Here is a 287,565-nt window from a genome sequence, read left to right as displayed (position 1 = left end):
TTCTGAAAGAATAATTGCTGTCAAGATGAAAGTATTAGGAGGGTGGGAAAGAAAACTCGCTCATATCTGCTTATATATATAAATATTTTTAAGATATCTTTTATTGTTGTATTTCTTTGAATTGGGGAAAAAATGCTCTCTCTTGGCACAGTTTTCTCTGAGGACTGTGAATTGTTTACAGGCAAAGTTAGAGAGTAACTGCAGCAGTGAATGAAACATGACTATTTTCTGCCACACTTTAGAGTGGACAAAAAGAACTGCTTTTATGTTTGTGTCTAGCTGGGCGATACAGAATGTGAAGATCCCTAATTTTAAATTCTGCTTTTTGAGATGCTTTGGCAGTATGCGTAGCTTTGCTCTGATACTCTAGTATCAGACACCACTTGTCAGCTGCTTTATTTCTGTGTTCTTCTATCTAGTGTTTCACCTTCTTGGAAGGAACACAACGGGCTTAATGAGATAAGATTATCTTTTACAAGGCATTGGAAATGGCAAAGTAATAAGATGTACTCATACTACCTTTAACCTAATGTACAAAGGATTTTAAACCTTAATTCTATGATAGGTTTTGTTTTGTTCTCATTATATTTAACTCAAAACTCAGTTTCAAGCCAACAGTTGTCCAGAAAAAGACAGGGAAATGGAACAAACAGAACATAATTTGTTTACAGTTCAGATGTTTTCAGTTAAAAATACAACTGAATGCATATGAACTTGTATTAATACACAGTTGTCAAATAACTACACTTTACTGCTTGCTCTGCCTGAGCAATTATACTTAGTACTTTGGATTTGCCAGGGGAACAGGGATATAGTCTCAGCCAAGGATGCAGATTTAAGCATTTGACTTCCTTGCTAATAAGGGCTTTTGTATGGTATCCAAGATTACCTCTGTTTTACTGGGAACTGAGGAATATCATCTGTGGCTGCTATTTTGAGTTTACCTGCACATCTTTCTGAAAAAAACAATGACAATGTGCTTTTTGACACTTCAAAAATATCTATTGCTAATGGCTGTACATACATGTCACTTGGAATTTTTCTTTACTGTAGCTGTGTCTAAGTATTTGTATTCTGGAAGTGTGGGGGGGACGCTTTGCATGGAACAGTACCAGTCCTACCCGCTTCAGACAATAGTAGAAAGATACATTTGTCAATGAACAATTTCCATACAGTTTTGCTTGCATATGTTTTCAAAATTGTAAATGAAGATCACAAGATAGTATAAAACCTAAAAACTTCCCTTTCAGTGTGAATTTCCTCTTACCCATATTTGCACTGACTTCACCTTTTGAAGAGAAGAGCTAAATTCTCTGTACCATAAATGTCTGAAATTCTACTCAAGCCTATAAACCATCTTATAGAAGGGCACCTGGCCCTCTTAAAGCAAGGATGCCTTAAATAGTCTCTATGGCTAATATAGACTATTTTTTTGGAACTAATTTCACAGTAAAAGTTTCCCATGTTTTTGAAAAACAGATATTTTTCAACCTTCAGGCTTGAAAACTGAAGTGGTTTTTTTTGATCTATGGATATTCTAAAATTATCTCCTTCTGAGTGTAAAAAGTAGTAGTGCTTCAGTTCCCTGCTGAAACTATTCACCAAGCTTCCCAAAGAGTTCTTAAAGTCTCAAACAGCTTAAGTCATATCCACGGTATGAAACAGCACTTATCATACCAAGTTTTAAGGTAGATAATACCTGGGCTATGTTATGTGTCCAAATAGGATTCTGGTTCCAGAGTTAGTTTATGCACAGCAAGTTTTGCCATCTCTGCAGTAGCAACAAAGCTATGTCTTGCATTACAAAGGCATATTGTGGTGTTGTAATATAAAGGAATATGTACGACTAACCATATCCAAAATTTGTCTGGTAAAGAACAAGCGTTGTTATTACTTCTACACGTGGAAATGGGGTATTAATGAGACTGATCCACCTGAGAGAGCAGTGTTGGAACTGGAGGTATAAAAACACACAAAGAGTTTGTTCAGGTGGTGAAAAACAAGTTACAGAAGCAGCATTCAACTGTGTCCCCTTGGGCCATCTCTGTGGCCCCCTGCAAGAGTCAAGCTATAACGCAAATGCTGGGGTAGAAAAAGGGTAGAAGTAGTAGCTGTTCAAATTTAATTAGGCTTTCAAAATTTGGCTAGAATGCTCAAGCAACTGATCTAAAGAGCAATCGAAAATTCTTTTTTAGTGATGTAACTGCGTATGAAAGCAAAGTAGGTAGCTCATTCCACTACAATCTAAATGAAATGCAGTATCACCATTTATTTATCTATTTTGGCTAACTTTTTGTGCCTGTTCTACTTTTAATAGGCTGACAGCCTATGTTTCAACAAATGTGTTTTAGGAGCAAGAATGTATTCTATTTTACAGTTCCACTTAGGCAAAAGACAGATCCTCATCAGTCACCTTACACTTTTTTTTTTTTTTTCCCCCCCCAAGTATATGTAGGAAACAGAAGGTTTCTGTCAATTGTGGGTGGAATTTCTAGTCTCTGTGTGTTAATCAAAGAAAGAAAAGACAATAGTGTAAACAGTCTCATTGTCTGGGAACAAAGGCATCTTTCCAGATTTTGCTTTAGGAAACAAACAGGTTGCTTTGCTCATGCCTCACAACTCAGAGCATGTGGGCAAGAGAGCTTGTTTGAAATGTGATGCTGAGCATTGTCTGCTTTATGGTAGAAACATCACAGCTCTTCCAGAAAAGAGGCAGTAAATCTACTGTTGAAATCTGGAGGTAAGAGGAGCAGAGGTACTGTATTCAGAGATGCTTGTCTTCAAGAAAAGGTAAAAATGTTCCGGTTTTGCACCCTCTGCTATGAGTGGATAGGGCTTCACCTTCAGGACTTGTCTTGATTTCTAGCAAGGGAAAACAAGGAAGGTGCCTTAGAACTCGTACAAAAAATGTGTTTCTAGTGCATCTGTTTTTTAGTAGCGATTATTCAGACTTTTACAGATCTGAGTATGGAAATACTTTAAACCAGGTAAGTTTACTGTGATTCCAACCCTTAACCTGTGCATTTAGAAATTTGCTAATCTACGCTGTATTCATGTCTGCTGAAAAATCTATTTATGTCTGTTTCTGGAAAGGGAGGGTTCTTCCTCTGTGAGCTAAGAAAAGGTGAATACACATGGCTCTGTCTGTCTAGAGAAATCCCCCAGCTCTGACTGACAGCTGGTGCACGTATTACACAGATGATTAGAACTATTCAGTTCTCGGTAAACCGCCTACTGACTACTTATCTGCCTTTTGCTTGCCAAATGTTAATTACACAAATGTCTGTCTCTGTCAAGTGTATATGTTGGGATTGTGGAGCATTTGACTTGATGCTAGATGTGTACTTTATCAGTCATCTGGCCTGCTGTCAGCAGTCCTCATTTCCACCTAACACATCAAACTGGGGATGAGAAAAGCCTCCCTAAAGATTATGTGCTTGACAGTTTGCATGGGATGTACTCAAACAATGATGCTCACATTTGACACCAAGTTTTTAAAAAAAAAATCTTGGCAATAAACTGATAACACTTACGTGTAAAAACAACAGTCTAATATTGCTCTATGGTCTTTATAATTAATAGTTGTTTTGATTCTTCACCTTTAAAGGCTAAACTACAAGGGGATTTCAGACATTAATTATGAGTTGTTTGTAGCTTGTGTAATGGCATTCACCTTTTTTGGTGTTATTTCAGGCTGAAATGAAGAGCATTCAGAATTACTCCCCTCTATCTGGCAACCCGCTGTCAACTGCAGGTTGTGTGCATTGTTCCAAGTATTCTTATTGCTTGTCTGACTCAGACTGAGTAACATAATCACAAACCTTATGCTTAATGTATATAAATAGTGTTTCCAGTTAAAAACAGACCACCAAGCCAGTAGAAAAAGAAAAGATTCAAGGTTTTGACCTGTTGTTCAGGGATCAGTCTGGAGAAATTCTTATTCCATTGGGGTCATTGAATCCACACAAGTGTAATGTACTCAGACACTTAGCTTGGATATTTATAATGTATCAGAAAGTTCTCCACAGCAGGTTATAACCATCATCCTTTAAAGTGAGTATGTAAGCTGATAGGTCAATAGTAAGATGAGTAGTAGTCTGAACCAGAGTTTGTTTACAAAGTGAATTACTGCACGTTAATGCTATGAATTTAGTCTGCTAGCTGTTTTACAGTAGCTCTATGTGTCCTCTTAAGACAGTCTTAGACGGTTCTTTAATGAAAAATGGTGCACAGTGGAATGCAATGCCATTCACTGAACAATATATACATAGCGAGCTACAGCATGGTACTGAAGAGTGACCGACTGACTCCAAAGACAGCAAATAGTTACTGGGGTTCAATGCTGTTCCTTAGTTAAAAAAAAAAAAACTGTTGGTGGGATCTTTTGTACAGTGCTGTGTTGATATGAGTGCTTCACTTTGGTTCTGGTCACAGCTTGCTGAAGGAGATCTGCACCACCTTTCATTTTAAGGGGAAGGCATGCCCTCAGCTCGGAGCATCTTTGGGCATGTGGACTGATTTTCTTTTTGAAGTGTTTGCACACAGGAGGTAGTGCAAAATAGATAATAAATAGCATTTCCTTACCCTGGCTTAATTGTCATGCAGTAGACAAGCCTGTTAGTCACTCCTTAGCAAAGACAGCCTGCCCTAAAAGAGTTTAGTGTAAGAGGTTTCTTCCACTGTAATTTTCTAACTTTCAGGTTTTACAAAATTAATGAAAATTAGAGAAATCTGGTGTATGACAATGCAGCTCCTCTCTGATAATGGCTGCATCTCTCTTAAGCTTCAATACTTAACAGTATTTTAGTATGTTTTCTGACAAGTGTCAGAATTAAAAATCACTGCTGAATTTCTAAGGTAAAGGAAGGGAACTTTCTCCTACTCAAAGCAGCTCATTGTTTTACTATATAGTCTTCTCTTGCCCATATTCTTGTTGACAGTGTAAGTTATGACTCTCTATTAATTTTAGGTCAGCCTGTTTGTTGTTTTCCCAAATAAAGCAGTTCTGGTAGATATAGTACAACAAGATACATACGCTTCCATGGGCTGTTCCCTGTAGTCAGACCTGACTGTGGAGACCTGAAAAAGGCAAAGAAGAAATCTGCTAAAGCATAGGGACATACATACACAGATATATGCATATACATTGTATATCAGCTTTTAGAAATAAAATTCACTGCTCTTGCTTACCTTATCCAAAAAGCATAGTAACTTTTTGATCTTCTTGTTGTCTTTTGTTCTTTTCATTTTAGTGTTAACAGGAAAAGCTTTTCATGGGAGGTTACAGTCTCTCAGCATGTGAAATGGTCAAATGCTGAAAGGAGGGAGAGATTATGTACAGAGTGAGAGGAACAATTTACTAGTTGGATTAAAATCCATGAATAAATTCATTAGCATGCCTTAGGGAGGAAAGTCTAGAGGACTGAATTTTTGCTTAATGACTAGTGGATGTTAACATTAGTGAACAGCTAAAATGAATAGGTATATGAAGATCGGTATTCAGCTGTAGCAATTGCTGCCCAGGCTTTGAATCTAATCTGGTCAGATTTTCAATCCGTTCAAAGCAATTGTGAAACGAATTGCATTCAGTAGTCTTAAAAAGTATACCTTGAGTATACCCTGCTAAAATAGGACAAGTTGGAATCATCCTACTTTTAGCCTTAAGCAGCCTTAATGCACTGGTATTTAGGACCATGTTTACTTACAGAAGAAATAAGGTACTATCCACAGACTTCTTGTGAAATTCACTTTTAAAATTATTTCAAATATTGGTAAAGTGCCCATAACACTGATTTTTTTTCCTTGAACTTTTATTACATAGATTGGTTGTTAAATCATAGTGATCAGAAAGGGAACATGAGCAAGAAACTTCAATGAAAAAAAGCATTAAACCGAGAGCCGGGGATCTGTTCCAGTTTTTCTGATAAGCCATGGATTTGTTTTTGCTGTACTTCTTTACTTTCCCACTGTTTGTCTGTCCTGAATAATGTATAGGGACTGCTCTCTTTGTTCTATGTCTGTATGGTGCCAAGTACAAGGCCTAGAGACTTTCTGCACTGCAGGCATTAAAGAATAGTAAACCAGACCAGTAACTAGCATTACAGCTACTAAGTCTGAAGGCAAGTTGAAAGCAAATCTTCAGTCCCATAGAACTGAAGTAGTGCTGAAATGAGACCTCATAAAACTAATAATTTCTGCCACAATTTAAAGAAGTATTTGTTGGAAATCATCAAGTTAGGCAACCAACAGCTTTCAATCATAAATGAACTACTTTATAGGCTGATGTGGGTCTTTGCCAGCTGAATTCATGGCCTCTAGTCCTGAAGATTTTCAAGCCTCCCTGGGTAATCTGTTACTTTTTTTAACCACCCCTGTTATAAAGAATATTTTTCTTATGCATTTCACTTGTTGCGACTTGTGACTACTGCTCTTTGTGCTTTTGTGGTGTCCCCTGCTGCTGTTTTCTCTGTAAGCCCCACCTTCAGGTAACAGAAGACAACACTTAAATTCCCTTTTGACCTTCTCTTCTCCAGGCTAAACAAACCCCATTCCCTCACCCACCTCTCACACGCTACATGTTCAAGTGCCCTACCATCCTTGTGGGTCTCCACTGTACTCTCTCCAGTGGAGAGGGCTGGGAGATTCAAAACTGGACACAGTATTCCAGATGTGGCCCCTCACATGGCCTCTTCTGTCTTTTAAAGGTGTCCTTCCAGACTGTCTACTTGTTTCTGTCTCCTGGTATTGTGTTTTTCTAGGTAAAAGCTGATTTGATAGTCCGGGCTAGTATTTAATCAGCTGCAAATGACACTGTTGTCATGAAAATTGTAATCTTTGTTTGAAATATCTTACCAGTGATATTAAGATTTATAAGGACCGGAAAATTAAATTACCTTCCAGATTCTGTATGCACTGTGGTAAACTAGGTCTAATCTGGCAAGCATTTCTTAAGCTACAGAACATTTAGTACCAATGCAGATTTCCTTGAGATTTGGCTCTGACTACAATAGTAAATATCAGAAATATAATTCACTAGAATGTTGATAGCAATGACTAAATCAGGTGGTTCTGCCAAAATTTTACTATTCTATTATCCAGTTGTACTGAACTGATGTGAAGTAAAATAACAGCTCTGCCTACGCAGTAGTTTCTAGTCCTGTTTATGGCTGGTAGAGTTGTATTAGAGGTAAATTATATCTTTGAAGATGTCCTTATCCAAACATTTTTTTGATCTGCACTATGAATAAATAGTGAACTGCCAGAGGGTGAATTTGGCATCTGCCTTTAGTACCACATTCTCTTATTAAAATAAATACATATATATATATATATCCTCTCCAAGTCATTAAATGAGGAAATACATTGAAGTCATCCCATAGTTACATTTCAATTCTAGTTAATTCAATTAAAAATTATTCTTTTTCGGTTACATTAAGTATCAAACCATCAGACATCTTAGAACAACTTGAAGTGACAAGTCCGTAATACCCAAGCAACAATTTGGAAAACTTCATATGATAGCACAGTCTCCATTTTCTAGGTCAGCTGTTTCTCTAGTGAGTACAAATATCCAGTAGAATAAATGTATTTCCCTATCTTTAAGAAAAGCCACAAGTACTCTGACAGCACCAGAGCTGTGTGCAAAAGTAGTCATGTAGGCTAAAGATCATGAAAGTTTCTCCAAGCCTCTGTGCCAAAAATAGCAAAAGTTTGGTATCTGAAATCAAAGGGTTGCTATAAAAAGATGCCTCTAAGCCTGTGGAGTATCCATGTCATTCATCAGGAAGGTTTATTTTTGGCATAAGCGTTGACACTGCCACTTACAGTCAAGGCAGATAGAAAGTTACTGAACCGTGAGCTCCAGGAGCAATGTTGCACAAAGAGCACTGTGACTCTCACGTGAAGAAAGCCAGGGAACATTATTGTCTGAGAGCTTTGTATCTTAGAGAAGAAATGATAATTATATAACACAGAACTATATCATTCTTGGTGAAGTTTTCTAAGATCTGCATTTCTCAGAACAGCTCAAAGGCCCTACATGTGGTGACCCTTTCTGTAGGCCAGAAGGGCAAGATGCTGCATTGTTTATCAGTCAGCAGTGGTTGTTTAAGTGTCAGAAGACATGTTCATTACCCAAGAGCAGAGTTTGAAGGCTCTCTGCTATCACAGCCTTTTTTGACCCCCATACTTGAACTCTGGTACAGTTGGGGATTTTTGATAGTTGAAGTAGAAAGCTGTGTTTCCAAAAAAAGTTAGTATCTGTCCACTCTTGTGGTCCTCAGTACCATTGTATTTGAGGGCTTTGCAATCTTACCCTCAAGAACCCCTGCAAATATTTTCAGGCAGCAAACCAAGGTATAGACAAGCCAATTGCTTGTTCAAGGTCACAGAAGAAATCTCTGATGGAGCAGGATGTGAAAGCAAGTTTCCTAAGTGTGGCTGTCCTCTGCAGGACTGCCAACTTCTGACAAAGGGTATCCTTTGATAGAAGACTTTATTCTGACAGATAGGCTGAGTCAATTTATTTTGCTGGACTTCTGGAGAGCAGTTGTGTCCAAATGCTGTCTTCTGGCCAGAACGTGCTGCAAATGGCAAGATGCCATACCAGTGTGCTGGGGAAGAAAACATAACACTGAGAGAGCGGAGTGCAGGCTGGCAGCTCAGCCAGCTGTTCTTTCCGAGCACTGCTGCCTGCTGTAAAGTGCATGCTGCCTGACGGTATGTGCCTGGGCAGAAAAGGACTCTTGGTGACCCCTAGTCTCTAATTTGCACAGGTGTAGTGCAAGGTAGGATCTAGGCCTTAGTCCTTTTCCTATTCATTGAAACTAATGAATTATCCAGCTTCAAATTCCAATTTCTTGCTGAGGCTGAGAAAGTTGGGTAGGCCTCAATGCATAGCAAATAGGCAAAAAACAGCTGATGATGTCACAGCAAATATTTTGTATTGCATATTATCTGCAATATTTGTATATGTTCTGCTTTCAGGATACATAGTTGAATATAATATTTGCTAAGTTTCATAACTTAGTTTTATACACATTCTTGGATTCTCAGAGGGATCTGAGTCCCCTCATTCATTTATTGAGGCTATCTTCAGCTTTTGCAGATGGTAATAACTAACTCTGCTCCTGCTCTTCTTTTTTTCCTCTTAATAAGTTTTTTTAAAAAACTATTCCCTAAAATAAGGCTTTCCCTGCTCACCATTCCTTTCTGATCCTCATGAGCACAGCAGATCACATCTTTTTCCATTAGATACACTGTGATGTGTTATTTAATACATCTTTTCAGGATATATAGTTTGGTCTGGCTTGGCAGCAGAATTTAAAGAGCCTCCTGTGAGAGTGCCTGGGAGTTCTGCAAAGATCTTCAATGGTTGGTTGTGTTTAATTTCCACCTGTTTCTGGAAACATTCCTACCACACACAGACACTTTCTACAGGATAGAGACTAAGGAAAATGTCAGAAAAATGACAAGAAATTAAGTGTGGGGGGGACTTCCCTCTTTCCCACAGATGATTAGAAGTAGAGACATAGCGCTCTAACCAAGTCCGTCCTTTCTGCAGGATTCTGTTTCCATTTAGAGCCATACTTCTATTGCTTCTGTTTCTCTGGGTTACGTAAAATCCTTTTTAAACATTGAAAATATTTGCATTCCATCCTTGCATATATTACTCTGTGTTTGCCTCCAGCCTTGATGTTATTGTCTTTAAAATTATTTTAAAAGCTCAGTTTCCTTCCTTATGAAATTATTAAATAGACTAAAATAAATCTTAGTGGTGTGAATACAGCCTGCTTCCAGTGTAAATGTGAAGCAACTCTACCAAAGTTACTGAATTAAATTAATTCAAAATCAATTTACTCAAAGCACAATTAGACTTTGAATACTGCTGGCAACAAATTTTCTGTCACAGGTTCGTAATACAAATCTCTTTCTGCACAAACACTGAAAAATGTAAATAGGTCTAAAACCAATACCATTAATTTGCCCCTGAATTCTTGTAAAAATGAAACCCCTGCCAAGTTTCCAGGGAATGTGTTTGATAAGGACTGGGCATCCTTGTGACCTTACTAAATACTCTCCTAGTGTGGGAATATATCTTACACACTGTGCCCAGTAAGAATAGTAACATTGCTAACTTTGTAACAGATAGCTAAAAACAGACTACTTCACACCTTGTGTAAATTATTCCAGTATCTAGTGGATGATGTGCGAAAACTAACATGTGAGACCGGAGGTTTGATTTAGGGTATAAGAAAGATCTCAAATGATGACTCTTGGGTAATTAGAACTGTCTAATCCGTCTCCTTTCTGACTCTAAAGTTACACTTGAAGGTTTACGTTGTGACTCAGCCCATTAATGATGAATAATCGGATAGACAACTGAGGAGCTCACATCACTATCTTTCCATAGTTTGTTGATGGAAAAATAGCACTTTGGAGATTAAAATTCGAGTGACGCGAAAAGTATAGGTGATATCACTAAACAAAAATACCACAAAAATGCCTTTCCACATTACAGTGGGGTCTAGAAATAACCCCCCTTTCTTCTCTTCTCTCTTCCCATTTATTTTATATTTTTAATGGACTGAAACACTGCAGAATCTGATACGTAGGTACAGAGGCCTGAATGCCGTGTTAACAACGGCAACAGCGTTATTAGTTTGTTAAGAAAATTTGTTAACCCTCAGTTTCTAAATCAAGCACAAAAGGTGGTTTTGAGGGTAAGCTATTTAATTCTAGTTGTAGAAACTCTGCTTTGTAACACGTTAAACACGCTTCATAAAATTTTACAGTTGAGCCCAGGTATATTGCTAATTTAACCTATTATTGAAGATAACTTTGCAGACTTTATAGGCGTATTTTATTGTTAGACTGCAAAGTTCACTTCACAACAGGGCTTGGCAATTGTATAGTAAACAAAAAATATGTTGAAAGAGTACAGTTTGTTCTTGGATTGATTAGCTAGCCAGCAAACCAGTTAACAGAGTTTAGAGTGAATATGCTGTCTAAAATAGACTGGGACATCCAATCAATAAATCCATTTTTTAAAATTAGTCAAGATTGTGAAGTCTGACAGAATGCATTGGCATGAAAATGGTCACTGTTGTTTATATTTTTGAATAGTCTTGACCCAAAGCTGTGTCTGTGATGTTTCAGTGAAAACCAGTGATGGCTCAGTGATAATAAACTTTGTAATAGAATTATGAATCTTCTTTGTTTTTGACTAAACTCAGCCAAATTTTCAAAATGGCTGTTATTGAGTCTGACTTTCAGAAATTCCTGCTTCACACTTCAGGAGTGATAGGCAATTAGCAAATTCAGAATTAGCTTTGCCAATTGTCCTGTTTCAAAGCATAAGAGTACTTTAAGTTTACATGACATACGAGATGGGGGAAAAGAAATAAGTGCAGGTGTTTACAGTGTATTTGTACTGAAAACAGGTATGTTTGGTGATACATGTATTTTACTTTTATATCTGTATGGCTCTCCTGCTATGTTGCTTTTCTTGAGGATTTAGAAGTTCTTAAATGTCACTGAAATATTTTAGTTCCAGCTTTATTATTTGGTATTCTCAACATGAAAATTTAAGAAATTTGTAATGTTTACATCACAAACTTTCACGGAAAGTTCCTATCCCATGGCTGAATGGATAGCAGGATACTGTATTTTGTTACAACTTTGAGAGGAAATTGACATTAAAGTGTTAGAACACTAATATTCTTGTCCTAAATCATTCACATTCTAAAACATTCCCTCATATTTTCTAAAATACATATGCTCTCAAACATCAGAAAAATCTCACTTTTCAATCAAGTGAACTATTTACCTTGGCTTTTCAGGCCTTTTTTATGCAATTCCTGTTTTGCTTTCTTAAAGGATACAACTTATCAAAATTATTTGGTAAACAAAATAAAATTAACTGTAACTACTCTTCATTACTATAAAGTATCTTGCCAAATTTATCCCAGCTTTTCTGTAGATAAAACTGCAAGATGCTCATTCTGCTAACAGATTTTTAAAATATTGCTTAATATACTCGATGCTATGCAGATATAATTTTCAACTAAAGTCTGCAGTGTTCTGGGAATCCTTGCATAATCTGGAATGCACTATAAATAGAACATGCACTCAATGGAAGGAAAGCGTGACTTACTTTGTAACTATATGCTTGCCACAGATCCAGCTTCCATCCAAAGTCAAATTGCTCTTGTCAGGGCTGCCAAGTTGTCAGTTAGGCGGAGAAAGCTCTTGCAATGTGCAAGGTGACTTTTCAGATTAAAGGGAGCGGGGGAGGAAGGAGGCTTCCCTTCTGCTGAGTAACTGGTTTCAGTCCTTTTACTAGGCTGTCTATATTTTCAGTTTGAGATACTCTCCCACAGTGAGATCAGACTGACTGTTCAAGAGAGTCTGCGAGACACTGTCCTGAGTTATGGTCTCTATTGGGTCCCTGTTGGTACCATCAGGTCTACCACTGAAAACAGCTGAACCTTTGCAACACATAGAGTAATGAGGACATAAGTGAGCAATTGCACCTCCACCCTATTTCTGTGTGCCACTGATTTGACAGGAGAGGTGGTTAGGTCTTCCACAGGAAGGAGCCATGTGGAGACCACTACAGCCCTCTTAGCCACCAGTTCCTAAAAGAAGGTGCAGCTCCCAGCAAGGAGGACTCCATTGCTCTCCAGGCTTCTTATCCTAGTCTTGCCAGACCTGGTGGCAGGAACAGGGAGAGGAGGCAACAGCAATGCAAGAATCAGTGTCTGAGTCCAGATTTCTGTCTGGTTGATTGCTTGCTTGCTTACTTTTTATTTTTTTACATGTTTGAAGGGTGTTTTGGAAGAAGAAGGTGGCTCTTTTTCACTTTCCTAGATCTGTGATCTCATCATGTTTTGTGTATTCCTTTTGTGTGTTCTTTTGAATGGTTCTGAATCCACACGAATAACTTGGTTTTGCTGTCACTGTGGAAAGCTCTGAAATACAAATCTATTTTGTGTCTTTCTACTTGCTCTGTCTGTGAAAGTCAATTCCTTCTTCTCATTCTCTTCTGTGAATGCTCCTCAGTCAGATCATCAAACAATTGCAAAATCTTCACTCCCAATAAGCTGAAATGAAAAAATCAATCTTTCTTATCTAATTTCTCCAAGACTCCAATGTATCAAAAGACCTAATCTTAAACACTGCTGAAGTATAAATCAAATTGGAGGATGATAGAGAGATGGACAAACAGAAACTCATTCCCATATACTGGCTTTCTGAATGTGTCACTGAAGGGACTGAATTTTGAACTAAGAAAAGAGCAGAAGGTCATTTTTGGTTCCTGTTATCCTCACTGAATGAGGTAAAATGTTACTTTATAGCCAAACCATTACTATGAAGCAGCCCTCTTGATGACTTAAGAAGTTATGGTGAGATCACCAAAGCAGAGGGAATCCTTATGAGCCTGGAATTTATGTCACAGCTCCAGTGCACCCCTTTTCTTTCCTGCCAGGAATGTTTGTGTGGCTGCACCACTTGTCTTAACTATTTCTATTTTTAATAGGCCTCTTGAGTTTACTGGCAGTTGGTATTACTGAACACAGACCTTATCCTACTGCACCCTAGGCTTGGGTGCATTTGGGCACATGTCCAGCTTGCGAGAGAAAATAGGACTTTTTCTGCAAAACTGCTCAGATGCGAGCTAGACCACAATGGCATTTTGGAATGATGTTACAAGATACGTGTAAATGCCAAAAGTACATTTGCAAACAGTTTCCAGGCATATGGTTGCAACTGGGAGGAATTTTAGTATTTTTCACAGCTCTGTGTTGTTTTGATCACATGCAAAGAGAATCAGCCACTAATTTCAAATGAGTCCTGTAAAAATACCACCACTAGAAAGGAGAGCGTGTATGTAAAGCACAATTCTAAGCTACTATGAAAGAGTCATTAGAGTAAAGAGGTGTAAAAGTTGGCCTCAAGTGAGTATGATTTAAAATTTTTAAAAATAAATCAAAGAAATACTTCACTACTTTGAAGGTTTGGAAGTCCTAGGAAACATTTGTAGAGCCATTGTTAGCACTGGCCAAATGTACTGAGCCCTTCAGTCTGAACTGTCAGCCCTATTCTTTAGATCTAGTCTGCTCAAACTAGAAAATCCTAGTGATGTTGCATTATCCCAATTTGTGTGGTTATAAAGTTAACATAAAATATACCCTCAAACAAACTATGTTATTGGCACCTCTTATTATTCTTTTCTTACTAATTCTTGTAATTTTCTGCCATTTGCATTAAAAAAAAAATCAGATGGGGGCTCTAGTCTCAGAGACTTCTTTTTGCCTTTAGGAAGTGACTAGGAAGATTGCTCTGTTTCTTACTCATTGGTATAGCGCTTTGAATTTGATCCAAGTAACAAGGAAGAAAAATGTGAGGTGTATTAAAACAGAATATGGGGATCCAGCTGAACTTAGAAAAGAAAAATACCTTAAATTGTTGAAGGGCTTTTTAACATTTTCAGTTCCCTTGGCTTTTCTGAAACCTCATGTATGGGCATAGCTCTTCACACAGCTGGACTTTCCTGGTGTATCTTCTTTGATGAGCTCATGCTCTTTCAGAAGTCTCACAGCCCCTTTCAGAGGCAGGAAAATATTCCCCACAGTACAAAAAGGGCAGGCTGAGGTACTGAGAAAGGAAATTCACTGGTTGTGTGCAGTATACCTCAGCTGCTTAGACTTCCATTCGACCTACAAGATATATCTGAAACAAGATTGGAAAGGCTTGTGAGATCCCCTGGCATACTGCATATTGCATTGAATCATATAAGGAAAAACAATTTTCTGTAAGGCTGAAGAGGAAGAAATGTGACATTAAGGTACAATTTGGGTCTTTCAGGAGATTAGTAATTATATGCCATAAAACTGTTAAACTCTAAGAAGAGATAATAACAAAGTCTGTTTGAATTTATGAAAGTGAGTTACTAGGTAGGACACAAGTGCTAATTGTAAGAAGCATTTTTGAGGAGTCCAGTAAAAATAACAGACAACAGGCACTTACTTGTTTGAGACTTGCTAGTGTCAGGCACTATTCAGTTTTTATATCTAACCACACATTTTCTGGAGACTCTTAATCTGTTTTCCACCAATATCCAGGAAAGGTAAAAAAGTAAAGAGAGAACATGAGCTGGATCCAGAAAATCTTCACCAGGCCTTCCCACGGCACACTCTGAAATTTTCCCTTCCATCTGTCTTTTGTCAGTGCCTCTGGAAAATCTATAGACAGCAGAAACATCTTACACTCTGGAGATCACTGTCTCTGGAATTTGTTAGACAAGATGGTAAAAATGCTCTCTTTGAGGACAGTGACTTCAGTCACTGGATATTCTCAGCCAAGGAAAGAAATGAGGCTATTGATCCTCTTGCAGATTTGCCTTTTGAGAGAAGGAGAAATCACTTGAAGTCCTACAAGAACTCCACTGAACTCAGAGAAGTTATAATCACAGCAAGTTTAATTAATTGAGAATATAGTCTCCATAATCAAATACCCAATCAATCAATCAAATGGTGATAACTACTTCCTTTGCCTGCTTCCTGTGCTCTCTGCTCACACCCCTGCTTTTTCCTGCTCTTCACAGAAACCCTGTGGTTACTTATTTTCTGTGTATTTACTTAGAGCTCCATGCTAAAGCAGATTCTTACTTTCTGATTATACAGAAGATTTATGCCCACAGGTTGTTGGTATAAATATTGCTAACTTCTGAAATGCAGTCCCAGATTTATTCTGGGAAAGGACTTTCTCTCTCCTAAAAGCACATTTCTTTAACACTGACAGTCATTTTCTTTATAGTTTAGCTCTTGAGAGATTTTTAAATCTTTAAATGAGATTTATACTATCATATTATTAGCCATAACATAGTCCTATCTCCCTGAAGATGTTTGATACCCATGGTATAATTTTAGCCAAATTTGACAAAAAAACATGGAAGTCTAGTTCATAATTAAGTTTCAATAAAACTGAAGGGTGTTCAGAAGAGGAAAATCTGCACTAGTGCCATCACTGAGGGAAGGAGAGGTACAACCTGAATGTCACACACTCTGTTTAGCAGAGGCCAGCTAGGCAATCCACAGGCAAGTGCTGTCTGAGGATGTTTTAGAACACACGGGGAGAGAAACTGTGTTAATACAATGGTGCAGGTGAGCATTTGTAGAGATGAAGAATAAAAATTTATAGAAAGCAGGCCTGTCATTATTCCTACTGCTTACAGAAGAACGTGTCTTCCAGCAGCAGAGTCTTTAGAAGTTTGGCGACCTGCAAAGATGCTGGAATTCTTCCAAAGTATTATGCTTTGACTCTTAGCAATAAACAAATTTGGTCAACCATAAAATGAAAAGCTGCTTTTGAAAATTTGACCCAGAAGTTTATCCTCAGTATTTAGGTTTTACTTCAGCAAGGCACATACATATATCCTGAAGTATATACTAGCAGTAAACAATTGTTTAAGTGCCTTGCTGAATTATATCCAAATGCCATAAAAAGGTGAATGTAATATTCTTCACTACAGAATAATTAATCTCCTGAATTACTATAATCTTGATTCAAGCAGCTTTACAGTAACATTCTTTTAAGATCTTGGTAGAAAACCTGACGTCCTTATAAACTCATATAAAGTTGTATCCTTGACAGAAGCCAATATCTTGGCTTGACTTACAGTATTGGAAGTGTGATTCCCAAAATAGCATATGGCTGACAACAGGCCGATATCTAACTAGAACATATTCTTTTCCATTTTATCATGTATATGATTTTTCAAAGAAGGTCAGTTGGTTGCTGTAACCACAAGAGAGATTTTGTGCATGAAGAAAAATTCATTAGTGCTAAAAGAGGCCAGGGTTAACCAGGGTTATTGAAACTTAGTCTCTCTTTTTAATGTTAATTATACCCTTCTTTGGAAGTTTTCATCGTATTTATTGTACATTGAGTCTTTTTGTATTTTGCTCAGCGTCTATAGCAATGGTGACAGCACAGATTGTCTGTGTTCTTTATCAGTTCTGGCTGTGCTCAGATTGTAGTTCACTCAGGTTATCTTTGTAATGGGGCCCAAACCAGAGTGAATTTTTAATTTCACTTGAAGAATCATGATTGCTAGGAAGCTATTGTTTTCTTCAGAATTATTGCTTAGCTAGTATTTAGAAAGAAAGGCTAGATCCTTGATTAGTAGCACAGCATTTCCTCCAGTTGCCTGTGCTTAGACCCATGATCCAATCATAAACAAGCATTTTATTTGATTTTTCAGAAAAAGAATTTGGGGGTTAACAGAAATCTCTAATCCACAGAGAAGTCAAAGACAAAATCATATGCATTTTAACAGTCTCGATTTGTACATTGTTTTTTCTCATCAGCTCTTATTTGATTTTTATATAATAAGTTCTACTGTTATAATTTTGGAGGGGAAGAGTGTATGGAAAGCGGCTAGTTACATTAAACTATCAGTGATATTTGTAATGTGCCCGTGTACTGTCATGTAGCAGAACGCTATGAAGCTATGAAGTAGGTAAGGCAAAGTGTGAGTAGTAGGGTAGCAATAACTTGCTTTTGCATGCATATGACTTCTGGGCAAGGTGAGAGTCATGGGACAGCTTGATACATACAGAAAAAGGTTTTGTGATTGAGCTAATCAATTACCTGTAATTTCAAGATTGTGTATTGCTTGGAAATGCTTGTATTTCAGTATTATACAGAGAACAAAACTCACCAAAATTTTGGTTACTCTAATTGAGTAGCTTTAAAACACTTAAGTGAAATGCATTTTCAATAAATTCTCCTGAAATTAACAACATGCATTTCAATGAAGTAAAGTGGGACTCACTTCCTCAACTTTTCCTTATTTCTTCATCTTCCTGAAAAATATATCTTCTGTGGGCCAATATATTTGTGGAATACTTAGGGAGGGAATCTCTGTTCACGGCTCTGTATGCACAGTCACTAAGTGTAGCCTCAGACACCTCATTGCTTTCAATCTAATTGAAATTTTGCCCAGAGTATTTAGTGGGAAAATCTAGATTAATAGGCTATTTATGAGGCTATCAGATATGACAGAGATAAACATACTATAAACACATAAATAGACCATCTTATAATGAATAGATTTCTGTTTTTCTAAGACGTTCCTTTGAAAAATGTAGCAATAGAAAGAGTTTACTTTTTTAAATCAGTGTTTCTTGATGTATAGAATAATTTTATATTGGAAATGAGAGAATTATTAAGTTGTTATATGGTCCATTTATACATAGACACATCACTGTGTTTATTGCAAATTCCTAACTGATAGGAAGGAGGAAAAGAAAAAAATTCAGGTTAAATTCAAGAAGGTATCTAACACATAGAGGTTTTGTTGTGGGGCATTGTATTAATATAAAGCTTTTCAACTTTTTTTTTTTCCTGATGTTATTTAGAAGTGAAATTTTCAAAGAATGTTTTGTGCAGCTGCAATACTGCTTTCATCTGTTCTGCGTGATGATATAAGGAGATATTGCCAGCTTTGACTTCAGGGAAAAACTTTGCTACTTGAGGCTTGATCCATTTATGAGCCCAGGTCAGAGATATCACCAGGAGACTTCCCAGCCTGGTACGGCCCTCAGACCCGTTACTGCTCTTCCACGTGGGTGGTGATGAAGTTGCAGTGCACAGCCCAAGGGTGATTAAAAGAGACTTCAGGGCCTTGGGACGGTTAGTGAGGGAATCTGGGGCACAGGTCATCTTTTCCTCCCTTCTTCCAGTTGTGGGAGGTGACATTGGTAGGAACAGGCAGATCCAATCTCTTAATACATGGCTCCGTGGCTGGTGCCACCGTCACAGCTTTGGGTTTTTTGACAATGGGACAGCCTACATGGCACCAGGCTTGCTGGTGTCAAATGGGAGCCACCTTTCTCAAAGGGGAAAGAGGGTCTTTGCTCAGGAGCTTGTGGGACTCATTGACAGGGCTGTAAACTAGATGTGAAGGGGGAGGGGGAACATACCAGGCTTGCCTGTGACAAGCTGTGGGATGGTACACAATGGTTAGAGGGATGGGGTGCTACTATGAGCCCTCAACCTGTTGCCCAGAGGCATGATGGGATGCTGCAGCACAGTTGAAGTCTTGTGGAGATGAGCTGGGGGCTCCTGAGATAGAGCTCACAAGGAAACCTTTGTGAAACACCCGAAGGGAAACAAAGGATGTTCCACTAAGAAGGCAACACGGCCAACAACCCAGATGAAATGCCTCTACACAAATGCACACAGCATGGACAACAAACAGGAGGAGTTGGAAGCTGCTGTGCTACTAGGAAGCTACGACCTGATTGCCATAACCGAAACTTGGTGGGACGAATCCCACGACTGGAATGTGGCTATCGATGGCTACAGGCTGTTCAGAAGGGACAGGCAAGGAAGGAGGGGTGGAGGCGTTGCCCTCTATGTAAAGAAATCAATACAGCATGAAGAGCTGTCCCTGAAGAATAGCCACGAGCAGGTCAAAAGTTTATGAGTAAGAATCAGAGACAGAGGCAACAAAAGGAACCTTGTGGTTGATGTCTACTACAGGCCACCTCATCAAGGAGAGCCTGCTGATGAAGCCTTCTTCCTCCAGCTCCGGGAGGCTTTGCACTTGCAGACTCTTGTCCTGCTGGGGGACTTCAACCACCCCGACATTTGCTGGAAAAGCAACACGGTGAGCTGTAGGCAATCCAGGAGATTCCTGGAATGCATAGACGACAACTTCCTAAGCCAGGTAATAGACATCCCTACCCGAGGGGATGTAATACTGGACCTGATGGTCACCAATGCAAGTGAGCTCATCGGTGATGTCAAGACTGGAGACAGCCTGGGCTGCAGTGATCACGTGTTGGTGGAGTTCACACTCCTGAGGGATATGGGAAAAGTGAGGAGTACAGTCAGGACCCTAAATTTTAGAAAAGCAAAATTCTGGCTCTTCAAGGAGTTAGTCAGAAGGACCCCCTGGGAGATGGTCCTCAGGGACACGGGAACGGAACAGAGCTGGCAGATCTTTAAGGACACCTTCCATAGAGCACAAGAGCAATCAGTCCCCAAGTGTAAAAATCAGGAAAGGAAGGGAAGAGACCAGCATGGCTGAGTCGAGACCTGCTGGTCAAACTAAAGAGTAAGACAGAACTGCACAGGCAGTGGAAGCAGGGACAGGTGTCCTGGGAAGAGTACAGGGAAGCTGCCCAGTTGTGTAGAGAGGGGGTCAGGAAGGCCAAGGCGCGGTTGGAACTGTATTTGGCAAGGGATGTAAAGAATAACAAGGGCTTCTACAGGTATGTCAACCAGAAAAGGAAGGTTAAAGAAAGCGTACCCCCCGGATGAACAAGAATGGTGAGCTTGTATCAACGGACGAGGAGAAGGCTGGGGTACTCAACAACTTCTTTGCCTTGGTCTTCACCGGCAACCTCTCTCCTCACCCCTCCCAAGTCGATGGACCAAAAGATGTGGAGCAGGGGGGTAAATCCCCTCCCACTGTAAGGGAAGATCAGGTCTGAGACCACCTGAAGAACATCAATGTACACAAGTCTATGGGACCAGAGATCCCCGAGTCCTGAGGGAATTGGCTGATGTGGTTGCCAAGCCACTCTCCATGATATTTGAAAAGTCATGGCAGTCAGGTGAAGTCCCTGCTGACTAGAAAAAGGGGAATGTTGTGCCCATTTTTAAAAAGGGAAGAAAGGAGGACCCTGGGAACTATCGACCTGTCAGCCTTACCTCTGTGCCTGGGAAGATCATGGAGCAGATCCTCCTAGAAGCTATGCTCAAGCACATGGAGGACAGGGAGGTGATTCGAGACAGCCAGCACGGCTTCACCAAGGGCAAGTCCTGCCTGACCAACCTAGTGGCTTTCTATGAAGGAGTGACTGCATCAGTGGACAAGGGAAAAGCAATGGATGTCATCTACTTGGATTTCTGTAAAGCGTTCGACACAGTCCCCCACAACATCCTTCTCTCTAAATTGGGGATATATGGATTTGATGGGTAGACTGTTCAGTGGATAAGGAATTGGCAGGATGGTCACATCCAGAGGGTCGTGGTCAATGGCTCGATATCCACATGGAGACCGGTGACAAGTGGAGTCCCTCAGGGGTCCGTACTGGGACTGGTGCTGTTTAATATCTTCATCAATAACACAGACAGTGAGATCGAGTGCAACCTCAGCAAGTTTGCAGACGACACCAAGCTGAGTGGTGCAGTTGACATGCCAGAAGGATGAGATGTCATCCAGAGGGACCTGGACAAGCTGGAGAGGTGGGCCTGTGTGAACCTCATGAGGTTCAACAAGGCCAAGTGCAAGGTCCTGCACCTGGGACAGGGCAAACCCCTGATATCAATACAGGCTGGGGGATGAAGAGATTGAGAGCAGCCCTGTGGAGAAGGACTTGGGGGTACTGGTGGATGAAAAGCTGGACATGAGCCAACAATGTGTGCTTGCAGCCCAGAAAGCCAACCGAATCCTGGGCTGCATGAAAAGCAGCGCGGCCAGCAGGTCGAGGGAGGTGATTCTGCCCCTCTGCTCTGCTCTGGTTAAGACCTCACCTGGAGTACTGCATCCAGCTCTGGAGCCCTCAGCACAAGAAGGACATGGACCTGCTGGAGCAGGTCCAGAGGAGGGCCACCAAAATGATCGGAGGGCTGGAGCACCTCTCCTATGAGGCCAGGCTGAGAGAGTTGGGGTTGTTCAGCCTAGAGAAGAGAAGGCTGCGAGGAGACCTTATTGCGGCCTTTCAGTACTTAAAGGGGACCTATAGGAAGGATGGGGAGAATCTTTTTAACAAGGCCTGTTGTGACAGGACAAGGAATAATGGATTTAAACTAAAGAAGAATAGATTTAGACTAGACATAAGAAAGAAATTTTTTACAGTGAGGGTGGTGAGGCACTGGCACAGGTTGCCCAGAGCGGTGGTGGAGGCCCCATCCCTGGCAACATTCCAGGTCAGGTTGGATGGGGCTCTGAGCAACCTGATCTGGTTAAAGCTGTCCCTGCTCCCTGCAGGGGGGTTGGGCTAGATGACCTCTAAAGGTCCCTTCCAACCCAAAGCATTCTGTGATTCTATGATTCTATGATTAGTTCAAGGAGAATCTGTTTCAAGTAAACTCACTCACAACATAAACAAACTTTTTGCAGTGTTTTCTTTCTCACCTAAATAACAAGGGTTTATTGCTTTAAAACGTTTATACAACTTGCTCTTTGTGTCAGTTTAAACTGCACAACATACTTATGTCCAAGTATCTTTACACACCGCTCTACTGAGTTTATATCCACTTTGTTGCATTATGAAAGGTAATTTCTGTTTTGTAAAATCAATACATTGGATAATTCTTATCCGTCATCCTGAAATTAGATAAATAAGGATTGTTACTGAAAGATAATACATTTTAAAGGAAGCCATTAGGAAGAGAATTTGTCTTTGACAGAACATTTAGTGTTAAGGAATGGTAGATGGGTGAAACTTAGTAGTTTATAACAGCACTGAAATCAGATGCAAAAATTGTCTGGAGAGAGGTTGGAAATGGCTTTCAATGTTTCTTGTGAAAGCACAGAGATAATGCTTATTGACCATGGCAGATCTATGCTATTCTTTCCAGGGTGGCCCAACAACACCATCAAGACCAAATTCACTGACCATGCCGACAATCAGCCCACGAGCAGAACTGTGAGGCACCCTCTGAATCACACAGTGACATTACTTATTCAAGTATGCCCAGCAGCTTAACAAGGCTGGTAGGCTGCCTGGCGTGCCTGGGCTGGCTGCCTGCAGCCTGCCTGCCAGCCCGGCCCTTCAGCAGTGTGTGGCAATGGGCACTGCAGGCAGCTGTTGCTCAGGAACGCGCCAGAATCAGCACTGCCCTGGAGACGGCTGTTTTGAAGTTGCATAGACAGAACGTATAACAGCAAGCAGTTATGGATATGCACAGGAGTATCTCAATTAAAAAAAAAAAAAAAAAAGATGTGGATACAAATAGGCTTATCATTACTCTGAAATGGAGACTTATTAGCAGCTTGAGACTTATGCATTCTAGAAAGTCACAGAAAATTGTTCTAGAAAGCCTCAGCTGATCATCAGCCACACAGCAAGAAAACTATACTGTACGTTTCCTCAACAGTGTCCTTAAAGACTTTCAGCGCTGGAGACTAAAGCCTTCCCAGGTCAACTGTTCTGGAGTTTCATTGTTATCATTGGAAAGATTTTCTAATATCTAACCTGAACACTTTTTTTTTTTTTTTTTTTTTTCCTGCTGCTATCTAAGCTTTTGTTTCTTTTCCTGTCCATCCTGGGCAGGATTTCACTGCTTTCCCAAAATTCAATACTTTAAGCAATACAATCCAATTTTGTTCATTCTTGCATAGAATGAACAATTGCATAGAAATTAAAAGATCTCTCATGTAACTCTCCTCTGACTTTTCTTAACATCAGCAAGAGCTTTCCTGAAGAATGGCCCCCAAAACTGGAGCCCAAAATGCATTCCAGCCAAAGTTGCACCGTTGCAAAATAGAGTAAAATGTTACTTCACATGTCTTCTAGACTACACTTTCATTTAAACCTTCCATTTTCCTATCTTCCATTTTTTGTGACTGCATTAACAGTGTTGACTCATGTCCAGCTTGTAAGTCACTGAGACTCCCAGGTTCAGCATTAGTGTTGCCTTATTTATTCCCAGTCTTTTATTTTTGCAGTTGTCTATTTCTGTTTGGAACAGTGTAGCACTTATTCCTATTGACCTGCATTTCTTTTCAGACTGCTTTCCAAATTTACACTATGCACTTGCACTCTCTCCCAGCTTGCTAGCATTTGCAAATTTAATAAGCAGTCTCTATTCCGTCTTCAGAGTCACTCCTGGGAACAGTGAGCAGTATTTGTCTGGGACAGACTGCTGCAGAATCCAGCATGATAAGCCCTTCAGTTTTCACTAGGAATCATTGAAGATTGCAATCTCAATATAGTTTCCAGTCTTGCACCCATCCTACAGCAGCTTCACCCTGAGCACACTTCCTTCTGTGTATGTTACATGAGACAATGTCCAAAGCTTTCCTGGAGCTGAGACATTTGCCTCCTACTGCTGCTTCTCCATTCACAGGGCCAGTTACCTTTGACAGAAGGAAATTAGATTGTCTTGACAGAATTTGTTCTCAATAAATCTATGATGACTGTGAATCTTTGGGTTTTCCCATGAGTGTTATAACATGTTTGAAAATACTTCAGTATTTTTCCAGGAATTTTAATTAAGAGGTGTGATTCATAATTCCCCAGCTGCTAACTTCTTCACTTTTTCTTAGAATAGGAACTAAGTTTATGTTTCTTTTTTCACTTGGTACCCTTGTGTATCAGTTTTTAAAGAGAACTATTATGAGTTGCAGAACTGCTTCAGTTCCTTCTTTAAATATCCTAGGATGACAAAGTTCATCAGACCCAGCTGATATGAAAACCCCCTAATCCATATTTTTCCTCTTCTAGGTTAAGTTCTTATCCCTCCCTCACTGGTACTTATGTTAGGCCCATGCTATTGCAACCGATCTGTTTTAAAAGGGTGATGAAAAAAGCTGGTAAACACTTCAGTCTTTTCCAGAGCTGCCATTTGTTGATCTGTTCCAAGGAAAGTGCTGAGACTTTCCTTAGATTTTTCTTACAAGCAGTGTGTGGGTATACTGCCACACACTGATATAAAGAACAGCTCCTGTTCCAGGAGATTCTGCTCTGGAAAACATTTTTAATGCTCAGTTTGGCTACTATTGTTCAGTTTTCTTACAGTGCAGATATACAAAGCATTGTCTTTTGTCCTACAGAGTCTGAAGCAATAACATTTTGAAAATCTCTTTGGCCCGTCCTAACAAAAATCTTTGTCTTGAACTGAGAACAGCATTCAATAGGTACAATATATAATTTTTAAAAAGTGGCTTTACTTTAAGCTACATTAATTAAGCTACGCTTAATTGTATGGTCTTCAGGTTACAAAACAAACAATTTTTTCAGATAAAATAAGCAAGCAGAAATTAGGAGATTATCTTTACAGGGATCATGAATTTAATCACAGGATTGCTCACAAGAACACAGATGCTCAAGTAAGAGTCACGTGGAGGATGGAAACATACTCATCAGTAGGCTAATGGCATCTTTAATTGCTGTCCTTACAAACAAAATTGAATCGGTGAAGAGGATTACAATTTAGTTCAGTTTATAGCATGAACAAATCCTGATCATGTTTTAGCTATTTTACACAAGATAAGCTCCTAGGAGAATATATCCTATATTCTATATCCTATATATCCTATATTCTCCTATATCCTAGGAAATATATCCTATATTCTCCTATATATTGCAGAATATAAACTGCAATTATATTCTATCTGGGACAGGGAATGACTCCTTTGGATCTATGTCCCTTGACTTTTACATATATGTAGCATTATGGGTTTAGTACAAGTGATCAAAGAAATGTTAGCTTTGCTTGGACAACCCCCCTTCTATTTGACATCCGCCAGCCAGTAACAGTAGAAATGGTGGGGTTACCACACAACCTGAGACACTGCTTATTTCTACCGAGACTTAACCAGCTCATTATGAAGTCTTATGCAAATGTGAGCAAGTTATCAAATGATACTACTTTATCAGATATTCCACAAGAACTTCAACCTGTGTGGAATTATGACTGGCCTTCAAGGCCAGATTCAGTAACAGATCTATTCCTAAAGTTTAGGTGTTTGATCTCAGGAGTAGAATTCATAATCCAGTACTACAGGAGAATGTGGAAGAGCAAGCAGAAGAGTCCCATGCTGAGCAGAAAGCTGTGTGCTATTTTCTATGGAAGTAGTGGAGACAAGCTGGATCTTACACTCCACGTTGCAAGCAATTTTATTCTCTGCAGTCAGGGAGGATCTTCTGTCCATTCAGATTCCACAGCTCTGATTCCTCCTCCGAATGATACCACTTCTGCCCATTCACTCACAGAACAGAGCAGGGCTTCCTTTTTTATCTTGAGAGGTTCCTTGAGGAAACGTGTTGGTGGTATCTCCTTTTCTGGTAAAGGCAGTTGCTCAGGAAGGAGGTACGGAAATGTGTGCTCATCTTTTTTGCTTAAAATATGTCAGAGTGAAAGAGCTCAAGACTGATTTCCATATTCCCTATGCTACAGAGTTCTTCTATCTTTATGCCCCTATCAGAAAAGCAGGGAAAATTATAACTAAAAATGTCAGGCATCTCCAGATGGTTAAAAAAAAATTCAAAATCACTGTTTTGGTGCTGGGTTCCAAATTAAGCCCAGGTTTTATTCTAGGTACCAAAGGCCTGGATCCTCAGAGATTTATCTTCCTAAAACCCATTTGACTTCTGTGGGAGTTTAATGAGAGTTAAGTGCCAAGATATTATCACAACTCTGGGCAAGTGAAGTCTTTGATTTTCTCTGGCCCTCAGTTTCAAACAAAAGACACTTGGCATTTTGCAAGATCACTCCTGGAGTGCCAAGGTAGGAAAAAAAAAATATGTGTTTTGCCTTCCCTATTTGATTGCCTATTACAATTTTTCTTCAATTATATGAGTTACATGTTCTTCAATTATATGAGAACACCCTGCATCTGAAACTTGACTGTTTCAATGTACCCTGGATTAGCCTAGGTTACTTGTTCCCTTCTGAGTTGTTTATGTGCTGTTCCCTTGTCTTTGCTGTTGGGCAAATGCTAAAAATAAGAATTTGCTTATCTAATTCGTATGGATCTTCACAGTGTATGTGATTTCACTGTCTCCTTTCCCCTCGAGCAGTGGACAGATTTGCCAGACCTTATGACTATGGACTATGCATTCATTGCTGTCATAAGTCAGAGGATTTTTCCTTTCAATACTGACATGTCAGATTAAGACACCCCAAATATTTCCATAGGGAATAATTAGAGATTACAGTTTCTGTTTGTTCTGATTGGGCTCTGGACCTACTAACTCTGATCTGATTATATTTATTTCCAGTCCTGGAAATCCAATTAACACCTTGTAAAATTGTTTACTGTAAGCGTGCCTAAAAATGTGTTGATACCTATGAACTGATGTTTTGTTTTTCTTTAGATTAGATGGGTGAATCGTATTTGGTGTCAGATTAATAACCTGTACGACAGAAGAAGAATCAGGGTAAGCTTCCCTGTGTTGTCAACCTCTATGCTAAAACCTTTGTTAGAGATGCCATGTCAAAGAACGATCAGGTTATTCTGCCTTCCAGCCTGTCCTGTCACTGCCCATTCTACCAAAACAGCTCAATATAAGTTCCTGTTTGTTAACAGCAACATTGTTTTTGGAAAAAGGAACTGCAGTACAGAGGTCACCAAATGGGCTTTTTTTAGTATGGTTTGGATTTAATCAGAATAGGCACATATTTCAATTATCTCTATCATGAATCAGTAGAAAGTTCTAAAACATAACCTCTGGATGGCAGTTTGAGACATAGTTGTTTAAAGCTATGCAGATACAGTTCTTTATGTACCCTTGCACATATCCAAAATATGCAGCCAGTTTAATTCCTGTTTTAAAAGGTCTAATACAAAATATTTTTCACAGCAGGAAGTATAATAGTCAATGCTGGTGTTTACAGTACTGAGCATAGGTCTTAGGACCTTAGCTGTGTATCTTCTCCTATTAACTCAGATCAATAAAAAAAGTTATATACCCTTAGAAGCTTACAGATGGTAGGAGGATTAAAAATGCACTTTCTCTTCTTTCTGTATGCATCATTCTTTTTTTGAGTTCAACTGAGGAAATAATATCGAAAAACAACAGAACGGTAAGTTATATTGTGACAGTTTGAAACTTTGTATCCTGGATCCAGCTGTAGAACTGTTTTATCACTGAGCTGCTCAGCATATGTGGAGTCAGCTAACTAACACACCAAAGCAGAGCAAAGAAAGCAATCAGGTGATAGTGCTGGCTTGCAAGGGCCACAGGCCTGTGATGGTCAGGGATGACTGGAAGCTTTGTCAGGGCCAAAGAAGAGAAAGGAATTCCTTGTGAACAAAATAAAATCAGCATGGGAACTAGTCAAAAACAAAAGATATGGGCTACACAAGAGAAATAAACAAACTGTGACATGGAGAAGGTAATTGGGGCTGATGGAAGAAGAGGGAGGATCCTGGAGGACCCTAATCTAAGCCCAAAGAGCATGCAAAAATCACTGATAGTGCAGGTATTGTGGGCTTTTTTAGAACGGTATTGTTGAGTGACTGAGCAAGCATATGTGTGGACCTATTTACTTCCTTGATTATGTTCTCTCATGGTTAGAATTTTGCCTCTGGAGGAGCAGAACTGATGCTGCGTTTGAATAACAAGCTTTTGCTCAGCAAATGCACTAGAGGTGTCATGAACACCTCCACACACAAATACCTGGATCCTACCTGGGCCAAAAGCGATTTAAGAGCATAGGAGCTTAACATACAGGGACCCAGTTTAGCACCCAGTTTAGTAACCAGCTGGCAAAACTTCTAGTTTGAGAGGACATCTTTAGCCAGATTCTGACCGCAGCTGCACCGAGATGAATACAAATTAATTTCCAAGACTCTGACTGAATTTGTCCAGTAAATTCATTGTCCCTGAAATTAGAATTTGGTCCTTCCTGTGCAATCTCAGTTTCATTCTAGGTTAGGCCAGATTTCTTGAGGGAATAATGGAACACGTAAGACATCTGGCAAATCTCCTCTCTGACAGTGATAGAGCGGTAAAATAGGTCAGTGTAGTTTAGGGTCGCTTTTGAATCCATGAGATAGGAGACACAGGAGTCTTTTCTAATACAGGAGGCTGAATTCTAGGGACAGTGAGATCAGTTATTACAGGGAAGATGTAGAGAGATATGAGAGCTCTAAAAAAAGAAACTCAAAAGATTTTAAGGCTGCAAAACCAGACAAGATTAAATGAATTAAATACTTCTAAGTAATTCAATACAGTGTTGGCTGCTATTTACAAGTGCTTGAAAGGCAGTACAATTCCAGTGAAATAGTATAGTACAGTATATAGTGCATATGTTAGCATAGTATACAGTGCACTGACCACTAGCTTACCCACTTCTTCTGGGCACATTAGTATCCTAAAAAGTACAAATAACCAAAGAAAAGTTAAAAAGGGAAAGAATAAAAGGAAGTAATTTTTTAAGATTAAAACTAAGAATCATGTCCTTACAGTAACATTTGGAGTTGTTTGAGGCAGATATAGCTTGTAGTATTTAAAACAAGGTAGATAAAACACTATTCTAAACAACATGAGTTTTCCTCTTTAGATAGAGAATTAAATTCTAGTTCCAGCAAAATTAGTGGCAACTTTTGAGGCCATCTGAAATTTTCCATAGCTTGCAAGAATAATTTCTGAAGGTACATATGTCTAAAGGAAGTGTATAGCTTATTCACATGGCAGACCCAGAGATTTTAAAAAATCTGTTTAATGAAAAAGTACAAGAAAAATAATGAGTAGCTGGAATTAGGTCAAGGCCTACAACAGAATATTTAATTTGGCTTCAATGAAGGGGCCTGGATTTATCATTTGTTGTTAATCTAGGCACTCTGCTTGTCCTCATTTATCTTTCCTTCAGAGCTACTGAAGAAGAGCTTCAGAAATACATTTCAGCACATTTTGGAAACAGTCTATGCTCACAGCTAGTAATGAAGAAATAATGTAATTAATTGCTGTTATGTAATGGCACTTGGCAAATTAATGTGGGCTGCTACAGAGTAAATAAAGCTAGTGCTATTTCTGGAATACTGCTTAGAAACATCTTGACCAAAGACCTGGAGCATCCAAACATTTGACTGATGTTTTTTTTACACAGAAATCATTGACATCAGTGGCTGTTGGTTAAAGGTGTTGTAAGGAGGACTCTAGAGATTAAGAGCTCCTGTATCGGTGCTGAGTAAGGACAGCGCAGCCTGTGTACTGTACCCAGCTGCCTCTGTCACAGTCCTGCAGCTCCTTAGTTCCTGTCATCTCTGCTAAGCTGGCAAGAGCATTCTGTTAATTCCACCAGCTCCTGGGGATGAAGTGATGTGGTCTGAAATGAGGCCACCCAGTGTGCTGCATAGGGAAGCATAAAGTACAAAATGCTACTTTCCACTGAGACGCATTCCCAGCCAGAGCCACGAAGGTCTTGTGTGTGGATATTAGGAATCATCTTTTGAAATTAATAACCTAGGATTTTTTAGTGTGTACTCCTTTCCTCCACAGTATGGGAAGTTTAACCAGCTGCAGTCCATAAGTCTACACAATCTGTAAGGGCCTCGCAAGGACTGCTGAATAACTGCAAGCAGACACACACTAGAGCATTTCCTGTGTGAGGCCTTACACCCACAAAGGCACAATGTGTTGACAGAAAAACCATAATATCTGTGCTTGGTAAAGGAGGCTGCTCAGGGAGTGCTCACTTTGAGAGGAGCTGTGGGTGGGATGAAATCACAAAGGCTGCTAGGCTACCCCGTGACTCAGAGGGGGAACTCCCACCTATGTGGGGGGAATTCAGAGCCAACAGGTAGAAAAGCTGAGGCGCAAATTGTGGGTGGCTTAACGGACTTCTGTCACAGCCTTTGGAGATCTGATCCTGTACTAGCAGAGCCTGATGACATTAACCAGCCCTTGCATGATGTCATCCCCATCTTTGTCCTAAAATCTAAACCAAAATTAGTCTTTTGTATTGTAAATGGATCAACAAAACAATCTCTCTCTATCCTATTGACTAAGAGATGTGGGTAACCTCTTTGCCTTGGTTTGGGAAATTTTAGAGTAGATTAAATCATTTGTTGCCATTACTGCACACTTGCATAGCAAACTAAATAGATGAAGGTATTTTGAGGGGATGGCTTTTTTTTTTAATTAAGGTTCCTATAACATTTCCAATACACTATCTTTAAATTCTTCATCTGTCCATTCACATTGATTTTTAAATTCTTTCTTCCTTTCTTGTTTGAATAACAAATCCCAAATAAAAAATTTAAACTGCTGTTTATAAAATGCAATGGGTGAGTTGGGGCTTTTGCTGATTACAATTTAAAGTTTACTCAGTTTTGAACCTTCACATTTCACCAGTAATTGTTTCTTTCCTGTTAATCCTATTGTGAACAGAAAACGAGCTGCACTGGTAAGAAAAGCAATCAGGTAAATCAGATTTTACACTGGGGATCCACTAACCTGTAATTTGATGTCTGATTATTTGCTTTTGATGGCTTACATTTTTATTGCTGGTATTTCCTTCCCTTCAGGACTCTTAGATTGAAGCTGCTCACCAGAAATCCCGTGGAATAACTTATAAAGCCTTAATACCTGAATATTAACTGGCATTGCAGCTCAGCCACTGTGGTGTTGGAAGTCCTTCCAGGCTCAACACCACTGAAGGGATGGCCACACGCAATTGCTCTGGGCAGACAGATGGCCACTGCTGCCTGGCCATGGGCTGCTTTCCTCGTCTCTGTGCCCTGAAGGAAGAGGGGCTGAAGGATGCACTGGGCCACAGACAACAGCCAAGTGGCATCGGCGGGGAGGAAGATGGCTGTCTCCTCTCCCTGCCCTACACCCCGCCTGTGGCCATGCAGCGCTCATTGAGGCAGGCCAGCACCAAGGCCTGCCACCACCCCCAGTGAGGCGAGGCGGCCATTTTCCCCATCAGTGCCTCACTATAGGGCGGCTGATGTCACAGCCTGTGACCACCCCCTCCTGGCCAGAGCAGGCAGCCATCTTCCCCTCAGCACCCTGCTCTGGGATGGCTAGAGCCTGTGACCACTGCCAGAGAGACAGCTGTCAGTGCCCTGAGGCCCTAATGGCTCCTACTGACCTGCCTCACCGGGGGACCCCACCGACACCCTGCCCACAGGCCCTGGGACTCCATTTAAGCTCCAGTGTGGGCTATGAGCTCCCCCTGAGCTGGGAGGTGCTAGTGGTGGTCTCCAGCTCAGCCATGGCCATGCCTGCCACGGGCCTGTTCATCTGTACTCTCACCTGTGGGCTAACTTTCTGCTATGGCCTCAGACATGTCTTCTCACTGTGGATTTGCCTCATGAGGAGGCTGCTTTTCCTGCCGGCGCCTAGCTCTGAGGCAGCTGTGGCCACCGAAGGTGAGGTGGCCATCTTGGTGCTGCAGGGCCGCTCTGGGGCAGCTGCCTGTGCAGGCTGAGGAGAGCCCTGTCTGACATGGATGCGCCCAGCCTGAGGCGGCTGGCAGCTCTCCTGACGGCACAGGACCTCTCAGGAGCACCAGGTATGCCAAGGCAGCAGGTTGATGCATAACTTTGATACCCAAATGTTAAAATCCCATTTTGCCAAAGGCTGGTTTCTGCCATTCTCTCTCGTTTTCCCTCTCAAGAAGGTTATTTGTGTGTAGCGATGTTGCTGTGACATACAAATGCTGCCTTCATGAAAAGGTTTCAGCAAATGGAGGGAATCAAAGGGCAAGATTTGAGCTAGCTTCACCCTTGGTAGTCATCTTGCTTCTGTTTTTCTGCGGTTCTGGTGCCCTTTCTGTGAGGGACAAGGAGCCCTGGCCAGCAGGGAAGGGAATCTCACAGTTACCTTTTCAATGCCTTCCCAATTTAGCTTTCTTTTTTAAATGTGTGCTCTATGTGAACTTGGCCAAAGGACAGGACAAAGAAAATTAATAAGAGCAGTTTTTCCTACTCGGGGGTTGCTAACAGTATAATCTGTGAGGTTGCTCTTTTTATTACAAAAAGAGTCTGCTCAAGCTAGTTGATCGCCCAGTTTTACAGACACACCTCAGTTGCTAGCTTCAAACAGAGATGCAGGCTTTTCCTTTATCTTTGAAACTGAGGATTTTTTTGAAATTTTAATACATAAGTGAATTCAGCTTTCAGTTCGTGTAGCAGTGGTGCTAAGACTTGTATGTAAACATTTGAAAACATAAAATGTAGAGACTTTGAATTTTTTTTCTTTTTTTTTTTGGCATTCAACTGTCATGCAAATTATATGCAAAGATATCAATTATCTATCTTACAGATTGCTTGCATAGGTTGTTCTTGTGGCCATAAGACTTTGCTTCAATAACCATAGTAATTCTGCCCCTCCTCTGGTGCTTTGCACAATATTTACATGATTATTGTTCCTCCAAGACATTTGGAGTATTTCCCATAGCAGTGTCTGCTTCTCAGGGCTTCAGATGAATTCCAAACTAAAAAGCTCAGTGACTTGAACAAAGGAAAGGACAGTTTTACCAGTTAGGTTTATGGTTGCTAAGTGTTGTGAAATTAATACTTTCCATGAGGGTGTGTTGGGTTTTTTTGATTGTTTGGTTTGTTTTTTTTTTTTTCCCCCAAAACGGTGACACTTCTATTGAGGATGTGCTATTTTTGAGAATGTATGGGGAGGAGTCAGTTTTTATTTCTATGCTATTTCCATTTGTATTGTACCAGCTAGGACCCCAGCTATGATCCAGGATTCCCACTGTTCCAGGCACAGAATGAAAATATGTTCCCAGCCTCAAAGTGCAAGGTATGTTATTGACTTTGCTGTTTCACTTTACTGGATTCCTTTTTATTACTATTTTTGTATATTCTTACTCTTTCTGCTTCTGCTTTGGTTACTAAATATGGGCTTTTTACTAATCTTTTTATGCAAGAATTCCTGAGATCTAATCCTATGTGTGATATTCAGTCAGTGCAGGCAGAGCTACTGACTCACTCATCATACTTAACCTAGGGAAATGTTTCATCTTTTAAAACCTGTTAATTGTCACCGCCTTACGTGGACAGCAGTGAAGGACTCCTTTGGAATAAACTGTGACCATCTAGAACACTTAAGCATTTATTTTTAACATTATTTTAAGATGGATTTGTTCCCTGATCTTGTTCACCACACATTTGGCACATCAGCTATGCTGGCACAGTGGAAGGAGCAATGTGGGTGCAGCTGAGAATAGGAACTGTTTAGGTTGGCAGTATTTGCAAGAAAATAGCACGAGGAACACAATTAGTGTATGTGGGCCCTATCTGGATGCTTGAAACAGTTGGCTCTGCCTAGTAAGGCAAGTAGGTGATGGGAAGCAGTCAAAAGGTGGGATGTCTGACTGTCAGGCCTCAGGAAAAAGAGAAAGTTCAAGTCTAGATGGAAAAGATCCTTTCCCTGAAGCAGACTGACAAATACTGTTGCTAATCTTGTTCCCTGCTTGTCTGTGAATGCTTGCTCTGCATGAGAAAAGGGAGATGTTTGGAAGACCTGTTCTTTCAGTGACAATGCAATTTATTGAAATCTAAGATGACTGTGAAACTACAGCTTTAGGATGCACATCATGAATGTAATTTTTTCATTGAAATCAATAACTGAATGTTGTCTTCAGACAAACTAGGTATGTGCAAAACGTTCTCCTTCCCAAGCACAAGGTATGCAGACAAGATGGTAATAAAGGCACCTTGTACTTGAAAGACAATACTAGACTGAGTAAAAAGTAATGCAGATCATCTAAAAAGATCTTTGAGAGAAAGAAGTAGTGCCACTTTTGCTGAAAGACATTAATGTACCTTGGTTGTCTAAGGATTTGCTTCCTGTGGTTGATGGACTTCTGAAGTGAATTCTAGAAGGCTGAAACTTGACATGAATCCATATTACATGGTAGGGAAATGACACAGGAAGAGCTGAATGTGCACTTTGGAAAAGCTGCAGCTGGAGTGTGTACTTATTAGACATCAGAAAATCTACATGGGAGATGAATCTAGGCTAGGGATTATTTAGTGCTGAAAAGAGTGAGTTCTGACTGAAATGTCTCCTGTGTTTGTAGTTGCTCATAAATCTCCCCTCAGTAGGGTTCTTTGATATCTAAAAAACAATGGCAGTCATCTTCTGTCCTTTCTCTACTTTTCTGCTATCTATTTTCATGAAGCCTGCAAGGCATGTGCTGAATTGCAGTGGGGAAGGCTAAAAAGGCATCAGTTTAAAAACACAAAGCCTCCTCATCTCACCATATCATCTCCAGCTCTCCCACATCTCCCATAACCTTCACTGCAATTCCCCAGATAATTTCCACGTTTCCTTGGGTTCTCTGCTACCCTTCACTAGTTTCTCATTGCAGTACACTCAGCTGTCCCATGTTTTCCACTTGTCTATCTTTGGCCAGCTGGCTGAGTTACACACAGTATGTATTGTAGCTGATATGAAGCTGTATACATGGTGACTGAACAGTCTGTTGTCCAGGGGTTGCATGGTTTTTTTCTTCTTTTGGACACAGGCCTCATAATTTGCAGGGTTGTTGCAGAAATGTAATACTATCAATAAGTTAAATTTATGTCAAATTGTCTGCTGGATTAAAAATTTGTTTTGAGACTGACAGATGGACAAATGATTATACATAAATATGTAAGTGCATAAATGCATCAGTTCTTTAAGAAACCAGTCTATATGTGACTTCAAAGAAGCCGTTTCATTTTACCGAAGAGCAAGATCTGATGTTATGTGGTGGTTCTACAGGGTAAGTTATACCTTCAATCCTTATGCTGTTTCTTAAGCCTCAACACTTAATACCCCAAGTCATTTGTACAAAGGTAACCTCAGACCCAGGTCCTTAATCATTCTCACTGTGGCTTCCACTGTTTGAAGCCCTTCTGGCAGTGTTACGGCTCATATGAGCAATCGGGTAGCTGCAGCATAACAGCCACCACACTCCAGCTAAGCAGTGGCAGTGGTCTTGGTGCATGCCGTTTTCCTGCAGCAAGTGGGAGGCAATGCAAATTACCTTAAGTTTTTGTTAAATGGGTGGAAAAGGAGTCCCATGTACTTTTGGTATAGAATCATAGAATCGTTTAGGTTGGAAAAGACCCTTAAGATCATAGAGTCCAACATTTGTTAAGTCTTGCAAATTCCTTGGTGTTGGAGAATATTCTTCAGCGATCTCTCTATGTGCAGCCCTATTGTTATACTCTTCCCAGGTTATTGGACTCAATGAACCTGTGATTTAACCTAATATGGCTGTTCTTTTCCTGTCCTGCAGTTTGGGGGTGGGGAGCAAGATGGGATATTCCAACTGTACAAACTAAACAATTCAGAGAGAAAATTCATTCTCATGAAATGCCTGGAATCTGTAGCCTTCAAGGAAATAATGATATTTAAATAAAAATGTTAGAGTGAGTGTGTATATATAGGTAGAATAGATGCATGGATTGGATAGCAGTCTAATTGCTGTATTTACTCTATTAGCAGTCTGTATGGCTACACATCTCTTCAGCATGATTGTACATTTCAGTGACGGAAATATGTAATTAGTGATATTTCTAGAGGTGGAAGGAACTGTATAGCAATCTTGAAAATGAGGAGAAAGTTTCCAAGGGAACATTTTGCCTCTTGAAACTGGTACTTCAGAAGGAGATTTCTATTGTTTTCCCTAACTAATTACAAGAATAAAAATATTTAAATGTGTAGCACTTCCATTTAAAATTGTTATCTTTTACTTGCATATGACACTATATATCAAAGCCTGAATGTTATCTCTGTTGTATACAAACAAGAAGAAAATTGCCCAGGACTAAACCTCTGTTTTATAATTATTACACTAAGCTCTCCTGCTAAGTACTAGTATTAGAAGTAGTAGAAATATTTTTTAGTTTCATATCCGAATGCCTCAATTGAGATTGTAAGCCTTGCTGGTTTCCCAACTGCACAAACAAAAAGAGGAATCTTTGATCTAAACAGGTGACAATCTGAAAGATTGGGTACACTTGAATAACCTGGCTTTTGATTTAACCTCAGAGGTGATATGTTTGTCAGAGGAGTTGAGAATGCACTTTCCTATCACAGATTTCTACTTGAGTGTAGTTACTAGGCTAACTAGCCATATCTTTGTGAAATGGGAACTTGAATATGTGTATATTTTCATAGGTACATGCAAAATGGAAATGTGTATCCATGTGTACACCTAGGAATATATTATAACTCCACAAATCAGATACTAATGGATCATTACTGGTTTACTGAGTGGATTAGACTAACAGAACTCTGTCAATATAGATGCATTTGTACATCAATTGGAAAGATCAAGATAGTGCTTACAAACCTTTGTTTCAGTTCCAGAGCAAACATTTGCCTTATTTAAGGTGTTGCACCATTCTGGGGATGGAAAAAAGTTTAAAAATATACTTCATGTTTACATTCCTTGTACACCAGTGGCTCTATTCTCTTTTTCGTTTCGTTTATTTAATCATTCATTGCTCATTTTTAAGCTGCTTTTGGACTGGAAACTTGTCTCATTTGGCCCCTTTTTTTAGCTGGTGTTATTTCTGGGTCTGAGTAAGTATTGCACATTTCCACCATGAAAGCAAAAATTGTGTATGGGAGATTGAGAGGACTTGTCAAAATCATCAGCATGTCACTATAAACATCTGACATTTGAACTGTCAGGCTTCAGATTTTAACAAATGCAATTTCAGCTCCCCTAACTGCTTGCTGCTTGAATGTTAAGGTAATTCTGTCAGAACATGCTTTCTGGAGTGCTAAAAATAGGCTGTTCATCTTAATGACTTCAGTAGAATGCTAATGTCTTGGAGACACATTGGTAAAGCAGTTTAGGCAACTCTTGTTACATTTGAATAAACAACACCTGGCTGCCCAAAGCAAATGTCATAGGACTAATCAGTGTGCTTTCCTTATCTAGAGCCACGAAAATATCTATCATAAGATAATATCTCTGTTTCATCAGATTCATCAGTCGAGGACCTGTAGTACAGTCCTTTATATTTTGTATAGAAAGGATCTAGTTTCGGAAATGATAAAGACCTACCTGCTTCTTACTTACCACTGTAACATCGCCTGTTTGTTTAATCCAAGCTGTGCAATTTAATATTAAAGGCTAAATTTTTTTACTGTGAGTTTCACAACTAAATACACTAATAGCCTTGCAATGATGCTCCTTGCAAAGGAAAGAAGTCCTTGCAAGACTGCAAGAAACAGTGGACCTGAATAGCTCCTGAGGATACTTTTGAAATTACATTAAATTCTCTTAGATGCTATCTAAACAAAATAGTATTCTCCAAAGGGCTCCATCCAAAGTATTTGCCAAGTATCGATAAGAGACTTGGTTCATTTGTAGGTATTACTGTTGTAAGGAAATGAATACTCATAAGAAAAAGGGAATCCCTGAATATCTGTTAGGGGAAGTTTTATCCAACTGCATCAAAACTGTTGATTAAGCACACTAGTGATAATTTTGTTGGGAAATACGTAATTTTCCTGGAACAAACTTAAAAATAAAATTTAAGGAAGCTAATCAGATGGACTAATTGCCTGACATCTAGCATATTCAGAATCCTGTGCCATGAAAATATGCTAATACTTTCTGCATTCTCCTGAACACTTTACTTGTACTTGGCAGAAATATATGCCAGAAAAAAGTTAAAACTGTCTTTAAGCCATTAAAAAAAGACATAAATGATAGGCTGTCCTTCAAAGGGTAAGAATCCCTGGATAAGGAGGGGCAGTGTCCCTCTTGCTCTGAATGCTCTGCATTTAAATTAAACTTGGTCCTTTTCTCAGTAAGCAAAATGTAAATTTAATGTTTTCTCTTCAAGCTTGCGTCTGCTTTGCAGAACCTTTTTACTCAAGGCCTTAGTTCCTTCTGTCCCAAAAAAAGCTTGTTAGATGAACTTAAAGGAGTTCCTACCTATTAACTCATTTTAGCTCCTCCTCTATTGCATTATTTGTCTGGAAAGCCCTTGGGACAGAGCAGTCCTGTGAGCTTCCACAGGTTTATAAAATTGTCTCCCACAATATTTCTACCTGATTTCAGTAATCTGTTTTTTCTAGATGGGATTTTTCAGTTCCAAAAATGACTGAAAAATGTCCTTTCCACTTTACATGGGTGTTTTGTTTTCAGTTTCATTTCTACGCAGGGTTCAGCACCAAGCCTAAACAGAACATGCTGTACTGCATGCCCCTGGGTGCACTTCCACTGTCTCCCTGCCCTATCATCTTCTGTATTTCAGCTGTATTTCCAGTTAAGAGTTACTAAAACTAGGTCCAAACGTACATGTGGTGGTTTTAATTATTTTACAAGTTCAAAACTATGAAATTGCCTCAATTATAAGAAAGCTTCCCTCCCCTCATTACAAAACAAGAGCAATTCCCTCCTACAAAATTCCCTTTGGAACTTTGTACAAATGTACAAAACCACTCCTCTAAACCACTCAGCGTGGGTATTTATTTTCTATGAATTATAAATCAGAAGTTTAAATTGGCAAAAGCAGCCTCCACTGACTGGCTGCATTTCAATTTTCAAAGAGGATTGTTCAAATAGCAACCTGGTAAAAGGGGGCTGAAGTTTCATTCCACTAGTCTTAAGTGCCACTGTAAGCATAGACTGCATTTAGTTAAAGTAATTTCCATCAGGCCGTAAAACTAACTTCTGCTGATCAAATGTATAGATTGCAGTTTTACAGAAAGCTGTTGATCATGTTCAACTTTAGGATTAGCTAATGAGAAGATGCTTACTGCTACCAGGGGGGAAAAAAAAAAAGGTGTTTGAATTCCTGCTGCTTGACTCAGGATGAGTTCTCATCGTTCACTTCCGTCTTATATTGTGAATATGTAGTTGCTGGCTTCTGGCACAGAAACAGCTTCACTCTAAATACAGTCATGCAAAATATTTCCCACCTTGGACTAGTAAGATAGCATGTTCTTATTTGATTAAGAAAGTTATAAGTACCAGGTGACAAAAGCAGTGTATTTTCAGTGGATACAAGAGGAGGTGATTGACAGGTACAGAATATAAATAAACAAAACAGTTCACAGTTCTTCAGAGTGGAAGGGAACAGGAAGACCGGCATGTAAACCTGTTTGCCTCTTCCCTTCACAATAGGAAGTATATGAGAATGTCTAGTCCTCTATTCAAGGAAGAGTGACAATTCTTGCTGGTTTATGAAACTCTCCCCTTTGAAAAGCCTGGTTCCTGTACATGTAGCTGAAAACCTGACGTGCCATAAACTGAAGCTTGTTTAAAGGTACTTGATAGAGCTGTTCTAGAAATAGGTACATGTACCTTTCCCACAAAACCACAAGTTTTCCTTGGATCCAGAGATCCCTAGGATCTCTGGCATCTGTCATGCGAATAACAGTAATGTCACGTTTTGCTGAAAGTACTTACATGACTTTAGAGGAGAATTCCTCCTTTCTGATAACTTAAGTGTATAGGATACAGTTAAACAGTTGCAAAGGGATCTATTTAGTTTGTCCTGAGAAGTTAACATCCATCAGCTGATGTGCACCATGACTACCCCAAACTACCCTACTGCAAAGTAGAATGGCTAGTTTAACCTTGCTAGCTTTTCTTTGCAGTTAGGATAGACAAAGTATTTACATTGTACAGATGATGGGCAGAATCTTTCCAGATGAAGCATGAACAAACCTGTAGAAGTCTGGCACAAACACAGGCATTTCAATTACAGAAGAGATTCCCTGGCGGGTCATTTAAACATGGGGCCATATACTAATCCAAAGTAAATTCACAATTTCATGCTTATTGGTGGTTTACTTGTTGATGTTTTATAGCTGTAGAGAACAATATAGAACAACAGTACTTTCTTCTTACTGAATTTCATTATTGGAGAATGGGGATACAAAATGAGCACTAATGCTACTGCTTTAAATTATTATGACGCTTATTCATTGTCTGACATGCCATGGGTACAGTTTAGGAGTAACCAGGGAAATACTTTAGCGAACAGTTTAGCTTACAGATCACTTAGCTTGTCAGATAAAACCAAAGGGTCATTTAATTGCAATATTGAATAAACTTTATTGGATTTATACAGTTTATAGAACAGTAAAACTCATAACCTCTAATCACCAGTTACTGTTGAATTGCTTTGTGTCCCATAAATTCACAGTGGGTACAAAGTTGCTAAAAAGTTTCCCAGACAAATCTGTAGCTCTTTAAATGTATTAAAGCAAATGTCCTCATTTCCGACTTGTACTGGACTATGGAGCATAAAGAGCAGAAGAGTACTTTTTAAGCTTTTGATCTTGTCATTTGATAACTAGGAACAAGAAGGTAGGGGCTAAGGAGGAGAAATTCCTGTTTGAGGAAACAGGGATGAAAACTTTTTTTTAGCAGTAATGGTTGTTTAAAAATGCAGTCAGTCATACAATGGAGAAATACAGTGAATTATCCATAGACAATGTGGTCAGGATGTTCTATTGTACTACCACACACAGTAATGCTACTTTTCTCATCAGGGGCACAAGGCTATTTTCTAATAATAGGCACTTTATGTGGGAAAAGGGGGAACAAATTCTACCTAATTAGGCGCCATGGAGACCAGACTAACTTCCACTTTGTGCTGCTTCTCTCTGGCCTGAGTATGCTTTCATCCAGGTTGAGAGGAGTCTTACCTTTGACTTAAATGGGAGCAGAGTGAAACATTCTTTTTTTTTTTTTTTTGTACTTTCTGGGATCTGACCTCTGAAGAGAAAAGAAGAGTGGCATTTCTTGTACTGAAAATGGTGTAAACTCCAACACAGAGACTTTGGCTTTTTCTGGCTCTTACCCTGTTACTTTTAAAAGCAACTCAAACTTTCAGACTGGGATGGCAAGTAATTACAGTTCTAATCATTGTTTTCTTGGCTTAAGGAAATTTTCTGATGATATCTATCTATGAGTTTGGCTTTTAAATTTTGTGTGTCCCAATAACACACTTAGGTATTGAAGTGAATATAGCACAGTTTTGCTGGTCCATCCATTCACAAGCATTTTTGTAAAATAAACGATCTCATTTTGCCAAAGCATACTCTGGACTGTAGCAGCATTGTCAGATGAGCTTTTTTATTTACTCCCAAGAAGACCTAACGAGCAAAGATAATTAGCACAAGGAAACCTGCTGGAGGAATAAAATGGAAAGAAAAATATTTGAAGATACTTACAAATTTTAACCAGTAAAAGTGCTTACTGTTTTTCATCTAATTTTTTTTTTTTTTTAATTAAGGAAGTAAAGGTGGAAATAAACAGAACTTCATGTAGAGATTACCAGCAATGAAATGTTATTAGCTGTAAAACAAGGGATGCAGGTTTTCTGATGGAAAAATAGATTCAGATTTCTGGTTTTATGGACAATTACATACCTATAGTTCCAATGGTGCCAAAATTACAGCAGAAATCACTGTAGGCTTGCCTTCTGTCCTCTCAGCTGCTTCTTTGCATTGTCTGTCCTTAGTACACAAGCAAATAGCCCCTGAGACCAAGAAGAGACCAAAGCACCACTTCCTCCAAAGGGGAGGGGAGCCTGTCACGGACAAATACACTAAATAGGTGATGTGGGCACATCCCCCTCATTTGGGGGGACATACAGTCTTTTCAGTGCTCTAACAGACCTTTATTAGCAAGTTTAGAGTTTGTTTTATTTTTAGCTTAATCTTCATGGATTATTTTTGCCCATGTTTCTTCACCCAACCTTGTTCCTAGCCAAATATGTGGATGGACATACAGAATGTCAGCTGTGAAAACCCCTAACCATTTCACTACTCTCACCTACTGCTCTGGGGAGAAAGGAAAAAAATATTCCATGTATTTTTAGCTATGACTAGCGATGTGACAGTGAGAGATACAGCAAAGAAATAGCTGCTAATAGCTGGTAAAGTTGTTTTAAAATAGTAAGGAACTTCTTTAGCAATAACAACTTTCCATCCCCACTTAGCACAGTCAGCTGTATAAACTAACATTTTTGAAGCAAGAGCTTGGATTAAGCTCAAGTGTATATTTAGCAGCCAAGTTTCAGTTCTGAGAATGAAGGTTTAACCCTAATATGGGATACTACTAGGCACTGTTAGAACTAGGTGAATGACTTGAAACAATTAAACTGTGAATTTTGGTTCATATATTGTCTGCATTTATAAAAACTTACTGTCAATCAAAAAAGCTTGGCAAAGGTTTTGTAGGAGGAAAACAGTGTAGCTCTGTTACACTCCTCAAAACCTACAGGGAAATGATTAATATATCTGTTAACTTCAACTCTAAGCATACAATAGTCTTTCAGAACTCACTCAGAGACCCAAGTTATGCCAGAAGTTGAACACTTACTGTAAATTTTACAAATGCATTGGTCAGTGTATCTATGTGAGCCTGATCCGAAATACTATTAACAAAGAATCCCTTTGACTATCTAGCACAGTGGATCCTGATCCTTGAAATTTAAGGATTGAGAACTTAGATTCAAAAAGGGACTAGATCTGTATATGGGCAAGACGACTGTCTAAAGTTATACTGGTTGACACTAAGACAATTTTGATTGGTATGTTCAGTCTCATGGTTCAAGGGTTGAAGAAGTATCTACCAGAAATAATGGCATCTAACATGAAGCTGTGATTATCGCTCAGGGTTGCTGTTGTAGGGTCCTTATGCCGCTGTGTGTGGACCCCATGAACAGCAGTACTAGTCAGTTCCTAAGTTGGTACTGGATGAAGTACAGCTCTGATTTGGTGAAATGTGAATATTCATATCCATAGCTTTACTGCTTATGGAATTGAGATCAATATCTTGCCTGCAGTCTTGTGAGGCTGTATTTTGACAACAGTCTTTCTGCAGCAAAGCTCATTTGAGGAGATTTTGTGCTGTATTTCACTGTCCCTTTACGCTAGCACAACGTTCAATGATTAGGTTTGTACTGTGACCCCACAAGCAGTTGTGTAGGCATAATACTGGGGGAAGCAAGACAGGGGAACTCTTTAAACTAGTGTCACTGCCAGAACACATGAACTATACCTTCAGGGTGTACTGGAAGCAGGAGCAGGAGGTTAATGCAACCCAAAATCACTTCAGATGCAGCTATGGCTGAACCAAGCACACTGTAAAATAGTTGCTTGAAGGTAGAAGAGTCTTTTATTTTATATTCCTCTATTTCAGCATTGTTTCAGCAGACTTTTAGCATTGTAAGTGTGCTAGAATTGTGCCTCTGAATTGTTTATCTTTAAATCATCACCTATGTTAACACACCAATTATTGGTACATTTTATTACTTTTAATGCTGTCTTTTAAAAACAAGAGCTGTAGGATAGTGATCTGATTTTATGTGACTGAGACACAGTAAAATAGCATAGCATAAATATTAAATGTTTCCATTTATCTTTTCAGAGTGTTCACACTTAGGATATTCCACTTAACAACCTTAAAATAGCAACTCTAAACGATTCCCTTTCAAACAAAGGAGAAATACATGCAAAAGAATCACTGTAGCAATTTTTATAGCAAACATCAAAACATTAGAGGGAGCATTGAACCCAACCATATACTGAATCATGGGCTCTTAAAAATAAGTGCCTACGGACCTTATAAGATATAATTAGGCTTTTGAAACATCTTAGGGACTCAGCCAAAACACACTGCAGTGCATTAGCTATTAAAAAACCCAACTCATTAATCTGGCAAATGATGTATTAGACCATCATGCAACTTCATCTGTTTCCAGTTCATGTAGAATCTGGGAACAGGGTCAGGACCATAATACAGAAGAAATCTCATGAAATAATGAAATTTCATGAGAAATATTGTCCCTAAAGCTAATGTGTCCTTACTGTAGATCAGGCCCTGAGTAATTACTGTGCTTTCTGTCAGTGTTTTGCATTCACTTTAGTGTCCTTATCCATTGATATCCACAAGCAATACTGCCAGATCACTCCATAGCTGTGCCAGACAAGGCCCAGTATATAATTTACTTTCTCATGTTCAGGTTTGTCAACAAATGGTTGACATGTGATGCAATGGCCCACTTAATAATAAGAGACATACCCCTGAAGGCACATCTCACAGGCATGTAACTGTTGTAGCTGGGAGTTGCAAACCAAAGAAGGAAGCTTAAATTGTTCTTCAAGTTCAATCTATGTGTGCTGCCCTGGGTTGAATAATTACTGCTTGGTAACGCTTATTTGCTTCCTGTCATACTTGGTGTTTAGCATTACTGGGCTGTTTTTTCAAGGAGGCGTTGAAAGCTCAGGCACTTTAGAGAAACCACTATTCATATTGTATACAATTCAGTCTGGTGCAAGTATGGGAGTAGAAATTGAAGAGAAGCTTTGTTTTTGGCATACTACATACTCACTGAGTAAAGGTACCAGACTGTGCCCAGTCTGAAATGGGAGCTTAATATGACCTAAAATATACCAGTTCTGTTTTACTGCAGCTAAAAACAGTGGCCACAACCCCTTATCTGAAGAGGAAAACCATTCCTCATTCCAACAGGAATTTTACATCTCATGAGTATGTAAATGACATCAGTCACACAAGTATCACAGTAAAGCTTTCTTTTGATTTGAGCCCTTTGTGATGTTGAAGGCCATCAGGGAGAGCAGACTCCATGGCTGGCACATTTCTGTGAACTGTTTCAGATGTGGAGAAACCAAGCACTAATAAACAATAATCTGGAAAAAAAGGAAAGGAGAATGTGGAAATAATGTAGGAAATAACATTTTAGATGGACAATACTCAACCTGCCCTGAACAGTTGTTGTGGCTAGGTATTATCCTATTCTAGAGCTCCAAAGTAAAATGAACTTATGTGGCAGCCTTTCTTAATTTTACATTTTAATCTTACCTTTCACAGAAGCAGATCTGAGGTCTTAATCAAGGAAACTCTGCACAGATGCCACTTGGCTAATATAAGAGCAAAGCAGGTCACTATCCTCTTCTCTGGGTGGAAATAATTCTCTTCAGCTGTGCTGCAGCAGCAACAGTCCTTGGCCTTTCCACACTGGTGAGTAAGGGCCTGGAGAAACTTGTGAGCAATATTTATAAATGGATCTTGTAGGTCACTGACAACAGCAGGAAAAAAACATGTTGGCAATCTGTTCTTAATTCTATTTTAAGATGCCATGACTTCTCCAATAGCAGGTACAAAAACTTAGCCCTTCAAGGCCAGAGGCAAAGATCAGTATACAGTATAAATTGAAGGCTGTTTTTCTCAGAATCATATGATACAAATGCTGAAAACTGGTGTGGTGTAGGTCCAGATTATGACCCATTTCATGCTCCTCCTATGATTCCTTTTTCATATTTTGGTGTTATTTGCTCAGGATTGCTACTGTTGCTACCTTCACTTACTAGCCCACAAGGCTGCAAGGCAGCAGGTGTCTTTTCATGAACGTGGATTATGTTATTTCCTGCCTTGTTCAGCCTCATATGTCCTCTGCATTAACCCTTAAATAAATTTCACCAAGTATGTCAAACAAGATTTACTATTTATGTAGACTTGTTAACAGTTTATATTTCTTCTTAATTTTGTGCTTTTATCTCTTATTCATGTGGTGAGGGTCTAGGCAGCAACAGAAAGCAGGCTTCTCCTTCTCTGCTTATTTAGTAACTCACTTTTCTTCTACAGTCCTTCTCTGAAAGTGAATACCACTACTGGAAACTCTTGCCATTATGCAAGCAATTTCTTCCAAGTATACTTGAGCTGCTTTTCTACCCAGTTATCACCAGATGTACTTGAGTCTATAGTATGGGAAGAAGTTTTAGGAAACTGCTTGTTAACAGAGTGATTGAGTAGATAAATGCCATAAACAGTTTTCATTGTTAAAATGTGGTTTTCAATTAAAATACAGTGTTTGAACAGATAATTAGAATAGTGTACTATTGGGACATTGAGTGCACTTAATCTAGATTGGAGGTGCAAGGGAAAATAGACAGACTTGGACAAGCTTTGTTCTCTTCAGTTATTTCCAGCATTAAAGGTAGCAAGAGAGAAACAGGGACAAGAAAATAATTTACTGTCTATATCCTGCTGAAGTTGCAGGTAACTTACCAAATGCAGAGGCAAACTGCTCAGCAGCAAAACAGAAACTTAAAGAGTTTTTGTTCTTGGCACAAGGCAAAAGATACCTTTCATGTACATGTTGTCAGATGAGCAAAACTGCTTTTCCTAAAAATCTATTTCGGCACAGAGAACAGTTTAGAGTAAGGTAGCAAAAATAGCATCAGTGAGAATGCATGGAGCAACCTGAACATAAGGCTGCTGGGAAGTCAGTGCTATAATATGCAATTCTCTGAAAAATGCAGTAGGGTTTTGTTTGCTAAATACATAAGCATATACCTAAATATTCCTCAGCTTTTTGGGAAATAAGCAGGAAAACAGTTTATTTTAATCTGGTTTTGGAACATGGACATTGGGAAGCTTAGGATGAGTAGGCAAGTCAGACAATTAGTGAAATGCTCACTATGAATACCCCTCTTATTTCATAGATGCGTTGATTATAAAGCCAAAAGGCACCATTCTGATCATCAATCTGATGGTGCCCTAAATCCTTATCATGAGCAGATGCAGATTAATCAGGGAGGATAAGGGAATATAGTTTGCAAATTAGCAAAGTCTCCTGTGAGTATCCTGGTATGTCTCTGGACATGCATTATATATGGTATAGACAAATATTTAACTTACCCACTTTTCTCTAAAAGGTGTACAAAGAACAAAGCTGCACAATGTATTGTTTTCGTGGAGGTGTTCCAAGAACTTCTACCTGTAAATGCAGTTATGATGAGATCCTTATATAATCACTCGCTAGGGAAAGGAACAACATGATTTTTTTTCCCCACTCTTGCTATGCACTGTCGACAACAGAGTCCTAGGAACTCTGCTGGTCTAGTTAGTCCACACTGACTGACTCCATCAGTGCATTTCCTAGAGACTCTTCCTGAATCCTCTTCCCAAATCCTCTTCCCTTCCTCAGGATGGGTGAATGGACCAGCTGTACTATTTGCAATTAAATATGATCTGGAAAACTTCTCTGGCTTTTTCTTTCTCTTTTTATAATCTTATCTCTTCACAGTATTTTCTATTTCCCAAAGATGTTGTCTAGTTGAAGTAACAGGAAAACGGTGTTGCCTAAAATTTCATTAATTATGTTGATCTTCAAGAAACAAAATACCTCTGTGTGTTCTCAGTGAGCTTCCAAAATACTGGAAGGCAAATTTTACTCATAAGCGCTTGTCTTTGAAGTTGTCCTTAAAAATTAAGATCTAAAGTCTGTGGGGTGCTCTACAGTGACAATAACAAAAATTACCTTAAAATATAAGCATATTAGTGAGACTTAAGCATTACTGTTGTAGTAGAGACAACTGGAAAGCAAATGCTTTCTTATTGTCTACTATGTGTATGTGTTAGGTCTGAGATGGAGTTCTCATCTCTTTCAGGACAATGGGGACAATGTATGCTTTGGGTTCCAGCCAGATGTTTCCTGTGGTTAGATCTGCATGTGCACCTGTAAGAGAATGCATAGAAAGGACCAATATCTACAGAAAAAGTGAATGTTTGTGCAAGAACTTGGAATGCTCAGACAACTTCAAAACACACCCTGTTTTTTCTAGCTTTACTAGAAAATAATGTGCTTTTGAGTGGTTGGCCACCTATAACATACGCAACATCTGTTGTGTAATTGAAGATGTCAAAATGAAAAGTACTGTTTCTGAGCAAGTTCTTGTATCTGTAAGATGCTGTGTATTCTAAGGCAGTAAGTCCCAAATGCACTTTCACTGTGTTTTACTTGCATAGTTACCTAAGGGGGGGGGGGGGGGGGGGGGCGGAATCTTCTTCTGCCCCATTTTGGTCTGCAACCAATTATAAGAAAGCAGGAAACTTCCTCATATGCAGTGCTGATTCAGCCTGAAGCCAAGTCAAAAGCTCTCATTGGCATTACTAAGGGCAAGAACCAGGTCAATAACTCCCATTAAAATCAGTCAAGCAGCCAGATTTGATCCCCAAACCATCTGTAACAAAGAAAATATTAAAGCTGATTGTAATGTCTTTTCCCTCAAATACAGACAGCACACACATTTTCAAGAATCCCTAGTCATACCGAGTTCTAACAGAACGGGAAGCTATTGCAAAGTAAAATAAAGAAATACAGAGAAGTCAGATTTTGAAATTGTTGGAATGTTTTAGTGAACTGTAATGCAGAAAGAGTTTGCTAGCTGTCAAGCTCTCCAGAAAGCAGATGGATTTTAGCAGTAGCTCAGTAATGAACAGGTACTCTGCTCTTTAAAAGTCACACACCAGCTTTGGAGGCTGAATTCTTTGGAAAACTTTGCTTGCCAAACAGCCATGTGAATCCCTGAATTCTAAGTGATTCTATCAGTATGTGTAATTCATGTTAGTATTTCTCAAATTACACATGTAAATTACATGGCTAGGAAACCTCTTTCAAAGCTAATGGACAAAAAATTGATGCAAAACAAGACATGGATTATTCTTACTTGACGACGTGAAGAAACAATGGAATGAGTATTGTACAGCTTACCTTTGAATCTGACTGATTAATCTTTCAAGCAAACAGTTGTGGATTAGTAAAAGTAACAAGCCAATATCTGTTAGGCCCATGTGCGTAATCCTGCTCCCAGCACCCAAAATTGTGAGTGCACTCTTGGAGACAGGCTGGGAATGCAGCCCCTCTGACACCAGTGAACCTGAAGCTAAGATACTAAAGTCTAATAGTAGAAGCTATTGAGTTTCTCATATGAGATGCTAAGCTCCTTCCAGTCCTGATTTTGAAACTGTTCAGGACTGGGCTTTTGGAGTGCCTGATACTATTTATATTTAGGAATGAATCATCCCATTTGCTTCTCACTGTAATTGTCTATAAAGAAATGTGATCACAGTCATCTCGTTGACCTTACACTCTTTAATACATTCAGTGATTTACCATTCAGCAGTTGTCGCTGGCTCAAGGCGATTTGAGTGCCAACCTTTATCCACTGCAGCCAGCTCACTACAGCCTTGTGTCACACAGATGAATGTTTAAATTACAGCACTTGCTTTCACATATGGTTCTTTCATTCACAATGGCAAGAGTAGATTCCCCATCTGCTGTCACAGCTAGGTATGATTCAGACAGAGGCTGAAAAAGAAACATTCCTGTCCAACTTACTTGGAGGGGTTTTTTAGGTAAATTGGTTGGTGACGTCAACAAAGTGTGAATCACTGCAGAGAAGTAGCTTCTAGAGCGATAAATGGCTGGTGCCTCTGCGCTGCTGTGCTTGAGTTAACAGCTCTGGTCATTAGAAATAGCCTGCTATTTTTTACAATTAGATTGCTTCCCAGTGTCTGCTGATTTCAAAGTAGTTTTTGAGGAAGAAAAGCCACAATGAAGTTTTGATGGTTTTGACGCTCAGTGTAAACTGGATTATCTGGTTGCCAGCCACCTTGACACATACAAAACTGAGAAAATTTTTAAGTCTAGCTGTTTCAACAAGGCTGCCATGTATGCATTTTGGAAGCAGTGTGTGTTGCTATTAAGGCCTTAAGCCCAGTAAGAGCCGTTTAGCTTTTCTTTAGGTGTGTTCATATTGGTTTTAATGATATTATGTTGTGACAATAAGGGATGCTTTCTTAATTTGGTTATGAAACAGCTAACTTTATTTTTAAAACAAAGGACAAGACTGTAGGAAATGACTTGTTTTGTGTGAAAGAAAAGGATTTTTGTCTCACTGCTGTAATAGATTACAGTAAATTTTCTCTGCTGTAATCAGCAATAGAATTTTGCAGGGATAAACCACCACATCACAGGTTTCTAATAGTCCTTGCAGTATCCACTCCGTGCCACAGAATCCTCTCCACAGGTCCAAGTGTGCAGGTAATCTGCCTTTCCAGTAATAAATGAGCCATAAAGGAAGAGTTTTATTGAAAGAGTATTTCATATTAGGCAAAAGGGAACTATCAATTTTGACAATTCAGTCTAAGGACAGGAATTTGAGGCCAGAAATCTCTATCTTTGTGTTGCCTTCAAAACTAACAGAATCATAGGAGTTTCACAGGTGCACCCTCTTTTAATATAAACAGTTTCTGTGGACAAGTGTGGAGCCAGAAATTACCTAACACACAGCAAGTATGTTTTCTGCCAATTGCTTATCTTACGTACTCATGTACCAATATGCAACTTATATCTGTGTGTGGCACCTCAGAATTTGGTGTGCTGTCTGCTCTGCTGGTCCTAAAGAGAGATGGATGGGAAGATGCTGTTTTCTGTTGCAAACCCCAAATCCATTCTTACCTTGATCCTGAGCAATGACCTGCATTGTGTATCTGCCCTGTCCAGGCCCTCCATGACTCAAACTGTCCATAGTGCTCATCAATGGCAAACCACTTCAGCAACTCACACCTCAGGGAGTGTGGCTGCAAAGTGAAATGTAGTGGTGAATTATACTGAAGTTCATTTAATATTTTCAGAAGTGAAAAATAAAAGGACCTGGCAGTCAGCTTTGCATCTGTACTGTCATTTACAGGTTCATGATGGGCAAAGCCAACTTTAATTCCCCTTTAAGAGAATGAACAGGTGAATGAAAGACCAAGTCAAATTAGGCTACTTTCAAGTCATCGGTTGTCATCAAACACTAACGGTCACTGTATATGCTCTTATTCCACAATAGTTGCAAAGTGATTCAAGGCTGCTTACTCCTCAGTGAAATGTAACTATTTTATTGACAGGAATGAAGGGATATGACCCAGCTAGGGCTGACATGCCAAAGAGAGGTAGTGAAAAAGACATAAAGCGATGTGCTTGTTAGTGCTTCCTGATGTTTTCCACTTGTAAGATATGGTTTTCAGCTGCTAATAATTTTGCCTTAATTTTAAGAAAAATTCCATTTTCATTGTCTACCTGAAAGCAGTTAATTTCTTGGTTTTGTTTTAATCTTCAATGTTCAGGTATAAATCTATGCAATGACAATGTTTGGGCTTTGTGTAAGAAATTCCAGTTACCTCTTGCTTGAGCTACTTTCATGCTTCTGTACTTTGGAGCATGATGACTGAAATGGAGCAGGAGCTTGGGAACAGGGAACATTGGGTAGTATACTACCAGGGCAGAATAACATCCTTGGCGATTGGTTTTTAGTTTGATTTTTAAAAATGTCATAGCTTATGAAATACTTTTGCACTCTGTGTATTGTGATGTTGAAAGCTGGATGGTTGTGTGTAATACATGCTTTAAAACAATCTTATAATTTGATTGTTTGCAGATGAAATAACTTACAATTCTTGGAATTTTTTGCACTGGGGAATGACTGTAAAGGGCTACAACAGCTCCATCATAGCAGATAGCTGTGCTGTGTTGGAGTGGTGCCCAGCTCTTTCTTTTACCTGGAACTTAGTTGTCCAGGATATCTCAGATGGTAGAGAAGAGTAAATCAGTGCCTTAGGCAGGAGGAAGTTGCATTAGGAAGCTTGAGAAGGAAGGAGCTGTACTAACCAGTCTAGGAAAAGAAACATTGATGCTAACAAATTTTGAGTCTGAGATAGGCTAGAGACATGGTAAAACTTACATGAAAAGATGTACTGTGAGCATTGGCAGAAAATTAAAATCTGGGGTTTGGAGTTTGGGGGATTTTTTTAAAGTTCCTTTGTATGGTATTTCTTTGTATTCAGTCCTACTAATCAGTGGTTTATCTACTTTGAAAAGAATCTATGCTCTTCTGTTAATATTGTTTGGGTGCACATTACCAAGGCAAATAAAAAATAATTTGAATTGTAGACTGTGCTTTCAAAGAAATTATGCATTAGCTCATCAATACTTGTATGCTTGCTGGCAGGGTGCCAAAGCATCTATAACTTATTTACTGTCTCAGTTTTAATCAGAATTCTAGACTCCTGTATTTACAACATGGGCAACATTTTCACTCTTACCCTGTCTGTTCCTTAAACAATTGTGATGTCCATTTTAGTTCTGAATAAAAAAATTAAATACCAGTCTGCTTTGCTATCAAAAAACTTGTAGGTTTTAAGGTTGACCACAAATGACTTAAGCATTTGCAAAGCATCCACATCTTTTTCATACTCTTTCCTCAAATGGTAGCATTCAGGCGCTATTATATACAGTTCATTCTCTTGTGTTAATTTGACAACCTCTCCAGCATCATTAAGGAAACAAAGTCCACGTCCTTTTGAACAAAATTATCTCTCTATAAGGAATGTTCAAAATTAGCATTCTTTATAAATTTTGACTATTTATTTGACAGTGAAGCATGTATATATGTGTATAATTAAGAAAGAGTAAATAATACATCAATGATACCAGCTACAATTTATGAATAAAATTCTCATATTACAGTTCTTGCTAGGACAACCTTTATGAAGAATGTTTTGGATTTGGCTGTAATTTTTTTTTTTTTTATTTCTTTACTTCTTGATACAATGCTGAAACTTTCCAAGAGTTTATGAAATAGATACATAGTTTTGTCTAGAAATATTAATGAACAGGAAACATAAAGCTGACAAATTTCAGCCAGCACCCACTTCAGTTATAAGATGTGGTTGCCAATAAACTTGCACAAAACCTGACAACAGCTGTTTTATTTTATTTTCTAAGGGAACAATTTGAGGTTTTACATCCAAAACTCTTAGGGTTTTTTGCTTTAGGCCTTATCTAGCATTTACAAATATTTTTCTTTTATTACATTTTATGTTCTTTCATTACATTTCTCAGAAATAGAGCTTATAACTAAGATCTAGTGAGATTCCTGCTGTCTTGGCCAAATCCAAATCCTGCCCTAAATCCATCTGGACACCAGCCCACTTCTTGGTGCCTTCTTTTCTTTTGCCTCTTGATGTTTGCTGTTCTTGGTATTGATAAATCTTTCCATAGCCCATACTGTTACGCATATAACAGGAATCACTATTCTTTCTTCTACTTCAGCTGCCACATGTACTAGACTATTTTGTAAGGATCTCCTGTTACATTATTAGCAGCGCTGTTTAAGACATCCATTGCAGGCCAGTGAGCACAGCAGGCACAGCTCAGATTTACATGCAAGATTTCACTGCGGGTGCAAATCTCCTTTTCCCCCTGTTTGGCCAGGGCACAGTTCCCAGTGCATTCTGCGAAGTGTGTGCATTGCTTTCTCCTGCTAAGAACCTAATCCATTCTGTAAATAGTAAATGGAGCCTGTGGAGGTTTTGGCATTTGGCCTCTACAATAATGAAGATATGACAAAATCGTTAAAAGGAAGATGCATTTTCACCACAATATCTCCAAGAAGTCAAACGACTGACATTGAATGATGTTTCACTCATTCCAGAGAAAAAGAACCTGAGACTTACCAGATGAGTTTAATAGATAGAGCTATCCTCAATTCCCAAAGGGGAAAACTGAAGCAGGATACAATTACAGAGAAGAACCAAGGTTATAGTCCTATTTTTTGCTTGGGCCCTTTTTCTTCAGTTCTGGGTGTAGTTTACACTTTTAATAATTCAATGTTTTTAGTATTTTTTTCAGCTATTATATCACAATTAAGGATTAAAACCTTCAAATTGAATTAAACACCTTCATTCCCTCCTGTATCTTCCCCACATAAATATTCTTCTGAAGGATGAGAAAAAATAGTAAAGCAATTGGATGAGTATCTCCCACCTAAGCAACACTTTAGCTACACATGAAGGATCCAGATCAGAAATAGTAAAGACAATTTCTCTGAATACTACAATAATTTGATGGACATTTGGATTTCCAGCTGTCCTGGATGTGGCGATTTACTTCCAGACATGCCTGGTTTGCATCAAGACAGTACACACACCACAGCAAATTATAGAGACAGAGTAGAATTATTAGTAACTTTGATGGCTTACCAAACACTAAGTCAGCATTTATCTCAAAGATTTAAAATGAGATTATAATAATGTAATCATCATCACTCTTTAAGGGCTACTCTATAAACACAGATCAAATAAACACATTGATGTTCTGAAGCAGTACCCTGTGCTGCACTTAGTATCTGTGGTCTCTCTTGAGTGATTATATTTGTGATTACCTGTAATCATCTCTGGTTTTGTGTCTCTCTGGAAAATAGATTTATGAAAAAGTAGAAAACAATTACTTGTTTACTTCCCTAGTTAGTTTAGCTGTAGTTTTAATAGCAGTTACATGAGCACTTGTGTTTTCTGTGTGCCTCTCTCTTTTAAACTAATCTCTGCAATCTTGCAAGATACCAGTGGTGGGTACAGAGACTTCAGAAGAACAGGCAGCGTGGTGCTGGGGATCCCTGTTACAGACAGTTTGAGGACTTGGTCATCAAGTTTTCCTTGTTTGCCTGCTTGCAACTCTCCACCTCTCATCCAGAGACACGGAAACTCATTTTTGTAGCTTTCGGTGGCAGGATGAGCTGAATGTATTTCCCCTATGGAACTTTTTTCCAGAAATGTGACTGATATGTTGGTCAGAGGGAGGAAATTCACTGTCTCTTTCTTACTAAGTTAAGAATTTACCCTTCAAATTCTACACTTCAGAAATCTGAGCCGAGCTCATTGAAATCAGCACTCTGGAGAGTAAGACAAAATTAGTTTAGTTTGGGAGAGGGCTATGGATTTCTTCCTCAGACTTTGGGATCTAACTATATAAATTCCATTCAGGAATTTGCCTAATTCAAAACCAGCATTTTCTGGATCACTGTTACATTATTTATAAGTGTGGTGGTGTTTTAAAAAACAGCTCAGTTTTTTCCCTGTGTTTCCAAGTTTTCAGACTTTGGCCACACATCTCCCAGTGACAGGATGCTAAGCCCCTTCAGATTCAATGTGTCTAGACTTGCAATGCATGAGAATACAAACTGCTAGTGTGTTCTCTCCACCATTGTTTGCTCTAGATGCTTTTGTATGGGGTGGAGTGGAACTGAGGGGTGCTACTTACGTCCCCCCAGACACGTTTATTGTGTGAAAGGGAGAGAGCCCCCAAGGGAAGACAGCAGCCAGGAGTGGCATCTGTACTCAAGCTGAACAGATGGATTAAAGCCCAGAGAGCCCCACAAAGTACAGGTAACCCCCATTTCTAAGGACTTTGAAGAGTATGGGCTCCTGAGGAAGCTGAACCACGAGATAAAGACAGGTTTGCATTTTTCCCCCGCAAGGTTTTCAGAGTTCAACATTTGTCCCTCAAATACAATCTTGCCATTGTCCTCTTGTTTCACTTCAGAGTATTTTCTGGAGTCTCTGCTGGGATGCAGTAGGTTGTATTATGTGTTAAGGACAAAACGTCTTTTTAGATGGCAATACCAAACTCCTTGCTTTTGTAATCTGAAGACTGGATAAAACATTATTTGAACTTTTCACATTTAAATAAATAATTTTAAAGCCCGATTCTGAATTAACAACTTCCACTTCTGGTTTGGACAGAGCTTGTACTAAAATTGATGTTTGCTGATAATGGCCAGCCTTGTCCAAGTCTGTACGTATTAGCTTATTGACTGAGAACTTGCTCGGTACCTAATTTTGAATGCTCTGTTTTACCTTATGCCACTTTTGTCAGAAGCTAAATTTTCCTTGTAAGTGACATGCAGTGACTAAAAACCTGCTGTTCTAGCTGAACTCACTGAAAGGATATTATTGCTTATATGGCTGTCTGCTTAAGAGTATTAGCACTTTCATTGATGACACTAAAAAGCCCAGGTTTTACCCTTTCGTTGACGTCAGTAGAAAGGTAAGGCTGGTTTACACAGAAGTAAACCAATAAGGATGTACTGCATTATACAATTACTGAAAGATAATCTCTTTTTTCATTGCCTTTATTTCTTAGTGACTCATATGGTCCCAGGACAAAATCTACACTGTGTCTTAATGACTTCTATTATTGCTTCTTAAGTCTGAAGAGAAATGGATACCTATAGCTCATTTCATAGCCCTTACCAAGCAGGATTCTCACTAGAGTGGAGAAGAGGTTGGCGTAAGAAGTGTAAGACCAGGCCTTGACAGCCCCATCTTCTACTAATGGAGGTGACTGTAGAAATAATTCATGTTACTTTTACAAGTTCAATTACTTAATTGTTTACTTATTCTGTAGTGTCATTTGCCACTTCAATTACAGCCAAATTGCTTGTTTAAAGTTGAGGAAAAACTAAACACTAATTTCCAGGAGCTTAAGGCTGTATTTTAGGAGGAATAATTTCATTCTAATTTTAAAAAAATATTTGTATCTCCTTCTTTCTTCTCTAGCTTTATATCGCATTGTGCTGAGCTTTTCCAGACAGGAAAAGAGGCAAATGGCTGTTTTTCATAGAAAAGTGGAGTCAGCTGGAAACTAGATTAGAACAAACTGAGGGTTTTTTCTTTCACTTTAATACTGTTTCAGCTCTATGGAAAGGATAATTGTTGCCTGTGATTCCAGCAGACACTTATCGCTAAGTAGGCATGTTGTAAGGCCTGTTAGTAAATGCAGAGTTCCAACCTGAAGCTTCATCCAGTTCTTATCTCTAAATTACAAGAATCTATTCAATGACAGTATCTGATTTACCTTGCTAAAGCAGAATTACTGGTACAGTAAGTTGTATGGAATAGGGTGCTTTTGTCCCATTCTGTCTTTGCAGAGTATTAGTATAATAATGTCCTGTCTGAGGAGTGGATTCCTAGGTGCTACTATGTAATTAGTGATAATTAGTGAAACTGGTACTTGCACTGTGACAGTAAGAGGAGGGAAATAATTCAGTAAATAATTAATTGCAGAAGAATTGATAGGGAAAGTTTGAGTAGCATTCATCTAACTGCTTTTTTGGCAATAGTCAAAAGCCCATTTGCTTTGAGTTTTTGTAGATCCTCATCTTAGGTAGAAAACTATAGGAAAAGGAATATGAAGTGATAAACATTTTTTTAGAGTTAGTTTCTCTGATATTCCTCATGAGATACTAGACATGGCAAATATCTTTTTTAAAACAAAGGACAGGTAAAAAAATCTGTAGGACTTTGATTTCATACCTACAAATTTGTGGTCTTTATTGTAAGGTAATTATATGTGAGCTAAGTAGGAGGTAGAAAATATTACAGGTTAGTTCTACAGAGAGGTAAACTTAATACAGTACAGCCTGGGTGAGGGCATAGTGGTAACCCTGATTAATATACTTTGCAGTAAGACCAAAGTGCCTTTTCTCCATTGTTTTTGCTTGGTTTGTTTTCTTTTTTTACCTCAGACAGGCTTGTGTACTTTGCCCTACAGTCAGGGAAAGAGAACATTTATAGCAGTGAAAGCAAGGCTCAGAATAGTCATTAAGGTATTTTCACAAACCCTGGTTACCTTAAATGTTCAGAAGAAAAGACCTTCCGATTTATGGGTCAGACTGGACTGCTTCCAAATAAGCCTTATTAGATCTTATATTACAAAAAGGCAAGAGTGCTATACAAGATTAGTCCATAGACTGGTAAATATCTGGGAATATAACTTAGTTTTTCAGATTCCATCATATTTAGGCAATTCAGTACTAATAACACTTATCTTGTCATATGGTGCCACAGCAAGAGCAAACTATGGACAGAACTAACAGAATAAAAATGTCATTTAAAAAAAAAACAACAAAAACAAACCAAAAAACATGCAGATCTTCCTATTAGTTTTCTATGCATCTGCTGTTAGAAATAGTATTTCTAGCTCTACAGTTTGTATTAGAGCTACCAGTATCCTAGTACTTATTAGCCAAGTTAGTCTAATGTCTGAGATGAAAACACAAATAGTGAAATTCTGTTTTCAGGTCCAAGAGAAATGCAGAATTACTCTACAAAATTATAATTATTCTGGATTGGTATTTTAGGCAACTTTCTATTATTGTTTTTTAGGCAACTTGCTATCTAGCCCAGAGGTTTAAATGTAGAAGTTAGCTTAAACTGGTAAATATTTTCTGCCAGACATGTTGACCTGTGAATTATCCTAGCTAAAAATACTGACTTTGCTTGGCTAGTGTAACTTTGAACCTTTTATGTATCACAACACATGTTTTTTAAGGGACTCTGCCCAAACATGTAAACAGCTACTGGCTGAATTAAAGTTGTGATTTTAGTGTGTCATAGCCTCTTAATTTGAGCCAATTTTAACCCAACGGTTCAGAAGCTTCAAATTATTTCTTCCCCAGCTAAAATCTTGTGGTACCTTTGCAGACCAGATGCTCGCAGTGCCGGTCTGTGGGGCATTTAGACTTTTGAAGGTTCCATCTTCAGAAAAATGAATGAAATTGAATATCATTGCTTTATCTGTTGTGGTCATAGTTGTTATCAGTATACCTACTTCTGTATCTCCATGAAAAATGAGTTGTCTGTTTCACACTGAAAAAGATTATAAAAATAGTAGCTTTTACTGTGCTTCTGGTTTATATCTTGAAATATGTTACTTAGCTATAGTAGCAGGAAAGAGATTGGTACAATCTATGATAATTGCTATAGTGTTTATCTACATTGCCTGATAGACTTTTTTCTCCCACTTTTTAATTTAGAATTCATTAATTTAGTAGTATATTATTTTGGCAGCATTGTTGTAACATCTAGAGCTCAAGCAAAGTCTAGCTGTGCTGTGAGCTTTATCAATGTGTACAGTTATTAACCATGTCTTAGTAATCCTAGAATCACAATTTAGGGTAAACTGACCATGTGAATTAAGGAGGGGGGAAAAAGAAGCAGAGTAGGGAGAAGAAGAGGTGAGAAAAGTATTTTTGCATAGAAAAACTAATGTTCTATATCTGAGATTAATAAATATACCATGCAATACATACATTTCTCCCTTCCAGCACTATTTATGAAAGTGTAATTAGATTTCAAAACAATGAACTAATCTTTGTGACAGAATATCAGACTACAATTAGCCTGATTCTTCTCCTAGTGAAATTAATGAAAATTTTATCACTGACTTTAGTGGGAACAAAGTTAGGTCTACCCTTAACCTTTGTCATAGCTGTCTACATATGGAAGTGATTAAGCTGGTGAGTAACTGAACATTATTCAATACTCCAGAGTGTAAATGTCAGCACTCCTTCGACAGCTAGCTATTAGAGTAAAGTTTCCAAGTCTGGTGTGTTAATCTGTCCCCTTTGAGATCAAACATTGCACCTTCTATAATAAGAATGACAACATCTTAACAGGCCAGATAGTTATCAAGGATGCTTGGAATCACTTATGTGTTTTGTGCTGTTTATCTCAGCCTTAAGCCCTCACATGCTATTCTAAAAACAACAGAGAAATACTGAGACTGCAAGAAAAAGCTGTCAATCTTATTGAAGTTGGTCTCAGTTCATCAGAGCATTTTGCTAACCTAAGCAAGCATATCTTCAAAAAACAGTGTTGCACCAGGGAAAGGAGACCTTGTCAAACCTGGAAGAGTAGGTCAAAACTCTGACCTACTGTAAAAGCTTTGAGGCACTTGGTATTGTGAAGAGTTCTTACAGGTGTGTAGACATCCAAGTTAGTATGCCCAATGCTCATGCTGTTACTGCAAATGTTCTGAAAACTGGTACTTTGATTGTAGCTTTAGTTTTATCTCCTGGAGACAGAGTAAAACTGTGACTTGATTGAAATGTAGAGGTTTTAAAAACAAAAGGCAACTCTTCTCCTTTTCTCCCCTACACAATTTGTGTGTGAATATGTTTGTGTGTATGCATGCGGTATTTAGAATTATTTCATGATCTGGGAGCCTTCATGCTGATTTTTTTTAACATCTTGAGATGATTAGCTGTTCTGTAACTCAATGACTAGATGAACAACCTATACAAATAGATTCTTGACTGTTCATCAAATATAGGGCCATGCAAGAGTAGGTAAATCTTCATGCATACCTACATAAATGGTTCACACAGACACACACACACCCAAAGTAGCAAACATACGTACTGCTAGTCAAAAAAAGATATGTACTCCAATACATGCTTAAAGGTGCAAAAGTAGACATATGTGTTCAGTCACACACATGCAAATCATGCCTCTGTACAATCACATACAGATAAGACAACTACCCATGCATTGGCCAAAAGAGGTATGTACCAATAACTGATTAAAATATTGGCTTGTTAATTATTGCTGATAAATACATTATTAATTTGTGTACCTATGTTTTTTGCCAGTTTATTGGAGTGTTCAACTATGTGTCTGGGCTTCCTTCATGTATAGAACAGACAGGAGAAAAGAGTATGGATGCAATGATAATCACTGGTTGATGCTTCTGAGAAAGTCTTTGCAACTAGAGAATGCTTCCCAGCCACTAATATACTACTATAGGAACCAATGTGCTGTTGTCAGGGGCAGGAATTTAGTAACAATAGAGTACACCTTTGTGAGAAGGTGGGAGAGTTGTTTACATGCACCATATTAATGAAAACATTACAAGAGCTTCTGAGATCTGGCAAGGAAACACAAGTTGAACTTTCAAGGCTTCTTGACCCAAAAAAATACTTGATGCAGAAGCAGACATTCTTTAATAGGACACTGTCCTGACTGTCTGCCATGGGGTCTGTGATGTTGTAGGTTTGATGAGAGATAGTGTCTTCTTAGGATTTAAGATCTGTTCTAAATCTGATTACAAGAGAAGTCAGGATAGCAAAGTTTGAGTGATCTGTCCAGTAAGTGATGTTCTATAGCAGTCTTAATTGTAAAATTATCCGTATTTTGAGTGTATGTGGATACTCTGTGTAAAATGGACCTATATGCCAGACTGGTCACTTCAGACAGTGAGTGCCATTGGTATTTATAAAGTTCCTATAGAAATACCCATGTAATTGGAGCTGCAATAGTGCTGTGTCACTGGGGGAATCACTGCATCATCCTCATGAATCATGGTGATGGCCAGTGTAATGAACATGAAGTTACTCTTTCCTATGGACTACAGAAAACCTCCTATACTCAAAGATACTCAAAAAGGCTGCTGCTTGAGCAAGGAGGCTGGTAATGCTTCATAGCACTGTGTTCAAATTGTAATCCTGCAAGGTTATCAGTCCAATTTCTTTGCTTATCATTCACATTTCTTTGCCAATATGAAATGAAAAGCCATTTGATACCTGAGGCTCCTGGCTCAGTATCTCATAAGCAATTTTAGAATCATCAGTCTTTGCGTCATTAATATTCTCTGCTTTTATTGTGATGATCTCACTGCCTACAAACAGTAAAAATACTGAGTTGAGAGTGAATTAAAAAAACCTCCATAAAAACAGCAGTTAAAAAGGTTGTTTTAATGATGTATATGCTTTGAGGACTACTCAGGAAAAAAAAACTTGTTTAGAATTAAATTCAATTTTTTAAATTTCAGTTCTTTGAGACAATTTTAATGTAATATGCATTATATAAAGAATGTGATGATGAGTTTATCTTTGCAGAAATGCAGATAAAAGAAGATGTTAAAGCAGAGGGACATGAGAAATAAATAGTGAACGTTCAGGTATTATAGATTCACTTCCGATTAGATTAATGAGGGCTTTCATACATTTTAGTATTTCTTTTTTCCCCACTGCTGATCCCTAAGCTTTTCCTCAAAGGTTTTTTCTTTCTTCATGAATGATCATGCCTCTTCTAGATCAAAATCTATGAATCTTTCAAGTGCTCTTGCAAGTCCTGTGCAAAAAAAGGAATTAATTTGTTTCTCTCATTTAGCAGCTACTAAGGTAAGATTCTCACTGAAGTAAAGATTGTGCAGCTGAGTCCTAAGTAAATTATTATTCTCTCTCAGAGCTCTGGTGGACTCATCATAATTTTACAGCCTGTGTTACTGCATAAGAACCATTCTCACTTTTTGTTGTGTTCTCCTTGAGTGCTATCTGATAAAACTCCTGGGTGAATACTGGCAAGTTGTCATTCTCATCCATCACTGTTATCACCAGCATAAGTGGATCACTGTACAGCAGCCTGTAACTGTTCCCAGCAAGAACCTGAATATCATGCTGATACAGTTCAAATTGATGAAAAAAAAAAAAAATATGATTGAAGTGTTCATTTTTAATCTTAGTAGAATTTGGCAAGAATATTTCCATTTGTATAAAAACTGTTATGATCTGCAGTATAGATGTAACATTCAACTCACTTTTAATACTAAAAAAAATTTGGAAAAATTATAAGGATATGTAGGACTGAAAGGGGCTAAGATTGTTAAAGTTCTGTGTTGAGCTGCAAAGGCTGCTTGTAACTTGTGTTATATAAAACTTTTCAATAAGATTTTTTAGAGATTGCACAAAACCTAGTGTTATGTTAGCAGAACTAACGGAAACAAGAAGAGGAGAGGAGAATACAATAGTGGACAGCTGGTGTGTGTAAAAAAAAAAAAAAAAAAACCCAGCTCCTACTTTTCCCCCTCTGCCAACTATGTCTTCAGCTTGAGTGAGGCATAAAAATGAACTCTTAGGCTATTCCATGCAGCATGTGGACTCTTCTGGTAGATATTCTAAACTTTTGATCTGCTAGCCTATCTAGTTTGGAAGTGATGCATCGCCAAAACAAGCTAAGTAGTCTGATCCAGAAGCTGAGAATTTCTGCTATGAGCTGGACCACAAAGACAGAGCTAAAATTACTTTCTATTTATAAATTTCTCTGACAAATATTGATCACATTTCAAATGATGGTATTTCAAATTAGTTTTTCTATAGAGATCTTCAAACAGCACTTCATTACATGCACTATTCTCAGCTTTATATATTCCAGAGAAGAATCTAAAGCCTAAAGGTAAGATGTATTATCACTGACAGAAAATAGACTTCAGAATCCCAGATGGCAGCTTGCAGGCTTTCCTAATACATGGAAGTCCCAGGGCTCTTTCTATAAATATCTAGAACCATATGTTCCTACATCACTGAAACATCAGTAAACTCAGTTCTGTTATATCCCTTTGGAAAAGTGGGACAGTACCATCATAGTAAGAATATCCAAAAAATACAGGGGACTTCAACCACCCTGATATCTGCTGGAGACACAACACAGCTAGGCACACAGAGTCCAGGAGGTTCCTGCAGAGCATTAATGATAACTTTTTGACACAGGTGGTGGAGGACCCAGCAAGGAGCGGTGTGCTGTTGGACCTTGTACTAACAAACAAAGAAGGACTGGTTGGGGATGTGAAGGTTAGGGGCAGCCTTGGCTGCAGTGACCATGAGATGGTGGAGTTCAGGATCCTGCATGGAGGAAGGAGGGCAATAATTAGGATTACAACCCTGGACTTTGAGACCTAACTTTAGCTTCTTCAAGGACCTACTTGGAGGAATCCCATGGGCTATGGCTCCAGAAGGTAGGGGGGTCCAAGAGAGCTGGTTAATATTCAAGCATCGCTTCCTCTAAGCTCAAGATTGATGCATCCCTGTGAGTAAGAAATCAAGTAAAGGGGGCAGGAGGCCTGCATGGATGAGCAAGGAGCTTCTGGCAAAACTCAAATGGAAGAAGGAAGTTTATGGAATGTGGCAAAAGGGACAGGCCACTTGGGAGGAATATGGGAATGTTGTCAGAGTATGCATGGATGCGGTGAGTAAGGCTAAGGTCCACTTAGAATTAAATCTGGCAAGGGATGTCAAGGACAACAAGAAGGGCTTCTGCAAGTACATCAGTAGCAAAAGGAAGACTAGGGAAAACATGGGCCCACTGCTGAATGAAGCGGGTGCCCTGGTGATAGAGATACAGAAAAGACAGAGTTACTGAATGCCACCTTTGCTTCGTTCTTTACTGCTAAGGCCGTCCCTCAGGAATCCCAGACCCTGGAGGCAGGAGAGAAAGTCTGGAGAAAGGAAGACTTTCCTTGGTTGAGGAGGATCAGGTTAGAGATCATTTAGGCAAACTGGACACCCACAAATCTATGGGCCCTGATGGGATGCACCCACGAGTGCCGAGGGAGCTGGCAGATGTTATTGCTAAGCCACTCTCCATCATCTTTGAAAGGTCATGGAGAACAGGAGAGGTGCCTGAGGACTGGAGGAAAGCGAATGTCACTCCAGTCTTCAAAAAGGACAAAAAGGAGGACCCAGGAAACTACAGGCCAGTCAGCCTTACCTCCATCCCTGGAAAGGTGATGGAACAGCTCATTCTGGATGTCATCTCTAAGCATGTGGAGGAAAAGAAGGTTATCAGGAGTAGTCAACATGGATTCATCAAGGGGAAATCATGCTTGACCAATCTGATAGCCTTCTATGATGGCATGACTGGCTGGGTAGATGAAGGGAGAGCAATGGATGTTGTCTACCTTGACTTCAGCAAGGCTTTTGACACTGTCTCCCATAACATCCTCATAGGTAAGCTCAGGAACTGTGGGTTAGATGAGTGGACAGTGAGACGGAATGAGAACTGGCTGAATGGCAGAGCTCAGAGGTTTGTGATCAGCCTCTCAGAGTCTAGTCGGAGGCCTGTAGCTAGTTGTGTTCCCCAGGGGTCAGCAGTGGGTCCAGTCTTGTTCAACTTATTCATCAGTGGGCTGGATGAAGGGACAGAGTGTACCCTCAGCAAGTTTGCTAATGATACAAAACTGGGAGGAGTGGCTAATAGACCAGAAAGCTGTGCTGCCATTCAGCGATAGCTGGACAGGCCAGAGGGTTGGGTGGAGAGGAACGTAATGAAGTTCAAAATAGGCAAGTGTAGGGTCCTGCACCTAGGGAGGAATAGCCCCATGCACCAGTGCAGGCTAGGGGCTGATCTGCTGGAAAGCAGCTCTGCATAGAAGGACCTGGGAGTCCTGGTGGACAACAAGTTAACCATGAGCCAGCAATGTGCCCTTGCAGCCAAGGCGGCCAATGGTATCCTGGGGTTCATTAGGAAGAGTGTGGCCAGCAGGCTGAGGGAGGTTACCCTCCCCCTCTACTCTGCCCTGGTGAGGCCCCATCTGGAGTACTGTGTCCAGTTTCGGGCTCCTCAATCCAAGAAAGACAAGGAATTACTGGAGAGAGTCCAGCGGAGGGCTACGAAGATGTTCAGGGGACCGGAGCGTCTCTCATGAGGAAGGGCTGAGAGACCTGGGTCTGTTTAGGGTGGAGGAGAGGAGACTGAGAGGGGATCTTACAAGTATCTTAAGGGCAGCTGTCAGGAGGATGGGGCCAGGCTTTTTTCAGTGGTGCCCAGCAACAGGATAAGGGGTAATGGGCACAAAATGAAACCCAGCAAGTTCTATCTGAATATGAAGAAAAACTTCTTTACTTTGAGGGTGACAGAGCACTGGAACAGCCTGCCCAGAGAGGCTGCAGAGTCTCCTTCTCTGGAGATAATCAAAACCTGCCTGGACACAATCCTGTGCAACCTGCTCTAGGTGAACCTGCTTTAGCAGGGGGGTCCCTTCCAACCCCAACCATTCTGTGATTCTGTGTGGCAAGGCACCATGCAGGGACATAAATCCTAGTGGTGTGAGACAAGGAGTTACTAGCAGGCAAAAGATTGTTTCCCTGGCCTTATCTTTAAGAACCCTATTGTTTCACATATGTGAAGTTTCCTGAATCCATATTAACAAAAAACTCTGTGTACTTGAACCTTCTGAGCACTAGTTGAAGAAGTCATACTACAACTTCAGACTGGTTGTTCCATATATTTATACTTACCTCTGCCTGACTTTCTCTGTCAAGCTCTAGTGTTGCATAAATGTTTCCGGATGGATCAATTGAAAAAAAAAAAAAAAAAAAGCCCTGAGGGGAGCTCCCCTTCAAATAGTAATGGACCTCTCTACTTTGCCACTGAACCTGCAATCATGGGTAAAATATTAATGTAAATGGAAATATTCCAAGTTTCAAAAAAAATATGAGTAACATTGGAATGGCTCAGTCTCAAGGACAAAGGGTCCTTCAAAAACACCATTACATTTTTGTTGGCAGCTACAGAAGATTGCTATTAAGAATAAGCAGGCATAGAAATTAAACTGCCCTGTAGAAATCATCTACTTGGAGCATTGTCTGGGCACTTTGGGTGGGCATCAGGAAGTTCTTGTGCTATCATTCCATCTCCTTACCTGTCCTGAGTATGAACCAAGAAGTTTGTCTCTGGTGTTAGCAGCCCAGAATTTGTTCTTATCAAAAGAACTTAATCATTTTTATCAATTATTCCTTCTAGAGAGGCATCAGGGCTCAGGATGAAACTGCAGACAACATTGCTCCTGCATCAAGCTGCAGTATAGTGTCTGCTCTTAAAGCAGCTGTGATTGAAGACTGTGCCAAGGTGTTTTGCTTTAATAGGCTTCTTAAACAATTTATATTATGAAAAAAATGTTGCGATATGGTCTACTGGCTGTAGAAGGCATCTGGGAATCAAGAAATGCTGGGCTTCGATCTTCACTTCTGCCAGAGTCATTCTACTTATCAGTAGGCGGGCTATTTATGACTCTGAAGTGAACCAGTTTCTATTGACTTTAACTGGATTTATGAATGAACAGCCATCACTAATCTGTCTCAGTTATTGTAAAATATAATAATTTATGCCTGCCTCCTGCAATATTGCAGGACTTGTGTACATGATTTTCTCAACCTGCTTTGAGATACTTTGAATATATAATTATGTTGTTATTCAGACTTCTGATGAGATAGTGCAAGCCTCCACAGTTCCACAAACAGCAGCATTTTGTATCAAATAAATTAAAAAGGGTAATAATGAAATTCTTTTAGAACTTTGGGACACATTTCCTTGTTGTTACATGGTGTAATCTTTTCATAATCACAAGCCAAAGCAAAATCAAATCACTGAAAGCTTTGCCTGACATCCTTTGGCAGACTGAAAGTTAACTTGTTTTCAAATGAAATTGAATTAGCTGAGCTAAAAATATTTCTGTAGTACTGCACTGGTGAAAAGCAATAAACATCTTTATGCCAGATAGTCTAAGGAAGAATGGACAGCAAACTCTGAGAAAATTATAATCAATTTTTTTTTGCTGTTACCATGGAAATACAGCTACAAACACTTGTGTTTAGACTGTACAGTCCTCACGGAATACAGCTTGCCAGGTATTTTTATGAGACATAAACCCTTTCAACTCCATGGATGCAGAACAGTTCCTAACAAGGAGAAAGGAGAAAGTGACTGTTATAAATGGGATGTGTGTGGTGCCTCATCAGTCCTCAAAATAACAAGGCAAAGCCATTATAGAGGCCTCATTCTAATTTAAACATCCATTTGTTTATGCTAGCATTAATGTGTTCCTTAGGTGATTTTGTTTAGATTTTGTACCTCTCAACCCATATGACTGTATTCCCAAAGTATGTGGATATAGCCATGTGACCCAATTCCCTCACTGCTTTACTTGCTTTGCTATGAGGAAAGATAGTGCGGTCTCTAATCCAAGTTTAAAATAAGTTTGTTATTTTAAGCGACCTTCTCCTACTCCTTTTGCATCTTTGCATGCCTGAGGGATTCCCTGTGGAGTTCCAATAAATAGGACAACAGCAGGCTTTACTCTGTGCATTAGACAGCCCTGCATTTGTGTGACTGCACAAACAATGCAAGCTGAACAGGCAGGTAGGGTTGGAGTAAGAAGCTGGGAAAATGCAGCACCGATTTTAGGTATTTCCAAGAATGCAGGGGTAAGAATGTAGAAGTGTGGAGTTTAGCCTTTCAGGGAGAAAAGCAAGACTGTCAGTCCAAAGCACAGGCATGTAAATTATTTTAAACACCTTCATGTAAATGCAACACAATTTCATCAGTTGTCACTTGAAGAACGTACACCTGAAATCCATGTCTTGACCTCCTAATTAAAATTAGCCTGTTGCCATACACATTTCCCTTTTGCTTTTCAATGTGCAACACAGCAAATCAGCTTTTCATAATGAACCTGTGCACACAGCAGCATTTCTGCAAATGCATAAGAGAAGGCTGAATTTAATGGGATATTCATAAGCCTAAATTAATCACAGGTTTGTAGTATCAAAGCCAATGTTCCTAATCCAAAGGAATTACCCAGAGTAGATTTAAGATTGCAGGAGAATCTCCTCTCATCTGAGTTGAATGATTTTGAAAATCAGGATCTCCTGACTTACCTTGGAAATGATCTGAGGATAATTTGCATTCAGGAGTTCTGGAAAGCAAAATGGCACTGGGAAGTACCTGGGTGTTTTCCACAGTTGCAATTGCCACTGTTGCTAAGGCACAATATCCTGGAGACTGATTCCCCAAATCTTTGATTTGCACAATTAGATGATAATTGCTGACCTGGGATGTGTCTAGCACAGAGCTGTCTACGAATAAGAGAACTTATCAAAGACATTTATAATTATTTTGCAAAAGCATGACAGCTGGTCTAGGAACATGAAGTTAAGCTCCCTTTCTTGTTAATTGCTGCTTAATAATTAGAGTGGCTACTTTGCTATGGGGGTATTTCTGTGTTCTTGGTTTTGTGTATTTTTCTATATTTATTTACTGATGGTTCAATTCAGTTTTGTTACTGCCAGTAAGGTGGTGGATGTGACACCTTTGCTGAGCCTTTTAGAAGGGAAGAATTTGGGGTGCTTCTGGGACAGTTCTGTACCATATTTTCCCATTATACTTGTGTGTCTTTCAGAGGCACGTAATGATTGTACTGATCACTTACTGCTGCTACTCCTGGGTTACTGGATGCTAAATCTTCACTTTAAGGTGACTGCAGCATCTGCTGCTGGAAAGGAAATGAAGCATTGCCAGGAAAAGGTATTCAAGCAGCCCTGAATGAAAGGTGCCAGGAGAGAGAAGTGCAGCTTCTGGGCTCTGAGGAGAGAGCTGCTCTGTTGAGGGACAAACGAAGAAGTATGTAGGCAAATGAGAGACAGCCACCTAGATATCATACTGACCTTGTTCTAGGCAATACTGTGACCTGTGTTCACTACCACTTACCTGAGGTGATGTTTGTTTTCATGACAGTATGACTGCACAGCATACAGCATGGGAAACTCCTTTGTTATTGCAGGCAGTTGGGGGGAAGAGCTTTCAGAAGTTGGATTTAGGAAAGTCCCCCTTCCCATTTCCAATGGAGGGGCCCATTCAGACAAGCTAACATAGCTACACCAGCTCCTAAATCCTTAGGCACCAGGCATCCTGATCTGCCTGGTGTGCTAATGTGATCAGCATTACCGTCTAAAACTGGACAGAGATGATGTCAAGCTGACTCATGATGACCAGTGTTTCCTCGGTGAGGACAGACTCAGACCCCTGAGAACCCCAGCAATTTGTCACTGAATTGCAGGCTGCCTCCAACCTTTTGCTCTGCCTGGCTTCTCTGTGAGCAGAAGGTAGCCCTTCCCAAACCATTCTGTATGGACCTTTCCTCTAGTTCCAGAACTAGATCCAGCAAGGATTACCTTCCTGCTTCCTCTGTATAAGTAATCTCATTGACTGGAGTTAGGAACGTCAGGAGTGTATTGTATTAAAGGAGCCTAGCAGGGGGATGTAGATTTATCTTTGAATGTTCTTCCCTCCTACATTTCTGTTGAGCTGGTGATGCAGCTTTCTGTAATGATTCTGTAGTGACTACTACCTGAAAGCCATAGAAATTTCACTGAACTCTTGAATGAGGGAAGATGTGTGTGTTATCACGAGGGAGGCAGAGGATGTTTTTGCTTTTGTATCAGAGGGTGAGATTCATATCAGGTTGCTGTGTCAGTACAAAAGTAATAGCAGCCAGGAGAGAGAAAGTAGGAAAGTCTGGTATTTTTCAATCTGTTTACCCAAAACAGAGTTATATGGATGATGTGTTTCACTGTTAAACTGTTCCTGGAACAAAGGAAATCAACTGAATGACAGTGTATTTTAGACATTAGAGAGGCAATATTAGACTAGAACACTGGAAAAAATCTGATTTCATTGGAACCTTTATTTTTGGAGTCTGTTGCTTAATTTTACACACATTTTCAGTGATAGTTTAGTTAAAACAGCCTTCATATAATCTAAGAAACTAGCTGTACGGATCGGTCATTGTTCCTGACTATATTCTGACCTTAACCTTTATCTAAAACATAAACAAGGACCTTCTTAAGTGATGGCTGCCAGCTGTTTTTCCAGGGGAAAAAACTCTTTTCCTAGTTCCATGAAAACACTTAAAATTATTGTCTCAGCCTTGGGCTTGTTTTTAAGTGCCCTTCCCATTATGGTGGTCAGCCTTACATACCAATTGGAAATGTAAAAATAAGTGAAAAATACATGGAGGAGCAGTTTACAGACTTGAATTTTTAATTTCATAATTAAATAATAGGTGTTTTACATGCTATTGCATAAAGAATATGGAGAGGTGATCAGGAATGCACCTTTGTGTGCCACTGTAACACAATGCAGTGATGTACATTTAAACAGAGCATTGTAACCTGTGTTAGCTTCTTAAAGGATGAGATTGCTCAGCCTTCCCAATTCATTCCATTATTGCTGTTGAGTTGTCGTGTTCTACTGTTATATTTCCAGGAGATTTTTCTCTTATAAAATGTCATTTGCAAAATGTCTAAGGCAGGAGAATCTACTAGAGAGTCAGCCCATTAAAGCCCAAGACAAGACATTCATTCTTCGGTCGGTACAGCATGTGATTAAAAACTTCTCAGGCTGGATATGCTGTTTTGGGGGAGTGGACATTTAGCCTTTGCAGTTCTCTTTTGACATTTAACATTATTAAATTTTTTGTAGTTTTTTAAAGGAAAGTAATTTTTCCCTGAGTCTTTTTGCTCCCTTTCCCTTCCTCTTTTCTTTCCTACTGATGCAAAATAATACTCAAAGTTTGTTGACACACTTCCAAGTTCTGGGTTTTAAAAAATCTTTATAGATTTGTTTAATCCCCTACCCATATGTATTGACTTATTTTAGCTGCACTTTCCAAAGTTTTCTATGGCTGTTACATTAGTATGGGTTTAGTCTTTCAAGAATCTTTCATACAGTACACAATGACTGCAGCCGCACAAAATGAAGTTCAAAAAGACCTTTCACTGCACTAGAAAAAAACCCTAATCCAACCTGTCATTACTGGTGATGCATCGTGTGGGTGTACACAAAGCATCAGGCAGTGTTTTTCAAGGATAACAATTTGCACATTCTCAGCTGTACTTTATAATCTGCAGGTTCAGAAAAAAATCTGCTATAAAATAAAACTTTGCATACTGGATTTTATTCACAAAAGAAGTGAGAATAGGAGTCATCAGGGGCAGCATCATCTGGTGGTAGCTGCATTGGGATACAATCTGGTAGAAAGCTTTCTGCCTGGAGTCACAGAAAATCTCAGCCTTGCTGAGATCATTATAAAGTGCTACTCAGAGTGAGTAATACCAAGGTATTACATTTCTACTACTTAGGTAACTTAAAATCAGAACTGAAAACCTGATGGAAAATTTTACGTCAGATATTACTGAAGGGCCTTTTTTTCATATAAAGCGAAGGAGTTCCATGATATGACAGGCACTACGCTGTTTGCTCTTGTTTCTCTACTATGTATTAATTTGGTTATTGAGAGTTTTATCACTGGAGTGGTGTAGGGAGTTGAAGACTTTTTCCTTTTTGTGGTAACAGCACCTAAACAGCTCTCCAAACCTAGAGCTTATTCCTAGCTCTAAAAGAGACAGTACATCCTTAAGCCTCTAAAAACATTCCTTTGTTTAGTGTACACGCTTGTCTGTGTTCTACATGGTCTCAAAATAGATAACTGACTTTTGTTTCCTAAGGCTTAAGGTCTATAATTGTTCAAACACTTCAACAATACAAAACAAGGGAGAACTACCCAGCTGTATCTTACCTTCTACAGATAAAGAAATAGCCCAGGTCCTTGAATCTATCCGGAACATAGGCTCTGAAAGTTGCCTTGAAGTCTGTCTGGAGTCTGAAGATTCCTCCAGCTCTGCAGCTGGAGATGGTTTTTACAGACTGTATGTATCTTGCGTTAGGTCTCTGTCATGGAAATGTGTGGAGAAGGCACAGACAGCTCCTTGCTGGTTTTGTTCTTAAACTGTCAGAAAGAAAGCTTATCCTAAGAATTTGGGGTCGAAGAACTTACTAGGGTTTATGTTATGTTTGTGTGATGTGTGGAAGGAAGTCAACAGTAAGAACGTATGCTGAATGAGAGTCTTCAGGTACCTGTGTGTCTCTGTGTGGCAGCTAAATCTCCTGGTGACAAGCTTGCCAAAGTTACAAAACTGAAATAAAATACAATGTTTTGTACAAATGATGGAAATGCAGGGCCCAGATATTGCTGCAGCTTGTCTTCTGTAGTCATCTGTACCACTCCAAATGGGGTGGAGTACTTCCTCCTGGATTGATAGTGTTTCCTTTTGCTTTGCATTGAGATCAGTTATGGCCCAGAAAACGCAGCGATAGATCAAACACGAGTCGAGTCCTAGGCCTCTCACTAGGGGTTTACTCAGGGGTGGCAATATTTCTAGAACATTGTTCTTTTAATACCTAGTGTGAGTGAAACCCAATTCTCTTGTGTCTCTAGCAAGAGTGTGAAGTAGACAACAAATGGATATATTGCTTAGAAGGAGCTGTGGCCTCATTGGTCTAACTGGGTGAGTTGCCCTGTTGTGAACAATGTCCATTCTTTTATTTCTATATTTTAATACAGTGTTGCTTAATTTTTCAAAATGAAACATACTTTCAAGTAAATCATCCAGTTTTTACATTTATATGTGCACTAAACAGCTGCTAAAAAGCTTTCATATTCCCCACCAGAGGTAGCTGTCTTTATGGTGAAAACATAGCCAAACTCTACCTTTGTTTATATGCAAATGTTAGCGGGATTTTCTAGACATAGTGGAGAATTTCCGTGAGTTTGTGGCTTATGCAATCAGGTAGCATTTGCTAAATATAAATTGAATGGTGTTGTCAGGATCATATGGTTTGACGTGCATGGTGAATCCCAAAGGACCTCTCATTGCCTGGTCAGAAATGTGCGTCTCTTCTTATGAGGGATAGTAGAGGTCCAATGATGTTTTGCAGGAGTGTTCTGAGGAGTAAGCATTAATAAAGCATCTAACTCAATACAATGTATTCTCATTAACATGAAAGTGGAGACAGGCCATGTAAGGGTTAATATTTGGAATAGTGTTAATATTAGGAAGTAGTGTTAGGAAAGTGCTGCTACATTAAATTGTCAGTAATGTAGCACTATGGATTGTAGCACTACATTTCTCCCCCTATTTTTTCTTTGTTCTAAAGAGGTTTTGTTACAGATTGGAGCAAATGACAAGTACCCATTAAAACTCATTTAGCCTTCACACTAAGAATCCTTCTGCTGCTGCGGTGTGAAGTAACTTTTGCCTCTCTTACAAACACATGGAAATGCACAGCAAACCTCTTATAACGTCTACAATACAATGACTGTTGCTGTTAAAAGACACCTTTTGAGACATGACGCAAAACAGCATGACCAATGCAAGCCAAATTAATATATTGAGGAACCCATCATCCTGAAGACAACTAAGTATTTTAGACAGAAAAAACTTCTTCTGATTAATCAAGGATCTTATTCTTTGGCATACACCTCATTTTCATCAGTATAATAAGCCAGAGTTCAGTGGAGTTACTCCTGATTTATAACAATGGGGAATATAGTACCAAAAAGGTCACATTCTCTGCTGATTTTTGCCTCGCGTCATGACTGCCTGACATCAGTGCTGGCTTTAAAATACTTCCTGTTTCATGTACGAGCTTTTTATACCATTTGCACTTGCTGTGTAGGGGAGAGGAAAATTAATTGCAGTCTAAATTAAATCCTATTGGGATGCATTTGTATTTGACTAAGAGGACTTCTAAAATATGTTAACTTACATGCTTTAAAAGTATATTGTGAAAAAAGAACATTTTAATGTAAGTTTGCAGGTAAAGGTGATCTATAGATTGAGTGTGCTTTTACAGGATCACCTCAAGAAAATAATGTAGTATCTTGTCTGTCACTCTAGTCTTTGATGAAGTCCATAATGTGTTACTTAAGGTGGTCTAAAACCAATTCTTTTCCTTTGTGGTCCACACACATTCTTCTGCATTGTAAACCCTGTTGACAAGTAAAATATGGTGCGCCTGATTTTGCTCCTTTCTGATATTAGTAGACCACAAGCAGATACAGAGCTAATTTAATAGACCCTTTCACTGGGAAGCTGGGCAAATCCCTTCAGTTTAACTTTCCAGAATGTTTCCAAAAGATGAGTGAAATGCCCTTTGCTTACTGTTTGAAGCATTAGAGCTCATGTGCTGAAACAGTGATCCCGAAGTGCCTCATCAGATACCACAAGTCCCAGTTATGAGGTATTTTAGAGCAATGGACAAGCTCAAGAAGTGGGCCTATATGAACCAAGTGCAAGCTCCTGCCTCTAGGTCAGGGCAACCCCCGATATCAGTACAAGCTGGGGGGATGAAGGGATCGAAAGCAGCCCTGCGGAGAAGGACTTGGGGGTACTGGTGGATGAAAAGCTGGACATGAGCCAGCAATGTGCGCTGGCAGCCCAGAAAGCCAACCGTATGCTGGGCTGCATGAAAAGCAGCGCGGCCAGCAGGGCGAGGGAGGTGATTCTGCCCCTCTGCTCTGCTCTGGTGAGACCTCACCTGGAGCACTGCGTCCAGCTCTGGGGCCCTCAGCACAAGAAGGACATGGACCTGCTGGAGCGGGTCCAGAGGAGGGCCACCAAAATGATCGGAGGGCTGGAGCACCTCTCCTACGAGGCCAGGCTGAGAGAGTTGGGGTTGTTCAGCCTGGAGAAGAGAAGGCTGCGGGGAGACCTTACTGCGGCCTTCCAGTACTTGAAGGGGGCTTTAGAAGAAAGATGGGGACAGACTTTTTAGTAGGGCCTGTAGTGATAGGGCAAGGAGTAATGGTTTTAAACTAAAGGAGGGTAGATTTAGACTAGATATAAGGAAGACACTTTTTACAATGAGGGTGGTTAAACAGTGGAACAGGTTGCCCAGAGAGGTGGCAGATGGCCCCATCCCTGGAAACTTTTAAGGTCAGGTTGGACGGTTGCTCTGAGCAACCTGATCTAGTTGTAAGACATTCCTGCTCATTGCAGGGGGGTTGGACTAGATGACCTTTAAAGGTTCCTTCCAACTCAAACCATTCTATGATTCTATGAATTACTTCTTTTGCAAAACTGAGAATTATCAAGAATTTGGCCCTTATTTACCGTTTCATGACATCTTAATGTTCACCTGAAGATAGGTAATTTTCTTTCTATTTCTGACTTATGTCCTGAAGATTTACACTTATTTCCCCCATTTTTCTGACAAGCAGAATCATTTTAACATAAAGAGTTAAGTACACTAGCAGCTTACACCAACAGCCTAACAAGGTTAAACTATCTCACCCTATAATGAAGGTCCTGAAATCACCCCTACTTCCAAATTAAAATACCGTCTCCTTCTGACTTTACATTTGGCTAAGCAATAACATTTGCTGTTCAAAAATATGTTGGGAAGTTTATCTATAGAACTAATGATAGAACAGCCCATGTTTCTAAAATAGTTGTCTTTTAGCCTGCTTATCTCTTCCCTGACATTTCTTACTGAGCATCAGTGAGCAGGCAGCTTTGTACTGACATCTGAAAGCAAGTCTACAGCAGCAGTGTGCAAAAGGCTATGGAACAAGCAGTCACATGGTTTCTATATTTTCTCTCTTTGTTTACTGTGTTCATAATGCCAAATGGAAAATTAAAAGAATGCCCTAATCCCAGAGTAAGGCATGATATTTCTCCTTCCCACATGGATGGTTATGATTATCTTGGGGGAGGGAAGGCATTTTGTACTTGTTCTTTTGATACTCAGTTCTAGTATTCCCTCTCGGAGAGCAAATAATTTCTGAACGTTTTAGTATAAACACTATATAATTTATATAAAATGGATTGTTTTAATGCAATGTTTGACTAAATTTAGAAAGATCAGCACATGTAATCTGTAAAACCTTTGGCTTTGAATGTAGGAGAAGACAAAGGAACGTGCCTTTTTAGAAAGGAGCTGGGAAGGTTGATGTTACCTTGCTACGCTTGCTAAGAACTGCAGAGAAGACATCTTCAGCCAACACTGGCATATTGCCTTTTTTAATCTTTTACTGCTGTGGTTATGATCATGGAATTCAATTCTGGATACTCACCTTCAGCTTTTCCAAATGCCAATTTTAAAACATGTTTTATAATACAGGTGATGTTTCTAGAGCTGTAGGAAAACCTCTATTAGTTGCTACTAATGAAGGGCACATGATGTTCAGATTTAAAATCTTTTAAAAATTTAAAATATTTGAAATACAGGGGAAAGAAATAAATTGAGGTGTGGAGATAAGCTTTCTCTGTCTCTTCTATCTGGATTTCTGTCTCTCATATCCTCCACAGAAAAAGGTAATGGGGGGACAAAAGACAGGCTCCTATGGAGATCTCCAGGACCTACCACTGCTGCTAGTAATTTCTCAGGGACAGAAGTATGGAGTTACAGCTTTCTTTGCCTACAGGTAGCAAGGGGGTGATGATTTTTTTGCATCCTTTTAGTTATCTTGGCATAGCCACAGTGCAATTTGCTTACGTGTTGTCCAGAAAGAAACAATATGAAGAGATCCAGTGCTTGGATATTGCTTTATTAGTGCTGCCACTGGAGCAGTATTGGGCTTTTTGGATGTTTGAGCCTATCACTTCATCTCAGCTTGTCACCAGTATACATTAATGTAACCAGATCCATGCACGTTTTCTGTCTTCAGAGAAACATCTCCTAATTTGGAGGTTGCAGCGCATAATTCTGATTATAGCCAAATACTTCAGCTATAGATTTTTTTATTGGCCTCACCTCATATTGAAACTCCCTGGGGATGAAAGCAACTTTATTGCTAAGTGTGGCCTGAATTAGTGTCAGGGAATACAGGTCACTCAGGTTAAGTACCCACAGAAGTGTAGTCTACTCGTGGAATAGGCTATAAGATGTGATTCTGTCATGAAAAACGTTCAGGAAATAAAAGAGGCATCTATGAAGTTGTCACCATGAGATAGGTAAACCACCATGGTTTTCTTTCAAAGTTTGTAGCTCTTATAAGCCAGCATGTGGGGGCATTTACTGTATTTGGGAGGACAGAAGGTGTAAAATAAGGTATGAGAGTAATACATGTTCTCTAATTTGCAAATTGTTATTTAATAGGGTGACATTAGCTGATAATGTGGGCTTAGTTTTCAATTAATAATTATTTTCTCTTTGTTTCTTTAATTAGTATTTTTTGCTAATTATTTTCTATTTGGACATTCGCATATCAACAGCTGGTCAAGTAGTCCCTATAAGATCAAAGCTACTTAGTTTTTCCATTCAGTGATCTCCAAGCACAGTGCTTAAGATCTGACATAACAAGGAGCACATTGCAAGCACAAAAGAAAAGGGGTGTCTAAATACCCATTTTTGATAGACTTGGGCAAAGTGTGCATTGGTTGTAATAAGAACTGCTGGTTTTTTGGGGTTTTTTTTTAGCAATATGACTTTAAGGACTTAGTCTGTATTCAATAGCTAGAATATTTACAGAAATAGATGCATCTGGAAGTAATTTAAGGAGAAGGTAAATTGGCATCAAAATGCAATTTAATTTGTTACTTAAAGAGGTTCCAGTAATGTTTTCTGAGTAGCTTTTCAAACAATATTAAAAATATGTCTATAAATACTTTTTCACATTCATTTAGTATCTATTTCAGTGCACGAAACTCAACCCTGCACACACAGGTGGGCAGCTGTGCACTCCAAACACACTTTTAGCACATGCAAAATATTTTTAAATCCCCTTTGAAAATATGTGTTGTAATTTTACTCTATGAAAAGTAGTACAGTTGTACTTGGACCGTGTTATCTGCTTGTGAATTCAGAAAGTGCCAGGTGAAGAAAACAATACTAAGATTGAAAATAAAGTTCCAGCACCGGTTACACAAGCCTGGAAACTGTTTTCAAAGATATTGACGTTATCAGTATTGACTTTAAGGGTCCTAGCTGGTGGTGTGAAGCACAGCGGCAATAAAATGGCAGTGTTCTGTTCAAAGTCAATTTAAGTACAGACTAATGAGTCACTGAAGCACCTATTAAATGGCAGATGGTGCTTATGACTGGGAAAGAAAATGGCCATTTGTTATCCTAGCAGAGGGCAGTTACTGAAGCCAAACCGGTTGTTAGGAATCAAAAGGCAAACTCAGTATCAACGACATTTGTTTTGTTTTGGTTGCAGGCTCCTTGATAAGATTGAGCAGGAGCATAATATTTATGTTAAAAGGACTTTGACTGTGTTTTCTGGAATAATTATGATGTCTTCCCCAAAATCTCTCTGTGCCTTATGAGATCCCAAGATACAGAGAAGTACACAGTATAAATTGTTTTCAATATGTATTTTAACTGAGTGGCTCCAGTCAACAGTGTTTATATTGACAAATTTAGGATATCATGTTTGGTTTTCATAATTTATTGTGCAAAGATTATATAGTATAGTAATTGTAGAACTAAAGGTAGGCTAGGTATGTCTAATTCTTCATTTAAAAGAAGATGCTGACTAAAAGCTGGAGAATTATGACTTTAAGTAATAAAGAATACATTTGGAGACCTTCAGAGCCTTCTGGGAAGTATTCTTTGGGTCTCTGATAGCTCTCCTCTCCTCTGTGAACTAACGTCCTTATTATCCTACTTTTTTGATGCACAACGATCAGGAACTCTTAAGACATGTAGGCAGCAGGAACACTTTCATGCTTTATGGATGCATATTGCACTGTAAGGGACCCCAGCTTAGGCAGTAGAATAGAGTATGAACTGTGACTCCTTAGAGTTACCGCAGGCACATTTTCAAGTCCAAAGTTTCCAGAGGTTCCTTCAAATTATTCTATAAAATGTTGTGGGTTTAGGGTTTTGGGTTTTTTTAAAGGCTTATGTGTTTCTGTTGACATTATTCTTGGAGGAAAACCACTTTCCAAATACTTCTTTTAAGCATTGAGATAATTCTTTCAAGTAAACAAAGACCAGACAAAGCTTTTCTAGTCCATTTTTCACACTGAGCTCCTAGTCTTGGTCTGCTTCAAAAATGCTGTCAGTATAAAAGTTTATCTGGATGTAAGGCAAAAAGGAGACTGCTGAAGACAGTTATATTACAATCAATATATTTTTACGTGATACTAGTGGCTTTTTCTTGTATTTCCTGGATACCAGCAATAGCGGCCTGGAAGGGCAAAAGGAATTAAAAAGTACATAGCAAGCTAAGATTGAAAGTGATTTTTTTTGTATGCTGCAAAGGTTTCTTCTAAGCAGCACCAGACTATGGTAGTGCAGGTGAGCCAGGTTAGTCTGTTTGGCTCATACCTGTTTTACAATGGTGTCATTTCAATGACTTTGGTGGGGCTACTAAACAGCAAAAATTAGGGGAGAATAATACCTGTGAAGTCCTGAGTGGGTTTTTATGGTAGTATAAGGAATACACTGGGAATGAGCCACCGTGCTTTTCAGGTACCTCTAAGTATTCTTTTCTGCTAATGAGATATATTGTTGATAACAACATAAAAACCTGAAAGATAAATTAACTTCTTAATTCAGACAAAACCAAATACAAATAATTTTTTTTTTTTTCTGGCAATACCAGGATAACATCTTCCCATCACAACAATGGAACCAATACCAGCCTCATTCAGTGGCATGACTCCCTGAAAGTTAGTCCTGTTATTCTGCAGTTGATCAATACGCATTAGAGCAGACTTCAGTCTTCCTTTCTCCTCTTTCTAATACGAATAATTACTTCTTTATTTGTACAGTGTCCCTAAGTACAATCCTCTAAGTTCTCTACTTCAGTGAAATACATAGCAAAAATGTTTGCATAAGTTAACAACTTAAACATATCATTCTGTGTTTAATCTTCCCTTTATGTGTGATATCAATGGCTGGAAACCTGGCTATATACTTCAAGGAAATGTGTAGACTGTTTCTAGCAGCAGACAGGATAAGCTCTAAGTGATGTGAAGGATTTAACCTTGAATAGTGCTGAACATTGACAACTTCCACTGAATCCTCTGGAAGTCAGAACATCTTTGTGTCAGGTTTCTAATCACTATTATCTGAACTCATCTCCCTAATCTGGAATTGCTTTTAATGTTAAGGAATGAGTTCTGAACCAATCTCTAATTGTGCATATGGGTTATGGTCTGAGCTGCTCAGCTGACCTCAGTACTTGGTACAGGAACCATGTACAGTGAAGATGTCTTGTTCTTTAATAAACTCAAGCTAGAGAGTTATTCTAGTTTAAAGATGGTCAGAATAAAACTTGAACAATAGATACCCCTGCGCTTTTGAAAAATATTGCTTCAGGATAAGTTTATGGTTCATGCTTGTCTGAATAACCACCATCAACCTTGAATCGTGTCTAAATAAAATCTCGGGGTAATTAAACAGACAGGCATATTACACAGGTGGCTGCTCAGGTGACAGGATTACTGCATTTATAAAGGTCATATGGAAGAAATGAATCTTATCCCCATCCCTCCAGAAAACATTTGTTTGTAACATCACTGACCATCAGATGACATGGTGAAGCAGAAAACACTTTAACTGATAGACTGATAGGTGTCACATTTCCGTGATTTGATCATTGATGTTTTCCACAGATTATACTTTAGGCAAAAAGCATAGGGGAAAACTCTGAATGATGTCACAAATATGTCTTAGCCTATTTAATAATATAATGTGATCAGCCCTCGATATGCCTAACATTACTTTTTGGTTCTGGTATAGTAGTGTACCAGTATAAAATAGATTTCTCGAAGATATGATCCCTATATGTGCTTTATATTAAGAGGACCCACAGAGAAGATAGGACACCATATAAAGTATAATTAAAAGTTACCTCCTTTTATTTACTCAATAGCTAGGGTTAACAATTCTGTGCATAGTAACCAGCGAGAGAAAAACATAGGCCATTACTGCTCCTCCTAATGCAGAGAAATATGGGTTTAACCAGATCTTGAATGAGACTCTACATTGAACTTTTTTGTATGATGCCAGTCCAATGAAAAATTAGTCTGTTCAAAACAGTACAGATTATTCACTGTCCAGAAGGAAAAATTTTATGTATGTATATATGTAGGTATATTTGCTGTATTGTGAATCACCATGGAGAGGGAAAAAGAACATCAGTAATTATGGGCTGCTCCTATAACTCTTCATGAGAGTGAAAAGACCTCACGAGTCTTGTCAGTCTTTCTGTAGTATCCAGAAGGTCTGAAGAGCAAAGAAATGGAGACTCTGTTTCTTTGGTACTGATGTCACTACCTAGACGTCAGTATTACAAGAAATGGCAGTGACATTTTTTGTAATAAATATTCCTCTATTGGAAAGTGTGGTATCTGAATGAAACAAACTCACTCTTACAAAATGGGGAGAATGTGTTTGCTTCAATATTCTGTCAGTGTACAGCTGTATGTGCAAGAGATTTATCTGAACCTTTATGTCTTCATCATTAACCTCTACAGTGTTATCACCTTGTGTTCACACTTTTCTACTTTACCGGGTCATTGTCTTTGTCAGCCTACACACTTTTATATCTAATTATGGAACAAATGCAATAATAAGCTGACTGTGGATAGATGTATGCTCGGCTCTTCCAGAATGATAGTCAGATTTCTGGAGCAGGTTCATAGTGTGCTTTAGGAACAAAATCGAATCAAACTTTTTATGATCCAGAAAGAGTATCTATGGTACAAAGGACTCTTTTGGTCCACTGCTATCTTTGGTCATATCACAATGTTATGATCCAAATAGCCCACTATTATATACATTACTGCGAATCTGTGTCTGTCCACCTGAAATTTCTGAATATTTGGATTGAGCTGGCCCTTGCTGAGACTGTAGCTTGTTCAGAGAAGCTGGAATTAAAGTTTGCCCCTGCTGTTTACCCAGTTATACCCAGTGTCATTGATGTGGATCAGTCAGCATTGCATGGCAGTATTGAGAAGCTGCAGCTTTGCCATATGCTAATATGGCCAGAAATGGGGTGCGAAGAGAGCTAGGTAACCTGCACAAATAGGATTTTCTACAGAGGTTGCCTCAAGATGCTGTACAATACACCCAGGCCTCCTTTGCACTGCACCTTATTTATCTACATGCATCAGACACCTCATTCGAGTCCTCTGGACTCCAAACTGTTTAAGACTCACTTTGCATAAAGATTTAAAAAGGAAGTAAAGAATGGGGCCCTCTGTATTTCATTCTGATCTCACAGCAGTGTAAGTTCAATTAAATAGAATAACTCTTGATTTAGACCATGATTCACCCACTTTCTTAAGTAGACATCCAGTTTTAAGCACATGAATAAGGCAACTACTCAGAGGAAGATGATGGCTCATACTCAAAGTCAAGCATGCCTTTAAAAACTTAGTTTAACTGGATGTTTCAACATTGTGAACTGAGATCATACCCAAGTAATTATGTTAACTTAAATATTTCTATGCCCAGTAACAGAATATTTTTTTATTATTATTGGAAGGGACATTCCATATTTAGAATGGAGAGTAGCTGAGATCATAAATTTGTACTTAAAACTAAAAGCTTATTTCCTTATTTTAATGCTAATGGTATAAATATTTGGAAATTTAATGCTGTTTTAGTCTCTGTCAGTGACCAGAGACCATATCTATTACAACATTCTACTATTTCTCTTAACAGGGGCTTTTATTGTTTAACTTTATACTGCATATGGAGTCCTACAATATATAGTCTATGGAGTCCTAACATATGTACCACAGAAAAGTTATTAATAGAAGCAATCTGCTTCTATTTTCAGGCACAGAAAAGGAAATGATCAGTAGCTGGACAGTAAACATTATTTTAGACATCCTGAAATGCAATGAAAGAAATAACATATCTTAGCTAGAAAACTTTCTTACCCAACTTTAATGTTCTGATTTGCTTAGAAATAACTAAAAAAAAAATTCTTCAAAATACATTAACAGAGTAAGATACCATTAATAGGTGAAAATGTTATTAAAATACATATAATTACCCATATGAAATAATAAATTAACTAGGAATATACAACACCTGAACAAGAAATAGGGGAGGATTCATTCTTATTCCCCTAGTACCAGTAAAGACTTCTTTCAGCCTTATTGGAAGTTATGTAGCAGAAGAATTTAAAGAAAGCCTGATCATTCCTGATACTCCTGAAGAAAAAAGCAGATATTATTTTCAAATCTTCTGTATATAATAGGATTTAAAAGGGACAACTTTTGCAGGTGACCTATTTTGTAGGTTAGAAGTATACCTATAGATTGCATTACAGAATACCACTTGGAGTATATAAAACTACCCATAACATCACATAATACTACCATATACTGTTTTTTTCTCAGCTGGTAATAAGTATCCTATTGTGCTAGGCTAATTTATTTCAGGAAAATATTACCTCGTACAACCTGACACTTCTCAAGTGGTAAGTATGCTCTCATAAATTTACTCTTGGACCCTTAAATCAAAAGAGTAAAGGAAAAAAGACACTCCTTTCTAAAAGGCCTAACTCTAACCTACCATGGTTTCTGATTTTTTTTTTTATTTACAGTTTCAAATAAAATGTTGTTTCTTTTTAACACTCAGAGTTTTAACTAAAAAAAGCCACATTCATGTTTTAAAGCAGTCAAGCCTTCAGTAGTCTTAAACAGAGATATCTGAAAGGGGTAGACATTTATAAGGAATCTCAGCTAACACATATTCATTAAATAGGAGAATGAGCTTGCTAATGTTATTGGTATATTGGAGCATATGCAATGAGTAGTCATTGTAACATTTCAGCCATAGACTAGACAGACTGATGATAGTTCTGTAGGCACAAGCTAGATAACTGAAGTCTGATATTTAAATATCCCTGTGAAAGGTAAAACGATTTCAAGGTGAAATAGAAGTTAATTTATACTAGAAAATTGGAAGTAGCAATTTTATCAAAACAGAACATTAAAGAAGAAAAATTATTGTAAATACTATTTTTTGAACTTGTAAAGATCATTATTAGAGCTGTACGGAATACATATATATATATAATACGGAAATGCTTCTGTTTACTGAAAGGTGAATGGTGAAAGAACAATGTGTGGAAAAATAATTTTTAAAGCTAGCTATGCCTGCTGTCTGGCTCAGTGTCAGAAAATTGACTTAATTGCATCCCTGGTATAAACTAAATTAAAACAATTGACTAAATTTAATTGACCATTCCCATGTTATAAAGCAACAAAACCCAACAGTGGATGAACGTTTTTTATTTTTCCTGTTTTCATGTAAGTACTGGACACTATTTTAATCTACCAGTATTATTCTTATGTCTTTCAAATAAATTATTCTGAAGAAAAAATACTGGTTTACACAGAAAGAAGAGTAATACTGCAATGGATGTCCTGGTATCACAGTTAGTCATTAGAGCAGTAGCTCTGCAAATACATATGCACATGTTACTTTGAATTTTATTCAAGTAGCATCAAGCACATGTCTAAATGTCAGCATATCAGGGAAGGAGCAATATTAAAGTTGTCTTTATTAAAGCAGTCTATCAGTTTTAGTTCTAACTGATTCATTCTTTACTACACATCAGCTTGTACAGAAGGGCTCTAATCATTGAAAGCTGTGATAGAAGAGCTTTGATAAATTCTGCTGTGGATCTTTAAAATGTTGTTCTTGAATATGGATGGCACCTCTCAGGTGAGGAGTATCCAGACCTTATCTTAGCCCTACCTTCCCTGGTGGCTTGAGCTAGGTCAGCCAGGTGGCTGGGATGCAGGACACGCACTTGCTGGCAGAGAGGTGGTGTGGAGAGTGAGCTGGGGAAGGTCAGCTCTCCAAATCCCCCAGCATATGTTTAATTTGTTAAATTAAAGTTGTTCCTTTGAACTTAACGCTTTTCTGCAGCATGAAATGTGACAGGAGCATATGCCTTTGTAGGACTCTGACCTCTGCTCTATTTTTAATCAAATAAAATGAAAGACTTTTCCCTGGTTTTGTTGTTGTTAATTGCCTCCCAGACATAGAAACATAGTTTTGCATTTAGTCATTCAAATATTTGAGATGTTGGAAACAAAAATAATCAGGAAAACTTTACTGGGTTCATTTTCTTAATTTCTCTGTCTGAATGCATCCATCTGTCAAAACATTCTTCTGCAAAACACGTAACATGAGGTACAGGTTTTGAATTCTTTCTGTGCATGGTTTGCTAATTTGTACAAAATCCACTTAAAAATAGAACTAATTTTCCTTTTTGTGCTTTTTCAAGTTACTACATTGTTAATGACAGAGTAAATACAGTTCTTGGCTACAGTCAGGTCTAAGGGACAACTTCGTGGCTTCATCAGGGTTAGTATTTAACCTGTTGTATTTGCCAGCAAGGCTGGGCAGGAAATCATTTTCCTACCACATGATTCTTGGAGGCATTCCATTTTTTTCTTATTCCCAACCTCAGGACAAACCCCCAAAGTACTCTCTGTTTCCATTAGGGAAGTGGCGGGGGAGTGAAAAGGAATCTCATCAAGCAATGATTCTGGAAGCTAGAGCAACTGGATCAATATCTATCCATGTTGCAAGATACACTTATTCAACTAAATTGGAATGGGTCTGCATTATGAAAGACAAATGAAAAAACATAACATTCACCTTTAAACTCAGTGCTCCAACGATCCAAGTAGCGGGCATTTTAGGATGGCTTGCTTTTGGGGCTTAAAAATTCCTGAGAGATACTTGTGTCTCTTCTCCTGTATTGCAAAGGTATAGGAATGGTACCTGATGTTTCAGCACAAAAAGAAAAAAACATATGTGGACATAGAGAAGACAAATAAGCTCCAGATAAGGTGGGATTACATTACACCATAAATCTATCTATTCAGCTTTTTAAGAATTCAACAACTAAGATGGCAAACAAAGTTTAAAAAAAAAAAAAAGAAAATGAGAAAAAGCTAATTACTGTAGGCCAAGATTGACATAGGGAAAGAGTGTGCTGTGCTGCAAATTTATAGAATTTTTTCTTTTTTAAAATAAATCAATCATACTTCTAATGAGAATATAAAAAATGTCACACAGTTAAACTTAGGTCTAAAACAAGTTGTTGTTTCTCCAGGTAAGAGCCAGTAGATGGATATGAAATTAATGGTTCATTTCATAAAGTATTTTATTGAAAAGGAAATAAAGAAAGAATGGCTTTAAAAAAACCCCACAACCTAAATCAGTTCTCTTCCAAAATCAGTACAATTATATTTTTATTTGTTCTGCTGTAACTCAGAAGAAGATAAGGCTCAGAAGCAAGTTCATACTGGTTCTCTAACTTGCAAATGGCTGCTTTCCACAGATGGCAGAGATCCATGATACTGCCAGTCCTAAATTTTATCACAAATTCAAAAGCCAGGATTCGAAATTATATGAAATTTAAGAAATATCTTTTATTTGAGCCTTTAGGTTCCATCTAGTTCACATTTTCAACTTTTCCCTGTACCTCCATAGCTAGATCCTTAATTTCTAATAGAAGTGAGATTCCAGCATAATCATTCCTCTCCAAAAGGTAGAATGGGTAGAACATTAGGCAAAATTTCAGCTATCCCTTTGATAAATTTGCAGAATTTAGAATTAAAATTATGTGTTAGAATTATATCACTTTCTTTGGAAAACTAATTCTTAGCTCCAGTCTGCTCTGTTGAAAGTTCTCTGTCTGTGACATTAAGTTTATTATTTTAATGATTTCTTAACCGATGAACTGTAAATGCTGGGAACATTCCAAAACAGGGTTGAATTTATTAGTGATTAATGTAATCACTCTTTCTTGTTCTAGTAGTGGACACTTCATCTGTCTTACTCTTATGGCTCCCAAAATTAAGTAAAATAAATAATCAGTGGAGGATTTGTTTGGCTTTGGTTTTGATTAGTTTGGAGAACTGTCCTGTGCTTGTTCATGTTTTTGCCACAGTGTGATTGTGCCTCACAGAAATTGCCCTGCAATTATTTTGTTTTCAAACCATAGTCCTGATCCTGCAAACATACCATACATTTTGATGAGATGGCATAGACACTCACAATGCCAAATTCTATTTTTTTTTCCCCCATAGTATAGCAAGAATACAATTCAAATCTAACAGCCTTTTAAATATTCATTCAACTTCACACATTCAGTGTACCCTGGTGAAATTAAGCATGTGTTACTGTTTCCAAGAACAGGGCCTAAATCTGCTGACTTTCCAGAAAAGAGCAGGATTTGCCCTGTAATCTTAATAACATTATTTGCATAAATAGTACTCAGTTGAATATGGAATTATAAAGCTGGGTGTACATTTAGCAATGAATGTGCTGTGCCTTCTCTGCTGTACAGATAGGGGTGGAAGTAAGGAGTATTAGGAATTTCAGCTGGGTTTATCTTTATATAAAATTCAGCTGTTTATCCTTGTGGAAATTACAAAGGATAAGCAAAACACAGATATTAAAATGCAGTTAGTGTTCTTCATCCATTATTCACCAAATGACCTTAATAAGCCATTTTCAATGTCTTGTAAAATATTTTAGAGATTTGAATGATTTTGGCATCTTTTCTCATAGAAACACAGTTAAATTCAAGGAATAGTACAGAAAACTGCCTAAACTATATCACTTTGCTTAACCAACCTTGGCAAGGATTTATTCCCTGAAATGGATGGGATTTTGCTGGATTATGTTAGTACCAGGTGGAGTTTTAATTAAACCTCTATCCTGCTGTTGGGAAAGCAAGCTTTACAATCAGTGAATTAAAAGTAGCCCTTTCTTGGGGGGGGCATGGGGGAAGGAAGGGTGGGGGTGATGCTTTGAGATGCAGGAAGTTTCCCACCAAGCACGGCATGGAAGAACAAACTCCTGCTTGGGCAGCTTAGAGACTTTTAACTCAGTCTCCCTCAGGCACAGCTCCTTGCTGAAGTCAGCAATTCCCATGCTGCAGTTTCTTCCTGAAGCAGCTCAGAGACAAGAAGTTAGTACAAATGTTGTTTTTCTTCCTCCTCTGCCCTCCGTTTCTCTGCTTCAGGCCAAGACCCCCTGCATTTGGCTGTAGAGTTTGGGAAGGGAACAGTTGGCAGCAGGGGGTGATCAAAAAGTGCACAGTGCATCTGGACCTACAGGTCTTCTCTGGCCTGTTTATCCACTCTATCCCCCATCTGTAATTTCAGCAGTGAAGTCAGAGGTGGTTTGCTTCATAAACACTCCAGCTCTTCCCTTAAATGGAAATATCAGATTGCATATAGATTTCATTTCAATGCTTTCCTTTTTGCTCAGTCTTTTGTATGACTTCTGCAGGTGTCAATGTAGAGCCAGTCTTCCTATGATACCTGAAGTAAAAATCCTAGAAAACTCAATGTAAATTAAATGTGATTTTATAGACATAATTTTATCTTTGATACTTCCCACCAAATATACCCCATCTATCATAAAACTGAAAGTTCAGAGTGCCTGAATGCCTCAAAAACTCTTAAAAACAAGCCTACAAAATACTGACATTTATTAATGAGGAGAATATTAAAAATCTTTGTTCAGCCAAGAAAGACCTGAAGTTACCACCCGGAATACTAATTTGCCTTTATAATATTCACAACATCCAAACTCCTGTCAAAATTTGTCTGTGGTTTGTTATTTGGGGCTTGACATCTGCTCTACATCATATTCCTCAAATGAATACTGTATTAGCAGATATTTAAGCGTAGTCATTCAAAAAAGAAACGTGAAAGCAGAAAAGCAGGCAAAACAGTCATGACTGCAGGGCTCACTTCAAAGGCTGGAGACCCCCTCATTCAGGGTGGTGGGAGGGACAGGTGAGAGCAGTGTGAGTTTAAAGGGGTCACAGTCCAAGCCAGCAGAAAAGAAAGTCAACCAACTCCCAATTTCTCTGGTTAAAATGAAAATGCTCCTTAATCCATCTTACTCCTGAAGGGCAGAATGTTACCTCGGGTGTGAAATAATAAAGACATGTTAGTTAATTATTTATCTTGTAATTAAAAATGAACCAATTACTAACCAAGTCAGAATCTGTAGAATTTAACTAAGAATTTAATTTACAACTCATTTTTTGAAGGCTGAGTATAAAATTGTTCATTAAAACCTCTCAACACTTTTTTGGTTTTGAATGCGTTTTTGGAATGTAATGTGCTGTGTTCTAGGACCCTTGAAATCAATCTAAAAAGAGTTGGACATTCTGCTAATGAAATCTCTGGGAAGGTAGAAGGTACATTGGTGCACATTTGCATCCTCAGTCTTTGTTCTTGAGGACTTGGCCATTCAGAGTTTTGCTCTGATACTTGAATAGCTCAGCTTTTGAACAAATGTTGTGCAGACATGCATGGATACTTTAGCTCTCTAGTATCTTGAAAAAACGGTGAATAAGAGACAGATCTGCAGGAGGCATTATTTGCTTACTTAGTGCTGTCTACTGCTTTATTTTTGTGCTTATTTCACTTCCATGCTATAACTTAGATTTTCAGTATTATCTTTTTATAGAATCAGAATCGTTTAGGTTGGAAAAGGCCTTTAAGATCACTACCAAGTCCACCACTAAACCAGTTAAGGGTAGGGTAATAATTAATTTCATATTTCCTGGCTTGGTGGCTGGATTATTTTTTAATGAAAGTAAAAACTAGAATAGAATCATTAAGGTTGGAAAGGATCGCTAAGATCATCAGGCCAGCCATCAGCCCAATACCACCATGCCCACTAAACCAAAATGCCACGTCTACACATTTTTTTAACACCTCCAGGGATGGTGACTCCACCACCTCTCTGGGCAGCCTGTTCCAATGCTTGACTACCCTTTCCGGGAAGAAATTTTTCCTAATATCCAATCTAAACCTCCCCTGATGCGGCTTGAGGCCATTTCCTCTCGACCTATCGCTAACTACTTGGGAGAAGAGCCCAACACCCACCTCACTACACCCTCCTTTCAGGTAGTTGTAGAGAGCAATAAGGTCTCCCCTCAGCCTCCTCTTCTCCAGACTGAACAACCCCAGTTCCCTCAGCTGCTCCTCATAAGGCCTGTGCTCCAGACCCTTCACCAGCTTCGTTGCCCTTCTCTGGACACACTCCAGCAAATTTTGAATTGCTACGTAAGAGAAAAAAAGAAAGAAAACTAGTTCTGCAGGTAATGGCTGCATATAGATGCATTTGTTTTGTATTTATCATACATATGAATTGAGTGTCTTTACTTCCATGAGTGAAAGCTTATTCTTGGTAAAGACAAAAACTAGAGTGCAAACAGCCTAGCCTTGTAGTTTCTCTTCTGTCTACTTCTTTGCAGTTTATTACAGACAGTGACTTTAGATCTGCTGCAGAGTATCAAGATAAACACAAACAATACTTATTATTGATAAAGACTAATGAGTTCTCTGTTTTCTTTGTTTCTCTAACCAGTTTTTCCTTTTTTAATTTAATGGACTACCACTGCGAACTGTGAGTTGTAAACCCTGCATAGAAATCTTTATTTGTTGAATAAAATGTTTTCATTAGTGTTTTTCAAAATCATGGAAACTTTTCCATTGCTCATATCTTTCACCTAACATGTTTTCCTTGAGATCTCATGTGTCAGACTCCTAAGAAGATTTTCCATATGGGACTGGGTAGGAAGGATAGAGATCCAAGAACTCTATGAATAGTCAGAGGACAGAAGAGCATACACAACAATACTCCATAGCCGAAAAGGTATCCATTGAGAAAATGATTATAGGGTGAAAATGAGAGGTGGCTGTCAGACTGCATAAGTTTTTTCTTTTTTCTCCAAGTACAGATTAGCTAAAAATTTTCTATTCCCTTTTGCCTTACAAATGCAACAGTACCCCTGACATTCAAGGAGAGAGCAATTTAATTTGCTATGCTGTCTTAATCAGGGACTTATGTGCGGCAAAATCTGACATTTTTATCTGGACTATATTATGTAAAGCAATGAGCTGGGGGACCAGGTTCATGTTACAACTGTTGACAGCTAATGTTTTTCAGTAAGTCATGCAGCAGCAGAGAAGAGTGCCACTTTCCCGTTCCCACCGTACTGCTGAGCCACTGCTGCAAGGGTGACAATGTGTAACAATGGAGGCTGGAAAGATAAAATTGAAGTTGACATGAAAAGCGTGTGACAAAGAAGCCCTACAACTGAGATACCCATAGCTGAAAAATCTGTGAGAAAGTTGTTCAGCACCTGACTGATACCCAAAGAGAGTTACGTTATTCTTTTCACTGAAGAAGGTGGGTGAACACTCCTCAATAAATTCCAATGGCAGGCCTGTAATGAAGTGGAGCTGATGCAAGTTGGCACCGTTTTGAAATTCACCGTATGTTCTAGTTCAGTTAAGATGTAATTCTGTTTCTTTATGCTTTTTGCATCCTTGATCTGCAGGAGTAATACATAGGGAGTATTCTCTTGCAGTTACCATTGTAGTGTCAAATGCACTAAATTTGTGGCCAGAATACCTGTAATAAGATACCTGAATACCTACAGTGAGAAATGCAAAGATTGTTCCTGCTGAGCAGTCCAAAATCAAGCAACGTTGCTGACTTTATAGTGAGTTCAACAAGCTTTGTAGCCAGCCAAGAAACATGCAACAAAGTGAAGCATTTTCAGCATCAGTCATGTGCAATGCTATTTACTGCTTTTCTAGATCATCACTTCATCTAAAAACGTATGGGAACGCAGGCCTGACCACAGAAGTTATGTGCTCATTTTGACCTAGCCAGTTTAATTAACATGGCTATATTTCCTACTCCCTGGAGCTCCTGAAAGCTCTTTGTTAAGTATAATGCATTACAATAATCCAATTTAGACGTCACAAAAATTACTATTCTTCTGCCAAGGCATCTATTGAACTGAAGACTGTCATTCCCAAAGTAAGGGTCACAACCTTCAGTGGGACTGCAAGCCGAACAGTAGTGTCATTATTTATGCTAGTGTAACGAGGCTGATGAAAGTGGGACTTACTGCCAGAAACAGGCTGAGGAGATTTTTATGGGTCTGACTAGACTATTCTGAGCAGGAGCACTAGCTCTCCAAATCCTGTCCTTTCTCCAGTCCCTGTTTCGGACCTTAGAGAAGCTTTTTTTGGAGGGTGAGAAAATTAATGTTTTCAAATGTGTTCTATTTATCTCAGTCTCTGAATCTGCTAAATTTTACTTTAGATTAATATTTTCTTCAACTCCTGTGATAAATATGGGAAGCATTAGGAAAAAATCTGTAGGGTCCTAATCGGCTTCTAAAGATTCATTCAGATGGCACATTTATAAATAGGAAAAAAGAAGGGGGGGGGGGGGGGGGGGGAAGAGAACAAGGGAGAGAGTCTTTAGAACATACACTGCCCATCTCACCCAGTGGCCAGAATATTTTTATGATACATAGTTAATACTATTTTGTTGATGAAGAACTCGGTGTTAAAGTAAATTTCTTAGCCTGCTTCCTACCTTCTAGTACTAGAATCCTTAGTACATTTTTAGGTTAAACGATGTTGTTCCTCCTTGGATTCTGAACAGTGGGTTAGAGAAATCTTATTTGCAGATAAGCAAGTTCTCTCTTTTTATCTTTTACTTCTCTATTCAACATCCATGTCATAGAACACAAGAACAGTTGACATAATTTACTATATCAATTTTTAGAAATTAATAACTTCAGTAGTATTGGAATTCAGATGTTCCTTTATGTGAAGAGGGAGTCAAATTGTCCATTATAATGCTAGAGATCACATGGTAAATTATAAATTAAATGGTGGTCCTGGAATGCACAGATATCACCTTTGACTGTGACTGCAGTTTCAGTGAGGTCTCTGTGATGTACATGCAATTAAACCTGTACATTGACTCTGAATAAAATTAAAAGTACTAAAGCAAATTTCAGCATAATATAAGTAAGTATTACCCCACTTTTTTTAGACTACGTCTTAGTAATCTTTTATCATACAGTGGATTCTTAATCACTGTCAACTCACTATACTTTCCTTTTCGGTAAAGAACAGTGATGTTATGCAATGTTACTATGTAGATCATGCCGTTTTTTCTAGTCCTATTTTGAGAAAATACATCTGAGTAAAACTACATTTTTGGTGATGCTAAGTCTTCCCCCAGCAGTTAACATTTCGTCTATATTTATGTGACATGATTTTACGCTTTGCAGTTTTGGCAGATGGAGGAATAATTTTCTTCACATTTTTCAGCTGGTGAAGAATTTACAGGAGCTAGTTTACTAATAGCAAGCAGAGGAGGCTTTGATTTGTTTACCTAACATATGTGTCACATATGAAAGGCAAAGTCCTTCCACTGTAGTTGTTAGTAACTAGCTGTTCTAAAGGGATTTGTGCCAACACAAAATCCAACACCACAATTAGCAGTAATAGGAACTTCAGCTGGCAGCAGCAGTGAAGACAGGAAAGATTAAATGACTGTGTGAACTGTCCCTCCAAATTAAAACTGATGTGCATCAGCAAAAAAAAAAGAAAACTCACACCACTGTTACCCTTTACACTCTGTTCTACTCTGGCAATAATTACAGAAAATAGTGCTGTCTGGGACTCACTATTTTGTACCTGACATAGATTCACCCCATTAATGACAAGAATCTGAGTATCCATACTAATAAAACATCTCAGATTACAAAAACCTATAGATGACTTTCAAATGCTTGAGGATACAAATAACCTTTTGAAGAAGTTGAATTTTAGAGGCATTTGTCAGTTAGGTGCCTGTTACTGACTTCTAGCTGGTATTGCGCATGTACTTCCAAAAAGTCTGCCTGGAAATTCTGCTAAATGACATCCAAGAAGTTGATTTTTTTCTGGGTAGAAAATCTTCCAGGAGCTACTAACTCTCTACAAAATATTATTCATGGTAATACTTCTATAGCATGGAATATGATCTTGGTCTAGAGCAGGTTATTGTCAGAGCTGCAATAACAACAAACCCTGCCCCCTTTTCATGAACCACAGCTGAATTATGCTAATCCCTGTACAAACAAATGAATGAAAAAATAGGTATAATAGGATTTGAATAAGTATTCTATTGTACAATATTAACTGATAGAATGCATTCTAGATCAGCCCAAGTTTCTTTAGAGTGATTCACAGTTTATTGTCTCAGTGTCCTATATGAAATACTTTCAAAATACAAATTATTTTCCACAGTTTAAAATGAACCTCCAGCAATGTGCCAGAGCACCTCAGAAATATTTTAGGCTTAAGAGTTGTCCAAACCTAACCTTTGAATTCATGAATGCAGTAAAACATCTGATTTGCAAGTCAGAGTGTGCAAAAGGCACAGCTGTTAACCATGACCTTGAAGATGCTTTGCAGCTGCAGTTATGTTGCAGCACAGAGTGACACATCTTTGTAACATTTTGCACTTTGTGAAATGCCGTGTCTTAAACTCTGGGTTTGCATCCCATTCCTTGTATTTATTATGGACAGAATTAAATCTCGCGAGTCAATCAAACATGTCAGTCCTGGTCATTCTGAAAGCACAGGGCAACCGAAAGACAGAAGTTTTGAAAACATACAGGGAACACCATGTAATTTTGTCAGTAACTTTAGCATGTGCATGAATAGGTATGTGCCAAATTTATGCACTTGAATTTGGACACTCTTGCTGTAGAGTTTTCAGGATGAGAGCAATTGCTTTGCTGTTGACAGTTAAAAGCTTCCATGTAAATAGACGCCTGGTGCCATAGTCTGACAGTGGTTAGAGGTTCCAGTGACAATAGTTTGCCAGGAAGCAAGGCTAATGAAAAAAAAGCCAAATCCAGTTAAAATGTATCATCAGGTTAATGTGAATTTTGGCAGCAGGACACAATTATTCTCTTTAGACTTCACTCAGGATACACCACCTCTCTTCATAAGAAATGTGACCTGTTACCAGCAACACACAAACTGTGCATCTAATCAGTTAGGCCCACCAGCAGCACATCAGGAGACACTAATTCTATAGATCATTACCTACGTAAATCAGGTGCAATTTCCCCCAGTACTAACTGTTCCCTGATGAGTGCCCAAGCACTGGACTAACCCCATGGAGAGTTGTTTGCTTGAGCTCAGGGAAGTTCAATGTAAGGTGTAACAACTGATAGAATTTGCCGGCTGTATGGGAAAAGTCAGCCCCTATAAAATCATGGGCAAACAGCTGGAACAATGTCTCCAAAGAACTGGAGAAAGAGACAGAAGAGCACATGTTTTACTGTTTTTGAGAAGTGAGTTTATGGATGAATTTAAAGAGAATGTATCCTATGAAGAGGGATTTATAAAGCAAATGCAGTAAGTCCAAGTTTTTCACCAAGACATGATTGCTTTTTAACTTCCTGAATAGCAAATAGGGAAAAATCATGGAAACACATTAATTATAATCCAGTAAAATGAACATGAAATCTTTAACAGCACTGAAGGCCACTGTACACCACAAGTGAAGTCTACAATTCTTTCAAACAGCCTTGCCAGCCTGCTTTGAACTTCTTGAAACCACTAGAACATATCTACAGGCTTGTGAGTAGATTAGAAAACCATACTGCTCCCAGAAAAGAAAAAAAAAAAACAAAAAACAAAAAACACCCACAAACCAAACCCAAACCCCCACATTTGCTTATTGGCTGTAACACATGACCTTCAAGCCAGGAGAGGACTTAAAGTAGAACATTGCAGGCTTCAAGACACAAGACATCTTTCTAACTAAAGGCATTATATAGAGGCCTGTTCCTGCCAGAGCTGATGAGAACCAGGTTGAAAATGAACAATAATATGAAGGGTCAAGACACCCCTTCCCAATATGAGCTGTTGAAATAGAATGTTCCTAAAAGCAGGGTTTACTTCTTAAAGAAACCATTAAAGAAAAGGACATAGGATAGTCCTGATTCATCTTGTTCCAGAACTTTATCATGTGTAAATCTGCATAGTCTGTGTATAACATTTTGTACAGTGAAAAAAGGTCAGTATAAAAATACTGCTCTCTCATTCTTTATCCATGCTATGAGAAAAGCACAGTTTATTATAACAGGAAATAATACTTTATTATAAAATCTGCATGTAAACAAGTAACAAATCAATTGAATAGCAGTTAATGGAAGTGCAAATTAACTTCATAAAATGATACCTGTTCTGTATTTAACTATATATATATAATATATATAATCTGTTTTCTCCCATTCTAATGTGGTTCTACTCCCCCCTCCCCACATTTAAGTTTAAAAAGATTTATCATTACTTGTTTTATACTAAAAAGAGTGTACGAGCCTGCGTACAAGTTTAAGTTTTGCTCTGCAAACAAGACAGGTCTATGGTGATACTTATCATCATCCTTTCTTATCTTTGCATCTCTGGTATCCACAGGACAAGAGGATATATAACATATGTACACAGTGAAAATGTGGGCATGTCAAGCCACTTATTTAAAGTCAGTTCATTTACTTGCACACATTGAAACTTAAACCATTTATCAATGAAGTAGACAGTGTAGTGTAACTTCCGGACTTGCTTGCACACCTTAAGGCATTAATGAGAGTCTCAATTGATAAGTCATTCTTGTTATCAGTATGAGGATCATCTATACACTTCTCACAACAGTCAAATGCTTGTTCATCACCCACGTGCAACATCTGGCCTTGATGAAAGCTTCTAAAGCACAGATAAGTCATGGCAAGACTTTGATTTTGCTTTGAAAGCCATCTTCTTATTGTTCTTTGCCACAATTCTCCCAAGGAATCGCTTTGCCTTTTTGCCTATGCTTTCTCTTCTTTTTGTGTTGGCCATTCTCCTAGCATTGTCTTCTTTACTGTCTTTGCGAAGTCTAATTTGCCGAACAATACCTTCGAACAGGTCCTTGACATTATGATGAAGAGCAGCTGAGGTCTCAATGAATTTGCAGTCAAACACAACAGCACAGGCCCGCCCCTCTGGATGGAAAGAGAAAAAGGGAGATGAGTGGAGACGGACATTTTCTTTTCATATATACTGGCAGAAAAACTAAACAAAAATTGACTTTAAGTAAGAAAAGTGCCTTCAATGCCACAAAAGAGCTTTACTACATGGTAGGAGAGTCCAAATTTGCACTCATGGTTTTGCCCTCTTATTGTTCTTGGTTTTGTTGTGGTATGGTCAGAAATCTCATTTGACCAATGGTACTGAATATAAGGCAACAATTGTCCTCTAGGCAGACCATTCCAGTATTGTTTAAGAGCTAAAGCTGAGATAGGAGAGGCGCTTGCATGCACGCTTGCTGTTTGATAGGAAACACTGTGAGGTATAGAAAGAAATGGTTTTTATTTCTTCTGGAAGTTTTTGAGCAATTATGCACCTCTGCCTTGCTGTAATAACAGGTGAGAGTTTTCCATGCTAGCTACAAGTGAAGCTGATACAGTCCACAAGGTCAAGTCATTGACCAGATCACTAGAGGTCATGAATTTGTACACCATTGGATTTGACTAGGACTCCATTCAAAATGGAAGATGCTCAATGTTCCAGACATAAGCATGTAACTCCGCAACATTGCTGCAGTGCAAATTTCCATGTTCAACTTGTGGTAAATAATGGCAAAGTTGTAAACCTGAGCAAAGTACCGATATCACGACTGGGACAGGTCAATCATGCACTGCCACCAGCCCAAAAAAAGTGATAATCTCCTGATGAATTCCTTGTGCAGGCATTTAACACAGGGAACATGGCAAAACCAGACAGCAAGAGATGGTTCTTCATCATCATCAAGGCACCGATATTTCAGAGTATTCTTCCCAGTGAAAAAAAAAAACAAACCACCACCACCAAAAAACCAAAACCACCAAATGTTTAAATAAGTTAAATTAACACTGTGGTGTTGGCAGTGGTTGCTGTGCTCTAGTTACCAAAATGCTAGCTGGAACAAGCTGAGAAAACTCCCACTGATCACAACTGGAGGACATATACAAAAAGACTTTAAGTTGTGTGAGCCTGGTCCCACCAGCACAACTCAGATGTGATGGTATCACTTTCAGAAGAAAGAGGATTGTACAGGCTGTATGGGATCACTCTTTTCAAAGGCTGCCTGCGTTCTATGACAAGGCACTCCTCTCCCTTAAAAAGCATAGTTTGAGCTATCAAATCTTGAGACTAGCAAGCGCTGCTGCACACATAATATACAGTTAAACCCTTTCAGTTAATACTGACCAAAAATTAATCCTACACAAAACAGTATGCTAAAGCTGCAGCTCTGATGATTATTTTTTCTCTTGTACTGCAGTTCAGAGCATTGCTCTGCACAGTCAGAAGTCTTCCCCAACCACCAGCTCCACTGTTTTCTGTGGTACCAAGTCCCTGAGCACAAACCAGCTGGCTTGATTTCTCCAGTGTGCCTCGAATCATACATTTTTCTACATCAAAACCAGACCATTTCTATTGGCCGTGATCCTCTACAGCCTTTGCTACTAATTTAGACATTAGTGTATAAATGAATAGTGTCTCTTACCATCAACTGAGACTTCCCGGGACCTGACCAGGTCGCTTTTATTGCCCACAAGAATAATAGGAATGTCTTCTGTTTGCCTTGCTCTTCTTAGCTGGATTCTTAGCTCAGAGGCCTTTTCAAAACTAACTTTGTCTGTCACTGAATATACAATAATATAGGCATCTCCCATTTTCATACAGTGGTTCTGAAGCCATTGGCTGTCATCCTAAAACAAAAGGCAAGAAATAGATTTATTGCACTGAAAAAGCTATTCAACACTGATTAATGATTTAATTATTGTAAGCAGCTTAAAGATATTTTTCTTAGCTTTATTGTAAAGAGTCAGTAAGAGTAAGCCAAACCTCCCAGTTGTTTTTTTTTTTTTTAGAAGATTTTGTTATTTAAAATATATTAACAAAATAAAATTCCCATGTTTCCAGAAATAATATTGGGTCTGCACTGATCAGATTGTGAATCTCTAATTTTACAGTAATTCCCTGGGCTGCTCATGTAAGCTGCTGCTTATTCAAAGCATTAAGGGATTCGCGCTCCAGCCCCATTCAGGTTTTTAAACTGCCTGCCTAGCTACAAGAAATGAATTGCAGGAGAGAACAAAGGCAGTATGAATTCTGATTTTTTAATGCCACTTTTTTAATGTTACTGATCTGATCGAAGAAATAGGCAGACCTAGTTGTTCCATTTCTACTTTTTTTTTTTAAGAGTGAATCACTGACACAGCCATAAAGAAAAAATAGCCAAAATCTGTACGTACCTGCTCCCATATATCAAACACCACGAGAGATGCTTCTTCTCCGTCAACCATAATTGATCTGTCGTATGTATTTCCTACGGGGGAGGAAAAAAAAAAAAAAAAGGAAAAGTTCAGGAGAAAGAAGTTACTCTTCCGCAGCCCGCCGGCCGCCGGGCGGTGCGGCCCCGCTCCGCTCCCCGCTCCGCGCCCCGGCACCGGGAGCCCGCCCGCCCCGCGCCTCACCGGCCTCCTCCGCGTCCGCGCAGTCCTCCACGCCGCCGAAGATGCGGGCCAGGCTGGTCTTGCCGACGCCGTGCTCGCCCAGCAGGATCACCTTGTAGAGGTTGCTGTCGGAGTCGCTGCCCGAGGAGATGACGGAGTCGGAGGAGTCGGAGGCCCAGCTCTCCCGGTGCGGCTCGCCGGGGCTGTACGAGGTGCAGCGCACCAGGCCGGAGAGCTCGTCCTGCGGCAGGGCGGCCCGCAGGTCCCGCTCGTCCACCGGCATGCTGCGCCGGTGCAGGTGCTGGTGCGCGGAGAAGGGCATGCTGCCGCGCCGCTTGTCCAGGTAGCGCAGCTTGTCGCCGCGGTTCAGGGTCATGGGGGTGCCGGGCTGCGGGGAGAGAAGAGCTGCCGACACCCGCCGACACCCGCCGGCCCTGCGCCGCCCCGGCCCCGCCGCCCGCGGAGCGGCGCTTACCTGGGGGCGCTCCGCGGAGAGAGGGACGCCAGCCGTGAGGGATTCCCCGCCGCTAACAGCCCTGCCGCCGCGGGAGCCTCCTCAGCGAGTGCTGCCGCCACCCCGCTGCCCGCCTCTATTTATGGCTCCGCCAGCCCGGCCCTCCCCGCCGTGACGCGCGCCGCCCTACCAGCGCGGCCGTGGGCAGCGCCGTCCGCCCACGGGGGCTCGGCTCGGCGCGGTGCGGTGCGGTGCCGTGCCGTGCCGTGCGGCGCGGCTCGGCTCGGCGTGGGCGGGGGCCCCGCCGCGGGGGAGGCACGGCCCGGTCCGGTCCGCCGGCGGCAGCGGAGGGGGCGGCGGCGGGGCTCCCCTTCCGCGGCCGCGGAGAAGCCGCCGGGGCCGCGGCACGGCCGGGCGCGCGAGCGCCGTGGGGAGGCGCGGGGTGGCGCGGAGCGCTCCCGTGGGAACTGCCGTCACGTGGAGCGAGCGCGAGGCTGGGCAGGCCGGCCGGTCTGCCCCGCGCCCCGAGCTGTGCGGGGCTGGGCTGAGCTGTGCGGGGCTGGGGGGGCTGTGCGGGGCTGAGCTGTGCGGGGCTGTGCGGGGCTGGGCTGAGCTGTGCGGGGCTGGGCTGTGCGGAGCTGGGCTGAGCTGTGCGGGGCTGTGCGGGGCTGGGGGGGCTGTGCGGGGCTGAGCTGTGCGGGGCTGTGCGGGGCTGGGGGGGCTGTGCGGGGCTGAGCTGTGTGGGGCTGTGCTGTGCGGAGCTGGGCTGAGCTGTGCGGGGCTGTGCGGGGCTGGGCTGAGCTGTGCGGGGCTGGGCTGAGCTGTGCGGGGCTGGGGGGGCTGTGCGGTGCTGAGCTGTGCGGGGCTGGGCTGTGCGGAGCTGTGCGGGGCTGGGCTGAGCTGTGCGGGGCTGTGCGGGGCGGGGCTGGGCTGGGCTGTGCGGGGCTGTGCTGGCGCTCCCGCGCGTGGAACGGAAGGCGGCTTTGGCTGCGTGTGTCGCCTGTTTCCACTCGCAGCCCTGTGGGAGCGAGCACCTGCTGAGTGCAGCTGGGCTTCCTCGGCTTGTCGGGCTCGGTGTCACTGGCCAGCAGTTTAGGTATAGCCCTGGTGTCTACGCTAGCGGTAGGAAAAATATTTGCAGATTTGCAACACTTGCATTACTTCGTGCTTGCTTTGCTCAGTGTTGAGGAGCAGGTTACGAGACGAGCCCCTGTGCCAGGCGTTGCACTCCTGTGTAAGCTTGCCAGTGTGTCCACCTGCGGTGTTAACGGGTTAAGAGGCCGGTATAAAACATAAAGGTCAAACTCTCTTGATTTCACCTGAGCAGCAAAGTCAGATAGTGGAAGTCTTATCTCCTAAGTGACCCAGTCATAACCGTGTGATCGGGTGAAGAAACGACTAAGCAGATAACTATACTTGTGTTCTGAACGGCTCACCCGAGCATCGCGTACACAGTTTGTTGTTTACCTAGCAACCGAAACATGTTAGACATTTTACAGCCAAAATAGCTCTGGCTCCTGCTCCCAAAAGATTACAGCCTGATCACTACGGGAAAATCCCTGTGACTCTGTACAGGGATAGTCGCCATCAAATTCGTGAAAGTTTAAGGGTTTGCGAATCAGCTGCCGAAACAAGGCTAAAGGCGGAGAGAGAGATGATGGAAATGAAGTTACAGATGTAGAGAATAAAGTAAGGGAAGGAAAAGAATCTGTGGGATTGGGCTATGGGGTTGCGTAGCCAATAAAATATAGCATACCGGCTCAGAAACGTCCTTTTTTCTTATAACATGTTAAACTTCTCAGGCTACTTAACTGTGACAAAGATAAATGTGAAAAATACTTTGAAGGGGCTGACCACAGGGAATGGATATTTCTTCCCATGAAATTAAGTGAGTGAATATTCTGTTATTCTCAGGAGCTAATTATAATTCTCCAGTCCGTGCTCTTGGGGTGGTTTTGGCCCCTTCGCCCTGATAACTGCAGTTTGACGTGTTAATGGGGCGGTTAAAGATCACCAAGTGCTTGCAGCAAGTTCTCTCTGCCTGTCTCACAAAATAGCAACCAAAATAGCCTTGTCAGTTTAAATAGTCAGAGTTTGGTGGTGAAACGAAGTGAGTGCTTCAGTTAACTGAACTGAATTATGAACCTCTGGTTAGCATTTTAAATCATGGTTAAATAATTTATGGTTAGCATTTGAAGTATGCCGTGGTTACTTAACTTGGATAAACTGGAATCTGCCAAACCGTCTTGATTAATCTGTATTTATATACAGTTCATTATATAAATACCCTTCCAGAAATGGTTTGTCTTCAGTTAACTTTTTAAAAACTTGAATGTTTCTGCTTAAAATTCTCACCTGAAAATATTCTGAGTGGGTTTATAAGTCTTTTGGACCAGTCTTTCTTGCATGCCATTACTGTGTGTCAGGGTCAAACTTTAGAAGGTGACGTATAAAGTGGGGGTATTTTTAATTCTTTTCGGTGTGAAAGAAGGGAAAACTAAGAAGCATCAGAATCAAAGATACAGTGCCACTTTTGTGCCACACATAGCACTGCTGACTGCAACCCAACTAAAAATGGGAGTTTCACTGACAGAACTTAAAGAAGCCATGTTTCATTCCAGGCCTTTTGCTGATGAGAGTTACAAATATTTTAATGATGTAAATGCAAGATAGACCCCTTGCTAGCCAAAAAATAACAGGAAAGGCATATGTAAAAGTGCTAAATAAATACTGTGAGAGAACAGTGTTTCAGCAGGAAAAGTGACTGAAAATAAAATAACACCTAATAGAAATCATACGAAAAATTCAGGACTCTGTGGCAAAAACTTGTTTTGTGCCAGCACCCAGGTACAACTAATGAATTAATGGTTACAGAATACCACCCTGGTTACAGGATGCTGCTCGGGATCTGGCACTGGGTTCTGTGAGTTGTCCTTTAACGGAAAGTGGGATGGCCTTGGATTAGGTCCCCGGGCTTCCACTTGTTCCTAGAGGGCTGAGTACAAGTTGCACAGAGGAGCGCGGTGCCAAGGCAGTTAGGTTCATCCGCCGCAGGATTTGTGCCTGGAACCGGAGAGAGGGAGAGATCACAGGGGTCATGTAGCTGGTTTATCTCCTTTGATCTTAATAGGTCTGGCTATTTTGTGAAGTTGGAAGGACTTAACAGATAATTCAGGTTAATCACTTGAGATGCATAATGTGCTTCTTCACATAGCATATAATTCTATTTGCTGTTAATTATTGCTATATATTCATGTATACATTACTGTGGCACCTGCTGATTTTGGTGGGGTGCATATGAGACCATAGGCTTGAAATGCTGATTTTTTAGTTTCTCTGAAGGGTTTTCAGACCGTCTCCTTTCTCACCTGCCCTCCATTTCCACTTCAATGCAACTGTGTTTCTAGCAGATATATTAACTGTAATGTATTTCTATTTAAAAGAGATCTTCAAGTCTAGCTTTTCTGCTCTTATTTTCTATTGTTCTAGCTTCTACTGGTCTAGGGCTTGTTTTAATTAAATGAGTGCTTCAGGCACATACTGTAGACTTGATATTTTTAGTAAGCCTAATATACCATTCCTTACGTATTCAAATGGAAACTGGAAATTTTATAATTTTGTTGGATTTTACGTCGAGCCAGACCTGGAGTCTGTCAATGTTGACGGTAAAAGTCCACTCCAGCCCACATGGCGGATTGTAAGCGCACTGAATCAGGGTTGTCACGGTGGCAGTGGTGCCGTCTGCGGCCCTTGGGTCCCGGGTGACCCCTGGGCAGTTCAGGTGCCTGTCCCCTGCAATGGCTGTGTCACAGAACCAGCAGCAGAGCTGCAGCCCAGGGGCTGCTCTCTAACCCAGATCCTTGCTGCATGAGGAAATACGGCTTAACGAAAGTAGCAAGCAAATTCTGCTGAGGCCAGAAGCACTGGGTCATTTTTGGACTCAGGGACTCCAGTCAGCTACATCCTAATTATCAGGGTATTCTGGGATCCTGGCGGAGCCACTGTAGCCTCCCATTTGTGAATCAATCCAAAAGCTGCACTGTTGCTTGGCTGCCCAGCATCTGTGGTGTGTGTCCTGTGGTTCTCATGGAAGAATTTGATCTGAGACTTAGAAGGAAAGGAACATTGGTGTCCTGTATTGTGTGGAATTGAGCACAAAGCTCTCTAAAAAGGGATTACTTTTTTTTTTTTTTCATTTCATCTTCATATGATTTTCATTTTCCTTATTTCATATGCTTTTCACTTAAGGCACCTTTCTTTGTATTTTACTGTTGTAGCATATGCAGTTTCTCTTCTTCTGTTATCTCATTCCTTTCTTATTCTCTCTCTCCTTTTTTTCCCTTTCAGTTTTCCTCTAGCTTTTGAGAAGTGTCAGTGTTCACTTCTAGTGATCTTTCTTGGCCTGAGTGCTTCTCATCATATGGAAAATGTAAAACATGCAGTCCGATCCTGTTTTTCCAGTTATTTATTCCTGGGTTATCAAAGCTTGTGCCTGGAGTTTCTTTATGCTATATTAGGTGCAGAGTGCATTTCACAGTCTAAATGACAAGCACAGACTTTGCAGGGGGTGCAGTGATAACTAAGCATGTATAACCCAACACCTAACCTCCTCCCCTTTGAATTTTCAGATAAAAATGCGGAATTTGGGGGGTTGAATTAAATATGTGTGATTCTACCTCATCAGTGTTTGTTCAAGGTCAAATGCCATATTATAAATAGCATTTATATTTTTTACATCAAATTAATATTATCACTGAATTCCAGTTTTTGCTTTTGCTGCTGTCTTACATTGGAATTGTTTCACATTTGATTAGGAATAATAGAAATATTTTGAACAGCCCAAAGACTGGATGAGCAGCAGTGAGGTTTGGGAGAAAGTATTGTTCTCAGCATGGCTCTATGCTGGACGTCGTGGGTTTCTCCTCTCCTTACTTTTTAACTCATCTGCACTGCCTCAAGTCTAATTAATCAGCCATTATGTGGGTGAAGTTGTTTCTATACAAACTGCGGAGATATCCACAAAGGTCTGTTCTTGCCAAGTTATATGAAGCATTACTCCTGCAGAAGCATGAGTCTGGCTACCTCCCAAATACCTGGACTAAAAAAGAAATAGCAGCATTTATTATTATTTTAATTACAGAACTGACAGACTCAGGTCAGTGGGAGAAGGGACAGAGGCAGCAGTAGGAAATGTGTTGGGGTTTTTTTAACCCAAGAGAGAGAGAGGGGGGTACGGGGAAATGCGAAAATTTATTTTATCCTACAAAAAGTAGGATATAGTGCAAATGTGGTGTCAAGTTTTCCTCACCATCACTCTTAAAATCACAGATTAGTGTATGCTGAATAGATATGGGCTAACTGGTTCAGTTTGTGGGTTGTATGCAAATATGTATTAGACCTTTTCATGTGTAGCATATGGTATATTGCATTGTCTTGCAGGTAATATATAAGGATTTAAAAGTAGGCTACAGTTTGAACTGTACGTAACTGTAGCGATGGTGGAGCTTTCAGCCTTAACACTAACTCCTTTGTCGGGAAGCCTGATAAATGTTTCATCCACGCTGACCCTGCATTTGGACATTCCCAAGGGAGGGCAGCACACCCCTTCAGCCAAGGAACCATGCTTTTTTTCATTATTACTCTTGCATTTAATGACAGGTAATTTTTTTGATTGAGTAGTGGTAGCCATTAATTGGGGCTGCAACAATAACGTGAGAAATACGAGATCTGGAGTCGATAGAAATCAACATAGCTTAGAAAGTTCACATAGAGTGCCGAGGGGGAAATGCAAGCAGAAACCTAACTAAATCCATTATTATGTCTACAAAATTAATCAGAAGTTAGTTCTTCTCACAGCTACTGTGCTTCCTCTCAGCTCTAGATCAGAAATTCTAAAGGTCACTGATAGGCACTGCAGAAGAATGTAGTACTGTTTGTGTTTTTCAGGTAGAAAACGATAAAATAGGTAAAATTTCGGTCCATTGCTTGTAACATAAAGCAAAGGCCTCTGTCTTTCTGAAACTCTTGCAAAAGAGTGCAGAAAATAACTTGGGATAAGAATAACTGGAAATGTGTTTCATCTCCCTGCTGCTCTGAATTTCTCACTGCTTTGAGTAAGCTCAAAAACTTCTACTCCTAGATAACCTCATGACCAGCTGAACCAGGTGAATCATTGCTCTGAAAAAAAGAAGTTGCACAAGTGGCAGATCTAATTTCAGTTTTGCCTGTTCAGTTCCCACACTTCTTTTTCACAGAGTGCACTACACTATTGGTAAACTATCCTGTTAGAATGTATTTGGGAAAAGCATTCTGTCTCAGTCTAACTTCAAATTTGCACTGATTTTTAGTTTTTCAGACTCAGGTTTACTTCCTACTGATACAGTAACCGCTTGTGCTATACCCTGCTACAAGAGTCAGAGTTTGGATACCCCCTTACTTTCCTCAGTAACTGCGGAACGGACTCCTTAGCACATACTGTATGTGATCAGCTGTTTGCTCCTATTGCATTTCAAGTTTGGAGTAAAATCAGAACATGACCTAAGATATTTCCATAATTATTTTCCTTTATCACACCTAATTCCTCTTTTTCAGTATTAAACCTGTCATGGCCAATGTGCGTGACGTACATCATCTGTCCATGAGTGGAATGCTAAGTATCCTGTTACAATTCCTGTGGGATGTGTACTCCTTAGTGTGGATTTCAGAGGCCCTTTACAAGAAATATGTAGAAGTCTGATACCATGAAAAGGTTTCTGAATTTACAGATTGCAACAGACACTTGGTTTAAGGAATGGGCGAAGTAAATGGCTGGCTGGCTGTCTTACTAAGTAGTACATAAGGGTAAGGAAGCAAATTGCAAATGTAAGATTTATTGTTTACCAGCAGTAGCTCTTGGCAAGAGGAATAAATCTATTTACAATAACAAATTAAAGGAGCTGTACTGGGTGAGGCTCAACTTACAGCCAGTTTCGAGCAGCTGTCAGTAGCAGATATCTAAAGAATGGACAATAAGAACATGATAAACACAATTAAAACTCCCCCCCCATGTAACTGCCAGGCTAAAAGTATTCCTTTTGTTCAGAGGCCCTTGATGTGTTTTTTGTGCATATTTTTTTAATTGCTTTTTAAACCACATAGATTTTTTTATATCCTGCAACACCTTCGTTTGCTGCGTTGTGAAGCAGAGAATAAGATTTCCCTCATGTCTTCTTCATACACATAATGATTTTATAGTTTTCTTCAGTAATTACCTCTCTTGGCTGAGGAACCTAGAATATTCAGTCACTCCTTGTGTAAACACGATCGCTACTTGCTCTTCTCTGTATCTTTTTGAATACATCTTTTTAGAAGTTAGGGGACAAGAAGCACACAGATTATTCAAACTGCATGTGCCCATGGACTTCCACAGTGGACAGTGATGCTTTCTGCTTGCTTTGTTAATCCTGAGAATTCCTATCATCTGTTTATGCTGTCAGCTGAGCATTGAGTAACATTTTCATGGACCTACTGTAGTTCTCTTTCATTGAGGAAGTAAGGATTTAATAGGCAGGAAATTGGGTAGAAAACAGCCTAAAGCTGCCCTTGGTATCCCACAGAGTCCATTTCTTCCATAAGTTGCCTGTTAGCAGGTGTCTTCCACATAGTACTGCAGAAAAAGGAGCAGAAACTTGCAGAAGGAAAGTGTAATTGTGAAGGAAAACTTCTCTGTAACAAGAGATTACAGTGAGGGTGCCGGGAGCACGGCAGATTACGCTGGTGACAAGGCGTTACTTACATTTCAGCACATTACAGAGATATCAAAGGAAAGAAGATCTGGGGATGTGGGGTCTGAAAATCTGCATAAAGTCATCATATTGTAGATGTTTCCATGAATATGACAGGTGAACAAGGAAAAGTCTCCTTGCAGTGAAAGCCCGTAAGTAGACCCCTGTGGTCCTCTGAGGAAATGACCAACACGCTTCCAGTCGCAGAGCTGCATAGACCCATCGCTGAGGGAAGAACATAAGACAGAAACACAATTCATAATGTTTGCGGCAATATAAAGTGAAACTTTACCTGTGCTGCCCTCTTCTGTGTACTAGATAAGAAAAAAAGACAAGGATTTTTTAATCTACCTTTTCTTACACAGAGAACTTTAAGTTTGTGTCCAAATATGCATTTATAATGCTTGGAATCGCTGCGCCTTATATAAGGCTCCTGGTGGGGAGTGGTGGTGACCAGAATTAAAACATAGCTGCCCTTTTGCAAGATGATCTTGTTTCCCTTGTGGGGAAAACTCCATTTCTTGTTCATTTCAACAAATGAAAGCTTGAAGCAGGGACAAAACCCCACAGTCACAGGGGAGACTTATGAATTTTAATTAGAAAGGCTTTATACTTCCTTATAACCCAGTGCAGAATTTATGGTATCTTTCCTGTGGTGAGTGATGTCATGGAATCATTCATGTAAAGTGTGTAGGAATTCGGATGTGAAAGATGTTATCATCTGTTCCAGGAGAAACTCAAAATTTGTCCAGCTGGAATGTGCTGAGTTTGGCAAATTCCACATTTGCATCATAGCAGTAATAGGCATCTCTGCTTCTTTTAAATGTCTCATTTCCTGCTTTGCCTCTGCTGCTATATAAGATATTCTGATGAAGACCTCCAAAATTCTTATTGTAGAATTATACTGGAATCAAACAAACTTTCTCATTTTCATTTTAAATTGTCAAAGTTCTTTCTTATTTTATTCTTGAGAAATAATGTAATAATAATTATGATAATCATAACATGCTTCATTATCTACCACTTTCTCTCCAAAAAATGTAAAATGATCAGGATCTAGGCTGATGATAAAATACAGAGAGCAAGCACGAGTATAGACTGAGGTAATAGAATGGTATGAAGTGTGTACCTTTTATAAAGAGGGTTATAGGCAGTAGACTTGAAAAATAATTATTTTATGAAAGCAAATGCAGATCTTAATTCCAAAGCCAGCCCTAACTAGAGAAAGCTGAATCAAAACTCCAGTGCTAAAAGTCTCTCAGTCCTAAAGAAAAAACTGCAAAATCTTGACGCATATCAAGGACATTCTACACCCAAACAAGTTACAATGAAGCAGGTAAGAAATAACTTTATTTCCCTGTTCATCTTATTCCTCCCACAAGCAATTTCCCCACATCTAGTCAATACCGGCATACTGAAATCGTCGAGGCAGCGGCATGCTGAGCTGCTGATCACATTGGGGAAGTGCCAGGGAATTATTGCTCAGTTCTGCATCTCTGCATGTCGCGTGCTTGAGGGCAGAGCTCCCTGTCAGAGGTTTCTTTGACAGGCACATTACAATGTAAATCTTTGGGCCTTAGGCATTTTAAGTGGACTTTATTAAATTTTCCAGATCATCAAAGCTACTTATATTCAAAGAAGGACTCAGTGATCATCCCATTCTCTGGTGGTGACAAAATTCAGCAAACTGGTTGCATTTCATGGCATTTTTTCCCTGTGTACAGTTTTGGAAATGAGATCAGAATCAGACCTTGACAGTCTTTTCCCTTCTCTACACTTACTCACAGCAGTAATTAACATGAACCAGGCAAATGCTTCCTTGGCATCCGACTCTCACGTCAAAAGCATCAAGTCTGTGATTTCACTGCCTGCTCATGCACCCGGGGCTGTGAGGGGAAATGGTCTTTATTCAACAATTAGTGTCAAAAAGAATATGATGAATACAGTAAATTGCTTTTCTGCAAAGGCTCTTTCTTTTCACACTCACCCCTTTCTTTCATAATCTTTACCAAAGAAAGGGTTATATATTTGCGTTAACGCCTCTGCTCAAGCACATCAGCACCACCAGAATCGTTCAGATGAATCTACAGCCTTCTAAGGTAACAGCAGCATGTAGCTAGGCAACAAAAAAGAATATAGTATTTTTCAGGAAGGAGGACTTTTCTAGATGATCTCATACAGATGCAGTGCTTTTTTTGCCTTATAAGAAGAAAACGCTTCATTGGAGAAATGAGTCTGTCATCCTGTCACCGTCAAGTCATATATATATAGTCATATATATAGGCTTGATTAGCTGTGAAAGAAAATAACAATGCATTGTATACTGTTCCTATTTATTTCTCTCTATCTATTTCATATTTGTAAGGTTTTTTACAAAGACTAAAACCCACAAACGATTTTATGGCAGATTTCATTAAGCATCATCCTAATTAAAATGGAATGCTTCAATAATTACCAAGTCAATCGAAATAAATTGTATCTCAGTTCAGCTGAAATTGTGTCAGCTTTAAAAAAGAGATTTTATGAGTGGAAAAGACTTCCTATTGTATGTACCGTCCATCACTGTGTGTAGGGACAGAGCTGTTGTGAATGGTGAACACTGATTTTATGCATGTGAAGGGATTCAGTTAAGTGCAAGCTGAAGAACTGATGTCATCTAGCAGGAATGGTGTAGGTATCGATGCCTTGGTGCCCCGGATGAGGGCAGTGAGCGCAGCAAACAGAGGATGGCGGAGGTGCCAGGCCAGCTTCTGGGCCTTGGGGGGACTCTTTCCAGCCTTGAGAGGCAGCAGGAGCTCTGAGGTGCTGGATGAAGACATCTTCCCTTGTTTCTCATCTGGTTTTGTGCTGGGCAAGTCTCGGGACAGCAGCTGACCTGTGTGAAATCGTAGCACCATCTGCCATTATCAGCCCCTGAGCCACACTGGGGTTCACGATCTCAGCTCACAATTCCAGCTATCCCCTCTTTCCCATTTCTCCTATCTTCCATTTTCTACATCTTGCTAATTTGACAATCTGTCTGTACATGCAAAAATGTATTTAACTTGTAGAGCTTTCAAATTTTGTTTCTCAGTCTGGGTGCAGCAGGGCAGCCTGCGTGGCAGGGACGGACTGTGCACGGCGCTGGCAGGAGACCTGCGGGCGCCAGGGAAAAAACCTGTCCTGGAGCAGGGCAGTCCCTCTCAAGTTGTCCATGCTTGTGAGAGCACATGCTCTGTGCATTGCAGTTTCTGTGGTATTTTTTCTGGTACAGACCTGAATGTAGCTAATGAGAGACACTACATCAGTCTTGGCAGCTTTCATGTGTGTATTTCCTCTCTTTGGCATGTTATTTTGTTTGTGTATTCCACAGCCTGTTCTGTGGGATGGCTTCCATCTTCCCAGCTGGACAAAGGCACGATTCATACCACGTTGTCTCTTTCATCTTGTCATTCTTTGTGGTGAAGAAGGAATTGCCCAGTTAGGCATCCAAGCCCAAAAAAGACACAGTTTATTTGTAATCAGTGAAAGACTCAAGCAACTTTTAAGAGAATGAGGACCGGATCACAGTGAAGTGGCAGAGGAAGGTACACCGTCTTCTTAACATTCATAGCAAAGTTCCTGCAGTTTTAAGGATTCGTAGAATATGTTACAAGTCCTAAACTAGTATGATACATTAACTGATGTGCATACAATTTGTATCTAAGCTATAGTGTTTATTTATTCAGCCACAAAATGCAGAAAACTATTAATTATATGACTTGGTAACTGCATAAGTACATCTCCTGTGGAGTTAAGTGCTTGGACTACAGATAAACTGAAATGTGTACACGCAAATGGCATCTGCGTTTAAAGTAATGCGGTTATGATTGAGGTTAAAGCTGATACAATGTTTACTTTTTGTTTGAAAAAATAAATTAACTCTTAATTGTTTTACTAGGAATGGCCCAATATTCTTCTAACCAACACAAATAAATGTGACAAGACCCCATCACTTCTATGCTAAAAATATAATCCAGAGTATAACTTCAATTAAAGCTCTAAGTTTGCAGGATCAGCCCCAGAATGGTGAGTTTGAAGGGGAAGGGGAAGAAATTGTTTAAATAACAGCTCCTGTTTCAAGCTCCTAGTTAATTTTGTCATTACTGAGAATCATTAGTAAGGTAGAATTTGACAGGCTCTTTACATTATTGACTTATGTTTTAAAAAACATCTAAAATGCATTGCTGTGAAAATAAGTCAGTACCAATTTGAAGAGAAACAATTTATGTGACTCGTTCCCAATCATTATTTTCTGTCTAACTCAAAAGTAATTGTGTTTTTAAAGAAGTTGGCTGCAGTGTTAATGAAACTATTTTCTGATTTTCAGTAATAAAACTAGTTTTGTTCTATTAAAACTGTTAGGAAAAAAAATTGGAATCTATTGGCATTTATTGTTTTTCTCTGCAAGCATTTCAGACTACATGGACGATTTATTTGTCACTTTGCAGGGGAAATAAAAAGTATTGCTGCTTAGATACCTTCATAATCCTTTCACAGGGTATGTGCCAGCTCTTCCATTAGCAAAAGAGTAGAGAAATCAAGTTGCCAGGTATCCTGGGGTTAAGCAAGCTCGTGACAATCTACTGAGGTTATTTTGGTCAAAGCCATGTGTGACACATCTGATGGGAACCCAGATGAAATTAATTTGGGTAGATTAGGAAAAAAAGTGCTATGATAAACCATCATCTCAAAGTTACATCAAAATAATGGGGAGGATCACGGCCAGCAGAGAGAGCTTGGCAGCGATGACTTGCCAGTTGCTTGGGTCTTCCTGCCTGGCTCAGCGTGGACACAGCTGCTGCCCACACTCTTTGGCCACTGCACTTACGATCTGGCAAGCTGTGCATATCCCTTTGTCAACTTAAAGCGTTAGTTTTACGTAGATACTTGTCCTCCTGATCCTCCTGTCTCCTCCTGCTGTTTGTGACTTACCTGCAGTAGGACAGCAAAGGCTTTCTTGTTAGCTGCAGCAGCGCAGGGGCAGGAATGGGATGGGCCGGGTAACAGCCCAGCAAGAGGGGGGCCGTGTTGTGGCCATGCCTTAGCTACAGGCCCCAGGTGGGAATCTCCCCTTCAGGCAACCAGCTTGTAGGGAACAAGGAAACGAGAGGGGTGGGAGATGTCGAGCATAAGGTAATGGGAGCTCACTTCTTTCCCTTGCAATTTGGAAGACAAAGCCCCCAGCACTGTAGAAGCTACCTGTTCTCTGTGTCGCTACAGACCGAGGCTGGAGGCATCCCCCAGCTAGTGGCAGCACAGTGAGGTGTTGTATGCCCCTGCCATTTCCTTCTCTTTCTCTTCCTGTGCCTTCCCAAAGCTCACAGGCAGCAGCTGCTCCCCGTTCCCATGTTACTTGCTGGAAATTAACTTCTGCCCTGTTCTCTCCCTCCAGCCCTGCACTGGGAGCTGACCTAATGGCAGGAACCAGAGACTGTTTTAACTTCTGAAGAGGACAGCCTTAGCATCTGAAGCTTGCATGTGCTGCAACAAGATGCTGAAAAGCAACAAAACTGATGAGACAACTGGCAAGTTTCTCAGCAACCCTGATGAGTGTGTGGAATGAAGCTGGGAGAGCAGGGTTTCCAACAATCCAAACAACCAGGATGTTTTTATTGCTGCAGACAGGGCTGTTCTTTTGATCCACAAAGGAAAGTTAAGGAATGGAGATAATCTGCTGCAGGAGGCAAAAGCTCTTTACAGGTAGGACGTGAAAGAAGAAATGTATGAATTGATAATAAGAAATCTGTAAGAAGGTTACAGAATGGGATAGCATGCCTTCTGCAACTACTGAAGGGTGTTGAACAAAATGAGGGCTGTCTGCTATTTGTAAGTTTTGTAATAGTGTTGTGTATTTTTAGCATTTTGTGGAATTAAAAGTTTTACGTGCTTTCTATTAAATGTTGCTGGCAAATGGTTGTGACACATACCAGCAGACTTAAACACACAGGTAACAGCCTGAACTTCCCCTGGTTTTATTCTTTTTGCTGATACTTACCTTTCCATAGTAACATTTGAAAGATTTTGCTACAAGCTTTTCTTTTGTTTAGGGAAAAAAGTTAACTCTGCCACTTGCTCGGTTTGTACTTACGCCAAACAGTGCATTTCGTAAAGGAAGGAAAAGTGGTATAGTTGTCTGCTGCACAGGCTGAAGGGAAATGTTTTTAACAGCTATAAAAAAACCCACCATTGTAAACCATGCAGTTTATAAATCAAAGCTCCAGAGGGAGATCTTTATCAAAGCACTTTATTGACGTAAACACATCAATCTTAAGCATGGCTAGAAGACTGAAATAACTTTTTTTAACTAACAGTTCCCAGTGTGTGGCACACATCGCTCCACCCAAAGAGCACAAGAAATAGTGCCACTCAAGTGTGAAATTCTCCATGGACAGTTCAGCTGCATCTTTGGAAACAAAGCTGCTGAGCTGCTTCCCTGCCGCTCATGAAACTGGGGGATGAACAGCCTTCAAATGTTTCAAATTGCTGGTACCAGGCAGCAACGACAGTATGGGAGCAGCTGGGAAGAAGTCTGCGTCCTCCCAGGGAGCAGGACTGCGTGGGCAGGCCCAAGTACGTGCAGTGTGGTGGAACCCGAGGCGCACAAACTGTTGGTCTGCGGGCTCAAACACCACACGGCAGGTTACTCCAGCGCGCAACACAGCCAGTTGCCCTAAGGAGCTCCTGTTGCGGCGTTTGCAGATTGAGAGTAGCGAATGCCATTCAGCCACCCCTGGAAGGCTCTGCCCAGAGCCTAGGAATGTGAAACAGATGTCCGCTTCTGGCATCTTTCCTGGACTTGAATGAGGCTGTTTGTATTCAACACAGCTGCTCTAAAGGGTCATAGTTTCTGACGGAATGTGTCTTATTACAAAGCATTCCACAGGCTAAATTTAGGGGTAGCTTTCTGGAAAAATAAAAGTCTGAAAAGAAATATTTCTAACAAATTAACATGTTCTTCTCCCACTTTATCTCCATACAGCCGGAGCCAGCTAACGATCATTAAAACCAGGGAACAGAAGATTTTTGCTAGAACTGGCGGTATGTTATCATTCAGCAAGTATCCAAGCTGAGGGAGCCTGTACAGACGGACCTGTGATCTTCAGCAAAGTAACTGCGGCTTGTCCTTACTCTTGTTTCTATCATCTCGTAAATACATCATCCACATCACTTAAAGAAACATGCCAGATGTAAAGTAGTAGAATTCTCCATCCCCAAGTAGCAGAAGTCAGACCTTTTCTTTGATATCCTACAATAGAGTCCCTTTACTGAAAATTCATTCCCCCGCTATATACCACACATTTAAACAATGTAACCACATACTGTTGCTTCTGTGAAAAGGTAAATGGTGCGAAGTGCACCCCCAGGGTTACTGTGTACAATGTGCTTCATGAGGCAAGTGCCAACATCTCAATAAATTATTTAACGCTATTATTATGTAGTGGTGAAAGCCAAGCACAGAGATTCAACAAAGCATAATTTACTGATCCCTTCTCTATTTGGAGTGCAGGTTGAAGCAAACTGTTGGCAGCTTAGTCATCCTTCTGTTTTCCCCCGGCACATATTTGCATTCCTTTCCTCCCCAAAATCTGGGAGAGCAAAATTAATTTTCTATATAAAAAAAACCCAGAAAACAAAATCAAACCAACCAAGCATGTTGCCTACGAGCTGCCTGCATGCATTGCCATGGCTGAAGTTTCATTTGTGGTGCAAATGTTGGCAATGTCAGAACTAATCAGTTCAGTGATTCAGCAACAGAGGCAGAGAAGATAGTATTAACAGCTGGGTCACTCTGTTCCTTTCCCAGTATTAATACTACATAAATATTGTCTTTACTTACACTTTCATTCATACATCCAAGCAAGTGCTGATCATTCAAAGGATGCTGAGCCAAATAAGCAGATTAAGGCTGCTGCAGAACTGGCTTCCTGTAGAAGCCCTGTGCAAACTGGGTGCCTCATTTCTGAAATGGGAAGATTTGGATTTCTTTCTGTCCTATTTTCCTATGTGACTTCAGATGTCACACTTGGATCACCACTGCCTCAGTCTCCTCAGCTGCTCAACACAGGCTAGACTGGATTACTGGGCTGTGGTTTCCATAGTGTTCATTAAGCTTCAGCATTTTTAAAACAGCATCTGACACCCTCCAAGAAAAAATACTACTGAAATATAAAGCATTACCACCAAAGGTGAGCACAATCTACTTCTTTAGAAGTGTGTTAAGTTACTCTCCAGATAACTGATGACGAGGAAGGTAGCATTGCATGTGTGCAGGCACTGAAACACCTATCGGATTTCTTTAACAGGTTGTTATTTTTCCACATGGTCCACGATTAGAAACATCTTTTGTAAAAGTTCAAGTTAATTCTGGAATTCTCCCTTAATGAATTTTTCTATTGTCAATTTCTGCCAAAAGACAACAGTTTAGTAAATGCCCCATTTCCTGGACCAGAAGCATAGGCTAGGTATTATTATTAAATTTCAATATGTTTAAAGCAAACTTGTCATTCAGCTGTCAAACTTCGACAGGGCAGTCTTTCAGCAGAGGGTAGCTGGACTGTTCGTACTGAAAACTGTGACTGACTCCCTCCTATATTGTGGCAGGTGCATGAAAAAAATCCCCTACCTCAAGATACTGTACTTCCTACCACAAGTAATGAGCAATTAAAAAGAAATCATGTTTTATACAGGTCTAAGGAGCCCTCCATATTTGGCTAATCCAAGTTAATATAAGAAAAACCACACAGATATTTAGAAGTGTTACAACTTTGCACACATGAACTTATACAATTTTTGATGTCTGAAGCTAAAGTTATATTAGCAGTCCAAAACAGTCATGTGAATGTAAAGATTTTTAACTGCCAATTAGCTTGGTGTACTTGTAGCTTGTACAGTGTGCAAAATCCACTTCTAAAATGCCATTTATAACTAATTTTGGACAGTGAGAAACCGGTTAAAAACAGGTTGAAACAAATCTTTTTAAAGAAAAATCCTACCCATGCAATAATTAATAAAATTTAAAAGTCAATTTCCATTGTATTTTTGTAGCTGCCTGTAAGCTAATTTCGCACATGCTATTTTTGTAGGAGTAATGAAACATTTTTTAAGAAAGTCCAAGTGATTTTATTTTGCTCGTAGAGATACGTACAGTGTAACACTAGCATCACCACTTATATACAAAATTAGTTTAACATAGCAGAATACCAATGATTTCCTCATCAGGCAATTATGATCGAGCAGACAAACACTGATTCACCACTTCCAGCAAGTGAGAGTTTTCCAGAGCAGCTGCTACACGTTCTTTATCAGCAAGCTGTTTATTAACTGTGCAGGAAAAAACCACCACAAAGAAATAGTCAAAACATTGGTATACAGTGTCTTTTTTAAAAGTATTTTACATTGAGACACATAATCACACAGTTGCTATGGTACTCAGGTAGACTAGTAATTCTGCAGATGCTAAGTATGCTGCAGCATTGCAGTCTAAAGTCAAAGCTACCATGTTATCACACGTTAAACCAGCAAGCTGTTTATGATTCAGCAGCAGGGAACTACACATCTGTAGGTGTAACACGAGAAGAAATTGCCCCCCAGGCTCTCCCATTTTCTGAGTCGTCCATAACCCAGGCAAATCAATGACTAGTTGAGAGCACAGGTTGCCTGAGGAGATGTTTAAAGTACGGTACAGGACATATCTAAGCGTCATTATTACACATTCCTGTTCCGTAACATCCCCCAGAAGCTGACGCATGTAAAGTCCCAGATACTAAACAGCTGCTCTGCAGGTGCGGGAATCTCTCTCCTGTCTAATTTTCAAGACTAAACAAAATAAAGATGATCACACAACAGAGCACTAAAAACCTTACCTGCGTGCTCAGAGGCATGTGTTCCTGGTGTTATATGAACATCCAGCTTAAAAAGCATCACAAAAGAAAAAGGGGACAAGTCAACAAAACACTGACAGCTCAAGTTCAAACTATTTAATAATAAAAATAAGACAGTAACAAAAAGAGGGAAATAAAGGACATTCTTGCCAATACCAGTTACTGTATGCAGCAGAATAAAACAAAGTCTAAAATCACAGAACATTCTGCATTCCCATGTGCTTAAGCCTCCTTCAGACAGCGGGGCGAGGCACCAAACTCTCCTCCTCCCATGCTGTAGGGCACTGCGGGTAACTTCCCTCCATAACCCCACTTGCCCTTGCCCTGACTGTCACAGAACCGTAATTCTGTGTCGATATTTTAGTCCACTGCCCTCCCTGGTCCCTGGAGTGTTTCCCTCACCCATAATATGAAAAAAGCTCAGGTTATTTTTCAACACAAGTTAGGTTAGTTTGGGGTTTTTTTTACCTTTTTTTTTTTTTTTTAATTTTCAAACGCAATCCCCCTCTTTGGCTTTCCAGAGTGATTTGATTACTCACCTTAAATCTCTCGGGCAGAGATCGGAGCAATTTTACTTTTATGGAGAGGCCGATTAACGTCGCCATGCTGCAGTGAGGAATGGTGGGCGTGAACTCCACCGCCACCGTGCTTTCTGCATCATTCACCTGTTGAAAACCAAACACTTCGGTGTACAAAACCCACTGGCTTCACGCCGAGCTAGCCCGGAGGCGTTTTACGTGAAATGCAACTTGAAGCTGCGCTTTGCCGCTTACCGTTTTCTTCCCCGACATTTAAAAACACTAGGTTTAGCTGCAGCAGGCTGCTACAGCAAACCCCGCATCCCCGTGGGACACGAACAGTTGAGCTTAGCAGCGGGCAGAGCAGCGCTGCCCCGCCGCGCCCCGCAGCCCGCGCTCACGGCCGCCCGCCGCCCGCCGCCCCGGGGACAAGCACGCCTCCGCCAAATCTCACTTTCACTCGCACTTGCTCGACGACGTTCAGCTCCTCCAGGGTGAGGGGGTGCTCGGGGTCGTTAATGGAGCGAATGAGATGTGGCCGGGTTAAGGAAAGCGGCGCGGAGCTGCCCGCCCCGGCCCCGGCCCCGGCCCCCGCCCGCCCTCGGCCCGGCCCCCCGCTCCCGGCAGGATATCGAAGATCTCCCGGTCGTCGATGGAGTCGGGCAGCTCGTCGTCCTCCTCCCGCGCCGTCACGGGCCGCTCCCCCGAGCGGCGGTAGATGAGGGGGTTGGCGTTCTCCAGCGCCGCCCCGCCGCCCGGGCCCGGGCCCACCATGGCCGCCGCTCCGGCCCTCCCGCCTGCGCTGCCGGGCGGGCGCTGCTGGCGGCGCACAGCGGCGGGGCGGAAGCAGCCCGGACGCCCTTCGCTGCCGCACGCCGGGCGCGGAGGCGGGCCCTCGGCGGAGGCGGGCCCTCGGCGGAGGCGGGCCCTCGGCGGAGGCGGGCCCTCGGCGGAGGCGGGCCCTCGGCGGAGGCGGGCCCTCGGCGGAGGCGGGCCCTCGGCGGAGGCGGGCCCTCGGCGGAGGCGGGCCCTCGGCGGAGGCGGGCCCTCGGCGGAGGCGGGCCCTCGGCGGAGGCGGGCCCTCGGCGGCGGCTCGGCCGGCCCCGGCCCCGGCCCCTGCCCCGGGTCCTGCCCCTGCCCGCGGCGGGAGCGCTCTCCGGTGGCGGAGGACGGGCCGCCTGCCCCGGGAGCGCGGGGGGCGCCGCTGCCGCCGTTGGGGCGGCTGTGAGGGGGTGGGGGGCGGTGCCGGCGGGAGCCGGGGGGCCCGGGTCTGGCACAGCTTTAAACTAAAGTCTAAGGTGAAAACCGAATGGCTTCACCGGACACAGCGACGCTGCGAAGCGTGAGGGACCTCTGAAGCACACGTAGTGCTGCCGAGGGTGGGTGGACTAAATTGCGTGTTAAATGCAAAATGTTTTTGATTAAAATGCTTTCTTTCATCTTTTAATTAATTTGAAAACTCAAACCGCATCTAAAAAAACCTGCAAGCTTAAAGAAACTGGAGCGGTGGAGTGTAATGGTGACATATTTTGGCTTCATACACCCCTTTATAATGGGGTTAAAGCACCTACTCCTGTGTAAATACACTGCATATTACCTCGTTTAGCTTCCTTGCCATATGTTTGATTTCTCTGCGCAAAAAATAATCTGTGTAGGCTTTGTTTTTTTCATGCCTGCTGCGTCAAGGCATGGTCACGAGTAAGAAGATGTGAACATGCTCCGGCAGTTTCCCCAGTGGCTGTCAGAAAGGAAAGAGGGTTTGAAAGGAGCTGAGACTTGCTGCTTCAAAAGATGTTGCAGCTGGAAGAACAGACGTATATTGTGGTTCTGTTGCTCAGCACTGCCTCACAGCAGCGATGGTTACCTCAGGTGCGCTTTTGACTGCAGGGAGTTGGGCCAGATTGGGTTTGCCCACAGCGGGACCTGTTCTGAAGATTACTGGTATGTTTACACATCTGCTGATACTTTAAATACGACAAGCAAACTACCTGTGAGCAACGTTTCCATTTATGTCTGCTTTCACCTTTGTTTTGTATTGTATTCAGTTAATATACAGATTATATTGACATTGAAGTTCACTTATTAATCTAATCCTTCTAATTCTAATGCACTTCCAATTCTCTTGCACTGAAAATCTGGTTTTACCTATCTCATCTATGATAGAGTATCTCATCTGTATGACAGAGTTTTCAATTCTTGGCGAAGTAAGGAGGGGGGCCTGCAAAACCACTACCATGGACTTCCGGAGGGCAGACTTTGGCCTGTTCAGAACACTGGTTGGGAGAGTCCCTTAGGAGACAGTCCTGAAGGGCAAAGGGGTCCAGGAAGGCTGGGCATTCTTCAAGAAGGAAGTCTTAAAGGTGCAGGAGCAGGCTGTCCCCATGTGTCGTAAGACTGGTGGGGAAGACTACCAGCCTGGCTGAACAGGGAGATTTTGCTGGGACTCGGGAAAAAAGGAGAGTTTACCACCTTTGAAGAAGGGGCAGGCAACTCAAGAAGAGTACAGGGGTCTCATTAGGTCATCCAGAGAGAAAATTAGAAAGGCAAAAGCCCAGCTAGAACTCAATCTGGCCACTGTTGTAAGAGGTAATTAAAAATGTTTTTACAAATAGATTAACCACAAAAAAAGGGCCAAGAGGAATCTCCATCCTTTATTGGATGCGCAGGGAAACATTGCCACTAAGGATGAGGAAAAGGCTGAGGTACTTTAATGCCTTCTTTGCCTCTGTCTTTAATAGCCAGACCAGTTATCCCCAGGGCATTCAGCCCCCTGAGCTGGAAGACAGGGACAGGGAGCAGAAGGAAGCCCCCATAATCCAGGAGGAGGCAGTTAATGACCTGCTACGCCACCTGGACACTCACAAGTCTATGGGGCCGGATGGGATCCACCAGAGAGTGCTGAGGGAGCTGGTGGAGGAGCTCGCCAAGCCACTCTCCATCATCTATCAGCAGTCCTGGTTAACAGGGGAGGTCCCTGGTGACTGGAGGCTTGCCAATGTGACGCCCACCTACAAGAAGGGCCGGAAAGAGAATCCGGGGAACTACAGGCCTGTCAGCCTGACCTCGGTGCCGGGAAAGATTATGGAGCGGTTCATCTTGAGTGCGCTCAACAGGCATGTGCAGGTCAACCAGAGGATCAGGCCCAGCCAGCATGGGTTCATGAAAGGCAGGTCCTGCTTGACCAACCTGATCTCCTTCTATGACCTGGTGACCCACCTGGTGGATGAAGGAAAGGCTGTGGATGTCATCTACCTGGACTTCAGTAAAGCCTTTGACACTGTCTCCCATAGCATCCTCCTAGGGAAGCTGGCGGCTCATGGCCTAGGCAGGTGCACCCTTTGCTGGGTAAAAAACTGGCTGGGTGGCCGAGCCCAGAGAGTTGTGGTAAATGGAGTTAAATCCAGTTGGCTGCCAGTCATGAGCGGTGTTCCCCAGGGCTCAGTTTTGGGGCCAGTCTTGTTTAGTATCTTTATCAACGATCTGGATGAGGGGATTGAGTGCACCCTCAGTAAGTTTGCAGATGACACCAAACTGGGTGGGAGTGTCGATCTGCTGGAGGGTAGGATGGCCCTGCAGAGGGACCTGGACAGGCTGGACCAATGGGCCAAGGCCAGCTGTATGAGGTTCAACAAGGCCAAGTGCCGGGTCCTGCACTTGGGTCACAACAACCCCATGCAATGCTACAGGCTTGGGGAAGAGTGGCTGGAAAGCTGCCTGGCCGAAAAGGACCTGGGGGTGTTGGTTGACAGCCGGCTGAACATGAGCCAGCAGCGTGCCCAGGTGGCCAAGAAGGCCAACAGCATCCTGGCCTGTATCAGGAATGGTGTGGCCAGCAGGAGCAGGGAGGCGATTGTCCCCCTGTACTCGTTACTGGGGAGGCCGCACCTGGAATACTGTGTCCAGTTTTGGGCCCCTCACTACAAGAAAGACATTGAGGTGCTGGAGCGTGTCCAGAGAAGGGCAACGAAGCTGGTGAAGGGTCTGGAGCACAGGCCTTATGAGGAGCGGCTGAGGGAACTGGGGTTGTTCAGTCTGGAGAAGAGGAGGCTGAGGGGAGACCTTACCGCTCTCTACAACTACCTGAAAGGAGGTTGTAGTGAGGTGGGTGTTGGGCACTTCTCCCAAGTAGTTAGAGTTAGGACAAGAGGAAATGGGCTCAAGCTGCATCAGGGGAGGTTTAGATTGGATATTAGGAAAAATTTCTTCCCGGAAAGGGTAGTCAAGCATTGGAACAGGCTGCCCAGAGAGGTGGTGGAGTCACCATCCCTGGAGGTGTTCAAAAAACGTGTAGACGTGGCATTCTGGGACACGGTTTAGTGGGCATGGTGGTGCTGGGTTGATGGTTGGCCTGATGATCTTAGCAATCCTTTCCAACCTTAATGATTCTATTCTAGTTTTTACTTTCATTAAAAAATAATCCAGCCACCAAGCCAGGAAACATGAAATTAATTATTACTCTACCCTTAATTGGTTAGTGGTGGACTTGGTAGTGTTAGGTTAATGGTTGGACTGGATGATCTTAAAGGTCTTTTCCAACCTACACGATTCTATGATTCTATGATCTGTGACCCTTTTTGTTAAGCAATAACTGACTTTGACAAACCTGTTTCCCAAACAGGATGAACAACATGATGTATGATCTGTGGTGGAGAAGTTGGCTTCACAGGCTTTATGAGTGTCCATGTTGGAGGTGAATTAAGCGAAAGCAGGGCAGAGGAGCTTGAAGCGGTATGCTTTGCAACTGAATGCTGATGACACCATTCATCCAGGATATGTGAAACCAATCAAAGGTGGAAAGGCAAAGGCCCATTATGTAGAGGGTGTTTTGCCAGTTGAAGATTGGGAGTTAGTGGAGCAGGCTGAGCTTGTAGACCCAACTATGAAGAAGGCCTTGAGGCTAATCTGCTTAGGGACAGTCATCCACACTGAGGGGTGTTATGCTTCTACAACTGCAAAATTTTTTAGGAGTTTTTCAGCCAGCGGGCAAAAACTGTCTGTCAGATTGCCAGCCTATTTCCACTGTAGGAAGCTATTTTATAGAGAAGGTGAGGTCATGGTCCTTTCCCACTTTTTTGAGGGAATTACGTACCTCACAAGGTGTTGGTAAATAGACCTTGCTTTCTGAACTCCACTGAGGCTGCTCATAGAGAAGAAGCTATAATCTGACCCTCAACTTTAATCTCCCCTTTAATTTTGAAAAATAAAGGAGGCCTATATTTATTCAAGAAGGGATAGAGAACTAATTTGGAGGCTGGAGGCCAGTCCCTGCTGGAAAGCACACATAGCATCAATTGTGGTACAGATGTGCTAGCCCTCATTAAAACGTCTGCAAGAATTAACTGTTTTGATTTTTTTTTCTTTTTAAATTGTTACTTCCTAGTTATTTTCAATCTGCAAACCCTTTTTTTGGTGAGGCTTTTGTTGTTGGGTTTGGGGTTGTTGGTTTTTTTTTTTACAAGAATTGAAGTGTTGACTGCTGGAACCTCTTCAGAGCATCACTGTTTTCTCTGCTTGTAGGATTAAGAGCAGATTAACTATGATTAGACCTTTTGTTGTTGTTCACAGGTGGTGTTGGGTCATTTTCAGATCATCCATTCTCAGAATCAGGTAATGATTAGGTGTGTTCTGCTAAGGGATTGTATTTACACTCTGTATCAGGCACAGCTCTGAAAGTGCTTAATGCAGTGCATGTTCAAAAGGGAATTTAGCTGCACTCCCTACTCAGAGTGCCCTCAGCAGTGACCTTTGTACCATTCTCTTCCGCATAAAACCAGCAAATAATCTAGAGTCCAAACAGGGGTGAAAAATGGCTCCTCAAAGGCAGATTTCTTTGCTTTGTACCTTGTTTTGTAGTGTAGCATTCATCACTTGCGGAGCAGAAGGTGAGATGTAAAATCTGTCATTATTGCTGTTGGGGAAGCAACTGCACTAACAAGTTGCAGTGTAGTGATTTTCAAAGGCAGTACACCTCTTATACTTTTGTTAGCAATCTGCAAAAGTATCCTAATAAGCTTGATGCAAAAATTACTGGTTTTGTGAGATGAAACCATTTCTGAGATTATTTTATGAAAATAAAACTTTCTACCTTTCTTAAAAGGTAGAAAGCAAAATAATTTCCAAATTATCTAAATAAAATATTTTTAAGATCTTATTGGATGATAAATTTAGAAAATGTTAATGAAATTTGTTTTTAAGCTTTATGCTCTTGCACAGTGAGTAACCTATGGCTTACCTGGCTCCAGTTGTCATTGGCAGAGCCAGCTATGGGAGTGTTTGGCGGGGGGTGCCTGTCATTGCACAAAAGCAAAATGAAAACTGAACAAAATTGAAAGGAACAAGCTCAAATCTTCTAAACTAAACAGTCAGTAAAAAATGCTTTATTGAAAAGTCTGCCTGGTAGTTATGAAGGTGCAATTTAATTTTTCTTTTTACCTTATGTGTTACTTAGGACAGACTGTTGCTGAGCCAGAAGTGACTATTGCACTTGGACGGCTCAAAGGGAGACAAACAAATGTGAAGGGGACAGACAGACTTGTAAACGTGTTCCTTGGGATTCCTTTTGCAAAAGCACCTGTTGGATCCTTGAGGTTTTCCCCACCTGAACCACCTGAACCCTGGAATGATCTGAGAGATGCAACTTCTTACCCACCGCTGTGAGAGAGGTTCATATCATTTGTATGTAGGACCTGCTCATGTTTGTCAGTGTTGTCGTGTTTATTAAGGTACAGAGGTCTGATTTTTGGTAAGGAGCTTGCATTGACTGGTAGCGAATACGCTGCCAGTACTGAAATATTTCATAAGAACTGTGGGACAGTGAACCACAAAGAGTTCCTGGGAAATTCCTGTCTTTGGAAATCACATTTTCTCATTATACTGTGCTGAAATAATTCAGCTTTTTAAGTACAAGTATAGAGCCGTGCTTTTACAGGTTGCACCTCTAACTGTATGTAAGTAACACAAAGTTCGAGCACCCTGTGGAAATTCAGTCTGTGGGGCAAAAGAAAGTGTGTTTTCTCTATCATTGTTACATTGTTGCTATTGCAGTTTTATTACTAATAGTCACACTTTCTTTCTTTTGTGAAGGTGTCCTCAGGATCTGTCCCTGTTGAAAACAGCTGAAAAAAACTTTAAAGAAAAACACCCTCCATTCCAAACTTCTGAGGACTGTTTGTATCTAAGTGTTTACAGCCCTGCTGGTTCAAACAAGAAGGACAAGTTACCTGTACGTAAAGCCATTGTACAAACTTGTGTCGTACAAAGTTTGCACCTAATGATAGCTCCTAAGCCACTTAATTGCTTTTGAAAATGTGATGCTGCATTAGCAAAAATAATACTATTATGTAAAATTCAAAGTCCGCCAACCTAAAATTCAGCTCCCATTGACCTTCGGTGATTTGGAGTTCCTAATTCTCTGATGTTGTCTTCCTTTTTCAAATGAAATCTACCAAGCAATGTATAAAAGTGTGTCTCACCCTTTTTTCTCTAAGGTAATGGTGTGGATCCATGGAGGCAATTTTATATTTGGTGGTGCTTCTAGGTATGATGGTTCTGCACTATCAGCCTACGAGAATATTGTGGTAGTAATAATTCAGTACAGACTTGGACTCCTTGGATTCCTCAAGTAAGATAACCTATTTCACTTGTTACAAAATACTTCCTATCATGTTTAAAGCATGCATAGTTTTGTTTTCTAAATCAGCTGAACTTCTATACCAGCTTCCCACTGTCACAGTGGTTTAAATATACATAGTTCACTGACATCAGGACTTGAGAACATTAAGAAAGGTCCGTAAATTCCATTTGCATTGTCATTTGATTGTAGCCTGTTATCAAACTACGGTTGGGCTTATTTGCTTCTGGATAGGATGTTTGTTCTTGCCTTTACTTCCATCCATTGGTGTGTAAAGCAAAAAATCATATAGCGTAAAGGCCAGGAATCCATTTGTGTATGGGTGAACAAACAGTACAGGCAAGTAAGTCAGTGGGGCTTAGGTATGACTCTGAAGGGCTTTAGGTCAGTAGACTACACAGATCTTTCCTTGGCTAAATATGACACTTTGCACAAAAAGTAAGTTGGTGAGGTTTATTTTATTCTGGTATTAGAAGAACTATTACTTTTCCTGAGAAGTTGGCTTATACTGCTTTTCTTTCAGTACTGGTGATGAGCACGCTCGTGGGAACTGGGCATTTTTGGATCAAGTAGCAGCTCTTCGGTGGATCCAAGAAAATATTGAACACTTTGGTGGAGATCCGGGATCTGTCACAATCTTTGGTGTATCTGCAGGATCTTGCTTTGTTTTTGGACATGTAGGCATGCAGTAGATATACTAAAAAGTAAAGTCTTAAAAAAAAATCTTCAGAAACTCAATTAGTGTAACATTTCATGTTAATCTGATTTTTCAAAGTAAGATTAATGGCACATTGTGCTAAGTCTGGACACTTCCCCTGTAAGCAAATAAAAATATGTAATTCCCCACTGAATCCAGCAGTCTAGTCAAGCATAAAGTTATGCAATAAGGACCTTAAGGTAGAACAAATACTTTCTGTTCTTATTTTCTTGGCAGGTTTTATCTCCTTTGTCTAAGGGTCTCTTTCATAAAGCAATATCAGAGAGTGGAATTCTAATCCCCCCTACTAAAGATTTACATCTTTCAACAGATCTTACAGTAAGTTCATTTTTTTTGTATTTTAAAGCCTTTATGACCTGAAATAGGGCATTTCTTACATCTGGTAATTTGCTTAAAAGAGAAAAGAGGAAAACCTGATTGCATATTATGCAACAAAGTTGATCAAATTTATTCTCACAGCATGCCTATAAATATATAGATCAGCACTAAGTACCTTTTTATTCACATAGTCTATTTATTTTCAACCTTACCATGTTCATTTGATGTTGGAAATAGATTGTACAGTTATGTGATTATAATTCCTGTGGGTCAAGTTACGTATTTTCAGTTACACACATGCCAAGCTAGGCATATGAAGTACCTTTTCATTTCTCCTCCTGAAACAGCAGATAGTAATAGTGTAAATCTCTCATAAGTTGATTTTCTGAATTTTCTTGCCTTATTTGGTTTGTGTTATGACCTTGTATTATCTCTACAGCAAGGTTCATTGTAGAACAGTGAATGGAAATATAGCAAGAAAGAGAAGTATACCTGAATGATTTCACTTCGTGACCAAACTCTAGTATTTCTAGTAAAATAAAATACTCGAAAACCTATCAAGCTCACCTAAATCAGCCCTTAAATAAAACTATTAACAGTACCATGTATAATAATTTTCTGTTTATAAATTCCTTAAAGACCACCTCATAGCTAACAGTTCTTGTCTTTGTTTATAATTTTCAGAAAATTGCAAGTATATTTAAGTGTGAGACGAGCAGTTCACTCTCACTGATAAACTGCTTAAGGAACCAGGAAGCAAAAGATATAGTCTTTAACAGTACGGTAGGTGAAACTTTACTTAGCAACAGATTTTTTTTAATGGCATGCTTGCAAAACTTTAGCTCACCTTCTGACTAGAGTTCATTGTTGGCCTGTTCCAAAGTTGATTTTTCCTAATTTTTGTCAAAATGCCCCCTAAATATTGAAAGAATTTCACATAATTTGTCTTCAGACTTTTTAGTAAAGTGTCACAGCAACTGTAAAGTTGTGAGCAAGACTCGAGCATACATATGTTTTAATGTCAGTTAGAAGCAGCACAGGATCAGGAAACCATTACATTACTCCATACCATGACCCAACCAGGCTAGTAGTTTATACTCCTGTGCAAAACTATAAATGTATGTTACAGTGGCTGTAGATACTCACATTTTTTAAAGCCCTTTTTTTGCACTTGGAACATTAAATGTGGACATTTTATTATGTGATTTGAAAGAAAAGAGGAAAATACTATTAACAAGTAATTTGATCTTTTTTTCTCTTCCTTCAGGGAATCCCATTTCTACCCTTAGTTTTGGATGGAGTATTTCTTCATAAGGCACCTGAAGAGATATTGGCTGGAAAAGAATTTAATGCAGTCCCATTTATGATAGGAGTCACCAACAATGAATTTGGATGGAATATTAGATCTGTAATTTAATGGCTGTTCTTCTTTTTTTTTTTTTTTTAATGTTTGTGTTAACTGATGCAGGCAACTCTGAGAAGTTATTTGCTAGTAGGACACCTTTTAAGTATGGCCAAAAGGCTTTGCATTGTTGGAAATATATACAAGCTAAACTTTGCTTGCATTATGGTTCTGTAGTGACCCAGAACCAGCTGGTCACAAAACAGTGAGACAGGCTTTATCCTTCAAGTTAAACTACATGGACACCTTGGAACATCAATTTTATACAGTATTTTCTTACCCTAAAATTTTAATTCCTTATCCAGTCAGACAGAGGAAAAAGAACGCAACATTCAAGGGCTTATTACTAAAAGAAAAATAAAACCAGTCCTTTCCACCACAACACATAGATGTTACATGCACAGTATTCAGGTTTGATACGTAGAATGTTTAAAAGTGTGGCATTGATCACCTTAAACAGCTTACCCTGTATGTCATTATGAACTCTGACTGCGGGTTACATCATTGCCCCTGTGTTCCTTGTTACCATGCAGAAAAATCTATCATTTGAAAATCTCAGCTGGGGACAGAGTATGGGGATAATGTGGGTGTCCCATCCATTCTCAGTGCATAAATTCTTTCTCATATGAATTCCATGGGTAACTCCAAAAAGTGAGCAGTTGCTATACGGTGCACAAAACTGCAGGAGGTGGATTCGTGCCCTCTCCTTTTCTTGTCCTCTTTTCTTCATTTCCTAAGTATTCATGTTGATCTATGTAGCACAGAGCATTTGTTCTGAATCTACGTAGTAACTGTGTGTCTCTGGGAGTGTGCTGGTACTGAGTCCAAGAAGAAAAATGTAAAGTGAAATCTGTTCTAATTCATTTTGCAGATGGAATAGTAATTTTATGTAATGCGCTAAAAGAGGAGAAGCATTGCCTTGTCTTTACTTCAAAGGGTTCAAACAACTGGACTAGAGACAGAGATGCTGCCAGTGACTTTCAAGATCTGCTCTACTAGAGGGAAAATAAGCCTTTGAGACAGAAGCAGCTTTTCACTTCAATTCTGCCCTAATGCTTTCTAGCCTTATAAGTTTCTGAAGAGTGTGTGTTGATTTAAGGATAAACTACTTAGTATGAGTGGTTTGTGTAGAAACCTTAACCAAGGAAACATTTATTGCAGTAAATACAAGCTTTTCAAGACAGCTGCTACATCATACTGCATGTTTGCATATGATATGATGCTTCAAAAATAAACACCAAGAGTAAGAATAAAGTGGAATAATGTAGTTCCAATGTTAAAAATATTGGAGAGGTTGAATGGCGCTAATAACATTCCTTTTTTTCTGTGCAGACATCAAGAATACCAGGTTTGAAGGAAATAGGAGATAAAAAATCAATCACTTCAACTTTAGAGTTTTTACTACCAATGATGGTAAGAACTGTTGCACTAATCTACTTTGAGAAGTGAACTTTCTTTTTAATGCATAGAACAGATTTGTGAAGTTTGGTGTTCTCTAATTTCCTGCTTGAGTCACAGTGCTACTAAGACTTGAGGTCATGTTATGCTTTGGGGAGAGTCCCAGAAAAGTTGACAGGACTATGGTGCGTGGGGTTACACAGAAACAGAACTGAGTCAGGCCTGGGATCTGGGGAAATACCTTTTTCCTTCTAGACCTCTGAACAAACATTTTTATCTTACGTATTTGTATGTAGGATTCCTGTAACAGTGTCCCTAATCTTACAGTATCTGGTGGCTAATCTGGTTGATGGGTTTCAAGGCAGGATTTTTCAATACATTTACATTAAGTTAAATGTAACTTTTAAAGTAGTTACTTTGCACTCCTAGATTTGAAATGCATCTTTCAAGCAGCAAATTCTAACACTAAAAACGTAAATGTGTTTGGAGATCCCATTGGTCTTGCCCTGTAGTCTAATAGTAAATAAATCTTTGAAGGACTCAGAGAATTTACTTTTGTTATTCCCATCTCTTTCTCCTGAAGAAAACAGAAGCCAAATGTATTATCAGGAGAAATTGCTGGATCTTTGTTGATTCCTGTAGAGTTTTAACCCTTATAAATCTGTTGCAGATTTGACCTGAGGTGGTTTGTTTGGTTTGGGTTTGGTGTTGGGGTTTTTTCCCCCCACAAAGTCTGAATAGGTTTTATTTGCCATCATGGTTTCCCATCAACATGGGTGCTACCCTGGACCTTTGTGCCTTTGTGGAATCTCTGAAGTTTAAAAGACGACATTTTTAGTTGGTCATTCAGAGAGTGATAACTTTTCTGTTTGTTTCTTTTTTTCCCCTTTTTCTCTTAGAATGTATCATCGGAGTTTCTGCCTGTGATAGTGGATGAATATCTAGGAAACACAGATGATCCTGCTGAGCTACGGGACCGATTTCTGGACTTGCTAGGGGATGCAGCATTTGTCATACCATCCATTAAAGCATTGAATTATCACAGGGGTGAGCTAATGGACACCAGTAGGATAGTCAAACCTGTTACTACATGCTGGATCAAATGACACAAATCCTGTTGTGTGTAGGCAGCCCTTCTTGAGATTCCCACTGGGAACTTGATGGGGGTGCAGAGTGATACAGGTCTGCAGGATTGTGTGAAGCCAGCATATGTACTCCTTTATCTTTGTGCTAGTGTCTTGCACTTGTGCTCATAGTCACAATATATTGAGAGCAGAGCACCTATTTACACAGGTAAATGTTTGCTAAGTGAACTATACAGGCTTAAATATTAAAACATATTAAAGCAACCTGGAATTTGTCCTTCAGCCCCCTGCTACTTGGGAAGTCAGCAGCTCTGAGGTCTGGAGATTTTCTGGTATTTAAGTGTAGACAAGCCATACCAAAATACCCAGAACTGGAAAATAATTTGATGTTATTTTGTTTTCTGTACGTTTTCCTGGGGTGAATCTTTCATTTTTTTGTGTAAGTGCCGTGAGTTCTTAATTTTGCATTGCAAATAAAAATATGTATTTGAATGTAACATTACATTGAAAATGAGCCCAATATAAAGCTTTGGACATATTTAAAGTAATTTTTTAAACAGCTGATGTCAGCCATAATTTATGCATCTCTTCTTTAACTCTCTAAATGCTACATCTTGTAGAGTCTGGAGCTCCTGCATACTTCTTTGAATATCAGCATCGGCCCACTTCATACCGAGATAATAAACCAGAGTATGTGAAAGCTGATCATGGAGATGAAGTTGGCTTTGTCTTTGGAGGACCGTATCTGGCCGGTGATATTCAGCTACGTAGTAAGGAATAGAACATTTGATATTCACTTACAAATTACTCTCATAACACTGGCATTATTCTATGCAGTAGTGCTACTTCCATTTTAATCAGACTAAAGTACATATATTAACAGTGATACCAAAGTAAAACCCCTTCTCCTGCTAGAAGTTGTTTAACACTAATTTACTCTCTTCTCCATTCTTTATCATGTAGAGATTGCTGTTTGTGAAGCACAGTAAGTTACACATGTTGCCAACAATTTAGCAAATAGGGCATTTGCTAGAAAGCATCACTGTCATACCAGCACTGTTCATGAATTTGCCAAATAGCTTTGGCTGAAAAATAAATTGAAGGAAAGGTCAATTAAACTTGCAGGGGATTAGCAGAGTACTTGGGAAGCAGGAAATCTAGGCTCTCTTCTTCTCCTGAGGAATTTAAGCTAATGTCTCCTCCTTTCCAGGGAATCCCATGGGCTGTCAGGCTCCAGAGAATGGGGGACTCTGCCTCTTTTGCAGATAGTGTTCCAGCTGTGTTGATTAGAGCAAGGCTTGGAACTCCAGTGTTTCATTTTCTGTGGGAAGATCTAATAGTTAAGTTAAAGACTGTTTTCTCCCGTGACTCGATTAATATTTAAGTGTTTTATTCAAAATGGAACCAGTCCATTGAGGAAGGATTAAGGGCGTACTCCCAAAATTGCCTTTGCCTTGTCAGTTTGGGCATTCTCATAGGATTCTGGAAGTTCTGGGTCCTTCAGGCAGAATCCCACATTGCTACTGTCCAAATGAATGTGCCAATCATTGAACAGTTAGATACAAGATGCCACATCCTCAGGAATATTATGAATCCAGCAATTTGCTTTAACTACACATGCCTAAAACAATAATACTCAGGATGGGGTATTTTGTTTCCCATGAAACAAATTAGGAGCAGTTCTTGTTTTGACAAAGAAACGCATAAATTCTACTTATTTTAAGTGAATTCACCATTTTTTATGCTTTTATTTTTGCCATTTGCACAATAGTTCATAGTCTGTTTCAGAGCCTTCATAAATGAAAGTATTTCCTTTTACTGCACTGAACTTTGGAGCAATCCAGCTATGTTGTAAAAACATTTGTTAATCTGTTACTAGAGCTTTTTGGTTTTGCTTATATTTTATATATATTTTTTCCTGATGTTATCCTATACTAGAACACACTATATAGTTCTTTTTCTATTTGCCTGAATTTACTGAGAGCATTAAAATAGTGAACGTTTTTCTTGATGTATTGAGATGCATTTATCATTAATAACACACTGTAAGTAAAATTATTTTCACTTACCTGATACAGTGGGCATATGTATAACTATATTTAAATGAATATTCCTGAAGCGTTGAGAAATGGAATGTCTCAAGAGACATCGTCTTGTGTCAGAATGAAGAAATCTTTGCCTAGTCATGCTCTGAATAATGGGGAGAATTTCAGTCCCACAAAGCTAGAATGAGATCTATGAAACTAAAACATGTGGCCATTCCTTGATTTGTAATGGGACTCAGGAGACGTGGGTTCTTTTTTTCGGTTCTGCTTCTGGTTTCCTGAAAAGCTACAGGCAAATCACCCTATTTCCTTGAACCCCCATTTGTACAATAAGGATAATTATGCCAATCTCATTCATAAAGAGTGCTGAAATCTTCTCTTGATGATTGCTGTATTACTAACATATTGCAGGTACAGTGCCTCTGTTGTAATCAGTAAGTTGTTACAACATATTCACAGACTGAAATGCTGCTTCTGTAGTAGCAATGTATTGATTTCTGCCACACGTAATAATTATTTTGTATTTTGTCTCTCAGGTGAAGTTACAGAGGAAGAAAAGAACCTTAGTAGAACTCTAATGAAGTACTGGGCTAACTTTGCTCGAAATGGGTAAGAATCATGAGATTCATTACACATATTACTGGTTTGTACTGACTCCAAAGTGAATTAGCTGGTTTGTTGATTCAGTCTTAACCGCTGTGATTGAATTCCCCCGACTGAAAAGGGCATTCACTCTTTCTTTTTTGTTGTTTACAGAAATCCTAATGGGGAAGGTCTGGTTGACTGGCCATCTTATAACCTAAATGAAGAGTACTTAGAGATAAATCTAACGCAAAAGAAAGCCAGAAAGTTGAAAGAAAAGAAGGTAGACTTCTGGAGGAAGGTGATGTTTGAAAAGACAAATAAAAGAACAGAAGACAAGAAGGTTAATACAGAGTTATAATTTACAGTGTAAACATGCACATAATAGGCAAACTATTAGAACAGTGAAAGAAATTACTTAAAATAATTTTGAGGATAAAATTATGTTTCCCTTCTTTTCACCTTTTCTTCACAGTTGTCATACTTGCATTTATTTACTGTAATAATTCCAATGGATCTATTTCCCCTTTGTGATCCTTTACTTCCTCCTGGATTCATGTCTACAACAGAAGCCTCATTTATTAAATATAGGTATCAGATTTCCCCACTGCTCAGGTTTTTCTGTTGCTTCCCCATGACTGAAGACAGAATGTAGCAGCAACATCGTTTTAATAAAGCGAAATCAACAGACACTCAATCTGCAAGTTGTCTTTTGATGTCAAGTGTATCAGTGATGGTACAGAAGTTTTGGTCTGATTTAGAAACAGAAATGTCCTCTGTGGAAAAAAAAATTGAACTAAAAAATGTTCTGCTTTGTAAGTTAGTTTTACAATAGAGATAGCATATTTCTGACTGTTGTGATACATAATCAGTAACTAGTGCTGGAATTAAGACTTCTGTCAAATGTTAGAGAAGGAAGAAACAGTCTCCACCACCCACAGGTTTTTTTCTTTAAAATTTAGCAATAACTCCCTTAGAAGGCTCAACATTGGTAACATTATTTTCACACTTTCTGTCTTTTCCATGGTGCTGTTCTCTGTGCCATCAGTCAGTTCCAGATTCTCTGTTTGCACTGGGTCACAGGCCTTCATTACTAGCACTGGAGAGGGGTTAGTTTACCAGAATTATTCCAGTGCCCTTACCGGCTGATACGCACTTGGACTGCCAAGAACAAGTCTCATCTCTTTTCAGTGCCGTCGAGAACTTCTTTCTCTGCTATGTCTTGTTTGTTTCCCGTATCTGGCTCCTAGGCTGCTCCAGCTATCCCAGCCATATTCCCGACCTTACTGCCACCTCACAGCAGCGTTACGCAGCTCCATAGATCCTACAGAGCACGAGGCATCTGCTGCACCCTTCTTTCATTTCCCCTCTCTATCTCCGGAAGAATTTAAGATTGTTCATAGCTAATAATGTCCTACAGCAACTAACTGGCCATCCCTTCTTCCTGAATGACTTTATTGGAAGAAATAGGGTGGGATTTCCTACCTCTTTCTGCCCAAATTCTGTTGCCATTCAGAACTTGGGAGGTAAGGTTAGACTTAGCACAACTGCTGTTTTGGTAAGTGGGAATTCCTGCTAAGCATCTGTCCCTTCTCCTTTGTTTTAGCTAACATGTTTTGTGAGGGGAATATAATCTCGGAATAGTCTTGATAGATTTTCATTGCACATACAATTCCCCTGAGGTCCTGTGCCATTCGCTTTAAAAGGAGATAAACAGGCAGCTTTGTATCTATATGCACAGAATATATGCTTATGTTGTAAGTGTACATGGAGAAGTGCAGTGGAACTGACTTCTTATGCACAGGCACAGTGCTAAAAAGAAATCACAGTGGAAAATGTCAAAAGATTTTACTCCTGTCTACTTAGGGGTGAGTGCTGTGATACTCTGTCCCATCCCAGAGACATCCTGATGTGAGATTGCCACATGCTAGAGACAGAGTGTTAAAGCAGTCCCAGCAGTAGCTTCATAGACTCTGGCACTCCAGCTTCATTGAATACTCACCAGGAGCTGAGTAAAACACCAAACTGACCCTGTTCTAAATGCAGACTTCTAAACGTACCTACCATACATATTTGAGGCAAAACGTAATTGTGAGCTCTTATGCAATTATGGGCCTATAAATGTGATACTTGTCTCTGTTTTTCAGCTGTTGAAATCAAGAAAGGTAGCAGTGCATTAAAGTATAAAGAGGCAAATGCCATCATATGGCAGGATTTTTTTTTTATTGATCCCCAACTTATGCGTTATTCACTGATTGAGGGTAAGCTGCAAAATGTTTTCTCTTAAAATTAAATGCCAACAGCATTCAAGAATTCCACTTGCCAGGTATGTAGCACTGTCTCCAGATTCCACAAGTTTAGTCTATGTCACTAGAGCATGAGTTTCCATATTTGCAGAGCATATAGGTCATGCTTGTAGAGCCATACAAAGTATCTACAGGCAAGGCTGTAGGGATCTAAAATCCCATTTGGTTATTATCTTATTGTAAGTAAGATTGGCAGAGTTTGCAGAAACTGGTTTGCACCCGTAGTATTTTCAGAATGGCTGCTTCTCTGGGACTGTGGCTGGGATATGGGCTGAGACATTTTGCCAAATGGGTACTTGAGAGAGAAGTAGTGAGTAGAACAAAGATTGAAGAGTGAGGCTTGGAAAACAGAATAGTAAATGAAGGAGAAAAATAAAGGGAAACCAAATGGGAAAGGACAGAGTTTAGTAAAATCAGTAAAGATCAGGAGATAGAAAATAAATTGTTTATGGAGATAAAGTTTGTTGCAGCAAAAGGAAAGAGCATCAAACGGTACACAGCATTTGGCTTTGTAGCAAAGACTCCTTCTGTAGTTTGCAGGTCACAAGTTGAGTTGAGGCATTTAGCTTATGCTAAACTCTGTCACTTGTACCCCAGGCACCTGTTTCCACTCCATACATCTATCAATACAGTATAGACTGTACATTCATAACAGTGCAGACTAGTCCCAGACCAGTTTTATTGACCTTTAGTGTCATGAACTTCACTCTTGAGAAACAAGGAGAAAAGTGTCCCAGAGAACATCTATACAGCTATAAAAATTCTGCAATGAAGTTATGGTCCACGTTATTTTGTTAGAAGCTCAAATTTACAGTGTTATCCCATTTGCCAGTGTATACTGTGCACTAACTCTACACTCAGAAACAGCTGACACGCACGCTAGCGTAGCATGGGCATCGTTAACAGCGTAGCTGCTGCGGCACAGAGCTCAGTACAGAGGGCAGGAGTCTCCTGATTAACAGAGCAAATGCTTAAGATATTCAGCTTGCACTGAATGTGTACAGCTGAAGCTATCTGCCAACAGTTTGCTCTCTAAGCAGTCCATTTTAAAGTTGACTGGGATTTACCTACAAGGGCTGCAAATCACACCTGTGCAAACATACCTAGGAAGATTTGGAGTAAAGTATACTAGCACGGCCAAGGTACACCGGACTACTAGGTGCATAATATATGTGGTGAACTAATTTAATGACTGTGGGTCTTTACAGCCCACTTAGCTGAAAACAAGGATGCAAGCAGTAAATTAATCTATAGAAATGCTAATTAATCTGTAGAAATGCTGTCTCTGACAACTGAGAATTTTTGCGATACAAAATTGCAAAACAGCCTTTCTGGGGCAAAAGCTACTGAGCCTTGCCAAAAAAAATAAAAAAAAAAGGCAGAGCCCAAAGCTTACATAAAACTAACACAACCTCTTAGTTAATGTGGGCAGAAAATCTCTTTTATTTCTATTCAGCTATCTCTTCCCTCTTTTTCATATCATGCTCCAATGATAGTTGTGAGTTCACACAGAAGTCCATAAACACTCCTGATTTTTCAGCGGCATTAAGTGTATGGTTACCACCCAAATCCTTTAATATTGTTCCCACACTACAAAAGCTGAGAAATCATCTCTTTAGTGTTGCAGAACTCATGTATTGTGTTAGATACCAAACAAACAAACATCCCTGAACATGCAGGACTGATTGACAGGTGGAGTATCCACCCTGCAGGAAAAGCTAAGATTTTTCTAGTATTTGTTTTGTCAAAAAAAAAAAAAATCCTTTTGTGAGAATAAAAATCCCTCACCTTTTACTTCAGCAAAAGCACATTTTTCAGGAGTGTTGTTTTGGATTTTGCTCTTTGTGGCTATGTTGTGCGCTCCTTACAGTGAGATATGAATACCAAAATGAAGTAAACCGATTGAATACCAAAATTAAGTAAACCGGTGTAATGCAGTAATAGTGTAGTTCCCTTCCTGGTCTCTTCACTGTGCAGTGTGAGGAAATCCTAACGTCACTGTGAAAGATGGTAGTGTTACAGCAGCAGGACGCATCTCCTGGCACAATGGAAGAGTGTCTTCAAAGCATTTTAAAGCATGCAGCTGATGCCTGAGGTTTTGCGAATAAGATTTCTAAGGAGCGCTAGGGAGCCAGTAGGAAAGTTGTGGGGCACTCTGCAAGGCAGGAGGACTGCCCTGTTCCCACACAGAGCTGAGCTGCCCTGCGCTCCCCTAGAAGGGGTGGCTTGCAGGCAGGGCAGTCGCTCTGGCTGTCCAGAGCTAGGTTGGCTGGCAGCTTGAGTATTGCTTTTCATCATCAGTGTTTGCCTTGCATAACAATGTATATAAGGCAGCACACTGAGGAGGTGAATATGTGACTAGCTTGCAAAATGGCAACTGGAAAGGACACATCACTGCTGTCCTTGCTTCTCACCATCGGGGGCACAGCGCTTGTAGCAACTGGTAAGCTTCAGAAAGGTTTTTACCTATTGCCTTCTGCTAGGAAATGAGAGCACTGCAGCTTGCTCACCTAGGGGAACCCCAGCTTGATCAGAGGACCTGGGCACCCAACATTGCTGCACAGAAATTAAGGCTGAATAGCAAATAGTTCTTAATTTCTTTTTGTGACCTGTTTTCAGTCATTTGCTTTGTTTGCTTTTTTGCAAATGGAGAAAACAAATTCCTGTCCCAAAATCTTGTCTGCTGAGGCAGAGCAGACCACTGTACCACATCTGTAATTTGGTATTGAGAACTTTCACACCGGTCTTAAAATGAACCTTACCTGAATGTTAACAGTATTTGTATATGCCAGACTATTTTCAGGTATGTTAGAAGCTTTTTCTTTTGGCTATACATACTATCCAGGGTCCGGAATGTATTTTGTGTATTCACAGATCTTTTCTTAAAAAGGAAATGCCTTTTCTTAATTGTTGTGGTTTAGCCCCAGCCAGCAATTAAGCACCACGCAGCCGCTCGCTGACTCCCCCTGCCCCGATGGGATGGGGGAAAGAATCGGAGGAGTAAGAGTGAGAAACGCTCCTGGGTTGAGATAAGAACGGTTTAATCATTGAAATAAAGTAAAATAGTAATGATAATAATAACAATACAATAATGATAATAACAATAATAACAATATACAAAGCAAGTGATGCACAATGCAATTGCTCACCACCCGCCGACTGATACCCAGCCAGTTCCCGAGCAGCGATCGCTGCTTCCCGACCAACCCCCCCCAGTTTCTATACTGAGCATGACGTCACATGGTATGGAATAGCCCTATGGCCAGGTTGGGTCAGCTCTTCTGGCTGTGCCCTCTCCCAGCTTCTTGTGCACCTGGCAGAGCATGGGAAGCTGAAAAGTCCTTGACTAGCATAAGCAGTACTCGGCAAGAACTAAACCATCGGTGTGTTATCAGCATTCTTCTCCTACTAAATCCAAACCACAGCACTGTGCCTGCTACTAGGAAGAAAATTAACTCTATCCCAGCTGAAACCAGGACATTAATGAAAGCAATCTATTGGACTTTTAGCTAACAACCTGGATCAAAAAGGATTAAGATCTATATGCAATTACTAATGTGTGTGGATAGTAAGAAAATACATGTGATATACCTGAGGGAGATTACGTGCAAGCCAATCAGAATGAAGGCTGAAATAGCAGCAGCTATACTGATTAGAGTGTGTTGAAGCCTTATGTATGAAAATGAATTGTTTAAGCAAACAGAAGGTATATATTTAAGTAGCTAAAGCTCTTAGAAATCTGGCAATTACTTACCAATAGACCTATTATGTGATTTTATGCTCACATCCCCCAGGACAAAAAGCAGAGCAACCAGAAGTGGTGACCAAATATGGGAAAGTCCAAGGGTACCAATTCAAAGTAGACGCAGCTGAGAGGAGTGTAAATGTCTTTTTGGGACTTCCTTTTGCTAAGCCTCCCGTTGGACCACTGAGGTTTTCTGAACCGCAGCCACCTGAGCCATGGAAAGGTGTCAGAGATGCCACTTCCTACCCACCAATGTAAGACAATGACAAAACCCAAAACCATTGATAGTTTTAATAATTTTATATTATATGCAATTCCAGGACACTGATGTACAGGGCAATCAAAAGCCACAAAGATATATTTCTTGGTGCTATCTCATTACCACCTGCAACTCTTACAATGAATGCATTTTTAAAGACATCTTTATAAGCTGCTCTTTTTATTAAAAACTCTTACCTAATGGGCATCACTGAGGAACTAATATGGACCAGCACTTTGCCAATAATGTTCTGGTTTGGGAGCATTTGGCCATTACTTAGCAATGTTTATAAACTGTGTAGCTTTGGAGCAGAAACAAAAAGAAGCTGAGGAAATACTGGAATAAAATATTAGAAGGAAAAAAGCTGTCTCGCATGCTTAATAGGACACATAAGAAATGCAGACCAATTCTAGTATACATTGTGAACGTCTTACTCTATTTGTACTACTGCCCTTGTTTAGTGCCTCAAGCCTAAGACCTACCATTATAATATAAAAAGCTATTGAAGGTGTAAAATAATAATTTGCATTTTCATTGAAGTAATTTATAGCCATATCTATTTGCAGGTATATTTCTGTAATACTTTGAAACATGCAAAATTATATCTGCATGTCACCGTGTACTGCTATATACTGTGGCTCCTTTCTAGGGATCTCCTTAATGCCAGGTCAAAGGAATAAAATATATTAAAAGTGAAAAAAAAAAAAAACCCTTATGTTTTCTGTTGCCAACAATCTAGAAATGTACTGGAGATTGGTTTCTGGTTTGCACTTTATTGTGAAAGTACAAAAAAGCTACACTTCATAGCTTTGAGGTTTTATTTATTTCTGTTGTGTGTTATTTTTTTCATTTATTCAGGTGTCTACAGGATAAAGTACAAGGACAGGCTTTTTCGGACACTATTACTAATAGAAAAGAAAAAGTTCTTCTTCAAGTGTCTGAAGATTGCTTATACCTAAATGTGTATACACCCATTTCTACAGAAAAACAGGAGAAGCTGCCTGTAAGTAAAATCATAATAAAACTTCTAGCAAAATTATTTTACAGCAAGCCTACAACCTGTACTCTATGCAGACTTACAGGTGCAGTTTTGTGATGATGATCAAGTTACCTGCTTTGCCCCAGTAAATATTTCCTGAGGTTTAAAAGATACACAAAATCCTATTTTACAAATAAAATTTTACTGACATTTTAGCTAGGTAATGTTTGATCTCCTCTACATAATCTGTGAAAAGCCATGGGGGCATAATGTACGTATTTAATAAATTCAATGCCATTTGGTAAGACTGCAGGCCTCATATTCGAAAGACTTCTACCATTTATGAAATGTGATCTGAAAGAGTCAGGAGTGAAACAGCACAAAATATTATATTTTGGTTTATATTTCGTTTTTATCACTGGGAGCTCTTATCTGTGCTGGGCTGTTTCTGGTTTTGTCTTTCCAGGTCTTTGTCTGGATCCATGGAGGTGGATTTGTTTTTGGAGCAGCTTCATCATATGATGGTTCAGCTTTAGCGGCCTTTGACAATGTGGTGGTTGTAACAATTCAGTACAGATTAGGTATTCCTGGATATTTTAGGTAAGATATTTTATCTCAGTTTTTGCTAAGTGATTTTCAAAATTATGTGTGCAAAGCCTTTGTGAAGAGACGTGCAGAATACTTGCTTATGCAAAGAAACTCTATGTTTCTTAATTACATGCAACAGTTGGGAACAATTTACAAGTCCCAAGTCAGCTTCCAAGTCTGCTCTTGTTTGATTGCTACTCTAATCTCAATGATTTGACATTTATTTTTCAGTTGTGTAGAGCCACTTATTTTTCAGTTGTGTAGAGAAGCTCTGTGTAGAGAATGGCAGCTGATTTCTTATACCACGGGTTGTACTTTTGTCTGCCTTTTTTCTTGCACCGAGCATTTAAACAAATCTATTCTTTCTCTGCAGCACTGGTGATAAGCATGCCCGAGGTAACTGGGGGTATTTGGATCAAGTAGCAGCTCTTCAGTGGATTCAGGAAAATATCATACATTTTGGAGGAGATCCAGGATCCGTCACTATCGCTGGAGAATCTGCAGGAGGAATCAGCGTTTCTGCTCTTGTAAGTTCACAGTAATATTGAATTTTAATTACTTAGGGGAAAAAAACACCGTCCATGTTCGGTTTTAGTACCTGCATGAAAAGTCAGTGAGAGAAAAGGGATGGTTTTATAATAAATGACACATTCCAATCTTAATGATTCCTAATTTTTTACTTTCATTATAAATGATCCAGCCACCAAGCCAGGAGGCATGGGGTTTCTACTCTACCCTTAATTGGTTTAGTGGTGGACTTGGTATTGTTAGGTTAATGGTTGGACTGGATGATCTTAAAGGTCTTTTCCAACCTAAACGACTCTATGATTCTATGATTCTATGATCACCTTGGTCTATAATACAATGTGATATCAATACAGCTTCTGACTGATGAAAATATTCTTTTCATACCCAAATCTTGTAGTGCAGACTCACAATGTTATTCCTCATCTACTAAATTAAATTCTGGGGATTTTTCTGCAGTGCCAAAAACCCCAAAATTTATCCTTGTGAGAAAAGTTCTTTAAGAGGATGTATTGCCCCTTTCCTGTTTGCTTTGACAGTCCTGTGCAAAGTAACTGAGGCAAATAGTCATGATAGTTGAACTAGATGTGCATTTTGTGACCCAGTGATGATGTAAAATTTTTACATCAACACTGAGCACATTGGCTAAGAGGTTCTTCTTCTCCAGTCTCTCACAATTTGGTACAGATCACACAGTGAAACCAGAGTTCAGTGATACATGTGATAAAAATTCCTGTTTCCTAAGCTCCTGCCCTCTGGCCAATAGTCCTTTATTCCCCTTCTGCAGCACAGCCAGACTACCTTGGACAGTTATATTCTATCCATATCTGGCTTGCAGCGTAGTTCCATGAAGTCTTGGAAGCAAGGTCCTATGGGAGGGGAAAAGACAGCCATGAACTGCTTATCCCTGATAGGGCTGCCAAAGCCCTTTGCATAGCTGAACTATGATCAGAGGCTACAGAATAACAGTCTTATGACATTTGTTTTCAAAATGTTTTCAAAGGTAATTCCTGATATTGAAATTCTAAGTCAGTGGTCAGAACATAATGCTTGTCATGCTTGTAATGCTTGTTCTTGCTTTTTTACAGGTCTTATCTCCCCTGGCAAAGGGCTTGTTCCATAAGGCCATTTCAGAGAGTGGTACTTCAGTCGGGATTTTGTTCACTGACCACCCTGAGGAGGAAGCACAAGTGGGTATTTTGTGGTAATTTAAATTATTTTTCCAGATAGTTTTGCGTATCTTAAACTGTTTATTCCAAAATGTAGAAACAGGTTTTTTTTTCTTGTGAAACTACAACCACAGTCATTAAAGACATTGTATCTGTGGGCAAATAATACATGTTTAATGATGCTTTGCTTTTCAAATACCCAAATATCCATATATGCCTGAATGAAAGCAAAAGACTAAGGAAGCAAAGAGAGAAGGCAGGGAAGAAGTATGAAATGTAAAGGGATACTATAACACGCACTGTCTTCAAGAAAAGTTGAGCTATAATTTTTGGCTGGAAAATGGCACCAGATTCTGAATGCTCTTCTCTTCCCCTCCTCCTTGATGCCTTTGGTGTGCAAATAAACAAGATTTTATTCAATTTGTTGATATTTGAAAAGAAGAGCTGACTTCAAATTTTTTTTTTCCACTACAAGAAACAACTTCCAGGAACCTGTATTTGATAATCTGGGATATAAAAGAGGCAACATTATAATGACATCTGTCTTTCTAATGACAGCTGTTACTCCACTCAAAAAGACATCATCAAGAATGGTATAATGCTCTCTTTATTACCACCTACACGGTTGTATTCTGACTGTGCATGACTCCAACTCCTTTATGTCATCCTGCCTTCTCAGCCCAGCATGTTATTTACCAGAATTACTATCTTGCTCTATTTCCGTATCAAAATATTTTGGAGGAGTATGTTTTGTCCTTCTGCTCAGCCCACTGTGTGATGGGTTATGAGGGCTTCCTCCTCTCTGCCTCTGCAGCTGGAACACCTCTGGCTGCAATGATCCTGTGCAGCAGTTTAGGCTCACCCCGCTGGACTCTCGGGCTCGGTGGCACACAGCCGCCTAGGGGAAGCATACGAAAAAGTGAATGTGTTTATTGATTGCAGAGAATTGCTGCTGCCTCCGGCTGTGAAAAATCCAGTTCAGCTGCAACAGTCGAATGCTTAAGAGAAAAAACAGAAGAAGAGATAGTACAGATAACACTAAAATTGGTAGGTGAAATTATACTTCTTGCATTTAAATGACATTTCAAATTTTATCATAACAGAGTATGCTATTTGTGTGTTGTAATAGTAGGAAAACTTGAAGTGAATGTTACATCTGACTTTCGTGATCTTTTCAGGATTTGGCAACACTGCAGCTATGCTATACCTCACCTGAAAAATGGGAGCAGGTTAGCTCCCCCTCATTCTGCACAGACTTCGAGCTACTTGTGTTTTGCTGTCATGCTCTTGGTAGAGAAGGAAAAGAGTGTATGAAATGTCACAGTTGCTCCTGGAGAACCTTAAAATTAATTAATAATATATTATGTTCTACTTAAAATTTCTTATCACAGTGCTGGCTTCCATGTTCCTTTGCAGTTTCAACACAAGTTAGTTCTTCCACTACTGCTCCACCCATCCGTAATAGGATTTAACTAAGAAGAGATATAAATTGGACATCATCACCTATGTTTCACAAACATTAAAAATATAATGCTAATCTTCACACAATCTTCTGCCTAGTGCAGAAAATCTGTCAGAGAAAATTTAGAGATGGCTTGAATACTATTACTTCTTACATTTTCACTTGGCACTTAATTTGTTTTGCTTTGGAACTACAGTAAAAATCTGAACATTTTTTCTAGAAGCAAAATTTGTGTACTAATGAAGCTTTCTTTCTTTTTTTTTTTTTTCCTCCAGCCTTTCCTGTTCATCAGTGCATGTGCAGATGGTGTGTTTTTTCCGAAGAGTCCCAGGCAATTACTATCTGCAAAAATGATCAGTGCAGTCCCATATATAATAGGAGTAAATAACTGTGAATTTGGATGGACAATTCCTATGGTAAGAGACTTACAATGTTGTTATTTATATATCATTTTGTTAATATAAGATTTTCTAATAAATATGATTCTCTGTGCCATGCAGGTGATGAAATTTCCTGCTTACACAGATGGTCTGGATAAAGATGTTGCACATCAAGTTTTACAGAGCGCCTTAACATTATCACTTAAGGTAAGAGACCACTTTCAGAGTAAGCCAGTGCTGTTTCTTCACTGCTCTGGCTCCGCATTTGTACTCCTGGAGGGGTATAGTTTAGAGGCAAACTTTGTTCTGTGTGACAGCTTCCTACCACGGGGCAGTAATGGGCAGCAGACATGGTGTATTCCTGTTGCCACTAGCAATTGAAAATAAACTTTAAATTTCTATCCTAAATGCCCCTCTTTTTTAAAAGGAGTTCTGTGGGAATCCAGGAGTGATTCAGGTACCTAAACACAGATCTCTTGTGACATTTTAGGTACCCTAGGTTATCCAAGACACGCATGGTACCAGCAGGTATGACACAAGACCTATAGAAAAACTGTTCTGAAGCAGTAGCTGGAGACTAGAAAGGGTAACCTGAGATGTCTAAAATGGCACTGAGACACCTATGTTTAGGTTTCTTGAGTATTTGCTTCCCTGTAATTTACAAACCTCTTAGCCTTCTGGTTCCTTTGTGCTCTGCTGAAACTACTAAATGTAGAAAAGTGGTAAGAATTGAGGTCTTCGTAAACATGGCCACTACTTGCAATGGGTCATTCAGTGTCACAGACATGCATCGTGAACTTGGAAAGGCAGAGCCGAGGCTTGTTCTGAAAGGGAGTAAATTATGGCCATCTACAACAATAAATGAATTTTATGAAATCCAACAGGATTTCTTTCCTCTTACAAGGGTTATTTCCACAGAAGGGAGAATGCACTACCATATCTATTTATCAGCATCACTGACTGATGTTTATCTAAAGATGTGCTATCTTTAGATCTCGCAAACCTCTTTTCCCTGAGAACATCTATATCTGGTAGCCGTGTAACTCCCAGTTCTGAGCTCTGAGCCATGCTCTGACACAGCTGAGGATTTTCTCTGAAAGAATGTAACGTTTAGGGTTTAGCCAGGGATGTGCAGATGGCATACTCAATTAGTGCTGTTACTTTTTATAATATTCATCTCCATTACAAGAAGTATTTTTGTTGTTCATTTAAGGATGTTACCTCTGACGTTGTTGATCAAGTATACAATGAATACATAGGGAATGCAGAAAACCGTGCTCAGGTGCGAGATGGCCTTCTTGATGCTATGGGAGACTCTTTATTCGTTCTTTCAGCCATTGAAGTGGCTAGATACCATAGAGGTGAGTCTCAAATTCAGCATCTGTTAGAAGAAATGCAGAATTCCATCCTGTATTTATGGACAGTATGCATCGCACTTCATTATCCAAAGAACTGACAGTGTTTTCATTTTATCAAAATAGCTAATAATGAAAGCTTATCATCTTTGGTGGCAGGTATTTTCAGCTCTCAAACTAACACTCTTCTTATATTTTCTACTAGATGCTGGCAACCCAGTCTACTTTTATGAATTTCAACATCGACCAAGTTCAGCGACAGGTGTTGTACCAGAGTTTGTAAAAGCAGATCATGCGGATGAGATTGCCTTTGTCTTTGGAAAGCCATTCTTAGCCGGTGATGTATCCATGCTTAGTAAAGTATTCCTTTTAAAACATCATTATTATTAATTTTACTTACTGGAGGGCTTTTAGAATAGACTTTCTCTCTTAGAAACATTGAAATCAACATAAGCATTTTCTGTCTTTAGTATTAGTTACTTTTCATTAAATCATTCATCTGTGGTTCTCTCCTAGAGCTCTGCTCAGGTGACGCTCCCATAGCTCAGAGTAACAAGTAGAGCTGATTACAGTCAATTGGAATTGATATAGCTGCTACTTTTTCAATTATTTAGTTTTTAATGTTGCCATTTCACCTCTCACTTTGCAGGGAATGCTACAGAAGAAGAAAATAAACTTAGCAGAATTGTTATGAGATACTGGACTAACTTTGCTAGAAATGGGTGAGAATCATAATGCTAATTACAGCTCAAGATTCACCTGTGCTGTCTGAAACATAACAGCAATGCTTATATGGCGGTTCCTACAAATTTGGCAGAATTTAAGATAAATATCGAAGAAAATTATTCCTATTCTTAATGATTGCACGAAAAACCTTTTGAATGAACCTGCAGACCAAAAACAAAAAAAAAAAATCCAAGAGCTATTACTGCATCTGCAATGGAGTTTTAGATCCAAAAGTAATGGCAATTATTAAATGTTTGCTAATCCACTAATGAGCATTTTGATAAAAACCATCCAACTATTCAGGTACTGGAATCACATAATCTGAGCTCATATTAGTTTTCTGAAATGCTCTCAGCCTGAGCAGTCAGGGCACAATTAATAGGCATATGGAAAGCTAACTTGTCATTGTATTATTTCCAGAAATCCCAATGGAGAAGACCTGGTGCATTGGCCTCAGTATGATCTGGATGAAAGATACCTGGAAATAGACCTAATGCAAAAGGCAGCAAAGAAATTGAAAGAACGCAAAATGGAGTTTTGGACACAGCTCACAAAACAAATGATGCATGGAAGGAGAGAACACACAGATTTATAAGAGTTGTGGAGGGTATAGTTTGCTTTTAAAACCTGGTCAAACAAAATTAGTTTGTCAGGATGCTGAGTTTAATAATCACCTTCTAACTCACTATTATGTAATCTATTATCATGATCACAGTGAAAAGAGAGAATAGAGGGAAATCTGGAATGTTTGTGGGGTTAAAAATCACTATTTAATGAAGCAAGCAGAAAAAACCCACAATCTTTCAGGCTTAAAAAGACCATGGTATCTACCCAGTGGACATCAAAACTGAATAATGCTTCTGTGAGAATGGGGAATGAGGGGGAAATTGGCAAATATATTGAAATCTGTAAAAAATTACTGTATGGAATATATCATAAGTGTCAGAATATGTGTCTTGGTTTCAGCTGGGATAGAGTTAATTTTCTTCCTAGTAGCAGGCATAGTGCTGTGTTTTGGATTTAGTATGAGAATAATGCTGATAACACACTGATGGTTTAGTTGTTGCTAAGTACTGCTTATGCTAGTCAAGGACTTTTCAGCTTCACATGCTCTGCCAGGTGCACAAGAAGCTGGGAGGGGGCACAGCCAGGACAGTTGACCCACCTTGGCCAAAGGGCTATTCCATACCATATGGCGTCATGCTCAGTATAGAAACTGGGGGGAGCTGGCTGAGGGGCAGCGATCGCTGCTCGGGGACTGGCTGGGTATCGGTCGGTGGGTGGTGAGCAGTTACATTGTGCATCATTTGCTTTCTATATTCTTATTATTATTATTATAATATTGTTATTATTATCATTACTATCTTACTTTATTTCAATTATTAAACTGTTCTTATCTCAACCCAGGAGTGTTTCTCACTCTTACTCCTCCGATTCTCTCCCCCATCCCATCGGGGCAGGGGGAGTGAGCAAGCGGCTGCGTGGTCCTTAGTTGCTGGCTGGGGCTAAACCACGACAATATGTTATATGCTTATTCCCCTCTTCTTTCAGAAGAGGATGGTCAGTTGTCATTCTTACAGCCTCTTTCCACATTCTTTAATTGGAAATAGCTTGTAGGGAGCAGAGCATCCAACAAAAAACATCTGTGAAATGGCTTGACATCTCACAAATGAGGACAAATGAGGACTTGTTTTCTTGTTTTGTAAACTGTTACAAATAGATGTTGGTTTTGATTTTTTTGGAACTTCCGTTTCTTTCACTTAACTGATATAGGCCAATTCCAAGATGTTAGATCACACCCAAGAAGCCATAAATGTTCCCAGTTTCTTTCTTCAACCTAAAGTTTTTCAGATATGAATTTTCCAGCTTTCTTTGCAGGACCTGAGTCTCAAGGGTTTTCATGGACTATTCTGTGGTGTGATTATCTGTTCTTCAACCCTTCCTGGCAAAGAATTCACAATTCACTGGCTGGAGGGAGGAAGCATTGCTGGCAGGACAGAGACCCACTGAGACAGAGGGGAGAGCAAAGTATGATCATGTTCACTGCATGTCGTTAGCTCAGTGCTGTCTGTGGGCCCCCAAAGGGAAGACCTGCTGTTGTGAAAAGCATGCACCCCCAGTCTTTCTGCTTTCAAGGGCACTAGCAGCTGTGACCACATTTTTGGCATATCTGGAATGTGTCAGGGCACACAAGTAGTAGAGTGACTTTTTTCCAAAGTTACGTGACAAGCAAGATAAGCATGCCAGGCACAAAGTAACCCACAATGTAAGCATCCAAGAATCTCTAAGAACTCTACTCATAGCAATAAACAAACAGCAATAAATTAGCTCTAACTACCCTCTCATCTCCCACAGCCTCCCACAGTCTATGGCTACTCTTCCCAAGAGGGGCTGTCACAGTGGCAGCCCAAGTTCCTGCCTGCAGGTGTTGATTTCTTGAGGATGTTGTCTTCTTCCTCCTCACCTTTGGGTTCACTTGGGCTTGCTTTTACACATTGGTGGACTTCGAGCAGTGTGATCTATACTGAGCCTCTGCCTGGCTATCCCCTTCTGTGCATTTTTTCCATAACTTGCAAAAAACGCTAGTTGTTACCACTACTTGCAAAAAGCCATCATTAATTAACAGCTAATTGTAGCCACATTGTTCAACCATACTGCTAGTTCTGTCACATATTTCTTAATGCAGCATATGGGGTACACTGGGCATTTTATTCCTTCCCCTGTTTTGATCTGAAGTAGCCTTTAAGTCCATTATTGGTTTGTTTGTTGAATTAGTGTTTCTGTCCTTCTAGGTTCACAAAAATCATTATCTTAAACAAGATAGAAAAAAAACCCATGCGTTTATGAATGCAAAATCATAGGTATAACTTCTGTGGAAAAGTGAGGCCTGTTATTTTATTAGGCACATATGATACCAAAGTAGTTTCTGACTCTGTGAGAAGCAGCGTTGTTGTCCGTCTGTCTACTTTAAAACCCCAAATATAAGGAATGGTATGCTTTCAAACAGTTGAGAAAGGAATGACACTAGGGCCGCAACGTATAGATTACCTTTAAGAAGCAGATTCTTACATTATGTTCCGAACTGCATTTTATTTGATGTCTTCAATATCAATGGTCACTTGGTATAGATACCCAGTTTGTCTTAAGGTAACAGTATATATACATTAAATACAAATGTATGCACTGTGCACCTATATTTGAAGAAATTCTTAGCAGTATATTTAGTTGATAATATTCAGCAAGAACTGCTGCTGTTCTCTTTTTCACGTTCTGTCAATAGAACACTTAATCTTTTTTAAAAATGTACTAATTACACATAATTTCTGTAACTGCCTTTCCAAGTTGGTGACCAAGTATGTTTGTTACGTGCCGTTCCTGCTTCTCAGGTCATCTCTCCTCTGGCAAAGAGTTTGTTCCACAGGGCTGTCTCAGAGAGTGGAGTTGTAGGCAGAACTCTGATAACTGACCATCCTGAAAACCAAGCTAAAGTAAGTAATTTTAAAATGTATATTGTTCCACATTTTAGTATTTTAATGGTATTCAATATTATTACTGACCTTTTAATATTGTAGCTTTCCACACGTTGATGCTTTCTGTGAAAAAAATCCATTTGCACACCCATTTGTGATACTGCTTTGTTCAAATTTGCAAATACTCAGTATTGTGCACGCTGTTGTAACTTATTGATGTCACAGCTTTTACCCGAAACATGACTCCAGTCTTCAGCTATGATGGAAGGAATTGGGGTTCTGCAAAATCACTTAGCATTCCCAGCATAGTGTAGCTGGTGACTGTTCACTGTGACTCAGTTGCTGAAGAAAGTACTGCCCACAGAGGAGTAAGTAGCATAGTTAATAGAAGAAAATTTTCAGTCTTTTGTTACACTGATTGCAGAAAATTGCAGCTACACTGGCTGTGAAAAACCTGATTCAGCTGCAGTGGTTCAGTGGTTAAGAGAAAAAACAGCAAAGGAGATTGTAAACATAACTCTAAAAATGGTAGCTAGTGCTGTACTTTGTTTTATAAGACAGAATAAATCCTTCTCTAAGACTAAGGTAACTTGAAGCGAAACCATTGTATGAAACTTGCTTGGCTTTTGCAGGACTTCACAACAGCGCACTTCAACAATAATACTGCTCCTGAAGAATCTGAAGGGGAACATTCCCTGCCCTCCTTGTCATCTGTTCCTATGCGTTTCAGGGTAGAAGTGCATTCATCACAGGAATGTACACAATTAATGATATTTGATGATATTTGAAAAGTCATGGCAGTCAGGTGAAGTCCCTGCTGACTGGAAAAAGGGGAATGTTGTGCCCATTTTTAAAAAGGGAAGAAAGGAGGACCCTGGGAACTATCGACCTGTCAGCCTCACCTCTGTGCCTGGGAAGATCATGGAGCAGATCCTCCTAGAAGCTATACTCAAGCACATGGAGGACAGGGAGGTGATTCGAGACAGCCAGCACGGCTTCACCAAGGGCAAGTCCTGCCTGACCAACCTAGTGGCTTTCTATGAAGGAGTGACTGCATCAGTGGACAAGGGAAAAGCAATGGATGTCATCTACTTGGATTTCTGTAAAGCGTTCGACACAGTCCCCCACAACATCCTTCTCTCTAAATTGGGGAGATATGGATTTGATGGGTGGACTGTTCAGTGGATAAGGAATTGGCAGGATGGTCACATCCAGAGGGTCGTGGTCAATGGCTCGATGTCCACATGGAGACTGGTGACAAGTGGAGTCCCTCAGGGGTCCGTACTGGGACCGGTGCTGTTTAACATCTGCATCAATGACATAGACAGTGGGATCTAGTGCACCCTCAGCAAATTTGCAGACAACACCAAGCTGAGTGGTGCAGTTGACATGCCAGAAGGATGAGATGTCATCCAGAGGGACGTGGACAAGCTGGAGAGGTGGGCCTGTGTGAACCTCATGAGGTTCAACAAAGCCAAGTGCAAGGTCCTGCACCTGGGACGGGGCAACCCCCAATATCAGTACAGGTTGGGGAATGAAGAGATTGAGAGCAGCCCTGCGGAGAAGGACTTGGGGGTACTGGTGGATGAAAAGCTGGACATGAGCCGGCAACGTGCGCTGGCAGCCCAGAAAGCCAACCGTATCCTGGGCTGCATGAAAAGCAGCGCGGCCAGCAGGTCGAGGGAGGTGATTCTGCCCCTCTGCTCTGCTCTGGTGAGACCTCACCTGGAGCACTGCGTCCAGCTCTGGGGCCCTCAGCACAAGAAGGACATGGACCTGCTGGAGCGGGTCCAGAGGAGGGCCACCAAAATGATCGGAGGGCTGGAGCACCTCTCCTACGAGGCCAGGCTGAGAGAGTTGGGGTTGTTCAGCCTAGAGAAGAGAAGGCTGCGGGGAGACCTTACTGCGGCCTTCCAGTGCTTAAAGGGGGCCTACAGGAAGGATGGGGAGAATCTTTTTAACACGGCCTGTTGTGACAGGACAAGCAATAATGGATTTAAACTAAAGAAGAATAGATTTAGACTAGACATAAGAAAGAAATTTTTTACAGTGAGGGTGGTGAGGCACTGGCACAGGTTGCCCAGAGAGGTGGTGGAGGCCCCATCCCTGGCAACATTCCAGGTCAGGTTGGATGGGGCTCTGAGCAACCTGACCTGGTTAAAGCTGTCCCTGCTCCCTGCAGGGGGCTTGGGCTAGATGACCTCTAAAGGTCCCTTCCAACCCAAAGCATTCTATGATTCTATGATTCTATGAATGTGGTTTTTTTGGTTTTTTTTTCCCCTGGGAACGGCTATGAACCAGGCAGACTCACGAATACCAGATAGGAGAGTTAGAATTGCAAAAACGGAACCGGCCAGCTTTGCGCAGTTCTTTGTGTCATCCGCAAGGCACTTCCTAGCAGCTGGCTGATTTTTTAATACATTGCGCAAGAAGGAAGGACTGCATATTGGAGGAGGTAATACAGCAGCCTTTCTAGGAGGTACAGTCATTGCGAAAGCTCTTCTTTTTGCAAAACTGACCTTTTGCTAGTAGCTGTCTTACCTGTTGCCATAACCAGTTTTTCCATATCACTGTGCTGCCTTGTCAGTTCTTTTGCAATCTTACCATGTAAGCTTATTTTGACCCTGTTACTCATCCAACCCTAAGAAGCTGGAGTTAGAAACTGGTCAAGAAGTCACTCTCTGTCTTGAGCGTTCAGTACTGAATTCTTGTGCGGTACTAAAATTATGGAAGAGAAACTCAGAACACAGCCTGAAACTTAGTTACCTTTGACATTATATATTGTAACTAAAAATAGGTCACTTGCGTGATTTCTTTAGGTGAGTACTAAGAAAGCTGAATTATCTTTCCAAGCAAAACCAATATGTAAATAACAAAAGGGTACTTTTTTCTCCAGCATTCTCTCTTTATTGATGCAGTTGTGGACAGTACATTTTTTCCTAAAACCCCATCACTGCTGCTAGCTGAAAAAAGGATAAATGCAGTCCCGTACATAATGGGTCATGGGTAATGAACCATGGATTTGGATTTCTGCTTCCAACTGTAAGATGCATATAACGCCTTTTAGTTATGCATTGATTTATTAACTATTCAGGAACATAGGGGCTCACAGAAAACATTCTTTTTACTCTGCAGGTGCTGAAATATCCTCCTTTTTGCAAAAGAAGTGGACAAAAATGTAGCATTCGAGCATTAAAGAGCACAGAGTCTTTCACAGTAAGAGGCAATTTTAATTTAAGTGCTAATTGACTTTTAGCTAGGTAGGGTTGGTACCTCAGATCTGGACTAGTGTCTGCCTTGTTTCCCCCTTCATTTTCTTGGATACAGACACTGCAGCAGAATTCCCCCATGTACTGTGGTGTCCTTGAACTAAGTGCCAGATGGGGGAGCATTAGGTTGCAGTTCAGGATCTGCAGAGGGTCCATCTGTGCAGGGTCCCCGCGGTGGGTTCCCGAGCTCCAGGAGACACTACATGTGTCTGAAGAGAACAACCTATCCCAGAAGGGAATGGAGCCATGAGTTTGAGATAATACTGTGAAAACTCACAATATATTCAAATTGTGTGTTTTCCACATATGCAAAACAGCAGGCATTGCCGACCGGTAGTACCTGGTCGGCAGTAATCAATGTAATTCCCCTCGGAGCTCCTGCAAACCTCTTGCTTCCCAGTGGAGCTTTAACAAGTAACACTGAAGCACCAGCTCTGAGTTTTGATTGCTTGTTTTGTCTATTAGAAAATCCAGTGTACTTTTATGAATTTCAGCATCAACCAAGTTCAACTAAATTGTTCAAAACAACTGTAAAATCAAATAATGCAGATGACGTTGGTTTTGTACTTGGAAAGCCCTTCTTGGCAGGTATCTGGGTTTGCTAAAGAATTTGCTTACTCATCATTTGTACTTGAGTACGGTTAAGATAAAAACATTTCTAGTAAGATAAGGAATTTTTGTATTCTTGTAGAGTAGTGGGCTCATGCTCTTCCAGGATCACCTTTATCTGGAGCCAGTTCTGGAACGCGTATTCATGCGAAGCTCCCCTAGCACGGGAACGGCCTCCGCCACCGCTCTGGGCACGGAGAGGCACGGCGGGGCGGCAGCGCTCGCCTCGCCCGCTCCCTGCAGCTCCCCGCCTGCCGCCGCCGGTGCTGCGGACCAGGAGCTGAGGCTCAGCGGCACCGTCAGGAAGCGCCGGGCGGGGCTGGCCGTGCTCGGCAGGGGCGAGCAATCCCACGCCTGCCTAAGCACCGCGCCGAGGGCGAGCTGCGCCGGCTGCCGGTGACCGAGCTGCGCCGGCTGCCGGTGACCGAGCTGCCCCGGCTGCCGGTGTCCGAGCTGCCCCGGCTGCCGGTGTCCGAGCTGCCCCCGCTGCCGGTGACCGAGCTGCCCCGGCTGCCGGTGACCGAGCTGCGCCGGCTGCCGGTGACCGAGCTGCCCCGGCTGCCGGTGTCCGAGCTGCCCCCGCTGCCGGTGACCGAGCTGCCCCCGCTGCCGGTGTCCGAGCTGCCCCGGCTGCCGGTGACCGAGCTGCCCCGGCTGCCGGTGACCGAGCTGCCCCCGCTGCCGGTGACCGAGCTGCCCCGGCTGCCGGTGACCGAGCTGCCCCCGCTGCCGGTGACCGAGCTGCCCCGGCTGCCGGTGACCGAGCTGCCCCGGCTGCCGGTGTCCGAGCTGCCCCCGCTGCCGGTGACCGAGCTGCCCCGGCTGCCGGTGACCGAGCTGCCCCCGCTGCCGGTGACCGAGCTGCGCCGGCTGCCGGTGACCGAGCTGCCCCCGCTGCCGGTGTCCGAGCTGCCCCGGCTGCCGGTGACCGAGCTGCCCCCGCTGCCGGTGTCCGAGCTGCCCCCGCTGCCGGTGACCGAGCTGCCCCGGCTGCCGGTGACCGAGCTGCCCCCGCTGCCGGTGACCGAGCTGCCCCGGCTGCCGGTGACCGAGCTGCCCCCGCTGCCGGTGTCCGAGCTGCCCCCGCTGCCGGTGACCGAGCTGCCCCGGCTGCCGGTGACCGAGCTGCGCCGGCTGCCGGTGACCGAGCTGCCCCGGCTGCCGGTGACCGAGCTGCCCCCGCTGCCGGTGTCCGAGCTGCCCCCCCTGCGGGCCGGGCCGGGCCCCGCCTCGTGTCGCCGTGGCCGCCCGGCCCCGCGCGCATGCGCACACGCGCGCCCCCGCCCGCGGTGGGGGGGGAGGGTGTGAGCGATCCGGCGGCGCGTGTCCGCTGGCGGCCGCCGTAGTCGGGCGGGCGGGCCGGCGCTGCTATGGCGGCTGGGCCGCCCGTGCTGCTGGGGCTCCGCGACGCCCCCATGGTGGGGCCGTGCCGAGGGGGCGGGCAGGCCCCCGCCTGGGCCACCAGCAAGCTGGGCGGCTCCGCGGTAGGGCCGGGACTGGACGGGGCGGGAGGGGCCGTGCCCGGAGGGCTCTCGCAGCCCGCAGGCCGGTCCAGGCGCCGGGCGCCCTCGGAGCGTCTCCAGCGGCGCCCGTGCTCTTCGTCTTTCAGGACTGGGTGCCGTCCGTGCGGCCGGGCTGTCCGCGCTGCGGGGTGTGCGGCGGGGCGCTGGCGCACCTGGTGCAGGTGTACTGCCCGCTGCAGGGGGCGCCCTCCCACCGCCTCGCCAACGTCTTCGCCTGCGGCGGGCGGCGCTGCTGGGGAGCGGCCCGCAGGTGAGGGCGCGGCGCGCCGTCCCCGGGCCCAGCCTGCGCTCGCCCGCGCCTGGCAAGTGCCTCCTCGCTCCCAGGGCCTGCTGCCTTACTGCTCTCTCTTTGTTCTTTTTTTTTACACGGCACGTTAAAGCTGGAAGGTGCTGCGCTCCCAGTATCTGCAGGCGCAAGAGAAGGAAGCGGCAGATTACAGCGTAAACCAGGTGCGAGCTGCAAGCGGCCTTCCTGGGTTGTGCCCCCTGTTTCGGAGCGCTGTGCCAAGTGCGGCGCTGGGGCGGGGGGGGGGGGGGGGGGTGAAATTAAAACGCGGTCGCGTCGGATGAGTTTCACACTCGCATGTACTCGTTTAAGTAGCCGTAACCTCTCTCAAGAAGCTGTGCTATGTGCTAGTTTTGAGTCATGCATGTGGTCACGTGAGAAGTCATGGTCCTGGAATTTTTGACACCGTGAGTACTACACGTTATTTACTGGAAGGTTAACTTCTTGTTTGTGATCTACGTTAGGCTTCTTTTAAAGTGGAGACTGCAATCCAACTGTATGGTCAAAACTGATATCTAATACTTTTAATTACTTGAACTACCTAAACTTTATTTTTCAACTTTAAATGATTGAGCTATACTGTTTAGGTTTGGCTTTTTAAGATGTTTTCTTTAATTTCTAATTTAAATAGATTTAAAAAAATTTATCATCAGTTTTAATTAATCTGGCTCAGTTATTGTTAATATACTTGTGGTATTTTTGCTTGTGAAGAAAAACTGCATGTTGGCTTAAGATTGAAAGAGGAGGATGGCTATCAGACTAGTGATGACAGGCTGAAAGTGTTTATTCAGCTGGTGCATTTGCAATATGAAATTTTGGGGTGTGGTAAATGATCTTATACTCTGATAAAATGATGGTATTGTTGTTGTCGTTGTTATTATTTTCCTCCGTATTCTATCCAGATAAACATACCCAAACTAGCTGTCAGTGGTCATGCCAGTAGCCAAGGTATGGCAACACGATGTACAAAGGCCATTTGAAAAGCCAGTGAATTCTTGTTCCCTTTCTCCAGCATGAGGTGTTTTTTGCCATAACTGCTGCTGTGAAAAGTAAATGTGGGTATGCTGGTAACTACCACTGTGAGGAAAATAGGCAAAATAACACTAAGCATTAGGTTAAGGTTTTAAGGTTTTAGTTTTCTTATGTTATGAAACCGTATTTGAAGTGTGTTAGGGTAGCTGATCTTGACAACGGGGATTTTTGTTTGGTTTTTTGGGTTTTTTTCCCCTTCTCAGAAACAAGAATCGAACTTTGCTGCAAAGGACTGGTGTGATGAAGCCGATGACTGGGGAGTCTGTGATGGAGCGGAATCTCCTGCGTGTGCCTCCCTTCAGCTGCTTGGCTTAAATGAAGCGATGAGCAGCTCTTTGTCCAGAGAGGTGGAGTGTGCATCCCAGTTCCAACAGCTTCGCTTGTCTGAAGCTGCGGATGGGTCAGGTTCCCTGAATACGCATCCTCCAGTCAGTGAGGGAATGGTAATGGCAACATCTAGTTCAGCTCCTGTGTTCCAGCCCTTTTACATTAGTGTTGTGGATGAGGAAGACTACACTGGTTTCCTTGATACAGCTCATGCAGATAAGCTATTGAAGGAGTATCAGCAGAGAGAGGGTGTTGATTTGGAACAGCTGATGTCAGAAAGGTGAGAACAAGTCTGGATTTCATGCTGAAACTGAAGGGATTATGTAGTTTCCTGTATGCTGACTGATAATCTAAATCTGATGCTCACTAAATCTGAATGTTTTTTGTTTGTAAGTGGGTCCTTGTCATGGTTTAACCCCAGTCGGCAACTAGGTACCACACAGCCTCTCACCCTCCACCCACCTCCCCCAGTGCGTTGGGGGAGAGAATCTGGGGGAAAAAAAACCTGTGGGCTGAGATAAAGACAGTTTAATAGGACAGCAGAGGAAGAGAAAGTAATAATAATAATAATAATAATAATGATAAAAGAATATACAAAACAAGTGATGCACAATGCAGTTGCTCACCACTTGCCGACTGATGCCCAGCCCGTCCCCAAGCAGCAGTCACTACCCCTGGGCGAACTCCCCCCAGTTTCCATACTGAGCATGACATTGTATGGTATAGAATAGCCCTTTGGCCAGTTCGGGTCAGCTGGCCTGGCTGTGCCCCCTCCCAGCTTCTTGTGCACCTGGCAGAGCATGGGAAACTGCTAAGTCTTTAACTTGCTGTCAGCACTACCTAGCAACAACTAAACCATCAGTGTGTTACCAACTTTATTCTCATCCTAAATCCAAAACACAGCACTATGCCAGCTCCTAGGAAGAGAATTAACTCTATCCCAGCCAAAACCAGGACAGTCCTTCAGGAATCATTGGTGTGTAGTATTTTGCTGGAAGAACATAAGAATGCACCCAGTTCTGTCAAATTTTGAGTTATTTGGAGATGCATCTATTTCTGAGTGACTGAGCAGTTGGAATGTCCTTGGGCTCCAGATAGAGCAGTGGACCATCAATCTCTGAAACCAACCAGTGTGTTTTAAACAGTATCTTATGCTAAATAGCATGAGTTTATATTGTGACATTTGACTCTTTTTTTTCTTTACAAGGCTAAAGTTTTTCTTATATTCCAGTTGCATTTTTAAGAGTTTATTTACTTAGGGATTTTGACTAGAAACTGGGATGATGGTAAAACTCCTGAAGATTTTGTAAAGGTTGTCTGAAAAACAGTTTTTGAACGTAGTTACTGAAAATATTTTCAGTATTAACTTAGGTGATCGCAGTGAGCACTTACACCCAGACCATTTCTCTTTTGATTATATTAACATGTACAGTGACTTTTCCTGAATTGTGGACAACATTGAATTTTTTGATAACTAAAGCTACTGTCAATTGCAGAATCTGCATAGAACACTTTTTAGTAGCGGTGGTGTTCCTATTGAATTTTATTGACCTTTATAGAATTGTAGAACTTTAATTACACTTAATTAAAAATTTTAAAAGACAACATCATAACTTAAAAACTAGAAAAACTGAGAAGTTACTAAGGGAATTATTTTTTTAAGGAATAAGCAGGTATCTGGTGGATTTGAATCTCGTGGTAGTTTGAAATGCCGTTAGTAATTGTAAGCTACCAGAAACTGAAGAACTAGAAGCAAAATGTTCACTTGCAACCTCAAACAGGAATTACCTCTTAATTTAACATGTATTTTTTTTTCAGTGTACTTAGTATAATTTAATGTGAATGAATAGTAACCATTGCTTCTTTAAAGCATGCATACCGTACTGAAAACCTTATTGGAAATTTTCTTTCTTTTCTTGTTTTCTTATAGTTTTGCAGTTGAAGGTGATAATGAAAAATATGAGAAGAGTGAAGTCAAAAGCAGGGACCGCACATTCCATAAATTTATGAAAAGAATATCTGTGTGTCCTGAACAGATTCTAAGGTATGTTGATCATCTGGTTGTAACAGGGAGATACAGAGCATAGACATGGATTGTTGGTACATCAAAATAAACCGTTTCATTGGAAATAGTTGTATATTTTTGTTTCTTAATAAAAAGAAATTGCTAGGACGGCTGTTACCATGCCTGTATGGTCACTTAAATCCCTCGTTGGGCTTTTTTAATCAAAGTATAAGTAGATGAGAAGCAAAGCAGGACCAGAGACCCCAGATCTGGCTATGGGAGACTTTCTTCAACATAAGACCTGATGAGAACAGACCCAGACTGTCTTTGAAGACTCACTGAAATCCAGGCATAGAGGTTTTCAAGAGAGTTTTAAGATGGAAGTATAATACACAGTGGTATGCTGTTGTGGTAGATTTCCAGGGCTATCTGCTCCTCTGAAATTTTGTACCTTATTGTAATTGCTTATGTCTCAGTCCTTGAGATGTTACTGAAGTAAGAAATTATTTGTTTTAAAGCCTGAGGAGTTCTGCAGCTTATTGTGATTACCCCTCGGGACCCTGCAGTCTTCAGTTCTTGTAAATCTGTTGCTTTTCCTAGAACAAAAGGAGTTTCCACCTCAGAGCAGCTACTTTCCCGAAAGAGGAGTTAATTGTGAATGAAAGTATAACAAACAGTTCAAATCATAAATTGTTTGTAGTACCAGATAATATACATGGTTTTCATGGACCATACCAAGTGTTAGTTTTTAACTTCCTTGTTCCAGAGAGTCCAGTGCAGCCTATCTGGTGAAGCTGTCCCAGTGTTGTGACAGGACCTTTGTTTATCAAGTTTCCAGAAACAGGTGGAACTAACTGGTAGCTTTTTGATGAGGATGTAAAGTCTGAGGGGCTGGTTACACAGATAAGAAACATTAGAAACATTCATTATCTATCAAAGATTATACAGAAAATGTACTAATGCAGAGTGCAAGTAACATTTTCAGACAACTTTTTTTCACTGGATCTGTCATTTTGCAGTATTACGCTCTTTGAATTTTCCATTCTTCTAAAACATCACCTCTGGTGTTCCCTATGACTATCACTAGTTATAATCTTTACATAGCCCTCCCTTTCCCTTTCATGGGTGTTGCGAGTATGCCTGTTGGGCCCCCATTTCTCCCGGGCTGCCAGATCTCTGTTGAGCTTTCAGTACAGCACAGAATTCCCTGCTTGGCATTCAGTGGAAGCAGTCTTCGATCTTGGCTTCCTGTTAGTTGTGGAGGTATGATAGCTCTTATAAATAAAACATCAGTTCTGTGACATAACTACAGTGGTTTTGAGACCTATTCTATATTGAATATCTTTAACTGCCACTGGTTAGGATTCTGTTTTTCAGGAAAGTGTAGTTTGCTTAATTAAATGAGTCAGGTACAGCATATTTTGGAGGTGTCAATTCAAAGCATTTGTCTCCTTTAAATCCAGCTCTTCCCTTAAGACTTTCCAAGTGTTGACCTTCCAAGTATTTCCCCCTCCCCATCATTATTCTTTGTTTAATGACTCATCTGAAGCTCAGGCAACGATTCTGGCTCATAACAATGTTTTCTACTTCAAGCAAATTCAGAGGTTTCAGAGAATCCTGAACACTGTTGGCAGCATGTAAGTTTTCATAGGAAATTAAGATACAAAAAAAGTAATTACTTCTTTCCTTTCTTCTCTTAGATACTCTTGGGGCGGCCAGCCTTTATTCATAACATGTCCTCCAGCCAACATTAACAAAGGTATTCCAGCCTGCAGTAACTGTGGAAGCAACAGAGTATTTGAATTTCAACTCATGCCAGCGCTGGTCAGCATGCTCCAGAGTGATTCAGGTGTTGACCTTTGACTTAGCTGAATGAATACTAGAAACAGTCACCTTCTTGGTATAGTTTAGTGAACTGCGATTTGGATTGTTTCTTGCTAACCACACGCACTGATGTGCCTAACTACAGTGATCATCTTACGTAGAACCCACTCTTGTTTCCATTACAGATTTCACTAAGCAAAAGATACAACTCTGGTTTATGGAGACTCTATGATTGCAACTTCATTTGCTCACTAGTGAGCTTTAATAACAGCAATATAGATAAGTCCATGATCTTGGGAGTAATTTGTCTTTATTGCCTCTTAAATGAGGCCTTGGAAAATAATAAATATTGTCAGATAAGATTGCAGACACTTAAGCTCTTTGAAAATTCTGAGTCAGCTTGCTTTAAAATCTTTAAAATTAGAAAATGCTATTTGTGTAGGAGACTGAATATGAAAAATACTTTCTGAATTGGCGAAGATTGAAGTATAGCAATAAGCAATAGCCCCCAGTTATGTCACTTTTCATACCTTTACATTACAGACCTTTATTGCTTTGTTTTTAGATCTGTCAGTGGAATTTGGAACTGTTATAGTTTACACATGTGAGAGAAGCTGTTGGCCAACGAATCATCAAACCCCTCTTGAAGAATTTATTTTTGTACAAGAAGACCCAGATCAGAGATTATTTAAATAAATTCTATTTCTCCGCATAGATGGAAAGTCTGTTGGGTTTTTTTTTTTACTACAGGTGAAAGCGTATAATTATGCAACAATTTTCCTCAGATGTGGTAAAAAGGAAATTCATTTGATGACATTATTTCCAAGAAGTATGTATTAGCATGCCTCTAAAATGTGGTGACAGAAAACTTGCATGGTTACACATGGAAATTTAAGTGTTGAGATAGTTTCATGATTCTAGTTACACAACATTTGGAGAGGAAAGTAAAGGGGAAAGTTTGTCTTATTGCAGTTAGTTATACTGTTAGCATTCATCAGCCAAACAGGATCCAGTTTTTAGAAACTACTAGCGGTGAAGAACTTAATGTAAGCTTGATTGTAAAATACAGATCTGCTTTGTTTTAATCCCAGATTAGAAATTCAGTGGGCAGTGGCTGAAAGGGCCTTGCTGTCACTACAGTCTCCCTATGGTGAAGCTTTTCTGTGTGTTTTTCCAGCGAAGGATAAGTTGCATTGGCACGGCTAAATGAGCGCCGAGAGTCACGTTGCTTTGGAAGGAGAAAAGGTGGGGTTTTTGTTAGCGCCGCAGGTACGGCGTGATTTGGTAGGTGCAGCACCTGCCTTGTTACCGCAGTCTGGTGCTCGCAGGCGACTTGTGCTGCGTTAGTTAAAGCAGTCTAAATTCTTCTGTGGAGTTCCCTGTTGGTTTAGGCTAAATTGCAGTATTTTAATTGACTTAATGGAGGAGTAATTTAAGTAAGTGTCCTTAAAGCTTTTTGTACAGGTTTAATGCTGCAGCATAAATTAACGCACTGAAAGTGTGGGTTGAAAGAAAAAAAAAAAGGGGGGGGGGGGGGAGCTGAAATGATGGAACGTGTTTGCAAAACTACTTTTTGTAAGGAAGAATTGTAGCTTGCCATGTCAGCTTGTAGAGGGGAGTCAGTTAACTGGGGCTAATGTATATGAAAGCCTTGCGCCAGGCCCCGAGCGCTGCCCGCGGGCGCTCGGCTGGCTCTTTTCCCCGGCTGTGGCAGGTAGCCCGCAGCGCGCAGCTTGTGGGCCGAGCCCTGGCCGCGCCGGCGGCTGCAGCAGGCGGGCGAGGGCTGCCTTTCCCGCCAGGCAGCGCCCCCGGAGCCGGGCCGCCGGCAGCCGAGGCGGGCCCGGCGGCGGCGGGAGCGGGGCTCGAACCGGCGGCTCCTCCGCCGCGTCCCGTCCCGGCCGAGGTGCGGCCCCGCCGCGGCCTTCCTGGGCGGTGCGCGGGAGAGGGCCGAGGCCCTCCCCGCCGGGAGGGGGCGCTGCGCGCCAGGCGGGCGGCCGCCGCTCTGGTCTCGCCCGGGCTCGCTGTCCGGAGTGCGGCCCGGCTGAGGGGAGCCGCGCGGAGTCGCTGCCTCTGCCCGCCGCCGTTGTTCGCCCGCCGTCATGGCCGTGCCGGTGTCGGGCCCCTTGCGCAGCGAGCTGGCGGAGGCCGTGGCCCAGGCGCGGCTCTTGGTGGTGGGAGCCGGCGGCATCGGCTGCGAGCTCCTCAAGGACCTGGTGCTCACCGGCTTCAGCAACATCGACGTGGTGCGGGCCGGGGCCGAGGCCGGGGCGGATGAGGGGCCGGCGGGCGGCGGCGCAGCCGAGGCCGGGGCGGGGTGGCGGGGAAGGGTGGGGGGGCTGAGGCGGGAAGGGGGGCTGAGGCGGGCCGGGGGCCCGAGGCGGGCCGGGGCGGCGGGGCCGCGGCGGGCGCGGGGGCGCTGTGGCGGCGCGGCCCCTCCCGGCAGCCGCATTGTCTGCGTGTTTTCAAACTGCTCCCGGCCCGCCAAAGCTGCCGGGCGAGGCTGCCGCGCCGCGCCGCGCCTGCCGCCGGGGGACGGGCCCCGCCACAAAGGGGCCGCGGCCTGCGGGCGCCCGCCGCGCCGCCGCCTCGGACGGGGCCGCCCCGAGCGGCGGTGGCCGGGCTCCCCGCCGGAGCGGGCGCCGGCGCCGGCGCCGGCCGGGGGAGAGGGCGGGCTTCCCCGCGGAGGTCGGGCCGCCTGCCCGGGGCGGCGGCGGGAGCAGGCGTCGCTCGGCGGAGGAGCGGCTGCGCCTCCCTGGGAGCCCGTAGATGAAATCTGGGAGGCGGCGGTGTGCCATGTTTGCTGCCCGGCGATGGCTCGTAGGGGTCCGAGCTTTGCCTAACGCCGCCTTTGCTAATACCGTGGATAATGGGCCGCTGATGGATTGCGGCGAAAACCCAAAATACGTGGGAGGAGAACTGTATTTTTAGATACAGAGTTGCAAAACTGTCAGTCTTAGAAGTCCGGTCACGATAGCTTCCCGCGGGCTGTTGCTTTCACTTTTGCTTCCTGATAACTAATCTCTGAATGTGTATGGGAAGGGCAGAATTGAGAGGGTGGTAATGAAAACGGGATAGAGGGAAGTATTATTGGCAAAACTCTGATTACCTAGTTTCCAGACCTTTATTAATTTCTTATTGTAGTTATGAAAAGCATATGGTTTTAAGAAATTACGGGAGTACAAATCCAGCGAGAGCACAGGTCTCTTTCCTTGAATACGTTTTTACTTGTGCATGCCTGGCCAGGAGTCACATCTCCGAGTTTTGTATGACAAACTGGAAGAAGTTTGTTTCTACAGTCAGACTAGTTGAGCAAAGCATATTAGAAACAGCTTTTATCTAAAACTATATCAGCTTGTAGAAGAGTACAGCTACTGGTTTGCCTTGTTATTCATACAGCTCAGGCCTTTCTACAGAAATACTTTTTAAAACTTGTAGGATATGCTTAAGTGTAATTGCAGATTGTCCCTTTCATTTGAGTCTGCCACTGAGAGCCTATCCAATTTTAACACCGTACTGGTGAAGTGAACCTATGCAGAAGAGTGGAAGCCACATTTTCTGCACTGTTTTTACCTCTCGTTTTCTGCCTTACTATGTCATTTGTGTACTCTGCAGTCTGTTAGGATAGAAGGAGTTTAATACCTCCTGATTTTCCAGTTAGTCATTGGGCTATGCTTATTGTTACACTTACAGTTTGATTTTTTTTTTTTTTGTATTGTCTTTCAAGGCTGACTTGGTTGGACTCCATTAACTTAAATACACATTGGATCAGGGCCATCTTCATTTAAAAATATCATAGGCAGTGTTTTATGCAAGACAGTAACATTTTGATAACATACGGTGTGGGTGGGCAAAAGACAAGGCAAGAGCAAAAAGGATTGTTATGCAAAGAGGAAATTTGCAATTAGGAGAATAAATTGCTTTTATCAACGTTTGTGATATTGTTGAGGGTTTTCCTTGGTTATTAAATACTAACAAACTTGAACACCTGAAAATATCTTTTATAAGTTGTGAAATATTTTTTTAAACAAAATATTAATACTAAAAAAAAAAAACTCTAGTAGTTTTGAATACCAGACGAGTCACAGATATGTAATTTCATTAAGTATACTTTGTTGAAAGGCAGTGCCATTGTCCTCATGAATGAAGAACAAAATCAAATTACTCAAAATCCAAGTCTGAATTAAGAACATGAATATATATTCTTAGGAAGTTCTGAGGCCTTTCCTTCTAACTTACAGAAATAGGAGCAGTGTAAAAGCTATTTTAATAAGAGAACTGTTAAATTCTGATCATTCTTTGCTAGATTGAAGCTTCTGTTGAGGTCTAATGTTCTCAAGTATTCTCTTTGGAGAAAAACTTTCTTTGCTTCTTTTGGCCTTGGTAGTACTGTTTTCAGTTGTAGCTTATGTCACTTGTTATCTTCAGTTAAAATACTAAAAGCTTTCTGGGTGGTGGAAATTTTAACAGAATTATGCACTTAATCATTTTAACTTGAGGTTCTTGGACTTTTTAGCTTTGGACTAAGCAAGCTTTCTGAGTGTGTCTTACAAGAAAGGAAAGGAGGTAGAAATGTGTTTTCATAAAAATACCATTTTCATGAAAAGATACAAGACCGCGGGTAATTACTAGGATACTATGAGTCATAAAGATTAACAGTTTCTGCTTTATAATACATTTCTAAAACATTGTATATTTTCTGTTTGCTCTATATCCACACGTGCTTTTATTTAGCATTTAAATAAAATTTTAGCTATTACAGTTCTTAGTATACTAAAACTTAATCCTTAAATTAAAAATATTCCCTTCAGAAAACAGGAGGTTTAATCTTGGAGCTTGGGTCTCATGCAAAGGATCTTCAGTGAGAAGTGTGTGGCATACTCTTTCTGTTATTCAAGTTTGGTTAATAAAATTAACACACTCAGTAGGTCATGTTTAAACTTCACATGGCACAGTCAGTCTGATAGTACTTTCCATATAGCTGAAAGCATTACTATGTTGAGTGTGTCAGCATTATCTATGGGAATTTTTGAGAAATACCTCTGAGGCTCAGAAAAATTATCTCCCTCCCCTCCTAGTTAAAAATGTTAGGGACAGGAGAGGACTTCTAAAAGGAGTTGTTGATCAGTGAAACTGTTTAATTAATGGAAAAGTAGCGGCAACAAAGGCAGGACTAAATCTTCTCAAAGTTCTAATTAAATCTGCTTAATTCTTGTGGTGGGTGGTAAAGACATTGGAAATTATGATGTTCATGTGTATATATTAATAAATAGAAACATGGCTGTTAGGGGAATTACAGTCATGGCATCCTTTGAGGTTGTACATCACAGATGTTCTGTAGTATATGTTTTTAAACATCTTGACTGCGTGATTGGATTTTTTTTTTTCTAAGTAGACTTCATAATTTTTTAATATGCACTTAAGCAGTTAGTCCTGGTGACAAACAGTAAAAGCTTTTGCCCTGCAGCATATGAATTAGATGAGAATGCAGCCCTTAGTTTACTGATTCAGTTGCTCAAAGCCATGTTCAAATATAAAGTAGAAGTACTAATTAGTTTGCTGAGTAGCCTTTCTTGGGCCTTGGGGAAGCGTGGTACAGAGCCAGCGTTCAGGGCGGTTAGTCCTGTGTAGAGTCTGACTGGACCTATCTAGACCGATTTCTGCAGCATCTCCTCTGAGTTTGTATGCTGTGCTCCTGATGAATTCTCACTAAAATCTTTATCCTATGGTAAACAGGACAATCAGTTATTGACTTTCTACTGACTAGTGTGCACACATATCTCAAAATTCATGCGCATTTTTTGTAGGGATTCTTTCTTCAGAAAGTTTGTTGTCATGTAGCCCTTAATTTTTGACGCATGGTTCCATTGTCAGTAATTATTTTAAATGTATGGATTCCTGAAGGTGGTTAGGCGATCACTTGTGCCTCTGCAGTTGCTATGGTGCAGATGTGATACCTGTATGCAGGTCTGAAAAGGCATCTGTAAAGTTCATGCATTTTCGTCAACTGCATTTGCTTCAAACTCTGTTAATGATTTTGTTCCTTTTATTTCTGTAAAAGTGAAATGGTTGTCTCTTGTGTGCTTATAGATTGATTTGGATACTATTGATGTCAGCAATCTCAACAGGCAGTTTTTGTTTCAAAAGAAGCATGTTGGAAGATCAAAATCACAGGTGAGGAAAAAGTCAAAGCTCAAGCCTTACTTACTCAGTGTTATTTTACGGACAGTGTTAGAAACATGCCACAATTTTGTTTCTGCTGTGAAGAGGTAAGTGTTGGTTGGTTGATCATGGCTATCCACAACATTTCATTATAGAAGTATTTAAATCTCTTAAGGTAGTCAACTTACTTGATACTCAACTGGTATCGAGTCTATCTTTAGAAGGAAGGAAAAAATAATAAGTGGTTTTTTTGTTTTTGTTTTTTTTTTATTTCTAGGTTGCCAAGGAAAGCGTGTTACAGTTTTATCCAGAAGCTAATATTATAGCTTACCATGATAGCATCATGAAGTATGTTTGTTTTTAAGCTCTAATTACATGTTTTGATTTGCAAGTACTGTGTTATTTAAATGCTACGATGGTGTGCTTTAAGATATTTTACAAGGCTACCGCAGTAAGAAGAAATAGCTGTAAATATGAGACTACCACACACCTGAGAGGGAGTGTGGATTTTGCATGAGTTGTCTTAAGCTCTGGTAGTAAGCTGTAGTCATTTGCTTGTGTCTATTTCTAGTTTTATTAGCAACATTTACTATATAAGTTTCTACACTGTAAGGATGCCCTGATGTCTTGAGCAATAATTAGATTAAAATAAATGTGAATGTTGAGCCTGTGATTTTAAAAAAAAAAAAAGAAGTCCTTTGTGTGTGTGTGCAGGTAACTGAGTATCATTCATATACGCCCCAAACTGTTAAAATTTAATCTTTATGATCCATAACCAATAAATAGAGTACAAGATTATGTAGATTTTCATTAGCTGTTTCCCATGTTTTAATTTACATTTGTTCAGTTTCTTCGAAGTTGATATTCGGTAATACTAAGGTTTGAACTCTGATGTTGTTAGTAGCTACTGAAACACTGACTCATTGCATCCTTCTGAAACTGTAAAACCGTTAATCCTGTTTCCTCTTCGCTGTCTCTTCTTTGCCACCTTCTTCTTTAAATCAGAAAAATGCAACGTGAAGATATTAAAGTGTCAAGATGATTTTAAAATCCCATGTCTTGGCTCCTAAGGGTATGGAGGCACAATCAAAACCAATTGAGCTATCACAGTATAATGAATTATCAACAGTCTGATGAGCTATGGTAATTACAGTGTGCACGTTTTAGCCTCAGCTGATGGTTTTTAAGGTCAGTTACCCACAGCTCAGCCAATTTACTCATTAGGTCAGAGCAGTAGAATCACTTTTTCGTTGTCTGCCTGTTTCATTGGTCAAATTAGTACTAATTGCGATAGCTTCTTTCCAGCAGCATAAAATTCATGCTTTTGCCCAGCTTTAGACAAATGGGCAGAAGACAAATGGGGCAGTTAAAGGCTAGCAGTAAATTTATAATATGTGTAATTTATCACATGAACCTCAGCCCACCCTTTGCATGTGTATAGTTTCTGTTGTGGCATAATAACCAACAACTTTGATGTGCCATTTTGAGTATTGTTTTTCTTTTCTGTAGCCCTGACTATAACGTAGAGTTCTTCCGCCAGTTTACGTTGGTTATGAATGCTCTGGATAACAGAGGTGAAGTTTTCACTATGATTTTATATTGGAGAGGAAATACTATTGCTTGTTCATAGAAACAGAAATTTAATCTGTTCTGCTCCTAGTACTTCTGCAATGTCAGTTAAATAACAAGTATCCTTTTAGCCCATCTGTAGTTCAACTAATGCTTGTGTGTTTTACTAGAAACTTGAGAGGGTAGTTAGTACTTTTACAGGTGTTTTGAAAATAAACATTAACTGCTATGTTGCTGCTTTATGGGAACTGATGAGTATTATGTGTACATATGTAACTTCATTCAGTTGAGTTTGCTGTATTTAATAGTGTTGATATATTTAATATATGTATATAATAGTGTTGATATAATGGTTGGACGTGATGATCTTAAAGGTCTTTTCCAACCTAAACAATTCTATGATTTTGTGTTCATTGGAAAATGGACTTTGTGAAAAAGGCGTGGTGCTTTATAATGAAATAAGACAGATTAAGGATAAATATTTGCATAGGAGGCTATTTGGAGAAGTAAAACTTTTTTTTCCTAATTACTAAAATTTTTCTTTAAAAACTCTTGATTTGCAGCTGCCCGTAACCATGTGAACAGAATGTGTCTGGCTGCTGATGTTCCTCTTATAGAGAGTGGAACTGCAGGCTACCTTGGACAAGTAACGGTTATTAAAAAGGTTAGGTTGTGTATTACTCTTGTCACTTTAAGTTTAAATCATTGGCTATTTTAGACAACAGGGAGTTGGGTGTTTTGAGATACAGTTACAGTTCATCTGGTAGTAGCATATACTATCAGTAGCATTGACAGTGTGACAAGTAGATATTTCACTTTTCACCAGGGAGTGACAGAATGTTATGAATGTCATCCTAAACCAACTCAGAAGACTTTTCCAGGCTGCACAATCCGAAATACGCCATCGGAACCCATCCATTGCATTGTGTGGGCTAAGTATTTGTTTAAGTAAGTGATTTTTTAAAAAAGCAAATAGGTACTGTGGTTCACTCTTCTGGTTTCTAAACCTACAGGTAGAGAAATAAAGTGGACACACACTTTTTCTGGTTTGGTTTGGTTTTGGTTTTGGTTTGTTTTTAATGACTGTGGATTATAGCAAAAAACTCCAGTTCTTTGACCTGGGTTTTGGGGTGGGTTTTTTGGGGTGGTTTTTTTTTTTTCTTTTAATGCAAATATGGAACGTTGGTTAGTACTTAAGCCTTACTCTTATCACAGAAAATCTGGCAGAGTAGTTTGGCACAGCAGTGTAGGTTGAGGTTACTTTATTCTTCACCTTTGTGTGAAGTTAACACATTTTTCAGTTTAATGCATGTATTAACAGATGTAAAGTTTGCTGGGATCTCGGAGGGTTATAAGCAACGCATTCAGTACTGCGGTATAAATGTAAGGCTAGGTGAACTGTTGAGTGAGTTATACAGAACTGTTTTGCTAAATTAATTTTTTGTGTTGGACATTTTGTGTTGTCAATGTTAAGTCCACATGTGATGAATCCCAACAATTTAAAAAGCAATGTATGAAGTGGCACTCCGATAGCAAGAATTCTAAAATGGATATATATCTGTTAGCAAATATTTCAGTCTTTAACCAGATACGATGAAATTCTAGCATTGTGGTGTTGTTCTTAATTATTATATAGCCAGCTGTTTGGAGAAGAAGATGCTGATCAAGAAGTGTCTCCTGACAGAGCTGATCCTGAAGCTGCCTGTGAGTGTGATATAAGCTGGTAGCTTACCCTGTTACTGAAATGTTCTATTTCAGAGATAATGACTTGTTTCTGTACATTTCTTAAGGTTAGAGAGGTCAGCTCCATTTTCTTTTAAGAGGATTCCATTTACTGTACCCTTGGACAACAAGAGTTTGGAGTGTGTTAACAATAGTTTCCCTTACAGAACTTCATGTACACTGTGTGTAATTTAGTTCCCTCCTACTGCTGCTTATTAGATATTTTAAATAATTTCAGTGGTTTTTAGTTAACTTGATGCATAGTGCATACCAGATGTTTTTATGTGGGGAATGTGCAAAAAATACTCTTCAAAATGCCAACAGTTTAATAGTTTCACTTGTCAGAACTGTGGCTCTTGTGGGCAGTCTAAAACATTAAAATGATCACTTCAGCTGTTGTGAAAACTTTGTAATACAGTGTAAGATGGGTCACTGGCATTCACTAGTTGTTCTCAGACAGTGTGGGTAGAATAGCTGTGAGGAACACAATCAACACACTCATCATAAAGTTCCAGTTAGCACATCCAGGTGTAAGATACATGATTTAGATGAATAGGCTTGTATCTGTGTGGAGACTCCTGTTCCCTCTGCAGCAAACGGTCCTCCCCATGTGCACAGAAACTTGAGGTGAAAAGTGAGCTTGAAGTGCAAATTAAATATAACTGATCTTCACAGGGTGGCCTTTTTCCCCCTATATATTTGGATTTGATGGAGCGCTTCCTTCCCCGCAGCTGCGAGGCTTGTCTTTTGAACTGAGGACTGAGAACTGAATGGTATTTGTAGTCACTCTGCCTTTTCCACTCCTAGCTGAGGGATTGCAAGGAAATACAGGGATTGTGTTTGAACTCTTCTAGCCTGAAACACTTCAGTGTTAATCTACATAGGAAATATGCCCATTTTCAGTGATGTTTTTGTAGCTATTCAGTATTTTTCTGTAAGGACAGTAACTGTAGTTACTGTGAAGGTGAATAAGCATCATTGTTGCTTCTTTTGGATCCTTCAGTAGATGAATGGACTTGGGAGAGGGAGCTTAGAGGATCCTCCGACTCTTCAGATTCTCTGAACATCAGATAGTGATCACCCGACAGGTTGTTCCTACAGGAAGTGCAGAATGAAATAGCTGAGTCTTAAAAAGAGTGGCGTGAAAACTCATTTAAAACAATGGCTGCTGGAATACTTGGCAGGTAGCGGGCACAATGCCACTTATTTAAACAAAGACACCAGGACAGTTACAGGAAGGCCTGAGCTGTAGCCTCATGTCTGTAGTGAGCAAACTGTCTGTAGCGATAATGCTGTTTAGAATCAGTGGATATACACGGTGTATCAGGGAAGAGTCAATGCAACCCTTGTAAAGGGAAGTGCCTTGCATGGCTTTGCAGGTCCTTTGAAGGATTCAGCAAACTTGTGGACAAGCAGATTTGGTTTACGCTGTTTTGAGTCTGCAGGGGGCACTCAAAAACTTCTTGTGAGGAACCTGAGGGAGCTAAGCAGCCATGGGGAGAAAAAAGGACGAAGATCCTGAAGTGGATAAACTACTTAAATGAAAGAGATAAATAGTGATTAGAAGAGTGTCTCAGACTGGGGATGGGACCAGTGCTGTTTGGCTTACATGATTAAGCAAAGTCACTCAGAATAATAAAGATGAGGACTAACTGCAAAAAGTAGTAGAAAGCTTCACAATACAGAATGACCGGGCAATGAGACATTAGGTAGATTTGGTGCAGATAAATATGAAATGATGCAAATGATGCATTGGTGAAAGGGGGGAAACATTCACAAATTTACATATAAAGTGATGGTCTCTGAGTTGATTTTTCTCATTCAGTGAAGATGTTAATAGATAGTTTTATGAAAACATCAACCTGCTGCTTATTAGGAATCACGATAGCGATTGCTGGATATGACTGGGAAAGAAACACAAAATTAATAGCATCTGTATGCATGGAATTTTTTTGTGTAGAAATAACCAGAGGTAGGAAGCTTACCTTTTTTTTTTTTTTTTCTTTGTGTTGAAGTTCTAACCAAACTAAGACTCTTCAGCCAGGAAAAGAGACTACTAAAAGGGGATGACTAGAGATTTATGAAATAGCAACACTATGTGGAGAAAATGAATAGGAAACAATTGTTTACTGCTTCTGCCAATAAAGGAATTGGGTGACATCAAGTTAAATTAGTGAGCTGCAGAAGCAAACAGGAGTAGTCACACTGTGTCTAATTCGGCTGGTGTTGGGCGCAGTAAAGCCATTTTATGGTCCCTGCATAATTTTGGTTATTGACTCTAGGGGAAACATTTGGATGTGATTTTTCCTTTGTTTGAATTAAAATACTGGTTAATGCTTTATTAATAGGGGAGCCAGCAGAAGCAGAAGCCAGAGCACGAGCATCCAATGAGGATGGTGAGATTAAACGTATTTCAACTAAGGAGTGGGCTAAATCAACTGGATACGATCCAGTTAAACTTTTTACTAAGGTATCTTCTTTACCCTGAATAAATGTCTTTATTTGAAGTGTATGAGATGCTTTAAAGTTAAGTCAAAACCCAGTTTGGACACTTAATGCTAGCCATCAATTATGCAATTATGTTATAACTTCCACCAGTTTTGCTGTAGTGTTGGTCTTTTACAACACTTGCTTGTTTTACGGCATTCCATCTCTGTCTGTACAGATGGCTTCAGCAGCTTGTCCATACTGTACAGAAAAAACTTCATTCGAATTACTTTTAATATGAAAAGGTAAACTTGAATTCTGTAGGACTTTCACTGGGCATAATCAGAACCAATCTGAGGACCTAAAAGCTATCAGTCATCTGTGTATAATCAGGCTCTGGCATAAGAAAATACAAACTGGTTTAGGAGTTTTCATTCTAAATAGTTGCTAAAAGTGGGTAAATAGAGGAAATGAGTATAGACTGTAACATTGATACATAGTAATAACTTTACTTTGGAAGTTCATTGGCATGTAGGTAAGAATATCTCAGGGAGAGTATACAGACAGCTGTAGTGATGCCTTCAGTAAGCATGTGAACCCACTGTTTGGACTATCTTCATTTTCACTTTACTCCCCCCCCCCCCCCCCCAATTAATCAGAGCGGTGTCTGCTTTACACAGTAAGTGTTAGAGAATGGGGAATAAGAAGTTTTTCGAATTCCCCCCCCCCCCCCCCGCCCCCGGAGTTTGATTTTTAGTTATGTGGTTGAAAATATTTTTAAGGAGAAAAGCAAAACCTCATAAATCTGACGCTGATTTTTCAATTTCACAGCAGATGTAAAAATAAAGTATGTCTTTTTTTCCCCCCTTTCATTTTAATTTTTTTTTTAATGTTTCCTAGCTTTTCAAAGATGACATTAGATATCTGCTGACAATGGATAAGCTGTGGAGGAAAAGAAAGCCTCCAGTGCCACTGGACTGGGCTGAGGTACAAAATCAAGGTAATTGTCCCTCCTCCCACTGTATATTTGTAAGTTATACCTGCTGTTTGTTAATGCATCTCTGTGATATGTACATTTTCTCACTGTCGCAGTCGAGTACTGAAAATGAACATAGTCATTCTTTGTGATTCCTCAAGATTTAAAGTTTTTCTCTATATAGAAAACGTTTTTTCTAAAACGATTTTGCGTTGTTATTTTAGATACTCAGTATTGGCTGCAGAAAATTCACATTTCACAATTACATGTTGGCTTATTCTAGGAGACCTTATCATAACCACTGATACATTTATCTCTGAAAGCAAGTTTTGTTGAAAATTACATTTGCTGTAATTTGTGCATGTATAGGTGATTGATATAAGCATAGCTATAGTTGCTGTTTTAAATGCAGATTTGTTACAAAGTGTTGGGGCTACTGTAGTTTAAGGATATTGTTCTTCAATTTAGAAAATATTTAATTTTGCTGAGATCGGAAAATTCTTAGCTCTTTGAGAGAACTTTTGTGGGATTTATAAGTATTCCTGACCTTAATATTTTTTTTTTCTTTTCCCAAAGAGAAAAACATATCTGACCAACAAAATGAATCCTCTGCAGTCTTGAAGGATCAGCAGGTTCTTGATGTCAAGAGCTATGCACGCTTATTTTCAAAGAGTGTTGAAACCCTGAGACTTCACCTGGCTGAGAAGGGTGATGGAGCAGAGCTTATATGGGATAAGGTTAGTTTGCCAAATACATAAGAACCAGTTATACTCTACATATGTAGTACAAATATTAATTGGACTCATTCAGTTTCATTCCAAAAGAGTACTACTTAGACCAAAAATGTCTGGTGCCTCACTGAAAGCACTTTCCATATGTAAACAAATACATACTTTAAACACACGATATTTTATAACTCACTGAGTGTAAGGATTAACTATTGTGATTTAAAATAACTTAATTCATCAACTTTAAAAAGCACAAATTCAGAAGTATTTGTCATATTTTGATTTTTTTAAATAAAAATTTTAATAATGCAACTTCATTTTTTCCTTTTTAGCTTTCTCTAAAACATGCTCTTATACAGTGGTTTGTAGGTAGAGTTCTACTGAGTTGTACATAGTAATTAACTCTGACGATAGGGATGTGGTATATTACGAGTTTGCTGAAGAGAAACAAGAAAAGCATTTTCTCTTTTAGCACCAGAGACAGTGTAATCTTCCTGCAGTCAGTTGTCATTTGGCATAAGAAAAAAAAGTAGTTTGTAAATATAGGGGGCACAAAATAGTAGAACAGTATTACAACAGACAGTAAAAATACTTCTTTCTGAAACACCAATTATTGAAACTGAGCATAAAACATTGTAAGACTTAGGATTTAGACATTATTTTGAACATACAGGGCATTTTATTAATACTAATACACTCATTCACTACTAAAATGTTAAGTGCAAGTTCTAAACAAGTGTATTTAAAGTATTACGGCTGTCTAAACATATCATTTGAAAGAGGAAGTGTATTGACTTTGAAATGGAATATTGTACAGACTTTTTTTTTTTTTAACTTTCTGTTTTTAAGGTTTTAGGAACCATGTGTTGCAAACTTTTTCCAATGAGTAATCTGATTTTTAAATACTTTTTATATTAACTTCTTGTCAGGATGACCCTTCTGCGATGGATTTTGTCACTTCTGCTGCAAACCTCAGGATGCATGTTTTCAGTATGAATATGAAGAGCAGATTTGATATCAAGTGTAAGGATAAAATATAACACTATTTTATTTAAATAATAAACTACTCATTTTCATTTACTATTAAAAATCTGCATACTCTTGCTTATTTTGCAGCAATGGCAGGAAATATTATCCCAGCTATAGCTACTACTAATGCAGTAATAGCTGGTCTGATAGTGCTGGAGGGTTTGAAGATTTTATCAGGAAAAATAGATCAGTGTAGAACGGTAAGTGGGAATAAGATACTTTACTTTCTTGTTACTTATTATTTGTTTAAAAGTCGCATTTAACCTGCTTTGAAAATTGCGTAGTTTTACTGTCTCTCACTTGTTGCTTCAGTAGATTCTGCATGTGCTGGGAACTTCCAGCCGCAATGAAAACAAAAATGGAAGTCTCAAGAATCATTAAATTCCTCTGATTTAATGCAAATTGGCTGCTGGATAGGAGAGAGAACCAGACTGGCATCACTTGAAACATGGGTGTTTCATGTCACAGATCTGTTTGGCACTAGCTGGTCCGTCAGCACAGGTGTCATTGTGGCCTGGCTGTAATACACACTTTCTCCTGTTCAGCAGGCATGTCACAGAGGATTAGGGAACAGGGCAACCTGTGAGACTAAGGGAATAAATCTGTAGGAAAACAGGTTTTATGACTGCTGTTACTTACAGAATAACTTGTTTTATTTTTGTCTGTCCTCAAGATTTTTCTGAACAAGCAGCCAAATCCCAGAAAGAAGCTATTGGTTCCTTGTGCTTTGGATCCACCAAATCCTAACTGTTACGTATGTGCAAGTAAGCCAGAAGTGACTGTGAAACTTAACGTACACAAAGTTACTGTGTTAACACTCCAGGATAAGGTAAATCTTGAATATTAGCTGCAGCTTTCATTTTGATTCTAATACTGTGCACTATTAAAGTTAGGGGTTTTTTTCAATATATTTTGACTGAACCTCAGCTGTTTATATTTGCTCTACATTTTGCATTTCTTTCAGCTACAAGAAGACCTAGATTAGCCAGTGTGCTTCTTGCTCATTTGTGCTTTTATCTTGTGAAAGAATGTTTGTGGTTTGTAATTTTTTGGTTGGTTTAAAGCCTGTTCATACCTAACCACAAAAAACTAAATTTGTATTTCAGTTGAACAGTTCAGTAGCCACAACTGATTTGTAATTCTGTCATTTTATGAAGTATTCTAAAAATTTTTTCAGTGTATCTGAACCTGTAGGTTTCAGACAGCAAAAACATAATTATTTTTGTTCATGGAAGTTTAAAAAAAAAACCAAACACACATGTAAGCTTTCAGCAGATGCCTGAAAATGAGCCAGGATAAGGAAATCAACGTAATTCAAGGTTCTTTCTTTTATAAGTGTTTTTAAGTCAGATATTGATTAAATAATCATATTCATCTTTTCAGATAGTGAAAGAAAAATTTGCTATGGTAGCACCAGATGTACAAATAGATGATGGAAAAGGAACCATTCTTATCTCTTCAGAAGAAGGAGAAACAGAAGGTATACATACTGAAGCTTTTTAGATAAGAGTAGATAAAAACTAGGAAGAAATGAAGATACACAGAATGGAAGTGTAGCAAATGTTTTAGTGTTCATCCTGTAGACTACTATTTGAAGAGAAGTGGATTTGCAAGTATTTAAATAGCTCAAGAATAGCTAATGGTATTGCCTACAAGCCTGCGTGTCCAGTTCAGCTTTCCTGTATAACGTACTTTTCACCTGGAGCGTCAGGATTCCTTTCAAGAATAGGTGTTCAGCTATAAAAGTACACCAGTTATTTTCCTGTGTTTGCAAGTCCTGTTCATTTTCGTGTTCTTAGATTGTGGTCTTTTTATGATGCTTGTAGGCACTATTACAATACAAACATTATCTGCAAAATGTTCCTAAATGTAATAATAGTGAAGTGCTTGAACATGATGCACAGGGGGTAAATAAGTCAAACATAAGTAGTTTTCTCCCGATAGGCTTAAATATCAGCTTTTACTCTAAATATAGATAATAAATGTTAATCTTATGTTTCTACATAAAAATTCTGGAGTACTTGTTTCATTATATTTATTCAGGTGTAAATAGCTGTATACGCTGCAGTTTTTCACTATTTTTCTAGCAAATAACCACAGGAAATTATCAGACTTCGGAATTCGAAACGGCACTCGACTACAAGCAGATGATTTCCTCCAGGACTATACATTGTTAATCAATGTGCTTCATAGGTAAGGATTCTGAAATAATTGTTTTTGTGTGTGTATGTATGTAGAACAGTTCCACAGGGAATTTCCAACTCAGAATTTTAAATTCATTAAAAAGCTCAGAGGTTAAGCTGCAGAAAGAAAATACAGAAGAAAAAGACTAATTGTTACTTTTTATGAATTTGTAGAGTTTATGTGGTTTTGTTTTGGGTTGGGGTGTTTGTTTTGTTTTGTGGGTTGTGTTTTTTTACAACAGTGACTGGAAAAGGTTTACTTGAATAATTTGTCATTATACAATATGAAAATACAGTGCAAAACCAAATTTTTCTTTTGGGGCAGCCAACAAGTAAGAAACTGTCATTTAAAAAACAAAAAAGACAAAAAAAACACCCCAGCCTGCTGGGGTAGTAGGTCCTCTGCTTGACTACCTGTGTTCAGATACAGCAATGCAAATAGAAGTCACTTTGAAATAATTGGTGTGTGTATTTAACCCTGGATAAGTAATATACATATTAGATACAGTAAACTAACACACTGCGCTTTCAGTGACAATAGGACACTTGAGGAAGAAAGGTAAGCTCAGGTAATGATTTTCCTCATTCCTAAGCATTTTAAGTCATAGTACTGGGTGGAACAGTGTTCACGAATAGAGAAAGCATAAATTATAAAGGAGGACTGAACAGGTTGTCCTCTTTTTTTAATACGTTTTTCCCATTTTGTCATAGTTGCAGGGTGCTCTAATACTTGAATGACATACTTTGTTTGTGAAAAAGACAGTGGGTTTTTTTTCACCTGGTTGTTTAAAAGCGTATGGATTTTTCTGCAGTGAAGACCTAGAAAAAGATGTAGAATTTGAAGTTGTTGGTGATACCCCTGAAAAAGTTGGCCCTAAACCATCAGAACCAGCATCCAAGAACATTACCAATGGTAGTGATGATGGAGCGCAACCCTCAACATCAACAGGTAAATAACAATAGTCAATATTAAATATAATAAAATAGTCTTTCAGTAGTGCAGTCCAGTTAAAATAGTTGTCTTCAGTTTTATGACTTAACTTTGCCAACATGAAATAAAAGGCATTTAAGTTGTCTCTGTGTATAAGTATTATATTAAATAGAAAAATGCACATTTACAATTGTTACAAAACGTGCATTTAAGATTGTTACAAAGCTTTACAAGTAAATACACCTCAAAATTATATTATTTAATTCACAAGGGCTTGGTGGGGTGTCAGCTTAAGTGCATCATTTGCACAGTGATTTAAATGAAGTTAGACCCATTCTGTCTGATGGTCTTGACAAAAAAGAATCAACTAAATCTGTCACTTTACTCCCTACAGAGTAAAAATTACTTTGTGGATGCCTTCGATCATGTTTTATTTTGTTAATTTAAGAAGGTGTCTTTTATTATCTGCTTATAAAATAATTAGTTTTCACCTGTCAAGCAAAGCATGGCAAGAAAATAGCATTTGCTGTCCAGCAAGAAGTACTATCACCTTCCTAATGCAAGGTGTTTCTTTGAACATACTCAAAATAGTTTAACTCAACTGAATACGGGATGCTTAAGCACTGAAAGCTAATGTACTGGAAATGTCATACTGTTTTATAAGGCTAGTGTATGAAACTGAATACTTCTTGTGACATGTAAGTTAGGTATCTGTAGTTCTGTCTTACTTTTGGATGATGTTCCTTTGCCTGTCAGATGGTCCTATTTGAGATACGTGCACAAGTATGTAGTCACTTCCACCTGCCTCTTGTTTCAGGGGAGATTAAATGTTAAGGGTATTGCTACAATTGATTTCAAATTATATAAAAAAAACCCCTTAGCATAAAATTAGTTTTTATAGTGAATTTGTACTTCAAACCAAACAAAATCCACGATTTCTTGAAAATTCACGCTTGGTTCTATTTTTCCCTTCTTTATACTATGTACTGTTATACTTCAGCTCTTTAAGTCTGCTCACCCTTCCACTCCTCCCTCTCTTAGCGTGTTCTCTCTCAGGGAGCATGGCTTCTAGTGGGAGTTCTGTTGAATGCACTAGTGAAGGGAGAGGCTGGACTACAGCTCAGTGTGTGGAAAAGTTTTCTCAAGGACTGCTGCGGATAGTATGCAATTCTTCTATTTTGTACTTGCAAAAAAAATTGTGCTAACTAATGCATTTCCCGTATTTTGGGGTTATTGCAATATTTTCCATACCTCTAGTGAAGAGGGAATAACTATGTGAAAAGCCTATTTTATACTGGTTTCAGAGAAACTCAAAGTACTCTTGCAGTTGAATGACAAAGAATACGGATAAAGAATTGCTCCAAGATGTATTTGTTGTATTAGAGACATTCTTATTTTTAGGTGTGGAACTTGGTTTGAGAGTAGACTATTTTTATAGTATCCATTTGAATTAAAAACATATGTTTTGCAGCTCCAGATCAGGACGATCTATTGATCGTTGATTCTGAAGATGAAGGTACTTCAAGCAATGTTGATGATGATATGGAAAACAAAAGCCGCAAGAGAAAACTAGAAGACAAGGAGTGCATCAGTACAAAGAGAGTGCGTACTGAGCAGACAGAAGAGCAAGATGAAATTATAGCATTAGACTGAACGTGCAAATGCCCCTTGACACAACGATTCAGATAATGTAATACAATAACAGCATATTATGTTGGGATGTGAAAAATGTCCAGAACTAGACTAATTTTAAGGCCTTTGTTCCAAGTGAATACCAAACCACTGGCTTAAATAATTTGTGTCTGTTTCTCTTGATAAAGCTCTCATCTCAATAGACTCTTTCAGAGGTTTTTTCCATATTAATTCCATATATTAAATGTAGTAAAAACATAGTTTATAAATACTTACAGATAAGTATTTGCTTAAACAGTCATGGAAAAAGCATGTTATTTTTGTGTTAATAGGACAAAAAAACCCTACTCTCGTTTAGTAAAGGGTCATCATCTGATGCCCAGATTTTAAGTAACTACATTTTTATTTTTTGCTTGAAGAAAAATATTTTTAGCCTAGTGCTAAACATTTTTCACACCCTGAACAAGTAAAGAAGAAAATTCAATAAAGTCAACTAGTGCCATGTTTTAACAGTGTTCTTAAACTTCAACTGGCACTATGTACATTACTGTAAAACTGTTAATTTACTCAAGTTTTTCAGCTTGTACTGCCTGGTATGTCAATGTAAGAAGCAAATTTTTGTGTATTGTTACAGTTTCAGGTTATTTATATTTGATGTTTTGTAAACTCAGATACTACTACTATACTGTACATCTGATGGACCAAATAAATGACATCTGAAATACTTGCTATATTTGCTTGCACAGTCCAAGTTTATGCTGACTTATGGGATTTTACAATGTATAGCCTTCAAAAATTACTGTATTATTTTCATTTTTCTAAGCATAACCTAGTAGTACAGAACTTAAGCTTCACTTGTTTGAGGTGAAAGGGGAATTTTTTTAATAAAACTTTTGTGAATGTTTTTTTCTTGGACAATCAATTATTGGCCTCTTCAGTTGGCGCATTTGCACCATCACACGCATGCTTTCACCACCTCGTGCAGAAAGAAGAAAGCACTGGTCTTTCATACATTACAGTTTGTGCACAGGACAGAAGTGCAATGTTTAGAATCAGTATCTTAAAGCCTACTGCATTCATTTAACTATTTTGGTAGCTTTCAAAACTATCAGTGTTGATTCTTAGAACACATTAATCAGCCATTTCTGTCACTGTACTGAAATTACTTTCTGACTTTGTGTTAATGAACCAAAACTGCTTCTATTCATAGGTAAGTCTGCAGAGTTAACCTTACAGAGCAGAGAAATTGAGCAGACAAGATTTATTCTGTTACAGTTTGAAAACTGACTGAATTTTAAAGATGATGTTAATGTATAGAAGGAGAATGTAAAAAAAAAAACCAACAAAAAAAAAACCAAACCAAAAACCACACCAAACCAAAACCAGCACATTTTTAGATTTTGTTTCCTGGATCTGGTTCTGTCTGGTACAAAGGCCGGCTCTTAATCAGTGTTAAATTGCCAATGCAGTGCAAAACTACAATTCTACGTAGCAATTAATGTTTTATCTCTTCTTTTAGGTAGCAATAGTCATTTGCAATGGCTAGTTTGGAGGCATAATGCTCCACTGTGAAATTAAATCCTTTTGAGTTAGTTGCTTCGTGGCCAGCCTGAGTGAAGACTGAGAGGTAAAGATGTAAGTAAAGAGGTGTTACAGAAAGGATTTTCAATGCTACAATGGGAAGTTTTTGCCATAAACAGTTGAAGCACTAGAATTTAGTATGTCTGATTACGTCTTCCAAAAATTAAGGCTGACATTTGCTTTTTAAGCTTTGCTAGAAGTAAAATTACTGGTTTACTAAATTAGTTGTCAAATAGCCTGTTATCCGTGTAATAAGATGTGCTTCTCGCTGTGACATGACAAAGCTTTATCTAAGCTGATGGCATGTGTAATGGATAGTGTGATCCTAGCTCACTCACTACCTGAGAAATGTCCCTGCTTGCACTGGTCGGTATTTAGGAATTTAGCTTTCTAAGGCTTTTTTAATTATTTTAACAGTAGAGGCTATAATTCTGCTAACTTCATTGCATTAGTTTTACTGAAGTTCAGAGTGTTCATGACTTGGAATTGAGCGGTATATAAGCTGAGTCGAAGTAACATGCAACAACAGATTTGGGGGTGAAAAAGAGAAGGGGGGGCTATTCAGTCTCACTGGCTTCTACTCCTTAAGTTATTAGTGTTAACAGCATAAGATGACAGTTCTCAAATGATTTCTTAAAGTATTTGGGATGCTGCTGTCCAAGAAGATACACATAATAGTTTCTGTGGGCAGTAGACAACTCTGTCAGCAAGGCCAGATTGCAAAAATGTTCAGAATTCACCAGGCATTGTATCTTAGATGGAGGCGTAGCACTGTAGGACACTGGTTAGGTTAAGTTTTAGAGAGGCATTAAGTAACTTTAATGATGCGTCCTCATCATTTGGTTTGCAGCATGAAAGGTAGTCTAGAATTTAACTACGTAAGCAATTACATCTCGATGTATTTAGGAGATGTAATTGTGCTGCTTTTGTCTGCGTAGTAAGTAGTTAGATGGCAAAAAATGCTCCTAGATCCTTCCTGTAAAATACCTTAAAGTGAATTATTTTTAATACATTTTCTTTACATAGGCTGCTTCTATAGAACATGTGACAGGCTGTTCATATAGTGTCAGCTGTTCTATTCGGTTCTGGTTAAGTTTGGCAATACTGAATGAACCAGTAAAAATGCAAACTGTGTCTGCGCTAAAAGGAAAACTGCTGTTCAGAACTGGCGGAGTATGAATGTCCTTAATTGGCTACTAGTCACCAACATTGTATTAATGTAGAATTTTCCAACTTAAACTTTCTCTTGCCCTTGAGAGCAAATTATAAATTGAAGCATTTATTAAGCTTTCAGGTAATTAAAAAAAAAAAAAAAAAAGCAAGCCACTTTTCAACTGACAATTTGTTCAAGTCCTAATGGCAGTAATACTGATATGGAAGTAAGTGTGGTTGGAAGACACAAGATTTAAATGTTAAAATGGAGGAGAAATTCTTCCCAGTGCCTTAGCTTGGCAACCCTGATGTAGGCTCTGTCATCACTAACAACTTTTGAGCCAGGCTCATTAAATCAATCTACAAATTGCTATTTGCAGTGATACAAATTGGCTCTTCTGTCACACAGCATTCCCTAGTTGTTTGTTTATACTGATGCAAATTTCTGTAATGCAGATAAGCTTTTCTGGCTGCTTTTCATAGTAACAATTCATTCTTGATGCTTGTATTTTTTATTTACTTAGTGAATTTGAAAAGGACAAGAAAAATAGTGGAATATTTTAGTGTAGTTGAATGCAGCTGAGAGTGTATTTAGTATCTGTCTTTATATGCTATTAGTTCAATATCCCTTTTTTGCAGTGGAGCATGCAAAGGAATATTGACCGCCATTGACATACAACAGTTAACTAGAGATTCATTAAGCTGCTCTGACTTATGGTGAAGAAATTTGTAATGACTTTCCCATAATCTTATTGTTTTTAAAAAAAAAAAAAAGGCAGAAGTGCAGCCTATCTGATTCTCAAAGCATCTAGAGAATCGCCCTTAAGGGCAACTGATAACCATTCAGGAGAAAGAACTTTTGGGGCCATGATGACAAACAGCCATGTACCAGCCCATTTCCTAAAGAGCAACTTTAACCTGTAGGTAACTATTTAATGTTTGTAGTAGTTCTATGTGACATTTTAATTTTACTTTACAAAACCATCTCATTGTTGAACCAGAGAGAGAGATGCTTTCCTGGCCTGTTGACGCTGACAGCTGGCAAGCAGATTGATGTGCCATTTCAAGTTCTGACCTTTACAACAAAGACCTCTTGCTAACCATTTATTAGATCCCAGAAGATAAAACAGGCTTGTGTTCAGTTTGTATATACCATTGATACTATCTGCTTCAAGCCTTATCTCTACTGCCCCAAAATTGTAAATTTGCATTAGAAAACTGAATAAACCCTGAATTAAGGAAAATGAATCTGTTTTCCCCATGTTCTGTTTCTGTGCCTACAGGTAGAGACATTTTCTTTCTTCTCTTTGCAGCTATAAGGACAAGAAGCCTTCAGTTTTGTGCATCTAAAATACCCAATGTGCAAGAAAGCAGAAACTAGGATCAAAGTAGTAACAACAAATCTTACACAAGTCAGTCATCTGTTTTTTGCTTGCCTGAGATTATTTCTGGGCTAGTGTCTAAGCAGAATGATTACGGAGAACTTACACCTACAGACAAAGGAATAGGAGAGGGAAGCAATTTAAATGCTTTGATTTGGAGGCCTTGATTCTTCTTTAAGGGGGGAATGGAATGAAGTAAATAAATGTACTCCTAGATATAGCTTGATATCAATTTATATAATGAGAAGAAAATTGCTGTTTAGACACGTCATTATCTGTCTTTCTCATCAGCACACTTCTTCACTCACAAGAAGTGAGAAATTTGCAGTATGATTTCCTAAAGAAAAGATACTCACGGAATTGCTCTGCCGGTCCTCTCCAGCAACATTTGAAGCTAGTTGCAAACATGAAGCAATTACATCAGTGATCTCAAAGCTACTGCAATTCTACAAGTAAGTGGCTATAGATAAGGAGAGACAGACACACAAGTGCTTCTGCGGTAGCACTTAGCCTATTTAGGCGTGGTACTTACACACCTGCCTGCTGGTGGGTCTGTATGCAAGTCCACGTGGGAGTTTGCTGCATTTTGCGCACCTAACCAGTGGCAACTGGTGGTAGCAGGAGTGTGCTGGGGAAAGGAGGGTGGCTAGGATACCTAGCTAGAAGCTTAGGAAGCTGCTAGGAGCTGTGGATATTACAAAGCGGACAGAGAGAAGGCAGTACGCAGGTGGACCTGGGAGAGAATTCAAGATGTAGAGGAGGGGTGCCAGAGACGGAAGAGCACTGACAGGTCTATGGAGGGATGGAGGAGAATACGGTGGGAGGAACCTGGAGGTACTGTATCTGGTGGCTGAGGACTGGGGCAAGTTCTGTAGCAGTGGGAGAGCTCTGTGGGACAAAGCGGGTGACAGGACTGTGGCATTATTGGGGATTTGGAGGCGGTTACAAGCTGGAGAATGCAGAGGATGCAGAATACGGACCTGTAGGAGACCAGCATTCATTAGTTCCATTGCTTATGGAACAGCTCCTTACTTCTTGCAAATTTGTTCATTATTTTCAGTTAACAAGCGTTATCTCTGTAATACCATTTTATACAGAAAATGCCATGAAATGTAAATGTAATTGGTGTTCTCAACAAACCAATGTCCTCTTTCTTCTGAAATGATCCTTCTCATCACAGCTGAAGTGCGTTGTGTTGTCAGGTCAGTGCTCATAGCCCGCCTCATTTCTTGAATGGGTACGAAGAGGCGCACACAGTTAGCCTGGTGCTTCTCACCAGCAGAGAACAGAGGGGCACGTGTATAGCAGTCTGCCCCTCACGCAGTGTTTCTATTTTTTATTAAATGCGCTAATGCTATCTGATTTCTTTGCCAGATGATGGTTTGCAGTATTGTAATCAGGACTTTCTTTTTATCACATCAAGATAAATTTTAGCTCTGTAGAGTCCCAAGTTTGTTTTTATATTTCCAAGCCTCTGAAATAAGAAGCTCTATAACCTAGGACCACCTTAGAAGTACTAAGTGGGTGCACTGCTACCTGAGCCGGCCAACTAAATTATGTATTTATGCAAATGTAGTGGTTGCTATTAAACTGATCGTGTTTGAATATAGAGTGATTATGTCCTGCGATTGCAAGGAAGCATGACTAAGGCCATGTGCGGTCTCCGAAGTATGAGCCAATAAACTACTTTGGCCAGAAGTGTTATTATCTGAAATACGCAAGAGAAGTGGAAGGTGAAACTATGAAAGAAATAAGATACATAAATGGTGTATTAATCATAAGTGCTTGGACATACGTAGTCTGTCTAACCCAGCACGTTCACAAAGTGCCTGTTGTGACTGGAATTTTACACGGTCTGTCCCAAGTTATATTTGTGCAGCATGGTGAATAGCTGCATTTGCAATGAATAAGAAGAATGTAAAAAATGTTAACTAGTGTTTTATTGCAGATTTAGAATGAGAAATGACCTGTAAGCGTGCAGAGTAGTGTTAGTCAAAAATATTTTAAATAGTTGTGCCTAGCAAAGGTAGCCATTCAAATACAGTGTGTTCTGTCTACCAGAAGATGGTGCCCTAAAACACATTCAATAGTTTCAATTTTTAAAAGCTGTGATCAACTGCAAAGGAGTATTTTTAAAAACAAGTCAGAGCAAGGTGGTCTGCAAACAAATCACCCAAGTCCAAATACATATTAATATCCAAACTTCATATTCCAAAAAGCTTGCTTAAACAACACAAACTAACATGCAGGACCCAAACAAGCAAAATAAAGCAATATAAAACACAATACAGCTACCACTTAAAAGAAAATAAAAACTTCAGTCCCCCCTCCCAAAATAAAACCATTCCTCAGCATAATTTTTGTATGAATTTCACAAGGTTTTTGGTGGTTTTGTTTTTTTTCTTAATCGGTCTTAGATCAGAGAAAAAGAATAATCATTACATTCCTCACCAAGAAACCAATCAATTTTAAAACTGGAAATCAGAACAGTAAATCCCTGAGTAATAAGTATTCTTATTTACCATGCAGACTTCAAGGTATAATTTCATTGTTTTCTTAATGTTGGAAACAAGGAGGGAAATTGCAAAAAATCAGGTAGCATCCAATTTAATAAGCAAATCTATGGAGCAGCTTCAAATTGTTAAATTGATTAAGTGAGACAAAGAACTCCCTCCCGCGTTGTGTCAGCAAAACCACGTCTGATACATAACATACACCGCAACACAAGTCAGTGGGATTTTTGCCCTTGCCTTCAACAGGGCTGAAGTTTCACCGGTGAATTCTTACATTTACAGATTCTCTGCTTTGTTGGCAATAAACCGTTTGCAACTCGGGGAGACAAAATCCCCAGCAGACCATCAGGTCTCCCTGCCCGTTGGCTCGGGCAGCATTGCCTTGAAGGCGCTGGCAATTGGAGAAACGGGAGTGCGCTGCCTGTGAGGCCCAGCCAGCTGATATTCACAGATCAATAACTCCACCTGGCTTTTTTGCTCCCTTTAAGTCTTAGACAAAGGAGTTTATTTAACAGAAGCAGCTGGCTTTCCTTAATATCTGATTCACTGATAAAACTTAAAATGAGGCGTAAGGATTACCACACCAAATTAAGAAATGAAGTTCAGCTTTTACAATACTCTGCGACAGCTCTTGTGCTCTTAGTTGTGCAAGTATGAGTGTTTTTGCAGCATATACATTTTACTGCTGGTTGTTAAAATTAAGCAAATATATTTAAAATAAAGTAGGGAGAAAAACATGTCAGGATTGTCAAGCTGTAATTGCCCAGTACTTTGGGTTTTCTTGTATAATAACAGCAAGGAGAATGATGGGGCTACTTACTACAGCAACAGCAGCTTTAACTCCACACTTTTTGTTTGCACAGCCTGGCACATATGGTCCTCTATGAGAAATGCAGCAGTGCTTGAGTGTGCTATGTACCACTGCAAACATATTTATTTCACCCATGTGGGCTACATCTGTGGCTATAGTGTGGATAAATGTTATGTTCATTATGTGTACGACAGAAGTACAATTTACTGGGGAAGAGTGGGTCTGTAGTATAGCCTCTGCAGCAGGGCTGAGACAGGAACACTGTGCAGGGATACTCCGGATCCGGGCTGCAGCAGGCTTGGCTGGGCCTGGCTTTGAGGATTTACTTATTGAGCATAAGCTTTCAACAGTAGAAGTAAGTGATTTTTATCATTTGATCCACATTGCTTACTAAAAAGGGCTGTTTCCTTAGATTCCCCGGATTCTCTCAGTCCCCAGTATGTTTTTCCCATGAATTCATACTCAAAAAAGCACATGTTTTAACGACATACGTACCAAGAGGCTTACCGTAGAAACTCGGTAACTAAGTAAGGCAGAGCAAGAGCAGATTTGTGGCTCAGCTCAGAGCTACAGAAGGACAAGCAGCTCCTGCTGTAGCTTACACTTCTGACTTTGCACAGCACCAGCTCTGCAGTTCCTACTGTAAAGATGCTTCCCGGCATGAGCATACAGGCAGGGCCTCCCAATGTGTCCTACCCACTCTGTTAGATTAATAGTAAAGTTACTACTAATTAGTTACTAAAGTTACGAAAAAACAAACCAAAAACTTAAATTAATTTTTCTTTACATATGCTCTGAGGGACCAAGTTCCCAGGTTGTCCATGAGCCTTTCCTAGTTTCTCAGGAAGACAACCTTATAAAAATTGGCAGTAAGTGGTTCAAAGACAGCAACAGGATAGAACATCCCAGCACAGGCCCCAGGAACGATCGAAGAAGGAGCTCTGCACCGGTATGCTTGAAGGCAGCAGCCCATGAGACGCCCACAGCGGCAAATGAACTTTCTGCAGGAGTCCCAGGTGGGGTAGATGAGGGCTCAACTTAATGCCGATTTCCACGTGCTCTGGGGAAGGAACCTCTCTTTGTTCTTGGCAGGTACGTGTCCACGCTACGTGGCTAACTGCACAGTTTGTGTCTTTGCTGACAGCTTTACCAGAAAGTCCAAGGCTTGAATGCGATGGGGACTTGAACTGCTGCTTTGATCCTGCTCAGCACGGTGGGACATTCGCTGGGAAGCTTTTGCTGCCGATGCCGAGGGCCCGCGCTGTGTTAGCTGGAGCCGCGATGGCGCGCACCAGGACGCACAACTGCAAGAGGCGCTTTCGACCATCACACACCTGCAGAGCAGAGGTGAAACGTAACTTGTTCCACAAGTAAGCTGCAGAAGCACATGGTAACGGCTTGCTTAGGAGATTGCCAAAAAGTGCAATGAAAGATGTGGACGCATATTAGAAAAGAGCACTTGACTCCCAAGATTGGTTGTATTTGCACACTGTGTTCACACTGAGAGTGGACTACCTCTCCCCTGTCTAATAGATTTGCTTTTCAGGTCTTGCTCTGCACATTTACATGGTTTGTTGGATTTTTTTTTTTTTTGCTTGCCAGCCCTGCACACACTAACAAACATTGCCAATCAATTGCCCTCCACAGCTGGGGACATTTTTGAGTACACAGTTACTTTTAATGTTTAATTAGGTATGATAACAGGATAAAATGTTCTTGGCACAGCAGAGTGCCTACAGCTCAAACTTGCAACATATTTCTCTTCTCAGAGGGTGCTCAGCACCTAGCAGCATAAGGACACTGCTCAGGTACCTACTGTTAGGGGCTTTGTCAGCATTTCTGCCATCAACACAAGCAATCATCAGGGATTTGCAGCTTGGTTGTAAAAAAATATATGGTTTAGTATCAGAGGTCTCAGTTCAGTAGCTGTTTCGGAGGTGTTTGCTGACAGCCTTTTGTGTGTGTACAGATGTAAATGGAAAACAGTGCCGAGTCTTGTTTGTTGCTAGCTCAGCAAACGAAGCTCTTGCAAAGTTACACAGACGGTAGCACGCTTTTTTAAACTCCTGTCAATTCATAGATTGCTTTAGGCCACAAGATGTTTATCATATGTCTTAGTGCTGCCTTTTCTTTTTTTTTTTTTTTTTAAAGGCTAAATAAATAACTGCAAATGACTATCAGCTGCCATGCTAAAGCACAGGTCCTTTCAGCGGAGTCACCTGGCCGGTGCTGGGATGTCGGGCAGGTGCGAGCGCTCTGCGGCGGCGGTCCCGGTCCCGGTCCCGGTCCCGCAGCCCCCGGCCGCTGCGGGCACCGCCGGGCCCTCGGCTCTTCCTTGGCGCTGCCGGCCGCAGCCCCGGCAGGAGGGCGGCCCAGAGCCGCCCCCTTCCCGCGGCGGGACGAGGCCGCGGGTCCCGCCGGAAAGTTCCAGTCCGGGGCGAGAGCGGCGGAGCCCCGCGGAAGGCGGGAACGGCGGGCGGCCGCCAGCGCCTGCTCCCTGCGGCCCCGGGACGCACCCGCCGCGCACGGCGGCCCGCGGGCGCTGCGCCGGGACCCCGCGCGGGGACTCCCCTCGGCCCCCCGCTTCCCGCCCGGGGACAGCCCGCCGCCCCCCGGGCCGCGGCACCGCCCGCCCCGGGCAGGGCTCGGCCAGCGCCGGCCGAGGAGGAGAGCGGGCGGCGCGGAGGGGAAGCTGCCGGCCCCGCCGCCGAGCAGCGCCGCGGCCGCCCTCTCCCTGACTGACTCGGTGAAAATCATTGTTTGGCTCCGGCATTAACTACATTCCAGCGGGACGCAGCGCCCAGTCTCCTTCCTCGCATTCCTGCCCCACACAAAGGAGTCCCTGCCTCGCCGCGCCCCGCGCTCCGCTCGCCGCGCCGCAAAGCCCCTCCGGGCCGGCCGCCGCCTTCGCCCCCCGCCCGGGGGTGCGGGCCGGGCCGCGGCCCCGCCGCGGGGCGGCCGGCCGGGGGCGGCGGGGGCAGGGAGCCGCCGAGCGCAAATTCCTCCGCGCCGCGCGCCATTGACTGGACCGAGCAACTTATTTAAGGCTGGAAAGTGACACAGGGGCTCCTCGTCTCCGCTCGCCGCGCTCCGCCGGGCAGCCCGGCCGCACCGAGCCCAGCGCTGCGGCGCGGGGATGCCGCCGGGGTGACCGCCGCCTCGCCTCGCCTGGCCGCCGAGCAGCCCTCCGGAGAAGGAGCCGCGTCCCGCCGCTGCCCCGCCAGGACCGCGGGAAGGGGCTTTCTTTTGGGGTGTTTTCGGTTTGGGGGCTTCCCCCCCCCCCCCCCCCGTTTTTTCTCTCTTTTCTTTCTCCGCTCCGGGCTGTGCTTTCGCAGAGAGTTCGCCGTCCTTCCCCCGCCCCGCGCCGCCGGGCTCCGGCCGAGCATGGAGAAGTACGAGGAGGACATGGCACTGAAGGCCAGCAAGTTCATGGAGGATCTGTCCCTCTACGAGCCCTGCCCGGAGGGTCCGTACGGCCGGGGCGGCCGCCGGGACCTGGCGCTGCACCCCGACCTGGAGGAGACCAAGCGGGTCATCGCCGCCCACATGACGGCGGAGCAGCGGGGCCGGAAGATGAACGGCACCGCCGCGCCGCCGCCGCCGCCCGCCGAAGCCTTCCCGGCCGCCGCCCCCTGCGGCAAAGCCTACCCGCCCGCGGCGCCGGCCGCCCCGCTCCGCGCCGCCAACGGCCGCGCCGCCGCCGCCGAGCCGCCGCCGGCCGCCGGGCCGCCGTGCTGCGAGGAGGGGCTGTGCACCCGCTCCGAGGTGGCGCTGCCCTGCTACAGCGGCTTCGCCGACAAGGGCAAGCGCTACTCGGCCGAGGGCTACCGCTACGCCGCGGGCAGCGCCTACGAGGGCGGCTACGTGGCCAAGGGCGGCGGGCGGGCGGCCGGCGGCCCGGACGGCAAGTACGGCGCCGCCAGCCCGCGGGCCAGCCTGGCCGCCTCCTCGCCGGGCCCCGTCGGCGAGCACGGCAAGTTCTCCAGCCCGCGCTCCAGCCTGGGCGGCGCGGCCGCGCTGCCCTACGAGAAGTTCTCCAGCCCCCGCTCCAGCCTGGTGGTGCCCGGCCAGGAGAAGTACGGCAGCCCCCGCGGCAGCCTGGTGCAGTACGACGGCGCCGCCCTCAGCCCCCGCTCCAGCTACGCCAGCACGGCCAGCGACACCAGCAAGCACTCCAGCCCCCGCGCCAGCCTCACCAGCTACGACGGCGGCGGCGGCGGCGGCAGCAAGCCCAGCAGCAACCGCACCAGCGGCATCAGCATGGGCTACGACCAGCGCCACGCCAGCCCCCGCTCCAGCACCGCCAGCCAGTACTCCTGCACCACCAGCCCCCGCTCCAGCTACTCGGACTCCAGGTACGGCCCGCCGGGCAGCGCCGAGCCGGAGGGCGCGGCCGGCGCCGGGCTCGCCCTGGCCAGCCCCCGCTCCAGCCTCTGCGGCCCCGAGGGCCGCGGCGCGGCCGGCGCCGCCGTGGTCAGCCCCCGCTCCAGCATCTCCAGCCAGAGCTCGCGGAGCTCCCGCGGCTCCATGAGCGCCTACCCCGAGCTGCAGCTGCCCTCGCCCCGCTCCTCGCTGCTGGGGCCCGGCCTGCAGGAGGACGGCGCCGCGCCCGAGCTGGGGGACCTCTACCACAAGATCCATGCCCAGTCCCCGCCGCGGCACGACCAGCAGCACCCGGCCGCCGCCGCCGCCGCCCCCCCCGAGGCGGCGCCCCCCTACGCCTACAGCCCGACCAAAGGCTCCGCTTCGGCTCCCAAATTCAAGCTCCCCTACCAGGTGACGCCGTGCCGGGAGAGCGGCCCCAGCCAGGCGGAGAGGCGGCTGGAGGCGCTGACGCTGGAGCTGGAGAAGGAGCTGGAGATGCACATGAAGAAGGAGTACTTCGGTGAGCGAGCCGCCGGGGCGGGGGGCGGGGGGCGGGGGGTGCGGGGCCGGGCGGGTTTGGCTGTGGGGAAGGCGAGCGTGCGATGCCCGGGGCGGCTCCGGACCGGCCGCCTGCCCGAGGCCCGGTCGCCGCAGGCGCCGTCCGTCTGAGCGGGGTCAGGAGCGCTTGCACCACGGCTCGCTCCTGGCCTTTCAGCTCGCTCCCGTCCGGTCCTTACGCCGTTTGCCAGGATGCGCGGCGCTTCCCCGTCCACGTGCGGACGGGCGGCTTGTCCGAGGGGCTACGGAGGCTGTTGGGGCTTGCCGTGACTCTCGTTTGCCTCCTTCCCTTGGGCTGCTGAAGCTTCACCGAAAACCTCCAGCATCCCTGAGGCTGTGGCGTTTGCGATCGTGCTGTCGGGCCGTCTGCGACAACTTTCACAGATGACGAGCGTGGCTGGTGAAGCAATTTTTAGTGCCTTGTTCAGTAAAATGTTTGTGCTAGTCCAGAGTGCCTGTGGGAGCCCCGGCATTGTTTCTGCCCTGCGAGGCCTCGCAGGGTCTGCTCAGCGTGCAAGGCTGGCGGGGTCGGTGTCGTCCCCGGGACGGGAGGGGAGTTTTGGGGAGAGGAGAGCCCTCTGTCCTTGCTGAGGCTACAGCAGCCTCTTGGTCATCTCCTGAGTATCTGTTGCTGCTTTGTTGAACAAAAGTAACTTCTTGAAATGACTGAACACACTTTGTAGCTACACTGGTTAGGATTAAGCTCCCCTGTCTGTCTTTGTAGTGGGAGGAAAAGGCCAAAACGCCTTTGAGAGGTGACCCTGCGGCATGTAAATTACTGCCCTGTTCCTCCTGCACTGGGGACTGTGGATGAGCCGGGCGACTGCCGGACCTGGGCAGCCCTTGGGAGCAGTTTGTTCCCTGCTTGAACAAGGAGTGAGGGCTCTCAGGTAGGAGCTCCTGGCAGAGGAGGGGGAAAGAGGCCTGGCAAGATGAGGGGCTGTGGATGAGCCGGCCCTCGTCTGTGGGCTTTGAGGGGACAGTTCTCTCAGCGCCTTTGTGTGCTGCCGCGGTGCGGGGTAGAGGCTTCCTGGCTGTCTGTGATTTCTGACAGACGTGAGCATTGCTGAGGATGGAGACATGTGTTACCTTGATCACCAATTTAAACACGAGGATTCAGACTGCTTTTGGCACAGCATTAGCGTGCTCTGCATGGAAGGGGGGAGTTGCAGGGCTCCTTGCAAGTGTCTGCGAGATGCTTGTAGTGAGACAGACCTGGGCTGATCAGCAGAGGTAGCTGAGCGAGCAGAACCCTCTCCTATGAGGAAAACCTTTCTGTGAGCTGCAGTGGCATAGTTTCTGCAAGCTCTTGTGCCCAAAGGAAGCTGAATGCAGCGCCTACTGCCTCCATCCATCCTGTGTGGAGCTGTTAAGAAAGCTGATGGTCATCCACTGCGTCTTTTGCAGGGTCTGGCACCTGGCATGGCACTCCTCACCAGCTGAGTGACTCCAGCTGAGGACAATAACAGTGCATGTCTGAGCAGGTGCAGAAGCTGGATGGGAGGCCTTGTTAACACACTAACTGCAAGAAACGTTGCCTTCCAAATTTCTGTGGTATACAGTGAGAGATTGAGAAATAAGGTGTATTCAGAGTAAGAAACAAGTTACAGCTGTCCTGAGCCTCTGAGAGGGGTTTCCAGTGGCCAGGGAAGCTGGGCGTGTGATCAGGGACTCCAGGAGCAGCCCTGGGGAATCAGTGTTGTGAGTGGGTTTTTCTTATTTATAAGAATTTGCCTATTGTGAGTGTCACTACTTGCAGGTATACTCTGTAGCAACGTGTTGCAGCATGCCCTAAACCTCGGCGGATGCATCCTACGTAGGACCAGCAGTAAGGTTACGCCTTTATGCCTAGAGAGTGTACGTACCAGCTGCTCTGTAGGTATTTGTTGTAGCACTACAAAGAAGCACTGCTGTGACTTGCACCCTGGAAGCAGGTGAAACCCAGAAAGCTGGGGTGCTTTGAAAGAGAAAGTTGATTTCTGTCAGTTGCTGAGGTTTTGATAAATCCTGGTGGGCTTGATCCCGCATTTCTGGTTCAGATCACTTATGGAGGGGAACGCTGAGCGTCAGCTGAGCAGGTGCCTGGGGGGTTGGCAGGGATGACTGCAGGCTGATGGGTCAGAGACGAGGAGGGCAAGAATAGGATGGGGACAAGTCTGCCATTTAGTTCGACTTACCTGAGAGGGTCTTAAACAAGGTTAATAAAGGGAAGCAAGGAGAAATGCATTGATTGGCGTAGCAGCTCACACATACGACAGCTGAAGTCTTTGCTTACGCGTTCAGCCTCTTAGCGCTGGTGTCTGGCTCGCTCCAAAGGCAGTCGCGGGGTGTTCTGTGATGCCCATGGAGAACAGAAGTGTTAGGCCAATAGTCGAACAAGGTAGAGGGAACAGAGGAGATGGTTTAGTGCTCCTTAATTCAGTTGTCTAGTGAGTAAATGCTTATACGGGGACACTGGTAATTTTACTGTGTTCTGTGGCCCTCCCTGCCCACCCCCAACTTTTTTTTGAAAAACGGAGCAGTGTGTTATTTTGAAACTGGGGTCAAATGACGAACCAGTCCTGTTTGGAGGAGCAACAACTCTACCCTGCCTTCATTCTGTTTGTGAGTGAGTTTGAGTGTTCCCCAACAGTGCTTGTGCTGGCACTGCCTGGCTGCTCTCCCACACCTCACTGCTCCGCTTCAGGAGGAACCTGTAGGCTGGGGCAGATACGTACCCGATGGAGGATACATGCAGGGTCTGAGCATCGGAGGGGCTCCCGGGGTAGGGGCAAGCAGTGTGCAGTCCAGCAGGCCTAGGGGACTGACAGCCGTCTCTGCCCATCCTGGTATGAATGGCTCTGAGCAGCGCTGTGCTGGGAGCTTCACTTCACTGCCTCACCTTCTCCATCCTCCCCTTTGTTCTGGCAGGCTTCAGTGCATCTGCAGAGGGAAGGAAAGCGCCCTTCTGCGGTTGGTTTAATCTGACTGAAGGTGACAGTGCTGCAAAAGGAGCGCCCTGCATCTGCCCTGCCCCCAGTTGCACAGCTGAGAGGTAGCTCCCTGCCACTTCCGAGTGCTCCCACCAGCATGTTGCAGCCACACGCACTCACTGATCTTACAGAAAATGAAGCCTGCGGAGAAGGAAGGGGAGGAGAGGGAGGGTTGTTTTGGGCTGGATTGGTGAGCTGTTCCAACTCATCCTTGTCGATGAGGTGGCTGGAGCTGACCCAAGGGAGAGGGTGCAGAGGGCTCCGGGAGGCTGAGGCTGTTCTTGGGCAGCAGCCTGCAGTTGGATTGGGTAAAGCTGTGAGACTTCATTCCCTTGTAGCTGCTTCCTATGCAACCTCTGCCCACACTGCTTTGCCCTCAACCCTCTGAGACCCCCTGTCTGTCCCTTGTCAAGGTACTGACAGTTTAGGAAACGTGCTTGGTTTAGTGGCAGATGCTGAGGAGAGAGGTAATAAAAAAGTGTTTTCACTCACTTTCATAACTGTTCTCTGCTGAGCATTTGTATGTGATGAGGTGAACTGTCAAGGTTGTGTTTCAGGGATGTTTTAAATTGAATGTGCATCCTGAGGTGTCAACAAGACATTTGAGCTGATGACTTTCCAACGCCCACAAGTGCTGGCTTAAATTCTATTTACTTTGTAGAAGTCTTCATTCTGATGTCTAGGTGTTGAAAAAGACAGTTTAAGGCAAAAATTGGATTTTGGCATGCTCATCCAAGTCAAAGCAGTCCTTGTGGGACTGACTGTAAACCTATGCTTGTCATCTACTGGGCAGGGAAATGTCATCGTGTTGAACAGCCATGCTGATTTGGCTGTTGTTTTTGAACAAGGTCTCTCTGTATGTCCTATAGCCCCGCTGGTGTGTTGTCAGAAATGGAGGAAGAGTCGACAGAGGGGTGCAGGCAGCAATCTTGTGCTCCCGGCAGCCCTGGCTGTGCTACAGCTGTCGCCCAGCAAGGGTTGTCTGCTCATCTTGGTCAGGGTGGTGGGATCCAGTGCAAGAAGTGACTTAATTGTCTCACCATCTTGAACTAAAGGGGAGATGGAAAAGGCACTGTGAGAGTAGGGAGGCCGGGGGAGCACAGGTTGTTTCCTGCCTGTGCAAAGTCTAGAGAGCGACAAGCAGGTTTGCAATCTTGCTGGCGTCCTTCGACACCCCTGTGCAGTGCCCTTTGTGAAGGTGCTTTTCCCCATCTCTGCATGTCAAGTGTCTTCCCTGTCCCTTGCTGCCACCTCACCCCTGTAATCTGTCATATCTGATATGCAGAATACAGCGAATTCATCTCACATGCAGTACTCCTTGTTCAGAAACAAGCGGTCCTGCCACAGAGAGCTGTCACCTTTCGTGTCTTCCACAGGCACCTTTGTCTGACCCTTCTCCACCCTGAGGGAAACGTCCTTCTCGGTACCCTGTAGGAGGTTTACAAAGCGAAGCAGGGGTCGGTTGATGTCTCGGAATGAGACACGAAGTCTGGATTCTGTTAGTAACTGTAGTCATCTGTGTAGCAAAAGCTCGTTCTTGCCCTAGCAAGTAGGCTTGACTTTTGAGAGTTCCTGGATCTTTCTAGAAAGCCACCCAGTAGCACCAGCATGTGTTTTTCAGAGCAAGAAATGAAGCTGATAACATCCTGTTGAAAAGCCTTGGCCTGGTAGGTAGGTGAAGGGAAGAAGCAGACCCCTAGACCCATCTGGGCCCTTTTTTACCTTTATGTACATAGTTATCTATGCAAATCTCTTTCTTTGCATTGAGAAATACTGCTGCCGTTGCAGGATTGGTTTTTGCGCTTGTGAGTTCAGAGTTGTACGTTCATGTTTCTTTTGTGTGTGCAGGTTGATGTGATGGAAGGGTGTATATACCAATGAGATCAAAATTAAGACAGATAACGGTGGTAAGTCCCTAGAAGCTGCATTGCTTAAAGATGAAATTTGAAAATCTGTTTGAAAATTAGGTGAGCTTGCAGTTGGTGACCAGAACACTTGACATACTTGCTAAAGTGTTGTTTTCTGTCTTAGGGTTTCCTGAAGCTTTCTTTGAAATATTAGGTCTTTCCTGTTTCCATCAAAATAGAGGTAATGGTTGATACACTGCTTTTGGAAATCAGCAAAGGTTTATTGTCTGGGAATTGCTTTGTATTTCTCTTTCTCTGTGCCTAGAAATCCATTCAGCTTTGATAAGCGGCAGAGATCCTTCAGCTTTTACAGCTGAGGCTGTCCTGTGAAAAATTACTTATTTTCTACCAGATTTGAGCCTTTAATAGGCAAACATCTAAATAGAAATAAACTTACATGGTGTGCTCTCCTGAAGTGCTCAAAAGGTCACGTACTTCAGAGTTTGGTTGTGCCAGTCTCCCAGTTACAGCTGGAAAATATATTGCTGAAACTGATTTGAGGCTTTTCTAGCTGAAATGCGAGAAAGCCCTCAAAAATGGGGTCAGGCAAGGGAGTTGTGTGTTCACTGGGAAGGGTGCAGTGGGAGGTGCTGGGATACGTGTGAATTGGCAGCATCCTGGCTCCCAGCTACCAGGAGCCTGCCCTCCTGTCACTGATCCTGCACTGAGACAACAGGCGCTGCAGGCTGCGTGTGCGTGAAGGGGAGAGTGAATGGTGCTGCTGCGTGTGCCTGGCTGCGCGAGAGTGGAGGAGAGGGGGAGAGAGTGAGCGGTGGGCCGAGTCAAGGAAATAATGGTAAGTAGCGATAGGGAAAGCCTGGAGCTGGAGGGTCATCCAAAGGGAAGCAGGAGGAGGAAGGTGTGGGGAGAGAATGTAGAAAGAATTCAAGACAGTGAAGAGGGACGCAAAAAATAAGCACGGTAACAAGTCAACAGAACTGGAAAAAAGCAGTCGTCTTCTGTCTCTGGTATGAAATGTCCTGTGAAGGATGTGGGAATGGTTCTAGGTGGCTTCTTGCAGTCCCTGTTAGCCATGCGCATGCTTGTGAGTCTCTCAAGTTTGGAAGTGATAAACCATGTCATATGTAATAACAGGAGGGGAGAGATGTGGAATGTAAGTGTGATATTTTATTAAGTACTAGTTGCACGTAGTGTGTACAATTATCATTAAATGGAAATGTGGGCGACTATAACTTGCACAGAAGCACGTGTTATGAATGGGGACAACTGCTTTCTGACCTTCGGTTGCAGGAAACTTGACTGTGATTAAGGGTATTATTTGATGGCAAATGTTTTTTGCTTGGTTTTGTTGTTTGTGGTTTTACTCTTGGGTTTTCTCCGCATTGTTATAAAAGCACTGCGTGCAGAGGGGGGTGGTGACTTCCAACGAACCGCCACGTGCTTTATTAGGGCTACCGCAGGTGAGGTTTCCGATACAGAGGTTTGGATGTATAATACAAGAGTTGGCGTAGGCATATGCACTGCTGTGGTATAGTAACTCCTCATTTAATTGTTACCCTTTCCTGCCGCCATATGGTTTGGGAAATGTACCCGTGTGCGTACCCCTGTGAACGTCATACCCGTTTGCTTTTGAGCCGGAGGTTGTGCAGGAATGTGCCAAGGGGGAGGGAAGGGACGAGCCACCCAGCTCTGCGGGTCTGAAGTAAAGGGGATCGTTTACATGCAAAATGCGTGTGGAGAAGGAAGTTTCTTTTTGCCTGTTTCAAAGAGCCCGTATCCTCGTGGAAAGGATACTGGTTTGCAAGGGTTGAGTGGAGCCCATGTTGCATTTTGCTTTGGTTGGGAGCATGCTGTGCCCCTGGTAATCGCAGAGCCACGGGGCTGCTGCGTGAAATGCTGGGCAGTCGTTAGATCTGCTTGGGTTTTTAGGGCTCTGTCACAAGGTCTGAGCCAGGTCTGTGCTGCATTCCTCAAGTAAGAGGCTCTCAAATTCCCAGAATTAACATCAGGCTTTTAAACACACCCTTCCCCCTATGCCAACCCCCCAAGAAAACCCCAATCGGGTATGCCCTCTTAGAGGGGTCAGGGAGACATCCTAAGCAAGATCCAAAGTAAAAAATTGTTCCTCTAGCAGAGTTTAACTACTACTGGCAGCTGTTTACCTAGCCTCTGTGCCTGATCCTCCACAAAGATTTATGTGTGCGAATGTCCCAGTTTGATGTTAAATCATGCACTGTAAATCGTTTAATGGATTCTGGGGCCGCTGTATTTTGCAGAGGAGAAGTGTGACCCTGTTGTGAACGAACAGGTAACTGTCAAAGTAGCTGTAGTTACGTGATTGAAGTTGATGCTTCTTAGTGGAAAATTTCCCTGATGTTATATCATTTTTACATTTAAAATGTGTAAATGATACAACTTTGCGTGTTCCTGCTGATGGCTTGGTGGCAGCAGCAAAGATACCAGTCTAAGCTGAAATCCTTAATATCCAGGGTTAATAAATTAGGATATAAATGTCTCTGTTACAGCTATGTGGATATTGGATGTTTAGAAAGACTTCTCAAAGTAGGAGAATTTGCCAAATACTAAAACAATTATAGAAAAAAAAAATCTGGCAACGTAATTTTCAGACATTTAAAAGGGTTGCTCATTGATGGAAAGAAAATAAAACAGCGGCGATAAGCCAAACAATTTTAGTAAAACAAAAAAAATTTTGCAGAAATTTCGTAAGCTCTGGGCTTGGCCTCCTACCTACATCGTCTGTCCCAAAAGCTATCACAGGACAGCGCTTCACGGCACGTTGGCAGAGTTACGGTCTGGGGTTTTCCTCAGCAGCGCCTGGAGCACCTCAGCGTTGGGCGGGCGTCTCCGTTGTCCCCGACCCGGCTCGGGCACTGGTGGAGGATGTAATCGTGCGGTGCCGTCTGGCGACGGGTGCTTGGGCAGGCGTCCTTCTTGGGGTGAAGGTGTTGGGATCCTGCGGGACCCTGCTGCCCAGCTCCCCCGACCCGCTGGTGGGAGACGAGGTGCAGCCACTCCTAGGGGGTCTCAAAGTTTGTGCTTTGTCTCACAGCCTGCCGAAGTGGAGTGGTTCTGCTGTCGGCCCTAGTTGTGTCCAAAATAATTTCTTACTCTGTGGCTGGAGAAACTAGGTGTCTCAGAGTATAATGTGGTGTTTGATTTTTATGCCCATCCCAGACGAAGCGCCTCCTCTCTGACAGGGCTGGGAACGTATGATACAAAGCAAAACTGAAGCAGCAAAAAGGAAGAAATGCAGGAACGTGCGTGGTGTCTGTAAGTTTTATTACAAGCTGAAAAGGCTCATTTTGGAGGGCTGCATTCAACTGCCTCAAAGGTTCAAGTCCTGACAGGACAGAGGTACCTGGGGCTGTGATGTGGAATTGCTTGGAGATGCTCCAGGGGCGTGACGGCTCCCGAGGCTGGCAGCAGGATTCCTGTTGGCTTATTTAGGAGCAGGACCAGCCTTCAGCTCTTAACAAAATTAACAGATGTGCTAATGATTGACCAATAAATGTCAGTGTTTGGTTGGATTTTTACGCAATTTTTCACTGTGCCTGTGTGGATGCTGTCTCTGGAAGTGGCTTTTGTCCCTTTTTTCTACTTTGGAGCAGATATTTCTGTGGTGTGGTATGTGTTATCTCTTTCTATTAACCTCACTGTGTTGTTGTAACTCCCTATCAGCATAGCCTTGTTTGTTACTGTGCTGTGAGACAGAGGAGCACAAGAAAACGGCCAAGCAAGTCATATATCTCTTCCAGCTGGAGTATTTCACGTTGTCTGAAACTTCATTCCTTGTTTTTTGGAGCAGTTTTACTAAATCTCTAATGTCACATTTATGTGTTCCAGCAAACTTCTAAGAAAAGGCCTATGACTCATTAAGGAAAAAACCCCAGCACCCTAGAGCACAAACACTCATTTAATGCTCAGCTGAGAACTACTGTGCATATAAAACATGTAAAAGCTTACACAGGGGGACTCAGCTGGGGGTGAGGATTTATGCTAGTGACACCTATTTTCAAATTTGAGGTGTTGGAAAAGCTCCTCTCGGCAGGTTTTGCACGAAAACCTGTAGGCAGTTGGGTTTAAACTTCTGTGTTGCTGGGGTTGTGGTGGTGCACGTGTGCTGACAAGTGCAGCTCGGCCATGGTCTCGCCCAGCGTGGCTGCGAGCCCTGGCCCTCCCTGCTGCTGAGAGAAGGGGGCAACAGTGGCAGCTCCTGCGTGACTTCGGAAGAAGAGGTATATTGGGCTGATTTGGTTGGTGCTGCCCGTCGGGGTTGGGCTGGCGCGGGGTCTGCCGATGGGTGCCGCGCACTGCCTGCATGCTGCAGGCGTGCTTGGAGTTTCCCCGCCGGTGAGTTTTTGGGAGCTGAGGTACCTAACTGGAGAACTGAGTTCCTCCAGGTGCCAGGGATGAGAAGTCAAATGGCTGAAGAGGGATGTGATCGGGTTGGAATAACAACACAAATACTTAAGGCTATATTTGGGGGAGATGGTTAATTCTAAAGTCTTTAATTGCAGGCAGCAGCACTGAAATGCATCTAGCTTGCTGTGAGGGTTAATGCATGTATTTGTAAGTATTGGGAGAAGTACAGGGAAGGCAGTGTGCAAATGTAAAGAATATTAATACCACGTATTGCTATGAAATAGCCAGGGAGTGGATCAAATGGACAATGAAGAGGCATTTAATAGGTTACAAAAGGTCATATCTGGCTATATACCATTGCTTTTTTAAGAATTTGGCTGAACAAGGCTCATGTCAGTTCAGAACATGTTTATAGTTTTTGTGAAATGCAGATAGCTATTGTGGAGGAACTGCTGGGGACTCTCAGATGTTTTCCTGGCCATCCAAACATTTATTTAATTGGTGAACTCTTTCACTTGCGACACCACAGAACTTCTGGAAAGTGAAAACAAGATGTTTTCTCCCTTTTAATGTGGCCACTTGAAAAAATTAGAAAATTTCAAAGTTAAAATAAAGAGAACCGAAAAGCCATTCCTAAATGCAGTTGACAGTTGCGCATATTTAGATGCTCCAGCTCGCTTGGATCATATTTCCTGTGGTCCGTGGAGACCCTGTGGCCTCTCCCAGGCATGGGAAATACCCTTTTGTTCTGGCGGTCATTGCATAAACCTTTCTCCTGCGCCGCAAGCTTGTCCCCAAGCGCATGCAGCGCGGGGAGCTGGGATCCCATGAGTAAAGTTCCTGGGCTAGAAGTTGGGTGGTTCTGCTGTACTTTCGCCATCTCCTTCAATGTTACCTCTGTGCTGGCAGTCCCAGCCTGTGGGGTTTCGGGGAGCGTTGGGTAAGGCCAGTCCTGAACATGGGTCCCTGGTTTGGTCAGTGTGGTGTGTTGTTGAACTTGAAACACAGGGCCAGGCAACTGTTTGTGGATGTCACAAATTTAGATGTGAGCAATAGGAGGTTCATTTTTGTGCATGGGCTTTGCGTGTGCAAAACTGCAGCATGCGTGCAGGGAGTAGTTGATTGGAAACCTTTGTTAGAACGGGATTTCTAACAAGGTGGGGGAGAAGTACAATTGGGTTTTACTGTAATAAATCAAGCGCTGACCTGACTGAATTGAGATGGCTGAGGTCTCTGCTGCCATGCCTTGATTCTGTTTTCCTGGCCTCGCAGATACAACACTGCCTTCTGTAGCATTAGAGTAGGATCTTGGGTTTGCGTTCTGTCTTGTTCCTGGTGTGAAATTCCTACTAAATCCATTTGTCTGGGCCAGATGTTGAATGACTGGAAAATAATCACTGGGAGAATGGTTCTGAGCAAGGGGATAGCGAATAGGCTTCTCCACTTAGCCATGGTTTCCTCTGCTCAAAAAAGTGTGCTAACCCCACCATGTGCTGCTGGCTGCTGCCCTGCCTGTTCTTGTCATTGACACAAAACACAGCAGGATTAGACCCGTGGCCTCTGTGGACTGTCTCACCTGTCACTCTTCTTTCCACCCCTCTGTAACTCAGGTAGTTCAAAGAGAATGATGATTTTTGTTTTGGGTTTTTTTGTTGGTGGTGGTGGTGGTTGGTTTTTTTTTTTTTAAAAAAAAAAAAAAAAAAGCAGCAAAAGATTTTGGAGCCCAACATCAGCTGAGACAAAACAGCTGTCTATACCAGGCAGTGGAAAGAGCTGTAATTGGTAAAATGTTGGATCTCTGGTTGCCATGCTGTTAACCTTGAGCATCCCAATTCTCAGGTGTAGATGGGGGAAATGGGTAATTCCTCAGGGGACAAGGCAGAAGTTTTGATGAATGGCTAATAACTGTTGCAGCTCTTTTTTTGCCAAGCAGTTATGTGAAAATTCTCTGCAATTGGTGGGTTGCCCATTTTTAATCAAAGCCATGTTTCCCAGATCTAAACACTAAATAGAAAACAGAGCTGCACAACAATCAAGTGTGTTAGAGTCCAGATTTTGAGCTGGTTTGAGAAATAAGCATGTAATTTTCTGAAGTGTAGGTCAGTAGCTGGTCTTCTTAGAAAGTGTGTTGGCTTCTTGTACCTGTTCCCGGCTAGAGCGGGGCTGAGCCTCTGCGGTGCAGCCCTGGGAAGTAGCAGTGGTTCACAGCAAGCGATGAACTTGCTCTGGTGGAAGACCCCTGTGGCTCAGGTGTACACCTTAGTGACTTAACTCAGAAAAAAACCTCAAGACATGTCAAAATCATATCCGTACAAGGTATTAATTAATTAAAATTTTATTTAGAAGATGGAATACTTACCTGATAAATCCAGACCTCCCTTGTTCATGACAGTCCTCTTTAGGTCATGGGGGCATGTTTGACTTGTTTTTGACAGCTTGGAGTCATCTCTAGTTGTTTTTATTACACCTAGAGATCAGGGAATAAGTAAATTCACATCTGTGTTTTACCCTTGCCGTGTTTCTCTGCCTGGTCTGCCCAGCCGCCTCTGTACCTCCCAGGATGTACCCACCATGGAGCTGTTGGGTGTATGGCTGTTTTGTGATTTGGCTGTAAAAGCCATGTGTAGTTTGCCTGGGAATTTGGTGTCTTGACAGATAGACACCAATTTCCTACAAATTATGATGTAAATGACAAAGAGCAGGTGGAGTTAACGGTGTGAAAGAGGGCTATAATGCTCTGTTAAGCCATGCTGACCTCTTTCAGCTTGTACAAAGCCAGCTATTGGCACCGAGTTCCCAAATCACTCTGCTCGCTTGCAGGAAGATGCGTATGAATCCCAGGAAAGCTCCTTGTTGCAGAAGCTGGGATCCCACTGTCTTGGGGCACTGAAGAGTTGATGTGAAGAGACTAGATCCAGAGGCTGAACCTCACTTTCCCATGCATGTGATTTTGGCAGGGTGGGGTAGAGGCTGTGTCCAGAAGTGGAGTTCTGCATCCTCTGCTTTTCCTCTCCTTGTTGTCTTCTGCCCAGAACAGAAGTCACTTAAAGGTATCAAGACCTAAACCTGGAGAGGACGTAGAGAGCAGAGGAACAGGTACGGACATGGGTGATGCATGTGACACCCGTTGCCTCTGATCTGCAGGTGGTTATAGAGAGCATCCTGATGCTGTGTGTGCTGTGAATGAAGTGCTGGGGGCTCTGGGTACTGTTGTCACGTTTTTCCTTTGGTTGCCTTTTTTTGCAGCAAAATAACAGGTCCTGCTAATTGATAATGTTTTTTCCTGAAATTTTAGCAGCCGTCAGGTGTTGTATCAGATGCTTTTTTACAAACAATTAGAAAAATGTTTGCTGTTTTGCTTGGCCTAGAAGGAGAATCGCCCAGTCTTACTTACCTTAGTTTTGAGGGAGCCATTCCTATGCAAGGTTGGTGAGAGTAGCTGTGCTGGGAGGTGTTGCCTGGTCTTGGAGAGCGGTGCAGGGCTTCCTGGCAGCTGCACAAGCAACACCTGCAAAGCGGGTCACTGCCCAATTCAGAGAGAGGAAAAAAATCAAATCCACAGCAGGTTTGGGCTTGGAGCTTTGAGTGCAGCACAGGGCAGGCGCAAGGAAGGTTTGCCCCTTGCTGTAGTTTCTGGCAGAGTGGAGGCGTGGCAATTCACCTGCCAAATCCCGCATTGCCCTAGAGCTTCAGGGAGCCCTTGTGCCACGGCTTGGAAGGACTCAGGAGTGCCAGACCACGACCACACTCTTTTACAAAAAGCAAAACCAAAAAACCTGACCTATTAGGAAAAGGGGAAAAGAGAACGGGTAGCTTGGGTTAGGCTGAAACAGCCTTGCATGCTGTGTAAAAGCAAACTGATGTTGCTCTTTGAGGAAAAGGCTTTCTCAGCCCCTGTTCCACACCTGGGAGGAATTCAGGCCAGTGAAGAACCAGCCCAGAAAGAGGTGATCCCCAGAGGCTGATTTGCATTTATTCACAAAGAAAAGACTTTGAAGATGCTCCAAGTGCAGACTTGCAAATCAGTTTCCTGATGTGCCAAGTGTGTGAAGCTCTGCCTTTCCCTGCTGCCGCCTCTGCTCCCCACCTTGCAGGGGCTTTGCCTGGCTTCCCCGTGGGGGTGGCGGGAGTGGCGACGGGCAGGAGCGGGGAGCAGCTCGGACCCCCATGGCCTGGCTCTTGCTGAGCACCCTGTCTCACTTGTGTCCATCTAATTTATTTCTGTAGCTCGTGAAAGAAAAAAAAAAAAAACCCACAGAACACGCTAGCTCCTGCGCTTAAGGCCAAATCTTGGACTCCTTTGTGGGCAGAACTTCCTTTGAAATTCCTGGGTGCTTTGCTTGGTTAGAGACTGGCAGATTGGGAAACCCAGTGTTAGATTTTTGCAAGGTCAGAGAAAGGGTGCATTGCAAGGTCTGGGGGAAGCACTTTCTTTTGTTTTTCTGACAAAGTACCCCGTGAATAATGAGTATTGGCTTAGAGCTTTTTCGTTTCCAAATAGGTCGGTCTGCACAGCGTGCCAGCATGGGGAATTTGTAACACTGCTCTGCAGGTGGGACGACAAGCGTAGGGGCTGCTGAGGGCCACTGCGCCTGGGTCGGAGCAGGGTGGGGGCCTCATGGACCTGACTGCCCGGTCCAGCAGCGCTGTACGTCGTGCCTGGGGACTGTGAGTGCGGAGCTGAATCCCGCCCGTGGGAACCGGTCAGCGCAGCAGCGCTAGTGGGGCAAGGGTAGGCTCTGGGCTGCTGCTGGGAGCACATGGCCATGCACAAACATTAGCTGGACCTGAAGCCACAGATGTCAGGGTAACAAGTGATAAAAGATTTGTTTTCCTTTTCCCCTTTTACATAACAGTGTTTCTTCCTCCAACTCTTCCAGTCCATGTGGTTGGGTGAGGATGATGTGTACCAGCTGATCCCAATAGTCAGGGCTCCTCTATTCTCATCTTCTGGGTGGGGGTTGTTACTGCCTTAACTCCTGTCCCTTCCCAACCCGCAAATACAAGGCCTGTGCGGGCTTGTACAAAGACCTTGTGCAAAGGCTTCTGCAAGGAGGTAGCTGCTCTGGTCCCTCAAGGTTGCTATGAATTTTGCTGTGATGTTTAAAACCAGAGAGGAAGAGGCATGTGGCGGCGCGGTGCGGGGGAATGGCTCTTCGGAGGGCGAGTCGTTCTGGGAGTGCCCACTGCGACTGGGCGACTCACCAGCATGTGCATTGAGGGAGCTGTTAAATTGATGTTCCTAGCCAATGTATAAAATGCAAGAGGGAACTTCAATTTGAAAAGGGAGAGGGGGGGCTGCTGAGAGCTCTAGCAAATATGAGGCAATATCTGCTTAAATTTTTGAGAAATATCTTATTTCACCTCTTATTATGAAGCTTACAACTGTGTGTTTGCCCCTGTTTTCTAGGCTTTTGCCTTATCAAGGCATTGTTCATTGGTCCAGAACTGCCAGCACCAGGGCTGAGCTGAAAGTGGCTGTAAAACCACTTTGTTTTTATTTTGAGCACAGAACCAAATGATAGGGGCACTGTGGGGAAATGTTAGGTTGTAAGTTTTATTTTGCTTATATGTGTTTTAAATTGGATTAAGACTGCAGCCACACTGCAGTGAGATTGATGGTAGTCTTCCCTTCTCAAAGGACAAGAACTACACATCCAGGTGGCAATCACTTGTAAAAACATCCCCCTAAACAGTAGACATTCCTGTTTTGAAGAAAGATCAGCTGCTGGGACTTGGGTACGCTGCTGGGCTTGGGTACGCTGCTGGTGCAGGCTCAGTTCCGCACACATCATTTCCACCTGTGACACAACTGTTCTGAAAAAAACTAGTTACCAGCCAGAAAAAGTATTCAGTAAGCCTGCGAACAAATTGTTGTTTGAATTCTTTGGACTGTGTGGCTTGCAGTTTCTCACCGAGCAGTTGACTTAAGGGAACAGAGTAAGCGTTGTCTTGGGGTCTAAAGTAGAGTGAGACTGACTTCAAGGTCAAGTGTGACCATTTCATAACAAACAGTCGCATGTTTGTTTTTATCCTGCAGCTCAGGGCCAGGGCACTAACTTTTAAGCCTGGGGGGGGCAGGAAAGGTGAGATAAGGTTGTTCTGTGCAGTCTGGAGTGTACATTTGAACAGAGAACAGTCCACATGCTTGATCCTAAATAGGAATAAATATTTCAAGTTTCCTTCCCTTAAAGAGCTCCAGGATCAGGTCATTGAGAAATAGTAGCAAGTAGTACACTGGGAGATACTATACAGGGAAAGAAGAGGTTGGAGGCTGGGGGACATCTAGTATTTCAGGTCTGAGTTGAAGGTCCTGTGGCTGTCGACAGATGCTTAGGTATTACATACTTCAGCAGGTAAAGGACTGAGATACCTGCCAGGATTTAAAGCTAGTACTGTAGAGGAACACAGCTTTTTTTCTAGGTACGAAGTAAGTTGCTCGGCAGACTCTTACGTGATATCACACATCTTCGCAGCATGTCTGTTGGTTCAAGGAAAGATAGGGAAAAGGATGCATGTTCATCCTGTGTTCTCCCTGCCAGAGGTTTGCGTGAGCTGTTCCTGTCAGCCTGAGTCACTGACACCACTGCAAGATAAAAGCTGTAGTTCCCATCAGATGAAAACCAATGGGGACCAACCATTTGTAGCAGTCACTTAGTTTTTCTTGCTTTGCTTGAAGAGACATCTCTGTCCTTCTGGCTGTGGTGGAAGACAACCAGAGAGGACTTTTTGTGACTGGTACTAGATTGAAACAGAATCTGTTTTAACTGAGGATAAACAATGATTCCTTCTCTAAATTGGACAAATAGCTCTTCTCCAGAAATGATAAAATCCTTCATCTTTCAAAGGCACCAGTGGGAGAAGCAGGGGACGTGTAGGCACCAGCTCAGTACTAACTCTGTACTTCACTCTTAACCTTACAGAGACAGCACAGTGGAGAGATTCTTCACAGATTTAGTAAAAGCTACCCTTATTTCCATGGATATAATTACAGAAGAGGCTAGATTCATCTGGAAACAAAGGCTCTAGTAATTAAAAAAAAAAAAACAGGCAACACCACATCCCCCAACAAATACACTAATTCTTTTAGCTAGTTTTCAAAAGAGAAGTTTTGTGTGTTGTTGGTTTTTGTTTGTTTGTTTTAAAGGGAACATTTACAAATGTATTGCTTAGTGGATACAGTGAAAGGGGAGATTCCAAAAGGGCTTTGCTGCAATTAAGGGAACAGTTGCATTAGATTGTGCTGCAGTGATTTAGCATGTGAGAAGGAAAATCCCAACTGAGTGATTTACACACTGATCCTGTATGTTTTGATGAAAGGTCAGACTCGGAAATGCATTTATGCTTATTTGGGAGTCTAAAGAGAATCCACTAGGGAGTTAAATCTCTAAGTAGGAGTTGGATGTGTAAATATTCACAGGTAGCTCTTTACTTACCCATGTCATTTTGTTGTGAATTTAGTTAGCAAAAGCTTTACTTGAAAACTGCAGTCTAGTCTCTACTTGTACCTGCGATAGGGGAGAGCATTCCTGTAGACTGTCCTGACTTAAGATATCACATATATACATTCTGTACCTTACTGACTTAAAGGAGTTATAAAGTAGCTAGGAAGAAGATAAAAGGGGTCCAGGAGAGCTGGTTGATTTTTCTTTTTTTCAAGGGTTGCTGTCTCCAAGCTCAGGAATGGTCCATCCTGACATGCAGGTAGTCAAGCAAGAGTGATAGGAGGCCTGCATGGATGAGCAAGGAGCTCCTAAGAAAGAAATGAAAAGGAAATGTATAATATATAGGAGGTGGGAGCAGGGACAAGTGACCTGGGAGGAATATAAAAACACTCTCTGAGCACAAACAGTTGGGGTTGGGAGAGCCAAGGCTCACCTGGAGCTGAATCTGATGAAAGATGTGAAGGGCAAGAAGCGCTTCTACAGGTGTATGAGCAAAAGGAAGACTAGGGAAAATGCAGAGCCGGGGTACTGGGGTGGCCTTCTGTGATGAAAAGCTTGGTGAATAAGGAGAGAGCAGTGGATGTTGCTGATCTCAGCTTTAGCAAAGCTTTTGATACTGTTGCCTGTAACATCCTTCTAGGCAAACTGGTGAAGTACAGACTAGATAAGCGGACTGTGAGATGGACTGAAAACTGGTTGAGCTGCAGGGCTCAAAGAGTTTTGACCAGCAGGACGAGGTCAAGTTGGAGGCCAGTCAGTAGTGGTGCTCCTCAGAAGTCAATAGTGGGGCCAGTACTGTTTGACATCTTCCATTAATTACCTGGATGATGGGACAGAGTACACCCTTAGCAAGTTTGCAAATTGTACTACAGTGGGAGGAGTGGTTGATGGACTAGGCGTATGTGTTGTCATTCAGCAGGACCTTGACAGGCTGGAGAAACAGGCTAGGGAGGAGCCTCATGAAATTCAACAAAGGGAAATGTGAAGTCCTGCACCTGGGGAGCAACAACCTGGTACAGTGGTACGAGCTGGGGGCCCAGTGGCTGGAAAGCAGCTCTGCAGAAAGGCCCTCTGGGGTCCTACTGAACATGAGCCAGCAGTGTGCCCTTGTGGCAAAGAAAGCCAACAGCATCTTGAGCTGGTGTTCAGACCCAACCATCTTGGATCATGGGAATACCAAAGCTGAATGCGTGCCCTGGATGTCTGCCTGGGAACTGGGTGCCCCCATGCTCCGTCCATGCACTGTATATCCCCAGTGTCTGGGCAGTTTGCCCACAAGAGCTGTGTCTAAACAGGGGAACACAGGGCCTGGAGGGTTTGGAGTGGGTTGTGTCGGCTTCTGTTGTGGGTAAGTCTCGGGTGGGAGAGGCACCAGCTCCCACCCAGTGCCCAGGCAGAAGGTCCCACTGCTGTGATGTGAGCCCACGGGGCAGCTCAGGTCTCATCTGGTCCTCCCAATAGCAGCCCCTCTGGTGCCCACTTCTCAGGTGGGCCTTCTGAAACTTAAAAGGCCACAAAACACCTACCATGTAGATCGTAATCAGATGTGAATTACCTTTTGTTGCTTTTGTCATGATCCTAATCTGAAACACTGCTTTAATAATAGGGAAAATATTGACCACTGATGTCGCACATGGGGTTTCCGCCGTCCTCTGTAACAATGAACAGACAGCGCAATTGAGGTGGAAAGGGTTGCCTCTCTTTATCGCTCCTCTGTGTTTTGCTGAGTATTTTAATTAAAACCAGATAGAGGAAAATTTGTCACACTGTTTCCAATTTTTAGTCATTTCACCTGCTGTTGAAAATTGCATCAAGACCTAACACTGAAGGGATGATGTAAAGAGGAATGAATGCTCCTTTTAGCTGCTATGAATAGAGGCTTCTCATATCAGTTAAGTGTTGACTTTATAATTACGAGAAGATTACACATTTCTGTTATTTTTTAGTTGGTCCTCTAAGACATAAATTAACTAACATTTCACCACTTTGTGTGACCTTTCAAAATGGAGAAGGGAGGTTTGGCTGATAAATTGTGTAAGATCACATTATTTGGAGATGTTTACTGTAACTAACAAAGTGGAAAATTACCTTCCTAACCCTTCAGTCTTTTCTGTCTGCTCTTTCCCTGATTTTGCAGTTCTTGAGTTTGCTTTCTGCTGCCTCTAGAAAGATTTTTAATGAATAATTGTCCTGGAGGTGTTTGCTCCACAACTGTGCTTTATTTGTATTTTCGTAAGTGTTGCTAAAAATTCAGCCACAACTCCTTTGCTGTCTGATGACTGTGGGTGGTGGAGCTGATGAGTGATGTCTGGGTGGTGGGATGGGTGGTGGGATGTCAGGACTGGGAGAGGAGAGCATCTTGCCTCTTGTTCGTCACTGAATTGAGTCTGGCATCCAGCTCCACAAGAAACAAGAGTCCATCTTCCAAAAGTCAGCTTAAAAAGAGGATGCCTTGCCAGCTTGGCATGGAGACAGTGAGCAGGGTGGGTGCGGAGAAGGCACCCAGTGCCAGTTCTGGGAACAGGCCTGCTGTGATGTGCAGTTGGGTCTCGCAGTGCTGGGGGCTGGTTGGCAGCTGCCAGTGTCTGTTTTGAGAAGACAAGACTCGTTAGGCACTGGGGCGCTGGTGCCAGCGCTACGCACAGTGATCATTTCAAAAGATAAATCCTTTCTCCCCTCAAGCAAATAGCCTTTGACATTTGCCACTGAGGCCAAAGTGTATTTCACTGTTTGCATCTCAGTGCCAAGTGCTATCGCAGGGCATGTGTTCTTTAATAGAGCGGCTTAGCGCTTTGGCTAAGTGGTTGCAGGTTTCTCCATAGAGATTATGGGCCAAGGGTTTGGTTGCAGGTGCAGTGGGCAGGTTGTGAAAAGAGCAGATGATGCCAAAACCGCATTATAGTTGGGGTTTGCCTTTTTTGCCAGGTCCTTTCTGATATAACTCACTGGTCAGCATCTTGTACTTTTTTTTTTTTCCACTCTGTGCCCAGCTTTTGCAGAGGATATAGGCACTTCTGCTGTTGGTGTGTCTATAAGAATATATAAAGTGGGTGGTAAAAAACCAAGTGTGTTTCTAGGCATGCAGTCTGCTAGCTCTGGATGATGGTTTATCACTAGCTGGGAAACAGTGTATAACCGAGTGCATAAGCAGAGTCTACTACGTGTACTTCTTAGTTGAGTGCCCGTTTCCCACTGTTTTCATCTGAGAAAACTAGCTCTACTCTTTTTTTCTAATTTTCCGACCTTTTATGCCCACTTTGTTCCCATTTTGTGTCAAGATGAGTGAGACGGGGCAAACCAGGGGAGAGGGGTGGTCCTGAGTGTCATGTTTGTGCATTTCTGGATCATTCGTTGTTACTAATTGGATGTGGATCAAGCGCATGTTCACATTTCTGTCGAATTAACCAGACGGACCACGTACCCCAGAGTTCATGCCAGCTGCTGGAGAGCAGACCGTTACCTGATCCAGAACCGACAATACCTGGTCCAGAAAAAAGTCAAAGCAGTCCAGACAGACAATACCTCTGACCCAGCAGCAAACCTGTCAATATGAAGTTAACCATCAGTACTTCACACTGTATGGCATCTTTTTATATGGTACTAAGAGTTGGAAAGCTGGATTTATTGAGTCATTGAAATGTGGCCTCATCTACTGCAGTGCTGCTGCCTGTCTTAGTGGAAGGTCACTGCTGAGCGAAGTGAGACCTGCCTGCTCCCATGGGTCTGAGCGGTGCTGGCTGGCCACAGCTGCCTTGGAGAGCAAGTCGCTGAAGGTGAAAGTGGAGCTCAGGTCCTTTCATGGTTATGCGAAGCTCAGAGTTACCCTCTTGTAAGAATCATTGCAGACAGGAATCTGTCTCAAGGCCGGAACAACCACCACTTGTCTGCTTTAGGTCTGCAGTGGAGAGCAGCCAATGCATGGGACTGCATAGGTCTGTAGAAGCCGCATTTTGCTGTGGAAGTTGGCAGCATGTTCATTTTCTGATTTTTACTTACCCACCCTCCCCTTGGATCCATAGGAAGGAAATGAGCCTACATATATAGCATGTAGTGTTACTGTTTCCCGGAGGTGGAGGAGGCAAAATTAGAATATCCTGTTTACATGTCGTTAGTGCTGTATTTGACCAGCTGTCCCAAGGGTTTTCCGCTTGCTAGATCAGGACAGGCTTTCCTTATGGTCTGAGAGTCTTCCTGTCCTACTGGAGTAGCAGAGTGTGGCTGCTTGCACTAGCGCTGAGCACCTGCCTGGACTGGGCCTTACAGCCGCGGAGGAGAGTGGGCTTTTCACTGTAGCCAGAGCAGGGAGGGTGAGGCTTGCCAGGATAGGTGCTTTAGAACTAAAATCTGTCATGAGCTGAAGGTGGGAGAAACCCTTGGCAAATGACTTTCTGAAATTGTTGTTCCTGCAGGATGTCCTTACAGGAAGGTACATCCTTCCCTCCCATGTTCTCAAAGCATCCTTGAGTCACTGGACTTGCAGTGACTGAAAAAGACCTGGTTCAGAGGGTTGAGGTGACAGAGGTGTTTAAGTCCTTTCCAGCTTTCCTTAAGCAAGTAGTTCAGTCTTTCTAAATAGCTTGGTATAATACCTACCTAGATGCATGCTTTTGTTTAAGCAAACCTATTTATACTTCTGGAAATGAGAAAAAAACCTCCATGCAGGCGGCGAGAACTAGCGAGCCAGTTGTCGGTGGCACCTTTGTGGGATGGGTGGTGGAAATGTGGGGCTGCTGTGGATGTGTAGTGCTTGGGTACTGCTTGTGGAAGGAGCTGCTCGATTTATAACCAAATGTGGTTACGTAATGCCGTGCCTTTTCCAGACTGTCATGCTCGTTCTGGAAATAGACCGTTATCTAAGAAAATAGAAAAGTGCACCTGGAAACTTTTAGGCTAGACCCTTGTTTAATCATGAACCCATTTTAAATATGTCAAGGAAGGCAGCTGTAATATATATGACCTTTTTCTGCCATATATTAGAGTGATGACTCATATGTGCAATGTCAGGAGAATGTAATGAAAAGTTTCTCCAACTTGATGTCTGTGCAGCTGATGTTTTCAGAACTGACGTGCTGTGGAGTTCAGGGTATTTGGGCTGCATTGTTGGTGCTTTCAGTATCCTGTTGTCACCTGGTTGCACAGATTTTTCTCAGCTGAAGCATTTAAATGGATTCTGTCTTTTCTATGTCATCTCAGAAGGTTTAACTGTCTCTGAAGACACACAGGTATCAGTGGCTCCCATTTCATACAGAAAAGAGCTGAGACAGCAGCTAAATGGTTTGCTAAAGACAACTAAGAAAGTCAAAACTGGAAAAGGGGGCTGGTACAGTAGAGTTGTTGGCTGGTTCTGTACCGTGATCATGGTCATTTATATAGGAAAATCTTCAATATGTAGATAGATATACTATTATTCATGTGTGGTATCAGTAAGCAGAAAGGAAAGGTGACGAAAATACAAGCTTTAGATGTTTCGTTTATTTTTTATTTACTGCAATAAAACTGTCTTGATGTCTTTAAACCTGCCACTGAAAACAGCTTAAATAAAATTTAGCAGGTCCACGTTCTGACTTGTGTTATGCCAGAGTAAATCTAAAGTAATGGTGTGGACAAGCATTGCATTCCAGAGCGCAGATGATCTCCAGTTGGTGCAACCAGCTAAATGAACTTGCAGAAATTAAAGCACTGGTAGAAATTGCAGTATCCATGTTAATAAAACCCCAAATGTTCATGTGTGAGTGCATTTGCAACCTGAATTTTTTTTTTGAGAAATCTCCTCTATCACGATCTGTGAACTGCCACTTCCTCTGTTGCCCATTATATTGGGGTACGCAGCGTGAAGGTCTGCCCTTTTCCTAAATCAGTGCGATCACCAGCGGCATTCAGCCCAGTTGTATCTCTACACCAGCTTCCCAACAAGAAATTTGCCCAGGAGCACTGGGGAGCTTTGCATGTTGGTATTGGATCTTTCTGGACTGAAACTAGGACCTGCAGGAGCATCACTTGCTTCTGCTGTCTGTGTGACCTCTGTGTATGTGTCTCTGTTGGGCTTGCCTGGTGACTCTGGATGTGGTGGTGCGTCCTCCTCTGCCAGCAGTTGTACAAGCTCAAGTTTTTGGTGGCCCTAGCCTGTCTTCACCTGATTGCTACTACCACTGTGCTAGAAATTTAACGTTCTTCAAATAGACTGAATTATTATGTGTGATCGTGCTCATTATGTTCCAGGAAAAATAAGCATGGTTTGAGCTGAAAGGCCTTGTTGACCTGGTCCCTGTGGGCTGTCAGAGGATGCGTGTCCACAGCGAGACATTCGGATGTTCAGCAGTGGAGGGGCAGTAGGACAGGGAAGGGGCTTTACAGACATACTTTTCCCTCCAAGCCATTCATTCCCAGTGGTCCTCTCCTTTACCCCCCCCACAGCTGTACCTGTCTCCTTGCTTTGCTAATCCCAGTAATCACAAGGTACTTTTAGAAGTAGGGTTTTCTTCTCTGGTTTTATTTTTTTGGTCAAGAATTCAGTTGCTAAAGTTATTTGCAAGTCCCCTTGTGCTGTGGGTGTCAACTTGAGCATGAAGCTCAAGCAGGCAGCTGAGTTCTGAATCACGACAAAGCAACCCAAAGCAGCACAGACAGAGCAGCCAGGAGAACTACTTGGTCTTCCAGTTCATTGCCTCGGTAGCAAAAGATCTTTCTATAAATGCCAAGTGAGAAGTATAAATCATCCTGGAACTGCCACGCACTAAATCAAGAAGCAGAGAAATGAATGAATATTTGTAAACCGAGTGCGAGTGTAACTAAAACACTGTGCAGAACAATAGGCCTGTGATATGCCTTGTGCCATCGGGAGGCTCCGCGGCGGAGTCGGAGATCCACACAAAGGGAAGTTATGCAGAGGCACGCTGGCTGTGGCCGAGGCAGGATGAACTCTGTGCAGATAGTGTCAGTAATTTCATGGTTCAGAGCAGTAATTTCACATACTGTATGAAGCAATAAGCATTTGCTGCACTAGCTTCAGGCTTTCACTGTGCCACTGGGTGGATCTACTTGAACAGCAACAAAAGCCTTCCAGTTTCCAGCAGCTGCTAAACAGAGCTGATAACCGGCTCCGATGACATCTCCCACTCCACAGTGCTGACCTAGAGCTGCTGGGGTTTAATTGACCAGCACAGACATGCCCTGGGCTCCTAGCTGTTAAAATACAAAGTCAGGGAGGGTGTGTTTGAGAGTTGTTTCTATGTTTCTACAGCCTTCTGTGTTCCCAGACTCTCACCCATCACCTCACCCTACATTTGAAACTCTGGAAAGTTTCTGACAAAATGGAACAGTCCATGTATGTACCAAAGCAAGTGGGAATAGGCTGAGGCTGAAACCTGCTGGCAGCGCTGATCCCTCAGGCAGGTAAAGCTCAGCTCCTGTGTCCTGACCAGCACTGTCGTTCCTGGAACTGGTCCCAGCGCCTCCCTTTGTGGCCATGACCTCTCCCAGCAGCTTTGTCCGATGCGAGCCGCAGCCTCGTTAAGCAATAGGCAGAGTGGAGGTAATGAAAGTTATTCCAGGAGCTGGAGTTAGAACCTAGAGCTTGCTTCTACAAAACTTCCAGTGAATGTGAGCTTCACTGTGTTTGTAACCAAACATAAATTAATCTTAAACTTTATTTTTTCTCAGTAAGTTCTACACATCTATCCCTCCTGCTCCAAGCCTGTATATTAATTGAGTCAAGCCCCCTGTAGGAGGCAGGCGCTGAAGTGATGATCTTTTTAAGTCAGCAGATATGTGAACCTAAGTAGTTTATTGGTGGGGTTTTTACCTTCTTTCCTTGAGGAGGAAAGCAAGGTCGGGGGCAATCTCAATAAGTTTAGCAATGACAGCAAAAACTTTCACTTTGCTTAAGCTGTGATTTGTGTTAGGTGTTGTGGCCCATCTTCCTCCAGTTTAACCTACTCCAACCTCCAGCACGGCCGCTGCAGGGAGCGTATGGGTGCTTGCAAGCCAGAGCTGGGGTCAGGTCCCTCCCGGCTGTGGCGTGCTGCGGTGCCAGGCATGGCTGGGCTGTGGCTTGGGAGGGGAGCTTAAAATGTTTACCTGAGCATTTCCTGCTTTTCTTAGTCTGTCATTTTCAACCTTAATTCAAGTTGTGGTGTCTTCTGATCTTCCCCTGGGGGAGAGGGCAGTGCTGGTAGCTTACGCAGACAGTCCCTCCATTGCTCTATCACAAGACAACTTAGGCCAGGTCTTCGTGTAGTTGTTACGTTGCTGCTGAACGTGTCCAGGATATATTTATTTATTTATAACTCGTACATACCGGTTTTTATTTTATGTTGGGTACTCAAGCCTTGGTACACTTGCCAGGTATCCGCCAGGTGGCAAATTAAAGACCTCCAGCAAGAGCTACCCATGGTGGCGAGGGCTGGGAGGGTTTCCCAGGCTGCCTCCCTCGTTCCTGCCTGGCTGCTGGGAAGAGGCTCTGCCCCTGCGCCCTGTGTGGATGCCTTGTTTCTTCTGTCTGCCTCTGACTGCAAGATAACATGTGTGTTGGAAGATCCCTGCTCCTGTGGTTGTTGGAAGGAAGGGAGCATTTTTCTTGCCTGAAGTCCCCTCTCAGCATCCAAGCTGCTGCAGTCCAGGATGTCTGCACAGTAGCTGCCGTCAGCCCAAGCGGGTACTGCTGCGGCGGTGGCACAGCTGCCCAGGGTCGGGGCAGCTCTGATGCTTCACTGTGGTCTTTTGCTGTCTAAGAGAAGAAAAGGGAATTTTGCAGCAGCCCAGCGTGATGTTCACCCGCCCTTTTCCCAGCACTGCAGCATGAACAGAACTGCAGAGGCAGGGAGGGAGTCATTTGTGCCATATGTTAGTTGTTAATTTTAGCTTTACCATAACTCTTGACGACAGGGCTTGGTTGTTTCCTACTGTAGGCAGCATGTAGCAGTTATCCTGGAGATACGGTGTGGCTGTAAGACAGTAAAGCTGCAGCTCATCCCTGAGCTGTGGCGTGCTGTCAAGGAATGCGATAGCCAGATTCCCCCTCTGACTCGCACAGCTGCTGCATACTGAAGTTGAGAGGCCATATGATACCATTTTTCTTGCATTTGTGCTAGACTCTTGACTTCAGGTTAAGTGAGGATGGCATTAGGCACAGGCTGAGTTCCACATGTGTCTGAGGACAAAGCTTGGCCAAAAAGTGGTTATGTATCTGCCATTATATATACTCCATTTAACCTTTGCCTAGTGCCTTGTTCCCAATGCTGGGTACCTGGTGAAGTCTGTTAAGTACCAGCCTGCACTGGTATGGTCAAAAGAGTATGCCAGGATTTGATGTACAGGTCCCAACTTCTTCTAATGCGTAGGCTGCTACAGGGAACTCTTACAAGTACATTATAGCAGGCTGAACAAAAATCGGATAGCTTTAATGTTTTCTCTAGGTTGTTCCCGATACCTTTGCTTGTTGTAATCCATTACATTCGGTCTCTTGAGTCTAGAGCAAAACAAGGGACTACATCAGAAGATACTTGCCTTATTCTCTCCTGGTGCTGATGTTAGCTTTTTGCTCATGCATGAGTTACCCAGAGAGCATTGTGCTTCTGACGGGTGTGTTGCTGTACGGTGCTGGAGGCCTGCCTGGCTGCGTCCAGAGATGTTGTTCTAACCAACATGGTCAGGCTGAGCAAAGTGAATTGGTTAAAGGTGTGGGCAGTGCTGGCGATGTGCTGTAGCTAACTCCAGCAGGGAGTCTCTGGGAGCTCCTTCTCTTTCTAGTGTCATTTTTGTTGGTGGTCTTTTGCCATGGTCCACAGAGTGTGTTTGTTCAGTCTCTACTCTCATGTTTGGTTAAACACTATGTGAGGATGCACACATCTCTTCACCACAGCGAAGGAACACTGTGATGCTGTGCTCCCGCTCAGCCAGCCTTTATGCAAACTTTGGGTACATGCAACATCTTATAACATCTTTTTCTAGCCAAAGAGAGACACCAGATCTGTAGGAGAGCTGATGACTTGGGTGGAAATGCAACAGTTGATGTGTCAAAGAACTGGAGGCACAGTTGGCTGCTTAGAATAGAGGTGTTGGGAGGGGCAAGGAATCATATAAATGCTGAAGCAGTTGATCTGAAGTCATGTCAAGTGAAGTGTCAGAAACGAGACATGCTTGCTTTATAACAGAACATTCTTCATAGGCAGTTTAACAAGCTTTGGAATTAAATCTGGGGGGAAAAAAAAAGTGATATAGCTGTTATGTCAAGGCTTTCACAAGCTTGCAGTGTGCAGTCTGGGCTGTGACTGGTGGAAAACCAGACCTGAACAGCCATGTAATCAGTGCTTTTCCTAGGCAGTTATGAGCTCACACTATACTTGCACCACAGCTGCATATATATTTTCTAAAATACACTTTTGGAATTTTACATGCACTTTTTTAGTATGCTAATCATCTCTGTGGTCATTCATTCCTGGAGTTAATGACTAGTCTCTTAGAGAAAATGAGTTAACAAACTGACAGCTGCTCATAACGAGTCGCTTGCTACAGAGGCCAATGTAAGTTTAACATCCACCATAAATCCTTCTTTTTCTTCTGATGGTTCAGTGGAGCAATGGCAAAGAAATGAGGCAATAGCTTCATTTATCAAAGCATTTCATAGCTGCAGTAGATTTGTGTATGAGAGCTCATGGACAGAAATGCCAGAGAATTACAGACTGTGGATTTCTGCTTCTCTGAGTAATACTAAGTGTAAATGGGAAAACGTAGATCTCTCACTGTAACCTCACAGTCAGACAGACTGTCAATAGCTGCCAGTCCCGGGTACATGGTTGGCATAAAAAGATGGGCAAGAAGGGTGAAGATAGCTGGGGAGCTCTGAAAGGGCTCTCTTCTGGCTCCACCGCAAAGAGCAAACAGAAACGTCGTACCAAGACCTGACGCTGAAGTGACAGGTTGCTCATTTCTGGTGTGAGCCCCACGTTCTCTGCCGTGTGTGCAACCCCTCCTGCCCCAGGCCCAGGAGGGACCAGGGTTATTGCAGAGCTCGTGCTATGTGATGAGACGGAGCAGGTTTGTGGATGCTGTGCTGTTGCTGGGAGCAATTCCGGCAGCTGCTGGCTGATGGGATGCCTTTTCTGATCACAGTGTCCACAGTAATCAATAACCATCTTTCATCAGCAGTTAACCATTAACTCATGGCAAATAGCAGACTTTTTTCATAACCTTTGGATACAAATAAATAAATAGATGTAGCAGCTGCTGCATACTGAAGTTGAGAGGCCATATGATACCATTTTTCTTGCATTTGTGCTAGACTCTTGACTTCAGGTTAAGTGAGGATGGCATTAGGCACAGGCTGAGTTCCACATGTGTCTGAGGACAAAGCTTGGCCAAAAAGTGGTTATGTATCTGCCATTATACATACTCCATTTAACCTTTGCCTAGTGCCTTGTTCCCAAGGTGTGGATAAAGCAACAAATATTCTGAAATTCCCATTTCCTATACCAGAGCAGAGCTGGCCTAAGGACCAGCATTTTCTTAATACTTTGTTTGCAATGAACTGATGGACCTAGCTGGCAGCTAGTTTGTATCACAGGTTTAGCTTGGGACATTGGTATCTGTTAATAGTAAAGTTATAGTTCCTGCTTCTCTGGAACACTGCAATCATGTTTAGGATTAAAAAAATAACAATCTATTATTAATAGATTTATTGGGGTTTTTTAAGTTATTGTTTCATTTGGCAAATGTGTTCATGGCCCAAAATGGCAACATTGTGCCAGGATGTTGAGCTAGTTGAATGGAAGGCTAATCTCTCTCCATGATTTGAAATGGGGAGTTAAAGGCATAAACACCAAGAAACCCATGATTTATAAAAGGTCTTTCCATTTCAGTATTTGAATATTAGTAGCATAAGAAGATTTTTTTTTTTTCCTTCAAATACTTTTTTTTTTTTAACTTGACTGAACCCATTTAAACTGATCGCACTACACAGCCCATGCAGGTGGCTGTGTTAATGCTGCACTGAACTGAAGCAGTTTGGCTTTAGAAATGGGGTTTAAAATGTGTGTTGAATAGCTTGAGGTGTGGGGCAGAGATGTTCAAAGGCATCGTGTTGTCTATGACTCTTTCCTTGTTGAGAGCCCGGGTGAAGTCTCAGCTGTATTGCTGGGCACTGCAGGTGCCAGGTTTTCTCATCTCCGTACAGCTACCTGCCAGGGACAGGTGGCATTTCTGTCTCGGTGGCATGGCAGCTCTCGCCAGTTCATATACTGGGAATGAATAAAAGCAAAACCTATGGAAACTGAACCGCTTAGTTAGCTTAACTTTGTTCTTTCTTCTATTAAAGTTTCTACCAGTTCATAATATGCTAATTCGTGTGTGTCCCCCCCCCCCCCCCCCCCCCCCCAAGCAGCTTGCATTTGTATTTTCTGTGTGTTTATGTGTATAAAATGCTCACAGCACAGCAGGGGAGAATTCTGGATGATTAAAGCCCGATTTTGTAGTTCTCGAGTTCCTAGACTCTTAAGTATATTAGCAGTTTTGTTGATGCTAATGATTAATGCTAAGCTTGTACGTGCATTTGTAGAAACAGCACGTGGAGCACAGCAGCTTCATTATAGATTTGTATGAGGCAAAAATCTCAATTTTTATTTTCTACTGTAGAGTTTTAAAAATTGCACAGCCTTGTCTTGAGATGTACTGTCCTGCTACAATCGAATAGAGACCAATGGACAACTCAGAAAAACTGAAAATCAGTGGTCCTGAGTATGTGACAGAAGGACATAAATTCTCTAACATTTTGTTTCCTCTTCATGGGGATACAGAAGCAATGTGATTCTTGAATTACCTCCCTGCCCTGGTTTGAATATAGAGAGGTTATGCATAGGTAGAAATAAATGTATAGGCAAAAGACTCTTAAAGCTGTAACTATGAGGGAAAAGCTTTTTAAAAACAAACAAAAAACCACCTCAAAAAACCCTCTTCATATAGACAGTATTGAAATCACGACCTTTCCTGTGAGTCCGCTGTGTGTGGAGCTAACCACTGACTTTGCTAGTGCTCCATTGCCTCTTTGTACTTTGGTCTCATGTGGACTTCATGGGAGTCATCCCTGGCATCACCAAGAGCAGGCTTGGGCAGAGAAGGTGAATTTCTGACCCCACTGAGGCAAAACTGCCAGCCAGAATTTTTGCCCGTAGACCATAAGGAAGGTAGAAGACTTCTCTTCTGTTTTATAAGGTGCCAGGTTACGTTTATGAGGTTACATACTACTATTCATGGAAAGTTAAACAATTATTAAATGTGACTGACAGACCCATTTTCCCAGTACTGCACAGCTTCCACCATGGTCCAGCGCTGTTGATGTTGCATTGCTGGAGAGGGGCAAAGAGAATTCTTTTGGTTTTGGACTGAACTGTTGTTTTATTAGTGATTATTGAATGTAATGTGGTGGAGCACCTAGCTGTGAAGGTCTCCCTAAATCATTTCTTGGGCAGAGTTATTTCCAGGGAGCGTGCAGACTTTCTGTCCTCTCGTTGCACCTGCCTCCTTTGGATTTCTGTCTTTAGCCAGCCTCAGTCTCCATGCATTGAAACTCCAGCAGAGGCTTCTGCCCCCGTTATTTTAGGTTAACTTCCATGCATTTGTTTCACTCAAGCTGCCTGCACTGTCTTGGGTACTTGAATCTATTCAGGGTGAGGAGCTCATTGATTTAGGGCCTGATGGGTGGTATCGTGAGTGTTACGAATCAACAGCCTGGAGGTGTTTGTAGGAGCTGTGGAGGATTCTAACTTTCATTCTCTTTCTGCTTTGTAGGTATTTGTATAAAATGTGGAAAAGGTGTGTATGGAGCGAGCCAGGCTTGCCAAGCAATGGGTAACCTCTATCATACCAACTGCTTCACGTGCTGCTCTTGTGGTAAGTCAGATCTACCATAGCCTTATTAAGTGTCTTCCTTTTGTAATACATATTCCTGTAGCAACCAGTGTACAAAGTGAGATCTCATCCTGCCTGCTTCCTGAGGCAAAATTCCCATGCAAGACTCCAGCTTCAAAAGTTGTTTTTTATTTGCCATCTGTAAGTGTTCAATGGTGTTTTCTTAAGCAACAGCCCAGAAAAGTAGTATTTGGTTGTTTTAAAGGCTGCATTTACAAAATGGCTTCAACCTGGCCATTATAAGCACTACGTGCCTTAAATCACTTGTGTTTATGGAACTGTAATGTGCATTTATCATTTTTACAGAAAAACGATAAAACTTGTGTAGTCAAAACCATGTTTTCCTTCCCTTCCTATTTGCAAATGCAACTCTAGTCAAGCATGTATATTTGTCACTTCTGTATACACATAACGCTCAAAAATTGTTCTCATGTTTGAATGTGATGAGAACAAATAGAAACTGCATGTTGAGACACCTTAAGCTATTACAATATTTTATTTTTGTAGAGGAAAACTTGCAAGTAAAACACTGTCTCCTACTTGCTGTTCTCGGGACCCTTTTAGGTTTCTCTTTTAATCTGAATGCATCTGAAAGTGGTGCATTCTGTACGTGATTTGGGGAAGTCATGTCTTCGCCAGGGGACACAGGAATTGGAAAATTCAGGGCAGCACTTTGAGAAGCGTTTGCCTTAAGTCAAGCGTTGTGAACTTACGCTGGAAACTTCCTCAGTATCTTGTCTGTAACTGCTGAGAGCTCACAAATTCCCACCGAGTTCAAGGGAAGTACGAGAGCTCAATTTCCAGGAGTCAGGTAATTTTTCTTTTTATTTAGGTTCCTAATATATGAAAATATTTGTCTGGATGTTGAAGATCTTGTTGCAATACATATACACAGCAAAAGATTTACTCTGAGCAGAATATGCCGAGCACAGATTGTTTATAAAAATGATTAATTAAGGATTAGAAAAAAAAAGAGTAAAAGATTATTGGCATAGAATCAAATAAGTTGATAATGAAAAGACCATTGTAAAGTTCACTTGTGAAGGGAGAAGTCTTTTCTTTTCTCCTGAGATTTGTATAGATCAATATTGGTTTAAAGAAACCTACAACCTGAATGTAGAATTTAGTGACCTTTACAGATGACTCTGGACCATTACCAAGTTCTAGAATAAACTAATGTCAAAGCTTCAGGGATCACTCTTGACTTCGCTCAAGTCTGACACTGAATGAGTAGCTATTTTGTTGGCTACCAAAGTGAACAGCATGCTACTTAGCAGAGGATTAAAAAATATGATACCGGATAATATCTATCCACTCATCACCAACATTAACCTAACCTAATTGCATGGGTGAATTCCAGCTTCCTCTTTGGGGCAGGCGTGGTTTTTTTTAAGTAGTTAGGATGCGTGTTTGCTACCACAGAGATCTGTACACAGGTCACTCTGTTCCTCGGAAGAATGTATAAGGGCTGAGGAATGTATTTTAACAGCAAAATACAAACCCAACTTAATTATTCAAAAGCACAACAAGCTTTTCTGACTGTCCTGGTGTGGTGTGTGTGGCCAGTGTACATCTACCATAGGGCGACTTGAGACATGTCCGTTCGGAGCGTAGTTTTGCCCCACCCCACAGTGCCGGTGGAATTTTGTGATTCACACAGCTTTCCGTGAGTCACGCACACGCAGGAGGAAAGGGTGCTCCAGGTTGTCTTCTGAGCTGCTCGCTGTACTGCTCGTGGGCTGGAGGGCCCAGCTATCATCCGCCAGGATGTTTTGCAAGCAAGAAGGGTTTGGATTTCCTTCTGTCTGCAACCTCTGATACAATCCCATCAAAAGGGGAACATGTGGGGACTTTCTTATGTCAGGCACCGAAAAGGTGGATGTGCTGCTAACGTGACAGTAGTGCCTGAGTGCAGGTAAAAAAAACTCGATCAAAACTTAGGTTCAGCCACATGCGACTGCGAGTCAAAAGCAGAGCTTTTCCTCTCAACTCAGCTCCAAAATAGTATCACAGTGAGCATAGCTGGAGAGGGAGTGTTGGATTAACTCTTTGGTTTCCCGCTTTAGTTGGGGCTGCACGGTCCTATGGAAAACCAGACTGATTCAGGACAGTGCCAGTAGATCCACACCTTGGGAACGAGGCAGGCATCCCATCTATGGGAATTGCGTTCTGGAGCGTGCTGCTGAAAAGGCTTTACAGGACCTCTTGTACAACCAACCAAACGCAAACTTCTCGCAGTACTGCAGTTTATGAACAGGGAGTTCATTTTACCTTCTGTGTGACATTAGTGGGACCCAGGTGAGAATTCTGAGCTCTAGTTTTGGTGCCCACCTTTAAAGAGATGAGGAAAAACTGGAGAGAGTCCAAAAGGAGTTACACAGATGACTAAAGGCTGAAGGAAAGCTAATCATGAGAGCCCGGTGTATTTTGGGTATCAGAAATGATGGGAGGGACATGTGGCTGGAGCTCGTAAATACTTTTACCAGAAAACAGCATTAGAAAGCGGTCTCATACATACTAGAGACAAACACAAGAGGGATCTTTTCTGGAGGCTGGAATTCCACAATTCAAATAGAAAATCAAAGACAGTTTTTATACAATGAGGATGATTAACTGCTGGAAGGAAATAGCAAGAGAAGCGGCAGATTCTCTATTCTTTGTTTTCAAATTAAGACCAAATGTCCCTTTGGAAAGTGTTTAAGTTGAGCCAAGCTTTTAGATTCAATACATAGGTAACTGGGTGATCATTAATGACCTTTGTAGGCACATGGACTAATGCTCCTTTGGAGCCTTTGATAGGAGAGTGGAGAAGTACGTTAGTACTCTCTGCCTAAAACAGTTCCTATGCACTACTTGCTATGTATACTTAGAAATCTAAGATAGAGTAGGAGTGCAAGCTTGCCTTTCTTTTTTTTTCCCAAATAACAAGAATGAGCCAAACTCTCCTCCAGCAGTTATGTCTTTCTTTCAATATAATGAATCTAGAAGTAGAAGGTAGTAACCAAAGAAGATAAACTCTGTAGCTGAAGACATCTGATTTAGGTAAGGGCCCAATATTTAACCAGCTACAATTAAAAAACTTAAAAAAAATTAAAAAAAGTGGTAATGAGTGGTGGAGCTTCCTAGGGCCTCGTTGCAGCACTCAGCAGTGAGTATTTTCAGCTCAGCAAAGACAAGTGCATTTATGCAGAGAAGTGGGGAGAGACCCTCAGTAGGAAATTCTGCCCAAGTCAGAGTCATTTCTTAGGTGCTTCTTTGAGTTTAACTTTGGTTTCAGTGCCAAGTGCCATCTGACAGGGTGTCCTGGTTGAAAAGGGCAGCACATGGCAGAGTGGGCCATCCTGTGCCTTCCAGGGAGCATATAGTGCTAGCCCCGGTGCTGTCCTTTTTGACTCCCACCATCATCTATCACACCATTGCTGGATGGTTTGCATGGCTTGTAATTAAGAGGAAAACCTAAAATATGTTCACAGATGCAGGCACCTCTATGAGGACTGCAGCCTTGCTAGTGTAGAAGTGTGGGGATGCAAGGATGGATTCTCAGGGCTTTTCTGCAGCGATGGTGGTTAGCTCTTGAGAACATGAATGCAGAAAGATGAGGAAATATTTCAGAGGTACAGTAAATAAACAGGAGACTTCTGTCCCCTTTAGACATTTTGGTAAAATGCTCAGATGGTAAATCTCTTCATTGTCTTCCTAGGTTCTGGCAAATTTTAGGTAAAACTAAGTAATATATTGGTTCAGAGTTGTACAGGATCTCCTCAAAAAAAGGAAATCTTGTCAGTGAGCTGAGGTCAGAAGAAGAATGGAAAGGAAAAGTAAATGACCTACCTAACAGGCACATTTTATGAATGTTTTAAAATAAGATGCTGCATTTCTGCCTCTTTAGTGTGTTCAATGGGCTTTGGACAGTTGAGCCTTGCTCCCATAACTGAGCAAGTTCAGCATCTCAGAACTTTGCTCTGTCAGTTAGTTTTTGTTATGTCTCTGTGTAAACCCCTGTTGCTTTCTGCAAAAAGCCATGCTCTTCAGACAGCTTTTTTTTCAGAGGTCAGATAATTCTTTTTAGGTAATGTAAAAGCCAAGGCGATCTGGTTTCCTTGGGATCAAATAGTTCAATGTAGATCTTTATCCACAATCTCTTAGAGAAAACAACTGAAGCTTGTTAGGATGGTTTTTAAATGTAGATTCAAATCCTCCCTCAGCCCTGACACCAGTGGAACCTCTTTTAGGCCTTGATTCAGCAAAACATTTAGACATGTGCTTAAATATGTTATATCACTCACATGTAAGCATGCTTTGCTGAATCTTAAATAACAGAGATGAATTCAGGCAACAACATACACTGTCCCTTCTGTTAAGTGTAAAATTTTAGTTTTGGCAGGAGTTCAGTTGCAGATTTTGCTTACGGAAGGCAAGAGCTGAAAAATGGCTGCCTGAAAAGCTCATCATCTCATTTCCCTTGGTAGTATTTCAGAGCATGACAGGATTTCTTGAAGAATAATTGCAATAATGCCAGATCGCTTGGGTGCTCTAAGTGCAGGTGATCAGTTGCAGGAATTAATGGGCTCTATTTGATACTCATTACAGAAGATAACTTATCAGGTGCCTCCAGTTTGCAGATCATAATGCTATCCACAGCATCATTTTAGGCTGAAAATTTTAATCCAGTGGCAATGATTGTAGAAACTGCAGTCAGATAAGTCTTTACAATGAGGAACATTGGTTTGTTACTTGTGACTCTGAGGGTGTAGGAGATGGGCAGGGAATGAGCTTTGCAGAGCTAAGGGATTAAAGTACTGTACTCTCAAAGCTGAGCTGTATCTCACCATAAAAACCAGGGTTCTGCTCTTTCACATGAAGGCAAATGTTTGAGCATGCCATTCATCTTTAATTTGCACTTCTGCCACTGGTTTTGAGGCACAGGAAATCAGCGCAAGATCAATCAGAAGCCTAAAGCAAACTGTATAATCCCAAAGGTATGCAGCTCCTTTCTTACCTGGTAGCTATTGATCAGCCTGGAGCGCTCACGGGGGTTTTGTGCAGCAGTTTGATTTTAAGGGACAGCTCATAAAGGTGTCGCAGCTGAGCTGATTACTGGCACCGCTGCTGCCGCCGCCTCAGCACCAGCCTTTGTGCGGACTCCACAAGCTCGTTGCTGCGAGCCTCTGGGAGAGGGATCGTGGCGAGGGCTGACAGCACTGCCGTTTTAAAAGGCCCAGGCGGGACAGCTGTAGCGGTAAGTCTTGTTCCCCTCAAGGTATAAAGAGCAGTTCCGAATTAGCCTGTGCCCTCCAACTGATGTGAAAGGGGAATTGGTTCATGGTTGCGGACACAACCTGCCTTTTCGCTCATATTGAGTCTCAGAGGCAACAGCTCCGTCTGACTGAGGCCGCTCAGGGCTACTGTATGTAGATATCTATTAATAGGAGGTTGCTCATGTCCTGGCTTGTAGGGAGAAGTTCCCTGTGACACTGGAAATGCTCCTTTGCGTATTTGCTGCCCCGGGCTGAACCTTTGTTTGCTCTTGGTGGTAGTAAGGCACAGAACATCTTAAGGGAGCTGTGTCCCTTCAGTGTATATTTATCAGCAGTTGGTGAGTTTTTAAAATACCCAAATTCCCAGTGGAAGGTTCATTTTCAATTCATATTTGTTCTGTCCCCACAGCGTATTTATAAGTTTGGCATGAGTCACTGTATCCAAATTGCACACTGCCAGTGCTTGCTTGGTAGTCTTAAATTAAGTAGCCTTAAATTAAACTCTCCGTGAATGTGATTTTCAGGTAGAATAAAAGGAAATTCAGTGTCAAATCTATGACCTTTACACTGTGTGTCCACCAGTGTTAAGAGTTGGTGATCACAGTGGTACAAATGTGTGTGTGTGTGTGTCGGTGGCTTTTAACCCTTAAGTGCCTCGTGGCTGACTTTTAGGTGGTTCAGTTGCAGGTTCAGTATCTGTTCATCTGACTGCCACCGCTTTATGCAACTGTTCTGAGCACCCCAAGGAAACACAGCAAGAACACTCAAGGGAGAGGAGCTAATGAGGAGCTGCGAGGGGTACATTGCTGTGCAGTGAAAGTCTGCTGGGTGGCTAATGTCCTTGCACGCTTTTCCCCGCTGTTTTCTAACCACATACTGCTGGACCGGAGCAGACTGGAATTTTGGGATTTTTGGTCTGTAATCCTGCCAGAGCCATTGGCTAATACCTGGTGCTCAGGGGAAGACAAGCCGGCGGGTGATTCAGTGCTGTACATGTGGGAACATTCCTCCCCGACCCCCGTGGCCTGGAGCGTGAGAGCTGGATGCCCTCAGCTTGCATAACTGCGATGGTTACTCATCCCCGACTCAGACCCCGCATTTGGACTGAATTCACAGCCACCTGAATGTTTGGTGGTTTCCAAGCCATAACTGGAGCTGGCAGTAGGTCCTGACGCGTTGCGTGCGGGGCAGTTATTTGAGGCGTGATTCACGGGAAAAGCCAAGCACTTTGCAGAGGTGTGAGTTTGGTTAGGAAAAAGGACCGAAGGATTTGCTGTATGTGCTGCTAAGACTGCGGTTTGTGTAGACGTGTAATTGAGATAACTCGCAGCGCTGTTGCAGGAGTGCAGAATTTTGCCTGAGTCATTCTGCGTCTTCAGGATAAGTTACAGCCTGTGCTTAGCCCCGCGCTTTCTGTTTTAACACCTATCAAGACAGATAGTTAAAAGCTATTTCAGGTATGTCTGCAACTGTAGTCCCAGACGAACCCATTAATGCAAAACTCACGGAAAGGGAGGTGCTCGCTTTAAAAAGAGGCATTTGGGTGATAGAGATGACAGCTGGCTTCAGACGGTTTGGGTTCACCTTGTGCAAGACTCTGAACCACAAATGAGTCTCAGCAAAGGAATGTAATCTTGTCTTCTGGTAATTAAAAGTCAAACTTGGATACCAGCCCGCATAAGAGCCCAAGTACCTTCGGGTACCGATTGGTAGAAAAACGTTTCCTTTATCTTGATTCGTGGTTAGTTTGATAATATTCCAAGCTTTAGAAAAACAAAAAAAGGATGGGATGGGAAAAGGGTAATCGGAAATGTTTAAGATTAGACTGACACAGGAAACTCTCCTTTATTTAGAATGTGTTTAGTTGGCTTTCATATTTTGGAAAGTATTTAGTAGTTTCTCTGCATTGCGCTCTGTTGTCCCAGCTAGCTCTGGTCCAGCAGGGCACTGATCTGTGTGCTTGACTTCAGATAAATAGGCCAGTCCATTGGCTGCGTCCCTCCTACAGACGATACTGCTAGATGCTATGTCATGAAGGGCTTTCAATTCTGTGACTGCTTTAAATTAAGTTAGTTCAAATCTAGGAGAGAACCTGGGTTTTGTGGGTGGCTCGTCTGATTGGCCCAGTCCTGGGCCTTACTTCCGTGGGGACATCTCAGATGCTTGAAGATGCACGTGCTTAAAGTTTGGGGTTTTTTTTGTTGGGGTGGGTGTGTCTTAATACAGAGTATGGCTCTTCTCTGAGGGCTGCTTTAGCAGCTAACGTTGGTAGAGCTGGAGGCTGACCCCCAGGGAAAGGTGGTGTTGATAGGTAGCTACCCGACAGAGAAACAGAAAACATTTCCATTCCCTATTTCTGATTATCAGAGGGCATGCTATGAATAGTTGGCTGGTGGTTTGCCTCTTGTCTCCTTGTTTCCTTGAAAGGTAGTAATTGCGTTCTGCTATTAATTATTCCAGCATGAAATGCATGGCTTTTGATGGTTATTTTAATTGGTGGGGGTTGCCTGGCAACTAATGATGGAAAGTTTTCTCTGTGTTGATTGACTGACCATAGATTTATTCCTCCCACAATATTTTTGTATTCATAATGTGGAACCAATCACTGACAGCACCTGTGATCCTTTCAGGGGTTGGAAAACACATAAAGTACGAAAAATATACTCTAATTAACAAGGTTTCTGCCTCTGTTTTTTATTTCTCAGTAAAAACCACAGAGAACCTAATCACTTCCTTGCATAGTTTTCTGTGTTTGGAATGCCATCTATTGTTTAGTGTAACAAGATTTGCTAAAAATTCCTTGTTTCCTTATCAGCATCTGTTATCTGCAGGTCTCAATTGTCTTAGTCTGAAACCCATATCTCTTGTGTGTTTTTTTTTAATCTTTCCCTTCTTCTTGTTTTTTTTTTCTCCTCTTTCTTGCCTTCCCCTCTTCCCATTTAAAATGTTTTCTTGGAACACGTCTCAGTTTCTCCAAAAGAAAAAATTCCCTTGGGCTGCTGTTGAGTTCATCTCTCAAAGGGGAAGAAATCCAGATAATCCAGAACAGAGCGCGGGCAAGTCGCTGACATTATCAACAGATGTTTCTGTTTCCTGTTTCCACGTTCTGTAATTTTTAAGTATTACCTAAAAACAAAGGGAAAAAACAGGTGGAAGGAAAAAGTGAAGAAGAAAATGAATGAAAGGAGATACACACGGTTGGCTTCCTGTAATGTTAATGATCAAAGTTTCTGCTGTGTGTTGTCGCTATACGTTTTGCAATGTTATGCCTAATCAATGCTTTAGCGATGTCCTTCATCCTTTAGTCATCTGAAAACTAGACCCCAGAATGCCATAGCTCTCTGAAATCATTTTGAATTGAATATAGATAATTATCACTTCTTCAACAATAAATCAACTCTTATCTCCACACATGCCAGTTAATCAGTTTTGTCCTGCGTTGCTTCAGCACTCAGTAAATCAGTTCTTCCTCCCACAACCAAGTGATCGTTTCTTTTCTAGTGCCTGTCTCAGTAAATTTGGTCCTCACACACAAACTTGTCTGTGTACACAAACACGTCCATGCTCATGTGTTTAGCCTCCCATCTAAACGTGTCACCTGGATACTCTCCTATCATTTGACTGAATCTCCGTCTTTCCTTTGTCCTACCCTTTGGATGTGTGGATCTCGCCATTACTGCTCTGGACTGACCCAAAGCGTGGTCTGTGGGCCACCATTACCTGATTGTGTTCCTGGTGGGTTGGAAGGATTGAACTACAGTTTTTGTCTCTGATGCACCTCCTGTGAAGAAGGGAAGGCCAGCTTTTCATCTCCCTTGACTTTTTCTTCTTCCTTCTTTCTGCCTACATTTGTTGTGGCTTGTGCCTGTTCTACTACTGAAGAATTCAGACTTTATTGTTATTTCTGTGTGGGCATCTTTTGTTCTTCATTTCAAACGAGCACAATGGATTTCTTTAGTAAAGATGCAACTGCATGTCAGTACCTTTTTCGCCACAAAATAGTGAGCTTGTCCCCTTGCCCTTGGCACTGTTTAAATCTTACTGTACCCCGGTCATTTCCCATTTTGACTTGTTATGCATATCTTGGGCTTCTCCTGGATCCCCAAGTTCCCAGGGTTTAAAGATTCCAGACTGCTGGCAGCTCATCATCCCCTTACCAAGGAGGCAAGATGATACGGCTTTGCAGCCGTGGAAACTTCAGCCTGTCCTTCCTTACCAGCAAAGCTCCTTTTCCAAACTTCCCGTGTACTTCTACAACTGAGTAGTTTTCTGTTCTTATTCCTGTTACCTGTTTTCCTGCTGTCTCCAGTCTTTGACTTCCTGCTGTCCCTTCCCCTGGTGACACTGCAGCGCGGTGCCAGGACCTCTCCTCGCCTCTCTTGCCATGCCACACACCCGCCTCACTCCTGCCCTGCAAGGCCTGCCTGACGAGGACAGGAGCCCTCAGGGAAGGACACAGTGTGAAGTGGAGATCTGGTTTTGCTGCTTCTGTTCTCTTCATCCTCATGTGCTGTCCCTCGGAAGGACTCTCTTGATTTGTACCTCACCCGTGCCTCCTATCCAGGCTAGGTTACTAACTCATCCTTAACAATAATTCTTGTTTACTGCTTATTTCAAGGGAGAGATGTCCGTATGGCCTGAAAACTCATTGATGTTCCACACCAGAAAGCCGCCTGGGTTTTATCTTCCAAATTAATTTTACAGATCAAAGGTTTCCACTGCGACTCTTCATCTTCAGGATGCTTTTACTTCTTGCAGGTCTAGAAAAGCTGTTTCCCGTAAGAATCTTGCCATGTACAAAACAAAATATCTTTTTTTTGGTAAAGTTTGCCTTCACATTTATAAAATAAACGGTGACAGCAAACTTTAGCATTCTGTCTTTCAGGCTTGCTTCTGGCAGAGGGTATTGGCAAACGACAGGCAAAAAAATTCTTAGCTGAGAGGATTGATAAGTTGGTGGTCATGAAGGGGTAAATTGGCCCTGTGAGTCAGAGGACAGGGCTTTACTCCACTTGCTAGGCGCTTCCTTGTCATCTTGGACAGATCATTTAGCCTGGCTGGCTTTGCCCAATTGGAGAGAATTCTTCTCACCTACCTCACATGGGTGATACTGTGTTGATTTGAAATTATTTGGAGATCCTGAGGTTAAAGTACTGGAGAAGTGAGAAGTTTTGTAAACTATTAAATAATGATTGTTACTTCACAAATACATGCATTTGCTGGAGGAAACACAGTGTCTGGCAGCCAAGCCATACAGGTGCTGCAGCATGCTACTGAAAATAATCACTTGCTCAAATAATGCATATTTGCAGTTTATGGAGGACCATTTTGAGGATTATATATATCATTAAATACACAGACTAATGTAAGATTTTAAAAAGATTGCTTTCCCAGCACCACTCCCCAGAGCCCTTAGTGCCTGGGCCACGTGAATAACGTTCCCATTCCTCTGTCCAGGCCCAACGTTGTGTTTTTAATTTATTTTAAGTATCTAAGGAATGCTGTCTCCAGTATTCAGAGGACTCTGAATCGGATGTGAGACACAAATGCACCAGAGAAGATTATCAGAGAAACAGGCTTGGCATGAAGCCTACATAAACAACCATAATTTTTTTCTCATTTAAATGATGGGTCTTGGGAGGATTGGACAATTATAGCTGCAGTGGGCTGTCCTTGGGCACCAAGGAAAGTGCTTTGGTGACCCCTGGTATTTGACATGAGGTGAATGTTTTGCTTGCTCATAAACTTACTGTTACAGAATGACCAGCTTGGTTCTGGTAAATTGACTTTTACAGGTCACTTTCCAGAGTTATTTACCAGCAGTGGATGTTTTCCTTCTATCCTTGGACTTCTCAGGAAATTTTATCTTGGTTTTAACCCAGGTAGGGAAGAGCTCTTGTTCCCACTCTCTCTTCTCTGCCTCTCTCCCTCAAAACGCAGCACAGGAAGAAACTAAGTAAATTTGATCTTAGCCAGAAACCATTTTTTTTCCCCTTCCAATAAATATCTCATTTCCTGAAAATCCTGCCTTTGACCCAGAACTTCTACTGAGACTTTAGATTTATCATCACTCATGGCCAAATCCAGTTTCAGTTAGTGTCAAAGAATTTTGGTTTTGTGGAGAGAGGCATGAGCTCTTAGCTGGGCAGCAGGAGCCTGCTCCCATCACACCGACATTAATGGTGTGCCCTACGTGAGCCTGTTCCCTGTACTTGTATAAAAAGCAGGTAGTTTTGCAGTATAGCTTCGATTATGAACACCATGCCAGAAATAGTAGGGAATTATTTTATGGATTTACTGAGAAACTCCTAGTATTTTACCAGCATGAAACCTGTATGTGGGTGCCCTGCATTGAACTGACACAAATAAAAATAGGAAATCTTCATGCTTGCAAACTCAATCCCACAGTCTTGAATTAGGTACAGTAAATTCTTTCTAAAAACAAACCTGAAGCAAAACCCCACCACGGCCTCCCTGATGGCCAACATCCAGTCCGTATTCAGTACTCCTCCATTTCTAGGATTATTGACTCCATTTGGCAGTTCACGGGACCGGTATCTGATTGAGCGCAGGCAGTGCGCTTTGGCAGCCAGCAGAGATAATGCGATACGCTGCAGCGCCGGTGCGTGCCTGGAAATCGGTGCTGGGCTGCAGAGGGTGAAAGCAGTCTGGCTGGGGCTGGTGCCCGATACATAGACGCTCTGTGCTGTCCCTTAAACAGTTGTCTTCTCTTGGTGATCCACCCTCTCATGAGAGTTAACCGGCTCTCCTGGCTCAACTTTCAAATAAATTAATGAGAATTGTTTTCTTGAAGTGGTGGAGAAAGCAGAAGTGTAATAACTTGGGGTGTAGTCCTGTGTTGCTTGCCTGCCCCAAATGTCCCAGCAGGCTCAGGGCATGCAAGGACTGAGGAGGGGTTCCTCAGGGAAGAGCATTGGGTGTTTGCTGGACACTTGGTCCTCTTGCTCCTCTTATGGATGTTTAGTACTTGAGGAACAGGTCCATGTCCTGTGGTCCTGGGCCAGAATCATAGAATCATAGAATGCTTTGGGTTGGAAGGCACCTTTAGAGGTCACCTAGCCCAACCCCCCTGCAGTGAGCAGGGACAGCTTTAACCAGATCAGGTTGCTCAGAGCCCCATCCAACCTGGCCTTGAATGTTGCCAGGGGTGGGGCCTCCACCGCATCTCTGGACAACCTGTTCCAGTGCTTCACCACCCTCATTGTAAAAAATTTCTTCCTTATATCCAGTCTTAAATCTATTCTTCTTTAGTTTAAATCCATTATTCCTTGTCCTGTCATAACAGGCCTTGTTAAAAAGATTCTCCCCATCTTCCCTGTAGGCCCCCTTTAAGTACTGGAAGGCCGCAATAAGGTCTCCTTGCAGCCTTCAATTCCTTATCCATCGAACAGTCCACCCATCAAACCCATATCTCCCCAATTTAGAGAGAAGGATGTTGTGGGGGACTGTGTCGAAGGCTTTACAGAAATCCAAGTAGATGACATCCATTGCTTTTCCCTTGTCCACTGATGCATTTACTGCTTCATAGAAAGCCACTAGGTTGGTCAGGCAGGACTTGCCCTTGGTGAATCCGTGCTGGCTGTCTTGAATCACCTCCCTGTCCTCCATGTGCTTGAGCATATCTTCTAGGAGGATCTGCTCCATGATCTTCCCAGGCACAGAGGTGAGGCTGAATAACCACCTACCATCGTTGTGGGGTAGTGGGGCTCAGGTGCTTCAGCATTTCACCCAGAACATTGCTGTTCCTGGGTGGTGAAACTACCACCCTGCAAGCTAAAATGGCAAAGAGTGTTCCAGTCTCTCTGTGCCGTGTCCCACAAAGCCAAGTGACAGGCGAAGATGTAGCTCATTATGTTTGCATTTAAGTTTTAGTTTGTGCGGGACATGACTAGAGAGATGCGCAAGCCTACTGGAGGCATTAAGTGTTGCTTACGCTCCCAAAGCATCTTCTGCCGAGTGGTTTTGCAAGCACTCTTGTTGCCTCGTGCAATTTGGGAAGAGTGCTTCAGTACAGGAGGGTATGGGGGGGATGTTGACAGAGTTGTGGCCTCTGAGGTGAGGCTCAAACCCCATGGTAAACTCAGTTGTTTGTGGGGTTACTGGGGCCTTGCAAAGTTGTTCCCAAAGTCCCCCAGGAGTGCTTGCTGCCTTGTGGTGTTAGGGGCAGGCTTGGAAAAACAGATTTCGTGTCCCACAGATACCTTCCCTTTCATCTGCCCGTTCATCCCATGGAGTGCAGGTGGCACAGAGGCGTCGGGTGCTTGGCGAGGGGTTCCCTCGCTGCTTTGTGCACTATTCCATTCCTTTCTGATTTCACAAACTCCCTTTATAGATGCAAACCCCCCTGTATTCCTTCCCTTTCCAGTTCAGGGCCCCATATAACCCCGTCCTCACCTCCGTACCTGCTGGTATTGCTTCTCCCCCCGTGACTCAGCTGGTCAGTCCCTGGCGCTGCCATCCTCTGCCTGCTCCCGCAGCCCAGCCTTGGTGCGGACGGGCAGCCTGCCTGCGTGCCGAAGGGGCTCCCACTGCCGGTCTGCCCACCCGCCCTCTGCAGGGGCTCTGCTTCCAGCACCGCTCCCTGCTCTGGATGCCTCCTTAGGCTTGCTTCTTCCTCCTCTCCCCCAGCCCCCAAGCTGATTTTTCTTGCCTGAAACCATCAAGCCTTGACTCTTTGTTTGCCATGTTCCTGTGAACTTGCACTGTGTTTGGAACAGTAGTAATAAATTATGAGCTAGGCAAGAAATAGGCAAAGCAGTGGAGGAGAGAAACTTTCAGATTATCTCCTGTAAGAAGAAGTAAAATCAGCAGTGGCGCGGGTGACTCACAGTGCCAGCGTACATGCAGAATACGGCGGCTAATACCTGCCACTCTTTTAATTGTACCTGTGCAGAGTGAAAGGCATCTGATTCAATGCATATTTAAATGCAGGGGTGGGTTTAGCAATCATTTTTGATTGCTGGCTGCTGTGTCTCAACAGCTGTCTATCAATATGTTTTAAAACACATGTGTGGTACGTCCTAACGTTAAATTGGATATAGTCATAGAACCTCAGTCACTTATCTCAGCTGGCTGCCTGGGCACTCTATGCTGTCACTCTTCCAGCTGCGTTCCCTGCAAAATTTTTCCTGGAAATAATGCAACTAACTTACTTGAGTGAGTCAGTGGATTACCGACCTTAAGAACCACAGCAGAGTGAATTCAGACCTATGGAAACAATTTGCTGAATCAGTGTTAACAACCCAGTGGTCTCTAGAGCAGTAGTCTCCAAAGTGGGGGCGCACATACCCCAGAGTGCTCAAGACAATCCACTGGGGTGTGGGAAGAAAATACTTCGGTACTACATGTATATAATTTACAAAAAACCAAATACACATGTACTGGGGAGGTGTGCTCAAACTTTTTTTTACTGATAGCGGAGCATGATCAAAAAAGTTTGGTCACCACTGTTCTAGAGAAAGAAAGCCTAAATAACACACAACTAGCAGGACTTGCTTTGCTGTTTCCATAAGTTATTTAACAAAGGAGAATGTATATGCTTGGGGAAATGAGGGTGGAAATCATCTTAAGAGTTTAAGAAGGCATGTAGGTGAGAGCCAGAGATCATGTTTTCTAAGCCTTGTTTTTGAACAGATGTTATTTTTTATTACCCTGGTTAAATTCTAGTAGCAAATCATCCCTGTTGTTACAACTGTTCTTTTTCAGGCAGTGCTGCATGAGGTTAGTTCAAGTAAAGTGGCCAGAGGCTAATATCTCAGAAGTACTGTGGTGTTTAGATGATGATGGTGAAGATAATCTGGTGTTACACACAGAAATGGCACAGATACTGGCAGATGCAGACATACAGTATCTGCACATTGAAACCTTGGGGAGGTTCCAGTTAAATATGTGCAAATGGGAAAGCCGGCCTTATCAGTGAAGTTCTGTGGCTGATTCTGTACAGTTTGAATGATTAGCTTTGGGGTTTACAGCAGCCAATGCATTTGGTGTTTGTGGTTTTCCGTAGAGCTGCTTTTTTGTATTTGCTGTATAGCTGCTTTTCCACCTAGCTAGTAAACAGGAGATGTGAAAACAGAAGAACAGGGAAAATCAAAAGAAGGAATAACCATGGTTGATAAGCCAGAGGTTTTCATTGTCTTAGTCACCACTGGCTGTAGTGGCGAGCTGATGTCTCATGCTGGGTAGGGAAGAGAGGAAGGAAGTGGATTTAGTGGAAAATTGATTGCATCTACTTGGGCTCTTTCCAGCTGAATCCTGAGTTAAGTACATTCATCCTGAACTAATCGTTGGGGAGAATTGGCTGAAATCTCACATACTTCTTAAAAGGAAAGCTAAGCATTAAAGGAACAATATCCTTATTGTACCTGAGTGCCAAAAGAAGTGAGTGCACTATCAGGGCTCCTACCTATTCAGCTCTCTCTCGGAAGTTGCTTGTGGTTTTAGTTCTAATGTGACCTGGTGCAGGAAGCTGTGGTCAGTCCACCACAAGACATCAAGGACAGGCCGTTTTGGAGGGCTGATTTTTGATTATATTTTGAATTGACTGAGCAAGCTCCAGTTGATTTCAGTAGTTCAGTACAACTATAATTTTCAGTTTTACTTACAGCAAAGTGTACTGGAATAGTGTTTAAAACATGTATCTAAGGTCCTGGAAAGGTTTTGTTCAAAGTCATGCAGAATGGATCTGAAGTAACGTTATTAGCATCAGTATAATTGCTCACCAGTGTGAACAAGAGATGAGTTGTCTCTCGGTGCAGTTCTTTCAAACTTACTGCTAAATAATCTAAACCCAAAGAATGTGCTTCAGAACTGGCAGAATGTTTTAATACTTTGCCATCCTGAGACTATTTAGATTTTTTTTCCACTGTCTACTAACCTTTCTAAGCTTTCTTACCACTTCTGGTCCTGAGGACCATTCCCCAATACATTCTTCCATTATCACATGAAGAAAAAAGTTTTAGCTGTTGCTCAAAATGGCATCTCTAGGCACTGTGGATCTCGACAATCTCACTTTATTGCCAAGATTTATCTCAAGGGAATGAGAATTGAGCACTGTGGGCTTGATTTCACAAACAGATGGGTGCCACTGGTGCTGGCTGCTGAACGCTTTCTGGATGTGACTCAAATCAAGCATTGCTGGTGTGTTTAGGTTCAGCAGCAGCACCCTTTGATGCTGCTTGTGCTGAGGTGCTGACGCATACGATGCTATTGGGAGGAAGAAAGTAAGCTGTTCCTGTGCAAATCTGTTCTTGTTTTTCTGAGGCAACGCAGAAGATAGTTTAGGGAAATTGCTATTCTCCCTTGAGGCTCTCTTGCATGTTGCCACAGGATTGGGCCATGTCCACTCCTTTTGTTCAACATGCTTTTACGTATAAAGTCTAAGAGAGAAGGTGATGCTGCAGCTCACTCTGCAGAGATGACATTCAGCAATCTGACTTGCCGTTCCAGCTCTTGATCACATTTCTGATCATCTGCTTCAGAGCCAGGCTAAGCTATGATTTTTAGTTGAGGCTGAACTTGAATGAAGAAGAGAATAATAACTTGCAGGAAAGAACCTGGTAGCAATGGCAAGGGGTCTGCAGCGCCCTCAGTTCAACAAGTTTACCGAACTCTTGCTAGTTAAGTTTGTCAGGTGGAGTCTGTGGTGGGTTCTTGACCTGCTCTGAATGTCCAGATGGCAGTAGGGACCAAACTCTCCACCCCACGCCTCTTCCTTTAGTCTCACTTGAATACAGTGGCTTTTTCTTTTGAATGTATTCCCGTAGAAATTATCTCCTGTGCATATTATAGCAGTTCAGTCCTCTTGAAGGCTGCTCATTAACTTCAGGCAGCGCAGAACTTGGTGGTTTGGTCATGTCTCCTGCAGGGAGCTCACACGCAGAGTGTGAACTTTTTGAGTCAGGGACTGTCAGTTCCGCTTACACATGTCCATTTCTGTGTTGTACAAAGAGGACCTGAGCAGAGTCTCAGAAAGCTTAAAAATACTAGTTTTGCCTGTGACCTGCATCCTGTTCATTTCCAGGTGCAGTTGAAGACTGAAGTTTCAGGCTTTGACTTACAAAGCTCTTCTGTAGTCTGGTGGTGATGACTGTAGAGGCTGCTTTGTTCTTTAGGATGCAACAGAAGCTTGAGATCAGCAGAAGTTTAAAACAAACAAAAAAAGAACGCTTCATACAATGCATAATGAAATTGTGGAACTTGCTGCCATAGGGACAGTGTAGAAGCCAAAAGTATAAATGATCTCATAGAGGAATTAGACAAATTAAAGAAGGATTGGTCCAGCGAGGCTATTAAACATAATAGTTATGATGCAACCTGCGGTGCAGGAAGGCCTTAAGTGCTGCCTGCTGGAAGCTGAGCGGTTATTCTTGGGAACACATCAGGCTGTGCGAGCCCTGTTTCTAATGCTCTTTCCCATTGAGCTTCCACTCTTGGCCAGAGCTGGAGACAGGGTACCGCGCTGGATGGACCCATGTTGCTGCCATTATGGTGGTTCTTACTGGAGCTTGAGTGAAAACCACCCACCATGTTGCATGGGTGGCGGCCAGCAAGGCTGCTCGGGAAGGTTGGGTCCTGCAGACTCAGGAAGACTTGGGCTGGAATAGGCTGTAGTTTGGTGATGGATTTATTTTGCCATAGAATGGGCTGGAACTGGGACCCTGGGATAGCGTGATAAGACAAATACTCTTTTAAGTCCTGGCTTACAGGCAGCAGCTGGAAAAGTGGAATTCTTTGCTGATAACAAGCAGGGTCTGTGATGGAACCATGAGAGCTTCCCACAGCGGAAGCTACCTTGGGGGAAGAGCTATACCCACTTCCTTCCCAGCTGGCCGAGTGGTGGGGAGGCCTCTTATGGTTTTTACCCAGTAGTCTGTGTTGCTTTGCCCTTGTCTTCACTTTTTTTTTGCATTTGTAAACCCAGCCCTGAAGAAAAAAAAAAAAAAAATCTTAATTGAAGTACGTTTGGAGCTTTATTTTACATTTCCCTGTTAGTGTGTCCGCTTGCTAGCTTATTGAGAAATATATTTTAAGATACATGTTAATATATAGGCCCAAAACAGCCATTAGATCATCGCAGGCTGTTGTATTTCTGGTTTTAAATACATGCTTGGCTTGTGTTTTTACAAACTCCTTTTCAACATAAGTTCTTCTGTTGGAGCTCCATGGAAATAATTTATGCCTTAACCCTGAAATTGATGGGTGGTATGGGATAGAATAAATACATAAGTGGGAGAGAAAGGAAACATCTGCCAATTTTAACTTTTGCAAATTATATGGAAGCTTGAAAGTATCTGCTAAGTTTATAATATGGTCTGCACAGGAACGCTTTGCCTGAGTACCAGAGGTCAGAGATCTTCTTGTCCCTGCAGCATTAAGTAACCTTTTGGTTAAATAACCTGACCGAAGAGCAGGAGGAGAGAGAAAGGAAGAGAGAATTCCACACTAGAGTAAACATGGCACGGAGATTATGGATACCCTGCCAAGAAAGATGGGGTTTTCCAGCAAGGTAACAAAAGATACTAGCTATCTATCTACATAATCCTGCTGGAGACTGACAGTTTAAGTCACGCAGCTAGGCTGGGGCAGAAACGTACCCTCCACGTCCTCTCCACCCAGTCTTGGGCTTGCTGGCTTTGGTGGGGGCGAATGATGCAGAGTGGTCAGAGCAAGACACGTTACCTGCCTCAGCGCAGAAATGCGAGGGTTCTTGGCAGCAAAGGCGTGCTTTCTGGATAGAAAGGTGTTTCCTTCAGTGCAATAGCTGACACGAGGCAAAATCCTCGGGAAGATGATGAAGTTTTTCATTTTGACATCATGGCAGGTTAAGGTAAACTGCAGAGGAGAGTCTAGAGTTTACCCTGGGCTACAAACATGTCAAAATGATGAACTGCCTTGTTTTCATCTGGATTTTACCACACGTTAGCGAGCGCATAGCAAAGACAGACTTTTTTCTGGCAAAGATACTACCTTTGGGCAGGTCTACGGCTTGTATAAATTGTGATGGGTTCAGTGGTGCTGTCAGGATTTACACCAGCTGCAAATTCAGCTTAGTGGAGCGGTCTGTGGCGGGAGGTGTGCGGTGCTAGCACGTCCGCGTGGCAGGAGCTGGCACGCTGCTCCCGTGCTGGAGAGGTGGCACGGAGCAGAGCGCGGTGCAGAGCCTGGATAACAGCCCAGAAATGGAAATGATAATCGTATTACACGAGAGCGTACTCTTGTGAGAGTCCAAGTAAGAGCTGGGCAACGGTAATCAGGAGGAAAAATAGTTAACCGCCATCTGCCTCTCCAGGACAGATCAACTTGAGATGGAGAATGAGAATGAATACTGACTTTGGAGCCACAGTTAATTTGCACTGAAAAGCTCTTTTTTTAGTGTACCAAATATGAATTAGTATAGGAATGTAAACTATGGCGGAATTTCCACTTCAGATTTAAAAAATAATTTATTTTAAATGATCATTTAAATTGTAGTTTTAAACAATTTTTATGCTTTCCCTGCATCCGTATTTTTCAAAAGTAAATCTCCTGATCTCTTAAAAATGTTTGTTCATGTCTTGCTATGTCTGCCTACCTGATGATAATATTTGGTTAGAATTTGTTCACAGACGCTGAATACTCGTTCCTGAAAGAATCTATGTAAAGGGAGAAAACAATACACATCCTGTACTCCACCTTCATAGGCCTCTAGCATACGATGCCACCTTTTGTTTGCAAGAGTTTAAATTTCAAATAAAATCCCAGCATTCTTTTGAAAAAAAGGAAAGGGCCTCTCCCCTGCTTAGATTGTCAAATCCCAGACTAGCCCGGAATTGAATAGGCCAAGTCAGTGACCTCAGGCAGAAAGAATGTTGGTTATTTACGTAGGGCTTCTGCTATTTTAGCAGCAAACCTTTTCTTCTGAAAGGACAATGTATACTGTTTTGTGTTTATGGCCAAGTAAAAAGCTTGTACATTTGAGATTTGCATCGTAATAGCCTCGTAACTCAATATACAGCATCCTCAAAAATAGCAGTGCAAGGCTCTGTTTTGTCTTAGCCGGTGCAGGTCTTTTAGAGGCTTTTACAAAAGTTCTCTGAAAAACTGTCCTAAAGATTCAGCTGCTTATATGTTTGCTTTGGTGGCTTTTTTTTCCCCCGGAGTTTTGCTTTTTTTCGAAAACTGAAATTACACGTGGTTTCTTTATGAGCTATCAGGCCAGTGCTCAAAATATTTTGATGCATCTCAAGCTAAGCTGTGCCTGCAACTTGAAACCGGGAAAATGTGTGAGTGTGTGTGTAATTCACACACCGCGCGTTTCTCCTGAAATAATGGAAGATCTTTACAGGCATTCTGGCCTGGTGGATGAGCCTGCAATTCCAAATGGTTTTTAAAGTGTGCCTTTCTCAATAGATCGTAACCATGAGGAGCTATTGTGTGAGTAAAGCACACATTTAGGATCCAATCCTGCATTCCTTAAAGTCAATGGGAGTCTGAGCGTGAAAGGAATGCAGGATTGGGTCCTGAAACAGGGGAGCAAAATTGTGTGCCAGATTGCTTTGAAAAGAAGAATACAGCACATCCACAGTAGCCACTTTTTAGTGTTTCAGATTTCAAACGGCTGGACTCTGTGAAAAGTGGCTTCTGCCAACATGCAGTATCTTCTATTCAAAGGAATTTGGCATTGATTTTTTTTTTTTTCTTCCCCCTATCTTAAAAACCCTGAAAGCCCTAGAAATTCACCCCTCCTTTCACAAAGCCTGAGCAATTGAGCATTGTGAGGAGGGGACGGCGCAGGGGTGGTGGGGGATGGAAGTTTCTCCAAGGCCAGGCGCTGGGGCTGGACCCCGGTGCTCCTCGCGCCCCTGCCCGCTGGGAACCGGGGCTGGACCCCGGTGCTCCTCGCGCCCCTGCCCGCTGGGAACCGGGGCTGGACCCCGGTGCTCCTCGCGCCCCTGCCCGCTGGGAACCGGGGCTGGACCCCGGTGCTCCTCGCGCCCCTGCCTGCTATGAGGACCCCGCGCTGCCCTGGCACCCGCGACGGAGGCTGCGGCTCAAAGGCAGGACCCCGTCATGAAGAGGCTGTGCTCACATTGCTCGGTGGCTTTGTGCAAGTCCCCTGTAGGAGACGGAGGAGAAAAATTTAATTAACAGTTATTCAGGGGCTAAAGCAGCCTTGGTGCTCCCCATTCTCAAGTGGGTGGAGTGACGGAAACCCCGTGTAATGAAAATCGCCGTGCAGATAGGCAGTCATAAGCCAGAGGGAGGGATGGAGAACTGCAGGCCCAAACTCACATGTGAATGAAGGAGAAATGGTAACAAAGAAAAAGTATTGGAAGCTTTTGTTTTCTTTTGGCACGGCTATAATTCCTGGGCAGGCGAACCTCCTCTACCAAGTGAAAGAAAACATCTCCTGGGTGAAATTCAGTATCATTTTTGTCTTGAGATGACGGGATAGAGGAGAGGTAGCAGAGGTGGGCTGTTATTAATATTTTCAATGTATTTATTCCAGTAAACTTGGTATTTCTCTTGAAGTTTCCGCTCCTGGAATCATCTGGCGACTTAAAGTTTAGTTTCCCCTTTTCAGAAATAGTAGTTGTTCGACCTGGCGCTTTGCGGAGAACAGATTGGATTCTGGATGTTTCATTTGCCCTTCAGCCCTTCAGCTTTTGAGTTATTTTGCTCCCAGTTCCTCAGTCATTAAAATGTGTACTTAGTGCACAGGCGCTCTTTGGAGGACAGGTAGCACCTTGCACGGCAAGAAAAGCTGCAGCGTCTGTGCCAGAGTTTAGTTGAAGGCCGGGGGCAGCGGTTGCCATCGTGGTGCCCTGTGCTGTCGTGGCGGTGTCCGCAGGCCGTGCGGAAGATCCCTGGGCACCGGCCGCCCCTGCACGGGCCCCGCCACAGCCCGTGGGTGGCACGTGGGGTGTGAAAGTGTGTTGGGTGGGGTGTGAAAATGTTGGGGTGCTGTCTAGGTTTGGAGCGTGGGCAGCCCGTGGATGGCCACTGCAGACCGGCTCTGAATCAGAGAAGCTCCAGACCTATGCCAGGGGCTTTTGCAAAACAAAATTGCCGGGTTTGGCCCGGTAAAGTTTACATTTCCGTTGAGCAGTGATGGAGACTGTGGCCGCAGGTGCGCGGCGGGCATGCAGGTACGTCTGCTCAGCCCAAGCCACCTTGCATCTGGTCTCGTTTGTACAGGCCTATGAGGCAATACATGGGAATTTTCCTTCCCTGTTTTGGTAGCTGGGAAATATTTGAGCAAATGTTGCGTATTAATCCTGTGTGTGTGTTTGCATGTTGCTTTAGTCTGAGTGCTTTGAGAGACTGTCACTTAAGGTTCTAACGTGAGACCAGCAGCGATGCTGGTGTCACATCAGTCACTGCAGAGATGGTGTCTGAAGCGGTTAACAAGCAATTAGGTCCATGTTTAACATTGCTGACTAAACCAGATACGCGCAGTTCTTCGGTCAGTCAGGCATGAAGACCCAGGGGCTGCCATGCTCAGAAAGCTGCATGAGTCGTGGACCAGAGCTTCAAGAGCGCAGAAATTCTCACCGAGTGTCCCGTTCAGTCTTAGAACTGACAATTCGTAAAATAAGAAGGGGAGGAAACCCCAATGGGAGAAGCAGTGTGATGTGCTGCTTTCCTCCGGAGAGAGCTGTTAAAGAAGGATGCTGTGTATTTGTGTTGTGGCTGCGAGACAAGCCAGGAGCTGGTGGTGCCGTGTCCCCGCGGGAGCAGCACGTGGCCGTGCCGGGGGCTCGCTCGAGCCCCCGACGCCGTGGCAGGGCAGCCGCAGCCGCAGCCATCCCGCCTGGTCCTGCCGCAGCCTGCGCCTTGCTCGCTGCCTGCCCGGGGGCTCCCGGGGGAGAAGCGGCAGCAGAGCCGAGGTCTGCGCTCGTGTGCGGTCAGACCTACCCAGGCACGTCCCCAGCCAACAGGAGCGGCAGGTACTTGAATAATATTCCGTGGCGATAGCTTGGACTGTTCAGGCTTTTAATTAGGTCTGCTTTAATGAATTTCTTATCTTTAGCAGCAATACGTACAGCTGAACTCCTCAACTGCACTCCATATGGGGAGGTTTTAATTACATTTTCTGACTAAAATCCTCTTGTTCCACGCAGCTGTAATGTTAGAAATAACAAGGACGTTATTAGTCATCTCGCACTTTGTTCCCTCTAATGCTGAAACTTTCCCGCATGAAGTTACGAGAAGAGGCACATATATCACGAGAACATCACAAGAGAGATCATGATGGTGAGGAGGTACGCTGGTGTATTTTTTTCAGCGCGCCGGTAGTCTCAGGGACACACCAGGCATTATCTTGGAGGCGAGGCCGGGGCTGCAGCATTCCCATTATGTCAGAGGGGAGCTGTTTGTTTTTAAGTAGCGTCAGGCACTGAGACAATGCAGGCTTCTCACATGAACTTGCTTACACTACAGTGCTAGTAAATCATGGTTATTGCCCAACGGTTGCGTGTTTTTAATCATCAAAGTGCTTAAAATATTATAATAATGCTTGGCACTTCTCAACTTCAAAGCACGCTGCAAACAGCAATTAGGTCTAATAACCATGCTGTGACAGTGAGACATTGCTATCTCTTGTCTTACAACTGCACGGGGGGTGCTGGCCCCCGACGCGGTTGCATCATCCCACGTGAGACTGGAGATCTACCGCTGAAGGGCTGCGACTTGATAAACTCACCTCCCAACAGGCAAATGCCCCACTGCCAGCAGCGGCAGGGAGGGCTTTGAAGATGCTTTCTGGGCTAGCGGGGAGGGGGCAGGACATTTTCAATTCTCTTTCGGAGCACCTCCTCAAGACCGTAAAACCCGGTCTGATTCACATTTTGTTCCATGAGGGCCTGGAGCAGCTTTTGAAACAGCGTTGGAAAAAGTTTTACCCCGTCTTGGCTTCCTGGCTGGTGTGTTTTCACCACCCAGCAAAGTGTTGTGGAGGCTGGAGAGAATAGTTGTGGACAGCCTGTGTCAACTGTGGGTCATTTTTCCTTTTACAAGCCAAATTTTTGAGTTGAGTCCTTTGCTAAAGCGACGGCTTTGCTGTTCCTTCCTTTTAGTTTGCAACACATAGGGGAGAAAAATTATGCAGGAAGTAATTGCTAGACACATTTAAATACCAGAGACTCATAAACCGGTTAAATGTGAAAACTGATGTTAAAAACCTAGAGCTGATTCTGATTTTATATAGGGTTTTTTTCAGTTCTTTTGGATGTTTGTCAGGTTGGTTGCAACCAGTTGGGATCATTCTTTGGGACAGAGTAATTTCCAGCTTGCATTTTATTAACTGCCGGATCATCTACATAAAACTTTGCACTCTTTGCTGGAGCATTTGCGAGTCTCTGCCTCCCACCTGAGGTGGTGGGAACCCCCTTATCCTGGCACTCGCTACCCTCAAGTGTGCAGGTGTCAGTCAAGAAATGTAAAAGTTATTTGCAACAAGCATTTGTTGTCGCCGTGAGCGCATAAGCTTCGTTTTCTACAGTAAAACAAGGCTCTAAAGAGCACTCGGGGAGGAGAAAGGGCTTCCCTATAAAAGCTAGTGTTACGTGCCTGCGTGCGGGCTGCAGGCTGGGCGGCTTCTGCCCCGTCCCGTGGTCCCCCCGCGCATTCCTGGCCGGCCTGCTGCTCTTCTGGTCGGGTGTGAAACGGAGCCTCTTCCTCCCTACTGCTGAAAACTGGTCTGACGGGGCGGACGTGCCAAGGTGGGTATCCAGCAGGAGGAGGAAAGCAGCACGGTGTTTGTGAAACCCCGCGCTTCTGAACTCTGCGCTAGGCTGCTCATTATAACTGCTCATTATTATTATAATGAGCTATCAGCAAGTTGCATCAAGTTTTGTCAGAAACTCTTGACTTTTTTGGTTCAATATTATGAAAGCAAATAGTAACCCAGGCTTGGCTGCACGCAGTCATTGAAAGGAAAGCCAAGCAGCAGGTTGAGTGTACCGGTGGGCAGGATGATGTTACCTTGTCTCGCTGGCCAGGCGTTTGACTCAGCTGGCTAAAGCAGCATTAGTTTTTTTAACTCATAATCTCTGCCTGCCTGACGATAATAGGTTACAGCTACACAGAACAGGCTGGTGCTGTGCAGGCCCCCGAGTTACTCCAGGGTTTTGAGAGGTGAAACCGCCTTGTCCAGCACATGGAGCTCGGGGCAGGTACCCCAACCTGGAGGCGTTGCGGCCGCTCTGCTGCACGGCTGCCCTGGGGCTGGTACCAGCGCTGCATCTCCTCGGGCTTCCTGTCTTCCTGGCTGCAGCTGCCAGCACTTCCCTCTTGATCGCAGTTTTCACATGATGCCCAGGCACTCGCAAAGTTCAGTGTTTGACAATGTTCAATGCTGTCATTTAGCAAACTCTTCAGGAGGGCAAATGGAACGTATGTTTTTGCCTTTATTTCTAAAATGCAGTATGTAGAAGCCAATATAGTGCAGCCATGGCTATTTGTGTGATAACTTGCTGTTTCTTGTTTATGAGATAATTATCGTACGATCCCCGAATGAAATTCCTCTAAGGTAAAAGGCCTGTCTATCTTATTAATTATTGCTAATAATAGTAATTATCATGCGAGCAAGCTGCTTGCCTGCTTTATGAGTTTAGGCAAGTTGGTTCCCTAATAGGTGGCTTGGTTTTTTCAGCTGTAAAATGGGGAAAATGGTATTTTTCTGCAGTTTTGAAAGGTGTTACTCTGCAAGTGCTGTGTAAAACAGAGATGTTTTTACCAGGTCAGCTGCGTGGAAGGGGAGGCCGGCGGTGTGTTTGGCAGGCGGGGGGGCTCGCAGGGGCTCGCGAGGTGTGCGTTGGCTGAGATGTCGGCTCGCAGCTTTGCCGCGCTGGGGCAAGGTGAGGTTGTTCCCTGTCGCGGGGCAATCGGCTGCCAAACGCACCTGATAACATAAGCATCTTTGAGAGCCAGTCCAAAACACCGCTTTTCTCTTGTTTGCTTTGGGTCGTCGGTTTCCCACTCCTTCCCAATCCAGAAAAGCTCTGACCCCCTTGGCTTCTGCCAGTGGTGCTGTGCTAAGGAAACAACAGCAGCAGAATTTGGGGCATTTCAGTCAACCTGAGCACTGGAGGCTCTGCACACTGGCACACACAAAGCGGGATGTACGGGTCCTCGTGCACTTTGTGCGGTGCCTCGGGAGATGCTGACGCCTCCCTGAATTAGGGCGTTCCTTTCCTGCAGAGATCCTTCCAGCAACAGAGTTCAGGATTTGTCCCTAATTATCCCTGCTGCTTCTAGCCATAATGGGGGTGTGGTGAGGGTGATGGCCAGTGCTTCTCCACCTGAAACAAACACCCCGGCACTGCACCGGCAGCGTATGTGAGCAAGGTGGAAGCGCTGCATCAGCACATCCAAGGCAAGTCCCTGTTCTGGGTGTGGCCACCTCATTTCCACCATCTAAAGACAAGTTGTGTATTGAGGCTGGGTCCGGCAGAGCCAACGTGTCCTTTAAAAAGGCCTCTTTCCTTTTCTTCCCTCCCTTCCATTTACCTTTCCTCTACCTTTCACTGGAGAGGCTTAAAAACACCTTGGATAAGCAGGAGGGAAGATCTAGAGATGGTTGCTCCTGCACCAGTCAAGAGAGGCCCCGTGACCCCCGATTGCTGTCCCATCCCCGTGCCTTGTTTCGGTGATGTGTAGGATGCACCAGTTCTACCGAAGAGTCTCCGAGGAGATGGGGCAGTCTCAGTGCAGTGCCCGCGCCAGCCAGCAGGCTCCTGGTCCCCACCAGAGCTACCAGGCAGCTCGAAAGACAAACAAGAGCTGACTCCACCTACCAGCAGTATGGAGACAGCAGCCCGTGAGATCGACAGCCCAAGAATGTGCACACAAAAGAAGCATTTCCCTCGGCCACGACAGTAAAACCGCCAGACAACCACATGCAGCATGTGATTTCCCAGAAGCATCAGCCCAGATCCCAACTTCTTTGTGCCACACACTGTTTCCCAGGATCGGATCACAGTGGCAGCATGTAAAAGGCACTTTCAAGCACTGAAAATTAATCATATTTTCCTCAACATTGTTTATGGAAAGCGTGGAGAGCGCTCCGGCCCCTCTGTGCTTGGCCAGCTGGCTCAGCTCGCTGGCCCTCAGAGTCAAACCCTCCGCAAAGGTCGGCGGTGTTTGTGGTGGAGCTGCTACTCTGCCTCGGTAGGAGATGTCCAGGCTCATTCTGTGGAGTAAAAGCTTCGGCAGCGACCTGGGAGGGGTCATCTGCTGACCTGTAAATACAGAGCCTCTTGCCCTCTGCCTTGCTCTGTGTCACTGCTAACGGCAGGCGGTACGCAGCCCGTAGTAGGCACCGTGCCATCCGCTTGCCAAGGCTGCAAATGGCTTGTGAGAGCACCCAAATATTGGGGGGCTTTGGCCAGCGGGACCCTGGCACGGAGTGGAAATGAGGCGAGTCAGGATGAGTGCGGTTTGCCTTCTCCCCCTCTGGTTTTACACGGCTAAGATGGCATTGCTTTCAATGGAGCAGCTCTGGCGTAAGACGGATCTGATCTGCTGTATCTAAAAACTGTTTGGGCTCAGTGTTTTCTGGATTCCTGGTTTTAATCCTTTTTGTTGAGACTTTCTGTGGAGTCTGATGTGCATTTCTTCGCTGTAAAGGGAGCTGTCAGTTAATGATGATCACAGGCTTTGTCAGTAATGTTCCGCAAGCGCTAATGAAATGGTAAATGCTCAAACTTGAAAATGAAATCTCTTGTTTTCAGTGTGATTTTTCTTCCCTTCCCTCTGTCACATGTGCCTTAGTATCGCAGGGAGCTGTGGGTGTAGCTGCTGTGGCATTGATTAATGTATTAATATTTTTAAAGGTGACAGGAACATCCATATGCAGTATCCCTTGTTTGGTCCTTCAGAGACAAACACGCCGCTGATGTTGATTGCAGTGGATGTACGCCTGCTGTGATTTCACCTGCTAAGAAAATTGTCTCAATTTACAAATGAGCCTTTCCCCGCAAAACGATCATTCTTGGGTTTAAATTTCAACTTTTCCAGGAACTGGTATCAGCTGGGTTCCATAACCTGCACTTAGGAGTAACATGTAGTTGATAAGGAATTTGTTAAGGCAGGGTGGAGCCGAGAGCCTAACCCTTACCCGTGTCTCCGGATGGACCCTCCTGGGGGGGAGAGGGGCCCGGAACTGGCTGTGCAGGCAGGCGCAGCAGGGTGTGCTTTTCACTTTGTGTCCTGAGCGACGGGGTTTGGGGACAGAGCACACAATCCTGATGGTACCATATTTTAACAGGGAGAAGACTACGAGGAAAAGCGTTCTACAACGTCAATGGCAAGGTGTACTGTGAAGAAGACTTCCTAGTAAGTAAGATTTTAGGCTTTTTTTGTTGTTGTTTTTAAATCAAATTGTTCTTTTGTATTGGCTTGTTTGCTTTGAGAGACGGTTCAGTCATCCGGGGCCTCCTGCCAGTGCTGGAATTGGGAAGCATTTACCACCAACTCCATAAAGGCAGGATCAGGCCCTTGGTTTGAAGTGGTGGCTATGAAACCAAGTACATAACTGTCCATAAGCCATCACAAAGTGTAAATTATGAGAATAAACACTGGAGCTGCTCGAGCTTGGGACTTGAATTGCAGCCACAAAGCCTCGGCTGCCAAGCTAGAGCTCGAAGTCAAACATCTGGGGAATACCCCCAAGAGGGGAGACGGTTTTGACTGGAGCACGTCATCGCTGTGTACAATGTTGCTTTGTTGCAGGCGCAGTTTTAATCACTGCTCTGCTCCGAGTGATGTGGAGCTGCATTGTGATTAGCTAAAAACTGTTAGCCACGGAGGAGCAACTAATTTTCTCTCCGTGCGCCCAGAGCTTTTATAAACGCTTTACTTTAATAGAGACTGAGTCATGAAAAGAAAAATGAAGCTTGTTGCTGAGCTGTGTGGTTCCAAAAATAAAATATTTGTGCAATTAAGGGTGAAGATTGTGCAGTACACAGAGGATGATTTGATAAGTAGCAGACCATTTATAATTAAGAGGACGGAATGGCTGGGAATTGAAATTAGAGAGGAATGATGTATTTTAGCTTAGAGGATGATGAATTGAAGAATCAGTATGTTGAATTTATAGCACCTTTATTTATTGAAATACCATTCATTTAGGAGCTTGGGTCTTCCAGAACGACTTTCCATTTCTAATGACTATATGGCCATGCTTTTTGCAAAGGAATTATTCAAAGTATATCCCACAACAAAAATGCTACTGGCAGTTCAGAGTGCGCAAATGCATTTCTCATCAACGCAATCCATAAAAATCATGGAAATTCCTAAAATATAAGCCTTCATGTGTTACACCTTTACTCTCAGCCTGCCACAGCTGGAGCCTGTTGAAAAGAGCAAATTGTATTTTGTGCAGAAAGTAAGGTTCTTGTTGCAATTGAAATGTGTTACTGTTTTGCTTGCATTTTGGAGAGAAAATTATTTTTTCTCCCTTGCTTTTTTCAGCTCTTTCTTTTCTGTGTTTCTGCAGAAACAGGGAGAGGGAGAAGAGGTGGAGCGTGAGATGGAAGGGCTGAGATTTTTTGAGATTTTTATTTTGAACTGTGTTGGAATGTACTTTCCCCATGATCTAAACCTTTCATCCAGACTTAATGACATGATTGTTGTTATTAGCTTGTAATTTCAGCCTAAACATGACAATTTTAAACCTAAAAATCTCAATCTTTTGGAGAACATTCAGTTTTCAGGGGGTGGGGGGGAAACCCCTTTAGTTCTTAGACGTGTTCTGTAGTAGGCTTCTGAAGGGAGATACTTGCCATGATTTTTTCCCAAGAAAACTGAGGTTAAGGACCTGATAGGAATAAACTTTCTGCAAGTTAGGGAACTGTTGGAACATTTAAGGCACAGATTTCAAAGCCCAAACCTCCCACAGGTGTGTCTTAGCAGATGCCCAGTAGCACAGAGGGATGGGATAGAGGCAGACCAAGGGACTCGCTGCTGCGTAACTCAGCAAAAGAAATCAAATTCTGATGTCCCTGCCCGTGTTAAGCCAGCTGCTTCTCAGAAAGTGACTTCCTCTTCTCTCAGCTTCCCCTGAGCAAACGTCTTAGCAAGAATAGTAGGAATTGTCTTGTTTCCCTAATAAACTAGAACAACCTTGCCTATTTTAGTGTTCTGTGGACAGAGAAAGCTCAAAGCTTTTCTCAAAGTCAGAGGAAAAGGCTGCAAAGTAGCAATTAAAAAGGACATGATTTTAACTACTTCGTATTCCCAGGTCTTGCTTCTAACCACTTGGAAACCCCAATCCTCTCTAAAAAGAAGTGTTTTCAGTCCAAAGCAGATAGGCAAATGCTTTTTCTGTGTAACTGAGAATTTCGGTCTCTACCACAACTCCAAATCTTAGTGCAGCTTTATATATGGATTCCCTGCTGACAGTATGGTAGTGGGATGTTAGGGAAGTTAAAGATGGCAGGGGGGGTAAAAAAAAAATACTTGCTTGAGGGTGAATTAGGCTGATCTTGCACTCTGTCCTCTGACCACTACCATGCAAGCTTTGCAGGCCAAGAAGAGAGTGCCAGCAGAGCTATAGGAACTGCTATGCATTATAACAGTCTGTGGAGTTGACCCGTAGCCCTGAATCCACAGGTCTTCCACAGAGATGTGCCTCCTCCCTCTCTGCAAGCCTCTGCCCTGTCCTGTAGCAGCCGTGTGAGTACAGGAGCTTCGACCGTTCTTGCACGGGGAGGCCTGCCTCTTAGCCTGGTGCAGCCTTCTTCTGGCCAGTAAATGCAGTCCGAAGCAGGGGGCGTCACATTCTGGTCTCATGCTTGGGTAAGGGCTTAAGAAAAAGATTATTTTAATTTGGGGAGGTAAACAGAGGCAGTCTACCTACATTACAATTTTATTCCTGCTAAAAACATACTGTCGCCCGTTGGTGTCCTTGTTCTTCCTTGGCTTTTATTTGCCTGGGAACTGATCAGGAGAATTAGATGCTCCTGTTGGTATGGGAGCCTGGTCACAGCTCTGTGGAGTTGCAACCCCACAGTTTGTGACCAGGTTATTTCAAGTATGACACAAATGTAACAGGAATTAGCAGAGCAGCTTCAGAAAATTTGGGCAGGAGGTACTGTGCTGTCATGCTGGGGTCATTGGTGAAATCCATGTTAGAACTGAATTGGGGGGGCCTGTGTGTACATGGTTAGGCTTGCAACAGCAGGATGATCTTTCTGCGGATTCCCAGGGACAGATGTGAGGAGTGGATCTTTCATTGCTCACAGCCCTGCCAAAGCAGCAGTGGTCTCAACAAGCCCTTCATTTGCCCTCTCAGCAAGAGTCATGCTGATGGGAAGCAGCTGACTTGCAAATGGAATGCAAAGGCGGAGCAGGGGTGGTAGTGGGCTGAAGCCTCCCTGCTGCCTGCAGGAGAGCCCGTCCCCTTCCCACCCTCGACAGGCAGCACGGGGCAGAGCTGAGGGCTGTAATTCTTGCAGAGCTCTGTCCATCCCCACTGCTGCCTCTTGTGTATCCCATTAATCTGCCGCAGGTGCTCCTTCCCCATCATCCCTGGCATCGTACTGGGGATGTCGTGCAGGCCAGGCACGACGCAGAGGCTGCAGTAGGTCCCGCTTTGGGACTGCAGTAAATAGCACATCAACGATGGGCAGAAGAGCTGAACTGGTTCTTGCTGTGAACCAGTCAATGTAGGAAATTTTAGGGAAGAATGGATATTATTTATTGGTTTCTCCTTACTGTAACTGTTAGGAATCTTTAACATCCTATAGATGTCGGCATTTTAATTCTCCTGCAGTACTGCTGTTTTCGGTGTCAGAACAGCTCCTGCCGGAGCAGAGTCTCCAGAGCTGTGGTTGATGGCTCGTATGCGATACCTGGTTCTTTCACTCCCACTCAGTCAAGACAGATCAGCTCTTTCTCTCTATCAAAGGTGATACATGGAATTCACTGCCATATTACGTGTGGACCTTGAGAAGAGCCATTATCTGATCCTTACAAGTGTTTGGCGCCTGCCGTAAGAGCAGGGCTCGCCCTCCTTGGCTAAACTGGCCCTTTCGAGGTTCAGCCCAGTGCTGGTGCCTGCCGCTCCAGGGCGTGTCGCTTCCACCCCAGAGGCACTTGCACTTCAGCAGTGAAACGCTGTGTGGGTCACATTTTTTAGGAGAGCTCAGTTGTCACTTAAAGCATAGCAAGTGCCAGAGAGCTTTGGCTACCAAGTTGTTTCAAAAAAGTCCACCCGTAAAAGTGTGACATGAGGAGCCGCCAGCGTCAAGCATTCAAAATCGGGCCCTTTCTTTGAAGAGTGCTTTTGATATCTGGACAAAAGGTGTTAGAGAAACGTAGATGTTATCATTCATTATGAGCAATTTCCACTGCGCAGCCATAAAGCTATCCAAAGCGCAGATACACCCATCAAAACCTTTGGCAGTAGCCGCAAGGTACATTCTTCTAGCAAATAGTTTTCCCACATGTTTGTTCTCACTGAGGGCACAGATTATCTTTCTCTGAATCAGGCGGCTTATTTTGCTCATTCTTTCCAGGGAAGAAGTGTTGGAAGTTTTTAGACCCACTTGTAGAGTTGTAGGTGGGAAGCGATGCCACATGCCGCAGTCGTCCTCGCGAGAACGGCGCTGGCCGCCTGTGTGCGGGGTTGCGATTTGATGGGTGAGGGCTGGTAAACCCTTCCCGCCTGGAGGACATGGCGTACCTCTTCCTCCTTTGCAGTCTCCTGCTTCCAGCCCTGATTAGCTGCAGATTCTCTCAGTGCTTAAACCCAAGCCATATTGGCTAAACATAGTGAATGAATCAGATTTGAAAAAAAAAAAAAAAAATCCACAGATAATTCCACTTCTGCCTAAGCATGGTGTAGAGATTGCCTAATCTATGCAATTCCCAGTAGGAGCACTTCAGTAGCGATATTGCGTGTTACTGAGTGTAAGGAGTAAAAAGAACAAAACCAAACCCCCGAACTTTTCATTGCTTTGCCTTAGCTCCAGGGAAGATCCTGTTACTCTTTTTTCATGCCACCTTAAGGTAGCAAGTCCAGCAATATCCAAGTCTTGCCTCAGCCCTGTTAGGATAGTTATTTCATGAAAAGGAAATAAAACAAATGACAGTTTAATCCTTCCCTGAAAGCTCTTAGGACACAGATGGCTAACTAGCCATAACAGTGACACTGTTCCTGGTGAAGTGAACAAAAAATAAATGCCTTACTGTATAATAAATAATCCCAGTCAGATGTTCTTGTTCCATTTTGTTGATAAATTGCTGCATAATCATGGGTGAAGGAAAAATAGCTCAGTAATTTTAATTTGTCTTTCCTTTTCAATGCTTAAATATCATGGAAAGAAATTTAAAAGAAATTACTGTTTTTCTTGGCAAAAAAGACTTTAAAAATGTCACCAAAGCAGCCTGAGTCTTAGATCTATTATCTCTCCTTTTTTTTTTTCTTTTTTTTTTTTTTTCTTTTTGATAGGCTTTTCCTTTTTCTCTTGAGATAATGAACATTATTGAGTGGGGGTCCAGCAGAGGTTAAGAAATGAGAGAATTTCCCTCCGGGGAGGAGATGAGAGGGAAAATGAACCTCGTGACAGATGTTAGTTACATTGCTTAATGCACTACTGGAAGATACTCAGATGCGCTGGAAATAACCTATTACAGACACTACAAGCTGCAGTGCGTAGCATTAAGGTCATCCAAAACTTCCCCTTTTAAGATTATTTCTTTCACTGTCTTACAACTTTGCCAAATTTAATCATTTAGGCTGAACTTCTTTGCGCCAGGTTTTTGCCTTGGGCTAACTTTGCTGTCGTTGGTTGCTGAAAGTTTCAGCTAAAGCTGTTCATCCATGTCATGAGTAAGACTGGAGGGAGATGGGTCGCTTTGCCCGTAAATCCTCAGAGAGGAAGGCTCCAAAAACGTCGTTTTGCACATGCCATCCATAAAGAGAGATTTAGCGCATGCAAGCCTCCAGGAGGCCGTTGGGGGTCCCCTTTCTGCCCTTGCCAGCCCGGAGGGTGGCCAGCCCCTGCGATGGTCACGCGCTGGTGACGCCGCGGCTCCCTGCCCTGCCCTGCCCTCGTTCCCTCCTGCCAGGGAGAGGCAAGGGCTGAGGCTTGGCAGAGGGCAAGCAGCCCGCAGCCCCAGCAGAGCCGTGCCTTGCAGCCCTGCAGGCTGCCTCTCAAGTCTTCCTTCTCCTCTCCGTCCAGTCTCCTGGGGATTCTGATCCTCCTCTCCCCCACACCAGCGACTGGTGCCTGCTCAGGACGCTCTCCTCCTTGCTCCAGCTGTTGCCTCTTCGCTCCGCTGCTGGCCACTGCAATGCAAAAGTTGGCTACAGGGAACATACGGGGCCTCATCTTATATCCACAACTGTAAAACTCTCAATGGTTTTAAAAATGCAAAACAATCAGGGTGTGCAAGACTGGTAGGGAGGTGACAAATGGAAATGGGGGAAAGGGACAGGCTGTCAACGGAGGACTAGCTGGGTGATCAGCAACTCATGAGAGCAGGGCTTGCACCTTCATCTCCTGTAGCACCAAACACAACAAGACCCTGATTTGGGCCCCTGGGTATGGCTGCAATGTAAATATTAATCCTAACGAGGCTATTCTTCTCAGTTTGTGCACATGCTGTTTTCCAAGCCTGGCAGTGTGGGAAATGGCCCGTCCCACTTGCTGGGGCCCTAGGAAGATAGGTTTTTTTAGTGTAATGGAAGCTGATGTCAGCTGGAGTCAGAGGTTTGATTTTCCATCTCGGTGAGTATAAATGTTTGGAGATCCCCCTTGGGAGGTGAGCACTGGGACTAGAGCATTAGTCAGGGAGCCCGTTGCTGCTAAGTGAGACTCTCTCAGGAAAAACAGACTCAGTTGAAAAGGTAAATGATTAAAGTTGCAGCTTGTGTCCATTTCATATCTAATGGCAATCACAGAGTAAATGGAGTTCTAGATAGCTGTGAGGATGTTGTATTTAGGAGACTTGCTATTAAAATGCATGCTCCAGTCAGAGAAGAGACAGACATGGGTGTTTACTGATGTTTAACAAAACGATGGGATCAAAGCTTGGAAAGGGGTTTGCTGCAATATTCCTGACATAAAGAAGTGTAAGGAAGTCTGCAAGTGTTTTCAAGGCGCTGGCGGTTTAGGCTGGGACAGGAGGTGCTTTCAAATTCCAGAGGCGTCATGAATGCCGAGCGTTGCTGTGCTCCCAAATACTGTCACTGAAAACAAAGGCAAACAGATTATAGCGTGTTACTGTAATCAGCGCATGAGGGAGTGAAGTTCATGTTGTTACTTGTGTGTGTCTCGCTCCAGCCCCTCCCTGCCAAAAAAATTTGAATACTTTCCTTCCTTAGTTTTTCCGAAGTCTGTAGTTTGCCAGTGGTCCTCATTTTATTTTATGAACCAATTTGACAGTAATGATGATTAATTGGGGTATTCTGAATTGAGGTGTTGCATCCAACTTACAGATGGGCTTAAAATTCAAATTTCAAAATATTTAAGGATAGTAAAATATTGATTGGCTTCTGCACTTTGGACCTGAATGTGAATCAGCGTGAAGAGTGTGTAGAGCTGGCAGTTTGGGTTCACCTCTCATTGCAACACAGAACTGTAGTGCTGTATCCCGTATAAAGAAGTTACAAGTCCATTGAAGCTGGTGGCAGAAGTCCCCATTGACTTCGGGGTGGGGGGGTGTCTGGATTTTCTCCCAGGAATCCATCCCAGAGGACAAATTTTTAAAGCTAGGGCCCATATAAAAGTGTTGACACCACGGCTGAGAAACTAAGGGTGAATGCTGCAAACACTGCATGGCATGGCAAACTGCAGGTCTGCTAATTGAAGAAGATTGGTGTTTTGAAATAGGAGACCAGCTGGAGTCCAGGAAAATCTCTGAAGTTTATGAAAGAGCAATGCACAGGCGGTACCTAGACCTAGGTGATAATGCAGATAAACATAATGTGATGAAATGTCAATGTGTAAGCTGTATTCACTAAAAGGATGCTCAGCATTTCTTGAACTGGGTTATGGATTGTTACATGGGTCACAGGAATCACTCTCTGGGCCATGACAAAATAGACAAGGAAGGACAAAGATGGGGTTTTTTTCTGAGGTGTATCACTGTGGACTAGCTTTTGTAACTATCCCATACTTTACGTGTGCTAGTGGAATGTTTTGAAGAGCGTGTTACGAAGTCCAGTTGGTTTCATGCCAGATAGTCACTCCCCTATTTCCTCTTGAGATGGTGATCCAAAAAGTCAGATTATCCCATTTTTCTTAATAGTACATTGAAAAGTAAATTACAATAACTGAAGCACACTTAAAAGCTAGAGCTCTTTCTAATTATGTGTAACTCCTGCCAAACACTTGTAGGCAGACAGCATTTTTTTCTATGGGAGAGTTAGAAAAAAAACATGTGAGAAAGTGGTGCGTTTCCACTTCTGTAGTAAACGTTGGTATTAGTTGCTGTTATGTTTTGAATTGAAATCTTTCAACAACTGTTTTGAATAAAATCCAAATTTTTTTTCTTTTTCCAGGAAGATATGTTCTAATGTAGACAGTTTCTTTCGCAGTGTACATAATAGATGGTAGCAGTGACAACAAATAACCCACAGCAAGAGTGTAGCGCTGTGCAACATGAAGTGCTGGACAGTGCGAATCAGGTTAATGGATTCTGGGCTGTATGATACGATGCAGAGTTAAAGTTGTTGCTTTAGGCTTTTTCTTGAACGTTGTCACTGCAAAGCTTCCCCAGAAGTTTGTTTAAGGAAGATCTAGGTAAGAAGATCATTATTGGCTCTGAATTAATCGGACAGAAAGCAGCCTCGGCGAGCGCTCACACATGGGTCTCTGCGGGCTCTCTAGGAAGTAAGTGGCTGTTCCCTTCTCAGAGGCTATAAAATGCCTGACTGCTAAGGCAAAGTTAGCTACCAGCTGAATTCCTGATTTTTGGCAGAGTTTTGTGCATGGCCAGACCAACTGTTACCTCTGTGCAGAACATGAAGTCCCTCCTTGCCCTACCCACGTCCTTCAAACATAACAAAGTGGAAACGCAGAAGCAAGAAGATAAGCTGCTGCGGTGGAGTTTCCTCACTGGCAGCAAGACAGGGTGAAGCAACAGGATATATGACAGGGTTTCAGTGAGATGAAGAATAAAGTTCTGGACTATTTTCCTTTAGTTTAATCTCTGCCACCTGCCATGAGGCTCCTGTATCTGAGCCTGAGAAGGCCCTGTTTTGTTCAGTTCAGTTTAATCGCTGCATTTAAATATGTGTGTAAAAAAACAACAACAAAACGCCATCTGCATGAAACCAAATTTGATATTCTCTCCCTCTCCTAATGTGATCCCATGAATTTCTTGCATTGTTGTGTCCCATGTACTAAGGGTCCCATGCAGAGAGCAAACAATAAAGCAGCGAGAAGACAGATGCTCTGCTAATGGGAAACCAAGGAGAAGAGAGTCTGTGAGGGATTACAGGCAGCCTGGGGTTGGAATACATTAGTAGCATAGCACCCAATTCAGAAATTAGTTTTCAGAACTAAATGCCTGAAGCATTTTGGCAAAAACTCCTGATCATCCCTCTCAAAAGCCCTTAAAGCATAAAAGAGTAGGAATCTCAAGTCTAGGCCGAGCAATCGCATTCGGTGACTTTGCAGTGCGGTAGCAGTGAATTGTAGTTTTTACGGCTTCATACCATTACCGGGGCAGCAACTGCCACACCTACTAAAATGCAACCCACTTGATCTGCTCGCACAAACCTCTAGCAGGTTTTGAACATCCTCATCAAAGAAGAAAATGGGCCTGAATGAGATTCCAGGGTCTGTTTCCAGGAGGAAGGTTTTGTTTTGTTGAGTGTGTAACAGCAGGGAAGTGCATCAGCCTCTCCTTGGGCACGGTTAGGCATGCGAAGGAGAAGAAGTGACATGTCTTTTCAAAGACCTGACGTTGCCTAAGGTAGAAACTTTGGGTCCTGAAGCCTTTTTCAGGCATGCTATTTTCTGAACGTTTCTGCTTTTGAAAATCATGATGAGAACATCAAACTTGAAAAGACCCTGGGTAGACAACCAAGATTGGTTACAGGACTGAGGGCAGACAGGAGAAATTGTTTCTCATAGTACTTGGTGGGATTATCCTCCATGCATAATTGTTCATTATATGCTCAAAATTCATTGTTAATTTCTTTTGGATATATTGCACATTAGACAGAAGAGTTACAAACCCCAAGATTATCACAGGAGGACACTAACAGGCCTAAATATTCAGGACAGAAGGGGACTTGTTTTCCTCTTACATTGAAACAAAGACTCTTGGACAGAATCATTAGAGATTTTTTTGACTGTTTGATAATCAAAGTATAGTGGACAGGAAACAAAAGAAAAGTTCAGCCAGCCAAGTTGTCTACTTTATTTTTACTCTTCTGTTCTAACATAATTAACATATTTCTCAAGGTTTATTTAGTTTCCCAGACTCTTACTTTATGAAAGTATCATTGGGAGGCTTGATTACAAAGTCTTGATTCCTGCACATAAAGTGAGATTTTATTATCCTGGGAGAGAAGTCAAGGACAAGGTAAATATGGGAGAAAACAGTTGGGACCAAACTGAGAAATCAGGAAAAATAATGTACCAGCTCTTCGATGTGCACTTGTTTTCTTTGGTTTGGTAACTAACATCTTATTTCGAAGTCACAGAAGTGAGAGTAAAGGGTAACGCTTCATTTTCAGCTTTGAATTTCAGAGCTGTTCTTTTTATAACTGCTTCTTTCAAGATTTTTATATATGCTTAATAAGCATCTATAATGAATATTTGGGCAAGTTCAAAATTATGCTTCTTATTTGTCTTGGGTACAGAGTGTCTGTAGATTTCTGAGGGTTTCTGTCTAGTTTGAGATTGGTCTGTATTTACATCATCTTACTGGTCTGCCAACAATTTTTTTGTTGTTGTTGTTTTAAAAACTGGCACACACGAAACCCTTACAGAGTAAGGCTAGAATTGAGCCCAGTACTGCTTGCATCCCAAATGAAATTGTACATATAAAATACCATGTGTACAGGAAGCGTAGCTGTGATTTGGCTTCTCCACTAGGGTCTTGCCTATCAGCCTGTATTACTTCAGTGTTTCACCTCAGCCTGTTTTTCATGTCTCTAGACTGTGAGGGAGGGCTGGTGTGCACAAAAGCTCTTTTTCCCCCCTCCAACTATGTCAGTAATAAAAGAAGCTACAAGTCCGTAGAGCATAACCTCCTCTCCTCTTGCACTTACCTAGTTCACAAGCTCTGGGGGACCAGTGCGTCTTCTGCCCGGCCACGCCGGGAACCCACCATCGGGGAGGCTCTTGGGTGTGCCGAGAGATAATAAAGAGGCCATTCTGCCTTGTCTGCAGTCCGGAGCAAGCCACAACTTCTCTCTCGCTGCACACACAAGATTTGTGAAGGTTAATAATAATCAAGTGCTTGAAAGACAGAGGTTGCAGATTTTAATTAGTATTTTAAGGCTTTGTTTGTAAGCTCTGCTTCTAAAATTGAAAACTTAGCACAACAGCCCTGTTTGAACTCTCCAAGAGAAGAACAAACACTGCAAAGCAGTTGACAGGTGAGATACAAAAATGTAGAGAAAATCATTTATTGTCTACCTTTAAACACCGGTGTCCACAGTACTACCATAATGTAGAAAACAGTGCTGCTGGGATCTGAGGCCGTTACTCTTTTCCAGTCCAAATAGATATAAAGTCCAAGCAGAGCTGAATCCAAAACCCTGATCTCACTGAGTCAGGTCTCCAGTTTGTCTGGGATCGATACTGTGATCACAAAAGAGTGTAGTAGTAAAGAACAGCTCCCCGAGCCCATGAAATGTTTTATCACTGCTATTAGACTTACTGCCATTTTGCAAAGTCTTCTTAATTGGGTAATCCAGTTCTGGATGTGTTTGACAAATAACAATTCTCTTGTTAAAAACAAATCATGGTTTTAATTTAATAGGGTTAGTCATATGAAGAGTGATTTTGTGTCAGCGAAACCTTTCTTTCTGACAAACAGCGTAATTTATGACAATCTAGTTAGCAATAAATGACATTAATCTGACCACTGTACCATTCTGTTCCTGGGGAATAATGTTCCCTCTTAATCAATAGCTGGGTAAATGCCTCTTTGCATTCCTTATCAAATGACAGCCAGATGGTACTGGTAAATTCATTCCAGCAGGATTTTAGAATTAGCGGGGTTTGTACTATTGTTAATCCTCTGCTGTCTGCGCCACCAGGACCTACCCACCTGTTTCCAGTAACCCTCGAGTTAGCAACCTTAGGAAATAGTCTAGCCAGATGGTTACTCAGATACAGCGCAGCCAAGAAGCATCCCAAGCAGTGAGGCCTTTTCTCTGCATCAGTAAGGAGAAGAAAAAAGAATAAAAAAACCCAGTGTCTTGCAGAAATAGCCAGCTAGGACTGCTCGCCTCTGTGTTTGTTCCTCAATGCCCTGGTCTCTTGTGATGAAGTTTCAAAGTTTCTTAAGATTGCATGAGCTTTGTTCTTTAGTGCGTAGTAAATTTGGAGCTGAGGCAGCTGCCATACCATCATTTACTGACTTTCTGGGCCCGTCAAAGTGTCTGCGAGACCTTTTCCTTCATAATCGCTTTGTTGCATAGCAACAATAATTTTGTCTCTAACCTATTGATCTGAAATAACATGTAATCCCCTCACACCAATAAAAAGGAAAACATATGGCAGCTCTAGGCTGGGAACCACTGGCTTTTGAAGTGAGGGGGCAGTTAATCCCCACTAAACCAAGGGGGGAATGGAGCAAGCCATAAGCTCTGTTGGGCTGAGGCTCTGAGGATGCATTAGGTGCCTGAGCCAATTAACCTGTGCTCCGGGAGAGGAGTCCAGTTTACGCTCATCCGCCCCGTTCCTTGTCGTTTATCTTGTGCAACTAAAGTACATTTCAGGTGAGCTTTGCTACAACATCAATTGCTGAAATGAGCATCACTCTGCAATACCATACCAATAACTGGGCACCCCTTCCCTCTGGCAGGAAGGAGTGCACACGCAGCACTTGGCTTATATGGGACTGCAGTGGGTGAGGGTAAAGTTCAGCCGCTGCAAATACCGGTTGCAAAATTACATGGCTGGAGTTCTTCAGGCAAATGCCTGTTGCCTGTAGGGTAGTTGTTTGGTAGGTCAGTCAATCTGGCCCGATAACCTTGATATTTTTTTGTATACCTCTAAACACAGGGCTAAAGACAGAATTTGGCATCTGAAACAGGATCTGCTTTGGGGACACAAGTACAAAGTTAAGGTCAAGAACGCTCAGGCAGGGAACACAGAGCTTTGGTCCCAAGCCAGCAAAGTATGTCCCCGCTGCTGCGCCCCTGGCACCGAACCCGGAGCGTTGCTGCCCGGCCTGCCCAGCCTTCCCGTTTCCCGCTGCAGGCTGGAGCCTGGGCTGACGGCTGGGGTTTGTGTCATCTTTCTGAGGTCCCTCACTGTCGCCCACATTGTGTAGGGAGCCTGAGCTCCTGCAACTGGAATGTTAGATTTTTCCCTGGACAAAATGCTTGGTATCCACGAGGCAGCTAAATCCTCCTTGCGCCTGGCTTCCTTTTTCTAGCCTGCGTATAGCGCTGAGTGAAATGTAGGTCCAAAATCTGAGGTCAGTAAGCATCTGCTCCCTAATTTGAGCAGGAGTCGGGAGGCAAGTCAAGGCCTATGTTATTTACTTCCCCAGTAACGACCACCAAAATGCATGCTTGCCAAATAGGCTTCAAAAATAAAAATCAAACTTAATATTGTTACATTGGAAACTCAGTGGAAATTTTGCAGTGGGTCAGGAGGCCAAGCTGGTATCTGAGCATGCTGCAGGAGCAGAGCAAAGGCTTCTGCGTTACTGTCTCCCAAACCTATTGTATAGTTTGCCAGCATATACAGCACAGGCTGGAAAATAGCGCAGCATTCGCTTAAAAGGTATTTCTGCAGCTAGAGGAGTGGCTACTAATAATCCTTTCTTTTCTGTCATTTGAACAGTATTCAGGTTTTCAGCAAACGGCGGACAAGTGCTTTGTTTGTGGACACCTCATAATGGAAATGGTAAGAGAGCTAAATTCCTAACCGCGGGGTAGCTTGCTTTTCACATGTTTTGGGTAGCGCACTGTGAGACATTGTGCTTTTTCCCTAGTCAGACTATCCTTGCGTCTTCGCTGCTGTCAAGGTAATTTTTGAAACTGAGGCAATAAATAAAAATACTTTCATGCTTTGTTACAATTAAGCACAGTAAGTTGGGCTTCTTTCTACCTGAGATCATGGGAGGCTGTTGTTCTGCCACATGCCAGTTTAAAAAAAAAAGACAAACAGAATTTTAATACTAAAAGGGGAAAATACAGCACAGCTTTGTATGACAACATGGTAAAGGAAAACGGAGGCTGTGCTCCGTTATAGCAAGAATAGCAAGAGCTCTGTCAAGTGGATGGAATCTGGGCTAGAGAGGAGGGACATTATCGATGGTCCTGACGGTTGTTGCCCACTCTGTGACTTGCTTTATTTACCTTCTGCCACTTGCTCCACGTCAGTTAAAATTCATTATTGCCACTGGGATTTGTAGAGAGCCAGTAGCCAGAGTTATTTTTATAATAAAAAAATCAAAGGGCTATGGGTTGGGCCAGATACTGCTGGCATCACTTCAGTGGGTGAAAGTAGGAAGAATTTACTCTCTTCTTCCTAAGCAGAAATTCCCAAACAAAATGAAGTGGCGTGCACGTTGAAGAAGTGCAGATCATGTAGTATAATCTATTTCCTTCTTGCTTTAAAATGTGTACGAACCTCAGTATGCCTAACAGAAGTAGCTATCGCTTTGCAAACACGGAGGTTCAGCAGGAGCTGGAACGGGGACTTGACTAATGAGGATTCTGGCTCATATCCTGGCACCACTGGTTGGACAAGGATGTTGTTCGTTTTAGCCCAAGAGCAAATTTCTGGAGTTGTGTCATGCTGGGAGGGGGAGGGGCATGCTGACTCGCACGCTTTGAGCTGGCCCTTAATTGCAGAATCCCAGGCAGGAGTCCATAATATCTCGTTGGTGGAGCTCGGTAGCTGGAAGCTTGGCAGGTGCTTGTCTGCCTTTCTCCCATCAGCAAGTGTGCTCTGACAGAAGGAAACAGCTCTGGGAGCTCCAGGAATTAAGCAGTCTTATTTGGCTAATTCCTTCGTGTTCCTCTCCGGGAGCGCGCATACAACGAACGCGCCTGCACGGCAGCGGTGCCTGTACAGAGCTGAGGAGCAGAGAGCTGCCGCCCCACAGGCCTGGGCGCAACTGAAGCTGTTGCAGGCTGAACGTGCAGCTGAATTAGGAGTCGCCCTGTGCAAAGGGCTGGCTGCACAACCGCGCCAGGCTAACAGCGTGGGTACGTAGCTGTCCAGATAGCAACACGCGCACAGAGGCGAGTTGTTTCTGGCTAGGAGCAGGCTTGCAGACCAAATGAAGTCTGATGCCACTCGCTGAACGGAGAGCTATAGGGCTTCATTAGAGGGGGAAAAAAGGTTGAATTAAACTGACTTTGTGCATTTTTTCCTACGCACCACTTATTTCCTGTTGATTTGATCTTTATTCATAGAATCATCTATACGGCCATGAGAGCTTGGCCTGCGGAGATTTTTCATCTCCAGCTTAGCAGCAGCTCCAAGCTGAGCACTGCTGCTAGCAGATACTTTTGAAATCACCTTCCAAAGGTATTTCTTATACCCAAAATATATTCAATTGGTGCTATAACCTGTTGAGAGCTGCCTGAAGGTGATACCATGTCTCGCTCTTCCCAGAGGCTTGTTCATGGGCTTGGTGCATCCTCCTTGATGTCCCAGTGCCACGCTGAGCGTTACATACAAGGATGCCAGGAGGGAGGGGCTCTGGTTTGTAGCAGTGTAGCGGAGACTGCATCAGGCCTTTCCTTGAATCCTTTAAAATGCAATAGGGAAGGTCAGCATGGGAAACCTGGGCAGATGGATGCATCTGTATCCAAACACATGGATACATATCTAAACACATGGATACAGATGGAATTTTAACAGAAACTGATGGGCACCTATGACTGAGCGGTAACTAGTCAGTAACTGTGGTGAACTAGGATCCTTAATTAACGAAGGGACACCTATTTATTTGCTTGTTTTGTTATTTTACTTTTTAAGTTTGAGTAATGACTGTTTTGGATTCTGTCTGTCACAGCCTGTTAAGCTTTGTGAATTAACTCTGTATCCCAGTAACTTGTATTTGGCTGCAACAGATTTTCCAAGAAGTGGTCTCTGAAGCCGTTTTTAATTTCTGTTGGCAGTATTGGCCCTGCAGAGCTAAGACTGATGGGTGTTAGCCTGATTTTCACAGTTCTCTCTCTTTATTGAGAGCCTACTGAAACCCACTGAAATAACCAAGTTGATTGTTTTAAAAGGCCCCTTGCTGACAGATCTGCAGAGTGGTAATTTCATCCTGAAGTGCTTTTCTCACTGTTATTATTAAAAATCAGACACAGCAGTATATGGGGGGATCTCATGTAACCACGCGTCCACTTATTTTCCTGTTTGCCTCTTAAGATCTTACAGGCCCTTGGAAAGTCATACCATCCTGGCTGCTTCCGCTGCGTGGTGTGTAACGAGTGTTTGGATGGAGTCCCCTTCACTGTAGATGTGGAGAACAATATTTACTGTGTCAAAGACTACCATACGTAAGTACACAACTCCATTGCATGCTTGGAAAAATTACAGGACTTAAATTATTGGTATAGTTATAAGCCTTGTGGTAGATAAAAGGGTCATTCCTATTTGCTCAGATGTCCCTCAAGTGCTGCTCTCACATGTTGCATTTGTGAAATATTTTAAAGTTATATTAAAGGTCGCTTCATGGGCCCAGTGTGACATACAGTGGCCAGGTGAAGTTGAAAATTAAGTTGTGTCAGAGGATGTACTTCTCTGGTGGCTGTTTCTCTACTTCTTTCAGGACTTTCAATACTAATTAGATCAGGCTAATTCTGCAGGTGATGGTAGGTTCTGCTGGCTGTTTCTGAGAGTAGTGCAAGCATAAGTTAGGTTAACCTAGACTGGACAGTAGGCGTGTAATTAGCAACTAGTGTTAGAATGAGCTTGGCCTTACCTGACAAAAAGTTTTGTTGTTTAAGTGATTGCTTTTGGACTCCTTTCTGCTCCCGCTCAAAGGCAACATGAATGCTCTTAGCTCCAGTCAACCAATAACTCAGCTTATGCAGCAAGAGTAAATTACTCTGAACTCAACCCTGTTGGTACCAGGCTGACCGTGTTACAAGGATAGAGTGAATGTTGGCCCAGTGATTGTCGTAAAACACAGCTGTGGATAATAAGACCAGTTGACGTATTTGGTGTAAGTAGATACTAGCCATGATCAGCTCGGTTCCTATTTAGCATGATTATGTCTTCCTGACGTCAGATGGTGACAGTCCCCACGTCAGGAGCTGCTTTGCAGTCAAAGCAGCAAGTCTCTGGAAGAATTGAATGGCTTTATGAGTAAAGGAAGGTAAGAGAAACGGTATATGTGGGAAGAGGGCTGGATTCAATATGCCTAGAGGTCAGGAAGACCTAAGCAATAAAGCTGGGGTAGATCAGCCTCTTCCAAATCTCCTTTTCCCTGAAGATCATCAAACATTTAGAGGTGTTTCAAATCCTGTGTATCTACATGTTGCTAAAAACAAGGCATGGTTAGAATAGCTCTCTTGGTTCTACTTTTTCAAGAAGCTTTAAATGTGATTTGAACACTTCCTTCTTTGCACCCTAGGGTTTTTGCACCAAAATGCGCTTCCTGTAACCAGCCGATCCTACCAGCACAGGTACGTGTTAACATGCACTGAGTCTGTTGGCATATGAACACTTTCTAAAAACATGCTAGATGCTTTTCCTCCCTCTTCCAGAATCTAGACTATGTCAGATACTAAATTAAATACAGTTCAGCAGTAATGTCACTCCCAAACATTCCCAGAGGTTGTAATACTCATACTACTTATGCGGCATAGTACTTTGTATCTTTAGGGTGCTTTCCAGGTCTTAATTATGCTGTTATAAATCTCATTTAATTGAAAGCCCTGACTGGGGCTCCAAGAACAACCTAAGTAGTAAAGCCCTGTTTATTTTTAGAATCTGCTGTTAGCTCAAGTAGCAATTTTCCTTGTCTGCTATGTTTGTGTTTCTGATGTGGATCTGTTAAGATGCCCAAACTTGAAAAGACATCTGAGGGTTACCCTGGCCCCGTGAAAAGGCCACACAGTCTGTCGTCCTGGGGTGGCAATGTAATTAAAGTGCTTAAAGGAGTGGAAAAGAGAGCAGAAAAGTTGGCTAAAAAGGAAGCTAGGTGAATGACCTGCTTGCAACTTCAGCCTATCCTATCCTGACAGTATAGTTAGCACGATAAGACTTGTGCGTTAAGACGTCCCTTTTCTGCCTGCCTACAGTGGTGCTCCCTCATACTCTGGTGGGTGCAGGACCCTTTGAGTTCCCATTGCTGAGGTCACTGACCAGCTCATTTGTAAGCAAGGGCCTCGGCTCCTCCCTCCTTGTCGTCCTGTCATGTTTATAGAGCTGCAGCTTGCATTCTGTAAGCTGCTGTGCTCTAGTAAAGCTCCATCACTCTGCACATTACTCCCTCTCATTATTGTTTCTGTTAAATGGCCACGTCTTACATAATTAAAAACCTTACAAAGGCTGAGCCAGCACTGCTTGTCCTGGCGATGGGATGTGAGGAGGAAACCCCTATGTAAATTTCACTGGATTTGTCTCTTACAAAATTACTTTTTAAAAAAAAAAAAAGAAAGAAAGAAAAGGGGGGGGAGGGGAAAGCAGTCCTACTGCTGACTCATCTGATGGCTAGCAGGATAGACTCATCGTTCTTTCCCATGGAGGTTTCTTAGGTTAGTTCAAGTCTAGCAGTGCAGGTACTAACTTGCCCACAGCTTCTCTCAGACATAGTCTACGTCATATCTGATGCTCTAACCACACCTGGAACTGGAAACAATGCAAGGCAACAAATTTAATGAGCTGTGTCTTCAGAGGCTTCAAAGTGGATCAGGGAAAGAGTCTGTGAGGTTACAAGAAGGGTATGGGCTGCTCTGCAGGGCCTGGGGCTCAGCCAGGAATTACACAACCCCACTGCATCCACCCTCACGTTGAGGATTTGGCCTGTGCACATAACTACCTGCCGGACTGGTATGTAAATCCCCATTGGGTACATACAGTGACATGTGCATGTGCAAAATAGCTGTGCAGCAGGTGGTTTGAAGGGAATACAAGTCCTGGAAAACTCAGGCCAGGATGTCTACAAGGAAAAGTTACCCAATCAGCAGGTCATAGGTTTTGGCTGGTAATTCGTTCAGATCCTGGGTGCCCTTGGAAAATTACGTGATCTCAAAACTAACTTGTCCCTTGAGGATGACATTTTGGCTACACTTCCCAAATGACCTCTACAGCTTAGATATGTCAGACGCCCACGCTGCTCCTGAACAGCAAAAACAGCGGTGCAGCGCTGTGCACCAGGGGACAAGACCCTCAGCGGTCACAGAGCTCTGCTCTGCAGAGGAGGAGGGGATCCCCCAGGGAAACAGCCCTCCAAAGCAATAGGTTGGGCACTGAAAGAAGATTGAGAAAACACCACTTACAAGCCCACTCTTACCTTCTCTCTGCTTCCTCAACAGGGCTCCGAGGAGACCATTCGGGTGGTGTCAATGGACAAAGACTACCACGTGGAGTGCTATCACTGCGAGGTAAGCATCAGGTGTCTCTGCCGGCCCGCCCCACGGCAAGGCTTTGCTAAAACCAGCAGCCTCTTGGTAGGTGCCTGACTTGCACCCCAGGGTGCACTCACTGGCTCTTGCACGCCTGGGCACGTAGGGCTCTGCCCCACAGCTCCTGGAGGGAGGCAAAGGGATGAGTGCGAGCTGCGCTGCAAGGGTGCTGCCATCTTCAGTACCAAATTAGGGGCGGTTTTTTTCCCCCAGTATGTTAACTTCAAAAGCTGGGTTGGGTTGTTTGGGTTGCGTTTTCTCAATACTTCCAGATGGGGAGAGAACAAAGAGTAGGTGCCGGTTCTCTTTTTCCTGATCTCTAGATATAGCTTGTGTGGCTCTGATCCGATGAGACTTAAATTCACATTGACTGGAAGGCTCTTCTAGGGGATCTGCGTTTTTTCCATGCTGAATGAATATTCTTTACTAGAAAAGGGACAGGGATACCACTGACTTTCTGTCACTTTTCTGGGAGTAGCTTCTTTTTGTGCAGAACATTTAAACGTTTATTGGGGCAGATTAAGTTGTGGGATTAGTGCTCTTGCTTTGGAGAGGAGAGTTCAGTCCTAGCTGTGTATCAGGGAGCATGAGGAGGGAAACAAACTCTTTAATTTGGGATCAACCCAAAACTTCCCTTTTGCTCTAGGTTTGGCACGCTGATACAGCATGCAAATATCCACATGGATCCTAACTGTGCTACCTAACTGTCTTAGCACTGGAGGCAAAAAATGCAGCAATACTATCTTCCATGCACTTTTGCACAAAAAGGTTTTACAAAGAGACTTCCGATTGAGGGAGAAAATAACAAAATTCAGGGCATCTTGAAATGTAAGGAAGACCCCATCCATTCAGCTATCTCCTTCCAACAGAGATACCTGATGCTCCATCCTTTTCTATTAACTTTTAAAGAGAAATTGGCACAGGAAATTGCAGCATTTTGGAGAGCTGTACTTCCCTCCTCCTTCTTCCCCCATCTATTGCTTTGTGCAGGCTTCACCTAAGATGACAGCTCCCTCCCCTTCTCTCTCGGGCTATTGACTTTATATTAGAATGTCCCAATGGGGGTTTATTTTCAGTTCTGTTTCATTATTCATTTCCCCATTCTCCTTCCAGTTTGAGGCATATCAAGCTGCCTCCACATCTGCCCAGAATGGCAGAGTGCATTTATGTACAGAAATCAGGGGGTTAGCCATGTGTTAACAGGGGTAGGTTGCTGCCTAATGGTCTCAAAGGAGGCTCTCAAACTGTACGTACCAGGTCACTGCTGTCTCCAAATACTGCTAGAAAACTTGGTGCCAGTATTTTGAGGTATGCACATTGGAGACTTTTGCAAAGGCTGTGATGACTTACGCAGCCACTTCTGAAACGCCATTAATGTCATCATCTCCTGGTGGCCATGCAAAGTCAGTAGTCAGTTTGGAAGCTTTGCTTCTTTTCTCTATCATCTCTTTCTTGTGCAACGCTGCTTTTCTCTATCATCTCTTTCTTGTGCAACCACTTAACTTCTGCTGAGAAGTTCAAGCTGGTTTACAGGTCAATAGACCCCCATTCTAAAACTGAAATCCACTGAGAAGGCAGGCTTTCTCATTGCAGAAAAGGAATACAATTTTGGAGAAGGAAAAAGGTATGAACACTTGGCACATCTGTAGGGTATCTGAAATGATTAAATTCTAATGAGGAATTGAATTTGAAATCTTACATAAAGGACTATAAAGTTGTTATATAACATGTAGTAACACACAGAAAACTACCTTGGCAGAAACTTTGATTAAAGCCCCCCTAAACTAACACTCCAGTTTTAAAGCTTACTTTAAAACCCATTTTTCATTCTTATTTCAGCATTGTAAAATTTGAGGATTTTACCTTGAGCTATGAAAGCTGAAAAATCATGCTGTGTGTCCAATTAAAAATTTTACCTCAGTTTTCAATACTAAAATGACCTATATGCCCAACTTGTTCAATTTTTTTTTCCTTTCTATTAAGTGTGCAGATACATACTCAGAGTCTCTGGTTTGTCAGGTCTGGTCACAGGAACAATTTCTAAGTAGTTAACATACGCAAAACATCAAATCCAAGCACAAAAGTGCCATGGCTTTCAAATGTCCTCAAAATTATAATGATGACAACTGAGAACCAGGATTGTCTCTATTGTAGTATACATAATGGGCAGGATCCTTGTTTGTTGTTTTTCTTTTTACCTCTGTTCCTCCACTGTTGTTCACCGATGTTGCCCCTGTAGTTATGTGCTGGTCCCAGAGGTACTAACATATTTCCACTAAAGATGGACTGTTGGCCTTGAAGTCTTCAATTTTTTTAAATTCCAAATTAGAGAAAGTGCAGCCCTGCTTCAGAAGTAAAACATGTTTCATCTCCCCCTCTTCCCCTACTTACGCTCCCCTGTTTCTTGCTTGCTGCCTTGTTGCAGAATTAGCTTCTCCTCTGTTATAACCTCTTCCAGGTTGTATGTGTCAGGATCAGTCCTTGGCCTGTTTCTGCCTTCATCTTTTATTAGATGAAGAAGAGACCAGAATGGGAAACAATGGGGAAAAAATGCTGGACACTACTGTAGACTATCCTGTTTGATTTCAGTGATGTCATTTTGCTTAATACAACATAGTCAGGGTCCACCTACCAAAAACTCTTGAGGTTGCTGGCTTTGGAGGCATGGGAGGGAGCTCTCGGGATTATGCAGGATAGATCTACATTGTTGTGAGATGCCCTACCTGAATCGCTCACTAATCTGGGATGTATACGTTTCTTCTAGGATTGTGGCTTGCAGCTCAATGACGAGGAAGGCCATCGTTGTTACCCATTAGAGGGCCACTTGCTCTGCCACGGCTGTCATATCAGGCGCCTTAATATTAAACTGCCATCACATCCACCTCCGAGCTATCCAATGCATGTCACAGAACTCTGAAAGACATTTCCGTTACCAATAAGCTGTTTGAAAGAGAAGACAAAAATCTAAAAATGACTTTCCTGTTCCTTTAAACATGAGATTCCAGTAATAACCACCTAAACCAGCTATTTATTTTTTAAATCAGAGGTGAGGGGTCCTTTTCTGATCTTGTACATATGCATTCTTTTATCTAGGCATTTTCACTGAGACACCGTCTACTTGAACAAATAATTCACCACTAAACTGTAACTGTAAAATGGCAACATTTCTAAAAACAATGGTACAAAGGGCTGCTCTGCACTCCCTACTCACTTTCCTTCAGTGGAGATTTTGCCCAAGTAAGGAGTGTAGAATTACTTTCCAAAAGTTAGCACCTTATCATATTGCAGCAAGCATGATAAGATAAATGCTAGCATTTTAGCTAGTTTTGTTCAATTCTGGCCTTAGAGAATACAGTCTCACGTTTTTTAAAACTTAGACTCCCAGCAGTAGTGAATAGGAAGCAAACAAGTGTTTTTTAGCAATGACAGTTTTCAGCACGGGTTGAATAATGGCATTCTGTGAAGAAGCGTCAGGCCAGCTTTCCATCCTGCAAGGTTCCACAGTCATCCAAAGACTGTTTAGCTTGTTAAAGAAATATGGCAAGCATTTCATATAAAAACCATGTTACAGAGGAGTATATCCAAAAGATTGGCACAGGCAGGGTCATAACAGTTGAAGAAAGTTACAGACCTCTGTAATTGCTTGCTGTGTACAAATGTAGCCATGGTTTCAAAATGCATTCATATCAACTTGATGATTTGGCACTTACTAAAGAATTCATATTTTAAACCTGTTTTTTGTTTAATAGGGTTAGCAGCCCCTTTCTATGCAAAGGTACACATGTCTTTATAATACTTGTTTTATACAAGACTTCATTTGTTACCAACTGCTTTATGATTGTATGTTGATACGTTATTAAAAAAAAAAAAGAGGGGGACAGTGGTTTTTGTATTATCTTTTCAGCTTTGTGTTCTTTTCTAGCTGTACTTCTGAACTGATTATGGTGATTGTCTTCATTGGAAAACAAAGTACAGTTTAGCAGAAATAATAATTTAGAGAGTCAGACCATTGAACCATTGGTATTTTATAACAAGTATTAGATGTACATAGAATGTACACACTTTCATATTTTGCATAAGCTTTTACAGTAACCTCAGAGCTCTGGGGAAATATATGTCTTCCATATAGGAAGTTAGATGAATCTTTTTTTTATGGTTTGTTTTCTACCATGTGTTGACGATTTACATGCAAATTACACATCTGTATGTTTAAAAAATTCCATGCATTCTCATGAGAATTGATCCAGCCTTCCTGAATTTATATTTTAAATAAATCCATCCATTGCTGTCTTTAACTGTATCCAAAATTACAATAAAATAAAATTCTTCTGCTCCAGAGGAAGTGGAAATACCAGACCAGATTCTCCGCATGTGTAAATTGGGACATTTCCATGCCAGTTCTCAACACGTCGAGAATCTGACTGATCCATTCAGAAGTGATCCCATGTTAAATTCAGCACACAGACTGATGAAATGACTCAACTTATTTGGCAACACCATTGCAGTTCAGTTTCTTATGCTCCATTGATTTTTTGAAAGCCATTTGTGGTGCTCTTGAAAAGTACAAAGAGCATCCAATGGACACTAATGCCTAAGTGGAATTATTAACTCCCTTAACAGAACTTTTTGATAGTCTGGAATTTCCTTATGGGGGCAAAGGAGGGGGGGGGGGGGGTGGGGGCAGGAAAAAATTCCTGTGAACTATTTTTTTTCTGTTAGTAAGGAACAAAAGGTACATTTCCCGAACTTTTGCCAAACTTCCATTGGCCTAGATTAACCTGTCCTACTGAAGGCTCCTTGGCAAGTCAGATGCTTCTTTAAAAAGTCATTTTCTAATTAATATATAGCAGTTCATAATTAACATATTTAATGTGACAGCCATGTTTTGAAGGAATTACAGTGCAACTTAGTGCCCCATTTCTACTGTGTGACTTAAGAGGCCTGGCCTGCAAAAGAGAGGACATTGGGTGGGTGCCTGCACTCTTTTTTCTGCATTTGCGAACGTTACCTCTGTGTCCGTAGTCACCAGCCCAGCCTCAGAAGGAAGTGGAAGTACCTGTGCCTCTCCCCCAAACAGCAAATGCTAGGAAGGGGGTAGGGGTGGGGGGGGGGGGTGGGGGAAATTGTCTTAAATTGGATTGTATGACTAGGTAAATTCCTTAAGGTCATTACAAACATGGAAGATATCAGAGCTTCAGGATAAACTTCTAGCATCAGCTGCAATGTAATATTTTTCCATTTAAGCAAGCTGCTTTGGACCACATTTAGCTTTGAGGCATTTTTACTTGCTTGTCTTTACTCTATATATATTAAGGAACCCAAATTAAGAAAACAATCATTAAAATCCACAGAGGAGGTTTGGGTCTGTTCCTGTGAGCAAGTCATCCCATAACAGTACTCGCTGTACTGGAAAAAAAATGCTTTGCTCTACCAGTATAGAAGCAAAACCTTCAAAATCACAGTGGCCAGAGATGGAGGTGACTTACTCTGGTGTTCAGCCCAGTCTTCTGCCAGTACCTTCCTTAGCACTTTGCCTCCTTCAGTGGCAAGTTTAAGTTTCCACTCCCCTTTTCAAGGGACAGCACACTAACATGTACATACCATACCTTTTCTTCTTTTTTGAAAACAATCATACTGTAGAACAGAATAATATTTAATTTGATTTCACATGTTAATTTGTCAGTCTCTTGTAGTTCTGCTCAGTTCCAACATGTTGTTAAATATCATCATGGTAAAAATATCAAAAGGTAATATTTCAATATAGAATAAGAAATTTATTTAAAACCAGAAAGCAGCAGTTGTTCCGGTATTTTTCTATAGACAGGTGCATTCCATTACTGTATAATGAAATACAGCTTTGCTTTTCCAGCATTTAGTATAAAAACTGGAGCTTGAGTGAAATTTGCCAGGGTTTTTTTCGTTTTGTTCCCCCCCCCCCCCCCCCCCCCAATCAAAGAGAAAAAAATAAAAGCAAATCTAAAATAATGATGTGCTGTACTCTTTAGTGCTAGTGGCAGTTTCTGCACATTTTGCCTCCTGTCTCGGGAATTATGGAAATGTGAAAGCTTCTTTTAATGATTTTCTTAAGGAGTTTTCTTATGTTAAATCCGTTCAACACAGATGTAGACTTTCTAGAGTTCATTTTACAATGTGATTTTTTTTCTTCATACGCCTTTGCTGTACTTTCAGAATATTTCCATAAAGTTAAAACAAGAACAACTTGTTCTCATTTGCATCAGGACTACACCTTTCCATTTTGGTAAGGAATCTTCAAAGTCCCTACAGCACAAAGCTGTTGTAGGCAGTTCAGAGTCCCTCGTGCACTGGAGGATGCATTCCAAAGGACCAAAATAATAATTTGAAAACAAAACAAAAGAATGCACTCAGATAATTGAGCTTTCAAAGAGGGTTTGTTTGGGTTTCTTTCCTTTTCCTTTCACTTGTGTGCACGTGTGTGTGTATAGTTTGTAAGGTGGAGCTTCAAAAGGAAAACATGGTTAGAGGAGCTCTTTAAGACCAGAAATTCCAGAGTAGTTAAGTAAACCAAAGCTCTAAAGGAGACAAAAGCTGCTTTCTTGTGTTTCAAGAAAAGTTTAAAAGTTTGTGATTCATCCTGTAACTAATGCCGTAACTAGAGTATATAATTTGACTTAAATTAAGTTTTCATTTGATAAATATTTTCATTTTCTTTAAAAGAATATAGTTTTCTTCCAAGAACTTGGACCAACGTTGACTTTTATTTTGTAGGAAATATATAAATTCCCAGTTTGTATATCATGTAACTAGTTTACATGCTGAAAATATACATTAGTTTAACTATTTTTGTATATATATCCTTGTTAAACCTTTCAATGTGCTTCTGTCTTTTAGTCTTTAGAATTACTTGTGGTTTTGTGTTTCAGTGTTTGATTCCCTTGATTGTTGAAGAAAAAATTTGGGAAATGTAGATTTATTTATCTAAAGAAGAAGCTACTTGCTATCATCCTAAGTTATTTAATATTAAAGTCAGAAGTTTCATTTAACCTTAGATGCTATAATCTGCTTTTTTCAATAAAGACATTTTGTAGTTATCTTTGATTTTCTAGTGTGTTGCATATAAGTATTTTATGTTATTTTAATCTAGGTGGGCACTAAAACAATTTTCAGGAGACCCTTGTATTGCCTACAGAAATGCCTAACTGATATTAATTGATTGCAGCTGCATTCATGAAAGATTTTGGTCCTCCAGTGCAAGTGTTACTAATTAAGGTCTAAAATATGCCCACAGCTAACGTTTTGCAGCTGCACTTAGAAAAGAATTTAGCCACTCTGGCAATTTTTAATTAAGCTTTAACCAGTCTGGCTCATTCACATGTATGACAGTCAGTATTGAGGAACACTGCCTTTTCAAGACTCCCATTACTTTTTGGAGTATTCCAGAAGAAAAGTACTTGCCTGGACTATGAACTTGCATAGCTTTAAGTGCTCAGACCTTGGTTTGGGGAATTTTTCTCAATTTTCTTGCTAAGCCACAGTAATTCAAAAATGGTGGCCAGAGCTCCAATAGGATCAAAAAGATGCTTTTTTTAATATATTTTACCTTTCTGAAGCTCTTTGCCACCTTCTTGTCTCCAGCTTTATGGCACAGATGGGAGCTTGGTCCCATTTACCTTCCGCACACAGTGGTCCTGCAAGAGCAGCTGTCTGTCAGGCAAAAGGTTCATCAGTGCTGGTATCTTGTCTCCCAACTATGGCCAAAAGTGGATGCCTAGGGAAAGAGTACAAGAACCAGTTTCTTCCTGGTTTCCTCATATTCGGTGGGTTTCCTCTCCATTAAGCTGATCAGTCTGCCATCCTTATGGATGCTCTTTCCTCCAATGACTCGCAGAAGCCAAATATTCACAAGCTGCTACTTCAGCGTGATGCCACCCTCTCCTCCAAGGAGGCCTGCTCTGCAGCTCTGCCACCCTGGTTTTGCAAAGTACAAATGACTTCACATTTGGAAATGAAACTTACTGGTGGTTTTCACACAATGGCTGTTGTGGCAAATTTTTCTTACACACAGTCAGAATGGAAGAGTTACAAACACCACGATTGTTTTAGGGACACAGTCTGCACATCTGTGCTTTGAAAGAGATGCACCACAGTTCTGTAGGGCCTTCACATAGATGCTATTTTCTCACTGTCATAATTTTTTAAAATTCACTCAAAATAAGCAATTCATGTCCTCCATGAAGAAAAGGACTGGCCAACTCAAAGCATTTTAACAGTGCCTCACCACATGAGTGACACAAATGTAGTCAATAAAATCTAGGACATATTCTTAATGCAGCAAGAATTTATACCAACCCATAACCAGCCTGACTGAAAAAAAACCAGAGTACTTAAAAATATTAACTGCCCCTTGTGGGCCTCCTTGCAGGAAACACAGACTGGAAAATGAACATACATTCACTGCAGGAAGGCTGTGAGTCAGGACCCAGCTCCCAGAGGGGAGCACCACTGAAGTGTACAGTGTCGCAGGACTCCCTGGCATGGCATCTGAGCCACAGGGCCCTGTGTAACTGGAAGCTGTTGCATGACGCGTGGTTGCTAAATCTAGCATGCAGATTATCTGGGAGGCCGTTGGTAGCCCTGCTCTTCACTTTACCGGCCATCCCCAGGTCTGTGCCCTTCACCTCGCAGCTATTGAGTAGAACAAGGATTTTTCCAAGTCATCCCAGGGCTGAACCAGAGATACTTGGCTAGTGCTGGGAACCATTAGGAATATGTGAACTAGGCTGGTGAGGCTGCCTTCAGCTCACATTCCTGTTACTCAGCTTTTAGCCCTCCTAATTCATAGGCTCATAGAATAAGTGAGGTTGGACAGGACTTCAAGAGGTCATCTGGTGCAATACCCTACCACCAACACACACACTCTCAAAGCAGAGAGAAAGAGAGAGAGAGAGAGAAAATATACACACACACACAGAGCCATATGTATATAAATATATACATATGTAATACCTTAAATATTCCCTTGGGTGTGTCGCTGGGGAAGCTGGAATTGCAGTCTCATTCCTACCGCTACAGCATTTCTTAATCAGCCCAGTCTGACAGGTAGTAACAAAGCTGCTCAGTGTTCACATTTGGCATTGCAGGTTTCTTTCCAAGACAGCAGCTGGCAGGATGACTGGTGCCCCTGCCTTTAGCTTCACACCAGCTTAGAGGAGAAAAAGGTGGCAGAGGCTAGCAAATGTAGAAAGGCAAAGACCTGCTGAAAACGATGCAAACAACTTCAAGTACGAGCGCTGCAGTTTGCAAGTGTTTTGGGCTGGCATGGCTTTTTGCAAAGCCAACATCTGTGATTTTTTTTTTTTTTCTCTCTAAAACATCCTCATTTCAATCACTGATTTATTTACATTAAACATTGGAGCATAGCAACAGACAGCTTTACTTGTGAAATCTATTTAAAAGTAATGGACAGTAGTCTGCAATTACAGCCACTCTCCCATCCAAGAACTCAGACCTCATTACTCTGAATGCAGTTTAGGGCAGTAGCAACCTGCAAGCGTCTTCCTGCTTGCTGCCCCACTTGCAGGTCTATGATTTCATACAGCCTTAAAAAGCACTGAATTTAGCTGAATTTTCCAGATTGTGATCCCAGTTGGTGCTACAACCTCATGCTTGGGGTTCACTTACAGGTAAGAAACTACTACTAAGCAAGGTCTGGAAATAGTGAGCGAGTGCTGGACATTGAGCAGGACACATCAGTCTTCTCTGGATGCCTCAGCTGGACATGCAAGTGTCACCCATTAAGCAGAGGGCATTGGTTTCTGGAATAAATTGCAGATCATCCCTCAGTCACCACTGCTGGCTCAGCAGCAGCTGAATTACGTATTTTAAAAGCTATGGAGTTAACCACAATTTTTGGTAAAACTCCAGAAGACCAAAATATTTTCTTCCTGTTCAAAATTAATTTAAAATCCTATCCTAGTGCTCAATGCAGTTCTCGCCATCTCTTCACTTAATACTGAGACAGCAAAAATAAGTTGCCGTATTGTTTATTAAAGAGCATATAATAAGAACTAGTGCATTTCTGCTGCAACTGCATTTTCCCTGTGCTGTCAGTTTCTGTCACATCAGAAGAAAATACACTACATTAGATAGCATAAATCACTCTGCTCACACACACAGCATAGGAGGAGTACAAACTGAAAACTGTACAAAACGAAAGAAACCATGTGGAGAGCTGGTTTACCAGAAGTGATAAAATAAGTACATATCCAGCAATGCATTTAAGAACAAATTCTTAAAGGTTTGTGTCACGGCTGAAAAAAAATCCACAAAACCCCACATTTGTATGTACATGTCTGGGAAGTCATCACCTCGAAGAACAAGCACTGCATTGGTTAGTTACAGTAATTCAAGTGGTTAAATGGACTATCAAAAAAACCCCTGTTAATTAAAAATTTGGCACATTTAAACTATTGCAGGAATGTTAAGGCCAACTGATCAGTTAATTACCGGCTGCTCTGGCGAGGCAAATGAAAGCCAGGGGCACCCCTCAGTGCTTCCAGGCACAGTAAGGAAACAGTGACATGCACAGTTCCCAACTGGTGCAAATGGGTCTTGTGCCACTAAAACCAAGGAAGCTGTGCTGGTTCATGCTAAAAGAGCGTCTCATGCCCCCTGTGAGACAGGCAACTAGGATAGGAAAGAAAATTATTGTATCAAGCTGTGCCTTTTACCACCTAAATCCTGCAGCTGAAAGCTTCATGAGTCAAATGCGACGAGCTTACCAGAGGCAAAATAAAGTAGCAATAAATTCTGCTCTGTGAAGGTCAGCTATGTGCGGCTCTGGTCTCATCTAAGTGCCTTTACCTGAAGTTTTCAAAGGTCACACACTGTGTGTAACGATGGATACAGTGATGGAGTAGGGAAGAAAATGGAAGTGGCATGCGGGGCAGGGTGTAATGCCAGGGAGAGAGCAACAAGACTTACCTGCGACACCTGCAAGCCACACATTTAAATGCATTTACCTCTACCAGCAGACATGGCTCCCAGAAATTTTTTGCCACAGAGCTTCTTTAAAGTGGCAAGGAAAAAAAGGGCACTGGTGTCCTGTAGAAGGAACTGCTGACTTTCTTCCAAAAGGATGGTGGTTGCATTCCCTCCACACCTGGCTGTGCCTGGGCTCACCTGGGAGTTGGTCCTTTTTCTCATTCCTCCTTCCTATATCAGGGAAATAATAGAAAAGGAAAAAAACATCACAGCTTTCTGCACCGTTCACATTTCTGTTGCTTATCAGGGCATTTCCCAGCAAGGGAGAACAGGAAGGTGGCACCCTGCTCAGCACAGGCTGCTTGCCAGCGTCACACGTGAATCCCTTTTATCAAAATGGCAAGTCCTGGTCCAACCATCGTTATGGTCACTTTAAACACATCCTATTACTTCTAGCAATGTCTTATCATTTGCAATAGAACATTTGCAACCTACATTCCCAACCCATTAAAGCTATACCTATGGTTTATTTGGCACATTTTTCTTTTATCACCCCAATATACCACACTTCATAGTAAAAGTGACAGACATTCAGCTGTAGTAAGACCTGGCTTTAGTTGGCTATAAACATTATTTCATTCTTTATTTTAAAAAAAAATTTTGTAACCTTTTTTTAAAAATAACTTACTTTCCTTGCAATCAGCTGCTAGCTGCTCTCTTACTCACAGCACATTGTCCAAGCTCTGGATCAAAACCATATTTTTTTAAAAGCCAGAAAAAAAAAATTTAAAAAAGAATAAAATTACTGCCAGTTAATATGTAATTGGCCAATTATTTTCCAGAAGCCCCATCAGAATGGGAAAAAATTAATAAAAATATCTATATGGAAGAGCCCATGAATTCCTCTGAAATGGAGAAGAAGTCCTTAAAGAACGTGCCATTGCATCTTCCAAACTGAATCAAAAAAGAAGGAAGGTAGAGCAAAACAAAGTTTTCTTTGAATATTTCTTATTTTATTCTGCAACATACAGCAGAAAATCCACTAAATCAATGGCTCTGGCAGCTGCCAGACAATGCTTTGATAAAGCATGCTGGATTTCATGATATAATTTAACTTCAACTTGATTTTTTTTTTTTTTTTTGGCATTAATCATAATATCTTCAAAGCTGAAAGCTTTTCCTTTGCTGATGAGCCAAAAGATAATATGAAGCTAGGCACCCACTGCTCTGCAGTCAGTAATTTCCATATCACCTTTCCCCAAAATTTTATGGCTTTATTATTTGCACCCTGGGTCTAAGAATCGCCTGCAGCAGGAATTCGCTTGTAGGCTTAGCAGGCACAGTCAGGAAGTGCAAAGCAGGAGGAACCAAAGAGCGCTGTTTTCTTTGAGCTGGATCTTCAGTTGCAGGCTCGTATATAAACATGCAGCCCAAAAGAAAGCAGCGCTGTAGAGAGGATGCTGCAGAGACTCAGCAACACTTCAAACAGGAGTGAAGAGGTGAGCAGGACTGTATGTAACATGGCAGCTGCCATCCCTGCTTGCAAAGGAACAGCAAAGCGAGCTGTTAGCTCTTGCTGTGGTGCAAGAGCGGTCTCTTGATGCTTCATCCAAAAATCTCTGCAGTGCTACTATCACTGCACGTGGTCCTTTGTATCTGCTCATGGAAGTGGCAAAGGTTTTGTTTGTCCTAATAGCACTTCCCAGCTCAAAAAACCCCAAACCCACATATATGAACTGTCTATACTATACACAATATATATAAATAATAAATCCACATGTAGACGTGTAAGTGGGTTAAAGGGCCATTTTGTGCAAAGATCGCATTTTGGAGGGAACCAGGCCACATGAGATTCACTGGCAAAGGGTTACAGAGTATTTTAAGTGTATCCCAATATTATTCTTTGGAGGTAGGTGGTAACAACACTTGCATGTACGTAGCACATTTCCTCACATTATTTGGCAGTGCACATTACTCCTTACTCCCTTCCAGCTGAAGTTTACTAAATATCCTATTTTACCAGTGAGGAAGTTCTCCCTGTCCGCATTGCAGATCCTCAAGGACAGACAGCAGAGGTGGCAGGAACAGGACCCATGAGCTCTGCCCACTGCAGCCATGGCGGGGCACGGGCCAGGGCCAGGGCCAGGCTAAGGCAAAAGATGGGGGTCAAACTCTTGTGCTGCTTTGGGTGGCCGCTTACCAGATACTGCCCCGCAGCCTGCCACAACAAAGCACAGGCTTGCGAGCACAGCAAGAGGCACCCTCCCGGGTTTTGTCGCATTTGGGTCTCAGATGAAAAAAAAGTTGCAGCATGTTGAACTAAAAGGCGGCCAAAATGTGGGAGAACCAGAGGTGACCCGGCCAGTGGCTTGGTTTGAGGAGCAGATGGCCACTGCTTGGCCTCCTGCATGGTGCCAAGTGCACCAACTTTGAAGGACATGGGAATGTCACCAGAGGACCTTTTCCAGTGGAAATATCAAAGTTGTTTCAAAACAGATAGCCCTGAGGAGCATACTCCGTCCTCTGCAGTGCCTCCCAGAGTACACAGCAGAGCCAGGTACCAAGCAAGCATTAGAAAGGCAAGAGCAGCACCACTGGCCCCTCTCCTCCTGCTCCAAAACGGCTGTTCAGAGCCAGGGGTTGGCACAAAGCCTCATCAAACCGCCCACACTGTATTACCCCAAGAGGCCTGACAGCACCTCTGCCGCACTTCTTGCCTGGAGGAGATCAGTAATTATTATCTGGGAGGCTGTGAAGGAGACCCTCCTCTTGCATCTGCTGCCGTGAACTCCACAAAGTTCCACCACAGCAAGTCCGGGTTTAGCTGTGCAACTTTTTTTTTTTTTTTTTTTTTTTGTAGTAGAAGCTTCTGGAAGTCACTAAAAATAAGTTTGTTTGGGTTTTTAAACCTAATCCAAACACATTTGTGTCGTCTTTCAAGATGGCACTCCCCCCTTGTCCCTACTTGACAACAGATTTTTCAGTCATTAAGAATGCTCTGCATGCACAGAAATATCTCGGGTTATTTTTCCCATAATCAAAAGAAAACAAATCCCAGAGCAGCCCTGGCAGGCCGCTTCCGGCCAGCGCCGCTGCCCCCAGAGACCCATCATGCTCGGCTGCTGCCTTCAGAGGGCAAACAAGAAAGTTTGCTTTCAATACAAAATTAGACACTGAAACAAACTGACTTTTTTTTTTCCCCCAAAGAAAACCCCAAACTCTTGCCCAACTACTTTGCCATTAAACATATTCCAAGACAGTAATTTAGATGTATATGAGTGGCTTGGATTGTATCAGCCAGCATTTATGTTCTCTCCCCACTCCCCTCCTGCTGTCAGTACCATTTGACACGTTCCTGGCCAGTGCTGGAAGCTCACATCACGCTGCCGTCGCCTGTAAGCATTTGCGATACAGCTCAAACCACGCTATCAGCTACCAGGACGCCCTCTGCTATTGCCTGCTTGTTCTCATGTGCTTTCTCCTACAAGGCCCTTCCTGATTATAAAGGATTGTCATTTAGAAGGAACTGCAAAGTTATTTACCTCATTATCCTCTTTTAAATGCCCTCATCTGCTGTGATATCTAAATGAATTTTGCCAATTAGAGCTGGTGACATGCTATGGATACCACCTGTACCCATCTATCCCACCCTAAATTCGGGCAGTAAGTTCCTGAGGGCAAAAAGCTGTTTTTTAATTACAAGGAAGACAGTCTTGGAACTCTATAACTACAAGTTCACAAGTAAACACCAACAAATCTTTCAGTATTGCCAAAATCATCTTGGCCTAATGCAATGTTAGTTCTGCTATAGGAAGCATTTCTATGTCTAGCACTGAAAGCTGTCCTTATCTAAAATAAATAAGTAAATAAATCTATCACAGCCATTCTTAGCAGTACCATTTCTGCAGTGGGTTTACATCGCTAAGTGTAAATTACAGAGACTTCATAAGCAGTTCACAATTATTTACGCAGTTAGTCTTTTGCTTTCCCTGCCCATTACAGATAACATTGGCAAGAAAATTGCTGGCCACTATCTAGAATTGTTGACGAAATCTTCTGAAATGCTTTGCATTCTTGTGCTGGGGACCTTAGCAAGAGACCACTGTCGGCACTCTTAGCCTTGGGTCTACAAGGTCAGATGAGTCACTGCAGCGTCTCCTTTTCACATCTGATCAAGTGTGCAAAAATCTGCGGACAAATGCTCCTGCACATTACTCTTATGTCCTGCAGATCTTCATTGAAGAGCACCCAGAGAAAGCAAGCTTGAAACAAGACTGCAAAGCGACATCGTTTAAAAATGTAAGCAGAGTTACAAAAAATATCTGGGGGCCTAAAACAACCTTGTGCTGTCCATATACAGTAGCCAGCACAATGGAGACCTAATGTATTATTGAGCCCCTACACTTCATGGTTTAATAAACATTTTCATTTTAGCAGATCTGCTAATTCATTAGATGTCCCACCTTTTGCATTTACAGCAGCTTTGAGCACCCCAAGAACTTTAATCCTCAGCTAGGCCTCTTCCCTTAAAAATGCCTATCATCACACTGGATGTGCTGCCACGAGAATGCAAAATAAATGTTTTGCGTCATCACATTTTTCAGTGTGGAGTTGCATGAACTATACTCCAGAGAGCTCTGGAAAAGAGGAAAATTAAAGTAGCTCTGATCACTATAAAATATTCAGAAGGTGAAGCTCAAACATGTAAAGGACCCCAGTTGTGAAAGGTTCTTTCACTACTATTAACTGCAAAGAAATAACCGGAGGCACCACTG

The 287,565-nt window shown here is 42.2% G+C and overlaps 7 protein-coding genes across 11 annotated transcripts; 5 read left to right on the top strand and 2 right to left on the bottom strand.

Annotated features, from left to right (window-relative positions):
• Positions 1 to 97,106: 97,106 nt before the first annotated feature.
• On the bottom strand, positions 97,107 to 100,256 carry RRAD (RRAD, Ras related glycolysis inhibitor and calcium channel regulator). The gene is made up of 4 exons (XM_075715528.1): positions 99,902 to 100,256; positions 99,680 to 99,753; positions 98,929 to 99,133; positions 97,107 to 97,384 (listed from the first exon to the last, which is right to left on the bottom strand). The coding sequence occupies exons 1-4, from the start codon at positions 100,254 to 100,256 to the stop codon at positions 97,107 to 97,109; spliced, it is 912 nt and encodes a 303-aa protein (XP_075571643.1).
• A 16,918-nt stretch (positions 100,257 to 117,174) lies between these two features.
• Positions 117,175 to 119,291, bottom strand: CIAO2B (cytosolic iron-sulfur assembly component 2B). Its single transcript, XM_075714987.1, has 5 exons — positions 119,150 to 119,291; positions 118,972 to 119,051; positions 118,539 to 118,664; positions 117,982 to 118,027; positions 117,175 to 117,439 (listed from the first exon to the last, which is right to left on the bottom strand). The coding sequence occupies exons 1-5, from the start codon at positions 119,289 to 119,291 to the stop codon at positions 117,342 to 117,344; spliced, it is 492 nt and encodes a 163-aa protein (XP_075571102.1). The 3' UTR covers positions 117,175 to 117,341.
• Positions 119,292 to 124,323: 5,032 nt separating this feature from the next.
• On the top strand, positions 124,324 to 134,247 carry LOC104025171 (fatty acyl-CoA hydrolase precursor, medium chain). The gene is made up of 13 exons (XM_009492511.2): positions 124,324 to 124,399; positions 124,966 to 125,170; positions 125,601 to 125,739; positions 126,005 to 126,138; positions 126,671 to 126,824; positions 127,082 to 127,183; positions 127,868 to 127,966; positions 128,451 to 128,591; positions 129,918 to 129,998; positions 130,883 to 131,030; positions 131,689 to 131,838; positions 133,650 to 133,722; positions 133,870 to 134,247. The coding sequence occupies exons 1-13, from the start codon at positions 124,324 to 124,326 to the stop codon at positions 134,054 to 134,056; spliced, it is 1,689 nt and encodes a 562-aa protein (XP_009490786.1). The 3' UTR covers positions 134,057 to 134,247.
• Positions 134,248 to 138,371: 4,124 nt separating this feature from the next.
• Positions 138,372 to 147,822, top strand: LOC104025490 (fatty acyl-CoA hydrolase precursor, medium chain). Its single transcript, XM_009492512.2, has 14 exons — positions 138,372 to 138,444; positions 139,796 to 140,000; positions 140,864 to 141,008; positions 141,451 to 141,584; positions 141,946 to 142,099; positions 143,186 to 143,287; positions 144,209 to 144,313; positions 144,445 to 144,495; positions 145,004 to 145,144; positions 145,229 to 145,315; positions 146,322 to 146,469; positions 146,669 to 146,800; positions 147,113 to 147,185; positions 147,610 to 147,822. The coding sequence occupies exons 1-14, from the start codon at positions 138,372 to 138,374 to the stop codon at positions 147,782 to 147,784; spliced, it is 1,725 nt and encodes a 574-aa protein (XP_009490787.1). The 3' UTR covers positions 147,785 to 147,822.
• Positions 147,823 to 155,907: 8,085 nt separating this feature from the next.
• PDCD2L (programmed cell death 2 like) lies at positions 155,908 to 162,230 on the top strand. The gene is made up of 7 exons (XM_075715456.1): positions 155,908 to 156,021; positions 156,147 to 156,310; positions 156,441 to 156,510; positions 157,582 to 157,985; positions 159,636 to 159,749; positions 161,411 to 161,559; positions 162,100 to 162,230. Exons 1-7 carry the CDS (start codon positions 155,908 to 155,910, stop codon positions 162,228 to 162,230), a joined length of 1,146 nt encoding a protein of 381 aa, XP_075571571.1.
• A 1,403-nt stretch (positions 162,231 to 163,633) lies between these two features.
• On the top strand, positions 163,634 to 181,795 carry UBA2 (ubiquitin like modifier activating enzyme 2). 4 transcript variants are annotated; one of them, XM_075714875.1, is made up of 17 exons: positions 163,634 to 163,777; positions 167,622 to 167,705; positions 167,971 to 168,041; positions 169,203 to 169,267; positions 169,826 to 169,926; positions 170,089 to 170,210; positions 170,899 to 170,966; positions 173,333 to 173,454; positions 174,312 to 174,411; positions 174,964 to 175,124; positions 176,045 to 176,138; positions 176,232 to 176,344; positions 176,818 to 176,973; positions 177,528 to 177,624; positions 178,232 to 178,337; positions 179,140 to 179,276; positions 180,730 to 181,795. In XM_075714875.1, exons 1-17 carry the CDS (start codon positions 163,634 to 163,636, stop codon positions 180,909 to 180,911), a joined length of 1,923 nt encoding a protein of 640 aa, XP_075570990.1. In that variant the 3' UTR covers positions 180,912 to 181,795. The 4 variants fall into 4 exon arrangements, with proteins under 4 accessions (XP_075570990.1, XP_075570992.1, XP_075570991.1 ...); XM_075714877.1 differs by lacking the exons at positions 163,634 to 163,777; positions 167,622 to 167,705 and adding an exon at positions 168,699 to 168,836 and having other exon boundaries at positions 168,009 to 168,041; XM_075714876.1 differs by lacking the exons at positions 163,634 to 163,777; positions 167,622 to 167,705; positions 167,971 to 168,041 and adding an exon at positions 168,254 to 168,836.
• Positions 181,796 to 191,713: 9,918 nt separating this feature from the next.
• WTIP (WT1 interacting protein) lies at positions 191,714 to 274,745 on the top strand. 2 transcript variants are annotated; one of them, XM_075714873.1, is made up of 9 exons: positions 191,714 to 193,214; positions 223,700 to 223,801; positions 252,350 to 252,417; positions 255,878 to 255,991; positions 266,073 to 266,135; positions 268,623 to 268,753; positions 269,833 to 269,884; positions 271,739 to 271,807; positions 274,593 to 274,745. In XM_075714873.1, the coding sequence occupies exons 1-9, from the start codon at positions 191,714 to 191,716 to the stop codon at positions 274,743 to 274,745; spliced, it is 2,253 nt and encodes a 750-aa protein (XP_075570988.1). The 2 variants fall into 2 exon arrangements, with proteins under 2 accessions (XP_075570988.1, XP_075570989.1); XM_075714874.1 differs by lacking the exon at positions 255,878 to 255,991.
• Positions 274,746 to 287,565: the final 12,820 nt, after the last annotated feature.

This window comes from Pelecanus crispus, chromosome 8 (assembly GCF_030463565.1).
Source record: "Pelecanus crispus isolate bPelCri1 chromosome 8, bPelCri1.pri, whole genome shotgun sequence".
Taxonomy (NCBI): Eukaryota; Metazoa; Chordata; class Aves; order Pelecaniformes; family Pelecanidae; genus Pelecanus; species Pelecanus crispus.
Note: the sequence above shows the minus strand (reverse complement) of the source record. Positions and strands in the feature narration are given on the sequence as shown.

What these genes read in the sequence shown, in the direction of transcription:
- RRAD (XM_075715528.1), bottom strand. Translation starts at nt 100,256, where the DNA reads ATGACCCTGAACCGCGGCGACAAGCTGCGCTACCTGGACAAGCGGCGC. An exon ending in CGCGGACGCGGAGGAGGCCG is followed by an intron (nt 99,754 to 99,901) that starts GTGAGGCGCGGG and finishes CCTCCCCCGTAG; the next exon opens with GAAATACATACGACAGATCA. An exon ending in TGTTTGATATATGGGAGCAG is followed by an intron (nt 99,134 to 99,679) that starts GTACGTACAGAT and finishes CTTTTGTTTTAG; the next exon opens with GATGACAGCCAATGGCTTCA.
- CIAO2B (XM_075714987.1), bottom strand. Translation starts at nt 119,291, where the DNA reads ATGGTGGGCCCGGGCCCGGGCGGCGGGGCGGCGCTGGAGAACGCCAAC. An exon ending in TCGAGCAAGTGCGAGTGAAA is followed by an intron (nt 118,665 to 118,971) that starts GTGAGATTTGGC and finishes GGTTTTCAACAG; the next exon opens with GTGAATGATGCAGAAAGCAC. An exon ending in ACATGCCTCTGAGCACGCAG is followed by an intron (nt 117,440 to 117,981) that starts GTAAGGTTTTTA and finishes TTTCCTGCACAG; the next exon opens with TTAATAAACAGCTTGCTGAT.
- LOC104025171 (XM_009492511.2), top strand. Translation starts at nt 124,324, where the DNA reads ATGGCTCCTCAAAGGCAGATTTCTTTGCTTTGTACCTTGTTTTGTAGT. An exon ending in GCAACTTCTTACCCACCGCT is followed by an intron (nt 125,171 to 125,600) that starts GTGAGAGAGGTT and finishes TCTTTTGTGAAG; the next exon opens with GTGTCCTCAGGATCTGTCCC. An exon ending in AGTTTTTACTACCAATGATG is followed by an intron (nt 129,999 to 130,882) that starts GTAAGAACTGTT and finishes TTTTTCTCTTAG; the next exon opens with AATGTATCATCGGAGTTTCT.
- LOC104025490 (XM_009492512.2), top strand. Translation starts at nt 138,372, where the DNA reads ATGGCAACTGGAAAGGACACATCACTGCTGTCCTTGCTTCTCACCATC. An exon ending in TTGGATGGACAATTCCTATG is followed by an intron (nt 145,145 to 145,228) that starts GTAAGAGACTTA and finishes TGTGCCATGCAG; the next exon opens with GTGATGAAATTTCCTGCTTA. An exon ending in CCTTAACATTATCACTTAAG is followed by an intron (nt 145,316 to 146,321) that starts GTAAGAGACCAC and finishes TGTTCATTTAAG; the next exon opens with GATGTTACCTCTGACGTTGT.
- PDCD2L (XM_075715456.1), top strand. Translation starts at nt 155,908, where the DNA reads ATGGCGGCTGGGCCGCCCGTGCTGCTGGGGCTCCGCGACGCCCCCATG. An exon ending in TGCTGGGGAGCGGCCCGCAG is followed by an intron (nt 156,311 to 156,440) that starts GTGAGGGCGCGG and finishes GGCACGTTAAAG; the next exon opens with CTGGAAGGTGCTGCGCTCCC. An exon ending in CATGCTCCAGAGTGATTCAG is followed by an intron (nt 161,560 to 162,099) that starts GTGTTGACCTTT and finishes CTTTGTTTTTAG; the next exon opens with ATCTGTCAGTGGAATTTGGA.
- UBA2 (XM_075714875.1), top strand. Translation starts at nt 163,634, where the DNA reads ATGGCCGTGCCGGTGTCGGGCCCCTTGCGCAGCGAGCTGGCGGAGGCC. An exon ending in TGGGCTAAGTATTTGTTTAA is followed by an intron (nt 170,211 to 170,898) that starts GTAAGTGATTTT and finishes ATTATTATATAG; the next exon opens with CCAGCTGTTTGGAGAAGAAG. An exon ending in CAGAGCTTATATGGGATAAG is followed by an intron (nt 175,125 to 176,044) that starts GTTAGTTTGCCA and finishes ACTTCTTGTCAG; the next exon opens with GATGACCCTTCTGCGATGGA.
- WTIP (XM_075714873.1), top strand. Translation starts at nt 191,714, where the DNA reads ATGGAGAAGTACGAGGAGGACATGGCACTGAAGGCCAGCAAGTTCATG. An exon ending in GCTCTTTCTCTCTATCAAAG is followed by an intron (nt 255,992 to 266,072) that starts GTGATACATGGA and finishes TCATTTGAACAG; the next exon opens with TATTCAGGTTTTCAGCAAAC. An exon ending in TGGAGTGCTATCACTGCGAG is followed by an intron (nt 271,808 to 274,592) that starts GTAAGCATCAGG and finishes CGTTTCTTCTAG; the next exon opens with GATTGTGGCTTGCAGCTCAA.